Source organism: Schistocerca piceifrons, chromosome 2, assembly GCF_021461385.2.
Source record: "Schistocerca piceifrons isolate TAMUIC-IGC-003096 chromosome 2, iqSchPice1.1, whole genome shotgun sequence".
NCBI classification, from domain to species: Eukaryota; Metazoa; Arthropoda; class Insecta; order Orthoptera; family Acrididae; genus Schistocerca; species Schistocerca piceifrons.
In genome coordinates, this window is record NC_060139.1 from 847,086,978 (window position 1) to 847,375,335 (window position 288,358).

A 288,358-nucleotide genomic window follows, 5' to 3' on the forward strand; every position below is an offset into this window, starting at 1 on the left:
AGAGCTCACAGAGAAAATCGATGAGCTCACTACGAGAATGGATATGTTAGACACTAACAACCATACCAAATCAGATGACACTACACCAAATGATACTCCACCAGACCCACTTCAACAGACTTCTGAAAGTCAGAGTATGCAAAATCAGAATGTGCAACAGACAGTTTCAGATTTAGAATCACGTAACATCTTGTTACACCAAAAAATTGATTCATTACAGCAAGTAGTAGCTGAAACACATGAAACTGATCCAAACAATCTGTACCAACAAAACGCACATTATTATATGTCACAGGTGCAATCCATACAACGTAGGTAGACTACAGAGAGTAAGGGATCTTGATCACGAACAAAGACGCATAAACCCATGCTCACATCATTGTGATAACAGTTACACATACAGAAATGATGGTTTCGACCACAAACATTTTCTATCAGTTAGGAAATCCAAAATGTTCAAGAGTGACAGAGCACAAATACATCCCTTAGAATGGATACAACAATTTAACGTTGCATTCCCACCGTCATGGCCAGTACAACACAAACTGGAATTCATTAGCAGCTTTATTGAAGGTTAACTGGCAAGGAGAATGAGACCAATTGCAAGGCAATATCATTCACCAGAAGCATTTCAAGAAACATTTTTGTCAGCATATTGGTCAGACACAACCCAAAGCGGTATTAAAGACCTGTTAATTAGTCTGTCAAACTTTGAGAATTCCAACTTTCACACCATAACTGAATTCTTTGAATACATGGTAGAGCAAAACCAGTATTTAAATGAACTGTACAGCCAATCTGCACTAATACAATTGTGCATTTCAGAACTTCCAAGATCATTGAAGGTTTCATTACTAACAGGCCAACAGGAAGACAACATTTCCGCATTTGGGGAACTATTACAACTACTAGTAGTACGCCAGCCTGATCATGCGTTTGTCAACAAAAATTTTTCAAGACATAACGCAAATCAGCCAAACAAAGGTAATTTTGAACAGTCACGGTTTGTGAATAACAATCGTAAGAATTTTGTTTTAGCTTACACACAGGGCTATAAAGAAACGAAGTATAGCAACAATGCGAGTTTGAATACACAGCAGCAACGAAGCCCGCAGCGTAGCACAGCATACACAACCTTCCAAATAGGGTTAATTTTGACATAGCCTCCAACAAACACGCCAGCGGTGGCTCATTCTACGGCGCCACAACAAAGAAACCAATACATACAAAAACCGCGGTTCCAGAATAATGCGCGTCACACGCCATATAACAGCAGTTGTAATGACACGTGTAGAGGAAACGAACAGGGATCACAATGCACATTCCACAAAAGTAATTTTAATCAGTATCACAACAATTTACAACAGAATAATTATCGTATGTACGAACCTGATACTAGATTTCCTCCATCACAAAACGCCAACAATCAAAGTGTTAGAACTGTAAGGATAATGGAAAACTCACAACATTCCTCGACAGGAAATGACACACCAGAACACGTTTGACCACTAACAGCCCCTGACAAGTTTTTGAACGACGACACAAATAAGAAGAAACAGAATGTATCATGACTGAACATGCCATTACATTCGATGATGTACGTGATACACTACTTCATGAGAAGCCAGTAGTACAGAAAGCCGTATGCCACCCTACAGTCCACATAAGAATACAATCACAGGTTATCCCAGCAATAATTGATTCAGGATCACCAATGTCAGTAATTAATGAAGAAACATTTAAAAGATGCGATATGAAGAATAACTATCTCGTGTTCACATTAAGTAAAACGAAAGGTGCGTTTCCAGGGAAAGGAACAGAAGTAAAGAGACAGACACAGTTATCACTTATTCTTGCAGGTAGAACACTTCACACTAATTGTTGGATAGTTCCACTATTGACAACAGACGTCATATTAGGAGTGAATTTCCTCGTGCAGTACGATGCAAATGTCGATTTTAAACTGTCATATCTAACACTACGTAATGGAGACAAGGAAATTGTACCCTTATTCCAAAATACATTATCAACGGAAGAACAGAGCATTAATAGGATTGAAATTATACCAGATTCTTCTGACAATGATTGTTATTTAACATTATACGCAGATGTAAATGATGGTGACCATGAATATAATGTAATGGAAACATTTGCACGCGGAGTAGGAGAAATTATGGCGAATTCCAAAACAGAGCGTACAGAATTAGAGAATATTCTTGTGCACCATAAAACAGTCTTCAATAACATTTCCGGAACTATGACAGATTTCATGTATGAATTCCAGGTAAAACCACATGAAACTTTTAAAGCAAAACGTTATCCCATTCCACATATACATAGAGATGAGGTAAAGAAGGAATTACAAGCAATGCTTAAACAATGAATAATTGAACCAGCAGCCAACCAGTATATAAATAATTTGCATATTGTAAAAAAGAAGGATGGGTCGCTTCGTTTAGTTCTTGATTCACGTCAAGTGAACAACATAATAGTTACAGACACTTGAGGAGTTACTACGGAAATTCCATGGCACTTCCATTTACACAACCCTAGATTTAAAATCCGGGTTTTGGTTAATCCAGCTACACCCAAACTGTAGAAAATGTACGGCATTCCTTTGGGGAATGTTATCAGTTTTGTAAACTACCATTTGGATTAACGGTTTCTTCAGCCACATTTATAAGAGGCGTGAAAACAATACTCCTACAAGAGCTCAAAAACAAAATCACAACATACGTAGATGATATTATCATTGCAGAAGCTAATTGGGAACAGCATAACCATACTCTTGAACAGTTGCTGAGAATATTCCAGCAAGAAGGTGTAGCAGTAAACCTCAGTAAATCAGAGTTAGGAAAAGCTGCAACAAAATTTCTGGGTCGCATAATTTCAGAAAAAGGCATTGAAACAAGTCCCGATAAATTGCAAGCGTTACATGGCATCACTGTCCCAACAAACAAAAGGAACTTCCTGGCAGATTAAAACTGTGTGCCGGACCGAGACTCGAACTCGCGACCTTTGCCTTGCGCGGGCAAGTGCTCTACCAACTGAGCTACCCCAGCACGACTCACGCCCCATCCTCACAGCTTTACTTCTGCCAGTACCTCCCCTCCTACCTTCCAAGCTCAGTAGGTAGAGCACTGGCCCACGAAAGGCAAAGGTCCCGAGTTCGAGTCTCGGTCCGGCACACAGTTTCAATCTGCCAGGAAGTTTCATATCAGCGCACACTCCGCTGCAGAGTGAAAATCTCAATCTGGAAACAAAAAGGAACTTCAGAGTTTCTAGACCTAATTATTTTAGTAAGTTCATGCATTACAAAGCTCTAGGCATTCTCTTGTTATACCAATTAACAAGCAAAAATACAATTTGGTCCTGGAATGAACAATGTAATGTAATAAAATAAAAATAGTTAAGACTCTTTTTCTTTACTATGAGTATAATGTAATAGAATGAATATGAACCGGGACTTATATAAAAAAAAGAAACACACATTAATGCAATGGCTCAGCATGGAAGAGAAATAACTAATGTAGGGATATTTTTAACCGTGTAATATGTTGTTCAATTTAGCCCGACGCGTATAAACACTCAGTCAACTAGCTCAGTTCTCAGGGGTTACGGAATTGTAAATACTCATTTGTTTAACTATTAAAACACCACAGATATTCCTCAATATATGCCTCGTTGACGTCAAGTTAAAAGTCGACGTCAATTTAAAAGTCGTGTGCTTAAAGCACTAGAGAATATTTCACCAGTCCGTTCACTGTACAACAATAAATTCCGTAACTCAAAATCGTGGTTCCGTCTTGATTCCCAATATAAGATAACAAGCGTAGCTTTTGCAAATAAAATCTAATACCAGAACTAGAATCCTGCGACCAGGCCTTTCTGCCTGGGATGTTATCTCGCAACTGAGAAAATCTGAAAGTGAATCTTATTGAATTACTTTTAGCGGCCGCCAGGCTCGTAGAATCTGAAAGAAAGGTTTAGTTTTCTAATCGGCGGTACGTCTCGACGATGAGCTAAAAGAAAGTTCTTAATTATTTTTTAAGATGGCGCCTAATAATGAAGAATTTCTGTTTAGGCCCATGTCTACTCTAGACAAGCAAGGCTTAGGATTGCACATGATTTCAACACGGACACAATTTTTAAGTCACAAACAACTCTATTTTCAGTTTTGTTAATAACTTACATTAGCTGAACCTTCGTTAAACGCTCCTTACGGTTCGCGTGCAGATCATACGACAAGAGGAAGAATAGTAATGACAAAAGAGGTAAGTGTTCAAACACAGTATCTCAATTACATGGAATAGGCATACAGTGTAGCATATCATATTGATTTTTGTACGCTGTTTATTTTTGTACGTTACATACTTATTATTAGTGTTATTATTTTGTTTAAATTACTACTATTAATTTTATTATGTGTATTATGATTATTCTTATTACACTACTGGCCATTAAAATTGCTACACCAAGAAGAAATGCAGATGATAAACGGGTATTCATTGGAAAAAATATATTATACTAGAACTTATATGTGATTACATTTTCACGCAACCTGGGTGCGTAGATCCCGAGAAATCAATACCCAGAACAATCACCTTTCGCCGTAATAACGGCCTTGATACGCCTGGGCATTGAGTCAAACAGAGCTTGGATGGCGTGTAGAGGTACATCTGCCCATGCAGCTTGAATACGATACCACAGTTCATCAAGAGTAGTGACTGGCGTATTGTGACGAGCCAGTTGCTCGGCCACCATTGACCAGACGTTTTTAATTGATGAGAGATCCGGAGAATGTGCTGGCCAGGGCAGCAGTCGAACATTTTCTTTATCCAGAAATGCCCGTACAGGACCTGAAATATGCGGTCGTGCATTATCCTGCTAAAAATGTAGGGTTTCACAGGGATCGAATGAAGGGTAGAGCCACGGGTCGTAACACATCTGAAATGCAACGTCCACTGTTCAAAGTGCCGTCAATGCGAACAAGAGGTGATCGAGACGTGTAACCAATGGCACCCCATACCACTCCGCCGGGTGATACGCCAGTATGGCGATGACGAATACACGCTTCCAATGTGCGTTCACCGCGAAGTCACCAAACACAGATTCGACCATCATGATGCTGTAAACAGAACCTGGATTCATCTGAAAAAATGATGTTTTGCCATTCGTGCACCCAGGTTGGTCGTTTAGTACACCATCGCAGGCGATCCCGTCTGTGATACAACGCCAAGGGTAACCGCAGCCATGGTCTCCAAGCTGATAGTCCACTGCCGGCACGGTAGCTCAGTGTGTTCGGTCAGAGGGTTACGTACTTTGTGTAATAAAAAAACTGAGCTAATCGGTCATCAACGAACTTCATCGGATGTCTTACGACGTCCGCCCCGAGCATATACAACGAACAAAAGCGAACAAAATGAGATTTCGCCGGCACGGTAACTCAGCGTGTTCGGTCAGAGAGTTAGTTGCCCTCTGTAATAAAAAACTGAGATAATGGATCAACTACGAACTCAAACGGGTGTCTTGCGACGTTTGCACCGAGCAGATACAACGAACGAAAACGAACAAAATGAGACTACAAAAAAAAAAAGGGTAGTGTCTTTGATTCACAATCAAAACGTCTTCGGTCCCGGGTTCGATCCCCACCACTGCCTAAATTTTGATACATAATCACCATTGGCGGCCGAAGACTTCCGGCATAAGAAGTCAGCCTCATTCCGCCAACGGCCTTCTCAAAGAGGGCGGAGGAACGGATAGAGGTTAAGGGCACTCTCTTGGCCTAGGGGTGGGAAATTGCCCCTAAAGGCGGAAAAATCAGCAATGATCAACGACATGAGGATGCAGAAGGCAATGGAAAACCCTGCACTGAAGATACGTAACGTGTATCCACAGGACATGTGTCCTGTAATTGAAGAAGTGTCATGATGATCTCTCCATTGGCAAAAGATTCCGGAATAGTCCCCCATTCGGATCTCCGGGAGGGGGAGGTTACCATGTGAAAAAGATTGAATAATCTACGAAAGGATAACGTTCTACGAGTCGGGGCGTGGAATGTCAGAAGCTTGAACGCGGTAGGGAAACTAGAAAATCTGAAGAGGGAAATGCAAAGGCTCAATCTAGATATAGTGGGGGTCAGTGAAGTGAAGTGGAAGGAAGACAAGGATTTCTGGTCAGATGAGTGTCGGGCAATATCAACAGCAGCAGAAAATGGTATAACAAGTGTAGGATTCATTATGAATAGGAAGGTAGGGCAGAGGGTGTGTTACTGTGAACAGTTCAGTGACCGGGTTGTTCTAATCAGAATCGACAGCAGACCAACACTGACAACGATAGTTCAGGTATACATGCCGACGTTGCAAGCTGAAGATGAACAGATAGAGAAAGTGTATGAGGATATTGAAAGGGTAATGCAGTATGTAAAGGGGGACGAAAATCTAATACTCATGGGCGACTGGAATGCAGTTGTAGGGGAAGGAGTAGAAGAAAAGGTTACAGGAGAATATGAGCTTGGGACAAGGAATGAAAGAGGAGAAGGACTAATTGAGTTCTGTAACAAGATTCAGCTAGTAATAGCGAATACCCTGTTCAAGAATCACAAGAGGAGGAGGTATACTTGGAAAAGGCCGGGAGATACGGGAAGATTTCAATTAGATTACATCATGGTCAGACAGAAATTCCGAAATCAGATACTGGATTGTAAGGCGTACCCAGGAGCAGATATTGACTCAGATCACAATATAGTAGTGATGAAGAGTAGGCTGAAGTTCAAGACATTAGTCAGGAAGAATCAATACGCAAAGAAGTGGGATACGGAAGTACTAAGGAATGACGAGATACGTTTGAAGTTCTCTAACGCTATAGATACAGCAATAAGAAATAGCGCAGTAGGCAGTACAGTTGAAGAGGAATGGACATCTCTAAAAAGGGCCATCACAGAAGTTGGGAAGGAAAACGTAGGTACAAAGAAGGTAGCTGCGAAGAAACCATGGGTAACAGAAGAAATACTTCAGTTGATTGATGAAAGGAGGAAGTACAAACATGTTCCGGGAAAATCAGGAATACAGAAGTACAAGTCGCTGAGGAATGAAAGAAATAGGAAGTGCGGGGAAGCTAAGACGAAATGGCTGCAGGAAATATGTGAAGACATCGAAAAAGATATGATTGTCGGAAGGACAGACTCAGCATACAGGAAAGCCAAAACAACCTTTGGTGACATTAAAAGCAACGGTGGTAACATTAAGAGTGAAACGGGAATTCCACTGTTAAATGCAGAGGAGAGAGCAGATAGGTGGAAAGAACACATTGAAAGCCTCTATGAGGGTGAGGATTTGTCTGATGTGATAGAAGAAGAAACAGGAGTCGATTTAGAAGAGATAGGGGATCCAGTATTAGAATCGGAATTTAAAAGAGCTTTGGAGGACTTACGGTCAAATTAGGCAGAAGGGATAGATAACATTCCATCAGAATTTCTAAAATCATTGGGGGAAGTGGCAACAAAACGACAAAACGACGTTGGTGTGTAGAATATATGAGTCTGGCGACATACCATCTGACTTTCGGAAAAGCATCATCCACACAATTCCGAAGACGGCAAGAGCAGACAAGTGCGAGAATTATCGCACAATCAGCTTAACAGCTCATGGATCGAAGCTGCTTACAAGAATAATATACAGAAGAATGGAAAAGAAAATTGAGAAAGCGCTAGGTGACGATCAGTTTGGCTTTAGGAAAAGTAAAGGGACGAGAGAGGCAAATCTGACGTTACGGCTAATAATGGAAGCAAGGCTAAAGAAAAATCAAGACATTTTCACAGGATTTGTCGACCTGGAAAAAGCGTTCGACAATATAAAATGGTGCAAGCTCTTCGAGATTCTGAAAAAAGTAGGGGTAAGCTATAGGGAGAAACGGGTCATATACAATATGTACAACAAACAAGAGGGAATAATAAGAGTGGACGATCAAGAACGAAGTGCTCGTATTAAGAAGGGTGTAAGACAAGGCTGTAGCCTTTCGCCCCTACTCTTCAATCTGTAAATCGAGGAAGCATGATGGAAATAAAAGAAAGGTTCAGGAGTGGAATTAAAATACAAGGTGAAAGGATATCAATGATACGATTCGCTGATGACATTGCTATCCTGAGTGAAACTGAAGAAGAATTAAATGATCTGCTGAACGGAATGAACAGTCTAATGAGTACACGGTACGGTTTGAGAGTAAATCGGAGAAAGACGAAGGTAATGAGAAGTAGTACAAATGAGAACAGCGAGAAACTTAACATCAGGATTGATGGTCACGAAGTCAATGAAGTTAAAGGATTCTGCTACCTAGGCAGTAAAATAACCAATTACGGACGGAGCAAGGAGGACATCAAAAGCAGACTCGCTATGGCAAAAAAGGCATTTCTGGCCAAGAGAAGTCTACTAATATCAAATACCGGCCTTAATTTGAGGAAGAAATTTCTGAGGATGTACGTCTGGAGTACAGCATTGTATGGTAGTGAAACATGGACTGTGGGAAAACCGGAACAGAAGAGAATCGAAGCATTTGAGATGTGGTGCTATAGACGAATGTTGAAAATTAGGTGGACTGATAAGGTAAGGAATGAGGAGGTTCTACGCAGAATCAGAGAGGAAAGGAATATGTGGAAAACACTGATAAGGAGAAGGGACAGGATGATAGGACATCTGCTAAGACATGAGGGAATGACTTCCATGGTACTAGAGGGAGCTGTAGAGGGCAAAAACTGTAGAGGAAGACAGAGATTGGAATACGTCAAGCAAATAATTGAGGACGTAGGTTGCAAGTGCTACTCTGAGATGAAGAGGTTGGCAGAGGAAAGGAATTCGTGGCTGGTCGCATCAAACCAGTCAGTAGACTGACGAAAAAAAAAAAAAAAAAAAAAAAAAAAAAAAAAAAAAAAAAAGTCCCCATCTTTTGACTCAGGGATCGAGACGTGGCTGCACTGGCTGCACGGTCCGTTACAGCCATGCGGATAAGATGCCTGTCATCTCGACTTCTAGTGGTACGAGGCCGTTGGGATCCAGCACGGCGTTCCGTAATACTCTCCTGAACCCACCGGTTCCATAGTCTGCTAACACTCATTGGATCTCAACCAACGCGAGCAGCAATGTCACGATATGATAACCACAATCGCGATAGGCTACAATTCGAACTTTATCAAAGTCGGAAACGTGATGGTACGCATTTCTCCTCCTTACACGAGACATCACAACAACGTTTCATCAGGCAAAGCCGGTCAACTGCTGTTTGTGTATGAGAAATCTGTTGGAAACTTTCCTCATGTCAGCACGTTGTAGGTGTCGCCACCGGCGCCAACCTTGTGTAAATGCTCTGAAAAGCTAATCATTTGCATATCACAGCATCGTCTTCCTGTCGGTTAAATTTCGCGTCTGTAGCACGTCATCTTCGTGGTATATCGATTTTAATGACCAATAGTGTATTATTACCACTACTATTACTATTAGTTCCGCACGTGTGGTGCAATTGTTACTTTAACTGCTCTTCTGAGTGTATACTCTGTGAAACTACAAATGTGCTCAATAGGTTTGCTACGTTCACAGAAACAGAAGCGAAAGCAGACTGCCTAAACACTTTCCCTTGGTACGTCGATTTCATGCTCTACCACCCCAATAGATGTTTGCGTTTTTTCCCCCCAGATACGCTTTTGTTGAGGTCTGGTAGTTCTGGTGTTACTTTTAATTAGCGTTCATGCCGGTTCCGCTGGACAATAGCACATATCACGGACTGAATAGGAGTTTTGGTTGATACTCTAACAAAGTTTGGTGCAGGTCTGAGTGTCTGGTATGTGGATGTTTGGGTGTCAGATCGCTCCACGGCCCAGCCGTGCAGGTGCGCGGACTGAGGGCCGTAGCTTGTGTTCCCCATCACACTACCCCTTCGCCTTGCCGGAGGAGCCGCTGCGTCTGCGTACCGTGGAGGCAAGCTGGACAGAGGAATGGAGGGAGCATGTAAGACGGCTCCCATAGACTGATATAACTTTGTAATTTTTGTAAAGCACGACTAACTGCACTTATGCAAAAAAATATGAAATAAATAAATTGCCATGTGCTCCAATCGGCTGGAAAGAGCACACTGCAAGCGCTCAAGCTGCCCGTTCTACGCCCACAGTCTGAAGGACGAAAGATTAAAAGGAAAGGAAGACAAATCAGTTAGTATAATCGCCTGAAGACGGCAACAAGTCGGTCGGCAGAAATGTATCAATTGGACGACGGCAAGCGGGTGCATTCCCGATAATGTTTTCAAAAACGTCACGTTATTACTCGCGTATACGACGTCTTACTGCAATATGTCATGTCTTCAGCTATTTACTACCCATTCGTTGTCTTAAAAGAAACGTTATTCTTCAATAGATCTCTGTAGAATACAAAAAAGTCACTATTAAACTGTTGTGTAAAATGCTGTCTCACGCCCACAGAGGTGGAGAAAAATATGGAAACGCCAAAAACATGACACGTTACCATGCATAATACGGTGCATGAATACCGATGGCATTCAAAGCAGTTTCCACTCGTCTCGGAATGATTAAATGAAGGCCCAGTGGTATTTTCACGGGAACAGTACAACATACTTCTGGAAAACAGTGACAAGTTAAGGAAACGATGACGGAGATGGATAGTGATCACGCAATCTAAAGTACACCACCTAACTCAATAACACTGAGATCTGGTGACTATGGTTGTCAGGATAGATGCGATAGTTCGTCCTCGTGCTCGTAAAACCAGCCCTGGTCGATGCGACTTGTGTTAACGGGTGCCCTGTCGTCTTGGAATATAGCATCAGCACTGGGGAACAAATACTGGGTGGACTTCATCAGCCAAAGTGGTCACATAATCCTTGGCAGTAATGAAACTTGGCAGAGAAACCATGGAGTCCATGGAAGACCGTGGTGTAGTTGCCTAAATCATCACCGAATCCCCGCTGTGTTTCCCTCTTGGGACGTGAACTCGGCCAAAAACTGGGAACAGTGTGAAGCAATACTCATCCGACAAAACGAGTTTTTTCCATTGCTTCATAGTCCAGATTTTATGACTTAGTTTTCCCGTTAAGGGTATTTGCATCACTGATGAGCGGTTTTGGAATTCCAGTTCGCTCTGTGATTCCCTATTTATTGAGTTTACTTAATGTTGTTTTGGTGCTGACGGGGTTGTGGAGAGAGACATTCACTTTTGCAGTGACATTTTTAGTTGTCGTCCTCTTATTTACAGCGACAATCTCCACCAATGACCGTCAGTCACGATTATGCAACACAATGTTTCGTCCACGTTGTGACTCGGTGGATCATGTTTTCTTCCTTACCCTGTATGCAGTTCAGATCTTTGGTATGGTGAATCTTGAAACAACCACCCACCATAAGAACACCAACAATTTGCCCATGTTCAAATTCACTTATCTCCAACTTAATGCACCCACAACTTCACAAAACACTGTTACGACCACGACAGACATTTTCAGCGTACTCAGGGCACTGCACAAGTGCCGTTCGTGGTCAAATACAACAGCGCAACCTTCTGGTTTGGCTAGCATCTGGATTTGTATTCATGCATCCGTTTCTCAAGGTTTTTCCATATTTTTGCCCAACCCCTTCATCTGGGTCCTAGAGAAACTGTCTGCTCTTTGTTGTTGCAACAATTTATTGCGGTGCATAAATTCCTTTTGTAAAAGCCCTGTAACAAATCAAAATAAACAATGCTATTTTTATTCATCGAATATCGTGTTGAACATTGCAGTTTACTGACCCTTTGGAGTGCTGCTGTCGCAGTGTGTGGCATCAATGATTTGGAGTGTGATCAGAATATGTGTTACACTGTGCTTTTAGTACCTACACTTAATGCCTTGCACCACATCGTTTCACTGGCCACCACTCACGGCGAACAGATGCTGAGAGCAGTTTTGTTTTTCTTCCATCCGTTAGCTCCAAAAGACGTATTTACTGCTGACCCATTCCATCTTACTCATTAAGAGAAATCCTTTTTATATGAGAGAAAGCACTGTTCATACACACTAACGGATTCGAGATCGTAACATGCGGATTCATTGTAAGCTACTTCAAGTGCTGTTGAAAGATATGTTTTTCTATTTGCTTTGATCACCGTTTTAGAAATTATGTCAGTTCTTGTACGAATCAGCCTGATTGTTAATTCGTCATCTGAAACGTAATGCCTCGAATATGTGACTGGCTTGAACGCGCTTTGGAATGCTATGACAATATAACGGTGACTGTATAGAGGTATGCAACTTTCAGCAGTGTTCGACGACGACGCGGGACCCGAGCGCCGGCCGAAGTGTCCGTGCGGTTAAAGGCGCTGCAGTCTGGAACCGCAAGACCGCTACGGTCGCAGGTTCGAATCCTGACTCGGGCATGGCTGTTTGTGATGTCCTTAGGTTAGTTAGGTTTAACTAGTTCTAAGTTCTAGGGGACTAATGACCTCAGCAGTTGAGTCCCATAGTGCTCAGAGCCATTTGAACCATTTGGGACCCGAGCTGCGGCTGCCTTACTTTGCGGGTGTTGTGGCGGTGGCCCTACCTGGAGGTCTGTGAGTGCTTTGACAGCTGACGGCTGTGTCGACTGCATGTGCGATCGCGTCATCATCGGTGTCTATCAGAAAGGAATTTCTCAGGTGTTACGTGTCAATGGGGGTGCCGCCACCTCATGCCTGCAGAAGCCGAGCAGGAGCTGTACGCAGTTTGACATTTGACTGATGCGTCACTTATCGCTGCCTTCTGTGTACTCCACTGTACAGGGGCCGCTGGACTGTGCTTGCGCACGTTGATTGCATTATTTCGCGAGCGGCTCTGTAGCCCATGGCATGCGCTATTTGGACAGTTTACGAGTACTGAGCGTTTCTACACATCAGTATGAAAAATTATTTAGGAACAGTTTGCTATTGTGTACTGAAATTACGAGTTGGTTGCATGTCTGTGGGCTGTGCAACGTGGTCCAAGGCATATCAAGGTGGATCTTTCGTATCAGTGTGATAGATATACTCTATCGTTAAAAAAGTTGTTTGAAAATAAATAGAGTGCACTTCATCCTTACTCTCCCCAGCAACCCAGAGCAGGCTGAGTCGTTTTCCAACCATTTTGGTTTACGTCACAAAAGGGACGACAGCATCCTCTGCTGGTGGTACTCAGTATTAGACCTCGTGGAGAACAAACGGTTTTTCACCATCGTGGATAACTGTACTTGCGTCATCAGCTGGTGTCACTACAGCGTCTTCTAGTGGCATGGATATGAACTGAGTCAGTTGGGCTGTGGACTCAGCGGCGAATACACTTGATGGTGGCGTTGCCTTTAATTGTTTAAACAAAGGCTGGTGTATGATTTCGACAACTGGCGATTAGTAAGCAGAGTATTTTAGATGGATTATTATTTTGACAATTTGCGAGCTGTTTGGCTATGTAGATGTAAATGCTTTGCTTTATTTAAGAGTGGGTCGCATGTCTGTAGGTTGTAGGTTGTGCAATTTTTGACGGCCTACAACTAGCAAGCGTGTGTGTTGAGCGTTATAGATGAGTTATGTTCTTATGGTGTCTGCAAGTGACTCTCCGATGGGGACAGAGAAATGGGCGTCTGTAAGAAAGATGAAGGGGCTCCGGTATTAGGGTCAAAGTTTAACAAAGCTTTGGAAGACATGAGATAAAATAAAGAAGAAGGGATAGATAACATTCCTTCCAAATTTCTGAAGTAATTGGGGAAAGCGGCAACCGAGCGAATATTCAAGCTGGTGTGTGCAATACATCAGTTTTGAGACGTACCTTCAGAAATATGGAAAAATATCATCCACATAATTCCGAAGTTAGCAAGATCCAACAAGTGCAATAATTACAGCGTGATTAGCTTAAAAGCTCGTGCATCCAAGTTGCTGACAAGAATAAAGTACAGAAGAATGGAAAAGAAAATTGAGCATTTGTTAGATGACGATCAGTTAAGCTATGGGTAAGGCAAGGAAGCAAGACTTGTGAAAATTGAAGACACATTCATAGAATTTGTCGATCTGGAAAAAACGTTCGACGATGTAAAATGGTGCAAGATGTTTGTAATTCTGAGAAAAAAAAGAGTAAACTTTAAGGAATGACAGGTGATATATAACATACGTAAGGGCCAATATGAAACAATAAGAATGGAAGACGAAGAACGAAATGGTCGAATAGTAAGAGCGTGACATAATCTGTCTCTCTTATTGCTTAGTCGACGCATCGAAGAAGCCATGTAGCCGACACATCGAAGAAGCAATGTAGGAATTAAAAGAAGGGTTCAAGAGTGGGCTTAAAATTTAGAGCGGAAAGATATCAATGGTAAGATTTGCTGCAGACATTTCAATCCTCAGTGAATATCAAGAATAATTATTGTAGGATCTTCTCAGTGGAATGAATGATTGCAATATATCGGTTTAGAGTAAACCGAGGAAAGACGAAAGTTACGAGTAGTAACAGAAACGGGAATAGTGAGAAAGTAAACATCAGAACTGGGACCATAAAGAACGAAATAAAGATTTCTGCTACATTGGAAGCAAAATGAAACTTAACGAGAGAAGCGAGGAGAATACAAAAAGCAAATCATCGCAGACAAAAAAATGGTTCAAATGGCTCTGAGCACTATGCGACTTAATTTCTGAGGTCATCAGTCACCTAGAACTTAGAACTAATTAAACCTAACTAACCTAAGGACATCACACACATCCATGCCCGAGGCAGGATTCGAACCTGCGACCGTAGCGGTCGCTCGATTCCAGACAGTAGCGCCTAGAACCGCACGGCCACTCCGGCCGGCATCACAGACAAAGAGGGCATTCCTGACCAAGACAAATCTGCTAGTGTCATAGGAAAGACTGTTGAAAACTGAGAAGGAATGAGTAAGCCCTCCAAAGAATCAGCAAAGAAAGCAAAGTACTGGAAACACTGACAAGAAGACGGGACAGAATATAGGACATGTCTTAAGACCACGGGGAATAACTTCCACGATACTAGAGGGAGTTTCTGTGAGTAAGAACTGTAGGGGAAGAGAAAGACTGTAAAACATCCCACGTATTGAGGATGTAGGTTGTAAGTCCTGTTCTCAGTGAAGAGGTTGGCAAAAGAGAGAAATTCGTGGCGGGTGCATCCGCCCAATCAACGGACTCATGACTCAAAAAAAAAAAAAAAAAAAAAAAAAAAAAATATATATATATATATATATATATATATATATATATATATATATATATATATGAATGCAGCCTGTATCTATTAAAATTACATGTTTCTGACATGTTTCGATTGGTTGAAAATCCGACAGTATGAGCCTCCAAAGCAACTAACTAATGCGTAAGCTATGGCCAGCGTTAGCAGTAGGTATAAGAATGGACGGAGGTTGAGCTCCTGGGCTCACTTTCGGAGGCTGTGGGTTTCCTTTTGGCCTTGAGACACTCCTCCTCCCCCCTATGTGATACCTAGTCCCCCTTCCCCCGACAAAACATCTTCTTTTGTAGAATTGGGACAGAATGTGGACTGCCGTTGGAGGAGGAGATATCGAATACATGATGTGACAAGTGATTGTTGTGCATTTCTTTTATCCTGTAGTATCCATCACTATTACCACATTTTCAGCTTACGCACAAATGTAACTCAGTAAATTAAAATCAGTCTCTTGTCTTATCCATTACAGATGTTGAGTCTACGCCTGTGATTCAAATATTGGATAGTTGTATTGATACCAACACCATGTAGGCTCATCCTCAGATCGCAGCGCTGCGTATCTTAGACCAGGCGCAGCTGGTCTCTGGGATCGCAACGTTGCTGAAAACAGGTGCAATGTCTGTAGGTTCTGCCGTTTCATGCACGTAAATAGAGGGTTGTGCTGTTGTTTTTACGGATCGTTTTATGGTGTCACACTTACAACGTCACGGAATACATAATGTATAATTTAGAAAGTCGCGCACAAGTCCTTCATTTGTGCGCATGAAACCGCGGAATCTACATACTCTTTCACTATTCTCGACAACGCCATGATCCTAGTGATCGGTTACAGCAAATATAAAACATAAATTTTTTTACATGTTTGTATCTGTAACAAGAAATGGTACATCCACAGATTTGAGTTCCAACATCAAGCACTGTAAGTCTTTAACGTGGATTTTGGAACACACTGATGAATGCTCAGTAAGTGTAGGCAATACACAGGGGTAGTTCGATGTGGGTGATGCTATGTATTGCCAGCATGAAACACCTTTACTGGAGGAAAGGGCTGATAATAGCCCCACCTGCTGTCATTAACCTGGGATACCACACGCACGTCCGTGAACAGAGTATAGATATACCAGGAGTGAGCATGGAGTACTGTGCGCATTCTCAACATCAAACTGAGATCGTCACATGACTTCGGTTTGTTTACAATTTGCACTAAGACACGTATTTTTCCTGATTTTAGACATTTCTTTATTAGTAAAACTGTTGGCGAATTCATGTTATTGCGACGGATACAAACCAAAAATCACGAAAAGAAGAATTCCTACCATTACTGAATAGAAAATTAAAGCGATTTCACAAGACTGTATTTTCTATACAAATGTAGACTCGCGGTGACAATTATTGAACTATATGAAATAAAATCGTCATAACTTCTGAACGGGTTGCGTTAGGACGTCCAAACTGCAGGGTTGGCCGCGGAGCATGATGGGAATTACTATGCACATGCATGGTTTGGCTGTGCGATGAAGTCCATTTTCATTTGGAAGCGTTCGTCAATAAGCAAAATTGGCTCATTTGGGGGACGGAGAATCCACATTTCGCGATCGAGAAGTCTCTTCACTCTCAACGGGTGAGCGTGTGATGTGCAATGTCCAGTCACGGAATAATCATTGCGATATTTCTCGATGGCACGATGACTACCGAACGGTACGTGAAGGTTTTGGAAGATGATTTCATTTCCATTATCCAAAGCGACCCTGATTTCGACAAGATGTGGTTCATGCAAGACGGAGCTCGACACCATTGGAGCAGGAGAGTGGTTCATGTCCTGGAGGAGCACTCTGCGTACCTCATTTTCGTTCTGGGATGACCAGAGGCCACTGGCAAGGGCCTCCATTGGCTGCCATACTCTCCAGATCTGAACACACTCGATATCTTTCTGTGGGGCTGTATTAGAGACAAGGTGTACAGAAATGACCTCAAAAGCACTGCTGAGCTGAAAACAGCCATTCAGGAGTTCATTGACGGCATCGATGTTCCAACACTTCAGCGGGTCATTCAGAATTTCGCTTTTGGTCTGCGCCACATCATCGCCAATGATGACAGTCATATTGATCACGTCGTAATCTAAATCCGAATATCTGTGGTAACGTTTACATGTCGAACAAAGTGTGTTCACGTCATAGTTAGGAACTAATTTGTTTTCGTTCAGATAGTTCAATAATTGTCACCCTGTGCATTAGTTTCTCAACATCGCTCAAGCACCCCAATGGGCTAAGCCGGCACAGCGTGCACATACATACTTAAAGCACTTTCATACCATGCAACTTTCTTTCTTTCTTTTCTTTCTTTCGCTTACGCCATAGTCCCGCAGCGATTGCAGGGTCGGCGTGGTTAGAATGGATTTGGCAAGGTTAGTTTTAGGGGTGCCCAGATGCCCTTCCTATCACCACCCCGTACCCCCAGGGATGGAATCAGTGTACCCCAGCTGTCTGCATCTAGTGTAAATCGTGAAACAGTGCGAACGTGTTTCAAATGTCTGCGACGCGTGCAACTGAGGCGGAACGTGGGGAACCTAGTGGGATGTGGAAAACCACCTGAAAACCACATCCAGGCTCTCCGTCACACCGGCCCTCGATCCAACGGGTGGATTCGATCCGGGGCCGGCTCGCCTACCCGAGTCCAGGAAGCAGCGCGGTAGCGCTCTTGACTACCCTGGCGGGTCTCTTTCATACCATGCAACAGTTACTTCTAATTGAAGAAAGTGTGTGCACTCCGTAGTTTGTAAGTAACTTACTTGTTTTTCATATAATTCAATAATTGTTACCCTGTACTATCTTACAAATCGAAACTAAAATTCTACCTTGACACCAACTGTAAGTTGCCGGTTCATGTAGTTGTAGCAGGAGTCACCTCGGTGCAGTTACCACTCTAGCTCGCCCGTTCATCTGGTTTGTGAAAATATGCAAAAATTTCACTTTTCAAGAGGACAGAGCACCATCGTATTGTACTACTAGCATGCAAGGTAGCCTGATTTTTCGAAATGCGTCTTTTTGTGGGGGTTTGCGAAAGATGCCATCTATATGTCTCACTTTCTGACAGCTATGGGTGAACGAGGACGCAAAATGCCAACGGCATTGAGTCAGAAACTCCAAACACGTCTCGAAAGTATGGGGTGAGTTTTACCATCTCCTGGACGTTTGTCGTGCACTCTGTGGAAGTTACGTTGAACAATTGTGGGATATAAATGAAAACTTTTATCTTAAACACGCTAGTAAGAAGTAGCCCATAGTTGTATGTGCATACGTGTAATAGGTATACGCTAGGAAAATCAGTTATTTTGTGATTAAAGACGTTGTAATTCTTTGTGTAAGTTTAAACTTACACCAAGATTCCATCTTCGCATATGAAGAATATATAGTTTTGTCAGATCTGAGGAATGATTCGATTCTACCTGAGTTTAAAAAACAAGCGATACACAAATTTGGTAGTGTGAGAGTGTGCTGTCAGTCAGTCTATTGAATACAGACACATTTTAGGTAAAGATAACCTATAGACAACGTTTATTTTTGACAGTATGAGTCAGTTCCATCATATTACACCCAGCCCCAAACCACTGTGCTTTTTTTGAAATAGACTTTTTATTTCATTGTTGAATAGAAGCAATGTCTCATATTTTGACAGATGAACAGTGTTGTGTGTCGACAATTTGACGTAAAAATTTGTCGTAATAAAACCATGTGGGTAGCCCAGATGCAAAAGCCGCTAACTGCATGATAAATGAAACTGAGATAATCGCGAAAAACCCGTCCCACCAAAACTATTTAACTTAAAGACTTCATTTCTTTTTTAAAAATGAGCAAAAAATAAATAATTACACGGTATTAATGGCTGAAATCTGTGATTATGTTTTATACGTTAAAATCTTAAGTGAAATACTGACTTATCGGTTTCTGCACCCGGTTTATGCAGTTAGCAGGTTGGTTAGTCCAATGACAAAGAAAGTATTTGGTTGCTAAATCCGCTATTAGAAATAACAGAAAGTTGAAATTTAATTACTGCGAATATAAACAGAATACGTTTTGTTTCAAAGAGAAGTCTGAAGATTTTACGGAATTGGCACATAAAAATACGATGGTGATATTATTTTGCCAAGAAAAACTGACTTATTTAATGCCAAAAAGAGAACAAATATCAACGCTCAATATTAGATTATTTTTTATATTTTTTAAATACACCATCGCCTTTTTTACACCACAAGATATTTGAGAAAGTAAAATAAGTTTCAAATTGCATCTTAGTAAAACGTCAACAATCTTTAGAAAATAGTGAAACTGGTGGAAAGTTGCACCTCACTTACAACAGCGACAAAAAACTTTAGAAAATGAAATTAATTAACAACTGATTTTAAGAGACATCGACCTCAACACTCTCCATCAACTCAAACTTGCTTACGGCATCTTCACCCAGTTGGCAGCGGTAGGAGAGATTCTAGGAATGCCTCCCTGCTCATGTAACACCTCGGTGAAGAATTTGTGTCTGTCGTTGGTCGCCCAGTCTTCACCAAATTGGAGCTCTAAAAGTTTTTTCATATATCCGAGTTTGGCTTCTGAAAGTTTTACACCAGCTGTGGTTGGGGTTGGGGCGTTTCCTTTGCTGAAATTTTTTCCCCTCTTCGGGATGCTCTGCCCGTCTCCAGCTTCAAAGTTTTAGAAGGGATCTCCATAAACTAGACAAATCTTCTTGTTTTTGTTTTTCGTGAATACGATTCTTTTGGCTTTCTGAATCTGGAAATGGCAGTTACAAGTAAATTTCACTATTCCTTCCACAAATGACGTAACAATGAGTGTCAACACACTATTCATTGTATAACATTGCTTTATAATACATTTGACATTCTTGCCTTTCTGTTTTGAAAACATTTCTTTCCATTGATCAGGACGCCTCTCCTTTTCCGGGAGGGACCGTCGCCCTCGCTCTAGTTCTGGTCATTTGCAGTACATAGATGGATTCGATTTCTGCAGAACTCCTACTGTTTCAATTATTCCCATTTTGTTTCTACAATCTTCTGCATTTAAAGCGTCCACAAAATCACTTATTTTCTTCAAAACACAAGTGCAAATACGTCAAAAAACATCCTACTGATCAGCTTAACTGTGCGTACCGGCGTGTATTTCGACAACGAATCGGCAGCGAGAGCTACGTTGGCGCGTATGCTTTAGCTACAGCGCTGCCAACCTAACTCTAAATAAGATAAATGTCCCAATCGTAACAAATCGGAAGGTAGTTTGAATGTCTAGCTTGGTAAGTCTAATGACAGTTGGCGTTCCTTGCATCCTGACATGTCACAGCGACCGTCATGCCTATTGAACTTGGCGGGTTTTGCAAACGTTGGACATTTAGCGTGCTTTGCACGTGACGACAGCACGCAGTTAATCAGCTTTTGCAACCGAACACGATTTTCTACACCCAATTTCAACGATTCATAGCGTTTTTTGCACTCTGAAATCTATTCCAGCGTGTCAGCCCTGAAAAAATCTATACGATAGTTTGCTCAACTCAAAATGGACAAAAAATGCTTTCAGCCACTTTTGCATCAGGGCTGCTCATTTGGAATCATATGTTCAACATTCAACCTTTCTGCTCACTAATCCATATTTAAAATTTGTTTCTCAGTTAATACACAACAATCTCTCTCTCTCTCTCTCTCTCTCTCTCTCTCTCTCTCTCTCACACACACACACACACACACACACACACACACACACACACACACAACCACACTGAGAGAGACAAAATAAAAGATAAAAAATTATATCACCCGCAAAAATTTAGTTAATAATTTCAATTTCTTGTAACTTCCCGGTACACAAAAAAGGTTTAAAGCAGTTCATAAAAAGCGAAGTTTCTAGCGGAAATACTATTCGCAGCCTGAAAGGTAAGTACATTGATATTTACTAAGGCAATCAGTGCAATCAACTAAACATAAACAGATTTTTTCCGTCGTTAGACATAGCCATCGGTTTCCAAGAAAATCGCTAGTGTAAATCCTCTGTAATTGTTAATTTGAACAAATCCAACTGGTGATGAAGATATAATCCTCTGAAATGCTTCATGGAAATATTAATAAAGTGATTTCTTTCAGTTTATTGAGTCTAACCCAAAATGATCTCATCCGAAGTTAACTTCGACCAATCGCTTTCATAGTGGAGAACGGGCTGAAACAGCGACAACATACACACAGCAGATGGCTATCAGATTCTGCTAGGACATACTACTGTTGTCAGCGAATGTTGACTCCAGTTTGTTGTGAATATTTCACTTGGCTTAAACAGTCTAACAATGGGTAATCAAAGTACTTGTAAAATTGTGAGATCTTTCTTAAAATGAACATGAAGTTGATGGATCATTTTGCACTGGCAGTAGTGTTGTCATGTGAAGTCCATAATAATAACACGATCACTGTCTGTTAAATATTTTTAAAATTTTTCTAGAATATATAACAAAAGGACGTTTGAATAAATAGGCTGATAGTTTAAGAACATTTGTTCTGTTTTATCTAATCTTAACGTGTCTTTCTTTGATATAGGTATGCAAACATTTCAGACTTCTGACATCCTAATATATATGGATATTTAAAAACCATTACATCAGCGATCAAGAATGGAGTTCCTGAATCTCATTTCTGAAGAACTTTCTCAAAACTAACTTAACAGAAAAATACTGTATGTCACGCTTGTAGGGAGTGAGAACAGATGGCCCATATAATTGTTTTGGTTGTGTAACGTTTCTAAACCATCATGTAAAACAAGTAGACGTGTATAATGACGGCTCCTGCACTCTAGTGAACTCAGGATCGTAGGTAACCGCACAATTTTCAAGTGATCAACCGTGCACATCTTGCTATAAAATTGCTCATAAATGATATTACACGTGCAGTCGAGACACAACAAATTAGCTACCAAACATAATGTTATTCCCTTTTAAATCGTTGGCACAATAGCGCAAGCATCGTAACGGAAAAAGATAAATAAAAATTACTATCGCGCATATCAGTTGCATATGGAAAGGAACTACATTTCATAATTGAAACCACATTTCTGCAAAGTGGTGTAGTAGGGTACAGTTCCAAGAAAATTCTTAATGAGTCCGTTCCATTCTAAATTAATATTAAAGCAATTCGCGACTTACCTTCCATATTGCTCTGTCGCATCGTCCTCTTCCAGCTCTGGTTTCATATTGGTTCCAGAAATTGCAGACTTTATGTTTCGTCCTCATCAGCAACTCAATCATTTACACTGGGCTTTTTGCACAATGGGCGTCTCTCTCACCGTCTTTCTGAGACATTCCCACTGGGTTTTCCCAGCGAGTGTCGGTATCGCTACTTCTTCTCGCGGCTGAAGTATGATCTTTGGTCTCAGAAATTGTCAACATCTGTCAAACATAATTTTGTCCTCTCTTGAAAATTACAGTTACTATTTCATTATACAACAGAAACAGATCACAAAAAGAAAAGAGAGATTTTTTTTCTTGTTCAAAACATAGGTCTACAAAAATGTGGAGCTGTATGGTTACAGTCTATATTCACGCGACAGATGTAAATGTAAAACCTTACTATATTCAAACCATAATATTTTTATGCATACATTCTGATAGTTTGGTGTCCATTCCTGATAAATCGTTTAAATACCTTTAGAACATCAATTGTCCTATTGCACTTACTTTACGCACAACATATGTTACATTGGTATCTGTCGAACATTTGCTGTTCAGTACAACGTGCCAGCGTCCATCAGTAAAATATCATCGAGGCAATCGTATATTCGTGAAGATACCCCGTAAGATCTATTTAAATTGTTAGTCGTTATTGAGGAAGAAGGAATCGACCACTTCATCTGGAAGTGCTCCACTTGTAAAGAAAGAAGCGACGTTCAGAACAATGTATAGATTGAAATTTCCTGGCAGACTAAAGTTGTATGAAGGACAAGGATTCGAACTTGGGACCTTGGCCCTTCAAGAGCAAGTGCTCTACCAACTGAACTATCTTAGCGCCACTCAAGCGCTGTCCTCACAGCTTTACTTCCACCATTAACTCTATTCTGACTCTGAAGTCGTGCTAAAGTAACTCAGTTGCTAAAGCACTTGCCTATGAAAGGTAAAGCATCGCACAACCTCCCATATGGAGGACACAGTAACAAGAATCCTACCATACTGAAACAACATAGACAGTTGAAAGCAAATAAGCCGCCAGATCCGGATGGAATCGCATTTCGGTTTTACGAAGTGTACTCCACTGTGTTGACTCCTTATTTAATTGGCCACCGCGGTGGCCGAGCGGTTCTAGGCACTTCAGTTCGGAACCGCGCGACTGCTACGGTTGCAGGTTCGAATCCTGCCTCGGGCATGGATGTGTGTGATGTCCTTAGGTTAGTTAGGTTTAAGTAGTTCTAAGTTCTAGGGGACTGATGACCTTAGAAGTTAAGTCCCACAGTGCTCAGAGCCATTTGAACCATTTGAGCCTTATTTAATTGTATTTTTAGCGAATACCCACGAGGGCGAGTGTTCTTCAGAAACAAGCGTATCATCAGGAGTGCCCTAGGGAAGTGTGACAGGGTCGCTGTTATTTACTATATACATAAACGATTTGGCGAACAGTAGTAATCTGTGGACATTAGCGGATGATGTTCTGGTGTAGGGGAAGGGTTTGTCGTTGAGTGACTGTAGGAGGATAAGATGACTTAGACAAAATTTCTAGTTGTTGTGGTGATTGGCAGAGAGTTCTAAATATTTAAAAATGTAAGTTAATGCAGATAAGTAGAAAAAAACAGAAACGCAATGTTCGAATACAACATTAGTGGTGTGCTGACTGGCATAGTCACGTCGATGAAAATCTAGACGCAACGTTGCAAAGCGATATGAAATGGCAAGATCATGTAAAGATTGTAAGAAAGGCGAATGGTCGAATTCGGTTTAGTGGGAGAGTTTTAGGAATGTGTGGCTAATCTGTAAAGGAGATTCCATATAGGACAGTGGTGTGTCCCATTCTTGAGTGTTTGCGATCCGTAGCTGGCCAACTGAAGGAAGAAATCGAAAAAATTTAAAGGCAGGGTGCTAGATTTGTTACCGCTGAGCACTAACAGCACGCTAATATTGCGGAGACGATTTGGGAACTGAAGTGGAAATACCTGGAAGAAGGCGAGATTCTTTCCGAGTAAAACTATTGAGAAAATTTAGAGAACCGGAGTTTGATATGGATGCAGAACGATTTTAGTGGAGGACTGCGATGAAAAGATACGAGAAATCACGGCTCAAGTGGAGGCATATAGATAGTCGCTTTTCCCTCGCTGTTTTCAAATGAAACGGGAAAGAAAATGATTAGTAGTGGTACAATGTACCCTCTGCCACGCGGCGAAGGGTGGCTTGAGGAGTATGTATGTAGATATGGATGTAGACGAAGGCAAAGGTCCCTGGTACAAGTCTTGATCTGGTACACAGTATTAAGCTCCCAAGAAGTTTCATATTATCCCACACTCCGCGGCAGAGTGAAAACTCATTCTTAGTACGTAGTTTACATACATTATTGAATGTATAATACTTCTTTACGTGCTACTACTTGTCAGAAGAAAAGGGTGCGCTAATTTTGTCCTGCGATGTATTACAGAAAAGCAACGCACCAGGGAATCCATAAGTAATGGTAATAATAAAAATTGTTTTTATTCTAATAAGGGTAACCACACAAATTGAAAGTAGGCAGTTGTTGCCTACCTTCCCTAAATTTGGATCGCTCTAGAACTTGTGAAAGTATTATTCATGTAGGAGTAACAATATCTGATATAGCATATCAGTCAGAGAAATTACTTATAGTACAGCGCAGAGCTATTTTTTCAAAAAAATAATTTTTATTTTCGTTTATCGTGTATAGCATCGAAATGGCTGAAGTCGTTCTAACAGTTTATCCCCACTTCTTTGAAGTTTTCAAGGTTTTGGTGCGTGGTGAGTAGGATTAGGATGGCACACCGGTGGCTGAGTTCTTCCAGTCGACTACTGCGACTACGTTTCTACTCATTTGAAAATATCAACATCACAGAATGTCGAACAATGCTATAAAAGAAACATTGCGCTGCTCCTCAGTGTGGGGACTGGACAACTGTTTGGTGAGCGTAGCTTCTGGGAACCCGTAAACGAACGACCTGTTACCGTCAGCCGATAACATCAGAAGCCATCGACTGTCTGGTAAAAAAACTTGCAAATATTTACTCTTCACGCTGTCCGCATTGCGATTCGGAGCGTAACTCGTTTATACCAAACAACTTTTCATCGACCTTAATTTGCATTATCTTCGAGCAGAGCTGAAGGTTCCTGCAAGTGTTTGCTCTCTTTCTGGCGTTGGCATCGTCGAAGTCACCGGAGAAACTATCTCTAATAAAGCCTCTGCTGTTTTACAACCACGATTAGAAACACGCCATGATGTATTTAGCTTTTCAGAAATATCAGAAAATATCTCATCATTGGAAATACAAATTACGCACATTATAGCAGGACCCTCTCACAACTAAACTTCACACGAAGATGTTTTCAAAAGAACCTTACGTCAGTGTACAGGCTACCCAAAATATTTAGGGCCAAAATTGCATAGATGGCAGAAAATTCTAAAATGAGTGTTGTGAGACATGAATATTTAGTTCCTTATTGACTTAAAAAACTTATACCTTGCAGTAACAATTTAAACACACAGCAGGTGTCCAGGGTGACAATGTCATCGGCACATGACATTTTGCCACACTCTCTGGAATATCTGTTGTACAATGAGATAGCTTTCTGGAACTCCATCAGCCAGGTTCTGTTAGGGTTTCTTACAACGACTGCGTGTAGCTCAAATGCGAGTCATTATAAGACGATCGTGTATTGGTTTTGAAGGTAGAGCCACCGGTGCGGCAGGAAGTTATTCTTTGTGAACAAAAGTATTTTACAGGAACGAGCGTCCCACGTATTGTTTGGTACCCCTTCACTCTAGCGGTTCGGGAAGAGACTTGGAAAGTGGAGGCGATAATACGAGTATTTTTACGGCGTGTAGCTGCGCCTTCAGTAACGACGACTCTGGTGGTAAACACGTCACGTAGGGGTGGCCGTTAGCCCTGAACTGGAAATTAATAACCCACCTCCGCAGCCTAGATTGATAAAGCCTGTGCGGTGGCGTTCGACTCAGAGGTAAGTTGACTCGAGTCCGGGCCAGTATTTGACCGGCAATGGAAGGAGAGATGATGGCGTGAACCCCGGATCACCAGTCTCTGCGCTAATGTCCTAGATTAAAATCCCAAACCTCTGCGCAGTGTCTCATGATGTGACAGTACGTGAAACTATTGTTGGTGATCTGTCCGCCGGATGGGGACGTTAATCCAGGTGGTCCCGTTGTTGTTATTCGAGAGGAGCAGACCACAGCCGGGCATAGCCAGCTCGGATTTCAACCTCTTCCTTCTCTCAATATCGTCTTGGAACACTAACACACCACTGCAATATACATGTATCCATTGAACAAAATCCACGACGCAGCCCTGACATATCCCCAAGGCAGGGTGCAAGGGTGCACGGAGGTAGAACACTTGTTCTGATAGGTGGCTGAATCCACCCCTTGGGATATCCTAGCCGAACTAGGTCTTACTTATACAGGGTGGTCCATATATCGTGACGGGGCCAAATATCTCAGGAAATAGGCGTCAGACGAAAAAACTACATAAAAAGAAACTTGCCTAACTTGAAGAGGGAAACAGATGGCGCTACGGTTGGCCCGCTAGATGGGGCTGAAATAGGTTAAACGGATATCAACTGCGTTTTTTAAAATAAGAACCCCCATTTTCTATTACATTTTCGTGTAGTACGTAAAGAAATATGAATGTTTTAGTTGGACCACTTTTTTCGCTTTGTGATAGATGGCGCTGTAATAGTCACAAACATATGGCTCACAATTTTAGACGAACAGTTGGTGACAGGTAGGTTTTTTTAAATTAAAATACAGAACGTAGGCACGTTTGAACATTTTATTTCGGTTGTTCTAAAGAGATAGATGTACCTTTGTGAACTTATCATTTCTGAGAACGCATACTGTTACAGCGTGATTACCTGTAAATACCACATTAATGCAATAAATGCTCAAAATGATGTCCGCCAACCTCAATGCATTTGGCAATACGTGTACCGACATTCCTCTCAACAGCGAGTAGCTCGCCTTCCGTAATGTTCGCACATGCATTGCCAATGTGCTGACGCATGTTGTCAGGTGTTGTCGGTGGATAACGAGAGCAAATATCCTTCAACTTTCCCCACAGAAAGAAATCCGGGGACGTCAGATCCGGTGAACGTGCTTCGACGACCAATCCACCTGTTATGAAATATGCTATTCAGTACCGGTTCAACCGCACGCGAGCTATGTGCCGGACATCCATCCCGCTGGAAGTACATCGCCATTCTGTCATGTAGTGAAACATCTTGTTGTAACATCGGTAGAACATTACGTTGGAAATGAGCATACATTGAACCATTTAGATTGCCATCGATAAAACTAGGGCCAATTATCCTTCCTCCCATAATGCCGCACCATATATTAACCCGCCAAGGTCGCTGATGTTCCACTTGTCGCAGCCATTGTGGATTTTCCGTTGCCCAATGGTGCATATTATGCCGGTTTACGTTACCGCTGTTTGTGAATGACGCTTCCTCACTAAATAGAACGCGTGCAAAAATCTGTCATCGTCCCGTAAATTTTGTTGTGACCAGTGGCAGAACTGTACGCGACATTCAGAGTCGTCGTGTAAGGTGTCAGGCAAATCCAACACATTCCATGAAAACCCTGACATGATAAGCAAATCCAGTAATATGTCACATGGCTCCGAATAAATCGTGACATTAAATGAACCAAAGTAATACGAGTAACGAGTGAGCAAATGGAATACCACAGACTAACACAAGAATGCCTAAATGCATGTCATATTCTTCCTACCGTGAGACAGACGCAGTTCCGAGGGGAGAAACGAGAACAGAAGCCGAGAGCAGAACTGTGTTAAGCTCGAAGGCCCCACGATAAGGGGCGGACACCCACGTCGCCAGCTAACCGACAGGACCACCCCCGAGCCCTCCAGAAGAATAGTATAGATCTTACGATAACACTAAAAGGCCTACACCAGCCGCATGTTTTAGCGTGAGACTTTTTCGCGTCTCTGTTGCGATGCAATCGTTAAAAATATTGCCCTACCACGAAAAGTAACCACCAGGACCACCCCCAGACCATGTTAAAAGATAGAGCCCTCCAGAAGAACAGTATAGATCTTACGATAACACTAAAAGGGCCACAACAGCTGCAAGTTTTAGCGTGAGACTTTTTCGCGTCTCTGATACGTTGCAAACTTTAAAAACTTTGCCCCACCGCGAAAAGTATAACGTTTCTCATTGGAGAGACAGAATTTTTTTAGGCAGAGCTTAAGGTTAACATTGAGACCCTGATTGGTCAGATGAAAACACAGCCAGATAGTTTTTTTTAAACCATCTTCTGTAAATTGTAGGAAGGAGAAGTGAGGAAAGAGTTGCTTCCGAGACGGCGAGATGCATGGAGCTGCGCCGGCCACCGCCCCCTGGCGAACACCGACAAGGTAATGAACGCACGCGATGCCGCATTTTTGAGCGCATATGGCTTCACTCAGAACTGCAGAAGTCTCACCTGTTACATCCCCTTTTTACGTAATACTAGTGTCGATCGTCAATTAAATCTCATGGTATTCACATTTGCTACGTAAGTTAAAATCCGAAATGCGATGATTTTTCTGTTATATAATTATTGAGAAGCCACATCAGCCACTGTAATTTACGACAAGTTAGATAAGTAATTAAAGATAATTGAGGGTCACTGTAGACCATGTTGATAGTTTCCACTTTTGTGAAACTTAATTTAAACCTAGATTATAGATGTGATATGGCATAGGCCCATCCTTCGATCCATTGTAGAATTTGGAAACCCATTCAGGGAATATTCGTTCACATTTTTGTTGAACACAGTTGGTTTTTATAATCCTGTATTAAAACATTTCCTTTTATCAATAGTGCAATTTATAAACAATGTTTTGTGAGTAGAATAAAATTTCCAATGGTAAACTTAACTGCTTTTTCGACGTTATTTTACCAGCTAACTAAAAATAGGAAAGCCTTGAACCCCTTCCACTAAATTTAGTTAGTATTAAGATTCTTTTACAGGGAATGCAGTAGAGCTGACGCCGAAATCATTATGTATTTGGTTATATCATCGCTAGTCTCACTGAACTCGTCTGAACTCTATAAGTCATGTGTGGTCTGGCGTCTCCTTACCAGCAACAGGTCCCAGGTTCAAACTAGTCAATTCCCTAAAAAACACTCTCAGAGCGTCGTTGCGCGAAAGTGGTAGGGAGACACGACTTAGAACAAACAGACATCACGCAGAATGTTAGAGTCGCCATGCAATTCCTGTTGCATAGAAATATGGTACGGGTGCAATCGATGTTGATGTAGCATTCTCAACACCGGCGTTCTTGAGATTCCCGATTCTTGCGCATTTTGTCTGCTATTGATGTGCGGATCAGCCGCGACAGCAGCTAAAACACCTACTCGGGCATCATCATTTGTTGCATGTCGTGGATGGCGTTTCACATGTGGCTGAACACTTCCTGTTTCCTTAAATAACGTAACTATCCGTCGAACGGTCCGGAAACTGGATGATGTCGTCCAGGATACCGAGCAGCATACAAAACACACGCCCGTTGGGCATTTTGATCACAAAAGCCATATTGTATGAGGATATTGAGAGGGTAATGCAGTATGTAAAGGGGGACGAAAATCTAATAGTCATGGGCGACTGGAATGCAGTTGTAGGGGAAGGAGTAGAAGAAAAAGTTACAGGACAATGTGGGCTTCGGACAAGGAATGAAAGAGGAGAAAGACTAATTGAGTTCTGTAACAAGTTCCAGATAGTAATAGCGAATACCCTGTTCAAGAATCACAAGAGGAGGAGGTATACTTGGAAAAGGCCGGGAGGTACGGGAAGATTTCAATTAGATCACATCATGGTCAGACAGAGATTCCGAAATCAGATACTGGATTGTAAGGCGTACCCAGGAGCAGATATAGACTCAGATCACAAGACATTAGTCAGAAAGAATCAATACGCAAAGAAGTGGGACACGGAAGTACTAAGGAATGACGAGTTACCTTTGAAGTTCTCTAACGCTATAGATACAGCAATAAGTAATAGCGCAGTAGGCAGTACAGTTGAAGAGAAATGGACATCTCTAAAAAGGGAGACCACAGAAGTTGGGAAGGAAGACATAGGTACAAAGAAGGTAGCTGCGAAGAAACCATGGGTAACAGAAGAAATACTTCAGTTGATTGATGAAGGGAGGAAGTACAAACATGTTCCGGGAAAATCAGGAATACGGAAATACATGTCGCTGGGGAATGAAGTAAATAGGAAGTGCAGGGAAGCTAAGACGAGATGGACATTAAAAGCAACAGTGGTAACACTAAGAGTGCAATGGGAATTCCACTGTTAAATGCAGAGGAGAGAGCAGATAGGTGGAAAGAACACATTGAAAGCCTCTATGAGGGTGAAGATTTGTCTGATGTGATAGAAGAAGAAACAGGAGTCGATTTAGAAGAGATAGGGGATCCAGTATTAGAATCGGAATTTAAAAGAGCTTTGGAGGACTTACGGTCAAATAAGGCAGAAGGGATAGATAACATTCCATCAGAATTTCTAAAATCATTGGGGGAAGTGACAACAAAACGACAAAACGACGTTGGTGTGTAGAATATATGAGTCTGGCGACATACCATCTGACTTTCGGAAAAGCATCATCCACACAATTCCGAAGACGGCAAGAGCAGACAAGTGCGAGAATTATCGCACAATCAGCTTAACAGCTCATGGATCGAAGCTGCTTACAAGAATAATATACAGAAGAATGGAAAAGAAAATTGAGAAAGCGCTAGGTGACGATCAGTTTGGCTTTAGGAAAAGTAAAGGGACGAGAGAGGCAAATCTGACGTTACGGCTAATAATGGAAGCAAGGCTAAAGAAAAATCAAGACATTTTCACAGGATTTGTCGACCTGGAAAAAGCGTTCGACAATATAAAATGGTGCAAGCTCTTCGAGATTCTGAAAAAAGTAGGGGTAAGCTATAGGGAGAAACGGGTCATATACAATATGTACAACAAACAAGAGGGAATAATAAGAGTGGACGATCAAGAACGAAGTGCTCGTATTAAGAAGGGTGTAAGACAAGGCTGTAGCCTTTCGCCCCTACTCTTCAATCTGTACATCGAGGAAGCAATGATGGAAATAAAAGAAAGGTTCAGGAGTGGAATTAAAATACAAGGTGAAAGGATATCAACGATAGGATTCGCTAATGACATTGCTATCCTGAGTGAAACTGAAGAAGAATTAAATGATCTGCTGAACGGAATGAACAGTCTAATGAGTACACAGTATGGTCTGAGAGTAAATCGGAAAAAGACGAAGGTAGTGAGAAGTAGTAGAAATGAGAACAGCGAGAAACTTAACATCAGGATTGATGGTCACGAAGTCAATGAAGTTAAGGAATTCTGCTACCTAGGCAGTAAAATAACCAATTACGGACGGAGCAAGGAGGACATCAAAAGCAGACTCGCTATGGCAAAAAAGGCATTTCTGGCCAAGAGAAGTCTACTAATATCAAATACCGGCCTTAATTTGAGGAAGAAATTTCTGAGGATGTACGTCTGGAGCATAGCATTGTATGGTAGTGAAACATGGACTGTGGGAAAACCGGAACAGAAGAGAATCGAAGCATTTGAGATGTGGTGCTATAGACGAATGTTGAAAATTAGGTGGACTGATAAGGTAAGGAATGAGGAGGTTCTACGCAGAATCGGAGAGGAAAGGAATATGTGGAAAACACTGATAAGGAGAAGGGACAGGATGATAGGTCATCTGCTAAGACATGAGGGAATGACTTCCATGGTACTAGAGAGAGCTGTAGAGGGAAAACACTGTAGAGGAAGACAGAAGTTTGAATACGTCAAGCAAATAATTGAGGACGTAGGTTGCAAGTGCTACTCTGAGATGAAGAGGTTAGCACAGGAAAGGAATTCGTGGCGGGCCGCATCAAACCAGTCAGTTGATTGATGACCTAAAAAAAAAAGAAGCCATACATCAACACGATATCGACCTTTTCCGCAATTGGTAAACGGTCCATTTTAACACGGGTAATGTATCACGATGCAAATACCGTCCGTACTGGCGGAATGTTACGTGGTACCACGTACTTACATGTTTCTGATTATTACAGCGCCAGCTATGAGAAAGTGAAAAAAGTGGGCAACTAAAACAACCATATTTCTTTACGTACTACACGAATATGTAATAAAAATGGGTGTTCTTACTGAAAAAAAAAATCGTCAGTTGATATCCGTTTGACCTATGGCAGTGCCATCTAGCTGGCCACCTATACCGTCATCTGGTTTCCCCCTTCAAGCTAGACGAGTTTCGTTCTTTGTGGTTTTTTTCGTTTGATGCTTATTTCGTGAGATATTTGGCTCGGTCACCATCAAAGGACCATACCGTATAGTTATATTTAGCAAATAAATACTCGACTCGGCGGGAGTATGTGCCGTTCGTATAGTGTTCCTGAAGCCTCCGTATGGCGATTGTGGAGCATAGCTATTCTATCTCCCCGGCTAGAGCTGGATTTTAACTTGGGACGCTGCATGATTCTGTTTTAGGGTGTGTTATTACTAGTAGTTGCAGAAGTTGTAGTAGTATTAGTAGCAGCAGCTGTAGCAGCAGTAGTATTATTCATTCATGCATCACTTTTACAAACATATGTGACATGACATGGTATTATAGTATAAGAACAATGGGACAACCATAGTTCATATATTCAGGCGTTTACTTAATTTCAGGTCTTATTTGATAAAAGGGAGCAGATAATCGGCCGTGGAGCGTAGGTCGTAATAGGATTCGTTCCAGCATTTACCTGAAGTAGCTTATGGAAATCACGGAAAACCTGAATAAAGATGACCGGATGGAGACGGGATCCTCTACCCTTCCGAATACAAGTCCAGTTCTTTAACACAGCGTTACATCGTTTGATTTAACCTAGTGTACAAGAGTGTTTTGCAATAAAGTTGGTTAATAATGTAAATAGCTAGTCTTGCACTTTTCGTTCATTCCCCATTGTCAGTTTCTGCACACACAGCACACACTAAATACACCTTATTTCATAATGTAACACTACAATCAACAGACCTTGTAGACCGTAGCAACAATATTTCGATTTGTGTGCTGCAGCTTCCCATCGCTAGCCCGGAAAATTAAATCATCTTTCCTTCATAATAAGTGAGATGTTGAGCTCAGAAAGAGATCAAGGTGTTGTGTTATACATTGTAGACCTGTGGGAGAATGGTTCTCCAGAGAAGATGGAAAAAAACACAGAATACCACGTTTGACAGTATTAAGTGAATTGATAGATATTTTAGTGTTATTTACTTCTGATAATTTTTTATCAATACCCTACTTTGTTACATCTAAGTAACTCTTCAGTGTACAGAATGTACTACTTAAAAGGTATTTATTAACTACCTTCTTAAAAAATAATCATTTTGGGCGAATGTGGCTTCGCTCATCGGTACCGTTTTCAATCCACGTCACTTGCAGTAGAAATATTCTCTCTGTACCGCATTTCTAGCCTTCGATTTAGCGTCGAGTTTGGTTTCCACGCGCAGTGTGGTGTTCTCCAAATTTACACGCTTGCAATAGTTTCTAGACCAGTGCTCGTGACTGTACCGCTAAAGTTGAAATACTGGCAATGATGAGTGCACATTTTTCTCACTGCTGAGCGTCCCGACCGCCGTAAAAGAAGACCCCCATAAAAGAAGACGGAAAACACAAGTCGATTTTGTGAAATTTAATACACTCCTGGAAATGGAAAAAAGAACACATTGACACCGGTGTGTCAGACCCACCATACTTGCTCCGGACACTGCGAGAGGGCTGTACAAGCAATGATCACACGCACGGCACAGCGGACACACCAGGAACCGCGGGGCTGGCCGTCGAATGGCGCTAGCTGTGCAGCATTTGTGCACCGCCGCCGTCAGTGTCAGCCAGTTTGCCGTGGCATACAGAGCTCCATCGCAGTCTTTAACACTGGTAGCATGCCGCGACAGCGTGGACGTGAACCGTATGTGCAGTTGACGGACTTTGAGCGAGGGCGTATAGTGGGCATGCGGGAGGCCGGGTGGACGTACCGCCGAATTGCTCAACACGTGGGGCGTGAGGTCTCCACAGTACATCGATGTTGTCGCCAGTGGTCGGCGGAAGGTGCACGTGCCCGTCGACCTGGGACCGGACCGCAGCGACGCACGGATGCACGCCAAGACCGTAGGATCCTACGCATTGCCGTAGGGGACCGCACCGCCACTTCCCAGCAAATTAGGGACACTGTTGCTCCTGGGGTATCGGCGAGGACCATTCGCAACCGTCTCCATGAAGCTGGGCTACTGTCCCGCACACCGTTAGGCCGTCTTCCGCTCACGCCCCAACATCGTGCAGCCCGCCTCCAGTGGTGTCGCGACAGGCGTGAATGGAGGGACGAATGGAGACGTGTCGTCTTCAGCGATGAGAGTCGCTTCTGCCTTGGTGCCAATGATGGTCGTATGCGTATTTGGCGCCGTGCAGGTGAGCGCCACAATCAGGACTGCATACGACCGAGGCACACAGGGCCAACACCCGGCGTCATGGTGTGGGGAGCGATCTCCTACACTGGCCGTACACCACTGGTGATCGTCGAGGGGACACTGAATAGTGCACGGTACATCCAAACCGTCATCGAACCCATTGTTCTACCATTCCTAGACCGGCAAGGGAACTTGCTGTTCCAACAGGACAATGCACGTCCGCATGTATCCCGTGCCACCCAACGTGCTCTAGAAGGTGTAAGTCAACTACCCTGGCCAGCAAGATCTCCGGATCTGTCCCCCATTGAGCATGTTTGGGACTGGATGAAGCGTCGTCTCACGCGGTCTGCACGTCCAGCACGAACGCTGGTCCAACTGAGGCGCCAGGTGGAAATGGCATGGCAAGCCGTTCCACAGGACTACATTCAGCATCTCTACGATCGTCTCCATGGGAGAATAGCAGCCTGCATTGCTGCGAAAGGTGGAAATACACTGTACTAGTGCCGACATTGTGCATGCTCTGTTGCCTGTGTCTATGTGCCTGTGGTTCTGTCAGTGTGATCATGTGATGTATCTGACCCCAGGAATGTGTCAATAAAGTTTCCCCTTCCTGGGACAATGAATTCACGGTGTTCTTATTTCAATTTCCAGGAGTGTACATACATATTAAAGAAAGTTGATCTCTGCACCTCCGAGACATTCATTTTCTGTCGGCCTCGTGATGCTCATGGTGAGTTATTAGCAACTAATATTTTTTCTGTCATAGCTGTTAACACAACACCTCCAAATGAGCTTTACTATGTGACATTGCTCTCATGGGTTTCGTTGTAAGTCTGACACTTCTCAAGTGTAGGGGATATAGCAAAATAAAATAAGAGTCCTCTCCACTCGGCACCGTCCTGTTTGGCCAGCCCACTTCACATTGACGGCAAAGAGTAGAACGGTCGATCATGATATCGCGTCGCCCAGGCGAGGTCTCCCCAATGCGGTGGCTGCGCTGGAACTGCTGGCTACCACAGCGGCGCGGGCCTTAATAGTCGTCTCGCGCAATAACACTTCAGTTTGACTGACTCAAACGTGGAGCTGCTGCTGGTGAGCAGGCTGATTTGAATTTCCTCCTGGCACGGACTGGAGAACCGTCGCCGTGATGCATGTACTGCCGGTTGCAGTTGGCGCCTGTTACACTTGTCCCCACAGCACCCTCAAAGTTATCGCATGTGCTCCATGGGATTTTAGTCTGGAGAACGGCCAGACAGTCTATTCGCCGAATATCCTCTAGTTGCAAGAGCTCCCCCACCTGTGCTCTTCGATACGGTCGAGCTTTGTCATCCATAAAACGAATGTCAGGGCAGAATGTATCCCTGAAAAGTAGCACATGGGGATGAGTCACAATAAAGTTGACCGGCGAGTGTGCCGTTTTCAAAGGCTTGGAGGTCAGCACTCCTAGGCACTCCATAACACGAGGACCACCAAAACCATCATGTTCGACACAGTTTCGGCGTGCAAAATGTGTTCCCACCCATCGCCATGTAATTGTGCATCCAACATTGCCGAACGCGCTAATTTTGGTGATCCAGGGGTTGTGGTGTGCATAATATTGCATGAGCGCGCTGATATCCAAATCTCTGAACACGGTAAACTCAGCGGGCAACGTTATTGTGACAGTTTACACTTCTTCATCATGCGTGTTTTTTTCAGGGGTGCATTCGCACCCTCTTCATTCTCTCGGATAATAATGGGAGACCCAATTGAGAAGGTCCCTTGAAAAACCAGTGCTCATGGGACAAAGAAACTTTGTCAAATCATTTTGAAGGTCCTACGGAAGAGAAATAACGAGTAAACCATTGAAAGAAATTTAATTTTCACCTGAGGGGTAACATTTCTTAATTGCATACCATGTTAACGCGTCTGGTTACAAACGTTACTGAGTTTGACGATCATCATACTAAATGTCTTTTTCCAAAGCTGTTTCACAGAGGAAGACTGCACTGTAGTTCCTTCTCTAGATTGTCGCACAGATGACAAAATGGTAGATATCGAAGTAGATGCCATAGGGATAGAAAAACAATTAAAATCGCTCAAAAGAGGAAAGGCCGCTAGACCTGATGGGATACCAGTTCGATTTTACACAGAGTACGCGAAGGAACTTGCCCCCCTTCTTGCAGCGGTGTACCGTCGCTCTCTAGAAGAGCGTAGCGTTGCAAAATATTGGGAAAGGTCAGAGATCATCTCCGGTTTTAAGAAGGGACGTCGAACACATGTGCAGAACTATAGACCTATATCCTTAACGTCGATCAGTTGTAGAATTTTGGAACACGTATTACGTTCGAGTATAATGACTTTTCTGGAGACTAGAAATCTACTCTGTAGGAATCAGCATGGGTTTCGAAAAAGATGATCGTGTGAAACCCAGCTCGCGCTATTTGTCCACGAGACTCAGAGGGCCATAGACGCGGGTTCCCAGGTGGATTCCGTGTTTCTTGGCTTCCGCAAGGCGTTTGATACAGTTCCCCACAGTCGTTTAATGAACAAAGTAAGAGCATATGGACTGTCAGACCAATTTTGTGATTGGATAGAAGAGTTCCTAAATAACAGAACGCAGCATGTCATTCTCAATGGAGAGACGTCTTCCGAAGTAAGATTGATTTCAGGTGTGCCGCAGGGGAATGTCTTAGGACCGTTGCTGTTCATAATGTATATAAATGACTTTGTGGATAACATCGGAAGTTCACTGAGGCTTTTTGCGGATGATGGTGTAGTGTATCGAGAGGTTGTAACAATGGAAAATTGTACTGAAATGCAGGAGGATCTGCAACTAATTGACGCATGGTGCAGGGAGTGGCAATTGAATCTCAATGTAGACAAGTGTAATGTGCTGTGAATACATAGAAAGAAAGATCCTCTACCATTTAGCTACAATATAGCAGGTCACCAACTGGAAGCAGTTAAGTTCATAAATTATCTAGGAATAGGCATAGGAGTGATTTAAAATGGAATGACCATATAAAATCAATCGTCGGTAAAGCAGATGCCAGACTGAGATTCATTGGAAGAATCCTAAGGAAATGCAACCCGAAATCAAAGGTGGTAGGTTACAGTACACTTGTTCGCCCACTGCTTGAATACTCCTCAACCAGATAGGGTTGATAGAAGAGATAGAGAAGATCCAACGGAGAGCAGCGCGCTTCGTTGCAGTATCATTTAGTAATCGCGAAAGAGTTAAGGAGATGGTAGATAAACTCCAGTGGAAGACTCTGCAAGAGATACGCTCAGTAGCTCGGTACGGGCTTTTGTTGAAGTTTCGAAAACATACCTTCACCGAGGAGTTAAGCAGTATATTGCTCCCTCCTACGTATATCTCGCGAAGAGACCATGAGGATAAAATCAGAGAGATTATAGCCCACACAGAGGTATACCGACAATCTTTCTTTCCACGAACAACACGAGACTGGAATAGAAGGGCGAAGCGATAGAGGTACTCAAAGTACCCTCCGCCACACACCGTCAGGTAGCTTGCTGAGTATGGAGGTAAATGTAGATGTAGATGTAGATCATCTGCAGCCGCGCGGGGTAGCCGTGCGGTCTAGTGCGCCTTGTCACGCTTCGCGCGGCTGCACCTGTCGGAGGTTGGAGTCCTCACTCGGGCATGGGTGTGTGTGTTGTCTTTAGCGTAAGTTAGTTAAGCAGTGTGTAAGCTTAGGGACCGATGATCTAAGCAGTTTGGTCCCATAGGATTTACCACAAATTTCTAAATCTGCACCCCCGACAGTCTCGAACGGCTAGATCTCTCACCAGTCGAGGAAATTTGGAGCATTATGGCGCGGCCCTGCAAACAGCCCCAGATATTGACCATATGACTCCCCAGTTAGACAGAATTTAGCATGATATCCTTCTGGACAACAGTCATCACCCCTATTAATCAAAGCTAAGCCGAACGACTGCTTGCATAAGGGCCGGAGCTGGAGCAACGCGTAATTGACTTGCTTGTTAGGTACCAAAAACGCTAACTGACGATCAAAAGCGGAAAAGGGTGGGATCAGCCTGCAGTTTCTGCAGCATTACGCGACAGAAAAATATGCTTTCTTTGAAAAGGAATGTCACAGGCGATGAGACATGTATTTGTTACGAGATACGTGAAACGAAAGGACAGTCACTCGTATGGCGGCATTCTGTTTCCCGGAAATGAAAGAAAGCTAATCCGCTTCTTTCTTCAGCAACATCGTGTACACCGTGTTTTGGGACTGTCGAGGAACTTTGTTGGTGCACTGGATTGAACGAGCCATACCAATAAGCGGTAAAATTTGCTGTCAGACACTGAAGAAGATAACCACGCGATACAAAACAAACGGTTTGGATTACTGACTTGTGGTATTGTTTTTGTTAATGACAACGCGCGATCGCATAGTGCTCGAGTAACTACGACGTGGATTGATTCATTTCGCTGGTAACAATTCTGTCAACTTCCTTACAGTCCTCACTTAGCTCCGTCAAACTTCCATTTGTTTCCTCATTTCAAGAAATTTCTAGGCGGCGAGCAACTTGCAAGGGATTACGAAATCAAAGTAAACGTTCAAAGCTGCTTCAGGTCGCACGGGCCGAACTCGACCAAGCGGTTACGTTGCACTTGGTGCCAATTTACGACACGTACCTTAATTCGCAAAGTGAATATGTTGAAAAGTAGTTTAAGGTACATATATACAGGGTGGTTCTCTGATAGCGACTGGGCCAAATATCTCACGAAATAAGCATCAAACGAAAAAACTACAAAGAACGGAACTCGTCTATCTTGAAAGGGGAAACCAGATGGCGCTATGTTTGGCCCGCTAGATGGCGCTGCCATAGGTCAAACGGATATCAACTGCGTTTTTTTAAAATAAGAACCCCCATTTTTATTACATATTCGTGCAGTACGTAAAGAAATATGAATGTTAGTTGGACCACTTTTTTCGCTTTGTGATAGATGGCGCTGTAATAGTCACAAACGTATAAGTACGTGGTATCACGTAACATTCCGCCAGTCCGGACCGTATTTGCTTCGTGATACATTACCCGTGTTAAGGGGAGACGGTGGCAGTCTTACACTGATATTTTTATAAATCAATATCTTTACCATTTTTTGTTCAATCTCATTGAAATTTTGCACACTTATGTATATAGATCTAATATGCTTTTTAAAATATTCGGAATTTTTAATAAGAATCTAACTCAGTGAGGTAATTTTGAATTTTTTATTGCATTATTATTTTAAGGTACACTTTTACATAATTTTGAGGCAAATTTGGCAAATTTTTTTAATGGTAAAATAATCTACACTAATAGGTGTACAATTAATTGCAGTAACTTTTTGGTAAATTAATGCTATTATTTTCTGTGATATTTTGGATTTGAACATTTTTTATAAGCAAACGTTTCAATATATTATCAACCACAAAACTGTGTATAATATCTCGATTAAAGTTTTGTTCCACTTAAATCTTGCTTCAAAGTAAAAGAATAGGTGTGCCAAATTTCATTGCAATCCTTCCAGTAGTTTCTGATATATGTGTTCCTGAAAGCAGAAAACCTAAAGTTGCAGAAAAATCATTTTAATGTTTGGATGAAATGTAAAAAAAAAAAAAAAAAAAAATTCATACCTTATCTAACTGCCCATATCCATATTCCATTTCTTCCTCATCATGTTCTACAGCTCTTTTAGCTTCTCTGCTCCTTTGCCTAGCAATTTTTTGTATGTTCTGGACTGAAGTCTCCTTCTTCGCGATTCTTTGCTTATCGATGATCTGCAGTATCTGCTCAGGGAAGACTCCAGGTGTAAAGCCCAAGTTGCTGAGGATGTGAAGTCTTGCCATATTCCCATCATTAAACACTGCTTTAGCTTCCAAAGCAGAAATCTTCACCACCAAATTGGAAACAAACACAGTCTTTAGACATCTTTTCCAAATAAGAGCATTGAAACATTCATTTGGGTTCTGTGTTTTCCCATGCAGACATTTTTCTAGCAGTTCTGGTGAAGCCAGTGCTCTAAAAGTTGGTTTAATGGCCATTGAAATCTCATAAGAAAGGTTATATTTATGGGTACAAGCTTCCCCATTTTCCTTACTTTTCAAAAATTTGCGCCATTCATTAGAACAGAGGCCATGTTGAGGTGTAGTGTCTGTAGACAAGTAATGAAACCAAATGGCCCATACTGCTTTCCTCACACTGTCCTAGCTTGTGAGGTTACTTCGAATTGCAGGACCGTAAAAGACTTGTAGGCTGTCAATTCTCTTCTTTCTTAGTCTGTTTTTACCTCCCAGCGGCTTCCCATCCTCTAGTAGCTTGCCTTTATTGTCTGCAACAAGTCTTCTGAGTCGTCCACCCACCCTCTTCTGATTATGGCCTAAGCACTCCAGTTTATCAATAGTGCAATGTTTTCCGTAGGGCTGACTTTCAACTACATTCTTGAAAGCACTGGAGTCTCCATCTCCTAAATACTGTACGTATCTTACTTCATACTTTTGCAAAGATCTATGGAAAATGAATTTCATACCTGCAGCTTCCTTTCCACCACTGGAGCCTGCATAATTTCTGCTACAAACAGCTTTATGGGCTTCTTGCCATTCTGTTTCTTTACCTGCATCAATATATTTCTTGTGCAAGGAACATGCAGAACAATTATTAGACGTCACCTCTATGTCCAATACTTTTCCAGTGTCGACACTAATGATTTTTGAAACTCCATGCTGTGAAGTATGCCCCCTATTCATCCAGGAACTGTCACAGGAAACTGCTGTATTGTTGCTATTAGTTGCTTCACAATTTTCTTGAACTGCCCCAAGGACTGCCATTTTCATGCTCTCTTCACTTACTTCTGCAACTGCATTGATGAGAGCAGTATTCATTGCAGAAAATTTCAGGGGAGGACCAGGCATGTTCATAATACCACATAAAAGGTTTCCACCATCTCTTCCAATCCCTATACATCTTAGTCCATAAACAAATCTCATATTAGCTTCATAGATTCTATTACTGACCTTTGATGTCTGGAATGGTCTGTCAGCACCACAGTTTTGACACAAAATGTGCAATGTGCAAACAAACATTCTCTCTTTCCATCATCAACCAAATCCACATTTCCTCCACAAACAGAGCACTTGCAGGCTGTTCTAAGTGCTTCTGCCACCATTTCCAGATCCACAATTCTGAAACCTGTATTTCTGTTATGATTTGTTTCTTCTGACACAATCCCTGTCCCAAGTTTTAATTTAGATGCACTTGGAGACAAGCTAATGTTTCCGTCTGCAGGCCCAACCCTAACCTCAATGTCAGTTTTTCGCTTTGTATTGGAAATATGGGACTTACTATATTTTTTAAATACTTTGCCAGGCCTAGGCATTGTAAAAAGCGATGAATAGGTTCAACCTTGCACAAAGAATGGCACAATAAATCAAGCGTCTCTCGAATTCCACTGAACAGCACAAAACTTGTTTACAACACTTCACAGCCTTCTATACCATACTGATTGAATCAGAAAATGGCTCCACAGCCTTCTTTATAGCACTGCTGTTATGCATGCAAAAAATCACTGCCTTCTAATGCTATATTTTCTAGGTTCACAGGCCAAATTCTGCAATAAAATTTTTCCTCCATTTGGTACATTGAAAAGCCCACTTGGCGCATTACACTGCTTAGGGTTTTAATTTTCTTATGCCATTTGTAGTTCGAAATTCAAGGAAAAAATTTGTGATAATAATCTCAATTATATTTACTATCAAATAAGCGAATAATAATAATTTGTAAATTTTTCATTATTTCTACCACCGTCTCCCCTTAAAATGGACCGTTTACCAATTTCGGAAATAGTCGATATCGTGTTGATGTATGGCTATTGTGATCAAAATGCCCAAAGGCGTGTGCTATGTATACTTCTCGGTATCCTGGACGACATCATCCAAGTGTCCGGAACGTTCGCCGGATAGTCACGTTGTTTAAGGAAACAGGAAGTGTTCAGCCACATGTGAAACGTCAACCACGACCTGCAACAAATGATGATGCCCAAGTAGGTTTTTTTAGCTGCTGTCGCGGCTAACCCGCACATCAGTAGCAGATAAATTCCGCGAGAATCGGGAATCTCAAAAACATCGGTGTTGAGACTGCTACATCAGCATCGACTGCACCTGTACCTTATATCTATGCACCTGGAACTGCATGGCGACGACTTTGAACGTCATGTACAGTTCTGCCACTGGGCACAACAGAAATCACGGGACGAAGACAGATTTTTTGCACGCCTTCTATTTAGCGACGAAGCGTCATTCACCAACAGCGATAACGTAAACCGGCACAATATGCAGTCTTAGGCAACGGAAAAGCCACGATAGCTGCGACAAATGGAACATCAGCGACCTTGGCGGGTTAATGTATGGTGCGGCATTGTGGGTGGAAGGATAATTGGCCCCCATTTTATCGATGACAATCGGAATGGTGCAGTGTATGCTGATTTCCTACGTAATGTTCCACTGATGTTACTACAAGGTGTTTTACTGCATGACAGAATTGCGATGTACTTCCAACATGATGGATGTCCGGCACATAGCTCTCGTGCGGTTGAAGTCGTATTGAATAGCATATTTCATGAAAGGCGGATTGGTCGCCGAAGCACGTTCACCGGATCTGACGTCCACGTATTTCTTTCTGTGAGGAAAGTTGAAGGATATTTGCTATCGTGATCCACCGACAACGCCTGATAACATGCGTCAGCTCATTGTCAATGCATGTGCGAACATTGCGGAAGGCGAACTACTCGCTGTTGAGAGTAATGTTGTTACACGTATTTCCAAATGCACTGATGTTGACGGACATCATTTTGAGCATTTATTGCATTAATATGGTATTTGCAGGTAATCACGCTGTAACAACATGCGTTCTCAGAAATGATAAGTTCACAAAAGTACGTGTATCGCATTGGAACAACCAAAATAAAATGTTCAAACGTACCTACGTTCTGTATTTTAATTTAAAGAACCTGCCTGTTACTAACTGTTGGCCTAAAATTGTGAACCATATGTTTGTGACTATTACAGCGCCATCTATCACATAGCGAAAAAAGTGGTCCAACTAAAACATTCATATTTCTTTACGTACTACACGGGTATGTAATAAAAATGTGGATTGCTATTTAAGAAAAACGCAGCTGATATCCGTTTTACCTATGGTAGCGCCATCTAGCTGGCCAACCATAGCACCATCTGGGTTTCCCCGTTCAAGCTAGACGAGTAGCGTTCTTTGTAGTTTTTTCGTTTGACGCTTATTTCGTGAGATATTTGGCTCGGTCACAATCAATGGACCACCCTGTATTTTTCTGTAATGAAACGAAAACAAGTCCCTAATCTTTTTTGTACCCAAACGATGCTTACTTTCTCGATCAACTTTGTGTGTGACGTGATTGTATGAACCTGCACAACGGAATGATTAATTTATAAGGAATGGTATTGATCTACCGTGGTATACCATCAGGTCAGAACACTGTTACAGAAGTAACAAAGAAAACATGCCAAATTTAAAAGAACGCAAATCCACCAAGAGTGTCGAAGTTTTACAGAATTCAAAATTTAGCGTGAACTTCAATGTGAGATGCTTTTAATAATTTCCACAACGAAATCCTCTCTCGAAATCTGCCAAAGAAACCAAAAAGATCCTGACTGTATATAAAGTACAGCAGCTGAAAGACGCAATCAGTACCTTCACTAGATGGTAACAATGGTGATGATACTAATGACAGTGCCACTAATGTGGGGTTACTAAATACGATCTTCCAGAATTCCTTCCCCAAAGAAGGCGAAGTACATACTGTAGAATTCAAAGCAAGAACAACTGTCAACATGAGTAATTTAGAACTAGATATCGTCAGTGCAGTGAAGTAACTTTAATCAGTTAATGAAGCAAGGTCTACAGTTCAGACTGTGTACCAGTCAGGTTCCTCTCAGCGTACAGTGATACAATTGTCCAGTACCTAGCAATCATGTACAACCACTCGCTGGTCGAGAGATCCGTACCTAAAGACCGGAAAGTTGTACAAGTCACACCAATACCAAAGAAAGGAAGTGGGATTAGTCCACAGAATTACAGATCCACGTCACTAACGTCAATTTCAAGTTGGATTATGGAACACATACTGTGTTCGATCATTATGAATTACCTCGATTTATTGGCAACAAGCCAACACAAGTTCAGAGAATATCGTTCTTGTGAAAAAGAACTAGCACTTTATTCCCACTAAGTAATGGGTACTATCGATAGGGTATGTCAAACTGATTCCATATTCTTACATTTCCAAAAGGCTTTTTGTACCTTTAGTCACAAGTGTCTTCTAATTAAGTTGGTTGTCTGTGGACTGTCGTCTCTTTTGTGCGACTGTATTCGTGGTTTGCTGTTAGAAAGGTGACGGGTAGTAGTAACTGACGGAAAATCATTGAGTAAAACAAAAATAATATCTGGCGTTCTCCCAGGAATTTTTGTAGGCCCTCTGCTGTTCCTGATCTACATAAACAATTTACAAGACAATCTGTGTACCACTCTGCAGCCCTCTTAGACTGTTTGCAGAAGATTCTGTCACTTACGGTCTTGTAAAATCATCAGCTGATCAAAACCAATGGCAATATGTTTTAGACAATCTGTGTTTGGTGCGAAAAGTGGCAATTGACCGTAAATGATGAGAAGTATGAAGTCATCCACATGAATACTAAAAGGAATCCGCTAAATTTCGGTTACGTGACAAATCGCATGGATTTAAAGGCTGTAACTTCGACTAAATACTTATGGATTACAATTACGAATAACTTTAGTGGGTAAATAAAACCAAGGACTACGATTTATTTGCAGAACACTGAGAAAATGCGACTGGTTTACTAAATAGAATGACTATACAACACTTGTATATCCTCTTCTGTAGTATTGCAGTGCGGGTTGGGATACGCATCAGATAGCATCCACGGAGAGCATACAAAAAGCTACGGATACGATATCTGAATTGAGGTGGCAGCCTTTGAAACGCAATCCTTTTTCGTTGCGGCAGGATCTTCTCACGAAATCTCAGTCACCAATTTTCTCCTCAGAGTGTGAAAATATGTTTTTAGTAACCACTTAAGCATGGGGAAATGATCATCGTAATTAAGTAAGAGAAATCAGAACTTGAACAGAAAGATTTAAGTGTTCATTTTCCCCACGCGGTGTTCGAGAGTGGAACGATGGAGAAATAGCATGAAGGTGGTTCGATGAATCCCCTGCGAAGCATTTAATGGTGAATTGCAAAGTAATCATGTAGATAGCATTTTCTTAACTTATTCTATACAACAGTAAATTCTGTTGTCATTGTACATTGCTTGAACTCACATATTGTATCAATGTCCTTGAACCATGGACCTTGCCGTTGGTGGGGATGCTTGCGTGCCTGAGCGATACAGATAGCCGTATCATAGGTGTGACCACAGTGGAGGGGTTTCTGTTGAGAGGTCAGACAAACCTGTGGTTCCTGAAGAGGGGCAGGAGCCTTCTCAGTAATTGCACGGGCAACGGTCTGGATGATTGAGTGATCTGGCCTTGTAACATCAATCTAAACGGCGTTGATGTACTGGTACTGCGAACAGCTGAAAGCAAGGGGACACTACATTCGTAATTTTTCCCAAGGGCATGCAGCTGTACTGTATAGTTAAATGTAGACAGGTAGGTTAGAAAATTTAAAAAGGGAAATGGATAGCTTAAAGTTAGATACAGTGGGGGTTCGTAAAGTTCGGTGGCAGGAGGAACAAGACTTGTGGTCACGTGAATACAGCGCTATAAATGTAAAATCAAATAAGGGGAATGCAGGAGTGGGTTTGATAACGAATAAAAAAATAGGAACGCGGATAAGTTTCTGTGAAGAGCAAGATAGACAAGAAGTCCAGCCGTGCGGGGTAGCAGCACGGCCTAGGGCGCCTTGCCACGGCTCGCACGTCTCCACCTGTCGGAGACTCGAGACCTCGCTCGGGCATAGGTGTGTGTGTTGTCCTTAGCGTAAGTTAGTTTCAGTTAGCGTAAGCCTAGCGACCAATGACCTCAGCAGTTTGGTCCCATAGGGGCTTACCACAAATTTTCAATTTCCAAGAAGCCCACACTCACCACAGTAGTATAAGGGTATATGCTATCTAGCTCCGCAGATGATGGTGAGTTTAAAGAATTGTGTGATGAGGTAAAAGAAATGATTCAGATAGTTATGAGAAGTAAAAATTTAATAGTCATGGGGGACTAGAATTCAATAGTACGAAAATGAAGGAAGGGAAAAATAGTAGGTAAATAAGGACCGGTGGAAGAGAACGAAAGAGGAAGCTACGTGGCAGAGTTTTACACAGAGAATATTTTAACACTTTGTTTAAGAATCATGAAAGAAGGCTGTAATACGTGGAAGAAACATGGAGACGCCGGAAAGTTTCAGAATGATTATATAATGGTAAGACAGAGAATTATGAACCAGATTTTAAATTGTAACACATTCCCAGGGCAGATACGGACTCTAGAAACTGTAGATTAAAACTGAAGAAGCTGCAAAAAGATAAGAATTTAAAGAGATGAGACCTGGATAAACTGAAAGAACCAAAAATTGTAGAGAGTTTCAGAGGGAGCATTAGGAAACGACTGACAAGAGCAGGCAAAGGAATACAGTAGAATAAGAATGGGTAGCTTTCAGAGATGAAATAGTGAAGGCAGCAGAGGATCAAGTATGTAAAAAGACGAGGGCTAGTAGAAATTCTTGGGTGACACAGGAGGTACTCAATTTCATTGATGAAAGGAGAAAGTATAAAAACGCATTAAATGAAACAGGTGAAAGGGGATACAAGCGTCTTAAAAATGTGATTGTCAGGAAGTGAAAAATGACTAAGCAGGACTGGCTAGATGACAAATGAAAGAATTTAGAAGTATATATCGCTAGAGGAAAGATAGATGCCGTCTACAGGGAATTAAAGAGACCTCAGGAGAAAAGAGAACCACCTCTATGAATATCAAGAGTTAAGATGGAAAATCAGTCCCGCAAAGAAGGGAAAGCAGAAAGATGGAAGGAATATGTAGAGGGTCTATACAAGGGAGATGTACATGAGGGCAATGTTATGGAAATAGAAGAGGACGTAGATGGTCATGAGATGGGAGATATGCGTGAAGAATTTGACAGAGCACTGAAAGACCTAAGACGAAACAACGCCCCGAGAGTAGGCAATATTCCGTTAGAACTACTGATAGCCCTGGGAGAGCCAGCCATGACAAAACTCTTTCATCTGGTGAGCAAGATGTATGCAACAGGCGAAATATTCTCAGACTTCAAGAAGAATATAATAACCCCAATTCCAAAGAAATCGTTGCAAAACTTTAACACGAATTTTTTACAAAAGAATGGAAAAACTGGTAGAAGCCGACCTCGAGGAGATCAGTTTGGATTCCGGAGAAATGTAGAAACACGATAAGCAATAGTGATTCTACGACTTCTCACAAAAGATAGGTTAAGGGGAATCTCAACTACGTTTACAGCATTTGAAGACTTAGAGGAAGTTTTTGACAATGTTGACTGGAATACTCTCTTTCAAATTCTGAGGGTGGCAGGGGTAAAATACAAGAAGTGAAAGGTTATTTACAATTGGTGCAGGAACAAGATGGCAATTATAAGAGTCAAGGGGCATGAAAGGGAAGCAGTGTTTGAGAAAGGAGTGAGACAGGGCTGTAGCCTATCTCCGATGTTATTCAGTATGTACACTGAGCAAGCAGTAAAGGAAACAAAAAAGTTTGGTGTAGCTATTAAAGTTCAGGGAAAAGAAATAAAAGATTTGAAGTCTGCCGATGACAACCGCGAGAAAAGCATTTCTGAAGGATAGATATTTGTTAACATTAAATATAGATTTAAGTATCAGAAAGTCTTATCTGAAAGTATTTGTATGGAGTGTAGCGATATATGGAAGTGAAGCAAGGGCGATAAAAGTTTAGAGAAGAAGAAAATAGAAGCTTTCGAAATGTGATGCTACAAAGGAATGACGAGGATTAGGTGGGCAGATCACGCACCTAATGAAGAGGTACGGAATAGAATTGAGGAAAAAAAATTGTGGCGCAACCGAACTAGAAGAAGGGATTGGTTGGTAGGATACGATCTGAGACATCAAGGGATCACCAGTTTAGTACTGGAGGGAAGCTTTGGGAGTTAAAATCATATAGAGAGGCCAAGAGAGGAATAATGTTAGCGGATTAACAAGGATGTAGGTTGCAGTAGTTAGTCGGTGATGAAGAGGCTTACACATGATAGAGTAGCATGGAGAGCTGGATCAGACCAGTCTTAGGACTGAAGACCCAAACAGCAACATTGTACGGATATTGTAATCATGTAGATACAGTTCTTTTGTCACGGTTCTCCGCACTTTGTATCTCACTGACTGTTACTGACGTCAGGAGGAAGACAGAGATCGGAGCCTTCTCTATTTAATTCGTAGCTTCCTTACGCTTACCAACAGTCGACATCGATACCTTATACATACGTTCCGCATATTTCGCTCACAGAGAAAGTAGGAGAGACCAGCGCAAACGAAACAGGGACCTCGTCGTCAGTACCTAGCAACGGCAACGGTAGATTAAGGAAGCCTACGTTTCTACTTCTCCACAGAAAGAGTAATCAATGATAAATATATTTATGAGGGTATTAATAGGATTGAAATTCTTGTGATAGGTAGGCCAATTACTAGTAATAATTATTATTTTGAACATCTCCACTTGTAAGACTACAGATAATTTTCTGTGCACACCGTAATTTCTGTAAAGATTTAATACAGGTACGAATGCTTTAACCCCGTCATGTAGAATAAATGTACAAATAAATAAAAATACTTTTGGTTACTTCGTCTCTTTACCGACAAAGTACGCAAATTCTGCTTATATTGGCATACTCTAAAAGGACGTATTATGTACGTTCGCAGGCAATTTAGTCACTATTTCGGAACAGATAATTGAAAATTAATGTTGTTTGTACGAACCGACTCGTGTGTTACTGTCAGTGAAAACAGCTTTTAGACTGCCAGGTAGATTGTTTTATTGATTTGTAACTGGAGCGGTGTGTCAGACCGGTTTAAAGCGGTCGCATTAGAATAATTGCTACACTTTAAATGAAAGTGTTGTGTCAACTGCAGTCTTAAACATTTTGCTCATTTCAGAGGACAGGGCGAGGAAGTATGGCGGCGCTGAAGGTCGTTTTCTTAGTGTGGGCGGTGTCGGCTGTTTACGAGCCGCACGTTGGCTGCATGTTAACTGTTAAGACTGTAGCTGCCTTGGTGACGTCGCTACAAGAACAAATTCACTTTGGCTGTGCCTACGTCACATACTCTGGCAATGAAACAGGTACGACCACCGAGCGCGAATCATAGGGAACAAGTGAATTTAATGTAAATTATACTTATGCATAAGTTGCAACAGATAATTTGCGTTCCTTATGAGATTTTGTAAATATGGACGCGGTCTTTTGCTCTCCACCTTACAGCTCTACTATTATTACTGTTCATTGGCGCACTAATTTTTACATAGTATCGATATAATGATAATGATTCAAATAATAAGCTACCAGTTTGTTACCTGTATTCTCCAAAAATCTGTAGAATTGTTCTGCATGTCTCGATACAACTGCTTCCTGCTGTTGGTGACTGAGCGAAAGATCCATTTTGAGGTACTGCAGGCTCTGTACAGTACGTTTCGGGTCAACACAGGTGTCTGATATGCAGTCACATTAATGTGACTAACGCCTATGTTCGACGTCAAAGTGCAATCACCACTCACATACTGCAGGTGGCAGGACTAGCAGTGGATGGTACAAAAAGATCTCGGTAGTAAGCGGAGAAAACCGTGCAGTCGTTTTAGTAATGTGAAAAGGAGCGATTTGTCTGACGTCCAAAAGGGCGTGATCTTTGGCTTCCGAGCAAGGGGTGGAAGCATTTCCGAGGCAGCTAAGTTTGTAAATTGTTAGCGTGCCGCACTGGTTAAAGTATACCATGCATGCCAAAATGGTTCTATCCAAACCCGGCGTCGAGTATGGTGCGCCACGGATCATAGATGATAGCGGTCAATAACGGCTGCGGAGGTTTGTACAGGCGAACAAATATGCAACTGTTGAGCAACTGACCGCACAAATGAAGCCAGGGGGTACCAACAGCGTCTCTTCAACTCAATTCGGCGAACGTTGCTGCATATGATGTGGCAGCTGTCGTAATCTTTATATTTCTTGAATAGTTGGTAGTGGTTAGTCGTTGTTGATATTGGCTTCTTTCTGATTTGAGAACGTGATAATTGTAAATTTTCTTTGCGAGAGGACGCCACGATTTACTGTCTTTAAAATTCGTCGAAAATCGGGGTTGGTAGTAGAACTGTATATTTCGTAGTGTCTTTCCGTCTTTAACTTTGATGGATTAATCAATGAATAAAGATGATGATATTTAAGCAAATCTTGCCCAAATTAGTTTTACGCTCTTGCAAGTAAATTAAATTCACGTCAAAAGTTATTTTCGCTATTTATTATGAAATGAATTATCATTAATGTTGATAAAGATCCTGCGCCTATACTAACATTCGTTCGATTTGATGAAAAATGACGATCGCTGCGTTGCATGATACAGCAATCGAAAGAAATTAAAGTTCTCACAGTTCATACTTCGAATTAATCCCATCCACTACAACTCTCCATCTCACTTCCCTGCATTCACTTAAAAAATTAATTGTCAGTATATTTTAATGATAATGCTTTTCCTTTTCACAAAGATAAGTACTTTCAGATAAGACAGAAGGTACTTCTGCAAATAAGGTTTTGAATACCTTCGCACTATATATTTTCACAATTAAAGTAGTAACCGATCACATGTGCTAACACAAAATAGACAACATGAGACAAGATGAGCTAAGACAAAATGACAAAATGGGAATCAGGCGCTATTGTCTCGATTATTTATAGACTTATACAAAACTCAAGTTGATGTAATTCTAACTGCTTATGGCTAGAATTTCGTAGTACACCACCTATTCATTTGAAATGGTTATTCTTAAATAATTCAGTTATACAAAAATATTAATGAAATTATTTAAAATCGTGGATTATGGCCTTGCAAGACTGGCTTCAACGGGTTTCCGAAAGAGATGGGTAAAACCGTTCTTTTCTGACATAGGATTAGAGCTACTCACTTACCAGAATGAACTATCTCTTTTTCATGACTCACCACTCATCATTCTCTCACAAAAATAAATAAACGAAGGTCACCTTGCATTTTCAATTCAGGCCATTATTCCTGTATTTTTATCTGATTTAGTCATGTTTTGAAAGATCATAGAAAGAGAAGTTATACGTTTATGTTATGTTCCTAACACGTCTGAGATTTTAGTCATTTTCATTTCATGTGCTGTGCAAATTAAAAATATTACAACAAAATTCTAAATAATTTTTAATAAATGGGAAAATTTCAAAGGCAAGACTGGTTCCTTTTATGTTTTTATACGTCTACTGGAGACAAAATACCATACAAGAAATACAGTGTAATTGTAATTAATTTAATTGCCTATGCTCTCAATTTGCAATCAGGTTGACGATATATGTACCCAAAAAGGAAAACATTAATCAGTATTATGATTTATAAACAAAATTTTGTCTATTTTACTTGAGGTGGGTCAGTTTCTTTTCTCGATGCTTATTTGTCCTGTTTTTAAAAAGAAATACTCACAGAGCCTATGTAATATTTTCAGTGCCAGTTCTCATATTAATGGGTACAGCAATTTTCTGGTTTCCCACGAGTTCAGGAAATCGCTGTTTCGAGGCAAATACGCCTCAGACAAATATTTGTATAGCTCAAAATCACTTCACATAACTTTCTTGCGGCTGAGAACACACTCCAGAAAGCTGCTAATATTTTATTCACATCCGCAGAGGGGTGTAATTGTGTATATCTTCAAGGAAAAAGAAGTTATGATTTCAGGGACCAGAAGCCAATTCCCAAAATAATAATAATAAATAATCAGAAAATTGAAAGCGTAAACCCTTTCAATCTCTCAGGAAATATTATCTCACTTGTGACAGAAATGGACATACAAAACAAAGTAAAAACATTTCATTACATTAACAGAAGAAATATAGGACTTTCAGAACTAAAGCAAGAAAGCAAACTCAACCCGAGCTTTACAAAACGATTTCAGATCGGATTATGACATTTGTAAATGAATTGTGGACTGATAGAAAATTAATGAAATACACAAACACAGGAGACATGACTCCTAAGAAGAATAACTGGGTACACATTTTCTGACAGGAGGATGAATACCGACATCAGAGAAAAACAGGGAGTGACAAAGTTAAATGATCAGGTTAAGGAATACATTAAAAACTGAATTGACTATGCCACAAGAATGGAAAATGGCAGAATACAAGTACCACTGCTGAATTATTACCCAGTGGACGTTTTAGGTCTTTAGGAATATGGAGAAGAACACGGGAAGATCAATAATTTCAGCAATGCGTCTGTAATAGGCAAATGCGTAACACCTGCAGATATAAGAAGCAGATAGCTCATATTAAAATTGTTATGATTTTCTAGCAACTGTGATGTAATAAATTTTGAAACTACACATAAAATACCTGATCTAACCTGAGATATGTTCTGGAAGCATTAATCTGATCATGTTAAATAAATAAATAAAAACTGGAAACTAAATATACATGCACTATCATGTACATCAAAATAATTATGGGAATACATACTGTTATGATAAAGAACAAAATCCAGTAAAACTGAACTCAGCTGAAGAAACACTGAATCAAGGAAGCGAGCTGCTAGCTAAATCAGTGGGCGAGCAACAGCAGAGAGTAGAGTGATTCCAGTGTTGCTTTGTAATCCACTAATCCACTCTACGCGGTCGACCAGCGATCGGGATCGTCCGGTACGTGGTATCGACTGGCGATCGGGTTTGCCCGCCGAGCCATAGCCCGCTGTCACTTTGCGATCCGCTCTGGGCAAACGGTGGCTGCTGACAGCTGCTCGTGTGACTCACATGATCACCAACATCATATTCTGAGTGCAATAAAAAGTGAAAGGGTAAGAAGCAGCAACTCATTCAATAGGATGTAAACATTTAGTGGGCTTCTGAAATGTAAGATTTTCTCTTCAGCCGGCCGGAGTGGTCGTACGGTTCTGGGCGCTACAGTCTGGAACCGAGCGACCGCTACGGTCGCAGGTTCGAATCCTGCCTCGGGCATGGATGTGTGTGATGTCCTTAGGTTAGTTAGGTTTAATTAGTTCTAAGTGATAGGCGACTAATGACCTCAGAAGTTGAGTCGCATAGATCTCAGAGCCATTTGAACCATTTTTCTCTTCTAATCAAAAGCTACATACAGGGTGTAAATGATACCTGTTTACTACATACCACGGTAATATAGAGTATGTCGAGACGAATAATTTGATTGGACAATTGTGGTCTATCAGGTTGGGAAACTACCTCAAATTCACTAAAAGAACTACCTCAGCTAAGATGCACGTGCCTATTGCGAGTTTTAATATTCTCTTGTTCTGTTTACGGGAGAAAAAATGGTTAAGACATTTTTGTAGGAAATCTAATGTTGTTTGATTTTGTACTGGGATATGTTTTCACAAGATGTAGAGTTAACGAGTTACTGAAGTAAAACGTATTGAACCGCCCTCCGACCTATTTCATTAACATTTAATTTTTCTCATGGGAGTAAGGAAAGAACAAAATGGCCTTTGTAGACGTTATGTGGAAACTGATTATGTCCTTACAAGCACATAATTTTCATAGTAAGAAGCCCAAAAGAACGTAATGGGTTCAATTGTTAATTTCATACTGCCAGAATTCCCAAAACTGATAGGTAAAGTTTACACAAGTTTCCATTTTACGATTTGAAAGTGTACGAATAAGTTGGTGGTGTAATAGCCCAGTCAATGAAGACGAAAAAAAGACGAAATTATTCGTCTAGTTGCACAGTTCTGCAGGAGGGAATGCCATCAACAATTTACTAGAAATACTGACTGGTGAAGGATGAGTGTTGGGGTGGGGGTGAATTTGAAAGAAGCTTTTGTACGTTTCTCTTGCACAATATGAAAAATGCGACCTCTAGAGAAAAAGTATCCCAGTATAAAATTAACCAACATTAAATCTCCTATAAAAAGGTACTATAATTTTTTCTATAGGGCTAACAGTTTGGGTAAACACAGCAAGAGAATACTGAAAATACCGCATGACGTGCACCTGCTGTCCTTATGTTTGTATGCCAATATGAAGTCGTTTCCTGACTTGATAGTTGTAATATTATTGGTATATCCGTCCTATGAAAGTTTTGCATACCCTTGGAAAGGCATTCACCTATCTGTATATTAAATGATCAACTTATCAGATGAGACATATTCTTTGAAAGACATTTGTTTTGTATAATTTACATAACTGAAAAGATGCGCGTCTAGCGCGGACGCTAATACATCGATTGCGCAGTCAAAGAAACATTTTAACAGAAGCTGAACTGTCGTTCCGCTTCGATCTAAATAAAAGCTGACAGAAAAAAAAAACTTTTGTAGATGTTCAGATTTTAATGTACTTTTGCTTGTAATGTGAAAACGTAAAGGAGATCGACTTTAAGTTAAAAAAGTGAGCGGTCTTGCCAGTGTGCAGACAACATTATTAATTAATAAAATTAAAGTAATTTATGTTCGAAATTGTATATCAGGAAGTTATTGTTATCGGAGGTGTTGAACAGTGCAAGAATTGTCTTTAACGAAAGGAGAAAAGTACTGACTGGAATTTGTGACAAAAACGTGAACCAAGGAGACAGTACAGGACAGGCTGAAATCTGATCGCACCATACTGTTAGAAAAGTACTTATGTAAGTTATATTATTTATAAATAAGCCTTAATTTGTTAGTGAGAATTGTTTGAATATATTTAGTGTTTACCAGACTTCTTATTCTGTTTTTTTCCTTTATACTTTTTTATCCTCCATGCCATATTATTTTTATAAATGTCAAACAGCCTTTACTACAGCAGAGAATACTGCGGCATCCTGGTTGTAGACAGAAGGCCGCTCCTTGTCTTCTATACAACTCATAGCTGCCCCATTTATTAATGATTTCATTTGCAAATGCAATTTTTTTTTACTATTCATTGTTAAAGGTCCCTTAGGTAATTATAAAATTCATACTGATTACGTAAAGAAATCCGAGTTGTTCTTTTCCAAATAATAGAAGTCTTTGCGTAATCAAAAACTAGCCTCCTTCTGACAACGATCAGGAGCCGACCAGAAGACGGACGTCTTCGACCGCTTTCGTGTCTCCTGTGGCAAAGCTGTGCCAAACTGGGAACACGGCATTCTAGTATGAAATACAGATTTAAATTGAAAGAATTGAGATATATTTAATAGTAATATTTTTTTTATCATACTAGATAGTCCACAAGTGTATTATATCAAATTATTTCTTCTTGACTTCCTCTGCACCACCGTGGTACATTGTAAACAGTTGATATTTGGACCCAGTGTAAGGGGCAAAGTATTTAACGCAGCGGTCTGAAGAACTAATTTCTCTTCATTTTCTATGCTTTTCACGGCTGAGAAAAACTGCACACGTAAGATACGCAAATCTATTCATGCACATGGCCTACAGCGCATTTTTTGCAGCTTCAGAAACGTTACTTTCGACATGAGGTGTGGGACATCGTTGCAGCAGCCCGCCACAGAATCATCTATCTGCTCCCAGCTGTCTCTGAAGAGATATTTCGTATTATTGAATGTCTGAAGCAGTTCAGCTCTAGCCTCCGCAGCCTGAAAACAAATACCTGCAACCAGTGGCGTATCGAATATAACTAGCGCCCGAATCATGACACTCAATTGCCCTTCCCCTCCCCCCCCCCAATTGGCACCAGGGGTACAACACTTTATTGCCCCCCCCCCCACTTCCAGAAACACATACAGCAATGTAATATATGGAATTTATGTTGTATGTATTGTATGGTATGTTAACCGGGGGCCTAGAAACGACGGAGAGGTCCACTACCCCACGACGACTACCGCAGTTCACTTCACCCCTCCGCCACCCCACACCGGACCACTCTGCCAGGGTTATTGTGTCGTTCGGCCCCCGGTGGACCCCTCTAGGGTACGTCTCACAGCAGACGAGTGTAACCCCTATGTTTGCCTGGTAGAGTAATGGTGGTGAACGTGTACGTGTGTGTGCAGCAATCGCCGACATAGCGTAGCTGAGGCGGAATAAGGGGAAACAGCCCGCATTCGCTTAGGCAGATGGAAAACCGCCTAAAAACCATCCAAAGACTGGCTGGCTCACCGGACCTCGACACAAATCTGCCGGGCGGATTCGTGCCGGGGATCAGGCGCGCCTTGCCGCCTGGAAAGCCGTGCATTAGACCGAACGGCTAACCGGGCGGGCGGTATATAGAATTTACTCCAATAATAATATATTTTTCGGGAAATCTTGTCCTCTGCAAGTGGCAGCTGTGGTATTACAAACTACTTGGCCCCCACCGCCTCTCTCCCTATGTCACTGCCAGCAAGAATCTTTGAAAGGGTCCAGACTGGAGATGGCAGCATCATGGCCTGGGGAATGTTTTCATGGCGATTCCTGGGTGTTCTCTTTGTTCTAAAATGCGCAATGGATCAACACAAGTATGCTATCCTTGGGGATCATGTCTACCACTCCACGCAGTTTGTTTTCCCTCGGTACGTTTGCATCACCAGCATGGCAATGAAACGTTCACACAGCTCGCAGTATACGTGCGTCGTTTGAAGAGCTCTAGGATGAGTTCACCGTACTCTCCTGGCCACCAAACTCCCTGAATTTGGTTTAACCAAATCGAGAATATGTGGGGCCACCCTGAACAGGCGGCTGTCGTAAATTTTAACATTTCTTCAAAAGTAAGAGTATGACATCTACTAGTATGCAGGAAAGTATTTCATTAAATGGTACAATTTATGATTCATTATTTTGGCGAAGTCGTTACGCCTTTCTACATAATCCAAGGGTGGAAATGTCTTATATCTAGAGGCAATATGTTGAGTAAAGAAACTGTGGAACTTCGGAATTCATCCACTGGCATCAAAAGCTGGAAAGGTTGGCTACGTGTTGATCGCATGTCCCACTATCAAAGATCTTTCCTCGTACTGTCCTGTAGGCAGCAGTCGGCAACTTCGGCGTGGGGCTGGCGTTTAATTATGTTTATTATTTTTTATTTACTTATTTTTATTAATTTCTTATTTATACTTATTTATTACTTCATGATTAATCATATTTATTATTATTTATTTAGCGTATTTATCTGTTTAATTTATGGTAAAAAACTTATTGTACCTTAGATCGCATTAACTAGTATTTTTTATTGACGACGACCGGCTTTGAATGTTGAAACTGTTATTTTCTGATCTTCAAAATTTTTTGGTTATAAGTCGTGTTTCATTATGAGTTTATCACTCTTGCCATGTCTTAATTATGCTGAAGAATATTATTTACATGTTTGTCCAAAGTGAAACCACATACAGGTAAAAAAGTACCTTCTGAAAATGGGCATGTTCACTCATGTGGCACTTCACTGAGGCTTTTTAGTTCTTAAAACGCACGATGTAGAGTAAAAATGAACATTTGTACAAATCTTTACGCCTATATGACACGTTGTATACATCGTGGACACATCTTAGTCGAAGTATACGGCGAGATCTTGACTGAGATGTATCCATGATCTACACATCATGTCATATAGATGTAAAGATTTCTAAAAGGTACATTTCCACTAATATCGTGCATTTCACGAACTAACAAGTCTTAAGTGAGTTCTACGTGTGCGAACATGCCCATGTATAATGTGCTGCATATACTCCGGCATAATTACGACAAGACGTGAATGATAAACTCATAATGGATCTCGATTTATAACGAAAATTTTTTGAAGATCAGAAGGTGAGACTTTCAACTGTCGCAACTGCCCGTCGTCAATAATAAATGCTAATTAATGTGATCTTCGCTATAAAATTTTTTTTGCAGTTAAATGTAGACCGCTCTTTCCATTTTCGCAGTATTACTTCAATTTTTTCACTTTAATTGATGTAATAAGTAATACCATGCACAAGATTGTCGCATATTTCTCGTGCAGCTCTTTTCCAAGCAAGTCTATTATCTTAAGTATTAATTATTTATCGGGGCTGAACCGAATGTTACTGCCAGATTGTGATTCTTGTAATTAATTTCTGTGGGAACTGTTGCTTTGTGGAGTTTCTTTTGAGAAAATATTCTAGAGTTAGTTTGCACTCAGCTGCTCAACTTCTGTTTGCTTCCTGTAAATGTATTGATGGCGCTTAAGGTTATATTTTCCCTTAATTTAGATTTCAGATTTGAGTAAATTCTGAGAATTTATTAATGCGAGATAATTATTTTATGGCTGTGTTGCTATTATTTCTATTTCAATTGACGTTTGCCAACTTCAGCATAAAACTCACTAATATTTGTAGTTTTCATCAGTACGGAATCTACACTAATATTTTGTAATTTTTGTCATCTAACCGTGTCACACTAGTTGACAGACACTTTACTTGCGCATTTAAAACCCACGACCTCCTCTTTATGAGACAGTGCCGTCGAAGCAGCCAGTTAGTGTGAGATGGTTGCGGTGTTATGTTTAACTCCCCACACGTCGACATTAATAAATCTACGAAGAATAAAAAAATTACGTCCGCTTATGTGTTATTTTCAAGACAACAATAGTAAATCGTTAGAGATGTCAAGAGCACCTCTACACTAAAGAACGACATAATCAACGTATTGAATTACACACTTGGTGTGGATATTTACGTTGAAATTTCGGATCCTGTCGCATAGCAACAACAGCGGATAGCATCGGGCGTTGTTAACAAATTATGTAATTGATAGTGTATGTAATAATTTCTATTTTTACTTGTTTGGGCTAGGTTTCGCCCTTCCTGGTAGGAGGGAAGTTACTGATTTGTAGGCACACTCAAGCAACGAAAATGTTGTGATAGACTGCTCAAAACAGCACGAAAGAATAAAATCTGGGCTAGTGAATGTAAATATAGAATTTGAATCCTCAGTCAACTTCCTTAAAGAAACTGCTGAGAACACATTGTTACTACATGACTGAGTTATCAATTATGAGTCACTCACTGGGATTTTGCAACAAGCGGTGTAAATATGTAAGCGATATGCCACATCTGGAACGATTGACTGTGGCATCTCAGAGATCAAACACTGTCACAGTTGCACAAGGCTTCTACGGCGAATGCACACAGTTTATATTTGTCGCATTCCTCCCTTTCACAAACGGCAGACATAAAATAACAACATTCTCCACAACGGTGGTGGTGCCCAAGCCGTTCAGAAACGCCGGCCGAAGTGGCCGAGCGTTTCTAGGCGCTACAGTCTGGAACCGCGCGACCGCTACGGTCGCAAGTTCTAATCCTGCCTCGGGCATGGATGTGTGTGATGTCCTTAGGTTAGTTAGGTTTAAGTAGTTCTAAGTTCTTCTACGGTCGCAGGTTCGAATCCTGCCTCGGGCATGGATGTGTGTGATGTCCTTAGGTTAGTTAGGTTTAAGTAGTTCTAAGTTCTAGGGGACTAATGAACACAGTAGTTGAGTCCCATAGTGCTCAGAGCCATTTGAACCATTTAGTTCTAAGTTCTATGGGACTGATGAGCTCAGAAGTTAAGTCCCATAGTGCTTGGAGCCATTTGAACCATTTCGTTCAGAAACGTTAAATGTGCCTCGACCCAGATAACTGTATTATGGTTGACTCATAATTTCCGTACAATACGACGGGATGATCCTGGAATGACTTACGAAGATATGGTGACTTCGCTTTGGGTTTTCAGTTGCACAGATAGTATCGCTTACATCAAAGGCAGTGGGAAAACTTCCTGGATGTGAGAAATTTACAAGAACTCTTTTATTGGCAATCTGGTGTCATACAATTGCCTACCAGATGAACAGAGGAGGGGAAGAGGAAGAAAATGGTTTTATGTGTCCTTCAGATAATGTGAAACTACTTTTAAGTTCACTTTCTTGCATTAATGAATAAAAGATTTACTTTGATACGCTTCCTTGCCACAGGACTGCTTGATAAGTTACACCTGCTACTGACTATTAAAGCATCACTTGATGCACAGACAAACAAAATTGTTCTCTTGCAGTACATTGTTCCCCATTTAAATGAATAAGCCCATCAGAAACATCAACTATCACATTGGTTCTGTACTACGATGTTGACCCCTTCGGATAAGATCTCGAAATGGGACAGAGATCTTGCTAGTTGGACACCATATTGAGCTCAGTGTGATTTCGGTGATCCCACAGTAATTTCTGTGGTATCTATTTGCTTTTCCGTCTTTGGTGTGGTAACGAGATCTCTGTGCGATACCACATTCCTCCCTCCTCCCCCTAAAACCGACAAACCATCGTCGTGTAGGGCAGACACATGTGACGACGGCAGGGGGAGGACTGCTGGTTGCAGATGCATATGATGAGGCAGGGAGAGGAACTGTGGTTGATCTCGCCTCTCTGCCCTCACCCTGGCCTCTCGTCTGGGAACACCAACCGAAAAAACCTTATGTAGGGTGCATGCCCACATCTAGAGATGTAGATGGTGAGGTCAACTGGACGGTAAGGTGATCTTCTGGAGAGGCGTGATGACTTTCTGAGGGCAGCTCGTCCGCGGACGTCACTTTGAGCACCTGGGAGGATCCGGCACCCATGATGTCGACAGCGGCGGCTACGGCGGCGTCGGTGGCGGGGTGTCCATCTTCATGGGCACCATGACGGACGGTAGCGGCGGTCAAAGACTTTGTAAAAGACTTCTTCCTGCTGCTGAATGTTTGTCAGAGCTGCAGAACACCTAACAGGGTACGGTGCCCTCGGCCACGTAACAATTCTGTAGGCGACTTCCCAACACGTGACAAGGAGTGATAGGAGGCCAAAACATTTTAAATGATTGGACCAGTGTGTGAGAGGAAGACAGTTTCTCCATGCAACTTTTGAATATTCGACCTAATCGTTCAGCTTCACTGCTAGACTGTGGGTGAAGTGTTGCAGTGGGCACATGATGTGTACCATTGACGGCATAGAATTGTTGGAAATCGGATGACGCGAATTGCGGTCCATTGTCAGAGACAAATGACCTCAGGAAGACCTTCAAGACAAACAATAGAAGACAAAGCGGTGGGTATCAGGGGAGCAACAAATGGAAGCTTACTGTAAGCATCTACCATAAACAACCATCACGTGTTCCAGAATAGGCCCGCGAAATCAGTATGAACGCGTTACCACGGACGAGACGGACGCGGTCACTAAACAGTATGTTGCGGCGAATCTGACTGATCTTCCGCGCAAACATTGTAACGAGCGATCATTTGGCCAATCTTAGTGTCCAGAGAGAAATAAATGTTTCAAAGCAACAATTTATGGGCACTCAATGACAGAAAGTGTTCCACGTTGGGCACCATTTTATATAATGTTCGACTTTTGGCCTTTAGCAATTAAAGCACCTTAAAATGCACTAGAGTGCCTTATTTACATATTAAAGAAAGGATTAGGAGCGCCAACCACAAGAACGTAAAGTGATTTCTCATATTTATTTCCATAACCAGAAGTTTATTCGACCAAGGCTCTACAAATACAATTTACAAATTGCTATTACAAGTGAAGTGAAATAATAATTTGCTCATTATAAGTAATAATATTATCAGAGTTGACAGCAGTGTAGAACGTCGTAATTGCTAAGCGGCAGACGGAACTGGCTGGCATGCTTTGATAATCAACTTTTTATGCTTTTGCCGGCTGATGCTCAGGATGCTGGGGTCAAAGCTGATCATCTGGCTACATCTACCTTGGTCCTGTGTCGTGGATGCGACGGCAAGTGCATGTCTTCAGCAGCTGACAGCGCTGGTGGTATTGGCCCTTAGATGCCAACCAGGAAGTGTCACCTTTGCTACCTTTACAAGTCTCCTCCAAGGTGATATCTTCATATTCTCTCCCGGGGCGTGTCCACACACCCGATTGGTCGGCTCATAGTCTTCTTCTGGCCAATCAATTATTGCTCAACATCCTTGTTACATACTTTTTTACTGCAACTTATTGCAGCCGACCTTCCATTGCCTGGCAAACTGTATGTTGTCGTTTTTTCAAAGGACGGCATTTAAGCTGTTGACTGCATAAATTATTTATTTCACAATTGAAATTTTGGCCTTTGGGCAATTTACGAGTGGTATTGGATAGATTTCGTATAAACACATGTCAGACTCCAAAATCCTCCTACATGTATACATGTCACCGTCAAAAACAGGCCTTTTCGTTCTATACATATCGGAGGATCTTAAAGCCTGACATGTGCTGAAGCGAAATATTTTGCAGTACCACCTGAAAGTGGCCCAAAGGCCGAAACTGCAGTGGCGAGTATAATGTCCCTTAAAAATTTCTACGTGACTGTGTACACCGACCATGAGCATTTATTGTATGTTGTTAGAACAATTGACATGCTCTATCTTTGGGATCTGTACACTTCTCACCTCTATCCCTGCATCTAGGAAGTCTTCTTATGTTCAATCTGACAGTGCTGCATTGGGTCTGGGCACCTTCCACACTTCTCAACATAAGAGGAGCACACTAGGGCACTAAAGACAAAAGCGTTCGTTTAATTGACAAAATATATTTATTATTATTATTTACTTATTGTATTGTTTAATTATTATTACATTTGCTATTATTATTTAATATTGCAGGACGTACTGATTCTGTATTTCTGTCCCAATGTATTTATTTCATATCCTATCTATCCTCGTACATACTTTGAAACTCCTTAAAAATCTAATTTCTGCCCCTTTAATCAGCTGCTTTCGAGTCGACTTCCAGGCTACGCCACCATAAAGCAATGTGGTTAAAGCTATTACATCATAAAATTTCATTTTCGTTTCTTTCCTAACTTCACTTTTAAAAGTTGTTTCCATTGTCCCACATCCAGCCTGAAATTTGCTAACTTTATGCTCAATTTCCTTACATAAAAGTAAACTTCTATCACAACCAAGATTTTTAAAATTGGATACTTATTCTAAAATGTAGTTTCAAAGCAAAATATTTTATCTGACTGGATCCTTTTCTATAAAAGCCATAATATTCGTGTCGTTAACTGCTATTTCTAAATTAGAAGATTCTCAAATAGATTATTTAAAATATAGATATATGTAACTGTGTCCCATTCACCTGACTCATTATTATATCATCTGCAAATCGAAGAGTGTCTGAATAGAGACTGTTTGATAACTTAATTTCTGGTTTGGCTATCAGTTACCATTTCTTTAAAACGTCATAAACGCAAGTATATTAAAAGAAGTGGGTGAGCAGCTAAACAGTTTATAACTCCTGTATTTGCTGAAGTCCGTTCACTTCTTTTAATTCCTGTCTGTGATAAAATCAGTATTTCCATACAAACTCCTGATTACCAAAATCGGGTGTGGTGTATAGTCCTCAGTTTCTAGTATTTGCCACAGTTTTGTTCTATTTGCTCTGTTGAAATCTGCTAAAATGAAACGTATTTCTAATATCTTTTCTTTTCTTTATTCTCTTATTTGTCTAAGACATAAGCCAAGCGTGATATCCCGGTCCTAAATCCTCCTTGTTCTTCTCCTAACAGATAATCTGCGATAGCCATTGTTCTGTTATTTATTATTTTGGTACATATTTTATATCCTGTACTCCTGAGACTAATTCCTCTATGGTTTTTGCAATTCTTGCGATCTCTTGTTTTGAACAGATTTTCAACTACAGCTGTTGACTAGAAAGAGGTGTTTGGAAATTTTCACAGCAATTATTGAATATATGTCAAATTATTATTTTACATATTACACCACTATGTTTAGAAAGTTCCATACCACTCCATCCAATCTAGGTGGCTTCCTAGTATTTATAATACCGTACCTAATTCTTGTCTTGTTACAGAGTCTAGTTCTGGAAATTTATTTCCAAAGCAGCCGCCTATTTCTGTTTCATTCACTCATTACATAATAATTGCTCTTCTCATTCCTATATTTCTCTTATATCCTAGAACTTCATTTGCATATTTATACATTCCACGTATTATATTTTCACATTATTTGTTTCAGTCTTCATCAGTGTGTGTTTCCTTTAGGTACGTTGTAAGTCTATTTTCTCAAACTTTCGTCTTGCAGTCTACAGTCTACAGTCAACGGCGATTGTGCAATCCTGTAAATAATTCTACGTGACTGTGAACACCACCCCTGAGAATTTATTGTATGTTAATGTATGTTGTTCTCCACTTGTCGATTATTCTAAATTTTGAAATTTAAAATAGTTGACTGAATACAGATCACTACCTCTGTATACTCAAACACCCTTTACCATGGAACGTAACTTATTATTGATAATTATATAATCTATTAATGATCTTTAACTTCTATTGCACCAAATAAACTCATGAATATCTTTCCTGTGAAGGCAGGTGTTTGTTAATTTCTTCTGGTTAAAAGTTGCAAATTGCGTAAGTTACCCCCCACAAATTTCCATTCATTGTTATTTTATCTGAAAGTCCCCACAATATTATAATAGGTATTTTACGTACTCAGGCATTTAAATCTTTACTGATATGCTCTCTCTTGATATATTTATCATAGGTTATAGTATTTTATAGAACTATTTTGATTCGTCTTTTTCCACTTATTCAGGAGCATACACCACTGTCACTGTCATATGTCCTCGTTTAATCGTGATATTACCATTTTTTTATTTATAAAGGACTAACTTTCTAATTTCTTCCACTTTTGATCTAGTAACATGGCTACTCCACACTGAGCTCTTTGTTTCTGTTTTACTCAACTATATATAATTGTTTATGAGTTCAAATCTGTCGTTTCTTTTATTTTATTTTTGGTTTAAGTTACAATAGCTATGTTTATATCTTTCGTTTTAGTTCTTCTTACGATTGTAGATGTGTTTTCTGCTTTATCTGTTGGCGAAAGATCTTTTTTTCTAAGTGTGTCAAACCTGAATTTAGAGAACAAAACGGCAACTTCAGTCATTACAAAAAGACTCATACAAAACGGGTCTGCTTCTCCAGCTACAGGATCTCTAAAACCACTACGGTCAAAATTGCGCGTATGATAATCATTTCTAAATTAATCACTTTCAGCTATGGATCGTCGCTTAAATAAGTTACATTTCATAGCAAAAACTTAAGCTGATAGGAACTATTCAAACTGACGTCTACCATTCTCAATGCTTCGACACAGGCACGTCACGATTACTGAACTGAACTCATAGCTTCCGTACTGTATATTTAGAACTTAGCATTTCAGACACTAGTTATTGGCTGTCTATCGATGAATCTTCTCGCATACGTTACAACAACATCTCCTCAAGTTTTACTGTGCGAATGTTTTTTCGCCGAGAACCTGATCAGCCATGTAGCTTGAACGGTCTCTAACTTTCTATCCGCTACGAATAATTGCTTCCCGTTAAGGTAAAGACTCTTTGGAAATACGTTCTCCGTGTATTCGTTGGCTTCCTGAGCATTTCATTCTACTGCAAGATTCATTACATGTGTTTCTGCTAGTTCCGTCGTTAACCGTATCTTCCATCGTGGGCACGTCACACGACTGCGTAGTGTTTATTAACGTCGTGCCTCAAACATCAACGTGGCAGAGAGTTTATTATGAATGTCATATGGATGATTACTATTTACTAGTGTCGTGAACCAAACATTAATGCAGCAGGCAGTTTATTATGAACCTTAGGTTGTTTACATACGTAACTACCACGAATTAATTATTCAAGACTTCGTACTAACTGAAATATTCGATTCTCACCACTGGTGCGCTAAAGATTCAGAACACCTTCTACGCGTGTTAGTGGCTAAAAATACTTATCGTATTTGCAGAATGGTGTATGCAGAGACATTACTGTCATGCAATTTTTTCTTTGGACGGCTCAGACTTCTGTTTGTTGTAAGAGGCGTTAATATCTCTCCGTTTTCCCTTCCATTTTGGTCAACGAGAGAACAAGGGACAACATCAGTTCCTTTCCATTTGCTCTTTATCTCTCCTAATTTTTTATCACCATGTCTCTACAGTAATTACTTTCTTCAGATCATTTGACACCTGTCCTCATACTGCAATTGCCATAGAACACCTCTAAATTTAATAACTTCCTTCTGAAAATACATCTTTCCGTGGTACTAAAACTACTCTTCATTGTGTATTTCTAAATCTCTTTTAAATTCTCGGATCCAGTTTGTTTCGAATTTCAGTTGCAAGAGACACGAATTCTTGGAGATACGTTTCATCAATGTATTGTCATTCACCCCGTATAAGTGTTCGAAAAATTGCTGCCTTCTATTCCTTATAGTTTCTGCAACTGTTTCTATGTGTTGATATATTTCATCATTGTTTCTTGATTTCCAAGTTTCTGCTCTTCTTATTGCACCAAAATTTTTCCTTATGATTCTCCTCTCTAGTATTTCTAGTTTGTCTAATTTGTAATTCGGTGTTACGCATTTTCTTGCGTAGAGGTTTTCTAGTCTTACGACCGCACTGTTTCTGCGTTTCTTGATATGCACTTTATATGGCAAGTATTTTTTGTTTTTCTATATGCTCTTTCCATTTGTTGAGAATTTTCCTTTATGGCAGGTACTTTACGTCTGTTTCTTGAATTATTTGTTCTAGATACTTGAATCTTCTGGGCTTTCCTGTTTAACCAGTAGCTGTCTGCAAAAAACTGCATATATGACGTTAGTGATAAAGTTATTTTTCCCTGTAGATATTCTTAATCATGCGCTACCGGCTTCCATGCGCTACAGGCTATTAATTTTTCTCTGCAAATTTTATTAATCATGAACTACTGGCTATCTGTTTGAAGACATTGACATATATTTCTGTATCTGCTAGATTTTCAAATAATATAGAAATATCCACTGTAAATGCCAGGCAATTTACTTCAATACACACTTTCCATCTTTCTAGTTTTAATGATAATACTTCATATTTTTTAGATTTTTCATTCGAAATTCTTACTGTTCTTTTCTAGTCTACAGTGGAAAGGTGCTGGAGATACGTTATCACCTTGCCATACACCTGTAACTATATTAAAGTGCGTGGAAACTCCACTCATGAGTTTTTACTTTTGAGATTAAGTTCAAAAGAATTTCACGTATTAGCTTTACCAATTTAGCTTGACACTTCTCTGTTTGAATACAGACATAATTATCTGCGGTTTTTTAAATTCAGAATGGCTACCAAAATCAAGATTCCTTGTGGAATTCCGTAAAGGACTACGAAGTAATCTCCAGTTGGGATTTCTGCCTGACACCCACCAAACAGAATTCCTACACAAGTGTCCGAGTTCACCGCTGCTGGTCGTGCCAGACGCTGAGCTGCTGCTCCAGGAGTCCCATCTCAAGGTAAGCCGCCGTATTCTGCTCAACCACATGCAATGTGACCAATTTTTTTCCAAAATGTAAACTAGTTGGACAGATTACTTCCTACGTGAAAATTAACACAACCAGCCATGAAAGCTCAGAATAGCCGTACGGTTTTCATCTGTTCAGCAGTGACAGGGTGTGTCCACAACGACAACCTCCTCTACAACGTTGCCCATTGTAGAGTATAATGGCAGGAAGCGTGCCGCTACTTTGTCCAATTCACAGATGTATCATGTGTAGGCTAGTGATCTATTAATGCCGGCAAGGTAACTCAGCACGTTCGGTCAGAGGGCTGGCTGTCCTTTGTACTTAAAAAAAAAAGAAGAAAAGAACAAAACGAATGTAATATTCAGCGAAGAACTTGAAGTGGTTGAAGTGTTGTCCTGTGACCTCCACCCATACCAAATATCAACCGAGGGAGGTGGTGCAGTGGTTGGCACACTGGATTCGCATTCGGGAGGACGAAGGTTCAATCCCACGTCCGGCCATTCTGGTGTAGGTTTTCCGTGCTTTCCCTAAATCTCTTCAGGCAAATGCTGGGATGGTTCCTTTGAAAGGGCACGGCCGACTACCTTCCCTGTTCTTCCCTAATCCGATGAGACCGATGACCTCGCTATTTGGTCTCTTCCCCCAAACAACCCAACCCATACCAAATGTCGAGAACAATACCAAACAAAATGGAACGATAAGAAAAAGGAATCGTCTTTGACTAATAATCAAAACGTCCTCGGTCCCGGGGTCTTACACCACCACTACTTAAATTTTTAATAAAAATCGCGGAGGTGCAGACAGAGGTTCAGGACACTCTCTTGTCCTTGGGGTGGGAGACTGCCCTTAAAAGGCGGAAGAATCGACAATGATCAACTGTATGAGGATGCAGAAGGAAGGAAACCACTGCATTAAATACACAAGACGTGCGTCCACAGGTCATGTGGCCTGTAACTGAAAAGTGTCATGATGATCTCTCCTTTGGCAAAAGATTCCGCACTTGTTCCCCATTCGGATGACGATGAGAAAAAGATTGAATAACCAACGAAAAGACAACCCTCCAAGCGTCGGGGCGTGGAATGTCAGGAGGTTGAACGTATTAGAATATAGGTCTCAATTTATGTGTAGTGGAGGTCAGGGAAGTGAAATGCAAACATGGTTTTATGGTCATGTGGGTGTAGGGTAATAAAAACAGCAGCAGAGAATGGTATACTGGGAGTAGGATTCGTTATGAATAGGAAGGTAGGGCAGGGAGTGACTGACTGTGAACAGTTCAGTAGTAAAATTGTTCTCACCACAATCGACAGCAAACCGACAACAATAGCTCAAGTATACTTTAGGACGTCGTAAGTAGACGAAGAGATAGACAAAGTATCTGAGTATATTGAACCCAAATCGACACAAAAACCTACTAGTCATGGCGGATTCGTATGCGGTTGTATGGGAAGGAACGGAAGAGAGGATTATTGTAGAATAAGAGAGGTAGTAGGAATAAGAGAGGAGAAAGACTAATTAAGTTCTGCAATAAACTACAGTTCGTAATAGCGAAGAGGCTCTACTATGTTCAACAGTCACAACAGGAGGACGTATAGTTGAAGATACGAGAAAATTTCAGCTAGATTACAATATACTCAAGCAGAGATTTAGAAATTAGATACTGGATTATAAGTTGTACCTAGGAGCAGATATAAACTCAAATCTCAATTTAGTAGTGATGAAGACGAGACTGAAGTTTAATAGACTAGTAGGGAAGAATCAGTGGCAAAGAAGTGGTATACGCAAATACTAAGTGATGGAAAGATACGCTTGAAGTTCTTTGAGGCTTTAGATATTATTACAATGAATAGCTCCCTAACCAGTACAGTTGAAGAAGAACGGACAGCTCTACAAAGGGCAATCACAGACGTTGGGAAGAAAAACATAGGTACAAGGAAGGTAACTGCGAAGAAACCATGGTTAACAGAGAAATGCTTCAATTGTTCGATGAGAGAAGGAAGTACAAAAATATTCAGGGAAATTAAGAATACAGAAATACAAGTCACTTAGGAATGAAATAAATAGGAAACAGTGAAGCTAAGTCGAAGTGGCTCCATGAGAAATGTGAACAAAGCGAAAAAGTAATGACTGTAGGAAGGACTGACTCATCACATAGAAAAGTCCAAACAACTTCCGGTGAAGTTAAATACAAGGGCGGTAACATTAAGAATGCAATGGGAATTCCTCTGTTAAATGCAAAGGAGAGAGCGGATAGGTGGGAAGAGTACAAGAAGACCTCCATTAGGGTGAAGTCTTGTTTAATGGCGTGATAGAAGAAGAAGCACTAGTCGATAAGGAAAAGATAGGGAATCCAGTATAGGAACGAGATTCTGTGAGACTGGAGACGTAACATCAGACTTTCGGAAAAAACATCATCCACACAATTCAGGAAACTCCAAGACCCCACAAGTGCGCAAATTATCGCACAATCAGCTTAACAGCTCATACACCCATGTTGCTGACAAGAATTACATACAGAAAAATGGAAAAGAAAATTGAGAATCTGTAGGATCACTATCAGTTTGGCGTTAGATAAGATAAAGGCACCAGAGAGCCAGTTCTGACATTGCGGTTGATAACGGAAGCAAGACTGAAGAGTAATCAAGACACATTTACAGAATTTGTTGACCTGAGAAAGCGTTCGACAATGTAAAATGGAGCAAGATATTCGAAATTCTGGAAAAATAGGGGTAAGCTATGGGTAAAAAATGGTTTAAATGGCTCTGAGCACTATGGGACTTAACATCTGAGGTCATCAGTCCCGTAGAACTTAGAACTACTTAAATCTAACTAACCTAAGCACATCACACACATCCATGCCCGAGGCAGGATTCGAACCTGCGACCATAGCAGTCGCGCGGTTCAAGACTGAACCGCCTAGAACCGCTCGGCCACAGAGGCCGGCAGCTATGAGTAAAGATGGGTGATAGAAAATCTGTACAAGAAGGAAGAGGGAACAGTAAAAATGGAAGACCAAAAAGGAGGTGCTCTGATTCAAAATGGTGTAAGAATGGGATGTAGTGTTTCATCGCTCATGTTCAGTCTGTACATCGAAGAACCAAAAAACGGAAATGAAAGGAATGTTCAGGAGTAGGATAAAAATTGGAAGCTGAAAGCTATGAATGATAATATTCGCTGATGACATTCCTATGCTCAGCGAAAGTGAAGAACAATCGAAGGGTGTGTTGAATCGAATGAACTGTCTGATGAGTACAGAACATGGATTTACAATAAATGGAAGGAAGACGAAAGTAATGAAATACGGGAGAAATAACACCAGCAAGGAACTTAATTTCGGACTTGGGGCTCAAGAAGTAGGTAGGCTCCAAAATTAACCCATCATGGATGGAGCAAGGAGGACAGAAAAAACAAACCAGCACTGGTAAAGAGAGCATTCCTGGTGAAGAGAAATCTACTGATGTCGAACATATGCCTGAATCTGAGGAAGAAATTTCGAAAAATATACTTTGGTAGTGAAACATGGTGAAGAAACCGGAACAGAAGAAAATCGAAGAATTTAACAAGTGGTGCTACAAAAGAATGTTGAAAGTTAGGTGGGCTGATAAGGTTCGCCGCAGAATCGGTGAGGAAAGAAGTACATGGCAAACACTGACAAGATGAAGAGAATGCATAGCTGGACATCTGTTAAGACATCGGGGAATAACTTCCGTGGGCTAGAGGGAGCTGTAGCGTGTTAAACTCTAGAGGAAGACAGAGTTTGGAATGTATCCACCAAATAGTTGAGGACGTAGGTTGCAAGTGCTACTCTGAGATGAAAAGTCTGGCACACGAGACGAATTCGTGGTGGGTCACATGAGATCAGTCAAAAGACAGTTGACAAAAAAGAAGACTAGTAATTAAGCTGTAATTATGACACTGAAAATATCAACAGCGCCTTCCCTATGGTTTTAGTCATTCCCTAAACATTTACTTTCAATGAAGTGACAGAGTCCTTGGTTGTGGAACAATGCTTTTGGACTGTCCAGGAAAGCCCTGTTCTGGTGTAACCACAAGCGCCGAAACGAAGATGCGGGACACAACACCAGAAAAGGCAGTGAGGAAACGTCGGCCAATGGTGCACGGAATTGCACCACGCCGAGCCAGGAGCGCCCCCTACAAGGAGTGAATAAAAACGCTACTCCTGCCAGCCTCTGCCGCTCAGATCGGCACCGTGTCGCGGACGGTAGTTATCAGTGACGTGTGTCAACTTCCAGGAACTTTGTCTATAGAGATGACTATTACTGTCTTTATGTTCTCTGTGAAACTGATGTATCTCCAAAGTATTGTCAAATCTGTTTTATAGAAATAAAACTACTAATGTTATTCGTTTAGATTGTTGTATAGCATTTCGAGGCCGTAGCATTCTTAGGCACCCTATAAGCGACGAGTAAGCAAGATCCCACAAGCTCCACCTCGAAACTCTCCTCGACATTTGGAAATACCTGCTAGCCATTGGTTTTTTGATCTCAAGAAGGGGGTAGAAGTCAGTGGGTAAGATGTTCCCCTTACAAGCCTCATCTGTTCGCATCATTAACGAGAATCATGTTATGACCAAACCTTGGCAGTCCCAAAAAACAGCCGGCATCATCTTGCTGGTGAGGAATGAATCTTCATTTTCTTTATGTCGGCGGTTATCTATATGTTTCCACTGCTTTCTTGGCTCCTTTATTTCGGCGTCATTGTGATACACTTAGCACTCGCAGCTAAAGAAGTCATCTGCATTCTGCATTGGTTTGACACAGCAACATATCCACTGAATGTCAGTTTGGCCAGCTGCTGGAATACGTGTGAGTAGCCACAGGTGGCGACCTTCCTCTTGTTCGAAAAGGTGTGCTACGTGACGAAAGATGACCCATGACGGTGATACGCTGAACTTCTAACATTGTTGCCGCGTATTTCCATTAATTCACTATGGATTGTAACATAATCATTCTCATTCAGACGCAGAAAATGAATTTCCGCACGATGGTCCATGTTATCGTTGGGCTACACCACTTTTTTGGCTCTTTTTGCGTTGTGCTGCAGTATTACGTTGTGGGGATTTAAATACAGGGTGATTCAGTTGCCCCTACTAATAGGTTTTATGCAACCTGCAATGCCGTCAAAAACCACGCACAAGGTTTTCATATTCTCTAGCTTTTTATGTACAAACTATTAGTACTACAGAAAAAATGAAAAAGACTTTCTTGGAGGAAAGTTAACCTAGCTGTATTTTGTACTGGGATACAATTTCGCTAGGGAACACTTCCCTGATATTCAAGAAAAAAGCATTTAAGGTCACTTTTGCACGTTTTTCTTGAATAACTAGAATGCTATGGGCTCTAGTGAAAACGTATCCTAGTACAAAATTCCACGACTTTAAATTTCCTACCAAAAGGTATTGTTCATTTTTTCTGTAGGTCCAATAATTTGTGCATGGCAAACGATAGAATACGAAAATATTGTGTATGTGTTATTTGAAGGCGTTGCGGGTTGCATAAAAGCGATTGGTATGAGCAGCCGAATCACTTTGTATATTCAAGGACTGCTACGGATGTGTACGTAAGAAAATTTCCCTTTTTCCATGGCGTCAATTAAGGCTATGGCGTTTTGTCTTCTGTCTGGCTTATAATATTATAATTCAGTCAGTCTTATTGTTAACATGTTGTACAGCGTGATCTTTCGTTTTATTATTAATTTTGAATACGATATGGACCAGTTCTCTAATATTAATACGAGACTGGAAACTGGTTTTAAGTGCTTCGCAAACATGATTGACTACTTTCATAAAATATCAGGCTCATAGTGCTAAGAAACAAGCGGATATAAACGCAACACTAAACTGTCTACACGCTATAATCTCACTCTACATGTGTAAAATTGATTAATTTCACTCATCTGATCACACGATAATGGTGATTCATGTTTTCTCGTGGTGACCTCTTCACCTATGTCTCTCTGAGAAGTACCGCAAGAATATTTGCGTCCAGCTTTCACCCTCAATTCCCCTCCGAGTCGCTGAAGCCTAATTGTATCGACTACAGTGTGCAACTCATCACTTCTTCACGATGTAGTCGTGAGACGATAGTTCCACGTTGAAGGTGCAGGTGGTCTATGGCAAGGACTCGTAGCATACTCTCTGTTCTACTTGTCATTTCGCGCTCTGACTTGCAGCTGGTTCCACCACTGCGATCTGTACGATATGAAAACGTAACAGACTCTTTACGGGAGTTTTAAACATTAACTATACAGTTTGTGATGGAGCTGCCTGTGCACTGTTGGTACATTGGTAAACAAAGCATCAGTCCTATGCAGGTCACGTAACAGCTCTTAAACGCTTATTTTAGCTCCGGAATTATTGAAGTTCAGCACAAATTATGTTCCTGAACCATCTCTTAATGATTTGTTACGAAGATTAAAATCTGTATACAGTAAATAAATCACGTCGTCGATAGCACTGTAGCCCCTCCCAAATAAAACCCATAGTTTTGTTATGAAAAGGCATCAACACTTCAGATGAAACTGTTGCATTTGAAGCACAGTACTCTTCCTTGTTTATTGGCACGTGCTTTCATTATTCATTCCGTACCTGCACTGGTCACACCGTTATCACTGCTGTAGGTTGCCAGCAACATGACTCTTTTTGTTATTAAAACCTTTTGACTGGTGAGTTTCGGGCATGGCCCATCGTTAAAATATATCGTACACTCTGAAATGCGTCAAAAAAAGAAAAAAAAGAAAGTTTTAACAACCTGAGGCTTCACAATGAAATTTTCACTCTGGAGTGGAGTGTGCGCTGATATGAAACTTCCAGGAAAATTAAAACTGTGTGCCGGACCGAGATTCGAACTCGGGATCTTTGCCTTTCACATACAAGTGCTCTACCATCTGAGCTACCCAACTACAACTCATAACACGTCGTCACAGCTTCACTTCCGCAAGTACCTCGTCTCCTACCTTCCACACTTACAGAAGCTCTCTTGCGAACCTTGCAGAACTAGCACTTCTGGGAGAAAGGATATTGCGGAGACGTGGCTTTGCGACAGCCTGGGGGAAATTTTCATAAGGAAATTTGCACTATTCAGAAGCAGACAGAAAAGCGAATGACTCTGTATGTGCTGCAAACACGTCCTCATATGAGTACTCTCACGAAGTGCTTGTAAATGTAAACTCGAAACTATGCTACTGCAAAAAAGAGCAAATAAAGGTATATTATGCTTTAAATGTAAGACTATAAATCATCTCAGCTGTATAAATGTTGGTACAAAACAGAAAATTAGGTTCTGTTCGAATTGTGAGTGCAAAGAATATGGCCTAAATCTAAGTGACAATAACTCCACTACCGAAATTATTTCAGTGTTAATACAGGAAACATCACACGTAAAACAAAAACTCATACTTGCTACGAGGACATATTTCATTACCGACGTGGAAAAGTGGACTCCTCAGTGAAGAACAATATAAATCACGTAAAAGTGTGAAGTATGCAGGTGAATACAAATGACAATCTCGAGCTCTGTAAGATTTCTGAGCTAAACATCGAGAGCACGTAAGAACGACACACGACAGACACTAGAACAAGCAGTGCTGAGATGATTTATAGCTCTGAAGATAAGTGGGGTCAACACGCTGTCACTCACCAACACTGTCGTCTACGATTTGAAATGCTCCCAGAAAGAATAATCAAGGAAGAAGCTATTCTTGTAGCAAGCACCCATCCATTGCCGTCGAATCGCTTCTCATACAAATGAAACGGCTACAACGATTGCTGCTACGGGATTCATCAAACCAGGCGAATGTCTAGCAGAAATTCGGAAACACGCAAATTCGACAGCAGTCGGTAAGTTATCCTCAGATGATTACCTTGTGCTAATTGGAGTATCGAACGATATCTTTAAAAACGAAACATTAGAAGCCTTTGGAATTACAGAAATGTTTAAGTCACCTAACGCATACAACGCATCGTTATGACCTACCACAAAGATCATGCATGAATCAAGAAGTAAGTGCAGCTAACGAGCGATTTCAATCATTTAGTAAATTTCTTAGAAACGTTAGTGCAGTGAACGTAAACAACATCGGCCCCAGATTTTACACTACTCATGGTCTGCACCTCAATGATAGTGGAAAACGCCTTATAGTAAATGAACTGCTGACCGAAATAGAAAAGAAGACTCAACAACTAAAGTCAAGATCATTATCCTCAAATAAACACCAGCAGTCTGTTTCCAAGACTTCTTTACGCTAAATGGTAAGACTACAGACAATCTGAGAAGTAACAGTCTGTTGAACAACTTCAGAAACAGTGTTTCTACTACTAGTGTTAAAAACATTTCAAGTCCATTGTGTGATGCTATACCATCAAAGTACAACGAACACTGCCAGTAACAATAAACTGTGTGTGTTCCACCAAAATATCAGAGGTCTCAGAAGTAAACTGGGACTACAACATCTTAGCATTAACGGTGCTAAATCTATAAGCCATGAAAATGTATTATGTTTCACAGAACACCATGTTACCAGTGGTACTGAAATGCCTCAAACTGTGTGGGTACACACTGGCATTGAGTCGTTGTAGATCTATTAAGGAGAAAGGGAGAACTATAATTTACGTTAAGGCTGATGTAAAATTTAAACTACTAGACGTAATTACTTACTGCATAGATTTATACTTTGAAGACTGTAAAACGGAAATTACTTCTAATGATATGTCAGTTACAGTATTGGCAGTGTACAGGGCTCCTGCAGAACAAATGTGTATTTTTCTAAACTGTATGGAACAGCTTTTGAACGGTATATATTCAAAAAACAACGATTTAATTTTCTTGGGGAATTTTAATATCAACTTCTTAGCAAAAAAAAAAAAAAAAAAAAAAAAAAAAAAAAAAAAAAAAAACACGATAGAGAGAACTAGCGCACTTTATGGAATCATTTAACCTGATGGCAGTTAACTTTCCCACAAGCATAACATGTACCAGTAAGAACTTAATTCACAATATTCTTCTGGACAGAGGCAGGAGCAACTGGACCACTGCAATGCAAATGATCAATGAACTGTCAGATCTTGAGGTCAACTACTTGTAGTAAATGAATTTAACCTGTGTCGTAAAACTAATCAATCCTTTAATCTTACAGGCCAATCAATAGTGGTAGGCTACAAATCTTCACACTTTCCTTGAAGCAGATCGATTTGGGCCCTATATTGTATGAAAAGAAATATTAACGAGAAGTTTAACCTGTTATTTAACGAATTTGTATCACTGTTTGAAGCAGTATTAAAAAATTTTTAACAACGAATCCGCAGGTTGCTAAAAGGAAACCCTGGATTACTAAAGGCATCAGAATTTCCTGTAGAACAAAAAGAAATTTATTTGAATCCCTGAGATTTTATGACGATCCATTTACAAAGGGGAACTAAAGATTGTACTGTAATATTTTTAAAAGAATTACAAAAAATCCAAAACTATGTACATCACATCCGGAATTGACAACAAAGCAAAAACAAAGCAGAGCAAAAGCATTTGCCAGGCTATAAAAATGGAGAATGGGGAAAAGGTGGAATATACAGGGTGAGTCACCTGACGTTACCGCTGGATATATTTCGTAAACCACATCAAATACTGACGATCCGATTCCACAGACCGAACGTGAGGAGAGGGGCTAGTGTAATTGTTTAATACAAACCATACAAAAATGCACGAAAGTATGCTTTTTAACACAAACCTACGTTTTTTTTAAATGGAACCACGTTAGTTTTGTTAGCACATCTGAACATATAAACGAATACGTAATCAGTGCCGTTTTTTGCATTGTAAAATGTTAATTACATCCGGAGATATTGTAACCTTACGTTGACGCTTGAAACCTCCGACGTTCAGTTGCGTGTTGTAACAAACACGGGCCACGGTCGACGAGCAGCATCTGCAGGGACATGTTTACGATGACGACCGTGTTTACGAGTGTGGCTGCAGTGCACTGTTGTGGTTTGGTCTAGCTGTCGCAGTGTCCGCATGTAGCGCTTACTGCTATTGTTATTCTGTATTCGTCTCCGCACGCAGACCAACTGTAGTACGCCGTGTTACCAGACGTCTGTGATAGTGTAGTGTTGTGGGAACTGTGACCATGGTGTATTCGAACTCTGAAAAGCCGGAGATGATATTTATGGCGAGTGTTGACGAAATGCAGCTGAAGCCTGCAGGGTGTATGCAGAACGGTACCCGGACAGAGAGCATCCAATGTGCCGCACATTGCAAAACATCTACCGCCAACTGTATGCAACAGGTATGGTCGTAGCACGCAAACGGGTCCGTAACAGGCCCGTCACAGGAGAAGCGGGTGCAGTTGGTGTGTTAGCTGCTGTTGCAATGAACCCACACATGAGTACACGGGACGTTGCGAGAGCCGGTGGACTGAATCAAAGTAGTGTCATGCGCGTACTGCATCGTCACCGCTTTCACCCGTTTCATGTGTCACTACATCAGCAATTACATGGTGATGACTTTAATCATCGAGTGCAATTATGTCAATGGGCATTACCAGAGAATGCTTTGCAGTTCTACCTGTTTACCGATGAAGCGGGTTTCACAAACCACGGAGCAGTGAATCTACGGAACATGCATTACTGGTCCGTGGCCGGCCGGGGTGGCCGAGCGGTTCTAGGCGCTACAGTTTGGAACCGCGCGACCGCTTCGGTCGCAGGTTCGAATCCTGCCTCGGGCATGGATGTATGTGATGTCCTTAGGTTAGTTAGGTTTTAGTAGTTCTAAGTTCTGGGGGACTGATGACCTCAGAAGTTAAGTCCTACAGTGCACAGAGCCATTTGAACCATTCGAACTGGTCCGTGGACAATCCTCGCTGGCTCAGACAGGTAGAGCGACAGCGACCCTGGACTGTAAATGTATGGTGCGGAATCATTGGCGACCACCTCATTGGTCCTCACTTCATTGCAGGGGCCCAAACAGCTGCAACATACATCGCGTTTCTTCAGAATGATCTGCCAACGTTGCTCGAAAATGTCCCACTGAAAACGCATCGACGTATGTGGTATCAACATGATGGTGCACCTGCACATTACGCAATTAACACTAGGCTGACCCTTGACAGGAAGTTCGACGGGCGTTTCTTAGGACGTGGAGGACGCATAAATTGGCCAGCCCGTTCTCCTGATCTTACACCTCTGGACTTCTTTCTGTGGGTTACGTTAAAGGAGAATGTGTACCGTGATGTGCCTAAAACCCCAGAGGATATGAAACAACGAATTGTGGCAGCCTGCGGCGACATTAAACCAGATGTACTGCGGCGTTTACGACGTTCATTACGCCAGAGATTGCAATTGTGTGCAGCAAATGATGGCCACCACGTTGAACATCTATTGTCCTGACATGTCGGGACACACTCTATTCCACTCCGTAATTGAAAACGGAAACCACGTGTGTACGTGCACCTCACCCCTCATGGTAATGTACACGTGCGTCAGTTAAAAAGACCAATAAAAAGGTGTTAGCATGTGGACGTAAAGTGCTGTTCCAGTCTCTTCTGTACCTAAGGTCCATGACCGTTCCATTTGGATCCCTACGTAATTCGGTGCTCTCCAATACACACGATCGAACAGCGGAGGAGTGGTACTCAAGCGTCAACTTTAGGTTACAATATCTCCGGATGTAGTTAACATTTTACAATGCAACAAACGGCACTGATTACGTATTTGTTTATATGTTCAGATGTGCTAACAAAACTCGATAAGGTGGTCCTCGAGAAAATTTTGTTGGGAACCCCTGGTCTAGTGGCTTAACATATAGAACAAGTGAACTTTACAAAGTTCTTGGGTATGTACGTCGACAGCTAATTAAACTGGTCCAATCACATCATAGATCTGGAAAAAGAAAGACTTCATTCTGCAGCTTTTGATTTACGTACGATTGTATGACCTACACACAAGGATGCCGTTGGAGCCTTTAACTTTGGATACTTTCATGCAGTGTTATCCTATGGCACAACAAGTTCCTTTCAAAAAAAAAAATTCATCGATCAGAAGAGAGCTATATGCTTCATAAGTGCTGTGCATCCAAAACACTCGTTAAGAAATCTGTTCCAGAAATCCCAGGTTCTTAGAATGACATCTCAGTATATCTTCTCTTTTGCATTTTTCATTATAAAAATCACGCTCTCTTCAAAATCAATAGCGACTATCATAGCTACAGTGCAATGTCAAAAGAGGACTTTACCCTTGTACAGAAAGAAGTAAACTATTCTGGCATCAGCGTTTACAATGCTCTACCTAGAAACATCAAAATTGTTTGTCTTGAAACATCAAAATTCGCAAGTGAACTGAAGGAGTACCTTATAGAAAATTCATTCTATTCAATTAGTAATTTTATAGTGTAAATGAGCAAATATTTGTGTAACATTTTATTGCATAGACATTTAATGCAAGCATTAATTAAACCATTCTTACTATGAATGATTCATAATGTAAGTATAAATATTGTTATTTCTTTTCATGTATTATGAGGTAATATTAGTTGGTATGATTTTTGTCATGAATCAACCATGTTGTGCTCCACTGTATTGTAAAAATTATGATAATACTGACTCGTTCTGTACACTACCAACTACTTGTTACTGAGATCAAAAGAAATCACATTAAGTAAATAAATAAACTGGATTGTCGTGCGCTAGTCTCACATTGGTTCTGCAACACAGTGGAATCATCGGTATTTTTCCACGGGCGTACAATATTTACTAGATAAGATATACCTCGAGCAAACCCTACTGCGAGGGAACTAAGTGGACCTGTTTGTTGTAATTTATGCGATAAGCTTTCACCGCTCAACAATGAGACTGGTGGTAATTATTGACTTATAAATGCCCCAAACAGTGAATTGGGGGGGGGGGGGGGGAGGGGCTGTAGATACATTTTGTCCTAAACTTTGTTGAGAATGACACAAAAATCAGAGTACACATCGTATGTCTGGTGATTCACTACTATCGATTTAAGGCAGACCAACTGCTGTCGATGTACCACAAATTAACAACGTTCCTAAATGAACTGTTCAAAAACTCTAAAACCGTGCTGTTTATACTAGTGATACAGTAAACAGTAATTCTGGTGTGCCAAATGTAGGCCTATGCTGACTTTATTGGCATGGGATGTCCTCACTCCTCCTCCATATATCACTACAGTCGTTTACACTGTCGTCGCTGGTAATGATTTGTTAACTGACTTGCACTCCGTGTAAAGTCATAGTGCACAACAACATAGCTGGAACTTTATGGAGCCTCTGCTACTCTAGTTAGACGAGAGAAAATACAAAAGAATAATGTCAAAGAAACCAGTTCCGCACAAAAATTAGTTCCTCAATATCCCCACAATTCATCCAGAATCACACTTTACTTGGTGAAACCATTCAGTCATTTAACAGGAGGTAGATAGCAATGGTATCGCTCTTTCGTTAATCGGAGTATTTCTGTTTCCTGAGCAAAATCAATTTAGGTTCCGGAGAAATGTAGGGCCATTCAAGGCACTACTGACTTTGAGACCTTTCGCAGAAGTTAGGTTGAAGAAAGGCAAATCTACATTCATAGCAACTGTAGATTAATAGAAAAGATTTGATAACGTTGACTGTAATATACTCTGAATGTATTGCTAAGTCAAAAAGATAAGACAAAGAGAGCAAATGGTTATGTACAACATGTAGAGAAAAAAGACTGCTTTTATAAGAATCAAAGGAAATGAAGGACAAGATATAATTACGAACGGAATGAGACGGGGCGGTAGCCTGTCTCCGATTTGATGCAACATGTACATTTAGCAGCCAGTAAAAGAAAACATAGCAGAAATTTGGAAACGGAATTTGAGATCAGGGAGACGAAATAAAGACTTTGAGGTTTGTTAATAACATTGCGATTCTGGCAGAGGAACAAAGGACTAGGAAGAGCAGGTGAACGGAACGGAGAGTTTCCTCAGACAAGGCTACAAGACGAACACCAACAAGGGTATAAGAACGTAGTCGACTTAAATAAGGCGATGCCGTGAGAATTAGGTTTCGCTATTTAGGCAGCAAAATAGCTTTTGATGACCGACGTAGAGTGGACATAAAATTCAGACTGGCAATGACAAGAAAAGCATTTCTGAAGAAGAGGAATTTGTTAACACTCAATATAATTTTAAATTTCAGGAAGTGGGTTCTGAAAGTATTTTTCTGAAGTGTAGCCTTGTAGGAAAGTAAAGCTGGACGAAAAACCAGAGAAGAAGGCAATAGAGGATTCTAAAATGTGGTCCTGTGGAAGAATGTTGAATATTAGATAGGTAAGTCGACTAACTAATGAAGAGATACAAAATTGGGGGAAAAAAGTTTATGACACAACTTACTAAAATAAAGACATCGATTTATAATTCAAATCCTTAGGCACGAAGGGGTTGTCAGTTTAATAAGGGAGAGAAGTATGTGTGCGTGTGCTTGTGTGTATGTGTGCGTGTGGTGTGTGTGTGTGAGTGTGTGTGTGTGTGTGTGTGTGTGTGTGTGTGTGGGTGTGTGTGTGTGTGTGTGTGTGTGTGTGTGTGTGTGTGTGTGTGTGAGGGGGGGAGGGGGGCAGGGGGGAGGGGGGGAGAGGGGGGAGGGGAGTTTAGACGGTCACCAAGGTACGAATACAGCAAGCATATTTAAATGGATGTTGGTTGCAGAAGTTGTACAGAACAGACTAGCACTGAGAACTATATCGAACTAGATTTCGGACTGAAGACCACAACAAGCAGTAGTAATTAACTTGAAAAACTAATGCTTACCTAGACATTTATGATCTCCAAATATTATTTCAGTGATTAGATGCTACAGTATCCAGCATATCCTGTCGAAATCACTACCTTTACTGCAGTCCTCCTGATACTCCACTACTGATGATTTCATAATACTTTAGGAGCGTGTATCGTTCATTGTTTGTTACTTTTTCTGTTCTTTGCTCACACAGTCTGACGTATAAACATTTAGCTAAAGTCTTCTCGTAATCTCCTGCTGAATAAGGGCTATTTGTGAAGGTAACTCACGTGTCACTCTTTCGAAATACACACATCAAAAAAAGTGTTGCATCACCCCGGTTCCCAGAACTCCTGGAAATAGACGTTGACTGTGGTTATTGTATCACAGACACAGTCCGTTTGACTGTTCAGAGATGTCACTAAACCCACCCAAAGATTAAACAACCATGCATTTGTAGCGCCTATTAGACGGAGGGGGTCCGACAGCCGATCACTTCCAGTCATTCCGCCAGGAAGGTGGTACACGGCTCGTCTTATCTGTCGTTCAACCACACCTACTTGGTCAATATCGCGTCCGCATCGTTACTTTGTGCCAGGAAGGGTTCTCAACAAGGGAAGTGTCCGGGCGTCTCGGAGTGAACCAAAGCGATGTTGTTCAGACAGGAGGAGAAACAGAGAGACAGGAATTGTCGATGACATGCCTCTCTCAGGCCGTCCAAGGGCTACTACTGCAGTGGATGACCACTACCTACGGATTATGGATCGGAGGAACCGTTCCAGCAATGCTACCGTGTTGAATAATGCTTTTTGTGCAGACACAGGACGTTGTGCTAAGACACAAACTGTGCGCAATAGGCTGCATGATGCGCAACTTCACTCCCGACGTCCATGCCGAGGTCCATCTTTGCAACAATGACACCATGCAGCACGGTACAGATGGGCTAAACAACTTGCTGAATGGACCGCTCAGGATTGGCATCAAGTTCTCTTCAACGATGAGTGTCGCATATGCCTTCAACCAGACAATCGTCGGAGACGTGTTTGGAGGCAATCCGATCAGCTGAACGCCTTAGACACACTGTCCAGTGAGTGCAGCAAGCCGGCCGACGTGGCCGTGCGGTTCTAGCGCTGCAGCCTGGAACCGCGAGACCGCTAGGGTCTCAGTTTCGAATCCTGCCTCGGGCATGGATGTGTTTGATGTCCTTAGGTTAGTTAGGTTTAACTAGTTCTAAGTTCTAGGGGACTAATGACATCAGAAGTTGAGTCCCATAGTGCTCAGAGCCATTTGAACCGTTTGAGTGCAGCAAGGTGGCGGTTCTGTGATGTTTTGAGGCGGTATTACGTGGGGCCGACGTACGCCGCTGGTGATCATGGACGGCGCCGTAACGGTTGTACGATACGTGAATGCCATCCTCCGACCGACAGTGCAACCATATCGGCAGCATATGGACGACAATTCGCAGTCCTATTGTGCACATCTTGGGAATTACTTCCTTCAGGATTACGACATCGCTCGACTATAGTGGTCAGCATGTTCTCCAGACACGAAGCCCATCGAACATGCCTGGGAGACATTGAAAAGGGCGGTTTATGGACGACGTGATCTACCAACCACTCTGAGGGATCTACACCAAATCGCCGTTGAGGAGTGGGACAATCTGGACCAACAGTGCCTTGATGAACTTGTGGATAGTATGCCACGACGAGTACAAGTATGCATCAATGCAAGAGGGCGCGTTACTGGGTATTAGAGAAACTGGTCTTTACAGCAATCTGGACTACCGCCTCTGAAGGTCTCGCTGTATGGTGGCACAACATGCATTGTGTGGTTTTCATGATGAATAAAAAGGGCGGAAATGATGTTTATGTTGACCTTTGTTCCAATTTTCTGTACAGGTTTTGGAACTCTCTGAACCGAGGTGATGCAAAACTTTTTTTGATTAAATAATCAAAGCGGCAATCTCTGGCTGAGTAAGATAAAGTGTCTCTGTTCATGCAGTAGCCTCACAGTCTTGCATGATCAAGAAAAAATCGTTCACGAGACTCCCAAAAACGCACTGTAAACAGTAATAGTATCCAGAACGCATTCTTCAATATGTAGAGGTATTTTGCTGTTGTAAAACTGTCTTAGAGATTGTAAATGTGTGTCATCTGCCTTTCATGAACAGTTGTAATATGGGCTGTGCTACTCATGCAAAACTCATAATCTACCTGTACACCTTCAGTTCTGCCATCAGTTGTCTTCTATTTTACGAACTCTACAGAAGATTTCCTTTCTACGCAGCTGGACTAGTATTCCTGAGAGAAAGACTGATATGGAGAATTGCCTCGTCACAAATTGGGGTATACCTTGACTCTGTAGCTGAGTGTCCATCATTCTGAAACTAAATTTTTCTGAAACTAAAATTTTGTGTAAGTCTGTGACTTGTACATATGTCTTGCTTTTCCCTTCCGACACATCCCGACAAAGGTATGGATCTCTATCTTATACAACAGCATTTGAGCGCAATGGAAATGACTCATGCCATTCTGCTGGTCAAATGCCTGTTATATTAATTTAAAAAGGGGTAAATGTAGAGAAAAATACATTTAAACAGTGTTCCTTCACGCTAGCGGTGTGCTTATGAAGTGAAATTCAGCAGTGGGCCCAGATCATAGAGGTGGAATTCAGTTGAAAAGTGACACTTATTAAGAAACTAGCTGTTACCCATGGCTGTACGCGCATATCGGTGGTTTTGTTATGATGAGTGGTGGTGACTGATTAAGCTATTGTAAATGCTATTACATGAGGTACACTCAAGTGTCTGCCTATTTAGGTCAGCATAGCTTGTGATGTGCGCCCTCCCCCGACTGCACCAATTCATGACAATGTAGCATGCACAGCATTGCTACTGAGCAGTGGATGTGAAGGACCTGGGTGTCTATACAACGTGTACGTTATGCAACAAATTTAATAATTTGCTAACATAGTGTATATTCACTGATGTAAAAAGAAGTTCCATTTCTTACATCAGCTGTTTAGGGGTTCATTTTTTAATGTACCTTTTTGTCCTAAAGTAATTCTTCCTCAGAGTTCATACCAAATTAAATGGAAATATTTTCACCCATGAGAATGTAACCGACTGAATTACCTCCTCGTTTAATAATATTAGTATAGAAGTATGGATTAAATGTGTTGATGGTTCTAAAAGCATTGTAATCTAACTGTTACACGCAGCTGCACTCTCATATCACTAAAATGGCATGAAATGTGTGTATGGCTTTATTGGCCGGGATACTGCTTTTGGGATGTTTGGCTGGTTGATGGAAGTCTTTTTATTTATCGCCACTTCGGTGAGTTGTGCATCGATGATGATAAAATGGTGACGACAGTCCACACAAACACACACACACACACACACAACATTCAAGTAGAGACCCGCACTAGGGATCGAGCCCTGAACCCCATAATTGAGGGACAGCCATGCTAACCGAGAGACCACGAGCTGTTGGGCCCGTAGCAGTAGTTCTGTTATGATGAGTGCTGATGACGGTACTGAAATGTAATGTCAACTTTTTAAAATTATCAAAAAGAGCTATAGTGACGAAGAAACAAAATAAATAATTCGTATTTTCGTGCAATAATATTTGTATGCGCAATAATGTCATATGCCCTGACATGTCTGCCTGTTATCCACGGCTGCCCACGCATATCGTAATCAAATGTATCCTCACTGAAAACCTCCCATTTTCTGTGTCTAAAGGCACGGCGTCTCTCTCTCTCTGTCATACACCACTTAAATGGCGCCGCCGTTGTGAGTGTTGTAGCGTCTCAGAAGCTACAGAAGACACGTGATTCTCAGCGGCTAAAATGCGAAAGCTCGTGACTTAGATTAGCGTGAAAATCTGGATTAACCATGTTGATGACTCTAACATAAACACTGCAATCATTATTTTCAATGGCGTTATGTGGGAAATATCAAACAATAAAATCATTTTAAAATCATTTTACAAATATGGTAAAGTTCAAAAGTAAAAAAGTAAATAGCTTTTCCAAAGAGTAAATGTTGTTCCATATATCGCGTTATATTCTTCAAATCAATAAATATCTTGTAGTACATTCTTCCTAAAGTAGTCAATGTACTTCCTCGCCGCTCAATCAATGTCCATACCAAATTTTATCACAATTGGTTTAGAGGTTTTGATGTGATAGCGCAACAGAGTTAATTTCGCATTTGTAATAATAGTATGGATATGTATACGGAAGTATAGATGGTGTGGATGCGGATTAGTATGGATAAGAAATTTCACTGTATACCATACAATGAGAATTACGAAAACCTTGAATATTTGTTAGATCACTGTGTCGACGTTTTGATTATGTTCGGACAGGAATTGTTGGAGAAGCGGCAGTCGGAATTCACGTGGCTATTGTTACTGGACGATGGCAACATAAACGCCGCGCTCTCCGATGTCCACATTGAGTTCGACTCCCAATTTTTCATCATTTTCCCTTCGACAAATGCCACTGTCGACATCCTGGAGGCATACAGAGTGGCGAATGGTTTTCCGCTGGCGACTAAGAAGTTCTGCACGTGGGACCACAGTACAGGCCTCGCTTGCACAACAGAGAGCGTCAGGAGCAGACGGAACGACCTGATGGGCTACGAAATGAAGACGGGTGTGGTTGAGGTAAGTCAGCTTTTCCTGTAGAAACTAATGACTTAAACTGCTCGAAAAAGTTTTGTACCATCTGCAAATCTGGGAAGGTAAGTGCGCTTACAAGGAGACCACGCGTGAATCAGATTTTTATAATTTCTTATATTTATGGTACATGACGTTCGGAATTCAAATACACTATGTGGTCAAAAGTATCCGGATACCTCCCAAAACGTATGTTTTTCATATTAGGTGCATTGTGCCGCCACCTACTGCCAGGTACTCCATATCAGTAACCTACACATCGTGAGAGAACAGAATGGGGCGCTCCGCGGAACTCACGGATTTCGATCGTGGTCAGGTTATTGGGTGTCACTTGTGTCGTACGTCTGTAAGCGAGATTTCCATACTCCTAAACATCTCTAGGTCCACTGTTATCGATGTTATAGTTAAGTGGAAACGTGAAGGGACAAGTACAGCACAAAAGTATACAGGCCGACCTCGTCTGTGGACTGTCAGTGACCGCCGACAAATGAAGAGGGTCATAATGTGTAATAGGCAGACACCTATCCAGACCATCACACAGGAACTCCAAACTACATCAGTATCCAATGCAAGTACTATGACAGTACTATGACGTTACTTACCCTCACATACTTCTCCTGTTTTGACCACGAGGAAAAATTCGAGAAATTAGAGCCAATACTGTGGGTTACCAACAATCATTCTTCCCACACACTATTCGCGAGTGGAACAGGATTGGAGGGATCAGACAGTGGTACCGAAAGTAAAAATCACCGCCACATACCTTTAGGGGCTTGCGGAGTATGATGGAGATGTAGAACCACCTACCTATCAAGGACGTGAGGGTGGGGGAGTAAAAGGTGCGTACCCTACGACGCGTGAATTTCCAGATTTTATTCATCCAGTATTTGACAGTAAGAGCACTTAGCGATTTGCATCAAAATTTACTCACAATTTTAAATCTTTATGATTTTATTCTTTCTGACAGCCGCTACAATATGATGAAAGGAAAAATGTTTATCGCCTAGTACTTTTCCGCTGACCATGCAGTAAACGTACCGCACGAAGCATGACGTTCAAATTTATTACCTATTTGCTACTACATGCGTTCGCAATAAAGTTTGTAGAGAGTATCAACATATGCTGCCAGACGTACCTACAACATTGTATCATTGAACGTCTCATAGTTCTGGAGATATGACGTCACGAACATTAAGCACAAGGCCAGTCACTGCGTCGTACAGGCAAGGACACACAGCTATAAATAAATATCTAGGCAATGCTGGGTTTCTCCGCTGCTTTTTGAATAAAGTTGCATGCTCCATAGAATTTTCGTGAAGCGTAAAATAAACAAAACTCTCCGTCCTAATAGACCTCGGAAGGCCCAACGGTACCGAGCGGTCGCCGTGTCATTCTCAGCCGGTGGGTATCAATGTATGTGGGTATGGAGGGGTGTGTGGTCAGCACACCGCTCTCCCGGCCGTTGTCTGTTTTCGTGGCCAGAGTTGCTACTTCTCAATCAAGTAGCTCCTCAATTGGCCTGACGAGGGCTAAGTACACCCCACCTGTCAGCAGCGCTCGGCAAACCCTGATGGTTTCCTGTCCAAGTGCTAGCCAAGCCCGACAGCACTTAACATCCGTGATCTGACGGGAACCGGTGTCACCAATGCGGCAAGACCGTTGGGAAAATACATAAAGGTGGAAACAAAATCAGTAGTGATTGATACTGATAATCGTTGTTTCGAGTCTCTTTTAGATCGAATTTGTTTTCGTTTTATTCGTTGAGTTCGAATACCTACGTCATTTAAATATAAAATGCATCAAATATATGCTAAGTAACATACATTTGGTTGTAATTTTTATCAAAAATACATTTCCAATCCGTAGTTCAAATGGTTCAAATGGCTCTCAGCACTATGGGACAACATCTAAGTCCCCTAGACTTAGAACTACTTACATCTAACTAAGGACAGCACACACATCCATGCCCGAGGCTGGATTCGAACCTGCGACCGCAGCAGCAGCGCAGTTCTGGACTGAAGCGCCTAGAACCGCTCGGCCACAAGGGCCGGCAATTCCTAGTTACATGTCACACAGAGACATACAGTTTTCATTCTAAATATAAATTCTTAATTTGTTTACATTAAAAAACTTTACGATTATAACTTATTTCCATCTTTATGTACTTCACACTTCATGTAAATGCTCATGGAACATGCGTCTTTATTTGAAAATTAACAATGGTCGGCAACTGAATCCAGGCGGATCATTTCGCATACAAGCATTCTACCACACAGCCTCCCTGCCTGTAGAGAAAAAGACGTTATGAAGTTATAGACACTTGAAAAACTTCAGATTCGATATTCTCGAGAATTTATAAGAGTTGCTTCGGAAGATTGGTGTTTCAGTTCTGCACTTCATGTACCATCAGTATACACTCCCGGAAAAAATTAATACACTTGCAAAGGCGACGTCGATCCTGATGCGATGACGACACGTTGCACCTGGACGATAGAAGATGTACTGATACTGGTTTCAACGTCGCCCACCAACAGATAGCGTAGTGGCATAGCTATTAGTGCTCCATTTGTGCCTACTCATTAGTAGGGAATTCTCACAGCCAGAAGGCTCATTGTGGTGAAGAGGTTTGGAATAACAGGCATACTTAACAATCATATACAACCGACCGCTCGACGAAAATGCAACCGATCGCTCGATGAAAGAACCGTACCCAAAGACTCGAAAGTGGCACAGGTCACACCAATATTCAAGAAAGGTAGTAGGAGTAATCCACTAAATTACAGGCCCATATCGCTAACGTCGATATACAGCACGATTTTGGAACATATATTGTGTTCGAACATAATGAATTACATGGAAGAGAACAGTCTATTGACAGACAGTGAACACGGGTTCAGAAAACATCGTTCCTGTGAAACACAACTAGCTCTTTATTCACATGAAGTGTTCAGTGCTGTTGACAAGGGATTTCAGATCGATTCCGTATTTTTTTACTTCCGGAAGGCTTTTGACACTGTATCTCACAGGCAGCTTGTAGTGAAATTCCGTGCTTGTGGAATATCGACTAAGTTACGTGACTGGATTTGTGATTTACTGTCAGAGAGATCACAGTTAATAGTAACTGACGGAAAGTCATCGAGTAAAACAGAAATGACTTCTGCCGTTCCCCAAGGTAGTGTTATAGGCCCTTTGCTGTTCCTTACCTATATAAACGATTTGGGAGACAATCTAAGCAGCCGTCTTAGATCGTTTGCAGATGACATTGTCGTTTATCGACTAATAAAGTCATCAGAAGATCAAAACAAATAGCAAAACGATTTAGAAAAGATATCTGAGTGGTGCGAAAATTGGCAGTTGAACCTAAATAACGAAAAGTGTGAGGTCATCTACATGACTGCTAAAAGCGATCCGTTAAACTTCCGTTACACGATAAATTAGTCAAATCTAAAAACCGTATATTCTGATAAATACCTAGGTATTAAAATTACGAACAACTTAAATTGGAAGGAACACATACAAAACGTTGTGGGGAAGGCTAACCAAAGACTGTGTTTTATTGGCAGGGCACTAAGAAAATGTAGCAAATCTACTAAGGAGACTGCCTACACGACACCTGTCCGTCTGCTTTTAGAATACTGCTGCGCGATGTGGGATCCTTACCAGATAGGACCGACGGAGTACATCGACAAAGTTCAAAGAAGGGCAGCACGTTTTTACTATCGGGAAATATGGGAGAGATTGTCACAGAAATGATACAGGATTTGGGCTGGACATCATTAAAAGAAAGGCGTTTTTTCGTTGTGACGGAATCTTCTCACGAAATTCCAATCACCAACTTTCTCCTTCGAATGCGAAATCATTTTGTTGACACCGACCTACATAGGGAGAAACAATCACCACGATAAAATAAGGGAGATCAGAGCTCATATGGAAAGATATAGGTGTTCGTTCTTTCCGCGCGCTATCCGAGATTGGAATAACAGAGAATTGTGAAGGTGGTTCAATGAACCCTCTGCCAGGCACTTAAATGTGATTTGAAGGGTATCCATCTAGATGTAGATGTAGACTACGGGCACACACACTTCTAGCCCGTCTTCTGTGCAAAATTCTCTGCTTTCTTAACAACTTCCTAATATGTTTCTTAAACCAAGGTGGATCCTTTCCCTGCCCTATATTTTTGATAGGCACATATTTCTCTAGCACGTGGTGGACAATACCTTTAAATTCAGACCAAAGATGCTCAATATCTTTGTGTCCCGCGGTGAATGCTTGGTACTGACTATGAAGATATTCATTAACGACACTTTTATTTGCTTTCCCAAACAAGAAAACTGTACGCTGTTCCTTTGGTTTTTCTGCATCTTCCACTGACATAGAAGCCACAACGACATTATGGTCGCTAATACCTTCTTCTAGAGTAACTTCCTCAAAAAGATCAGGTCTCTTTGTCGCCAAGATATCTAATATGTTCCCATCTCGAGTTGGTTTTCTAACCAGTTGCTCAAGGGTGTATGTTGAGAGCGCTCCTAGAATAACTTCATACGAGTCTTTGTTTCTGCCCCCTGTGATAAACGTGTAATTTTTCCAGTCAATGGACGCCAGATTAAAGTCTCCACCTATAACTAATGGATAATTTGGATGTTTATTTCCTATGTACTCAAGGCTTTCCCTGAAACGTTCTGCGACGTATGTTGCGGATGCTGGTGCTCTATAAAAATATCCTAATACAATGGTCACTCCTTGTGTGATTGACAGCTTTATCCAGACTGTTTCACAGTCCGACCCAGTATCAATCTTAATTGCCTTGAAAAAGCTTTTAACTGCATTGAACACATTACCTCCCATAGCATCAGTCCAATCTGAGTTCAAAATTTCACTGCTATTTATGTCTGGTCTCAACCAGATTTTAGTACCTAATACAATATTGGCATTACTACTTTTTTTCGGAGAGTAACTCGAGGACCTTGCTACAGACACTTCGACAATTTACTAACATGAAATTTAGCATATTTAAATCCTTTGGAATGACCTGTTTAGGCGAACTAACAATTTTTACAGTTGGCACACCCCCATCCCCCAGGGATCTTCTACATTTACGTATGCATTTACACACATACTCCGCAAGCTACTGCAGGGTTTGTGGCGGAGGGTACCCTGTACCACTATCAGTCGTTTCCTTTCCTCTACTCTGTTCCACTCGCAGACAGAGCGAGGGAAATACGACTGTTGGTATGCCTCCCCGTACGAGCCCTATTTTCTCATATCTTGTCTACATATTTCAAATACAGCTACACCTTAACGATTTCGTAATTTTGATTGAGGGAGCTCGATTATGGTGAAATGAACATAGTCTGTGCAGCTAAGTTAGTATGAGAGTGCAAAAGAGAGATCAAGCTCAATACAGTTACAGTTAAAGTGCTGTTAAAACACGTCACATTTTTGGGATGTATGTTTCACAGTCAATTCACAGCACGGTATCTTCAGAGTGCTTCCCTATATATACAAACTACATTATACCAATATATTGACGAAAACTTTATAAATAAACATATTCTTTCAGCAAGTATAATATTTTTGGGTGCTAATTGCGATATAAGTAAAAAGTTAATTACTTATCAGTTCGGCTTTCACTCATTGCTGGATATTGCGAATATTGTTAATGTAGCCGGTATTGTTATCTGGTAAGTAAACTATTCAGAAGCAGTTGAGTACTGGAACTTTCTGAGTTGGCATGAAAGACGATGCACTATGTTAGCACTAAGCAGCTTTTTGGCTACAGTGTGGGCTTTTCCTTAGGAGTGGCCGGACGTGTACAACCTGGACAACACAACTTGCAGCGGATATCTGTGTGATATTTGGGACATTCTGTCAAGGAAAATAAATTTCACGTGAGTATTTTTCCCTGATATATCCGCCACCTCACATAGTTCTATCAGAGAATTATTTAATGCTGTTAGCATTAACTTACATTTTAAGTAAAGGATTTTGATATATTCTTGGTTGGAAAGTTGAAGCTCTTTATGAAGTAAATGAACAATATCTGGAGAACCTGTTCGTAGAAGTAGACTCAGAAACTTGGCAAACTACTGTGGTCTTCTTATAAGCGGAATTATCTTAGACTAAAGCAACAATCAATGCCTTTCTATAGTCTTCATAAATATATATAGAAAATGCACTCTGCGGTTGGATAACTACATTTAGCCGTCCGCGGTGGCCGAGAGGTTCTAGCCGGTTAAGGCCGGAACTGCGCGACTGCTACGGTCGTAGGTTCGAATCCTGCCTCGGGCATGGATGTGTGTGTTGTCCTTAGGTTAGTTAGGTTTAAGTAGTTCTAAGTTCTAGGGGACTGATGACTTCAGATGTTAAGTCCCATAGTGCTCAGAGCCATTTGAACAAATAACTACATTTTCTCGGTTGTTTACAATACGCAGTCAGCTGTTGTAGGTGCTATTCGAGAGAAATGAGACTGTCAAAGTTGGCGTTCCAGTACCAATCGATGGCGAGGTCAATTGAGACGGAACACTAGCTTAATCGGACAAAAGTAAAAGAGGGAATCAGACCTTGTCCTGTTAAACGAACTATCCCAGCGCTGAAGAGTAATCTAAATTTTCAAAAAATTCTTGTGAAGGACAGAACCTTTCATGACGTAGTACGCATCCAGTGTGTCTACTTGCCCGAGAGCAGTGGGCTAATTACTGACAGCGAATTTCGGTCCTTTTTTCCAGTCCCAGAATAATCCAAAAGAGCCCGCAATGAATGCTATGCTGTCGTAGTGGGGAGGAGAATGGATGTGGATTAAATTTAAGTATCGTTTGCCTCATTCCCACTCACTCGGACAAATTATCGCTGATACCGAACAAGTCATCCCTTTTACTCTCTATACACGCAGTACAAAAAGCCTTTCACCTAAAAGAGATGGGTAAGGTTTTCGAGGGGAGGAGGGGTTTCCGTTGGCAGCAAGGCAAATTTAGGGAATGGGAATGTCCTCCTAATATTCCTACGTTGGGGCTCCATCTGCCCCACCACCAGCTCACCTACACACATCAAAAAAGTTTTGCATCACCACAGTTCCCAGAACTCCTGAAGATAGACTTTGACTGCGAATATTGTATTACAGACACAGTCCCTTTGACTGTTCAGAGATGTCACTAAACCCGCCCAAAGATGTAGACAACAATGCATGAGCAGCGTCTATTAGACAGAGGGGGTCCGACAGCCGATTAGTTCCAGTCATTCAACCAGGAAGGAGGTACATGGCTCGTGTTGTCTATAGTTCAACCATACCTAAATGGTTACTACCGAAGTTGGATCACGTCCGCATTGTTGGTTTGTGCCAGGAAGGGTTATCAACAAGGGAAATGTCCAGGCGTCTCGGAGTGAACCAAAGCGATGTTGTTCAGACATGGGGGACATACAGAGAGACAGGAAGTGTCGATGACATGCCTCGCTCAGGCCGCTCAACGGCTACTGATGCAGTGGATGCCGCTACCTACGGATTATGGCTCGGAGAGACCCTGACAGCAACCCCACCACATTGAATAATACTTTTCGTGCAGCCACAGTACGTCGTGTTACGACTAAAACTGTGCGCAGTAGGCTGCATGATGAGCAACTACACGCCCGACGACCATGCCAAGGTCCAGCTTTGCAACCACGACACCATGCAGCGCGGTAGAGATGAGCCCAACAACATGCCAAATGGACCGCTCGGGATTGGCATCACGTTCTCTCCACCGATGAGTGTCGCATATGCCTTCAACCAGACAATTGTCGTTGACGTGTTTGGAAGCAATGCTGTCAGGTTGAACGCCTTAGACACGCTGTCCAGCGAGTCAGCAAGGTGGACGTTCCCTATTGTTTTGGGGTGGCATTATGTGGGGCCACACGCTGGTGGTCATGGAAGGCGCCGTAATGGCTGTACGGTACGTGAATGTCATACTCCGACCGATAGTGCAACCATATCGGCAACATATTGGCGAGGCATTCGTCTTCATGCCCCCATGGTGCACATCTTGTGAATGACGTCGTTCGACTAGAGTGGCCAGCATGTTCTCCAGACATGAAGCCTATCGAATATGCCTGGGATAGACTGAAAAGGGCTGTTTATGGACGGCGTGACCCATCAACCACTCTGAGGGATCCACGCCGAATCGCCATTGAGGAGTGGGACAATCTGGACCAACAGTGACTTGATGAACTTATGGGTAGTATGCTACGACAACTACAGACCTGCATCAATGCTAGAGGACGTGCTACTGGGTATTAGAGGTACTGGTGATTACAGCAGTCTGGACCACCACCTCTGAAGGTCTCACTGTATGGTGGCACAACATACAACGTGTGGTTTTCATGGGCAATAAAAAGGGTGGAAATGATGTTTATGATGATGTCTGTTCCAATTTTCTGTATTGGTTCCGGAACTCTAGGGACCGAGGTGATGCAAAACTTTTTTATGTGTGTATTTGACTGGAAAGTCCCTACTCTACCGTGGGTGCAGTCCAAGGTAGTTACAGAGTCGAAATCACGCACAAAATCTGTTTCGCTACATGCCTATGGTAGACTGCTTCCGTTTAACAGTCAGCTGCTTACACCGTCCTTCACAGTCTGAGCTTATATTCCGCCTTTAATCACTTGGAGAGCACGAGTAAATATGAACTGTATTTCCTGGAAACAATAACAAACTAGGTAAACACCCATGATCTATCCACATTACACATATTATGACAAAGAAAAGAGAGTGATTCCATGTTGATGTTTTCTTTATTCCATGACCACATATGAAATATGTCACATTGTTTGGGCAAGAACTTGTCACTGAAACAGAGCAATCCCAGCTTACAGGAACTGCTACTACATTTCAGTAAATAATCATTGTAATTATAGAATCATATCGGAATTTTTTTCTCATCAATCTCCTGGAAAGCTACCTAAAAATAACTACCTGCTACTGAAGAAGTCTTTTCAGGATACTGTAAAGCGACGACTTGGTCTTGTAGTAACGATTCGACAATTTTTCCCTCACCATGTGACGAACACGAGACATATAGAAATGGGTTTTGAATAAGATAGTGCAACTCTGCTGATGTAGTGGTACACGATTACCCTGTTCATTCGATGTAGTAATTAACTTGTAATGTAGTACTGAGTGAGATAAAACAGTATTTTCAAATAAGACCATATGAAGAAAGACCATATGAAGATGATTTTCGGAAGAAATTAAGATTTCACCACTCCTTTATTTATGGTTTGATGTTTGAAGGAAATTAGGAATTTGGAATTAGTTCTCTGATCTTTAGTCTTCTCAAACCAATTATTTATTAGCTCTCTGGCTCTAGCTCATTACAATAAATGTTACTCGATAAAGATTTCCCCTGTAGTGGATTAGCAGAGCACCTCCAAAAGCTTGTACATCACCTCAAGCCTTTGGTGCGTATGTCCACTGCAATGGACAGCTGTTAAAGTTTCTTCTTTCCGTTTTCAATCAGCCCTGAGGCTGTAAATTCACGCAGTCCACTCCAGTGGATAGTTCATACTGGTGCTGTGCCCTGCGAGTATTTGCAGTCTCAGGACCGGCTGAAAGCGCCAGGCAAGCGACACTAATGACTGTCCACTGGATTGGACATGTACACCACATGGTGAAGTGGATGGCAAAATGTGACCGCTTTAGAATATCAGCCGCACCCTGTTTCTCCCATCAGCGTTACGGAAACACAGAAATTTGTAGTTAATAACATATTTATCGGCTTATCAGTATTGTTTGTCAAGACTCCTGCGGTAGGTGACCAATGCAATTTCATAAAATTTCTTTCCAGTAACGAATCCATGCTGTGTCTTGAATTATGGAAGACACCTGCGAATAAAAAGGACTGATCTTCCAATATGACGAACATGAGAGCAATTATTTGTAGACACTGAAACAATTAATTCATCTGAAAATGCCTACGTTCTCAGTAGACGCTACGTTCACATGAAACATAGTATTACGCACAACCAAGTAAGATAACTAAATATAAATTCAGACGAATTCCGGCAAGAGAATTTTTCTTGCGTTACAACCTGAGTTTAGTGATCACGGAAATAGTTTTCAGTTCACAGATTCTACTGATTAAAAGACCAAGTAGGTACCGTGGATTCTGATTTTCATCCATTGCCATCAGACAAAGGCAATGAAGCAGTTCAACGTCAAGGCTTTCGCTCTACATGCTGTTGTATACCGCACCTCTTGGGACTGACGACGCGTTTCTACTGTAGTTGGGAAAAGGATTCGATCTGAACGCACGGAAACAGAATACAAGTATGTTTCCTCAGTTCTGCGAGGAAGCGAGTCTACAAGTTTTTGTAGATATTCTATACGGTCTGAAGCCACTGATCGATAATCAACTCCCGTAGAGCTAGAACATTGTAGGGATGTTTTTGCGCCGTTCCGATTCACCTGCTGCTACACATAATATCAGATATTTCCTTAAGGAGCGAGATAGGATTGGCAACTAGCAAAATCGAAGTGCCTTAGTGTTCGTCAAACCAGGTCCGTATGAATGAAATTCTCTGGACACGACTGTCCTCATCCTGGGAGCGTGCGAAGCACACGCATCAGGAAGATGTGAGAGCAACAGCAACACTTGTTCTCTGAGTATGTTAAGCAACTTGGTTCATGTACACAGTAGGCTGAGTGAGTGTGACGACACGCACAACACACAACAAGTGAAAAGCCTCATTGAGCGCAAGGTGCTCTAGACCAGCGGCCATCAATTTTTTTTTATTATTGAAGAGCCAATACTGGCGTTTTGGGTAGGCACCTCGGTCCACATGTGTACCCATCTTATTATTGTTGCGTAATCTTCATAAATTATCATTTACGAGCCTCTAGTAGACCAGCGGTAGGAAAGGCACGGTAAGTTGGCCGCTGGCATCGAGGTACTGATCGTTAAAAGTCGGGCCCATGCGGAACACTTCGTTCCTACTGTTCTCTGTTTCAGACTGCTGCCACCTTGAGAGACCCTAGAGTTGTGAAACTGTAATTCCCTCACGAAACGTTGTTTTGTTTTGTGTAGTCTGTGTTAGTCTATGTTTAATTGATTAATAACAGTAAATTTACCTTTATTTATATGCGATATGCAATATGATACTCGATCACTAATCTTTACAAAATGTTTTGAGCGTCATTTTTCTTCTATTCAATGTGCTGAATTACAACAGCATTCATTAATTTAATGTCCGCTGCTACCGATAAGTACTGTCTTCTTAGCCATCGCCATTTCTTACGTGGTGCTCCCCTACCACTTGGTGCACATTGCTCCCAACTTTTGACTGTCCGTCATTTCCTGACGGAGTGCCTTTCTCTTAACCGCTTACGATTTACGTTTGTGTTTACTGTCTGAGTTATCGGCCGTTTCAGCGAGCGACGCGCGCGATTTCGACCGCGTTTTACTTGTTATCCGTCTTAGCGATATGGCAAAGGCCATTTAATTTTTAATTCTGGACCTCCGTTTCTCTATGGCGTATGTTATAGACCTCCACGTTCCTGTTTTTAGCTGTATTCTTTTCCGTCGATTGGGACTGACGTGTAGTCATTTTTAACTTCTCTCTTTGTTTGGTGTTTTATTGATTTGACATGCGCGCGTATAGCCCTAGTTGTTTTTGCGCCCTAAAACAAAACAAAACAAACAAACCACATTTGAAAATGACCGTCTCTGAAATGCACGTTTACGAATCCACGCTACTTGAGAGTCAAAACTGACGCTGATAAGCCAAGAAATTATGACCACTTCCCAACGCGACGTTGGATGCCGCCTGCTGGCGTTCCAGGCACGTGACGCGGTAACAAAAGTATGTAAGCCGAGCAGACACCGACAGCGGATCACCCCAATGAACATATGGGCAGTAAATTGGGAAACCCATTGAAGTAAGCGACTCTGAAAAAGGGGAGAGCCGGCCAGTGTGGCCGTGCGGTTCTAGGCGCTTCAGTTTGGAACCGCGGGACCCCTACGGTCGCAGGTACGAATCCCGCCTCGGGGATGGATCTGTGTGATGTCCTTAGGTTAGTTAGGTTTAAGTAGTTCTATGTTCTAGGGACTGATGAACACAGATGTTAAGTCCCATAGTGCTCAGAGCCATTTGATCCATTTGAACTAAAGGGGAGATTATTATTACGCAGAGCCTGTAAACGAGAATATCGTAAACGGAGAAGCTGATCCAATGTTCGAGGAACGTGCATTGGAATCGACGCTTTGAAACCCGCCGGCCGAAGTGGACGAGTAGTTCTAGGCGCCTCAGTCTGGAACCGCGCGACCGCTACGGTCGCAGGTTCGAATCCTGCCTCGGGCATGGATGTGTGTGATGTCCTTAGGTTAGTTAGGTTTAAGTAGTTCTAAGTTCTAGGGGACTGATGACCTCAGCAGTTAATCCCATAGTGCTCATAGCCACTTGAACCACTTGAGCCACTTTGAAACCCGCCTGTTTCTTCACACATGTTGATGATACATTTGTCGTTTGGCCTCATGGTAGGGAGAATTTGAATACCTCTTTGGAACATCTGAACTCGATCCACCAGAACGTTCGTTTTACGATGGAGGTGGAAGAGGATGGTTGCCTTCCCTTTCTTGATGTTTTGGTTAGGAGGAAGGTTGATGGATCATTGGGACATGCAGTTCCCGGAAACGCACTCACACTGATTTGTATTTACAGACTGATAGTTCTCACCATCAGCTCAGCGTGAAGGGGTACTTAGTACATTGGTACACAGGGCACATGTCATTTCCGACACTAAGTCTTTGTCAGCGGACCTGTCCCATCTTGAAGCTACATTTCGTCAAAACGGGTATAGTGAAAGACAGACTGAAAGTGCGTTGCGCAATCGTCTAACTGTGCAAAGGAAGATTGATGATAATACTGAGTCGACACCTAAGTCTACGGTCTTTTTGTCTTACTTAGGAAGCACTTCCAACAATGTGAAATGTGTTTTCTGACCTCCATCTAAAATTAGAGTGCTTTTTGGTTCTGTTAAGGATGACCTAGGTTTGCGTTAGGCGGATGTATATCGCATTCCTTGTAGCTGTGGCATGACATATATTGGTCAGACTGTCAGGACCATGGAGGAACGATGTACTGAGCATAAAAGGCACACACGATTACAGCACCCAAGTAGATCTGCTACTGCCGAACACTGTCTGGGTACTGGTCACCCTATTTTCTACAACAATACCGATATATTGGCATGCACGTCCAGCTATTGGAACAGTGTTATTAAGGAGGCTGTTGAGATTAAGTTAGCGAGCAACCCTGTAAACAGGGTGGAAGTTTTTGCTTAAACCCTGCTTGGAATCCTGCTCTCTCTCCCTTGTCAAAAAGCAGAGGGACAGAGTCAATGTTACCTCACTTGCCAGTTCGTAATCTTTCTCCATCCATACCCATGACTTTGGTCATCTTTGGTGGCACTGGTATGCAGTGTGTCTGTGTGTGTGTGTGTGTGTGTGTGTGTGTGTGTGCTATCATTCCTGAATTACTCCAAGAACCTAGGTTTTTAATTTGCCTGTACATCGTTTATCCGTTGCAGAATCTGGTTAACTGGAATAACAAAACCCGAATTCATTGTTGTAATAATCGTGACACTCGTTCGAAGTTCCTCAGTAAAGATGAAGATTCAATTGTACAATTAATTTTAAGCAAGTTAACAAAGCCCGCCAATGGCGGATCGGAAGCCATATCAGTCATTTCCGTATTGTCTACAATCGGTTTGAAAAATATTCTGAAACTGATATGTTAATACACCAAAGTTCAGGATATAATGACTGGATAGGTAACGTAACAAGTATAATAAAAGTTACTTCAAATGTCATTATTAATCATGAAGTCACAGCTGTGACTGATCAGATCCAGAAGAGGAAGAAGGACGGCAAGCACTTGTCTTGCTGCCTCAAATAACATGTGAAGGTTGAGCCTTCTTTTATTTATTAAGATACAAGTTAAAACTTTGACAGTCATTTTACAGACGTTTTAAATTATATCATAAAAGAACGGTTTTTTAAAGGCGGTCTTATGATGCCACCTTGAATGACTACGATGAAGTCCATATAATGATGAGGAGTCTTTCAACGTACTGCTTTGACCTTTTAGGTCATCTCGTATATTTGTTTACCAGGTGTTCACGTGCCCTCATGTAGTGGCTCCAGATTCCTGTAGTATATGAAACAATTGTGCGACTACATCAGTCTCTTTGAAGGGGCTGTACGATTCAGTGCACATAATAAACCGAAATACATTACGTTATTTACATAAATATACGTAAATCATACAATGTCTTCTTTACTATTGCTGTCACTACAAGTTTTGTATCATTTACAATAAAAATGTTTCTTTTATCATATGGAATTAAATTTCAAAACTTGGATCTCATCCACTGTACAAGAATAACTTGACCTCGGTAGCATTAAAGATTCTAGCTACTGGTATGTGATAGTATCTCCACTATCAAGAATAATTAAAGGACAGTGAGGCACATTACTGTCTTAGAATCATAACTTCTCTTCCAAAATCGCATGTCAACGTAGTAATTTAAACGTACAATAACGTCTATCGCTTCACTGGGGATCGAAACGCTATATTTTTTCTTGGCGTATCGGTAACTTGGCCGGAGCATGACGGTTTGGAACTAAGTATATCGTCCACATGAAGTTTCTCTTTCAGATAGTTTCTTTTGGTGTCTTCTTTGAAATGTTCGTGCGGATGAGTCCTTCAGCATCATGATCTATTGATTCAAAAAGTTTTCAGTCTTTTGAGGATAGTAAACACCCATCGCACTCGGTGAAAATGTTTGCTTGGAGAAAGTCTTTATAAAATTTCACCAGCAAGAAGGGTTACAATCCTGCGCTTGCTTCCTGACGCTACATGGTGAGCTACTGTTAACTTGTTTACAGGTCACTGTTTCCTTTCACTGAATACATTTATTCACTATACATTTATTTATTGTCCTATACCTGTTACGGGCTTTTACCTCCATAATTCTCTGATCCAAGTCGTTTTTCCATACTGTTAACTACTTTTCCCAGTCTTCTGCTTTACATTTACATTGATAAAATTTAGGTCAGTTTTTACAAATTGAATTGCCTGGAAATTGTACTCATATAATTATGTAATGCGCTCACTATTTTTACAGATAAGTCAGAGAAAATCACTGAGATGCATATCTACTTAAGGTCCATGAGTGCTTGAACATGCATCATTCTATACCAAAGCGAAAAAGAACTGAATAATAAAATATCTTAATTGAAAGAGTAAAGGAAAAAATTGCGTATCAGCAGTACACTGCAGTTTTATTGCTTAATATTATATCAGTGTGAGCGTACTGCTGGTACTGTTAATATAGCCTGAATCATGCACGATGTGCAAACGTGTTTTTATTCTCGTACTAGTATGATGCTGAGTTAATAGTGTAACATGTCGGTACGGTAGTTCCACTCATTAAACAGCAGTAAGTTGCACTGTTCGGTTTTGTTATTGTGTTTGCTTCTCCAAGCTGACACACTATTTTCTGAGTTTGTTACCAGTGTTCAGTGCTAAAATATGTGATATATATAGCACACGCTGTATCCTTGTTTCGTTGTGAAATCCACCTCTGCATTCATGGAGATAAGCTTTAAACCTATACAGTTACAAAAATCAAATAATCAAATATACTTAACAATGAAAACATAAATAAACTGTGACTGTGCTACAGCACATATTTCTTAAGTGAAAATACATATGTATGGATAGGAGAATAAATAAAATTTACTCTGGATAACCTTCAATATTGCGAGTACATGTCCGTGATGTGAAATAATTACTTGTTTGCGATGACATTAATACTCAGAGTATTCAATGCGTTTGTTTCATTCGAAGATTGCCGTGAATCATGTTTCTGCAGCTGTACTTCCCTTCGGGTATTGCTGTTCGCTGATTCTGCATACCGCGAAATTTCTTGAGATTCTTATGTGGATAGAAGCCTTGAATTTGGTTGTTTCTAGAGTTTAACAGTAAGTAGCAACCTGGATGAGGTATTCGAGTAATGCCACATGGTCCTTCGTATAGTAATGCCCATTTGGAGTTTTGTCATTTAAGCTGGGATTTTTTCCGGTGAGTTATAAACAGAACATAATTTCCTATTTTATACATTGTACATTTTTTAGATTTTTATCATATTGTAGCTTTTGGAGATGTGCCTCCCGTGTGAGTGTGATGAAAAAGGTTATATTTTTTTTCTTCTTATGTTTCCGATTTCAGATGGAACTTCGGAAGAGTACTTACTCATCGTTGTCTTCTTTTACATTTAACATTAACTGTGCAGGAGCATAGTGCGTGTAATATATTGAGAGATGATTTGCTGCTTGTTGAAACAGTTCTAAATATTGTAGCTAATGAGTGTGTTTGTTGTGTACGTATGTCTGCATGAAGTGGTTAAGTTAGCGAAATACTCTTGCGGAAGGGTTGGCTTGCGGGCTGAATCATATCAGAATTATTTTCATGTCATTCTGTCGTAGAAATTCTCTTCATTTATACCCTGTAAAAAAAGATTCATTGTCAGAGAGTTAAGCTTTATGTTTTTTTTTATTATAAGTGTGTAATGACCAGAGATTTTCTTGACTATTGTTGTTCCTGTGGTTAATTAGATGCATAAAACGCTACAAATTTTGAAAATTCTTCGTACAGTGCAAAAACCTACCTCGCACCCCCACGTGCGTTTGGATGTGGTCCGGCGACGTCGTTGCCAATGGCTTCTCGTGATTTGCTTGCTAAAGTATAAATCATTTTTGCTAGTCACAATGATTGCTTAGATTTTCTGATAGATTATACACTGGAGTCGATGAGCCTTGCGTCACATGTTCGGGAAATAAGAGAACGGATTTAGCTTTTGCACATATTTCTTTGTTCCAAAATGCCCCCAAACATGACGTGTGTACCAAATGAGCGTGTCATTACTGTCTGCAGGTATGCACAAGAGCCATAAATCAGTTTGTTTCCTTTAGAATAATACACCGTTATACAAAGTGCAGTTCTGGATTAGGGGGAGAGTGACATTGTGTTGTAACTATGCTCTTAACTCGTGCGACTTGGGATCATTTCTTGTAAGTTCTTCATATTTCTGCACATACAATTATAACAATAACACGTAATATTTATCTTGCATAAGTAGGATTCAGTAGTCAGATATCTGTTCTATTGTTTCAGTGTTCTCGGTTACTCCTTGCAGTACTCGGGATAGTGAGTCAGCTATAATATTTTGTTTACCTGAGATACGGATTACTTCAAAGAGTATTCTTGTAAAAATTACGCCCATCGTGCTAAAAGTCGGTGTAAAAGTTTGCATGACATGAAACTTAGAGCGTGGTGATCAGTGTAGACTTTAGCTTTTACCATGGATGTAACACTACATTTCTTAAGCGACCACACGATTCAAGTGCTTCCAGTTCTGTGGTTGAATATGTATGTTCACATTCAGTTAAGAATCTGCCGGCTTACATCTTGTTTTTCCAATTTTTTAATATTCTGGAATAGACACGAATCCAAACCTGTGCATGGGGCTTCACTGGCTGTACAAAAGTCTTTATCCATACCTGGATGGCATGAGATGTCGGAGTTTATTAGTACTTCTTTAATTGCATTGAAATCGTTCATACTTTTAGGGGTTCATCACCATAAAGCGTTTTCCTTAAGCAGATTAAGTAGAGTTGGACTATTTAACAACAGATCAATAACGAATCGACGAAAGAATGAACGCAACCCGAAGAAAGCTTTCAATTATTTCTTTACTTGTGGATAAGGAAAATTTTTAATTCCACTGGTCTTACCTGGATCTGGAGGTATGCCTCGTGATGTGATAATATGTAGCAAGTGCTTTATTTCTTCTCTAGCGCGATTTATATTTTTGCGAGTTGGCCGTAACTTCTGCCTGCGTAAATATTTCTAAAGTCTTTCCTAAAATGTGCAAATGTTCTTCCCGGGTACTTGTAGCTATTGAACTGCCATCAACATACAATGTGACATTCCCAAGTAGCTTTGGGTCCAACACAGTGTGAAGGGCGGTAATAAATACTCCAGAACTAACATTTCATACAAATGGTGAAACACAAAATTGGTAGCTTCTACCTGCAAAAACAAAAGCAGTGTACTTCCTGGATTCAGGTGTTAATTTTACTTGCCAATAAAAACTTTTTTAATCGATGCAGGTGAGGCATCTTACGCCTAGAAATTTCGGTAATTGTTCTTTCAAGTTCTCTGGCATAGTATGTAGAAGTATATTTATTTTGATTATCACAAGCACGTCTAGCACGAGCCGAATGCTTCTATTAGATTTATTCACAGAAAGAACTGGGCTGCAGTACAGTGACACTGATGGTTCAATTACTTTCCAGGCAAACTTATGTTTAATCTCATCCCGCACTGCATTTCGTTTAGTCCAGGGGATTGTATATGTTTTGCAACAGAAAACGTCATGGGGGGTGAACTTCCATGTTATACTTATGAGTCTTGATTATAACTGGTTTTGTGTAAAAACTTGTATATATTGCAGTAACGGATTATATAACTTACCTTGTTGCTCGTTATTCCAGCAAATTCTTTAACCTTACTGCTGACAGTACTTTCAAATCTGTTACGTGTGGGCAATCAGTATAACTGTCATCATTGCCCAACCACTGCGTTTTACGACCCTGGCAGTATTTAGTATGGTTTAGTTTTTGCCTGTTCAGAACAACTTCAGTTGTCTCTCCGACATGTGTTAAATAACATTTTCCCAATGAGAAATCAATATTTACATCTTTGTCATCCAGAAACTCTACCCCTATCAAACTATCTGTGATTAAGTGATTTATTACAAGAAATGTGAATACCATTACTCCATTTCCAAGCTGCACTGTCAGAAAAATTTGTGTCCTAGCTCTATTAGACAGCGCCAATAGCGGTTATAATCTAGCATTTCTGAACAGGGAAGTCTGGAACGGGGCCTACTTTCATCATCTTTTCGTACAGATTATATGACACAGCACATATGGCTGCCCCTAACAGTGCGTAACGGTAGTGAGCACACCGCAAACAATTGCTTGGGTCGCGATCTGTATTACTTCTGTTTGCAGTTCACGACACCTAATATTTTCAAGTGTTGACTTCACTGTATTTTAATAGCAACACTCATTCTGTCTGTTTACTACTTTGCTTGCAGTGTGTTTTTGTATTACTGTTACAAGGCAGGTTGTTACCGTTGTTCTTGTTGTTGTTGTTATTATTGTTGTTGTTGTAGTCGTCACCCCCCTCCCCCCCAACAAACACAGGCCAACGTCTGGGGTGAGATCTGACCGTATTTAGTTTGACGTGCTACTGTTCGGCAAGTGTGGTTCGTTTGCCACTTCAGTTACATTTACTTGTGGGTAATGTCTTTGCCAGTCTTCCTCTACCGCACGACGCGTTGTGTGGTTCTCTGAGTTGCTTTGAGTGCCGCTGTTGTTTTTATTGAATGTATACGTGTTTCTGTGTTAGTTGAATCATTATTCAACGGATACCATCGTCATTGTCCGTTTCGTCTTTGTCATTTCTTATTTGGACCAACAGTCCGTCGATTATTCAGTCTGTCGATTACCGTCATTACGGTTTCGGTTGTCATGGCCGTTTCTGTGTCAACTATTTCGTCGGTTACTACAGCATTGTAAGCAGGATAAAACCTATATGCTTTCTTCTTTATTTTGTGGTTAGGTGAATTCTGACCGTAATTTCGCGGTGCCGAATTCTCTTGCGTCGGTTGATTCGTCAGCATTACGTAACTGAGTCAACTCTCGCCTTGCGAGTTGTGTTGGTCGTACTGGCGCGGCGGCATCGAGTGGGCTGACTGACCTCTACTACTGTTCCGCGAGCCGCGCATATCTTTCTGTATCAAATCTAACGAATCGAGAACAGACATGACGCACTCAGTGTCCGTCTCTGGTACTTGCACTAGCTTTTCGCGTATCTCGTACGGCAACTTAACCTTTAAGATCTGCAAAACGTCTCACTCCGAAACTAGGTCGTCCTACTTACGGGGCATGTCAAGGCATTTCTCAAATAGCTCCGCGGGCTTCCTTGGCGAGGGTTAAAAAGTTTTGTGAGGAAAACTTGTTTTATAAATCTCACTTGGTCCGTTCCAGACCGAAACTTGTTTAATAATGCACTTTCAAATTGCTCATAATCAATGCAGATCTTTGCTGTCTCACTTGTCCATACGGAAGTTCCACCTTTAATTAACCTACTATGTAGCCGATCTTTTGTCTGTCGGTCCAGTTTCTAGGTAAAGCAGTCTTAAACGATTGAGAAAAACGGTGGGGCGTAGTGTTTTCTTCTTCTAGATGAATATTTGGAACTGGCGGTGTTCAAGTAGACTTTCATCTAATAATGCTGTAGACAGATTTGTTATGGCCCCCGTGTTGTACATCAGATCATGTGCAGGGCTCTGAGTAACATAATTACTCTCATCCTCGTAACTAAGTGCAGCTACTATATGATTAGCATTTCCTGGCGTGGGGGCAGCCGTAAGTGATGAATGTACTGTGGTCTCTCTCAGTTGCTTTAATTAATATTGCAGGCACTACAGTTGCATAGGAACATTCTATTACCATTCCGGCAAGTCTTTATCTACAGTTTGCGAACGTTGTTTAAGGTCACTTGACTATTCTTGCTTTACGATTTCATTACTTCTAAGAAACTCATTCATCGACCGCTGAACTGCGCGGGGCAGTTTTTCACTGATGCTTCGGTCAATAAGTTTGTCTTTCTCATTTACCCATTTTCAAAATTGCTATTAAATGTATTCAGCAGCTTGTCAAATTGTAGCTTGGTCAGTACTAAAATGTTCAACTTCTGACTGTAAAGCTTGAACTGTATCACTAATGGTGGTTTTTTTCTATAGTAAGCTTATCTACGTTGCTTGAAAAACTCTCACAAACATCACATAAAGTGGACACATTACTAGTTTTAATTTTAGTTTAGTTTTAGTTATGTCATGTTCCGTAGATCATTTTCCCGATTTTATATATATATATATATAGTGCTAATATTAATATTACTGAAATTTTTAGTTCTACAGATGCAACTACATTTAGAGGTACAATCTTTATTTTTACCATTTATGAAACAGAAACTCATCCATGGAGTCGGAGTTGTTCAAAAGAAATGATTTTAAGCTAGATTTAAAACTTGATCTGCTATCTGCCAAACACTTTTATGTTGTTGGGCAAATGATCAAAAATTTTTGTTGCTGAATAATGTACTCCTTTTTGGGCAACTAACAGCTTCAGTAACGGATAGAAAAGCTCATTTCTCCCTCCCTTGTTGTACATATGAACATCACTGTTCATAACGAATTGAGATGGATTATTTCTAACGAATTTCATTAGCGAATATATATACTCTGATGGTGCAGATAAATCACCTAACTCCTTGGAAAGGTGCCTACATGACATCTTTGGGTGAACACCACTAATTATTCTCACTGCTCTCTTTTGTGCATTCAATACTTTATGTCTAAGTGGTGAGTTACCCAGAAAACTATTCCATAAGACAGTATTGAGTGGAAATATGCAAAGTACTTTAGGAGGCTGATCTGTTTGTTACCAAGACTAGCGATTATACGAAGAGCGAAAGAAGCTCAACTTACTTGTTTGAGAAGTTCAATAATATGCTTCTTACAATTCAAGTTATCATCAATGTGAACAGCCAAAAATTTGCAGAAATCAACCCTGTTAACTGAGCTCTGTTCATATGCTACATCAATTGTCAGTATGACTCTATTCGCTGTACAGAACTGGATATAGTGAGTTTTTTCAAAATTAAGGGAGAGTCCATTTTCTGAGAACCACTTAATAATTCTTTGAAAGACATCTGTAACAATATCTTCAGCTGCTTTTTCTGGAATGGGATTTATTATAACACTCATGTCATCTGCAAAAAGTACTATTTCCTCTTACTGATCGTTAAGTGAGAGGTCATTCACATGAATAAGGAACAGCAGAGGACCTAAAATTGAACCCTGTGGGACTTCCTTTGCGATAACTCCCCATTCACTAGAACTTACCACCCTCCCAACATTATTTGTGCTATTCAGCACAACTTTTTGCTTTTGTTCATTAAGTATGATTCAAACCAGCTGTGTGTATAGACTTCAGTTCCATAAAACCTGAGTTTTTCTAAGAGTGTGACATGATCCACACAGTCAAATGCCTTGGAGAGATCACAAAAAATATCAATTAGCGATAATTTGATATTTAGGGCTTGTATTATTTGATGGGTATATGTGTAGATAGTATTCTCAGTCGAGTAACCCTTCTGGAATCCGAACTGTGACATGCAGAGTAAATTATGTTCATTTAAATGCAATACTACTCTTGAATACATAACTTTTTCGAATACTTTAGAAAATAAAGTCATCAATGCGATTGATCTATAATGATTTAAATCAATCTTGTTCTCTTTCTTATGAAGAGGTTTGACAATTGTGTATTTCAATCTGTCTGCGAAAATTCCCTGTGCCAGCGAAGCATCACATACATCGCTAAAGACATTAAATTAGAACAACACTTCAAAATTCTGTTAGAGACCCCATCAACACCACATGAGCTCTTGTTTTACAGTATATTTATAATTCCCATAACTGCAGTGGGGGATGTTGGTGCTATTTCTAAAGGCCTAAAGTCCTGGGGAATGACATTTTTAACACATTTTTTTGCTTCTTCAGCTAAACCCTTTAATCCTATTTTTGGTGCTACATTCAGAAAGTGATTCTTAAAAATATTTGCAACTTGTGAATTATCACTCATGACATCATCATTTAGCTTTATTGCTATGATTTACTGTGTACTGTCAGGCTGCCCCATCTCCCATTTGACACTATTCCATATAGTTGTAATCTTATTATCCGCATTATTCATTTCTGTCATTCCTTAAAATATTACAGTATCTTTTGTAGTAAGCAAGTAACGTCGGATGCTGACTTATTCTAGCCTGTCCACATTTTGGCATCAGCATCATTTTCTGTGTAGACTTCATCCCATTCTACCTATTCTAGGCTACACTTGAAGCTCTGTGTCCTCTTCACATTAATAAGCCTCCCGGTCAATTATGAACCTGCTTGAATCCTGTAAGGTGCTATATGTGTTATTTCCATTAACTGTGCATCATGATCAGATAGCCCATTAACAACTGGGTACACATTAATAGTTTCTGCCCGAGAACTGTCTATGAAAAAGTTATTGCTAAGTGACCTCTTATCGTGCTGCACACGAGCTGGAAAATTTACAACAGATACTTGATTGTAACAACCAAACAAAGAATCTAGCTCATTTTTACTATCCGTATCTTTTAAGAAATCTACATTAAAATCACCACAAACTACAATGCCCTCTGTTGTCTCTGTAGATTGTCATTTTCCTGTGCTAACTGCTTTACATTTCTTTTAGAAATTCCATCGTACTGTATACGTAGGATACATACAGAAGCTGTTCAGTCAGAGTTGTGTTGTTAACTTCACAAGGTCGACTTAGGGGCGTACGCTTGCTCCCACTGTTTGATTGTCACTAGCATTTAGTTGTGGCTCCATGTGAATATCACATGAGACTGCAATGTTATCAGGTTGTGTAATGTTTTCTGGCATGGCAACATTAACATCTTCCATCTCGGAATCTGTTAGATGATCATAACTTTCTTCACTCGTAACTATATTGTTGTGATTTCCACTAACCACATTTGCCTTTTTACCAATTTTACCATAATATTATGAACTGAACAATTTGCAGTAAAATGTTTCTTTGAAAACGAAATGTTGGTAAGCAAGAACGGTAGACGTTAATGCTGAGGTTCGCTGTTGACAACACTAATATCTACAATGTCAATAACTAAGATGCGCCATTACGATCTTAGGCTAGCTACACTATGTATTGTTGGATTCGCTATTATGAATCGCACTATACTGTAGAGAAAATATGTAACTATCTATGACAGGAAACTAACGTACTGCTGATCTAAATAAATAAGTGAAGGAAATCAGCCAAGCACTCATTGCACTCAAGCAGAAAGGCACAGTCAGTCAATTTATCTTAGCTTTTGCTGTCTTCAGACTTCATCCATTTCAAATTTTCTTTTATGATTGTTTTTCTTGCTATTTCATTTACCCCTTCCTTAATAAATTCGTTTTAATGTGATTATGCCGTCCACATTTGTGTTATTTATTCCATAAAGTCGCTCGATCATGCAACAAAGGTAAACAATTATGAGTTCATACAATACAAATTTTACAATAAATATAGAGGTGCGGTCACTAGTGTACGTTACCTTACAATAAAATAAAATATTATCCATTTCTGTTCGATCTACAAATAAAAGTTTTACATTTTCTCTAGTGATTGTTCCAGGTCGCTGTTCGGAAACACGCAAGCTCCTGATGTGGTCCGTCGTCATTTAGAATGTGGGTAATGGGAATAACAAATCCCGACATGATACTCGTTCATTACTGTGATAATCGTGATACGTGTTCGAACTTCCTCACTAAAGATGAAGTTCAGCTGTAAAATGAATTCTAAACAAGTCAACAAAAAATCGCCAATAGTGGATCGGAAGCCACATCAGTCCTTTGTGTATAGTCCACAATTGATCTGAAAAATATTCTGAAACTGTCAAGTTAGTAAAGAAAATTTTAGGAGAAAATGACTGGATAACATAATGAGTACAGTAAAAGTTGTCTTCAAGTATCATTATTAATCACGAAGTAACAGCAGTACAAGATAGAGTTGCTTACACACGACTGATCAAATGCAGAAGAGGAAGAAGGACAGAAGCACTTGTATAGCTACCTCCCAAAACCTGTGAAATCTGACACTTCTTTTATTTATAAAGATACAAATGAAATCTTTGACATATATTTTAAAACCCTTATTAATTTTCCACGACCAGAAGCAGATTTCCCGTGCGCAGGTACCGTCTGCAGAAGACCTCGTTGTATGGGTCCCGCTCCGCCAACGGCACGTGGAACGGGATCGTGGGTCGTGTGGCGACCGGTGAGTTGGATGTCGGCCTGTCCACCATGATGGTCACCCCGTCGCGCCATGAAGTGATCGACTTCTCAGTGCCGTTCTTCTTCACAAGGTGAGTCTGCCGATTACGGAACTACAGAAACATACTGCTGAAACGTTCTGCGATAGTTCTCACAATAATGCAGCGCACAGCCGATAATGCAACCCGTTAGTGAAATCTAACCTACACACCCAGCCCAATGATAAGAACATAGCTCCTGAAGCAACAAAAAATCCGAACCCATAACCGCTGCAGGATCAGCATATTACGTTGCAATGAAATTTCATGTATGATACGTCACTTACATGTTGCATTTATTAACATTATTGCTACAAAATATGTTGAGTATGATCACCTTAATGTCTGACACACCAGTTGCCTGATGCAAAACGTTGCTGTCAGTTTCGTTGATTCCTCGTAGCATGCTCATCTTCAGTTGTTCAACGTTATCGGTAATAGATGCATCAAGTCTCTTCTTTCCGTAGTGCCAAAAGGAAGAAATCGCAAGTAGACGTATCTGGGGAACGTGGAGGCCACAGCCCAATGCTGACAACTCCCTCAATGGTGAGAGCTGCGTGAAGGCGATGCAGCGGATCGTTTAGTGCCTGACACGTTGCTCAGTGTTGTTTGAAGAAGCCGTATTCTTGTTAGTTATCAGTTAATTGTGCACAGAGCTTTTCAGAAGCTGTAAGGCAAATTTGTGTATTGAATGTCCGGTCAAATACCAGTGGTCCCACTTTAGGCACATCAGGCAACAATTTTCTTATCGTGAAGCGGATACTCAAATATCTATTGAAGATTCCTCGCCATCCAATACCTGGTGTTCTCCGAATTAAGATGGCTGGAAAAATGTAACCTCCTGTCGTCTGATATGAATTACGACATCAGGTCTGTCTGTCCACCAATAATACAGTTTCGATCTTTATATCTAAGCCATTGATCCAATCGACCACTTCGGAAGTAACCAGATTCGAATCCACTAGATTTCCAGGGAAGGCACGGAGGGGGCAGTCCACTGCTATATGCATCATTGTTTGCGAAACGTCTGCACAGTCACAGTATGAAGAATCGAAGCACTTCTTACCACACCACATCTGAAACGGTTAAGCCTGCTCCAAGTTATCTTGGCAAGCTGAAACCATTGAGCCTTACTGTTGGATCTTCAACTTTAAAGATGCCCTGTGGAGTAGAAGATGTCCATTCTTTCCGCCAGCTGTTGGATCCTAATGAATGGTTACCTATTATTTCTTGTGTTTGAAACTGTACCTGTTGAAGGTCATTTTTTCACTAAATGGTTATGCTACTCTTTCCTGGCATTCGGAAATATTCCTACACGAGCTTGACGTGTTTCTAAATGACTGAGCACTAACATATGCCTCAACTATGCGCTAGCCTATCCTGGATTGAATAAGGCATTTTACAGAAGCCAAACTGCATTCAAAATAATGCACTGCAGTGGAACGTATACTGCATTGACTCCTAACCATCTGACGAACGGCAGCAACAACAAGTAACATATACATGCTGACATATACATATACATATACAGGCTGATTCCGTGATAATGTTACAGTAGAAGAGATGTGTTTCACGGTAGCAAAGATGCCCAAGTGGTCACAGCTCTTAAGGTATGCCTTTTAGAGACCATGTTTATTGGATATTTCTTTCTTGTTTTGGTCCATAATACTTCCTCCCAAAATATGGGAACCAGAGAGTCTGCAATAGAAGCCGGCCGATGTGGTCGAGCGGTTCTAGGCGCTTGAGTCTGCAACCGCGCGACCGCTACGGTCGCAGGTTCGAATCCTGCCTCGGGCATGGATGTGTGTGATGTCCTTAGGTTAGTTAGGTTTGAGTTGTTCTCAGTTCTAGAGGACTGTTGACCTCAGATGTTAAGTCCCATAGTGCTCAGAGCCATTTGAGTCATTTCTGCAATAGAAGTGGTCCACTGTCTGAAGTACCAGACTGATTTTTGCTTACAACTTCCGACTCGGTTGTTTCCGGACCAGGGTACCTTACATCAAATTGATGCATTTACGTGTCTCCATCATTCCTGAAAGTTTGTAACATCATCACGGAATCACCTTGTGTATCCTCTAGTTGCAGCGTTTGGCCAGACGGTGGAGACTGTTTGCCTCGTCCATCATGGAAGTCCATTCAGGTAAACAACAGTCGCCAAAGAAGCTCAGGAGGAGGCGGAGGACACAGTCTGATGATCACGTGACACGGTCACAGGCAGATAATGCTTCAGTTCACCCAGACGGTAATGTGCTGATAGAAGCCATGAAAACACGTAGCCTGTGCCCACATACTGGATACGTCCATGTCAAAAGTGGCACAATCTGAAAATGATCTCCAGGGTGAAAAACGCTCCCCTTCATCGGCAGCGCCAAAGCCGAACTCATTGGAGATGCTAATGGCCGATGCTCCTCCCTTGCTATCTGTGCGGGCACATGATGACGACGAATATCCTGCGACTGAAGTTGTGACGCTGCCCGAGGCCTCGGTGGCTGATGATTATTAACTATCTGATGAAGTTTAGACAGGTGGGAGCATGGGCAATGAAGGAGATGTCGAACCACCGCATTCATCTGTTGCAGTAAGTGTCCATACGCCTGCAAACCTGTAGCAAGTCTACCAGATTGTTCCTTCAAACTCAGCACTATCGATTCGAAAGTGAGGCTTCAATTGCTTCACCGTATGCTACGAATGTCAGACGTGGACATTGCACTTATGCGAGAAGTTCGTTTGGAGACCTTTCCAGACTTCTGCGGCTATGCATTGTACATTACACCCGCTGAAAAAACCGGTAGCAGTATGGCCATACTGGTGCGAGATGGCATGGTGGTCGACGAGATAACGTATTTGCCGTTGGCCGGAGGGTTGGTGACCACCACGCAAGGTACTCGGTCTGTAAACATCTGCCCCTTCCGAAACGATCAAGAGGAGCGACTGCTTGCATTTTTATTCTTCCTGGGACCCTGCAACAACTGTCTCCATGCTGGGAACTTCAACAGCGTGCTTCATCTGAAAAATCAGCACCCCACGTGTCCTCAGTCTGTTGGAGCAAGAACTACGTCTTCTAGATACTTGGGCAAGAGAGCAGGGCGATTGTTCAGGATATACATACGTCGCCATTCACTCTGCGAGTCATCTCGGTCGCATTTATGGTTCCCCTGATCTCACATCATCGACGATGGACGCAGAAAGATAGCCTTTCGCGATTATAGTGCATACATCTGCACTGATTCCCTCCGTCGTCAAGAGATATGGAGAAGTCGTTCGCGCTGGAAAATGAATGTAGCACACCTTCGAGAGCCAGATTCATAGTAGACACATGGACTACCAGCGAAGATAGACTGCTGTCATATCCCTCCACATTGAAATAATGCCTCTGATGCGCCAGACTGGCACTACGGCTTGCGATGCTGCAGTATCGTAGGGAAAGGTTCCTCTGGTATCTCCACATGACAAAATATTACCTTACGTTACTCTGAGAAATGGCAAGCCCACAATCCCCTGACTGAGAGGCAGAGGCTCATTGCATCAAGGCGAAGATCATTTCACATACGCTGTGGCATCTCGAAAGTGTTGTGGTGCGAGCACGATGTCAAGATCAGGTTTGCGCTGAACCTCCATCTGTGCAGCATATTCTTCGCGAACGGCAACAGTGACGGTGAACGATGATCCACGTTCTTGACATGCCAGATGGTCGCCGTTTGACTATATGGGCAGAAAATTGTGTAAGCGTTCGTTGACTACTACCGACGGTTTAATCGTGAGGGGGGTTACAATGATACAGCTTTGGCTGAAGTGTCACAGTCAATACTGGGTACCCTCGACAGCCCTGCAGCAGAATATCTTACGGCGCTAATTACTCGTGCAGACGCCGAGGAAGCCACAGGAAATGGTGCAATGGTTCCGATGGTATCCCCTTGGACTTCTACTGGGCCTATCTTGATTTTCTGATTATTATATGGACATCGATGTATCAAGAGCTAATGACACCTACTGCTGTCCCGCTGACTCTCTCCTTTGCTAAAGACTTGATTATCCCAAACACCAAGCCAGTGGGTACAAGAGACTGAGCATTACTGTCTGATGACCTTGCTCAACAGTGATTTCAAGGTCTTCGCAAGGCTTCTGGTGTCACGCTCTAAGAGCACCTTGCCGCAAGTACTTTCTACAGAAAAAGCGTCCATTGAAGGAGCTAGTAATATGCTGAGGGTGCGTGGTGGTTATCATGTTGTGACTGCCCCTGTAGCAACTTGTCGCCTCCAAGGTGCCATATTAGGGTGGACTTTGACCAGCCTTTTGACAGAACGGCCGTGATTTCCTTGTAGCGGTGATGCCTTTCTCCCTGGTCTTTATCAGTGTCATCCTGTGACTTCTCCATGGCGCATCATCGAAAATTCTGGTTAGTGGATGTGTGGTGAGCCGCCTGTCAATTTCAAAATCTGTCAATCAAGGCTACCCACTCACAATAACCTTATATTCAGTTGCACTTGAACCACTTATCTGCAGATCTCTGTCAGGGATAACGCTGCTGGGGCACATATTTCATTGCAGGGCATATGCAAATGATGAGGTGTTTCTGCCCTGACTGGGCCATGAGGTGAAGTCAGCACTGGAATGGATCACGATGTACAGGATGGCGGTGTATAGCTGTATGAACTTGGACAAGTCTAGGCGATGAACATTGGTAGAGGCCTCCAGGAGGGCAGTACAACGCCCCTGTGATCGATGGACATGATTAAATGACTGTGTATTCTTGTTAACAGTGATCTCCGCCACGCAGCTGCTATTAATTACAGGCATACTTAGCGGGTTTGAGGAGGCACCTGTTAAGAGCTTTGGATATGGCCCACCAAGTCATCTTACTCGACACCCACATGGCACCGACAATATCACACCTGCCTCACATTCTTCTGACGGTGGCTGTAATGGCAACACTACTTCCTGCATTTGGTTATTTCATCAGCCCTGGATGTATCCTCAAGATACGGTATGACACTCTCACTATCCGCACATGCGACAGTGGAATGGGGCTTGATAACGTCCATGTAAAGGCAACAGCACTGTATGTAACAAAATGGTTAAGCTGTTGACACATTGCTCCAATAATGTGACTAGTCTCCTGACTAAAGCACCGACGCCTGCGTGCTGCTTAATGCCCACTGTCGTTGCACACATCACACCACCTCTTTGATGTATCAAGATCTTTTTACTTTATTTTAAAGCTGTGTGTATGCTGACTTCTCCAACACCATAGCACCAACAACGGTGACGGACATACAACGATGAGCCAAGACGTTACTACCACTTCCCAACCTGGTGGCGCTGAAGGTACATGATGCGGTGAGAGAGGTGAATGAGTGGAGCATTGCCGAATAGGGAATCATTCTAGCGACGATAAGCGAGAAAAATGGGGAAATCCGCTGACTTAAGCGACTTTGACAAAAGCAAGATTGTTGTGGTCTAGTATCTGGGAGCGAGCATCTCGGCTAAGCTGATGTGCTGTTCGCATGGTACTGTCGACACTACAAGTAGGTGAAGAAGTTCGACGTCCACACCCCACCAAAGAACATAGGGATCGTAGGCTTCACCAACATTCTTTTAAGTAGGCAGTCATAATGTTTGGCTCATCAGTGTATATCATCTAATAATGAGGAACCATACCTCGAATGTAATTGAAAGTCGCTGTCCCTTTGCTCGATGGCCCGTGGTATGGTGCCCCATGCACTGTGGCTATCTTGGTAAGGTGGTGCGTGGCTCCTGGAACCCTGTCTTTAAAGATAGACTGGACTACAACCTACCGCTCCTGCCTCTACACGTGGTGTCGCCTGATGGATACGGGCGAACATCGCCTAGTGTGTGGACCCTCAGCAGTCGTGTGGTTGCTCCTAAAGAGGATCCTCGCCTTTTTTCTTCAAACTGCACCACAGGCTATCGAGCTACAAATGTTACTCTGGCCGGTCGATACGTATTTTCCATGTATGAAGCCCCATGCTCTGACGTGGATGAGAGGGCTATCAATTTACTATCTTTATAGAGACGGTACAAATTGTGTGCTCGACTATTGGGCATTCTTACAGGAGTGTCATTGCTCTTTGATGAAACTTTCACGTTACAGTCAGCTATCCGCCAATTATTAGGACAGTGTTTTCACGGACCCTTCAATCCGCCCCTTACTCCCAGTTGGAGCATACTGGGCAGGAGAGGATGACATGATCCTGCTGTTGTTACAGAACCTGACGTGGAACATGGAATTACGAATATACTCGCTGAGAAGACGCGCCCGCCCGTGCGCCAGTCTTGCGCCAGGATCCAGTTTTAGTTTGTTCTTTCCATTTCACTGTGGTGCCCGAAAGTGTTTTGCTTTTGCTTGAGTGGCTCTTCCATTTTTTGTGCACATCTAAAGCAAATAAATAATAAAAGTACACTGTTATAGAACAACAACTCAGTGAACCTCTGATTTCTTCTTCTTACTTATAGCCTGCCTAATATACAGTATATTATCGTAGAGGAATATTAAATGATTAAAATTTCTTAGTGTTTTTGTTGCACAATGGCAATAAAAAAAGGGAAAATTAAAAAAAATGGCGACCACTCACGAAAACTGGAAAATTCAGGTTCGAGTCCCAGTCTGGCACAAGTTTTCAATGTCGTAACTCCATTCTACAGGTGGAGGTTGCCCACGTTCGCAACTGAGGATACATCTCCCGTATTTCATAACGGCTGCAGTCACGGAAGTGCATGTTCCCTCTGACATGCATTCATGTCTGAAAGAACGCTGCATACCAGGTTAGCGATTTTTGGTTAATTTTCTCCCCTGTACGGGAATTATAGTAAGTGTACGAGTGCATGTTGATGACAACTGAACGAAAGATCATATCTTTAAACTACATTACATAATTCTGGCGAAGCCGCGTACGGAATGAGGCTTGGCTTTCTCAGAAATCACACGCATTGTATGTCTGACGCATGATACTGATTGTTACCCGGGCCCAGTAGGTGGCGGGGGGTAGATCTGGCAACTACGCTGGCTGCGCTGGACCTTGCGTTGTTCCAAAACTGACATTTTCTACGAAGAAGCGTTTACGAAGTTCCGTTGAAAGTGGGTGTGTCTAACTGCAGGGAGCATCTGTATATCCGAGAGCCGGAGGAGGAGCAGTTCGAGTGGGATGGTTTCCGGCGCCCCTTCGATGGCCGCCTATGCATCTGCACCTTTGCCCTAATGTTGGTCGTCTGGGCCGTCCTCAGGGTGCACCGGAGATATACGGAAACTGGCAGAAACCCTCTTGACGGGGGGCGTGTCTACAGCGACTTCCTGCACGTCATCGGAATATTCTGCATGCAAGGTACGCCACTATTCCTCGTTTACCTTAGTGACAGTCTAAAGTATCACAAAACCGTCCTGCAGACATGTCAGAGGTTCCTGTCAAACTTTTCTGTCTGAGGTAAGGTTACGTTTCAGACGGTTTTGTGTGATCGTGTACCAGAGACCAGGACGATTGTGGAGAGGAAAAAACATTGGGCTATATACTGAGTAGGCCACTGATCTCGATACTATACTTGTAACCCGACAGTAGTTCAAATGGTTCAAATGGCTCTGAGCACTATGGGACTTAACATCTGAGGTCATCAGTCCCCTAGAACTTAGAACCTCTTAAACTTAACTAACCTAAGGACATCACACACATCCATGCCCGAGGCAGGATTCGAACCTGCGACCGTAGCGGTCTCGCAGTTCTGGACTGAAGCCGCTAGACCCGCTCGGCCACAACGGTAGGCCCGACTGTAGTATTCGCTGTCCACGCAAGAGCACTAATTTCAAGCTGGTACAGCAAACGACTGTTGAATACTGGATATGGCCAGATATGACTCAGTAAACGTTAACAAAAACTAGGCAGTGGTTGCGCTCATTATTATCAATGTGAGGTTTTAACATAAAGATTTTTTCCAACATAAATTCTCACTCGGCAATTGAGAGTGTGCTGGTTTGATGCTTCCTAAAACACTAAAACTGTGTGCCGGACCGTGATTCGAACCTGGGACCTTTGCCTTTCGTGGACAGGTGCTTACAGACTGAGCTATCTAAATACGGCACAGATCTCTCGTCACATCTTTACCTCCGCCAGTACCTATCCCTTCTCATTCGAACTTGCGAAAGGCAGTGTTCTGGGTTAGAGTTCCGTTCCGAAACACATTTTTGATCTGCCATAAAGCTTCAAAACAGCTCAGTTCTCCGCTGGAGAGTGAGAGCCACCCTTAAAGGACTTTTACATTAGTTTTGATATTTTTCTAGGCATCAAACAGTACGGGACCTGACGACATGCCACAGACTGTACATTCAGTCCAATGAAATTAATGCCAATGCCTGCACTTGAATGTTGCGTAAAAAATTACGATTATATAAATGTGCTTCAGTAAAACGAATTGTTGTGAAGTACTTAAAATCAGAGGGGTCAGAGCCCACACAGAGGCATACCGACAATCTTTCTTTCCATGAACAATACGAGACTGGAGTAGAAGGGAGAACCGATAGAGGTACTCAAGGTACCCTCCGCCACACACCGTCAGGTGGCTTGCGGAGTATGGATGTAGATGTAGATGCATACTTAAAATCAGACCACTGTTTGCTTTCGAAGGAAGTACTCGGCCGTAAGATCTAACATCATTGGCAACGTCCATACATGTCAACATAATTTATTGAACTTACAATTATACAATTAAAGCAGATCACGTTAATTAAGAAAAGAAGACTCAAATGTTGAATTCTGAGACTTTGTAAAAATTTGAAAACCAAGTGAAATTAAAAACATTCAACAATTAGGTACAGTGTGTCAATTAAGAGAAAACTTTCATGCTTTAAATATTTAACCAAGCCTTAAACACTTTAAAATTAATAAATAGGAGAGGGACTTTAATAATTTAAGGGGGAGATAATACCGAATAACAGAAACTAGCTCCCTCTGTCCCACAAATGTGATGTGTGGCTTCAATTTCACAAGCGTGTAAGAATGAAGAGGAGCAATGTCACCCCGACGTCACAGATTTCCACCCCCCCCCCCTCCCTCCCCTTGACGGAAACTCAAAAAAGGCATTGAGACGCCTTACATTTAAGTAAGAATTCTGCTGCAACGGAATTGGACATTACAGACGCTAAGAAACCCAACTTAAGCAAACACTGCCCAAGCGGAATACAGTAAACAATACACCCAAAACAGCAGCTTAAGCTCCCCGTAATAGAGGGTAATTTACAGTGCCACAATGAAACCCAAATTTACAGAATACCTCTTCACGTGAAATATGCAGCTTGGGAAGAAACACACTTCAGTAAAAATTATAACCATCAAATAATAGTGTTAAAAAGCCAAGACACACTGTAATTAGACTAAACAGTGCAGACACTTAAGGGAGAGGTTGAGCAGAGCACCTTGTTTAACAGTCAGTTTCTTAAGGAAAAAACAAATAGATAAAGATACGGCCGGTAAGAGGGATTAACTGTCACCAATTTCACCCCAAACGATAACGAACTGGCCGCCACACCAACATCAGAAGTTCTCCAAACAACTGTGCATTATTAAGCGGCCTACAAATCACCAAGTACTTAAAAACCTGCTGACCATTTAATAAGTCCTGTGGCGATGGTCGGACACACAAATGTCAGTATGGACACGAGAGGTTTGCCGTGGTCACCGATCAAGAAAAGAGGCACAGTTGACAGCAAGCGGACCACGGAATAAAACGACTGAAAATCCGCTGTCCAGTAATCCGAGCCCCGTTGAGGAACTTCTCCTCGCATGCACTCCCCTCCACTATCGGTGCCTCATAAGTCGACCCAGCAGCTTCGGCCCGTGTGCCTCGAAGCCCTGCTAGCCACACATTGAACGCCACTACACGTCCTGGCAGCCCGACCACGCCCCCGCCTTCCAAGGCAAAGATGGAATTTAAAGACGTGGGGCGACTATCTCTCGTGAGCAGACTGATCACTTTTTCCCCCACTATTTGTACCCTCCTAGCCAGTTAGTTACGTATTTCATACATCATTTGAACGATTCTTTTATTGAAATGATGTAGGACTACTCAGTTTATGGGTAATGTATACCTGTTTAACATTAATGACCACATTATTTGTAGTACTATTCATGCAACGACACTTAAAACTAAGTTTTTATTTTCAGAAATTCTTGCATGCTGTATAGGGAGTTGTCCAGGAGATTAATTTCAGTAGTGAATATATGTAATGCGATGGTGCAGTTGAGATACATAACTCATTGAAGAGATACCTACATGACGCCTGCTTATGAACACCACATGTTATTCTTATTGCTCGGTTTTGCACAATCGATACTATCTTTCTAAGAGATGAGTCACCTCAGGAAATTATCGTTAAGTGGAAATATGCTAAACATATTAGGAGGTTGATCCGCTTGTTACCAAGACCAGCAATTAAACGAAGAGCAAAAGCAGCTGAAATTAATTATTTCAGAAGCTCAGTAATATGCTTCTTTCAGTTCAAGAATTCAACAATATGCACACCCAAAAATTTGGACCAATCTACCGTTTTTACTGACTCTTTCTCATTTCCTACATCAATTGTTGTCACAACTGTATTTGTTGTACAGATCTGAGTATAGCGTATTGTTTCAAAATTGAGGAAAGGTCCACCTTCTGAGAAACAATTAACAGTTCTTTGAGAAACATGATTAGAAATCTGGTCTGCCGGTTTTTCTCTAATGGGATTTTTTATAACACTAGTATTGTTTGCAAAAAGTGTCAATGCTGCTTGTTGAATGTTAAGTGGAAGGTCATTCACACATATAAGGAATAGGAGGGAACCAAAAATCGAAACATATGGGGATCCCTTTGTGATTTCTCCCCAGTCACTACAATTTTCTACCTTTCCAACATTGTTCAAATTATTCAGCACAATGTTTAGCGGTATGTTTTTTAAGTATAATTCAGACTAGTTGTGTGTAAAGCCGTCAAGTCCGTAATGCTTAAATTTTTTATAAGAGTGTGAGATGGTCTACACAATCAAACGCCTTGGAAAGCTCACAACTTATACCAACTGGCGAAACCTTATTATTTAAAGCTTGCAGTATTTGGTCTATAAATGGTATTCTCACTCAAGCAACCCTTCGGGAAGGCAAATTGTGATACGCTATGCAAATTGTTTCTCCTGAAATGTGGAACTACTCTTGAGTACAATACTTCTTTTGGAAATATAAGTCTATAACGAAACTGAGCGATGATTATTTAAGTCTTTCTGATCACCTATCTGATTAAGCGGTTTAAGAACTGCATATTCTAATCTGTCTGGAAATGTCCTCTTCTCTGCTGATGCAACACAGAGGACATTACAATAACTTTTCAGGATTCTGTTTGATATTCCATCAACACCATATAAGCTCTCGTTTTTTAGAATTCTTATAATTCTGTTAATTTCAGTGAAGAATGTTGGTGCTATCTCTAGTTGCTTAAAGTTTTGTGGAATCGTATTTTAAATATATTCTCTTTCTTCTTCTACTGAACCATTTAATCTTATTTTTGGTGACACGTTTAGGCAGTTATGTTACAAGTACTTACAACTAGTGAATAATCAGTCTCAACAATGATATTTAGTTTATTATTTAGTTTAACTGTTATATTATCTCATTGACTGATTGGCTGTCCTGTTACCTGTTTGAAAATATCCCACATTCTTTTAATCTTGTTGACTGATTGGCTGTCCTGTTACCTGTTTGAAAATATCCCATATACTTTTAATCTTATTATCTACATTATTTATTTCTGTCAGAACATTCATAATTCTACATATTTTAATGACTTTCCTTAAAACAGTACAGTATTTTTTGTAGTTAGCAAGTAATGTCAGATCTTCACTTATTCTGTCATGCATAAATTTTTCTCTTACATGAGATTTTAATTACCTTAGTTATCCCTAAGTTACTTGTTTTTGCAAATGGATTTAATGGATAACGTTTTAGAACACAGCTTCCTGATGTTGGCGCAAAACCACTATGGAGTAAATTGATTTTGATGTTAGCGTCTCATTCTCTATGTACCTCATCCCATACCATCTCTTTTAGCGTAATCCTGTTCACATTAATAAACCTCACAGCTTTGTATGAAGCTGCCTCATGGTTGTAAGCTGCTGCATTGTTTAATTTTATTAATTATCATGGGCATCCATTAACAAATGGACAAACATTAATTGTTTCAGCGGGAACACTGCCTACGAATACGTTATCCATCAGGGTCCTGTTATCTTGCTGCACACGACTTGCAAAATTTATCTTGTGAATGAAAATACGTTGCATACGTTGGAAATTCATTTTCTGACCAACCGAAAGTGCTTTATAATGCAAACCAACGTATGTAATGGTGAAAATACGAAGATCTTTGCGAATGTATTTCGTTAGATGAAAATCCAGAGGGACATTCCCCATGAGCTGCCTTCTAACACAAATATGTAACGCAATCATTTTGGTTACATGTTTGTAATTGTGAATTATTGTTTTCCCTAGGGCACCTCACCAGGAAACCATTGTATGATTTGTTTTGACGGAAGCATGAAAAACCGTCAGATGTTGAATTGTTCTAAACGGTAACGGTACTTTTTGAATAAAATAACCGAAAAATAATTTGTCGCTGGTTTCTGTACACCATCAACAGTTTATTTCATATAAGAGCCATTGTCGTCAATCATGACTTTATCCGACAAATACGCATGAATAACAGAAACCTACGCCGGCCGGTGTAGCCGAGCGGTTCTAGGCGCTACATTCTGGAACCGAGCGACCGCTACGGTCGCAGGTTCGAATCCTGCCTCGGGCATGGATGTGTGTGATGTCCTTAGGTTAGTTAGGTTTAAGTAGTTCTAAGTTCTAGGGGACTAATGACCTCAGATATTAAGTACCATAGTGCTCAGAGCCAATAGAAATCTACAAAAGTGCGATTAAAATTCTGGGTGAAGGGATATCAGTGATAAGATTGGCTATCGTCAGTGAAAATAAAGAAGAATTTTAGAATCTGTTGGATGTTATGCACAGAGTAATGAGTGCAGAATAAGGGTTCAGAGTAAACTGCAAAAAGACAAAACTAATGCGACGTAGCAGAATTGAGAAAAGTGTGAAACTTAACATCAGCAGTGGTGACCACGAAGTATATGATGTTAAGGAATTCTTCTGTTTTGGAAGCAAAATAAGCCATGACGGACGAAGTAGGGAGGACATAAAAGTCCGACTAGCACAGGGGAAAAGGACATTCCTGTCCAAGAGAAGTCGACTGGTATGAAACATAGGCGTTAATTTGAGGAAGAAATTTCTGAGAATCTTTGTTTGGAGCACAGAATTGTGTGATAGTGAATTACGGACAGTTGAAAAGCTGGAACAAAAGAGAATCGAAGCGTTTGAGCTGTGGCGCTACAGAACAATGTTGCAAATTAAGTACAGTGGTAAACTTAGTAATGACGAAGTTCTTCGCAGAAAGAAACATACGGAAAATACTGACAAGGAGAAGGGACAGGATGACAGGACACATGTTAGAGCATCGGACAGTAACTTCCACGTTACTAGAGGGGGCTGTAGTGGGTAAAAACAGCAGGGTAAGACAGGTATTGGAAACAAGCAACAAATCAACAAATGATCGAAGAGTCCACGGGTCTACTGCCGGTTCACAGTGTCCAACGAACAATATTTCGGCCATGAGCCATGTGGCCATCGTCAGGTGCGCTGACGAACTGACCTCCTGAGGACACACAGCCGACTAATGTCCCCTGCCCCCGAGGCGCACCGTCCGCAGTCCGCACCCGCGGCAGCACGTCGGCGTCTGTGATAGCTTTGAGTAAGTTCTCTGCCCGCCATGTTCGCTAGATCGTTTTCTTTGCAGAGATTCTCCTAAACTAAACTCAGCGTTGGATCCCATACATTGCTATGATTATAACCGTAATCCCGGTTGATGAGATCGTCCTCGGTGTGAATTTCTACGACCTGTCTAACGACGCTGTCCGAGTATTTGGAAGTCTGTGCCAAGATCCTTGTACTTTTGTACTCCATCGCGCGATTCTCGAACAAACAGTGCTTTGCGACTGCTGACTTCTTGGGATACATCAGTCAAGTGTGCCTCTGGTGTTTTCGGGAACGATCTTCGAATGCACGCACTGTCCATCCAATATATGTCCTCCCACATTGACACGTAAGCCTTGACGCTTCCCAAGAATGCTCGTATTTTATTGGGCTTCTTTATTGTGCGTCCGATTTTTCCCGGTAGTGCGCCAGTGTACGGTATAAAGGCAGTGACTGCCTCGTTCTCCATGACTTCCTCCGTGACTTTTTCTGTCTGCACAAATGGTTCAAATGGCTCTAAGCACTGTGGGACTTAACATCTGAGGTCATCAGTCCCCTATACTTACAACTAACCTAAGGACATCACACACATCCATGACCGAGGCAGGACTGAAACTTGTGACCGTAGCAGCAGCGCAGTTCCGCACTGAAGCGCCTAGAACCGCTCGACCACAGCGGCCGGCCCGTCTGCACAGATTGTACTGTTGTGATGGAGCGGAGAGCGCCCCTAAACTTCCATTCTGGGTATCAGTTTTTTTTTCGGAGTACGGTTCTGAGTTGTTCCAGCTCCTGGGGCAGACACTTTGCTTCTGAATTTGCGCGCGTCATGTGTATCGGTGTTTTTAGTACTCCATTTCTCTGCGAAGTGTGGTGGCAGGTGTGTGTAAGCAGATACAGGTCAGTGTGCGTTTTCGTCCGATACACGCCTTGACCCAAGGTGCCGCCAGCACTTCTCTTGACCATGACGTCCAGGAATGGTAATGTTCCTCCTGCTAAGGTCTCCATAGTGAATTTGATGTTGGGATGTGTGGAGATCAAATGTGTAAGGAAGTCAAGGAGTTCGTCTCTTACATGGGGCAACATAAAGAACGTGTTATCCACATAACGGAAAAAGCACGTGGGTTTCCATTTGGATGACACAAGGACTTCCTACTCGAAGTACCCCATACACAAACTAGCGACCACAGGCTTGAGTGGGCTGCCCATTGCGACTCCTTTCGTTTTATCATAGTATTCTCCATTCAACAGAAAATACGTGGAGGTCAGGACATGTCTAAAAAGATCGGTGGTCGTTTCGTCAAATTTCTGACCAATGAGTGACTCTCGTAATGTACCCTGGTGAATAACAAAAAGACGTCAAAACCCACCAGGCAAAATTTTTCACCCCGAAATTTTTGAGATGTTTTGCAAAATCCACAGAATTGCTGATATCATGAGACTGTTTACCCACATAAGGGCTTAACATTTCCGTGAAGTATTTTGGCAGCCAATACGTAGGGGGCCTCATGTTGCTGACAATGGAGCGCTACCGCACCCCTTTTTTGTGAACTAAGGGAGTCTATAAAGTCTTTGGGGTACAGGTCCTTGAGGTAACAGTTTCTTGGCGACCCCCTGTGGTAAATCCACGTCCTTGAGAACAGCCCTGGTCATGTTCTCCGCCTTTTTTATGGGGGAGTGGGACGTCAGCGTTGATCTTCCTGTAGCAGTCGACATTTCAGGCTCTGCATGTTCTCAGTGTAGTCCTAGAGGGAAAGAACAACAGCAGCGTTGCCTTAACCAACAAGTAGGACACCTACCTCTGGTAATTTTCGACTTCCTAAGATTAGTTCTCCTAAGAGCACGGCAGGTTTCACGATGTACGTCTTCAGCTGCTTCAGGCGGTAGTCACGCCACAACTTGTTCAAATGCGCTGACGGTTTCCACGATCGGTGTGATCTTAGTGTGGGAGAAAACTTAAGTCGCTTCTCCAGAACCGAAGCCGCATCGTCAGTCAGCTCGATATCAGACAGATTAATGATCGTCTTGCACGAGGCTTCCGGTGACGGTTTGTCAGAGAGGCATGAGAATTTTGATATTTGACGTCCTGTGGTCTTCCCATGGGCGGACTTGCCTACCAGCCAGGTAACACCATCAATCCAATCCCAGGTCCAGGAATTAAAAATACCGGGCAGTTTTAAATGTAGTACAAATAATTCCTGTGATTTGTCGTCAATGGCCGGCCGTGGTGGCCGAGCGGTTCTAGGCGTTACAGTCTGGAACCGCGCGACCGTTGCGGTCGCAGGTTCGAATCCTGCCTCGGGCATGGTTGTGTGTGATGTCCTTAGATTAGTTTGGTTTAAGTTGTTCTTAATTCTAGGGGACTGATGACCTCAGAAGTTAAGTCCCATAGTGCTCAGAGCCATTTGAACCATTTTTTGTTGTCAATGCATCGATGGGTAAAGTGCAAGCCTTCACATATCAAATCAAGATTTGTCTGCTTCTTAATTCTCCTAGCTGATGCAGAATTGTTGTGATGCATGGCTTTTGCAAAGGTCGACACAACATGCTGGGCACGACATCTCTCCAGAAATGCAAGAGCACTCAGAAAACAGATCTTCGGTGTTGAAGCTTTTCGAATTCCTCCACGCTGCGACGCATCTCCCCCTTCACCCTCCCCCTCCGTAAACCTATATGACGCGATTCTTCAGTTTCTCCGGGCGTATTAGTTGATCGAACAGTCCACTCGTGTACTGCCGGTTCATAGTGTCCAACGGGCACAATGTTTCAGCGATCAGACATGTTGCCGTCGTCAGGTGCGCTGACGAACTGAGCTCCTGGGGGCGTGCAGCCGACTAATATCCCCGGAATTCTGTGGCAATCGTGGTACTCCATCGCGTGATACTCGGACAAACAGTGCTCTGGGACCACTGAATTGTTGGGATACTTCAGTCGAGTATGCCTCTGGTGTTCCCGGCAGCGATCTTCGACTGTGCACACAGTCTGTCCAGTCTATATTTCCCCACATTGACATGACAGCAAACAAAACAATCTGGTTACCAGGGCGGACAGAGAACTTACAGCAACGGTATCACAGACACCAACTAGCGTCTCCGCGACCGCCGACACGGACTGCTGGCGGGGCGGGAGAAACTGGAGTCAGATCAGCAAATAGCAGAGGACGAAGGGTGCGATTGCTCCTATGATATGAAAATATTGAGAGGAATCCGTGGTGGACACGCATCATCAAACCACAGACTAGTCTGAAGAAGACAGAGTGATACGGACAACTGTGGATGTGAGTGCACTGTAAAAAGTTAGCGGTAGAGGTTAAATTGCCCGCTACAGTCTCTGTTGACCTCAACCGTTCGCAAGGCTGCCGTGTGCTCTATTCCCTGTAGGTATCGTACTTGTATCGACTGTACAAAGTAGTAAGTGAAAGCGATAGTTAGTGGTTATTCTTTTCTTTAAATTTTGTGTGGGGCTGTTAATCTTCTGTCAGGCTATTTCCTTGAATGTTGTTAAAAAAAAAAGAGCACCTAAGTTTCACGGAACCCTTGAGTGATCTCCATGCCAGCTGCTGAACCAATATGACGAAGCCAAATGCAATCTCACATCATTCGTTCTCATCGGAACCTTGACTTGGATTTGTCCATCTCGATGCAGTACACAGAACAGGGAGTCGTCTGAAAAGACGACACAGTACCACTCCAATGTTCAGTGTTGCCGTTTGGTATACTACGTTCGACTCGCCTCTCGCTTCCACTCCAAGAGAATTCGCGAAAGTGGTTCCTATTCCGACATTCTGGGGTGCTCCAGGCGTCGTCGCTCTCTTCGTTCGCATACAGTTGTGGGATCCGAAACAACGCAAGCAACAATAATGCAGGACGATTAACTGCAGACTCGAAGGGCCGCAGTCCAGCCGCTACCGAATTCCGACACGTGCTGGCAGCCCCTTCTCCTCCTTACACGAGGCATAACACGGTCTTCTAGCAATCAACCAACATTGAAATATGATATCTGCATGAAAAACCTACTACGTAATGTTTCCTTGTATACGGAATGTAAATAGCATTACTCCTACCTCCTTTGCGTAGTTGCGATGAAATGTCAGTTATATGCATGTGCAAGCATGCAGTACATTCTATAGCAATTGATATTTATTTCATGTCCTTCTCATGAACGTTGCATTCTTAATAGCCAGGAGTGTAATTTCTCTTACACTGATCCACAGCTATTTTAGCAGGTAAGTTTGAGTCTGTTTGTAGCTAGGAATTTTAAAACATTACTCCCGGCCGGGTCGGATATTTTCTTCGATAAGGGAACGGTGTATCTATTGTCCTACTCATTTCATCTCGTATTCCTCGACCCACAAGTCGCCAAAGTGGCTTCAAATAGAAAGACTTTCACAGACGGCCGAACAACACCAGATGGTGTTTACCTGACAGTATTGTCATACGATCATTTCATTTTTTTAAAGTTACCATGTCTTTGTTGGGAGTGAGGGGGCAGAGGTCATACTATTTACTTTATTCTCTCGAGGGGTTGTTCCATGAACTCACTGAAAACGCTGTAAATCCTCAGTCCAGATGACGTCATTCATTTTAGTAAAGATTGGATGACTCTGTGCACGAGGAGCCGTAGCGTTATACTATGTTATTGTTGGCGATAGAGAGAAGACGAGGGGCACATTCTGGTGGTGGAACATAGTTTATTCTTCTTGGAAAGCATCAAATAGGCTACCAGTGTCCCGATCTGACGGATACCTGTCAGTATATAGCCAATTGATCTCGCAGTGCACCAAATGCGCCAGCGAGCTTGGTATCTCTATCAGACAGATAGGTTCCATTACATAGGCTAATTTCCTCAAAGAGCACCAGATGTCCAGTGAGCTATGTGTCCCCAACCGACGTATGGGTGCCATAACATACACTATTCCTTTTTAAAAGTGCCAAATGGATTAAACTTAGAGTCCCCATCTAACGGACGGACGCTGGTATACAGACTATTTCTTTCGAAGGGCACCAATGGGGTTACCGATCTTTGCATCCAACTGACGGATGCCAGTACGTGGCAAACACCTCTCTAAGAGCATCAAATGGTCCACGGAGCTGAGCATCCAATTCGACGGATGGGTGCACATTCATAACATGCTTCTCTAACCCTCGAACCTTAGCATCCCTGTCCAATGGATGGGTGTCTGTACAAAGCACATTTGTCTCGAAGAGCACCAAATTTGCCAAAGAAGTCAACATCCCTATCCAATGTGTGGGTGCTGATACATATCCTATTCCTCTTGCAATATATGGATCATCCTCGACAATGCCTCAATCCCTCTCCCCATGAGATAATGAACAGAGGTTTGTATTTTAATGTAGCACGTAGGTGGAAAGTTTGATGATCAGAAACTGTACACCTTCACCTGTTTGCCACATTTCGGCCAAACACTGTTGGTGAAATTTCTCCTACCAACAAGATCTGAGCTAGCTAACTGCTGTAGCCAAGTTTGGGTGATGTAAATACATTGTATCAATGATAAACTAGGACGCTGGTGTACAGCTTTTGCTGGGACTTTGTCTGTAATTGGTGCACTCAGGGTGTGCCACGGCAACTCGCGACAGCGTGCGGGTGTCCCTGCTGGTGGCGTCGATCTCTGCGCTGGTGGTGTACACGGCCTACTGCGGCGCCCTTACCGCCTCGCTGGCCACCCACCAGCCGCGGCTGCCCTTCACGGACCTAAAGGGCCTGCTGCAGGACGGCTCCTACAAGCTGATGCTGCTCCGCGGATCCGGAGAGATGACTCTTTTCGCAGTAAGAAACAGACAAATTAGTCTTCTCCTTTCCCACTCGTATGTAACTGCCTCAATATTAAGTGCGTTACTGTGCTTTTAAAAAGGTAAGCCTCACAACAGTGTTGTCCTAGGCGTGGTCCTATTGCAGAGTCGTGTGCAGTTGTCTTCATCCAACCTTTGAACCGACAAACTCAGCCAGTTATTGGGGACCTTCTGTTTAACGTGGACTCCGAACTGCAACACAATGTTGTTTTTTCACGTTATAAGACTTTGGAACAGGAGAATGAAGTGATATGCGCCAATGAAAAAAACTAGAAGTCACCAGGAATGGAACAGGTGTCCTTAGGACGTGTAGTCTGACATTTCGTTACTTTTTCTTTCAACTTTTACCATTATCAACACATCCTGCAGAATATTTGTATTTTTTTATTAAAAGTAAAATAAAAGTCCCCATGATGCACCAAACAGTACCTTGGTCCCTACAGAATATTCATACGTATTCTCCAAGCAGTTTGGATTTCAAATATCTTTTCTTTCTAATTTTGCAACGCATTCACCGCTGTATCATCTTTTTCAGTTCTTAAGCTGTCTGGGGAGTAACTCGCAGATATTTGTGGCTGATGGTCCGATCTGGCTCCTGAAAGAATTTCGATTTCAATTAATGCAGCAACATAAAGTCAATAAATTCCTGCATGTCAGTGCCCGTGAGAAACCTACATGCTAATGTACGTAAAGTAACATTTATCGTGTAGCGTTTATGTGTGCAATCTCGGTTATTAGATCATCTAACGATTCGTTTCTGGCCGGTCGGTGTGGCCGTGCGGTTCTAAGTGCTTCCGTTTGGAACCGCGTGACCGCTACGGTCGCAGGTTCGAATCCTGCCTCGGGCATGGATGTGTGTGATGTCCTTAGGTTAGTTAGGTTTAAGTAGTTCTAAGTTCTAGGGGACTGATGACCTCAGTAGTTAAGTCCCATAGTGCTGAGAGCCATTTTTGATTCGTTTCTGGCTTTTATCACACGAGACATGAGCTAAAAATGGCTGTCATCGAACATTTTCTTAATGGTGATCAAAAGCTGGATTTGGAAGATGATTTAATTTAATTTATGAAAAGTTCAAACCCACCTATATGTTGAGTATGAATACACTCAAATGGAAGACAAGGAACACAACAGAAAATTAACTCAGATGTGGTTAGGTAAGAAAGAGTATCATAAACAAGATAGAGAACAGTAATGGTACAATCTCTGAGCCACACAAACGTAGGCTACAACACTGAAACCGTTTCGGCAAAAGTAGTCCTGCGAATAAGTCGAAGCACGACTACGATGGCTTTTGGCGGTCAGAATAGAGACGTACCTGCGAACGAGTGTTATTCGCTGCCTGCACGACGTTCATCTTTATATCTTTATTGTTATCTCAGCTTTATCGAACCACGTCATGGGCTAAAGTTTCCGCCCCGTCAGCTGAGTGGTCAGCGTGACGGATTGCTGTCCTACGGGCCCGGGTTCGATTACCGGCTGGGTCGGAGATTTTCTACCCACAGGGACTGGGTGTTGTGCTGTCTTCATCATCACTTCATCTCCATAAGGCGCGCAGGTGGCCAAATGTGGCGTCGAATGTAAAGACCTGCACCTAGGCGGCCGGACCTGCTCCGCAGGCGGCCTCCCGGCCAATGACGCCAAACGCTCATTTCCATGGGTAAAAGTGTAACTGCTCCTCAGTTAAAGAGACTGAAAATGTACAGGGTGACTATGTCCACCGCGTACAAACTTTAGGGTTGATTGATGAGAAGACACGGAACAAAAAAGGTTTAATGAACTTAGGTCTGGAAACGCATAGTTACCATGCCAGAGACCATTTATTCAGTCATACAGTGTTACAGAGAATGCGGTCTAATACGTGCTGTATCATTCAGCAACAGTTACAGTATCTGTTGAAAATGGTTTCCAATTGCCTCAACGCATGCGTGCATGCGTCGTAGCATGTTCTGTGTCACACGTTCACATCGGCCGGGTTGCATCCGAAGTGGCAAAGGCAGGATGAATACGCTGCGACAGTGTCTCCACATCTGGACCGGGCTCTTCGTACACGATGCTTTTGACATGGCCCTTTATAAGAAGTCGCACTGGTGAGATCTGATGAAAGAGCAGGCCATGAAACTGAACCCTCTTGTCTGATTCATCGACCAGGAAAGACACGATTGAGATAGGTCCTGACGTTAACAGCGAAGTGTGCTGGAGAACCACCATGTAGCAGCCACATAACCCTTCGAATCATCAATGGAACTTCTTCCAGCAGGGGAGGCAAAGTCATCCGCAAGAAACGCCGATAGCTCTGGCCTGTTAGGCGACGTTGAAGGAAGACTGGTCCCAAAATATGGTCGACAGTTATCCCGGCCCACACATTCCAGTTGCACCGATCCTGATGATTCCTGTCACCATACCATGGAGGTTGTGGATACTATTCCACAGATGACTGTTATGAAAGTTGAAGATTACCCTTTGCATAAAGGTGGCCTCACCTCTGAATAGGATGGATGACACAAGTCCCAGAATCGTGGTTGCCTGGTGAAGAAACCAGTGACCAAACACCTCCCGATGTGGAAAGCCGGTCGCCAGTAAGCCATGTACACGCTGTAAGTGATAAAGGTAGTAACAATTGTCGTGGAGAATCTTCCACAAGATCATTTGGCTTACCCTGCACTGGCGGCCCAACCGCCTGGTACTGACACAGTGGTCGCCTTCCAAGTCTGGTGTCCGAACATTCCGCGTACGTCCTTCATGATTTCCTGCTTCCTGTTGCCAACACTGAATGCTATGGTTGTTGTTGACGGGGATAGGTTTCCTGATACAACCATGCTTTCCGTAAATGAACACCATATCGGCAAGCTCTCGATTCGAATACGGAACGACTGTGCACAACGGGACACATTATTACCAATTGCTATGGCAGGAGAGGGCGCTAGGGCATGACATATGAGGAACAGTACAACCTTCTATACATGCTGTAATTCTGATTGCATGGAACAGCCCGTATTAGACGACAGTCTCTGTAAGAAAGTGTGATTGAATAAACGATGTCTAGCAAGGAAACCACACATTTCTGGGCATAAGGTCATTAGACATTTTTGTTCCGTGTCGTCTCGTAGATTAATTCCTAGAGTTCGTACACGGTGGAAAAAATCGCCCTACATAACAGTTTTTTAAAGGCATTGTAAATGTACTGGGTGTCCAGCGAAAGAGTTCCTGATTAGAAAAGAAGAAACATCTCGAAAAGTAATATCGATAAGCGAGTGCAACAAAAAGTACATTGAATATGACAGCTGTTTGACTTTTACAAAGAAGTAACACATAACATCTGAAATATTTCGAAAAGCTGTAAACTGATGGAGCTGTACGCTGTGCAGCTCGTACAGTGAAAATGTGACACTTAAACTCGTTCTCTGAAAGCAGTCTTTGCTATCAGATCACAATCTTTTCGGAATGTGCAGTACTCGCAGTATGGAGGTGGCGCAAACAGACAATGAAATTTGCCATCGCATCGTGTAGTGTCTCAACGGAAATGGTTTCAAATGCCTCACATATCGCCGAATCAAGCTCGTCCAGGGTGTTGGAATGGTCCCAGTAGATAGTGTCTTTCAATGGACCCCACAAAAATTAGTGTGTGGTGAAAAATTCTTCCAAAACTTCATGGTGAGTGTCAAACATTGTCAAATGTTGTAACGCACTTAATAGATAAAGCTGTGACAAGCTGGAATATAGATCCAAGCAGTGTAAAAGAAAATACATGTGGTGGCGTAAATTTATTTGCTGTAACATACACCATGCGTGCACATGTTAGAAAGTCGGTAAAATAATAGTAGATATGATAAACACTTAAGTCAAGATCTTGTGTAGCAGGCGTGTTAGATGGATTTTGACTTAATTGTTTATCATATTTATTGTTATTTCACCAACTTTCTAACGTGTGATCGCATGGAACATGGAACAGCGGAAAAAATTACGCCATCAGACGCATTTGCTCTTACACTGCTGGATAATATGTAACAGTATATAACATTGTAGGGAGTAGTTTGCGATTTGTGTGTGTTACTGGCGCTCTTTTTGTACCTAAAAACAATGGGCAACGTTGGGACCATCATCAAGAGCGTGTAGTTTGCACGTATAATAATGCTTGTATTTATGGAGTGAAATGCCCACATTGTGTTTTGACGGACAGAAAGAAATTTTCAAACTAGGTTCATAGTGCATGGTGCCATTCGTAACGCTATGTCACTCACGAATTCCTCTCCTGTGCCAACCTTTTTATATCAGAATAGCAATTGCATTTCTCTGCCTCGTGATGACTGGGTGTTGTGTGATGCCCTTAGGTTAGTTAGGTTTAAGTAGTTCTAAGTTCTATGGGACTGATGACCATAGATGTTAAGTCCCATAGTGCTCATAGCCATTTGAACCATTTTTTTAGCAATTGCAAACATCGTTAACGGCTTGGGTAACATTAAAAAATGACTTAGAAATCTTGCATACACAATAGAAAGGACCAGGTCTTCGCATTTTGGAAGAGTCAAAAATGATGAAGTGCCAATTGCAACATCCAAACAGTAGCCTCAATAAGCAAACTGAACTTAAACATAAACTAATGTTCGACAACTAAACTGACGGGAAAAAATCGGAACACCAAAAAGGAATTAATGTAGAGTAATGAAATATCGGGTATACATTTGCCTAGCTAATATATTTAAGTGATTAACATTGCACTGTCACAGGTTAATTCAAGCGTAAGGTAAGGTGACGTAAATGTGAAATGCTGGTACATCATTAACAGGTGGACCCACCAGAATGTTGAATGCGAGCTGGCAAACGTGCATGCACTTTGTTGTACAGGTGCCGTATGTCACTTTGTGTGCTTGTTGCACTTGGTCTTCAATACGGGGAGACGGTTAATGCTGGTTGTGGAAGACTCTGGAGTTGTCGTCCGATGATATCCCATATGTGCTCGACTGGACACAGATCTGGTGATCGAACAGGCCAAGGCAAGATGTTGACACTCTGTAGAGCACGTTGCGTTACAACAGCGGTATGTGGGCGAGCATTACCCAGTTGGAAAACACCCTCTGCAATTCTATTCATGAATGGAAGCACAACAGGTCGAATCATCAGAGTGACGTGCAAATTTGTAGTCAGGGTGCGTGAGATAACCACGAGAGTGCTCCTGCTGTCATACGAATTCACACCCGAGACCATAACTCCTGGTGTAGGTCCAGTGTGTCTAGCATGCAGACAGGTTGGTTGCAGCCCCTCAGCTGGTTTCCTAACCAACACATGGCCATCACTGGCACCGAGGCCGAACTAGCTTTCACCATAAAACACAACAAACCTCCACCGTATCCTCTAATGAGCCACTGAAGTCGCAAATAGCAGTGGTTTGGGGTCAGTGGAATGCACGATACAGGGCGTCCAGTGCAGATCTCTCCTTGAAGTAAGCGATTTCCAACAGTTCGTTGTGGCACTGTGGTGCCAACTAGCTCATCGTCACTGTGTTCCAAATACTACTCGAATAGCTGCTGCAGATTCATTACGATGCACCAGAGCGACATGTCGAACACGATGGTCTTCCCTCTCGATAGCGTCACGTGGTTGTCCGAAGCACGTTTCTCTTGTACCCGTAAATTTTCGTGATCACCGCTGCTAGCAACCGTATACAGTGGCTATATTTCTGCCAATTCTTTCGGCAGTATCGCAGAAGTTTCTCGTATTCCTATCACACAACCTCGTTCAAACTCATTGAGACGTTGATAATAGTGTCTTTGTTGTCTTAAAAGCATTCGTGACTAACATCGAGCGTTCACGCGCAATCTCAAGGGAAAGTAACGATCACCACCGTTACTTTATTTAAGGCAAACCTGATTTGCATGCTAACAGTGGCGCTACTATCGACACTCTTATGCGTCTGGCGCCAAATTTGAATAGACATCATGTTTCAAATGTAGAAACACGCCTACTAACTTTCTTTTATGTCACACGATCCCCAGTTGGTTCTGCGATTTCTTTTAGGGTCAGTATATTTACAATGTCTACAGCAGTCTCAACCACAGAAGGCTGTCGTATTATGTATGTAGATCTCGTTCCCTGACTCTGAAGGTTGCAACTTGAAGTTTTTCCTTTTTTTTCGTGTTATGGCTAGGGCCTCCTGTCCGGTAGACCGATCACCTGATGCAAGTCATTTTATTGAAACAAAAAAAATGTTTAAATGTGTGTGAAATCTTATGGGACTTAACTGGTAAGGTCATCAGTCCCTAAGCTTACACACTACTTAACCTAAATTATCCTAAGGACAAACACACACACCAATGCCTGAGGAAGGACTCGAACCTTCGCCGGGACCAGCCGCACAGTCCATGACTGCAGCACCTCAGACCCATCCCGCGCGGCTTTTTTTTTTTATTGAAATAAATGACTGTAGCTCCGACATAAGTTGCACTGAGAAGTTTTTTTTTTTTTTAATTTTTATTTCTTGTTGGTGTCGAGTTTCGGACACCTTTGTCCCTTTTCAAACCATCCTTAAGTGTGACACATACAGATGATAGCCCATGTACAAAAACTGCCTCTACAGTGAACAAAGCGGGACTATGGAAGACTCAGCAAGATACACCACATAGGACGGATAATATACAATTGGTGCGTAGATATGTGACTGGTTATTAGGTAACGTCTCTGCGCACCAGCTCCCTAACGTCCGTCTTGTGTGGTATATTTACTGTTCTTGAATCGGTGATAGTGCTACTTTCATCACTGTAGGGGCAGTTTTTGTACATAGGCTGTCGCTTGTATTTGTCACACTTACGGATGATTTGAAAGTGGACGTAGGTGCCTGAAGCAAGTCATCATCAAGAAATTAAAAAAAAAAAAAAGATACTTTTCAGTGCAACCTATGACGGAACTACATCCGTTTATTTCAATTGCAAGGCAAGCTGCGGACCTAATTTTCACCTCCACCATGCCGAAAGTTCTCAAGTCTCTTTAGTTGACGTCACTTCGGCGACCTGAGCGTCTTTGAGGAAGAAATAAGGACTAGGACATCACAACATCTACTTCCCGAGCGGACAAAATCTCTGACTCGGCCAGAAATCGAACCCCTCGCCTCTCGCATGTCATTCTGCCACTCTGACAACCTAGTCATAGAGGCAGACAACTGGGAGATGTTGTATGATGTTTACAGATCTAGGTTCAGCTATTCTTTTAACGGGTTTGTACATAATACAATGTTCCTGAGCCATGGACCTAACGTGTAGCTCTGCAGCTTTACTGAGTGAGTCGGGAGGGAAGGAATATGCATTGAGCGGTGATACTATTAAAGATTCTGAACAAAAAACCGCAAAGAAATACATTCCCTTTTCTTAGCCGCATCCGACATACAGCTGTTTGAAAATACGTTTGGCCAGTAACATAGTACCTCATAGAAACGTGTCCTGGGAGTGGAACGGTCGCTGTGGAATCATTTCTTGGCCTCCGAGGCTACGCCCAATCGATTACTGTTGTGGGGTTGGCTTAAGATCAAAATTTACACTTGCAGAGTGTATACAATAGAGGAACTTCTCGCTCGTACTTTACAAGCAAATATCGCTCCACGCGCAAGTGAAGTGCCCATTGAAAGGTACAGTAAAGACAACACTGGGTAGCCTAATTTCGCTTTGGTTTTATTCACATGTGAGCGCTGGTGAAGAAGAACATGCGACAGAGTCCGAAGTAAACGCCCATATGAATGATATCAGATCAACAACACAGCAACTGCCTACAAGAGCTGCAAAGATTATTACAGTTGATGGTCGTTACTCTGAATATATTTTGTGAGCAAATGTATATGATTAAATAAAACATTAGATCACAGTCTTTCATTTACTTTCACCTGCATGTCTCCTGTTCTCCATTATTTTTATTAGTTTCCTCTGAAACCGTTAAGAATAAAATAAATGTCCATATGACTTTTTTGTTCACAATCGCTAATACTGTCACCACTCAAAGAATGTACCTTGTCTCCTGACTCACCCTGTATATTTACTCAGTATATATTTTTTATTTTTTATTTTCCTGTGCTTCTTAATTTGTTGATATCACTTACGCTGTATATACTTGATATATCTTACACTATTACGTTTAATTTGTGGTATGTTGGTTTGGTCTCTTTTCTATTTTATAGTATCCTTTTATTATTTTTATTTCTTGACCGTTTCATTATACATTTCTCGACAGTTGCATTATAGATTGCATGGTTTGCTTTTGTTGTTTGCTGCATACCAGGCCCATCTTAGCCAATGCCTTTCATACAATAATACGGTTTTAGCGCTATTAGTAGCGCGTGGCGTTGGGAGCGGCCTTGTCGTTAGCTTTGATTTCTTCAGTTGTCCCTCCCGCCCTCAGTATTAGTTCTGGTGGCGACCAGTCTATGAGGTATACATGTGTCGTCGTAACTGCCGTCTTCTTCACGTCTGCTGTGCAGCGAGCTACCTTAATTTAAGTATTAACTGTATTTTTCTTACTTGTCACTTCTTCTTCCGTGTGTATTTGCTTTTAGGAAGCTTTAATTGTCTGGTGCTATTAATAGTGTTCCATAGATTTCGTGTTTGTTTTGAATACAGTCAGAGAGAGTCCCTCTAGTCAACCATAGTGCCAGTAGTGCTAGTGTTTGTTTTCAATACAGTCCAGAGACAGGTAGTGCAATTTTCATTGTTTTCTACAAGAAGTGGCTAGCAACCCCAGTTTAGTGAATAAACAGCCGCCTTTAGTGAATTAGCAGTCTAGTTAAAGGTTGAACAACTCTCTTCAGTAAATTGATTCTTAGGATGGATAGGATGTGTGACTGCTGTGTACGGACGCAGGAGGAGCTGGCCACTGTTCGCGAACAGCTGAGCGTGTTGATGGCCGCGGTCAGCCGTCTTCAGGCTGCTGCCTCGGAGTGTAACGGCAGTGGGGAGTCTGGTGCGTCGCAGGGTACACCCCAGGTGTTACATGCTTCACACACTGTCCCTGCTGTCGAGACATCTTCGCCGGTACCGGGCGCGGTTGGGCCACCCTCTCCCCAAGGGGAGTGGCGGGTTCAGCGGCGTTCGCGGCGCACGAGGCGGAGGGTCAATGTGGAGGCTGGCCGTGTGGCATCGCCCGCTTTGCCTGTGAGTGGACTTGTGGCTGCTCCTTCAGCAAGGTCCGAGCAGGCACAGGGGGGGAGGGGTTTATTAGTTATTGGGAGCTCCAACGTTAGGCGGGTGATGGAGCCCCTTAGGGAAATAGCGGGAAGGTCGGGGAAGAAGGCCAGTGTTCACTCTGTCTGCTTGCCGGGGGGCCTCATCCGAGATGTGGAGGAGGCCCTACCGGCGGCGATAGAGAGCACTGGGTGCACCCGACTGCAAATTGTTGCTCATGTCGGCACCAATGACTCCTGCCGTCTGGGTTCAGAGGTCATCCTCAGTTCGTACAGGCGGTTGGCGGAATTGGTGAAGGCGGAAAGCCTCGCTCGCGGGGTGGAATCAGAGCTAACAATTTGTAGTATCGTTCCCAGAACCGATCGCGGTCCTCTGGTTTGGAGCCGAGTGGAAGGCTTAAACCAGAGACTCAGACGATTCTGCCGAGATCTGGGGTGCAAATTTCTCGACCTCCGCTATCGGGTGGAGAAATGTAGGGTCCCCCTGAATAGGTCAGGCGTGCACTACACGCCGGAAGCGGCTACAAGGGTAGCGGAGTACGTGTGGAGTGCACATGGGGGTTTTTTAGGTTAGAGAATCCCCTCCCTAGGCCCGACAAGACGCCTCCTGAGACGCGGCAAGGTAGGAGTAGGCAAAATGCAACAGGGAATAACAATATTAATGTGCTAATAGTAAACTGCAGGAGCGTCTATAGAAAGGTCCCAGAACTGCTCTCATTAATAAACGGTCACAATGCCCATATAGTACTAGGGACAGAAAGTTGGCTGAAACCAGACGTAAACAGTAATGAAATCCTAAACTCAGATTGGAATGTATACCGTAGAGACAGGCTGAACAGTGAAGGGGGAGGCGTGTTTATAGCGATAAGAAGTGCAATAGTATCGAAGGAAATTGACGGAGATCCGAAATGTGAAATGATTTGGGTGAAGGTCACGGTTAAAGAAGGCTCAGACATGGTAATTGGATGTCTCTATAGGCCCCCTGGCTCAACAGCTGTTGTGGCTGAGCACCTGAAGGATAATTTGGAAAATATTTCGAGTAGATTTCCCCACCATGTTATAGTTCTGGGTGGAGATTTTAATTTGCCAGATATAGACTGGGAGACTGAAACGTTCATAACGGGTGGCAGGGACAAAGAATCCTGTGAAATTTTTTTAAGTGCTTTATCTGAAAACTACCTTGAGCAGTTAAACAGAGAACCGACTCGTGGGGATAACATATTAGACCTTCTGGTGACAAACAGACCCGAACTATTTGAAAAAGTTAACGCAGAACAGGGAATCAGCGATCATAAAGCGGTTACGGCATCGATGATTTCAGCCGTAAATAGGAATATTAAAAAGGGTAGGAAGATTTTTCTGGTTAGAAAAAGTGACAAAAAGCAGATTTCAGAGTACCTGTTGGCTCAACACAAAAGTTTTGTCTCAAGTACAGATAGTGTTGAGGATCAGTGGACGAAGTTCAAAACCGTCGTACATTATGCGTTAGATGAGTATGTGCCAAGCAAGATCGTAAGAGATGGGAAAGAGCCACCGTGGTACAACAACCGAGTTAGAAAACTGCTGCGGAAGCAAAGGGAACTTCACAGCAAACATAAACATAGCCAAAGCCTTGCAGGCAAACAAAAATTACACGAAGCGAAATGTAGTGTGAGGAGGGCTATGCGAGAGGCGTTCAATGAATTCGAAAGTAAAGTTCTATGTACTGACTTGGCAGAAAATCCTAAGAAATTTTGGTCTTATGTCAAAGCGGTAGGTGGATCAAAACAAAATGTCCAGACACTCTGTGACCAAAATGGTACTGAAACAGAGGATGACAGACTAAAGGCCGAAATACTAAATGTCTTTTTCCAAAGTTGTTTCACAGAGGAAGATTGCACTGTAGTTCCTTCTCTAGATTGTCGCACAGATGACAAAATGGTAGATATCGAAATAGACGACAGAGGGATAGAGAAACAATTAAAATCGCTCAAAAGAGGAAAGGCCTCTGGACCTGATGGGATACCAGTTCAATTTTACACAGAGTACGCGAAGGAACTTGCCCCCCTTCTTGCAGCGGTGTACCGTAGGTCTCTAGAAGAGCGTAGCGTTCCAAAGGATTGGAAAAGGGCACAGGTCATCCCCGTTTTCAAGAAGGGACGTCGAACAGATGTGCAGAACTATAGATCTATATCTCTAACGTCGATCAGTTGCAGAATTTTGGAACACGTATTGTGTTCGAGTATAATGACTTTTCTGGAGACTAGAAATCTACTCTGTAGGAATCAGCATGGGTTTCGAAAAAGACGGTCATGTGAAACCCAGCTCGCGCTATTCGTCCACGAGACTCAGAGGGCCATAGACACGGGTTCACAGATAGATGCCGTGTTTCTTGACTTCCGCAAGGCGTTCGATACAGTTCCCCACAGTCGTTTAATGAACAAAGTAAGAGCATATGGACTATCAGACCAATTGTGTGATTGGATTGAGGAGTTCCTAGATAACAGGACGCAGCATGTTATTCTCAATGGAGAGAAGTCTTCCGAAGTAAGAGTGATTTCAGGTGTGCCGCAGGGGAGTGTCATAGGACCGTTGCTATTCACAATATACATAAATGACCTGGTGGATGACATCGGAAGTTCACTGAGGCTTTTTGCAGATGATGCTGTGGTGTACCGAGAGGTTGTAACAATGGAAAATTGTATTGAAATGCAGGAGGATCTGCAGCGAATTGACGCATGGTGCAGGGAATGGCAATTGAATCTCAATGTAGACAAGTGTAATGTGCTGCGAATATACAGAAAGATAGATCCTTTATCATTTAGCTACAAAATAGCAGGTCAGCAACTGGAAGCAGTTAATACCATAAATTATCTGGGAGTACGCATTAGGAGTGATTTAAAATGGAATGATCATATAATGTTGATCGTCGGTAAAGCAGATGCCAGACTGAGATTCATTGGAAGAATCCTAAGGAAATGCAATCCGAAAACAAAGGAAGTAGGTTACAGTACGCTTGTTCGCCCACTGCTTGAATACTGCTCAGCAGTGTGGGATCCGTACCAGATAGGGTTGATAGAAGAGATAGAGAAGATCCAACGGAGAGCAGCGCGCTTCGTTACAGGATCATTTAGTAATCGCGAAAGCGTTACGGAGATGATAGATAAACTCCAGTGGAAGACTCTGCAGGAGAGACGCTCAGTAGCTCGGTACGGGCTTTTATTGAAGTTTCGAGAACATACCTTCACCGAAGAGTCAAGCAGTATATTGCTCCCTCCTACGTATATCTCGCGAAGAGACCATGAGGATAAAACCAGAGAGATTAGAGCCCACACAGAGGCATACCGACAGTCCTTCTTTCCACGAACAATACGAGACTGGAATAGAAGGGAGAACCGATAGAGGTACTGAAGGTACCCTCCGCCACACACCGTCAGGTGGCTTGCGGAGTATGGACGTAGATGTAGATGTAGATACTGAGGTGTCTCATTTTGGTCTAAGTGGCAGTCTGTTGACCGGTGTTGCTGGGGTGTCGACGACACGCGGTGGGCTGGGCACTTACATGGTAAGCTACTTTTCAGGTTCACAGTTTGTCATTCCACGGCATTTATGGGGAACATTCCACTTCCTTAAGCCTATACCACATGCCAGGCCGTTCGCAGTTGGTTCGTAAGTTGCATTAGTCTGGCAATGAATGTTTATTTGTTGATACATTCCTGTTTCTTCGGTTAGGCCCCGTTTACTTGACGTGCTACTGGTTGACTCAAAGAATCGTTTCATATCTCACCTACATGGGATCTCACATGTTACTTGATAAAGTTGCTGAATTTTTTACGTGACTTCTACGATTTTCTCGGACTCACTCAGGGTGAGGTCAAATGTTCACAATGGCATACACCCTTATAATGTTAATTTATTTTAAAGTATCCCTCTTAGTTACCCTTGTTTTATGTAGCGCCAGAAGGTCGTGTGTATGATTTTATCCAAATGCAAATGGAGCGGATTTACAGTGCAGCCAAACCCTATTGTCCAGCTTGCTCGTCTTGGGCTTCCAAGTCTGTGTGTATTAATAGGCAGCAGTGGAGGTGCCAGAGCTGTTATGCACCTCCTGAGGTCGGTGTTTTATCATTACGTGGAAAACGGTACGAACAGTTTACTGGCCACAACTCTCGGTCAACGATATTTGGAAAGGTTTCTCTTTGTGCATAAAATCAATCAAGAGAGATAGCTGAAATCGCTGTGACATACTTATAGGTAACGGTATTCGGCTTCAGTCGTCTCCAAACATCTTGGAATGCTATTTCCGCTTCTGATGGGTGAAAGATATCGCACAATATTGAAGTCTCCGCTCAGAAATACCGGTGCACGCAAAAATGTGAATAGCTGCGCTCCAAGCTTCGTTCCTGAGGGAGCATAAACGCTTATCAACTGCAAGTCGTGTAACCGAGAGGCAATCCAAGAAGGCAGTAAGACCTGCGGGGTTCATATTATCCTTTGCTTGAACACGGTCGTAGCGCATTCGTCAAGTCCACCGTTCATCCCGTCGAGACTGCCAGTTTGCTGCATACAAACAAATATCTTGGTATCACATGCTGTCTGCTTCATATTTAAGGTAGCGAATGTGAAGTTTTGCATACGAATGTTGAATTGATCCTCGGTGTCTTTAGCCCACGCAATGGTTTTGCCCGAGACTGGAGACTGGCTGACCTCAATTGGTCCTGCGCTCTGCTGCTCATAGACGATCTCTCGCGACATTTTCGTCGTAGAGAAGGGACGCGGTGACGTAATCCTTCTCATCTCTGTCCATTTTGTTACAATTTCTCTTATTATTGCGTGTACAGCTTTTCTGGTGGCAGTCTGTGATACCCCCGTCCTGCTGTGCACGTTTAGGTCGGTTTTGCTTTGATACTCGGGAACAGTAATTCAGTTCGAGGGCACCAAAGCATGATTGCGGGCAATTTGTGGAGTAGGGGGTCGCATTTGTGAGAAAATCTGATTTCACCTCTCGGTTGTCACTGTATTGCATACCACAGGGTTCAGTTCCGAAGAGGTCGATGTTTCGGAGCAAATACAGGGTGTTTATAAATGAATATCGGGGTTTTAACGCTTCATAATATTTATTACATTAATGATATGTCAAATGAAAGTGCAACTCAAACAATTGTAATTTTTTTTCATAATGTGGGGCCATGGTCATAATTTATTTCTTTAAAGTCAGTACCGCCATTAGACTGTTTTTTATTTGCATTGTTACTTTTAACGATCATGATTTCGGCTTTAAAGTGCCATTATCAAGTGTTTTAATGTTACACAGTGCCTAAGATGGCACACAGTCATATTTAAAATACACTATTAGACACATTGTCTAAGGGCCAATATTTCTGGTAAAAGCCTACTGCTTTGTTTTATCACTGAGCATATCATCCTGAGTCGACTCGGGCGGTGGCCGGAAGTTGATAAAATTAACACGCGACTTGTATAGAATCTAACACATCAAGCATACCGATCTGATATCACACTAGCTATCTCAGTACTCAAGAGAGTCGGTGCTCTGTCACTGGTCGGTATCTTAAACGGTCTCTTCCCCTTTCCGACAACGATCTCTCGTGTATGAATGTCTTTATTGTGAGAGGGCTGGCAACATAAACTACATCAGTATTCAATTTGTTCTCCGCAGCCCTTTCCCGAACCACATCCCACCCCTATCAAGAAAATTAACATTAACGATTGCTGGTTCTAGGCGCTACAGTCTGGAGCCGCGTGACCGCTACGGTCGCAGGTTCGAAACTGCCTCGGGCATGGATGTGTGTGATGTCCTTAGGTTAGTTAGGTTTAAGTAGTTCTAAGCTCTAGGGGACTGATGACCTCAGATGTTAAGTTCCATAGTGCTCAGAGCCATGTGAATCATTTGATTAACGATTGAAGTCACTGGTGGTTTATTTAGACGAATCGTGGGCTCGTACATATTACAGCGTGAATAAATGCTGGCAGAATGATAGTACAGGAGGAGTATTGTCAGATTAACGTGCCTTTCTAAGTTTAATTCTCGTGCTATGTCGTGCAAGAATAATACACAGAAGATAGGAAAAGGAAATTTCAAGAGCTCTTGACTATCAGTTTGGCTTTAGGAAAGGTAAGAGACCAAGAGAAGCAATGGGATCCGTCTTCGTAGCTGAGGGATTTTTCTTCGGTGGGACGACAGGCATGGGGTGTACTCAGCCTCATGAGGCCGACTGAGGAGCTACACGACTGGTTCCTAAAGGTTCGAAGATTAAGATATCCGACAACGGCCGGTAGATTGGTGTGCTGACCTCTTGCCCCTCCATACCGCATCCGATGACGCCAGTGACAGAGGATGAGAACTTAGAACTACTTAAACCTAACTAACCTAAGGACATCACACACAACCATTCCCGAGGCAGGATTCGAACCTACCACCATAGCGGTCACGCGGTTCCAGACTGAAGCGCCTAGAACCACACGGCCATACCGGCTGGCACAGAGGATGACACGGCGGTCGGTAGAGCCCGATTGGACTGCCTAGAGCCAGAATGCGGAACTCTGCATTCCCTGTTACTTAAAAATAAAAAAATAAAATCATAAGAAAATTCTAGACCCATGAGTTGTATTTGCCGGCCTAGAAAAAGTGTGAGACAATGTAAGTTTAATAGGCTCGAAGTTTAGGAGAAAATAGGATAGAGAAAGAGGGATAATATACAGTATGTACAAGGTACATTGATTATTAAAGCTTACATACTAACATCAGATGCAAAAAACTAGGAAGCATACAAAATATATGAGAAATGTACGAGGAAAACGGGAAAGGACAAGTAAGAATTGTAGTGAGAGAGACTGGAATAGTATAGTGATGAATGGAAGAAGAAATAACGTGGTTGGATACTATGACAGAGAAAGACCTGCGGAGGGAGGAAAAACGAAGAGCGTTTTATGAACGTTTGATCTCTCGATTGCTAATACTTGGTTCAAGCACCATCAACGAAGGTTATATACATAGAAAGCTCCAGGTAAAATTGCTAGATATTGAAAAGACTTTGTTATAATGTACCAGAGATACAAAAACAGAATTAAGATCGCAGAAAACCTTTCCAGGAACAGACATCCATACAGACCATAATTTAATCGTAGCAGATATTAGGACAAAATTAAAGCATTTTAAGTAAACATAGCAGATAAAGAAGTGGGGTATTGGGAAATTGAATTATGAGAACTTTAGGAAAGAGGACGGTCACTATATCGGAAATCACTTGGAACATCTAAGGAGAAGTGGAGAAAGCGCTTAAGAGTGCAATACCGTTAACAATACAATGTTGCAAGGATTAGAGACAGAAATTGGAGAGGTGGAAACAACATGAAATAAGAAAGAGTGGATAACAGGAAGCATGTTGGATAAAATGAGTGAGTGCAGGAAATGAAAACTTAAAGAAGGCTGAAGACAATACAGAAAACGGAACAATGAACTAAGAAAGGTAACTAATCAAACTAGAGAAGACTGGATGAGGAAACAATGTGAGTAAGTAGAACTGGAAAAGAAAGGTAAATGGAAGAAATGTACAGAACAATGAAATCCGTAATACAAGGAGAATTAAGAAAAATAAGCGAACAAGGAATGTTAATTAAACATTTGTGGAAGCAGTAACTACACAAGAGGAGAAGAAAATGTGGATGAGTTATATGGCAGAGTTATACGGCGGACAGGTGAATAACAACATAACTTCTTCTGTTAGGTGATGGGCATCAGAATGAAGAAGACTGAGGTCCTAAGATATTGAAATTGGAATTAGGAAAAGGATTTTAGGATCTCTAGTATAGTACAGCATATGGCACTGAAGGCGTTATCTCCAAATTCCATAGCCGGATTGACTGAGATAGCAAACAGAATTTACGACACAGAAATTTGTCCTTAAGATCAACTTAATACCATTCTAGTACCTTTGCCTAAAACGTGCAACAAAAAAGAATGGGAAGACTATAGGACAATTGGCTTTATCAGTCATGTTATAAAGTCTGTAACGAGAGTCATACTAGGCAGTGTTGGAAGGAAAATTGAAGAAAATACTGGGGAAGACCAGTCCGAATTCAGAAAGCGTAAAGATACAAGAGTCTGTAGGCTGTCTGTGGGTGATTGGTGAAAGCATGATAGAACTGAACAAGGAAGTGTATATTTGTTTATCGGCTGGAAGAAGGCTTTCGATAGAGTGAACAGGCATATACACCTGAGAATTTTAAAAGGTGCTGGCATGTACTGGAAAGACAGAAGGTCAATAAAGGAGATATACAGAAAGCAATATGTGGCAGAGTAGGGACCGATGAGACGGAAGAGGTGAGCATTGGAAGAAGTGTAAAGCAAGAATGTTCGGTGTCACTGAAGATGTTCCATACATTTGGAGAACAACTGACAGGCCAGGCCATAGGGAACGCGAGGGCATTGTAACTAACAAAGAAAGAAGAAAGACAATTAAGAGCGCGAATGAACAAGCATTGCTGGCGGAACTAGATTAGAAACTACAGCAGATGTTGAAGAGACTGGGGGATGGGTATGGAATGAAGATAAATATAGGAAAGACAAAAGTGATGAGAATAAGCAAGAAGGAAGTTCCAGCTACCATATTCTTATTGGAAAAACGATAGGACAAGTAAAATTCGTTCTGTACATGGAATCTCATTGAGTGGAGTAGAATTTCCTTGAGTGATGCGTCCCGCATCGAACACAGCTCCGATGACGTGTCTGGAGACACCCCAGAACACCAACCTGTCATCCGCCATACGGCCTGACAACAAGGAATGATGGCCTGGGATGCCATTTCATTTCACAGTAGGACCTTTTGGTTGCCGTCCGCGGTACCCTTAGAGTACAGCGGTATGTCGACGATATTATGCACCCGTTTCATTGCCCTTCATGGCAAGGCATCCTGGGCTTACATTTCAAAAAGATAATGGCCGCCCGCACACGGTGAGAGTTTCTACTGCTTGTGCTGGTGCTTGCCAAACACTTCCTTGGCCAGGAAGGTCGCCGTAACTCTCCCCAAGTGAGAACGTTTGGATTATTATGGCCAGGACCCTCCAACCATCTCGAGATTTTGACGATCTAACGCATCAGTTGGGCAACATTTGGAACGATAATCCTCAGGAGGACATCCAAGAACTCTAACATTCAATGCCAAGCCGAATAACTGCTTACATAAGAGTGATAGGTGGACCAATGCGTTGTGGACTTGTACAATTTGTTTTTGTTTATGTGTACCTCACATCTACCGATTTCCGTTCCATTCGGATAATTTCTTCGTGTTGCGTGTTTCTTTTATCTGAGGGTGTATATTAAGACTGAATGTAGTTAAAATGTTAGGAATTATTCACTGAAAGCTTTTGTCTGGAGTGTAGCCTCGTACAGAAGTGAAAGGTGGGCGATGAACACTTCAGACAAGACGAGAGTGAAACTTTTAAATTTTATTGTTACAGAAGAATGCTGAAGTTCCGGTGGTTAGAAAGGATAAATAATGAAGCGGTACTGAATCGAGTCGACAAGAAAAGTTCTTAACGGCATAGCCTCACTAAAAGAAGGAATTGGTCGGTAGGAGACATCCTCAGACAGGAAGAAATATTTAATTCGTTAATGGAGGAAAATACTGTGGCGGAGTTGGCGGTAGAGGGGGGGGGGGGGGGGGGGAAGAGGGAAGAGGGCACACAAGTTCTTGAGGCTCGACTATGGTAAACAACTTCGAATGGATACAGGATGGAATAGGTAAGCTGAAATTAAGTAACTGTTGAGGGATTGACTAGAATGGAGGGCTGCATCAGACTACAACAACTGTCTTATTCGAAGTTATTTATGAATTTCCTCTGACTACCCATAGTACAGATATTGTGCAACATCTTTCAGGATTCAGAAGAGCCTGTCACCAGACAGATATACAATAATATCGTGGTGAAGGAGAACATGCCAGTACACCCGACACAAGCATTCGACCGGCTGTGCAGCACAGACAAGCACGCGTTCCTGTCTGACCTGGTGGAGTTTAGGCTGCGCGAGGATTCCCTGAAATGTACCGTGACGTCCACCCAGGAGTACATTAGCACACAGCTGGCAATTGCTTTCAAAAAGAGAAGTCCTTACCGCGAAATCATCAACTACCAGTAAGTATCGTACCACATTCATAATTAAAATTTATTTTTAATTCAAGTGCTTAATGAACTCTCGTGTCTCTTTCTATCATAATTATTCTTTCAACTCGAGAAAATGTTTCTATAGTTCAAAAACTTTTTTTATTAAGAACAGACATATGAATTATTATATTTTATTTTTGAGTTATTATTTGCATTTACGCCTGCAGCTCCACACTCTGAAGGTAGAGATAAAGTTTCAGTTATGACATCGAGAAAAATCATGCTGCGACCAAGGAACTTGGCGTCCCTTGTACGAAGACTCAATGGCACTGTACGCCTGTACAACAAGAGGAACCCGGTGACCAACCTAACAGGTACAGACAGTGAAGGCAATGCCTGCGGACAACACGATGGAAGACCTGGAACAGCTGGTCTTCCACGAAAACGGCGGGTGGTGTGCGTCCCTCAGGACTGAAATTCAAATTAACTGCTATCTCGGCCAGCCAGTAATACGCTGTATTGTAGAACTTCTGTGTTGGTTATTAATGAAATACAACGTGATTCAGTTGAGCTGCTCACGTCAAATATTTGCTCAACCGTTTAAGAAATTTTCACCTACATAAACTGTAAGAAAGTTTCAACTAAACAAAGATGATTGGATCTTTAAAGAGACTAAGCAACTACGATTATTAGTCTCTCATTCACTACACCCCCCCCCTTCCTCCCGCAAAGTGGAATCTGTGTATCTCGCTATCACATCTGCCAGCATCTGACTTTTTTTCTCCAAGAGCCAATACTGACAAGTACGGCGGCACCTCAGACCGCATGTATACCAATCTTATGACGCGTCTGTAACGTATATAAATTGGAATGATATGAGATCCCAGAAAACTAGGTATACTAAGAGCGCGATAAGTTGACTGTTGACCTGAAAGTACTTATAGTAAAAAGTCGGACCATTCGGAACACTTCAAGTCGATTGTTCTATGCCGGCCGGGGTGGCCGACAGGTTCTAGGCACTACAGTCTGGAACCGCGAGACCGCTACGGTCCCTGGTTCAAATCCTGCCTCGGGCATGAATGTGTGTGATGTCCTTAGGTTAGTTAGGTTTAAGTAGTTCTACGTTCTAGGGGACCGATGACCTTAGAAGTTAAGTCCCATAGTGCTCAGAGCCACTTGATTTGATTGTTCAGTGTTTCAGATTGCTATCACCCTCAGCGACTCCAAATTTGTAACTCTGTAATTTCCTGACGAAATGTTGTTGTGTCGTCTGTGTTAGTAAATGATTAACTGGTTAATAACAGTATCTGTACTTATGTTTCAGTGCATTAAGCATTATAAGACACGATCACATATATTTACTAAATGCTTTGAATGACATTTTTCTTTTACAATTTGGGTTATACTACAACAGCCTTAAGTTACTACTATATTCCTTGCTACAAGTACTGGGTGGTTATACTCAAACTTTGTCTATTTAACATGTTGTAACACAGAAACTAATCACCGTATGAGTACCAAACATGGTAGTACCAATGTCAAGGACATAGGGAAGTGAAATAATGCAGAATCAATTTAATTTGCTGATACAATACATGATACCGTTACATACCGGTGCCACTACTGCTACAAAAGCGGCTCAATACGGCCCCATCAGTGTTCAGAAGAGTCTGAAAGCACCGGATTGCATTCTGCACAGCAGAACGAAGCATGTCCGTAGGTATGCTGGCTATGTCCTTGATATTCTGCACCTGAGACCAGCACATGTATGAATGTTCCCCTGGTAAACCATGTCCGTCAGTAAGCCTCACAACCAGAAATCACTGGAGTGGGATCAGGTGATAGTGCCAGCCATTTGGAAACGATCGGCTGATAATTCGATCATTTCCAAATGTATTTCGGGGAAGCAGGTGAACTGCACAAGCTATGTGCGGTGGGGCTCATCTTGCATGAAAACTGTTCAGTTCAACACGTGTCTCTCCTGCAGGGCACGTATGACATGTTGGCGAAGCATATCGCAGTAACCCTGGGCAATCACACTGTACGTTTTTTGATCCTTGAGCGCCAACCTGTTCAAAAAGGAATGGGTCAATGATAAACATAGCCGTGAAGCTACCCCACACGGTGACACGTCCACCGCACAGAGGAACTTCATGCACAGTGACTGGACGTGAAGATCCCCACATTCAACAATTATATGTGTTCACCCGACCCTCAGAGAAAAATAAACTTCGTCTGTCCATAGGATGGTTCAGGGCCAGCCTTCGTCAACTTCAGTCCTTGTGAGAAAGTGGAGATCGAAGTCTACACTTTGATGTGCTTCCTGTGGCGCAAGCTGCTGTACTATATGGATATTGTACGGATACAATTTGAGAATGGTTCGATGCACCTTCCGTACAGTGGACCACGGGATGTTCAACTGTCGTGACGCAGCACGCGCACTGCCCGACGACGTGGAACTGCGCCCAGCGTTGTCTGCCATAGCAACAGCGATTTCATCAGCCACCTGTGGTGCAACCTGTTGTCGGCCTCTTCCCGGAGCGACGCCCAGTTCTCCAGTTGATTCGAACTTCTTCGTCATGCTCCGCACAGCAGGTGGAGAAAGAAGACCCTTCCGTAATTCTTTCAGCCTGCGATATTCTCGAAGAGCAGCTGCACCATTATTGTCGTTTTGGTGGTAGAGCCTCACCCTGCTCCTTTTGTCCGAACTCATGCTGACACGTCAGGTGTGCGAGACTATGAATGACGATGACTGATCACGGCACCTGGTGGCCGTATTTGGAACTGAACGGTAGCGCTGTGATGCATGGAAATCATGTACCCCATACCCTGGACATTAATGCTACAACGTTTGGTACTGGTACAGTAATTACTTTCCGTGTTATAAGGTGTTAAAAAGGGACAGTTTAATTTTAACCACCCGATATGTACCGCTTTTGAAGGTGACCATCTGTTCAAATGTTCAAATGTGTATGAATTCCTAAGGGACCAAACGGCTGAGGTCATCGGTCCCTAGACTTACACACTACTTAAACTCACTTGTACTACCTTATGCTAAGAACAACACACACACCCATGCCCGAGGGATGACTAGAACCTTCGGCGTGAGGGGCCGCACAGTCCGTGACATGGCGCGTCACACTGCCCGGCCACTCCGCGCGGCTTAATACATTTGAAGTTTGTTGTAAGTTCCTATGGAACCAAACTACTGACGTCATCGACCCCTAGGCTTTCACACTGCTTAATCTAATTTAAACTAACTTACGCTGCGGACAGCACACACATCCATACCAGAGGGAGACTCTCTGTGTAATGCACATTGACGAATCCATCTTACTTACGGTTGAAACTGATACCGTAGCAGCTGATGGGTAAGAGTCACGCAAGTCCATGAGTTGTCGACACTGGAGTACAAACTAGGAAGCTTTCCCCCTATGACGTAACCTCACCACGCAACGACAAATCGATCTCCAGCTACACCTCTGAGGTCACTGGCCAGCTTTTGGCACCCCATCTGTAATTCCCCCGTATATTTTTCATTCGACGAAGGAGTCAGGTATAGCCAACAGTCGCAGAATGTTTCAAATGGCTCTGAGCACTATGAGACTTAACTTATGAGGTCATCAGTCTCCTAGAACTTAGAACCACTTACACCTAACTAACCTAAGGACATCACACACATCCACGCCCGAGGCAGGATTCGAACCTGCGACCGTAGCGGTCGCGCGGTTCCAGACTGTAGAGCCTAGAACCGCTCGGCCACTCCGGCCGGCAGAGTCGCAAAGTGTAGTTATTTATTCTTTACTGGATTATAAGTTATCTTTTTTCGGAAGCTATTACAAATTATAACCTGTTACAAATGAACGTGTATATTCGATACCCGTAAAGATTAAATGCTTACAATTCGCAACTGTTGGATGTATCTGACTCCCCTGTCGAATAAAATTAATGTGCAGTTGCTGAGAGTAATCAGCCACGTTTATGACATTAAAATCCTACAATATACGGAATAATAATTGTAAACTGTCGTGTGCTGGTTTGACAGCGATTGGGTTTCGAGGTACGTAGTGACAGGAGTCGGGCGTTTACGCGGGCCCTTTTCACAACTACCAGAATTTTGAGTGTGTACATTAAAAACTCGTTTTCAGGATTGAATTTGAAAATAATATTACTACCTCTGTAAGTGTGTTTGGTGATTACTTTGCAGGAAAACTATATTCCTAAGAAGCTTTTCTTGGATTGGGCTATTAGGTACTAGATTGTAAATTTATGGTAAGGTCCTATGGGACCAAACTGCTTTGGTCATCGGTCCCAGCCGGCCGCTGTAGCCGAGCGGTTCTAGGCGGTTCCGTCCGGAGCCACGCAGCTGCTACGGTCGCAGGTTCGAATCCTGCCTCGGGCATTGATGTGTGTGGTGTCCTTAGGTTAGTTAGGTTTAAGTTGTTCTAAGTTCTAGGGGACTGATGACCTAAGATGTTAAGTCCCATAGTGCTTAGAGCCATTTTTTTAGATACAAGAGTAAAACGATTATTATTTCAAAAGTAATCGCCATAGCTGTTAATATCTGGTTGGTGCACAAATTCGTAGCGCAGAACTATTTAAACCTAACTAACCTGAGGACATCACACACACATCCATGCCCGAGGCAGGATTCAAACCTGCGACAGTAGCAGTCACGCGGTTCCGGACTGAAGCACCTAGAACCGCTCGACCACCGCAGCCGGCCATTTGACTGCCCCTTGTACATACAAGAAGGGGTAAAACTTTCTCGGCCTCGTTCAAAGACCGCAGCACATGGTGTGTAATCTTCTTCTTCAGAGGTTCGAACAACTTTCAACAAGCTCGGCCCCAACTACAAGCTACAGTAGCTGGCTGTTGGCAGCTGTCTAAAAAGACGTGGGGCATAAATCCTGGGAAATGAAGTAAATAGAATGTCATGAAGTGATGAATATTCATAGAAAAGTTGGTTTGACGACAACTGAAATTCATTCAATGCAGACGGTGACACTTTTCTATCAGATTCCGCTGTAAAAAAAATTGATGATCTACCTTCAAATTGGGTCCGCAGCTGCGATGAAAGGTTTAAATGATTTGATACCGCCTGCAGCTGTCACTTTCATGGTTCCGTACCTCAATCGCTAAACACGGAACACTTTGTTGTCCGTCTGTCTGTCTGCCCGACTAGTAACAACCCTATATCTCAGTAACACGTAGATATGCCATCTTCCAGTTTATATATTACGTACTAACGTCGATGGTCACTTGCCGGTGTGAAAAATTTAAGCTTTTACCTCAATGCAGTCACAAGATACAGCCATTTATGTCACTTATTTTGATACTCGCAAGCTCACTTATCAATCCTGTAGCGTACTGCCCCTTGACATAGAATCATGGAATTGGGGAAGAAGCGAGGTTTGGCAATACAAGTAAAGGAAAAAAATCCTAAAATTATTACTCAGTAATTACGTAACACGAAAAAATTTTTAGGTTTCCTTTTTTTTTTTATCCTAACGGTTTGTCTATCCAGCTTTTAAGACCCCTGTTTCTCACTAACGGATAGATGTATTAAGTTGAAATTTATGTCACACGCTAGGGTATCGATATCGATAACAGGCATAAACCGTGGGAATTGTGGATTTCCTTAATGAATGAACTATCTTTACACGTGATTAAGTTTGTACGGAACCTTTGCTGCGAGAATCCTGCTCACACTTATTCGAATTTCGAATTTTATTATTTCGTTCGTCGCACTATTGTACAATTATATCTTAGACCATTTTAGAGTACAGCACAAGAAGGCAGCTTATTGTGTCATACAAGTTTCTGTGTGCACGCACACATACACACACACACACACACACACACACACACACACACACACACACGTACAATTTCGGTCTAAAACCGAAATTGTGCCATAGAAGAAGAAAGAAGAAAGAGAAAATGACAGCCACAGCGCAGGCTGTATCAAATCATTTAGAAAGTGACAACTGGCTGCTGAATTCAAGCGATGTCCTGAAGTTTGCAATGTGGTCCTCATGAATATCAATGAAATATTTATTCGCCATAATCACAATAACAACAAAAAGATGGACAGAAACCCGCACTTCAGCTCCAAAGACGACGGCGTCATAAGCGGAAAGGATGGTAACATCGATGTTGAGGAATGTGAAAAGAATTCTGCTTATTAACTTTCTCCATTGACGTAAAACACCCAAAACTGGGGAAATTATAACTATCTAATAGATGTAGAAACGAAAATTTTAAAAAAGAGACCTGATTTGTGAAAGAAAATAATCTTTTATCGAAAAAATGCACCTGCTGACGAAGGTGTCGGGAAAATCGAGGGATTTCCGCTGTGAAGTGTTGGACGTCAGCCTTAGCAGATGCTTCTCAGCCGTTGACTCAGTTACTGCACTGAGTCTACATTTCTCTTAGAATAGTAATGTGGAACCTACAGTTTTACATAAAAAAGGCGAAGCTTATTTGACTTTCTACCTTGACTGCACCGTCTCTACATGTGCTGGTTCGATGTGATCGAAGCATTGCTTTTTTTCAGGTCTCAGGAAGGTCATCATAGACCGAAACTAACAACCTGATGTGATATGTTGTGATGTGTAACTGTGTGGCGGACTATTTAGATGGGAGTAGAGTTTGGCTGGCGGCTGGGCAACCGTGGACTCTTAACAAAGATTATTATAATTTTGCCCGCAGCTCGTGGTCGTGCGGTAGCGTTCTCGCTTCCCACGCCCGGGTTCCCGGGTTCGATTCCCGGGGGGTCAAGGATTTTCTCTGCCTCGTGATGGCTGGGTGTTGTGTGATGTTCTTAGGTTAGTTAGGTTTAAGTAGTTCTAAGTTCTAGGGGACTGACGACCATAGATATTAAGTCCCATAGTGCTCAGAGCCATTTGAGCCATTTAAAAAAGAATATAATTTTATTAATAATGTGAAGCATGCAGTTATCAGACTGCATTTAAAGACAATAAATACCAGTTTGCCAAATGACTTATCACCCGATATAGTAACGTGAAAATTCAGGACGAAATTGTTCAAATGGCTCTAAGAACTATGGGACTTAACATCTGAGGTCATCAGTCCCCAAGACATATAACTACTTAAACCTAACTAACCTAAGGACATCACACACATCCATGCCCGAGGCAGGATTCGCATCTGCGACCGTAGCAGCAGCGCGGTTCCGGACTGAAGCGCCTAGAACTGCTCGGCCACAGCGGCCGGCAATTCAGGAGAGTAAGCTCTTGTGCCACAATAATAATAAAAACCTACAGCGGGCATAAATGAAAATATGATCAGAAAATCTTAACCTAACATTCACATCATCCAATGTATATACTCCGCCACACTGAGAATAACTGTACAAAAGGGGCTCAGTATAACCCCCTGCTGCTGTATCCTCTGTGGCGAACACTGTCTGCTGCTCCACCCAAATGATGCCTCTGGTTAACTTCAGGTTTTCCCCTCGTTTATGCTCCACAACCCCACTGCCTTGTTGGCTCAAAGCTATCCACTCGGACTGTAGGCGGCACTGCTGAGCTTTCTCCAGGATGTGTTTGTCTCTACCAGTTGATTCGAACTTCTCACTTGCTCTGCTCTGTCTCCTGTCACCAACCAGAGGACGGGCTCGCAGCAGACACCACATGCTGCTAGCTACCTCACGCATGACCTGCCACTGAATCAAGTCAGACTCATCCTGCCAGTGGTGTGACAGACAAACAGTGTTGCAATACACTGCGAAAGTGAAATAAGAAAGAGATTACACCAATTCTTACAGCATGACCAGAGGCATTTAAACAGTCATTCTTACAGCACTGTACACGCAATGGGAATGAGAAGAACCCCTAATGTGTGGTACCATTCTAAGTGTACTTTGCTAACAGGGGAAAGTTCCAATCGCAAACCTCTCCTCCACCCCTCAGATTTAGTGGTTATATGGTCCAGTGGACAGCCAGTGAAAAACTGAACACAGTTCAAGTATGAAAACAGGAAGAAGGTGTACTGGACTGTGTAAAAAAAGCAAAATAGAAACACTGAACGGTCCAGGCTTATCAAATGGAATATTCAGGGCATCTTAGCAACCACAGCGTCATGGTTAAGCAGTTGCACTGAAAACTGAACAAGCTGTATTCTTAACTCCCTTTCGCCGCTTAGTTTTATTTTTATTTTTTTTCGTATTATAAACTGACCATCCAGTCATTGAAATGTTTGTTCTCTTCCTGCGCTCTTGGCAGTTGTCATTCAATACGCTTGTTACAAAATATGAGTCATGTCTTAAGAACACTTTACTGCCGAAGTAAGCGTGATAAATAGTGAGCGTAGGCGAGATACCACATAGACATGTTTGCACCTGTTACTGTCGTTCAAAGTAGTCACCAGCGTTGTGTAGAGCCCTTTGCCAGCGATGTGGAAGGCGTAGTATACCGTCAGCAGAGCCTATTCTGTTGATGGTGCGAATGGAGTGGTCTACCGCCTGTCGAATCTCTGGAACAGTTATGAAGCGAATGCCACGAAGTGGTTCCTTCATATTTGGACTCAAATAAAAGTCACGAGGACTTAATTCCGGGGAGTATGGTGGATGGTACAGTACTTCCCAGTCCCATCGACCCAACAGAGGAGCCACAGCTTGCGCTGTATGCGCCCGCTCATTGTCGTGCAAAATGGTGGGAGGGTTGCGCAGAAAGCGTCGCCGCTTCTTTCGCAAAGCTGGTCGCAGATGATGCTCCAAAAACGAACAGTAATACTGTGCATTGACGGTCTGCTGTGGAGGAACGTAATGCGTTAGGATACACCGCTCCATTCGCACCATCAAGAGAACAGGCTCTGCTAACGGTATACTACACCTTCCACATCGCTGGCAACAGGTTCTACACAACGCTGGTGACTACTTTGAAGGACAGTAACAGGTGCAAACATGTAACTCTTTTGTATTAGTTGTGAATAAATAGTTGCCACTGTTTAAGTTCCAACCCTCTTACACTTCACAGCTGTTAGCAGAGTACATGCGTAGGTTATAAGCTAGGTGTGTAGTGGTTTGCCTGGTGCTCTCGTCTGATGCTGTGGTGTGGGGCTGTTGCAGCCTGCTGAAGCTGTACACGGAGGGCGTGGTGCCGCGACTGATACGGAAGCACTGGCCGCTAAGCGCGATGGAGCCGCAGCAGCTGCGGCAGCGCCAGCCGCAGCGGGTCCAGTCCCTGCGGCCGGTCTACATAGCGCAGGTTGCGCCGCTGCTTCTGGTGCTGGCCGCCGCGGCTCTGCTCTCACTGCTGCTGCTGCTGGCCGAGAGGCTCTGGGCCAGGAGCACACCCACTGGCAGGCAACACGAGGGCGCAGACGGGGTGGCAGCAGCGCACTCACCCGCTGCGTCCCAGACCGGCGACATCAGGCGCGTCGCCTGCGTCTCAGTGGCCACCCAGTGTGAATAGCCAGTCATGGTGCCCATTAGCCCCAAAACTCCTGGAGCTCTACTTCCACACACCTCACCCAAGAACCTAATACGAGGGGCATTGAGCAACTAATTGAACACATTTTTTGGGAAATTCAGGTCGAAAAACTGCAGACTGTTGTGGAACATCGTCGGATGTGCCCTCTTCAGCCCATTTAGTTCCATGAGATCTGATCGGTGGCGGCGCCATACGAGTATGTAGCTTTCAAAGTGGCGTCTGTAACGAAGGTTTGTTCCAAGCAGAGAGATGTCTCTGATTCTTTTTTTTTATGGGAATCCAGGGCATCGCAGATATTCATAGGTGCTTGCAGAATGCCTATAGAGACCTCAGAGGAAATAAAAGCACAGTGGCTCTTTGGGCGAGGCATCTGTCATCATCACAACAAGGTCGCACAAACCTGTCCAATATCCTGTACACTGGCTGGCTGTAGACTGCTACGTATTGTTGGAATGTGCTGACACACTCATTTGAAGTGATTGTTGGATCACAATCGGACACCTCGTTGCGCAACTGGACGTCTCTGTTGGTATAACTGACACACACGTCCACCAAGTGGGGCACTAAAGGTGTGTATCCACTGGGTTCCTCGCTGCCTAACAGAAGACCATACAGAGCAACGACACAATATCTTTGTGGAATACCTCGTACCTTATGTGGCTGGCCGTGACCTTTTTTGTCGAACATTGTAATAGGCGATGAACGATTGGATCATCACTTCGAAGTGGAAACCAAAAGGCAGTCTATGGAGTTACCCCACACCACCTCTCCTCTGAAGAAAACGTTGAAATCCATACCATCAGCCAATAAAGTCATGGAGATGGTCTTCTGGAACCCTGAAGGGGTTATTCTGTTTGATGCTCTCCCTCATGGTGCAACATCAACTCTAAAGAGCGTTGTGCTTATAACACCTCAACGACCCCCTTAAAGTCAATTAAGACAGAATATCATAATATGAACTAGGGAAGAGTTATCTTGGCAAATACGACATCTTGGCCGATAAGCTAACACCAAGAAGTTTTGATAACAACAACATTATACATCACTGAGAGTTTTTGTTATGAAAAAAGGAGGAAGAAACCTCAGATTTAATTAATGGGCAAATATCCAAGTGATAATTGCAATTAATATCTAGAAAGCTAAGTCCAAGGTGATGTTAGTCAGAGATAACTTTTATGTGGAAGAGAGTTGTAAGCGCAACGAAGAAATTCAATGCGCCTACGATAGTCTTTCACAGAAGAAGTCGCTTGCTGGCTCTCGTCCTATAAAGACGTGCGAGAACAATTCTTGTGTTAGTTACTGAGAGTACGGAACGCGACGAGATTGTTTTTGCGTTAAGAAGTGTTTCTTGCGTGATGTGATTCACGAACTTCGGAAACTGATTTTCTAAGCGAAAAAAAAAAATTGTTCAAATGGCTCTGAGCACTATCAGACTTAACATCTGATCTCATCAGTCCCCTAGAACCTAGAAATACTGAAACCTAACTAACCTAAGGACATCACACACATCCATGCCCGAGGCAGGATTCGAACCTGCAACCGTAGCAGCAGCGCGGTTCCAAACTGAAACGCCTAGAACCGCTCGGCCACACCGGCCGGCCGATTTTCTAATCAGAGACAGGAACTGATAGACGCGTTTAACCGTGTATAACGGGTTAATTGAACTTTATTGACGAAACTAGTGAATATTGGACTTTACTTTCAAATACACTCCTGGAAATAGAAAAAAGAACACGACACCGGTGTGTCAGACCCACCATACTTGCTCCGGACACTGCGAGAGGGCTGTACAAGCAATGATCACACGCACGGCACAGCGGACACACCAGAAACCGCGGTGTTGGCCGTCGAATGGCGCTAGCTGCGCAGCATTTGTGCACCGCCGCCGTCAGTGTCAGCCAGTTTGCCGTGGCATACGGGGCTCCATCGCAGTCTTTAACACTGGTAGCACGCCGCGACAGCGTGGACGTGAACCGTACGTGCAGTTGACGGACTTTGAGCGAGGGCGTATAGTGGGCATGCAGAAGGCCGGGTGGACGTACCGCCGAATTGCTCAACACGTGGGGCGTGAGTTCTCCACAGTACATCGATGTTGTCGCCAGTGGTCGGCGGAAGGTGCACGTGCCCGGCGACCTGGGACCGGACCGCAGCGACGCACGGATGCACGCCAAGACCGTATGATCCTACGCAGTGCCTTAGGGGACCGCACCGCCACTTCCCAGCAAATTAGGGACACTGTTGCTCCTGGGGTATCGGCGAGGACCAATCGCAACCGTCTCCATGAAGCTGGGCGACGGTCCTGCACACCGTTAGGCCGTCTTCCGCTCACGCCCCAACATCGTGCAGCCCGCCTCCAGTGGTGTCGCGACGGGCGTGAATGGAGGGACGAATGGAGACGTGTCGTCTTCAGCGATGAGAGTCGCTTCTGCCTTGGTGCCAATGATGGTCGTATGCGTGTTTGGCGCCGTGCAGGTGAGCGCCACAATCAGGACTGCATACGACCGAGGCACACAGGGCCAACACCCGGCATCATGGTATGGGGAGCGATCTCCTACACTGGCCGTACACCACTGGTGATCGTCGAGGGAACACTGAATAGTGCACGGTACATCCAAACCGTCATCGAACCCATCGTTCTACCATTCCTAGACCGGCAAGGGAACTTGCTGTTCCAACAGGACAATGCACGTCCGCATGTATCCCGTGCCACCCAACGTGCTCTAGAAGGTGTAAGTCAACTACCCTGGCCAGCAAGATCTCCGGATCTGTCCCCCATTGAGCATGTTTGGGACTGGATGAAGCGTCGTCTCACGCGGTCTGCACGTCCAGCACGAACGCTGGTCTAACTGAGGCGCCAGGTGGAAATGGCATGGCAAGCCGTTCCACAGGACTACATCCAGCATCTCTACGATCGTCTCCATGGGAGAATAGCAGCTTGCATTGCTGCGAAAGGTGGATATACACTGTACTAGTGCCGACATTGTGCATGCTCTGTTGCCTGCGTCTATGTGCCTGTGGTTCTGTCAGTGTGATCATGTGATGTATCTGACCCCAGGAATGTGTCAATAAAGTTTCCCCTTCCTGGGACAATGAATTCACGGTGTTCTTATTTCAATTTCCAGGAGTGTAGTTGGAACTAAAAGAAGAGTGGATAGTATATCAAAGGACTACACTCAATTAGTCTCGAGTAGGACACAATTACACGACTTCACGAAGATAATACAATTATGCTGAAGAGTCAAGTTGCCGTAATTGTCAAGAAACTTAATTTTAACAGAACTGACTTTACCAACCAACTGCGTGTGCGTGTGGTGCGAAATTTGTAAAGTATTTAATGGCCAAGGAACAATAAACTCTTCGTTCCAAGTGAAATATCAAGCGTGGACTACATTATTAAGTGATTTAATCAATGATAGTTAACCAACGACTGTTCAGCAGGGACAATTTAATCTGAATATGAAAATACCTACTTCATTAATTGAAGCCGCGCGGAATTAGTCGACGTATCTAGGGCGCTGCAGTCATGGACTGTGCGGCTGGTCCCGGCGGAGGTTCAAGTCCTCCCTCGGGCATGGGTGTGTTTGTCTGTCTGTAGGATAATTTAGGTTAAGTAGTGTGTAAGCTTAGGGACTGATGACCTCAGCAGTTAAGTCCCACAAGATTTCACGCACATTTGAACATTTGATTAATTGAAAAGAGAACTTTTGAACATTTTTTTAACATTACGGCGTAGGTTCACTCAGACGTGATCAAAGAGTATCTGTGGATCTCGCTTCATACAGGTTCAACAACTCCATAGCAACGAGCCAAAAACGTAATAGAAGACTGATAATTACAATGTTTCCTCGCAATTGGTGGTGTGTACGATGCGGATGAGATAAGATTTAACAACTACTGCATATCCCGGCAATGAATCATTCATCGCGCATCGTGTCTCAACTCCACTGCGAGAGCTGTGGCAGGAGCAGCTCTACGGCGTCGACAATATCAGCATGCGGTTGGAGTGCGGTGACGCCATACATGCTACATGCAGGAAATTTAAGGAGTGACTTCAGCCTGTTCGTCGCCATTAAAATGCAAATCAACTTCCCTTCCTCCATAACAACACTAGGTCTCAATCTCACACAAGTCTGCACACCCAACAGGAGCTCACAAAACTTCATTGGACTGTTCTTCCTCATCCATTCTACAGCCCGGATCTCGTACATTCCGACTTCAATAGGTTTTGTCCGATGAAAAATGACTGCAGGAAGCAGTACTTGGATGATCGGGAGGTTATTGATGCAGCAAGACGTTGGTTCTGAGTCGACTAGTAGAATGGTACCATGCGGGCATACAGTCACTTCCAGTAAAGTAGAGTAAGGCCAGCTAATTTAACGGGGATTACGTTAAAAAAAATAGGGTTTTGCAGCGAAAAGTGTACTGGAATCCCGATTACAACCAGTCTGCTTGCGCGCCCCTCGTAGCATTCACGACATCTTTCTACTACTTATGCACTGAAAAATAGAGTAAAACATAATAAAGCAAAGGTGCCAGATGAAATTCCGTGGAACATCCCATCTAGCCTTGATATTTGTTTCACTTCCACGAAGATGTGAGCCCATCAATTTCCTCAGGTACACCATAACCTGTAGAAGTGGTTAGATCCAGTAGAGGTATCAAATTGCACGGATGTTGAGTATTACTTTTCACTCTCTATTCAAAACAACCGCATGCATTCTCTATGGGATTAGTTCTAGGTGATTTATAAGATCTGTCGAGGAGCAAAATGGTGCCTGTTAACACGACGCCTATAGTCTTGTATGACATGAATGTTCACAGCACACTCAGCATAAAGGTATACAAGAAAAGGCAACGTTTGTTCAGTGAGAATGTTGTTATAGGCATCCTGTTTTGCATGTACCTTCACCTAAATGACTGTGCACAAGCTGTGATAAGAAAACTCTGTCCTAACAGGTCTCAGAAGACCCAATGGTACCGATCGACCGCCATGTCATCCTCACTGATAGGCGTCACTGGGAGCAGATATGGAGGGGCATGTGACCAGCGCACCGCTCTCCTGGCCTCTGCCAGGTTTCGTGGCCAGAGCCGCTACTTCTCAATCAAATAGCTCCTCAACTGGCCACACAAAGGACGTGTTTACTCCAATCACAAACAGCGCTCTAGAGACGCAGTGCTAGCCAAGTCCAACTGTTCTTAACTTCGGTAATATGACGAAAACCGCTGTTACCACTGTGGTAAGACTGTTGGCCGTGATAAGAAAACACTGTCAAAACATAGCAGAACCACGTTTGACTTGAACAACATCCTCCACACATGGCAAGTGAAACGCCTCATGGCCCCTCAATGGACCCAGCGCCTTGCATGATTTGAAAAGAGAAAAATTGTAGCCTTTAAGATTACACCATCCGTTTCCAATCAGCTGCTGTGTAGTTTCTGTGTTCCTAGGCCCTTTGAAGACGTTCAAATGTATGTTCCACTGTACCAGTGTCCTTTTCCAAAGTAGGCCCATAGCATGCCGTTCGTTTCACAATGTTCACTGGGAAAGTGACTGAGGTGGGCCTGTACTACATTTGCAAGATGAACGCATGTACAAAATATTTATGTCTGGTTCTGAAACCGATTTTCATTGACATAATGTGCCACTCGTCACCAGACCCCATCACTTAGGATCTGTTTACGTCCACTGTTTTTACGTTATTTATCATGTAACAGAATGCTACACCATTACTTGTCGAAACGTTGGACAGCCCGCTTTAGTACACCAACAAAATTAGTATATTCATTCAAGGTGTCCTCACGAGCATGTTCAAAAATGGCAACTCCTTTTCTCCATACTGTCATATCTCCACTTCTACCCATCTTACAGCGCTCATTCCGTACGACCAGTTGCCACATACACACCAGTGCACTGCCATGACTTACGCCATGCACGTCACATGACAGCCTGCTACCAGCTCTACAACATACACAGCACTTCAAATCGACCAGTGTGGTCCTTTATGGCGGTGTTAACATTTTGTATGGTGAGCTTACACAAGGATAACGATCGCCTTATATGGCTGTAGACCTAGGAACAGGTGGTGTTGGACACCAGTAACTTGTGTATCATTCATGTATTACGTCTCAGCGCTGCTATTGCGCAAATGTATGATCATAGATATCATTGACGTCTTCTTGAGAGATAGTGTTCTACACTGTTTTTACTGTTGTCACAGTTGCTCAAATGATGTTGTGACTGATGGAAATCAAACCAGACCAGACGCTGTCATAGCTCGTTCTACTCACGCTCTAGAGGACTGGTCATGTGATTGTGCAGGTCCGAGGAGATACCGACCATCTGGGGGAGTACTTCAGATGAAGTGTGTGCACGCTCATTGTCCTGTTGGTAGAGCAAGCAATCGTGACATTGGAGGAGCGGCAGCTGAATCGACTGGATGTTGTTCTGTTCATATTATGCAATGTACACCTTTTCTGTATCACCTGAGTAACATCATCTCTACATGCCACAGGCTCCCCATAATGTGACACGTGGAGTTAGCCCTGGATGCCACTGCCCCACACACTCTGAGAATTGTTGATCTCCATATTGACACTCTACTCGCAGACGACCATCGCTGGCAACATGGTGATACCTACTCCCAGCACTAAACACAATTTCAGTCCACCATCTGGCTGAGGACAAGTGCAACCAGAAACCACTGTCGCTTACAGCCCAGCTTGCAGTAATCACTTTTCGATGGCCATGTCTGACCTTCTGCGTCCAACATTCTTCCCAGTTTGTATTGTTGTACCCATGGGGTCAGCAGTGGCTGCCTGTCTGAAACCGTTGTCTGAGCCCCAATCTCTATGTCGCTACTTTACAAAACAAGTACCCCCTTTGGAGTACGATTCCCAACATTGACGTACAGTTAACATCTCACATCCACAATTTGGAGAATTTTTTGTAAAGACCTTCCAGCTATCTGTGAGGTACCGTTTTCTGTTTTATTATCAATCTGCCTTCTACAAAACAATTCTTTGGTTTCTAATTTTTACGGTCTTTCATGCTGTTATCAGCACTATAAGGAAGGACAATAACTCAGCTTATAAATTTAATCTTTTTACTTTACGTCAAATGTTGAAATTGAGGTACTAATGCCCTTCTGAACTTTGGTATTCCATAAATACGAGGGATACCCCACCAAGACTATCTAGAGGATTTGAACTAAACACAGTGGGGTATGTGACCATAGGCTTCCGCTGTGTTTTCTTAGTCAACAGTCTTCTGGATATGTCAATGTCATTTTTTTTAAATACACAGTAAGGAAGACTATTTGCAACAGTGACCGAAACGTCGGAGAATTTTGCACAATACGGTCACATAACCAGAAGAATTGTATTGACAGTGGGATATGTTTGTAATGTAGACAGAGAAGGTGTGCGTAAATAATTACGTCTGTCACTGAGCATGTAGAATGGATCAACTAAAAGTTAAATTTTGTGAAGGATGTATATGCATTTTTTATGTTGGAGGAATTTTATTTATAAAATAGGCTATATTATAGAAGAAGAAATTTCTGAGAATAGCCGTTTCATGAGAGTGAATATTGGACTGCGGAAAAATTGGAAAAGAAGGGAATCGATGGGTTTGGCAGGAGGCACTATAGAAGGATATTGAAAATTAGGTGCATTGCTTAGACAAAAATGAGGAGGTTCTTCGCGAAATTTGAAAAGAATGTTAAATGTGGAAAACACTGACAAGGAGAAAGGACAGGATGATAGGACATGTGTTAAGACATCAAAGAATAACTTCAATGGTAGTAAAGGGAGCCATAGAGAGTAAAAACAAGACAAAAATAGGCTTATATTCAGTAACTAATTGAGAACGTAGGTTGTAGTCCGATTACGAGATTAACAGTTTAGCACGAGAGAGGAATTCTTATAGTAAAAATCCCTACTGTTTCATATGTTTTGATTAGTTATAGCTCGTCAGTTTAAGTATACCAAGCAACCAACTAGTGAAGTAACAATAGTCAGTGCTAACTGTTTGTGTAGGTGCGAAAGGCTGAGCGAGATAAAACAGAGATCGAGACATTGGTTGGTTGGTTTAAAGAGGGTGCAAGGCATAAAACTGCTAGGTCATTGGTCGATCGAGACATTGATCTCGCATTTGGGAGATCAGGGGTTCACTATCTGGCTTACGCCCCGTGAAAAAGAGACTGTCTTCGAACCCGATCATGTGGTGAGTCTCGAAAGACCTAGTTCGCTCTCCAACCCCACCCGCCAGCCCCATGTACTGAACTGGAATTGAATGTGAGCCATCAGTGGAAGAAGAGAAGTCGAATGCACTATGTGAGAAGGGAATGCTGCGCTTTTCTCGTATCCCATGTTTTCCAAGATGTTAACCAAACAAAGAAAATGTGTGGGATGTGCAATATGCAATATGTTAATAACAGAAACTTATTACACATTGATTATTCAACCTTTTTCTCATGTTAAACCTACCCCTTGGCAGTCCCCTCCCGGAGATCCGAATGTGGGACTACTCCGGAATCTTTTGCCAATGGAGAGATCATCATGACACTTCTTCAATTAGAGGCCACATGTCCTGTGGATACACGTTACGTGTCTTTAATGGAGTGGTTTCCATTGCCTTCTGCATCCTCATGTCGTTGATTATTGCTAATTCTTCCGCCTTTAGGGGCAATTTCCCACACCTAGGACAAGAGAGTGCCCTGAACCTCTATCCGCTCCTCCGCCCTCTTTGACAAGGCCGTTGGCAGATTGAGGCTGACTTCTTATGCCAGAAGTCTTCGGCCGCCAATGCTGATTATTTATCAAAATCTAGGCAGTGGCGGGGATCGAACCCGAAACCGAAGACGTTTTGATTAGGAATCAAAGACGCTACACCTAGACCACGGCCACGAGTCGGTGCGTGGAATGTCAGAAGCTTGAACGTGGTGGGGAAACTAGAAAATTTGAAAAGGGAAATGCAAAGGCTCAATCTAGATATAGTAGGGGTCAGTGAAGTTAAGTGGAAGGAAGACAGGATTTCTGGTCAGATGAGTATCGGGTAATATCAACAGCAGCAGAAAGTGGTGTAACAGGTGTAGGATTCGTTATGAATAGGAAGGTAGGGCAGAGGGTGTGTTACTGTGAACAGTTCAGTGACCGGGTTGTTCTAATCAGAATCGACAGCAGACCAACACCGATAACGATAGTTCAGGTATACATGCCGACGTCGCATGCTGAGGATGATCAGATAGAGAAAGTGTATGAGGATATTGAAGGGGTAATGCAGTATGTAAAGGGGGACGAAAATCTAATAGTCATGGGCGACTGGAATGCAGTTGTAGGGGAAGGAGTAGAAGAAAAGGTTACAGGACAATATGGGCTTGGGACAAGGAATGAAAGAGGAGAAAGCCTAATTGAGTTCTGTAACAAATTTCAGCTAGTAATAGCGAATACCCTGTTCAAGAATCACAAGAGGAGGAGGTATTCTTGGAAAAGGCCGGGAGATACGGGAAAATTTCAATTAGATTACATCATGGTCAGACAGAGATTCCGAATTCAGATACTGGATTGTAAGGCGTACCCAGGAGCAGATATAGACTCAGATCACAATATAATAGTGATGAAGAGTAGGCTGAAGTTCAAGACATTAGTCAGGAAGAATCAATTCGCAAAGAAGTGGGATACGGAAGTACTAAGGAATGACGAGATACGTTTGAAGTTCTCTAACGCTATAGATACAGCAATATGGAATAGCGCAGTAGGCAGTACAGTTGAAGAGGAATGGACATCTCTAGAAAGGGCCATCACAGAAGTTGGGAAGGAAAACATAGGTACAAAGAAGGTAGCTGCGAAGAAACCATGGGTAACAGAAGAAATACTTCAGTTGATTGATGAAAGGAGGAAGTACAAACATGTTCCGGGAAAATCAGGAATACAGAAATACAAGTCGCTGAGGAATGAAATATATAGGAAGTGCAGGGAAGCTAAGACGAAATGGCTGCAGGAAAAATGTGAAAAGATATGATTGTCGGAAGGAAAGACTCAGCATACAGGAAAGTCAAAACAACCATTGGTGACATTAAAAGCAACGGTGGTAACATTACGAGTACAACGGGAATTCCACTGTTAAATGCAGAGGAGAGAGCAGATAGGTGGAAAGAACACATTGAAAGCCTCTATGAGGGTGAAGATTTGTCTGATGTGATAGAAGAAGAAACAGGAGTCGATTTAGAAGAGATAGGGGATCCAGTATTAGAATCGGAATTTAAAAGAGCTTTGGAGGACTTACGGTCAAATAACGCAGAAGGGATAGATAACATTCCATCTGAATTTCTAAAATCATTGGGGAAAGTGGCAACAAAACGACTATTCACGTTGGTGTGTAGAATATATGAGTCTGGCGACATACCATCTGACTTTCGGAAAAGCATCATCCACACAATTCCGAAGACGGCAAGAGCTGACAAGTGCGAGAATTATCGCACAATCAGCTTAACAGCTCATGCATCGAAGCTGCTTACAAGAATAATATACGGAAGAATGGAAAAGAAAATTGAGAATGCGCTAGGTGACGATCAGTTTGGCTTTAGGAAAAGTAAAGGGACGAGAGACTCAATTCTGACGTTGCGGTTAATAATGTAAGCAAGGCTAAAGAAAAGTCAAGACACGTTTATAGGATTTGTCGACCTGGAAAAAGCGCTCGACAATATAAAATGGTGCAAGCTGTTCGAGTTTCTGAAAAAAGTAGGGGTAAGCAATAGAGAGAGACGGGTCATATACAATATGTACAAGAACCAAGAGGGAATAATAAGAGTGGACAGTCAAGAACGAAGTGGCCGTATTAAGAAGGGTGTAAGACAAGGCTGTAGCCTTTCGCCCCTCCTCTCCAATCCGTACATCGAGGAAGCAATGATGGAAATAAAAGAAAGGTTCAGGAGTGGAATTAAAATACAAGGTGAAAGGATATCGATGATACGATTCGCTGATGACATTGCTATCCTGAGTGAAAGTTAAGAAGAATTAAATGATCTGCTGAACGGAATGAACAGTCTAATGAGTACACAGTATGGTTTGAGAGTAAATCGGAGAAAGACGAAGGTAATGAGAAGTAGTAGAAATGAGAACAGCGAGAAACTTAACATCAGGACTGATGGTCACGAAGTCAATGAAGTTAAGAAATTCTGCAACGTAGGCAGTAAAATAACCAATGACGGACGGAGCAAGGAGGACATCAAAAGCAGACTCGCTATGGCAAAAAAGGCATCTCTGGCCAAGAGAAGTCTACTAATATCAAGTACCGGCCTTAATTTGGGGAAGAAATTTCTGAGGATGTACGTCTGGAGTACAGCATTGTATGGTAGTGAAACATGAACTGTGGGAAAACCGGAACAGAAGAGAATCGAAGCATTTGAGATGTGGTGCTATAGGCGAATGTTGAAAATTAGGTGGACTGATAAGGTAAGGAATGAGGAGGTTCTACGCAGAATCGGAGAGGAAAGGAATATGTGGAAAACACTGATAAGGAGAAGGGACAGGATGATAGGACATCTGCTAAGACATGAGGGAATGACTTCCATGCTACTAGAGGGAGCTGTAGAGGGCAAAAACTGTAGAGGAAGACAGAGATTGGAATACGTCAAGCAAATAATTGAGCACGTAGGTTGCAAGTGCTACTCTGAGATGAAGAGGTTACCACAGGAAAGGAATTCGTGGCAGGCCGCATCAAACCAGTCAGTAGGCTGACGACCAAAAAATAATAATTATTAAGCCATAAGACTGCATACCATTAATTAGACATACTTGTGTAGACAGAACTTCTGATGATCACTTAATTTTAGAAGTTAGTTCAGGGAAATAAAACATCAAAAATGGTTATGTATGTGTGTGTGTGAGTGTGTGTGTGTGTGTGTGTGTGTGTGTGTGTGTGTGTGCGTCTTTGTTTGCACAGGGGACTAAATTAAATTTTTTAATATTAATTGATTTTGTTGCACATTTACTTAACTCTTTTAATTTTTTCATCTAATATTTAATCTGAAATGTTATGCACCTTGTACATAAAATGACCGAAATAATTTTTTAAAATGTTATGTACTATTGTGCGCTTGCCTTCTACATAGGTCAAAAATAAAGAGGATGAAAAAATTAACATCCACATTGTATTAGACCTATTTCTGTCATGTTAATAAACTATTTATGGCTGATAAATGTCAATTTGTGCTGTTTATTTGTGCAACAGATATACTTTTGTTCATAAGATCTCCTCTATGATGAAAATGGTAGTGAAAGAATCTGCGACTTGCAATATATATTCTTGAATATTGTAACACCGTAGCTTTCATATTCACAAAGTGTTCTGGTGTGTCTTGAACGTTTGAAGCAGTATCGTCATGTGCATGTGTATAATAGGCTCTCTGTTACCTGTAAGGTGGTTGTGGGTTCTGGTTGAGTGTGCCGTTCTTCCTTTGATGGTGATTCATATGAAAATAATTAAACAAAAGAAAACACTTGCAACTAATTCGTTTTTAGTGTTAATTTATTATTTACACTTCACTTGGTGGCTTCAAATGTTAATACACAAGATTAACACGGACTGCACCATACTGATTCTTGTCAATAGTTTCATATACGATAATTGTCACACCTATCTCATGCTCTCGATGTTCTACTCTAAAATTGTTAATTCTTCCAATCTGAAGGCAGGGAAGACAGTGACTGGCAGAACTCATTTATTTATTTCATTTCGAACGCTCTGAAGCCAAAAGAAACGAGGAAACTACATATTGTTTAAAAGAATAACCCATGGTTTGTGATCTTGTTTTCCTGTCCAGCACTGTGTTCAAATCATTTTTAGCCTTTACTTTTTGCTTTGTTTTGGGCTAAGAACATCTGTCGCCTTGGACTGTTGGCGATTTATACTGTAGACCTGTTCCAATAAAAATATTATTGTGCTTAAATGAAGTGAATATTGAGTTCACATCACTTATCTTATAGAGAGAAATTGTAAATTTTCTTCTCGATTTCTCGTTCTTTGGGTATTGGGGGTTGAATGTTTTAGTAGTTCTGAACAGTGTTAATCTGTGGTCAGTTCTGTTGAGAAGGACCTGGGTATTATCTCTTAACATTTAAAATTTGTTTTCTGTTACTAGTGAACTGGTGATAGAAAGATAGAACGGCTTGGAAATAAAAAAGATGTTTGGAGGACATGTTTATTTTCCAAGGACACACCCACCCATACACTCATCTCCCTATTACCTTCTCTCTGAAATCCATTCTGTTCCACTTCAAAATTATTCTTATACGCCACAGCTTGACGTGAAGGCTGGAGATACCCGTCATCCTGCAGTAACTGAAACTCATCAGCATGGCAGACCGTTTTTGATGAGGGGCAGACAGATCCATGGCGATGGAGCTCCGCCACCTAGGAGTCCACTCGAAGGTGCAACCCAAACCTAAGTGCCCACACGATAGTAAAGTTCATAGCGTGGACTCTGGGCTGTTGTCGTACTGGCCTGTACACGTGCAAAACGTAGTGAAGACAGCACTCATTAACGGAGGTAGACTAAGACAAGGCGATGAAGTAGTTCAGGGCTTCCTCGAGAGCCGATGCCGTTATTATTTTCATTATTTGCGCCGCAAACGTCCTGAGCAGCCATTGTACCACAAGATTAGGCATTGGATGTGAAGTGGTAGTGGTGATGTGCTCGACACTATTCTAGCAGAACCTCTAGAACTCAGAAATCCTGACCAGAAAAGATGGGATGTAGAGTACACTCGATCGTAAAACGGTTCCAAAGGCATGGACGGTGGTATACTCCATCTGTAAGTTTACACAAGGAAAATATTAAAGTGTATCTCCAAATAGCGAGAACATATCTCGTTTAAATGGCTCGCTGAAGTCTGACTGATTTTATTCCCAAAGGCGTTCAAGTGTTAGCTGAATCACAGCATAATTTGATGCAAAATTGTGGCGTGCACAGAGTGGGTGTTCACTGTCACACATATTAGATGGCATCTTACGGATTTTGTTCCGATACTAATGATTGCCTTTAGTGCTTTCACTACTCTTCCTCCCTAGTTGCAGCTGTTACTGATACAGATCTAGAAACTTCCAATAATGTCGGAAAGCAGGCTGCAGAAGTGAATATGACAGTCAGCAGCAAGGTTGACACCAAGATAAATTGGCTTGTGCTGTTAGGTTCATGCAGCTAGTCCGTGGAGACACGAAGCAGTAAATTCGCGTGTTACAGTTTCAGCACATGATGTCTGTACGAAAGTGAGTAGCCAAATGTGAATCCAGCGTTATCAACGCCGAGAGAACACCTTTCCAATTAAAACCAAGTCAAGTCCGAAAGAATAACAAGGCCATACACTGACATCGATACGGCATATTACTACTGACTTCGTATACGAGCAGGAAATGGTTGTCTGTTGTCTCTATATTTACTGTAGCGGTTTACCAACTGTCAGAACGTCGTTACTGCTTTTGAGTGTGCCTGCGAGCCGACCCAGAAGAGCTTTCGCTCGCTAACAGGTTTCCAGTAGACCCGGTTTTGGAATCGATATCCGGTGGTATTAGGTATAAAAGGAAGGAGAAAGGTCAGATTTCGTTTTCATGGATAGAAGTGCTCTGAAAAACTGATGGTGCTCTGCAGTAGAAAGTTTACAGAATGCACATTGAACAAGGAGCACGCTGAAATCATTGATGGTCCCACCTAGAAAAAACTATTATACACAGAACTTCGAAGAGGAACTAAATTATTTAACTAAAAACTAAAAAATAAATGACTACTTTGATAAAGTGATAAACAAAGGATTGCATCCTAGACGGTCAGAAACTACCGACGTGAAACAACCTACTAAAGCAAATGTTAAAAAAAATTACGGCATATAAAAGATTTTAAAACCGTGAAAATTCTGTATGAAGTCTTGGACTGCTCAGATGACGTACTTCTCCCCCTAACCACAGCAAATGTCCATAAGTGTGACTACGTTCACACTGGAAACAGTAAAAGCAACCAAGTAACACAGAAGCAATTATTGTCTTTGTAGCATTAATAAATTAGCAATGGCAAGTAATTCATCGAGGCCAGAGACAACCAAGAACGGTTCTCTGTAACTAAAGCTTTGTCCCGGGTCAGTCATTACATTATTCAAAGCCACAGAAATTTATGAGCGTGAAAATAATTCCATCAGAACTGAAAGAGTTCTCAGATTTGACAAGTTGTGAGATTTTTGTATAGAACGTAATAAAATTACGTTTCGAATAAACTCCATGAGCCATTTCGGCCCCACTTGGCTATCTTTGACGTCACGACGCAGTGGCCGTTGCTTGGATACGAATAAACAGAACAGTGGTTTTATAATCAATACGAGAGAAGTTGTCAAGGTTTCGCTATCTAAAGCAGTTAGCTCTGAAGACTTACTTACCAGTGTAGTCACTGTCCATGTCTCCCACCACAGAAGAGGAAACACGATGCACCAAATTATCCCTCTAGATTATCGTATACCTGCCACCAGATTTCACAGCAAACTTTTTCCTGTAGTTATTACCGAAAATTATGTCCCACGATTCTCTGATGTGTTATCTTCCACCTGACAGTAATTAAATTTTGGATCAGTATGATATCCCCTTCGCCACTTTAGACATATTAAAATTCACGAATGAACGTCGTACGTTTTGAGGAAGATCTATAAACAACAAATATAAAGAAAGGTATTAGGTTAGAGCTTGACGTATCTTCAACGACGACTTGGTAAGAGCCAAATCACAATTTCGGAGTGGACTAGGAAGGAAATCTGTGATGTTATTATAATTGACACATGTCGCCATGGAATACCATGATCTAGGTGACTAGTCGTCGATTTGATGTCCATCCGTTTCTATTGCTACTGTAGCACATAATTTCTGTGACACTTCATCTGGATTATTAACAAAAATGAAACATTTTGACATAAAGGCTTCTCCAAGAATAAAGACGAGAGCAATGGTCGTTTAAACTTAAAACTGTTCACATAGTAAGCGTTATATTTTTCATGGTTTCTAGGGTTGATGCAGCTCTTCACGCATCTTTCATTTCTAACATCACCAAATTAACTTGTCGTGGATGCCTCATGATGTTTTAATAAAGTTGTTTCATAATGCTTTTTACTTCTCTCTCATACTGAGTGCTGCTTCATTTGTTATCCGATCAATCCAGTTAATCCTAGATTTTATGATGGGCTCACTTTTCGAAAGTTTCTACTCACTTTTTTTCTGAGAGATTTGTAACCAACGTTTGTCTTTCATATAAGGCTACACTAGACCCATACCTTCAGAGAAGACTTTCTAACTTTTAAATTTGCGTTCTACTTTCACATATTTTTCTTTTTCAGAAATGCTTTTCACGCTATTGTCAGTATGCATTTTATACCCTCTTTATTTCAGCCGTAGTCAGCTGTTTTGCTGCCCACTAAATAAAATTCTTAATCCTTTACCCGCAGCATCACATGACTTAATTCGTGAACACACAATTACGACTGTTCTATTTTAACTGACGCTCGGCTTACATCCTCTCTCCAGGACACTATCCATCCATTCCAGTCAATTGGGTTCCCCAGTTATTTGACATATCTAAAAAATTCAAGTGTCAACGAGAAACAGTGAAATTGTTATTTATACTCGATTATAAATTTTACCCTTGGTTTTGTTTACTATTTGCTCTACATACAAATTGAGTAGTTTGTGGGATAGTCGGAAAATCTATTCCATTATCAATTGCTGTTTGCTTTTCATGTCCTTTAAATTTAATAACAGGAGTCAATTCTATACAAATCACAGATAAAATTCAGATCCCTCTATTTCAATCGAAGTAACTTAAACATTTCAAAGACTGTATTGCATTAAAAATTGCAAAATCTATTTCTGAATCTACAAATGCTACAAAAATGACTTTGACTTTCTTTGTCATACCTTCTAAAGTAAGTTTTATTGTCATTATTGCCTCTTGTGTCCCTGCTTTTCTTTGAAATAATATAAGCCTCAATACATTGAAGTAGTGAAGGCAGCAGAGGATCAAGTAGGTAAAAAGACGAGGGCTAATAGAAATCCTTGGGTAACAGAAGAAATATTGAATTTAATTGATGAAAGGAGAAAATATAAAAATGCAGTAAATGAAGCAGGCAAAAAGAATACAAACGTCTCAAAAATGAGATCGACAGGAAGTGCAAAATTGCTAAGCAGGGATGGCTATAGGACAAATGTAAGGATGTAGAGGCTTGTCTCACTAGGGGTAAGATAGATACTGCCTACAGGAAAATTAAAGAGACCTTTGGAGAGAAGAGAACCACTTGTATGAATATCAAGAGCTCAGATGGCAACCCAGTTCTAAGCAGAGAAGGGAAGGCAGAAAGGTGGAAGGAGTATATGGAGGGTTTATACAAGGGCGATGTACTTGAGGACAATATTATGGAAATGGAAGAGGATGTAGATGAAGATGAAATGGGAGATAAGATACTGCGTGAAGAGTTTGACAGAGCACTGAAAGACCTGAGCCGAAACAAGGCCCCGGGAGTAGACAACATTCCATTAGAACTACTGATGGCCTTGGGAGAACCAGTCATGACAAAACTCTACCATCTGGTGAGCAAGATGTATGAGACAGGCGAAATACCCACAGACTTCAAGAAAAATATAATAATTCCAATCCCAAAGAAAGCAGGTGTTGACAGATGTGAAAATTACCGAACTATCAGTTTAATAAGTCACAGCTGCAAAATACTAACGCGAATTCTTTACAGACGAATGGAAAAACTGGTAGAAGCGGACCTTGGAGAAGATCAGTTTGGATTCCGTAGAGATGTTGGAACACGTGAGGCAATACTAACCTTACCACTTATCTTAGAAGAAAGATTAAGAAAAGGCAAACCTACGTTTCTAGCATTTATAGACTTAGAGAAAGCATTTGACAACGTTAACTGGAGTAATCTCTTTCAAATTCTGAAGGTGGCTGGGGTAAAATGCAGGGAGGGGAAGGCTATTTACAATTTGTACAGAAACCAGATGGCAGTTATAAGAGTCGAGGGGCATGAAAGGGAAGCAGTGGTTGGGAAAGGAGTGAGACACGGTTGTAGCCTCTCCCCGATGTAATTCAATCTGTATATTGAGCAAGCAGTAAAGGAAACAAAAGAAAAATTCGGAGTAGGTATTAAATGGTCAGTGTCTTGAAAGGAGGATATAAGATGATCATCAACAAAAGCAAAACGAGGATAATGGAATGTAGTCAAATTAAATCGGGTGATGCTGAGGGGATTAGATTAGGAAATGAGACACTTAAAGTAGTAAAGGAGTTTTGCTATTTAGGGAGTAAAATAACTGATGATGGTCGATGTAGAGAGGATATAAAATGTAGACTGGCAATGGCAAGGAAATCGTTTCTGAAGAAGAGAAATTTGTTAACATCGAGTATAGATTTAAGTGTAAGGAAGTCGTTTCTGAAAGTATTTGTATGGAGTGTAGCCATGTATGGAAGTGAAACATGGACGATAACCAGTTTGGACAAGAAGAGAATAGAAGCTTTCGAAACGTGGTGCTACAGAAGAATGCTGAAGATAAGGTGGGTAGATCACGTTACTAATGAGGAGGCATTGAATAGGATTGGGGAGAAGAGAAGTTTGTGGCACAACTTGACTAGGAGAAGGGATAGGTTGGTAGGACATGTTTTGAGGCATCAAGGGATCACAAATTTAGCGTTGGAGGGCAGCGTGGAGGGTAAAAATCGTAGAGGGAGACCAAGAGATGAATACACTAAGCAGATTCAGAAGGATGTAGGTTGCAGTAGGTACTGGGAGATGAAGAATCTTGCACAGGATAGAGTAGCATGGAGAGCTGCATCAAACCAGTCTCAGGACTGAAGACCACAACAACACAACAACAACAACATTTTTCCATTAGTCTAGAAAATTTTTATACTGCAACCATGACTTGTATCGTCTGGTAATATTCTCAACTGTCACAACTTGCTTTCCTGGGTGTTTGAATTATTACATTTTTATATACATTGGGTGTCAGGGGTATAAGTGTAGATATTTTTTGGGTTGACTATGGACAGTGTATGAACAACGTTGCATCAGCATTAGCTTCATTTACAGACAAATAAATATAGCTATTATGAATAGTTTTCTTTTAGGTTGGTTATAACATGTGGCACAAGCAAACCATTTATGTTTATTTTCCCCTGGGCAGCTGGTTGAGTAATGAAGTGTGGATGCATGAAAGCAAACCGGAAAGTCTATACTGACAAGCGTAGTCTATTTTGCGGGGCAGTTACAACCATACAGAAAACATCAGGTAATAAATTATGTAAAGTGTTTGCTGGAAGACTGTTAGATGTAGAGATAAAACACCCAACAAACTGCTGTGTGTATGTATAACGGTACCAATATTATGAAAATGGAAGAGGATGTAGATGATGAAATGGGAGATATGATACTGCGTGAAGAGTTTGACAGAGCACTGAAAGACCTAAGTCGAAACAAGGCCCTGGGAGTAGACAACATTCCTTTAGAACTACTGACAGCCTTGGGTGAGCTAGTCCTGACAAAACTCTACTACCTGCGAGCAAAATGTATGCCACAGGCGAAATACCCTCAGACTTCAAGAAGAATATAATAATTCCAATCCCAAAGAAAGCGGGAGTTGACAGATGTGAAAATTCAATAAGTCACGGCTGCAAAATACTAACGAGAATTCTTTACAGACGAATGGAAAAACTGGTAGAAACCGACCTCGGGGAAGATTAGTATGGATTCCATAGAAGTATTTGCACACGTGGGGCAATACTGACCCTACGACTTATCTTAGAAAATAGATTAATAAAAAGCAAACCTACGTTTCTAGCATTTGTAGACTTAGAGAAAGCTTTTGACAATGTTTACTGGAATACTCTATTTCAAATTCTGAAGGTGGCAGGGGTAAAATACAGGGAAGGAAAGGTTATTTACAATTTGTACAGAAACCACATGGCAGTTATAAGAGTTGAGGGGCACGAAAGGGAAGCAGTGGTTGGGAAGCTTCAAATGGTTCAAATGGCTCTGAGCACTATGCGAATTAACTTCTGAGGTCATCAGCCGCCTAGAACTTAGAACTAATTAAACCTAACTAACCTAAGGACTTCACACACATCCATGCCTGAAGCAGGATTCGAACCTGCGACCGTAGCGGTCGCTCGGTTCCAGACTGTAGCGCCTAGAACCGCACGGCCACTAAGGCCGGCGGTTGGGAAGGGAGTGAGACATGGTTGTTGCCTCTCCCCGATGTTATTCAGTCTGTATATTGAGCAAGCAGTGAAGGAAACAAAAGAAAAAGTCGGAGTAGGTATTAAAATCCATGGAGAAGAAATAAAAACTTTGAGGTTCGCCGATGACATTGTAATTCTGTCAGCGACAGCAGAGGACTTGGAAGAGCAGTTGAACGGAATGGACAATGTCTTGAGAGGAGTGTGTAAGATGATCATCAACAAAAGCAAAACGAGGATAATGGAATGTAGTCGAATTAAATCGGGTGATGCTGAGGGAATTAGATTAGGAAATGAGACGCTTAAAGTAGTAAACGAGTTTTGCTATTTGGGGAGCAAAATAACTGATGATGGTCGAAGTAGAGAGGATATAAAATGTAGACTGGCAATGGCAAGGAAAGCGTTTCTGAAGAAGAGAAATTTGTGAACATCGAGTGTAGATTTAAGTGTCAGGGAGTCGTTTCTGAAAGTATTTGTATGGAGTGTAGCTATGTATGGAAGTGAAACATGGACGATAAATAGTTTGGACAAAAGAGAATAGAAGCTTTCGAAATGTGGTGCTACAGAAGAATGCTGAAGATTAGATGGGTAGATCAAATAACTAATGAGGAGGTATTGAATAGAGTTGGGGAGAAGAGGTGTTTGTGACACAACTTGACTACAAGAAGGGATCGGTTGGTAGGACATGTTCTCAGGCATCAAGGGATCACCAATTTAGAATTGGAGGGCAGTGTGGAGGGTAGAAATCGTAGAGGGAGACGTAGAGTTGAATACACTAAGCAGATTCAGAAGGATGTAGGCTGCAGTACGTACTGGGAGATGAAACAGCTTGCACAGGATAGAGTAGCATGGAGAGCTGCATCAAACCAGTTTCAGGACTGAAGACCACAACAACAACAACCAATTATCACAATATAAGTACCTATCACCCTAACACGCAGTATATGAGGCTGTTTCGCCTATCTAAATTGGAGCTGTTTCGTTGTGGTTAGCTCTACGAAGGATCTTAGTAATTTAGAAGGAAGTGGTTGAAACTATGCTGGAGATTGTCCCACATATCGTTCACTCTAAACATAGAACGATCAGTAAATTACACTATAGAGAAATATCAGAAATATCGTTAAGGAATTGAAGTTCATGGAGAATAAATAAAAACTTCTAAGTTTACCTACAACATTGCACTTGTGCCACACTTGGAAGAGAACGTGTGTAGGTTGGCTGGACGGAACTGATAACGTATTCAAATGCGATTATAAGATAGATGCCAGTAAAACGAAGGTAGCTGTTGTAGTGTTGTTGAATTAAATCAGGTGACGCTGTGGCAGCGATATTAGGAAACGCTGCTGAAGGTAGTAAATGAATTTTGTTGTTAGGCTATAAAATAAAGATAACTGCAGAAGCAATGGAGATGTAAAATTAATATAAAAATAAAAGCCTTTCCGAAAAGAACGAATATGTTGAAATTTAATATAAGTGTAGATTTTAGTACTCGCAGAATTGTTCTGAAAATATTTGTCTGCAGTGTAGTCTTTAAGGGCTGTGAACGTTGTTGATAAACAACACACACAAGGAGAGAATAGAAACATTGGAAACGTGGTGTTATGGATTATCCTGAAGAAGAGAAACAAGTTGATATTGTTGTGGTCTTCAGTTAGATATCTGGCTCGATGCAGCACATCCTCTGCCAGCTTCGACATTTCCACATAACCGCCAGAGCAATGTATATTTTAATCCTTTTACTGTAATCATGCCTTCCTTTGGCTTCCCTCTACAGTTTTCCCACCTCCCGTCCCTCTAAACACTCACACTTCAATCACTGAAAATGACGATACCGCAGCTTGATGCCTCAGGATGCATCCTGCCAACTGTTCCATCTTTTAGTCAGATTGTGTAGTAATTTATTTTTCTCCAGTTCGAATCTGTACCTCCTCATTAGCTAAGCTGTCTACAAACTTAATCTTCGAAATCCTTCAGTAGGACCATATTTCAAAGGTTTCTGTTCTCTTCTTTTCTGAATTGCTTATTGTCCATGTTTCACTTCTGGACAAGGCTACATTTAGGATAAATACCTTCAGAAAATAAATCTTAAAATTTAAATGTATACCTGATAATACCAAATTTCTCTTTTTCAAATACGGATTTCTTGGTGTTGTTAGTCTGCATTTCATGTTCTCTCTACTTCAGCCATCATCACTTATTTTGGTACCAAACAGCAAAAACACTTTACTACTTTCAGTGTCCTATTTTCTAATCACATTGCCTCACATTCACCTACATTAATTCGACTATGTTTTTTTGCCCTTGTCTTACTTTCGGTGACGCTCATCTTAGAACCTCTTTTCAAGACAGTATCTGTTTCTTTCCACTAATCTTTCGTTTGCCGTTAGTCACAGAATTAGAATGTCGCCAGCAATCATCCGAGTTTTTGTTACTTCTCCTTGAACTTTAATTCCCTTTCTAAATATCTCATTAGTTTCCTTCTCAGTTGCTCAGTTTACGGATTGTATAAGACTGGGGGTAGGCGACTAGTCTGTGTCACACCTTTCTCAACTACTGCATCCTTTTTGTGTTCTTCAACTATTGTAACTATAGTTTAGTTTTTGTGCAACTTTTAGATAGCTTTAAGCTCCCTGTCTTTTATCCCTGATATCTTCAGAATTTCAAAGGATATCGTTTACATACTAGTGAACAAAATCGAAGGCTTTCTCAAAGTCTATAAATGGTAGGCTCATATTTCTTCAACCTATCTTCTAAATTAAGTCGAAGAGTCAGTATTTCCTCACGTATTGCTAGGTTCCTCCACAATCCCTAACTGATCTTCCCAGAGGTTTATAATGAACTACAAATAATTTGTATCGGTATATTTCTACCACTGCTTATTGAAATGCCTTTTTTATTATTGAAATTATTACATTCTTCTTTATGTTACATGGTGTTTTGCCTGTCACATATATCTTGTATACTGGTAGAGAGCCGGTAGGGTGTAGATGCTGAGCAAAATTATAACAACTTTTGAAATAAATTTATTTATTGATTTATCACAGAGGGCAACTTTTAAATTACAAAAACAAATGATATTTGTTCACCATGGAGGCCAAATTAGAAACAAATCTGTAGGTTCTGAGAAACACCCAAAAATTTCTCAAAATTTACTCAAACAGAGTCCGTAATACACATCGGTTAGTAACTAACACAGGAAATAACATACGAATAAATACGTTTGTGAAGCAGACAGAATAGAGGGATATACGGTAGTATCAGTAGATACCAATTCTTTTTAAAATTATATACACAGCTGAAAAGCAATCAAAATGAATTGTTATCTAACTGGTTTGCACAAACAGGGAAAGCAAAATTTAAATTAATGTGCGCATCTGTGATGCAGACATTCGCACGAATAAATATCAGTCACGAGATGAGAAAACTGGCATTAAAATTTTAAAGCTTTACTTGCACAGCTGTGAAGCAGCCGTAAGGAATTGCTGTTTCACTAACATGAATATTCATAGAAACCAGAAATTTTGAAATAATATACATGTCTCTGAAGCAGACTTTAGCGTTAAAATAATGTATACTTCTGTGAATCAGACTTTTGCATTTTAACTTTAGATGCAGGGTCACGAGGCGGACTGTCTCACTAATATGCATAAACATAGGAAGCAGAAAATTTAAAATAATGTTTATGTCAGAGAAGCAGATTGCAGAGTTTACCAAGCACTTTTGTAAACAACGAAATACTAAGCAAGCGGAGGGGCCTCAAGCATACCACCGCACGGCTCCGAGGCGACGCGCCGGCCCGACACATTGCCGACGGCATCGCGACATGGCAAATAACAACGACGAATGGTGAGGTGACTCACTTCCCCCTCCTTAACCTTAATAGCGTCTAAATTATATTTTAGACCTTTGTCTAACCAGTTTAACTCTTTCTCATTTGTGTTAGCTACAGATACTGAGTCCTTAAGAGATCACTTTATCAGTTATAACAGTATAAGAAATATAGATATCCAAAGTGATTAGTTATACCACAGTATCGAAAGAGAAATAATCGCACAAGCAAAGCATCAAGCAAAGCAAAACAGGGTTGAATATGAGCTGCCAGAAGAAAATCTCATAAAACAAAAGAGGGGTGACAGATGTTGCATAACGGAAAACTCTTGTTACTACGACGCAAGAAATGGAAAATAAAGAACAGGAGAAACTGTCCTTTAAAACCCTCGTTATCTGTTCGGTAATACTGAGCGACCAGACGAAGTCATAAATATGGGCATTTATCACGTGCGAATTTCTTCTAAGAAATGGTTTAGAAAGATAACTGTAACGATGCCACGCAGTGTCCGGAAGACTTGGCTGAGATACAGTACTCGCTGTGTGTAGCGACTGCAGGGCGACAATGCACCGACCGCCATAGTGCTACAGAGGTGCCCAGCGGAGACTTCAGTGCGTGAAGTCGGGATGGCTGTCGAGAACCTGTGGAGCATCTTCGATGCCAATATAACATTATTAGAGTCCAGTCATTTATTGACATTGTTACAAGTCGTCGTTCTTCCGCACCAGCCTCGGCTGATGCTTGATTCAGCTGTGTGTTGGGTTTTAGCCGATGTCTGTCGAGTCAGCTCAACTTACTCACTCCCACTTAGTGTTAGCAACCCCTGGGGCTTTGCCTAGTTGCCGGCTAGCAGACGCGGCTACTTTCCTGCAAGAAATTGTATTGTGTCAGCTGCTGAAGTGTCCTTAGTCCCACTGAGAATTCTAAGACGAACCTGTTAGCAGTCATGTGGCTGGATGACCTGCTTCCTACGACCTGCTAATTTTCAGCACCCAAAGGCGCCTGAGTGTTGAACAGAAATTCGGACCTCACAGGACCCATTGAAAATGCTGGCAGCAACCGGCGATGTCGTGTTTTCGGAAGACAGTCGGGTTTTCAAATGGTAGACGGTCAGTGATGAGCGGCATGAAGTTCATCAGGTGAAAACTCTCATTTCGAATACGTTTTTGGTTAGTTCGTAGACTTTGCTGGCGCATTTAGGACATAGGTTCACTACTGTGCCGTAATCATGGAAGTGAGTGCTGCTACTGGGAATGCCATTGATCCCAGTGATCAGCTCATGACGACAGCTGAAACGCTGGAGCATTTAAAGAGAGCTAGTGTGTGGCTGTGATGCAAGGCTCGCATCATAATGACCGTATGAGTTCCCCTTATTCTGCTATATTCACTTTGTTAACTGCTGTGTCAGTTGCTTCACTATGTACTCTTGTGCGGCTGGTCCCGGCGGAGGTTCGAGTCCTCCTTCGGGCAAGGGTGTGTGTGTTTGTCCTTAGGATAATTTAGGTTAAGTAGTGTGTAAGCTTAGGGACTGATGACCTTAGCAGTTAAGTCCCATAAGATTTCACACACATTTGAACATTTTTGCACTCTTCTGAAAGAGAGTTTCTTGTAGCATGTCTTACAAGCTAACGAATATCCTTGTCTCGCCTCCTCTGGTATTCTGTCGCCGTCTCCTTTCTGCTAAGTGCGTTTCCTCACTCGGAATAGAGTGTCGAAAAGGTGTCCCACTTCCGGCGTAATGGCTCGCTTTCTGCTTCCGCCTGTCTCTGCCATGACCAGAGTTTGCCTGTGGCAAAGTGAATCAGTTTCAATAAAGCTTTCTTATTTCTACAACTCATTATTCTGCGCTCTAATAGTGCACTAGGACGGACTCCACTACAGCTGAACAAGATGTAAGAAAGAATAACGTAAAACATCAGTATTTGCCATGCACAACTGACTGACTGACGTGATACTATTGAGTTGAAGTGAATATTAATTATTAAGCTAATATCACAGTCCCTTACTTTCACACAACCAAATGCAAACTTCGAATCATAACGAAGATAAACCTGTAATGTGCCTGAAATTCGACTAATCCGTAATAGTTAGTGCAGCAATTCATTTAATTTAAGAAATATTGCATGAAATAGTGAGACATACTTACTCCTTGAACTTTATAAATTCTCTGTGGAGTTTATTTTTACATTTCGCCTAGAGGAAATGATGCGGAGAACAGTCTAATACACACAGTCATTGTTGTATACTGCGACAGCAGCACTCCAAGCAGCCATAAAGCTACGCTTCTGAATACAATATTTGGTAAGTGCCAATAGCATTGATTTGTGACGTACCTTTCACAATGCAGAGTGTATATAGTGCCAAACATTTGCCAATAACTAAAAAATTACACCGCATTTGCCTTTCTTCAGTTTCCTAAGGGCCCTGGGAGGTATGAAACAGTCTATTAAGTTCTCTTCAGTGGAGAATGTCGTTTCCTTTTAAGAACAAAAGAATTATTAGTAAACAGCAGAAGATTTAACGTTTTCCAGAAAGATGTTGCAAATTTACTCAATAACGTTAACTTTTTCTTCACTACACTTCCAGTCAAATCAGTGAATGTGGAACATAGGAAACTTTTATGAAATGCAGCACATACTCCATTAGGGCAGTGACTTTGTAGCAGTTCAAAATAAAATCCCACTGAATCCTTGGTTCCACAAAACTAACTACAAAAGAAGTACATCCAGTTTAACAAGAGTGAGGCTAAACCGTGGGAACTTTCGAAACCATTTGTACCAGCCTGTATTCGTGTGGCACCCTATCGTGGGTGCAGAAACGAAGCAATTAGTGATGTAAACTACCCCTATTTGCTAGCCACGTATTGAGGATTCAACAAGAAGGAGAAATGAAGAATCTGTTACAGAAAAATGTACTCCTCCCTGTGTCCAGCAGCACTCTCTTGGGGTCAGTAGTAGTTGCCACCTATGACGTAGTGGAACATACATAAAGAAAAGTTATTTATATATTAAATGTGTTTCAAAGTTTTTGCGACAGACGTCAGTGGAAAATAGCTCACGTCGTGGCGAACAACTTTCGTTATAGACAAACTATATGATGACGCACACGGCGACACCAGGCGTCGTTTTACTGAATTTGCGGACCCTTCGAAGACAAGATTTCGCTGAGTGGTAAAATATATTTTAGAAGCTCGGCCTATCGCGTTTTATATAGAACAGATGGCTGCCTTACAGGCAACACAAACTGTATACAAATGCAGCAGAGTGCCTGTACCCTCTAACAACCCTACCACAACAAAGGTCAGAATTTAATAACGATTGTGATGTTGGTCACGCTGCTAAATACTGCATTTTCGGGCAACAACTAAGTTATTATGTTGCAGGTGTTATTAGAGCACAGTTAATAAAGTCATTTCATGTAATAATGAAAAAAAACTAGGCACTCATCTTTTTGTGTTTCCCACGCTGGTCTCGTCGTAAAATCGTGGCTCAATCGTTGAAAATCTAGGTGGTTATGATTCCAAGCTCGGATGCAAAGAGGCCTAGGTTTTATTCTGCTATATTCAAATGTTTTGTAGATGCGCTTCACAAACCATTCTTGATTATTACACTTTTGCTGGACAATGGTGATGTAAAAAAATAATCAGCACTCCGAAATTATGTTACACTTCCTTTTAATTGCTTTTATTGCAATATCACGTGACACACAAACATCACTTCATAATACAAAACATACTTGAAAACATATTCCTCATAGTCACTGTTAAAGTTCACATTTTATAAGTTGACTACGTTATGCGTCTTTCCAACATCGCTTGCGCGCCCAAAAATCAGAGTTACAAGTACATCAAAGATCATAGTGACAAAAAAAAGAATACACATAAGAATAATATCATTGCAATATAAACATATCGATGTATCAAAAGTGAATTCAAATCTGAATGTTGTCTCAGAAATATATTAAGTTGTTAACAGAAATACAGTAGAATATTACTGGTATCGAGAGGTTCAGGTGAGGTACCATAATGGTTACGTAATTCAAGTACCATTACAACCCTGACACCTCTCAGTGGGCGTATCTACCAAAGAAGCCTAACATTGCCAGGAAGCATCGACGAACACCTTGTTTCTGATAAAAGTTGTTCCGTATGACACGATGTGTCGCACATAGTCTTTTGTTGCAAGGACTTTGAAACACACTAAGCAGAACAAGAAAAGTACCTGTACACATTCACAGAAAAAAATTTAACATCGATGAGTGAAAAAAAGGACGATAGGGCTTATGATATGTGTAAGTAGGCTGTTTAGGTTTTTATGTTGGTAACGCCACGTAGTGCTCTGTATGAAATCCGCTGACTGCGCTGTGTGCAGTCTGTGGCTGGTTGGACCCATTGTTGGAATATTCGCTTGTGTAGTGTTGGGCAGCTGGATGTGAACAGCGCGTAGCGTTGTGCAGTTGGAGGTGAGCCGTCAGCAGTGGTGGATGTGGGGAGAGAGATGCCACAGTTTTGAGCGGACGATCTGGACGTGTGTCCGTCAGAAAAATGAAATTTGTTTAATTGGCTGTCACAAAATTAGTGCTATATTATGACTTTTGAACGCTTTTGAGGTAAATACATAGTTTGTTCTCTATCAAAATCTTTCATTTGCTAACTATGCCTATAAGTAGTTAGAATCTTTTATTTAGCTGGCAGTAATGGCGCTCGCGGTATTGCAGTAGTTCGAGTAACGAAGATTTTTGTGAAGTAAGTGATTTATGAAAGGTATATGTTATTGTTAGTCAGGGCCATTCTTTTGTAGGGATTATTGAAAGTCAGATTGCGTTGCGCTAATAATATTGTGTCAGTTTAGTGATGATCAGAATAAGTGCAGAGAGAAATGTCTGAGTACGTTCAGTTTCGCTCAGCTGTTTGAAAATCAAGTAACTTAGAAGTTTACCAGCACAGTCATTCTTAATAATTTTTCTAAGGACACGTTTCATTTGTTAGCAATAATTCTTCCACTGCTGTCACAAAACTTGAATCTGTAGACGACCTATTTAGTACCTTAATTAAGCTTCTATTTATAGTAGTTTTTTTACGTGGATGCTTGCATGGCAGATGGTTTTACGGCGAAGAGGCTCAAAAATACTGAGGAAGCAGAGGCTGTTGCACCCTCGGTTCAAAAAAGAATGCGCTGATGTCGAAAGGCAAAAGCTATGGGGAGTCGGAACGCCCTATCGCGACAATGTTAAATTTAGTGATTTGGCTTCCCTGTATTTCAGGAACTACTGTAGCCATTGACATGAAACTTTTACAGGACATTAAACTGTATGTTCTGAGTCTACTGAACTACAATAATTGCATTTCAACCACTGCTTTCAGAAACACAATTTTTTAATTACACAGTTAAAATTTTGTGTAATTTTTGGTATGTTATCCTAAATAATTTTATTTATATATAAGATTATGTTCTTCTTTTAGTTCAGTAGACGCAGGATATGTATGTTATTACTCCCTGAGAATTTGAGTACTCTACTAGAAGTGGTTTCTGAGATTTAAGGAAAAATGCAACAGAATATGTAAATTTTCAGTAACAGCTTCTTAAGTTTCAAACGACTATAACTCATTTAATAAAGGCTTAATTTTTTTTATTTTTAGTCACTCAGAAACGCCCTGTACCATTTTGTATATCATCCTCTTGATCTTTTTCCAAGTTTTTTCTTCTTTTCTTCTTTCTGGACTTCTTAGTGGCCAACTGTGCTGCATACTCTGCTTTATCAGTGTGAATCTTGTCCATCTGTTCAAGTTCTCTGATGCAGTTTGCTCTAGGATTAATTTCCATATGCAGTAGCACTTTCACCCTACCAACGTTGCCATCATTAAAAGCAATAACAGCATCACTGACCCCCACTTTAGTGTCTTCATTCCAACAAAAATATTTTTTGATAAGCGAGTCCATATAAGATTACTGATGGACTCATTGGGATTTTGAGTCTGACCATGCAGACACTTCTTCAGTAATTCAGGATTTGCCAGGTCTCCGTAAATAGGTTTTATAATATCCGTGACTGCTGCTGGGATGGAATGTTTATGGCTGTATGAACTGTTTGAGTACTGGGCATTGCGGTAATTGCACCATGAATCAGGTCCAGGAGGGCAAAGGTGGTGTACTGGTTTTCCATCAGTTGACAGTCTGTGGAAGAAGGCAGCCCATACGGCCTGATTCATCTTCAACAAATACTCAATATTATTTCTGATGGCCAACCCATAATACTGCTGTAGTTCATCTATGATTTTGTCTGTCAGCCTCCATCTTATGGTTTTATCCTCAGAAGACATACAAATTACCGATTTTATTAGATCTTGAAGTAATTCACGTAAAAATGTTAATATTTTCAGCCGGTGTAGATTATTTTTAAACAAATAAAATGAAATACTTCCCATGTGAGTTTATAAGTGATATATACATCGTTTTATTCGGAAAATTGCAAATTTTATAAAGAGATAAAAATCCGAAAATGTGGAAAACATTTTTTTCCGTTCTGTCTCTCATTAACGGAAATCCTTGCAGCTGTAAGAAGATCAGTACGTGAAGCACACAACAGCTTCTATCGTCATTGGTTAGCAAAAGATCTTGTCGAGAATCCGAGAAAATTCTGCTCTTACTTCAAAACCGCTAAACTGGTCGGAGGGTTCTAGCCATTCAGTCGTTAACTATTCTGGTGTGCCAACAGAACACAACCAAAGGAAGGCTGAAGTTTCAAATGTGGCATTTAAGAGATCATTCACGCAGGAGAATCATACAGACGTACCTGGAGGACATAGTAACAGGCTTCCCTGACGTAGAGAAGCAGTTAAAAGAATTAGAAACCAATAATTCGCCAGGTACTGATGGAATACCAGAAGGTGGACGAACATAAGTGAAAAGACTGATTGTTGTCGTCTTTGAACAACGGAATGGCTTGTATATAGCAGCAACTTACAGATTGTGTTTCGGTGTTTAGCGACGCCTGTTATGTTCAGAGAATGGAATAATGTGTTGCGTAAGTGTTTTGTTTTTGATACATAGTAAGGATGTGAACGTGGCGGATATATAGATCAATGTGATTCTCGTTATAAATTGTTACCTCAGAAAATGCACTGCCTGGCACAAAAAAATGTGAAGCGCCCATAAGCAGAGGAGGAAACGAAATGAAACTTCACGGTTATGGAAGGTATGGTATTTTACTGCAATGATTAGACAATCGAATCAAATATTCACAAAAACTTGGTAGTATGAACAGATTTATCATTATAATCAAAGTCCATGATAAAATATCAACGAAGTTAATTGAAAAGTATGGCATTTATCAGTGAAACATTTTCTGAGTGGCTGAAATAAGGTTACTCTATGCCTTTGTTTAAGAGAGGAGATAAAGAAATACTGTCAAACTTCCGCCAAGTTTCACTGTTGCCAGAATTTTTGAATGTTTTAGAAAAGATAATATACAATTGGCTTCTTCACCATCTGACAACAAATAATGTATTGTCAGATTCATAGCTTGGAATTTTAAAGAGTTCTGATATTGAGAAGGCTATCTACACACACACAGCGGAGAATATACTCAATTCATTAGACAGTAAATTACAGCCTACTGCTATATTTTTTCACGTGTAAAAAGCATTTGAGTGTCTAAAACTATATCCACGGCAATAGGAAAGAGACAAGCATTGAGCTATCAGACATCATCCAATTGTAAACTAATGACGTGTGATGTCCCAGAATGTTCCATCTTAGGGACCCTACTTTTTCTTGCGTACATCAATGGCCTTACATTTGTTACGCTACCGGATGCCATGTTTGCTTTGTTGCAGGTCATACAAACATTACAAATCTCGTATATAGCAAATCAAGTATAGTCTTAAAAAGTTCGGTTAGTTAAATTTTCACGGAAATTGATGAATGGGTCTTAGCCAACTTTTTGTCTTCAAAATTTGAAAAAACACACTACATGCTGTTCAGAATTTGTAAGAAGTTAGTCGTCAATACAAGCCTAAATGTGACGGATTACAGCATGATAGTATATTTAACTGAGAGGAGGATACTACAAATCGGCAGGAGAGCATAAACAGATCCCTACTTGCAATGCGAATTTTGTCAGAGATAGGCGATATAAAAATAAAAATCCTAGCATACTATGCTTACTCTCATTCCATGACATCATATGGAATTACTTTTGGAGGTAACGCGTCAAGCCAAGCTGTTGTCTTCAAAGTTGAGGTCTCGACCGGCCTCCTAATCAACATATGGCCGTCGCGGGCAGCAAGGCAGAACCAGCTTTCATCAAAAAACTCAAGAGGCCTCCACACTGCCCTCCCGTGAGGTCTGAACTGACACGACTGAAGACGCGAATGGTGTTGTTGGGGTCAGTGGAATGCACGTTATAGGGCGTCTGGCTAGGAGCTGTCCTTGAAGTAATCAGTGTGTAACAGTTCGTTGGGTCACTGTGAAGCCAACTGATGCTCAAAGAGCAGCTTCAGGTGCTATACGATGCACCAGGGCCATACGTCGGACACGATGGTCTTTCCACGCGATAATGTCACGTGGTCATCCGGAGCCCAGTCTTCTTGCGACCATCCATTCTAGTTACCATCGCTGCCAGCAAACACGTACAGTGGCCACAGTTCTGCCAAGTCTTTCTGCAACATTTCAGAAGGAGTATCCAGGATCTCGTAGCCTTGCTACACGACCTCGTTCAAACTCAGTGGGGTCTTGATAATGGTTTCTTTGTCGCCTTAAAGGCATTGTTGACTAACATCAACTGCCACGTGCAGTCAAAAAAGTGACATACACTCACGACCGTTACAGCGTGTATTTAAAGCAAACCTGATTTGCATCCGTATAGTGGCGTTGCTAGTGCCATTCGTATCCGACTGATCCGAAACTTGAACAGACTTCATCTTTCAGATGTAGAAACACGCCTACCTACTTTCATTTATGTCGCGCAACTCCTTCTTGATCTTTCGAGTTTTTTGCCGTCAGTGTACGTGCAGTGAAGAAAGCGAACAGTACGTTCTTCTGCGTGAAGGACATTCAGTTTACCTGGTCTACTACAGATACTTCAGCCAACAAGGAGACTGAAAATAACTCACTTACTACTGCGTCGCTATAGAAGTGACAATTTTCAAAAGGACAATAAATACATCATCAACTGTTAATAAGAATTTATGGGTCGCCAATATGGGATGACGGCACACTATTTCCCTCAGGTAAGTGTTTCTTCGTCTAACGTTGTGTCTGTTAGGAGCGTCTCGTAAATATGTTTCAAAGAACTCATGTAATAACATAACTTTTTTTTGCTGTAGTTACATTTACGACTTCTCATTCTTGTTACTTACCTCATGTAATTAGGCACCTGTAATCATACTTTCAGTAATTTTTAAAAAGTGTTAAGTTAATACTAATTTCTTTTATTAAATGCGTTTTATAGCAATATATTATAGAATGTTTAACTGGTATAAGTGCAGTAATTGCTTTTGGCGATTAAGGATGGTTTACTCTACAACATCGTATCAATATTCACATTTACTGATTAATAATTACAGCTAATACAATAATATGTCTTTAGGTTGGGTATTACTTCCACATACATGTGGCAAGAGCAAGCTATTAATCCTTATTTCCCACTGGCCAACAGGTCAGGTGTTGTAGTATGAATGTGTGCATGCCAAACGGTAAGTCTGTACTGACAAGCCTAGTCCACTTACTGGGCGAGTTACAGCCATGCAGATAATATCAAGTGGTAACGTTTGTGACGTGTTTGTGGGATGACCATTCGACACAAAAAAGGCACACACTGATGTGTGTACATATTAAGTCATATTAAGGTACCACATAAAAAACATATTCACTGTGTATTAGCGAATACTTCCTTTTGACATTGTTTCCACTCTTGTGGAATTTATGTGTGCTATAGCTTGCGTCCGTCTGCAGTGATACAAAGTTTTCGATTAAACCTATTCGTCATCTTTTACTGCCTCTAAATTTATGTTTACAGTCTTTGCTAGTGTTACTCTTTCATTTTGCACATTCTTCCAAATTTGCATCTTTAATTACGCGTTGTTCTAGACAATGTGCAACTAAAGTACGCCTGCCGTATAGTGCCTGCCTTTAAGTCAGTTGACTATCACCAATGAGGAAAAAGTAGGTGGATTTTCGTTTACGAAGCATTTAGACTGCTTGAAAACGTTAAATCTGATAGACACGTGTTGGCTGGGCTTGATTTATATGTAAGTTCATAGTGGGACCTTGCTTACCTGTTTTGGTGAAAATGTGTAATTGTTTCATTCTCTGTGAGTGCCGTAATCACTGAAGCCTTGGACCAGACAGAATACAATATTTTTAATTAATTCAGAGATTACATACAACAGATATTATGCTCGTCTCATTAGAATTGTATCAAGTTTCCTCTGCTCCTAATACTTTTTGGTCAAAATGTTGTTCAATTTGGAAGATCAATTACTTAATTAATAATTTTTTATGTTAACACTGTCATTTCCGATAGAAGTAATACTATAGGAGACAGAGCTCCTGTTTCATTACAGGATCCATTTCTAGCTACAGGTGATACCTTTAAAACGATTTGATAGGAACGATGTTTTTCCTAGATACATTTCTGATGAAACATATTTACAGCGTTATTAATGTCGTCGATATGTGTGTTCCTGTGAGCAGAGAACTGTAAATGACGTGGTGCAAAGCTATATGTGAGAGAAGTCAACAGATTGACTAGGATTCGAACGACATTCACGGTACAGGTCAGTGCTTGTGGCAGCGTCCTTGAGAACGGGCCTTCTCCGGAATTTCCTCTCGAGAAGTAGCAAGCACAGCGACAGCAGCGCCGCCGCCCCCAAGACGGCCAGCGCGGGAACCACGCTGTTGATGCTCACCGGGTTGAGCGACTCCTTCGTCTCCTGATCATCGGGCCACGCCCAGTGCTTCCTGAATAGACGGTGCGTCACACCCTCGCTCCGTAACTGCAGCAGGCTGCAAACAGTCGCTCAGTTTTACTGGCTGAAATCCAATATTAACATCACATGAGAGGCAAGACATTACTGTATAACTTCCTTAAGGAGGTAGGGGATCGTGCTCTTATATAAAGACAAGGTTGTAACAATGGAAAACTGTACTGAAATGCAGGAGGATCTGCAACGGATTGACGCATGGTGCAGGGAATGGCAATTGAATCTCAATGTACACAAGTGTAATGTGCTGCGAATACATAGAAAGAAAGATCCTTTATCATTTAGCTACAATATAGCAGTTCAGCAACTGGAAGCAGTTAATTCCATAAATTACCAGGGAGTAGGCATTAGGAGTGATTTAAAATGGAATGATCATATAAAGTTTATCGTCGGTAAAGCAGATGCCAGACTGAGATTCATTGGAAGAGTCATAAGGAAATGCAATCCGAAAACAAAGGAAGTAGGTTACAGTACAGTTGTTCGGCCACTGCTTGAATATTGCTCACCAGTCTGGGATCCGTACCAAATAGAGTTGATAGAGGAGATAGAGAAGATCCAATGGAGAGCAGTGCGCTTCGTTACAGGATCATTTGGTAATCGCGAAAGCGTTACGGAGATGATAGATAAATTCCAGTGGAAGACTTTGCAGGAGAGACGCTCAGTAGCTCGGTACGGGCTTTCGTTGAAGTTTCGAGAACATACCTTCACCGAGGAGTCAAGCAGTATATTGCTCCCTCCTCCGTGTATCTCGCGAAGAGACCATGAGGATAAAATCATAGAGATTAGAGCCCACACAGAGGCATAACGACAATCTTTCTTTTCACAAACAATACGAGACTGGAATAGAAGGGAGAACCGATAGAGGTACTCAAAGTACTCTCCGCCACACACCGCCAGGTGGCTTGCGGAGTATGGATGTAGATGTAGATGTAGATGCTTTTTGGAAATATAGACACCCTTTTTATTAATATAAATGCGATATATAGTCATTCAGGGGACAGGCATCCATTATTACAACCAGTAGTTCCGTGGATCGCTATGGTAAAAATCAAGCATAAGGCAAGGAATGACTTCATTGCTCATATGACACGTTTCGGAATTTATCCATCATCAGACATCCCAGAGGTAATCTGCAAATATTTGTTTCACATACAACTTGAAATGCCATATTTACGTGCTCTAATAGCTCCTGTATATCTGATAAAGGTTAAATTATGAATCGTTTCATATGAGCAATAGGCCTAAAGTCATTCCTTGCCTTACATTTGACTTTTACCATTGCGACCCAATCAGTCTGAATACATAACTACTGATTACCTTTTTTTAATAAATTAAGTGACGTTTTGCACGAAGTTTCAACGCCCACGAACAAGATAATCTTACGTGGGCACAAAAAACATAAACAAAAATACTATCTCTGAAATCAGTAGTAGTCTCGTCAACGCTGTTACCAGTTTTGGCATGGTTACAGGTGTTTAACGGCACAACAACTGTGTCAAAAACTTCAGTATCAGTAAACTATCAAGTTGTTATAGATATAGGCTATACTCTTTGTGGTGCGTGTGTCAAAGACCTTGTACGCCCTCTTCATTTCTCCTAGTTAATAAAAGTGAAAACTGGCAGTTACTCCCACCAGACTGCAGACCTACAAAATACCTATTTCAAAACCTAAAATTCAAGATTCTTCAAGAGTTTTGTGGGATCAAATCTGGGATTAAGTGTATGCAGAAAATAATGTTGATGCAAAGTTCTCTAAATTATGTATGTGGAAAACAAAGCAGATGCAACATTCTCTAAGTTCTGTTTCATACCTAAACTAAACCTAAAGTGGTAATTTCGAGACGTATTCACATCAGTAACAGTGCTCAGTGTACTAAGTGAATAACAGCAGATATATAGAAAAGTCCTTGCATCCATGAAATATCTCAGTTGTAAAACAAAACCCACAGTGAGACTGTTACTAAACTGTTACAGAAGATACAAAAGGATTTAGAGGAAAGTGTTGCTTGCCGGAAAAATGACACGAAATCGCAAAACAGCACTTAATTAGGAAAATAGGAAACTAGTCTGGAAGGTTATAAAGCAAGAAACACGAAAACAAGAACACAATAACAATAATTGACATATAAATGACAGGGTAAATCGAAGAATGATCCACACAAACTAGTAAATTTTGTAAATGAATATTTTCCAGGTATAGCAGACAAACAACCTGAAAAACCCGCAAAGTTAAATGTTGTTCCACAAAAAAATATGCGGCAACCGCAATGACATTATGACCCACGACGGAGCATGAAGTCAGGAAAATAGTACAAAAATTAAATAAATTCAAATAAATAATAAGTCAGGAGGAATAGATGGAATGCCAGTCTGCTTACTTTAAGAATTCATACACAGTGTACGGTAAGCAATAATTCACGGAGTAAATGAATCTATCAGCTCAGGTAATTTTCTGGAGTATCTGAAACAGGTAAGAGTTGTGCCTTTGATGAAGAAAGCCCGTGCAGAAAATATAGAAATGTACAGGCTAATAACTCTGACACCCTCATTCCCAAACATTGTCTAATCTAATACGAAATGTAGATTAGCGATTTACTTGAATAAATTTAACCTCCTCATTGAAGTACACTTCGGTTCATAAAGTAACACAGCAGCGTTTACAAAAATGGTTCTTTGTGTATAGTTGACGCACAAGACAAGCATGAATTGGCCACCGGTATACCTTGAGATTCATCAAAGGCCTTTAATACTATTGAATACAAAATGCGACTAAAAAACTTTTCTAGTGAATCATTTATCAAATCGCAAGAAATGGTGATTCATTAGTACCTTCGTGGTACACCACCTATCCAAATGTCGGTTCGTAATACGCCCCGCGGCATAGCTGCACTAGGAGCCAAGCCTGTCAGAACGCCCACCATATCGTCTGCTCTGTTCTGTCACACTGAATCAATTCGCACCTGCAGACAGGCGACACAGTGAACATATTTCTACAGCAGGTTCCTATCGCGTCTACACAGGCAATTCGAGTCAACGATTTCATTCAACTGTGCGCACTTATTGACAACTGCAGCGTCACAAGTAATGCCCTGTATTGAGCACCTGTAATAGAAATTAAGAATTAAAGCGATGAAGTGCCCACTGATATTGTCTAATTCCTGTATATGTAGAGACAATAATAATTTAGCTTGTATATAAACATAGGAGTCCTTCACTCCTTCATGGTAATATCTAAAGACCAATATTGTTTTAGATCTGCACCAGTGACTTTCCGGACAATGTCTGGTACGAAGAAAATTCTTGGTGCTGATGACAGCAATATTACAATCAAAATAGGCAATATCCGGACTGACTGACTCATCACCATCCAGCCCAAACAGCTGAAACAAGAAACTTGAAATTTGGAGAGGGTGTGGAGGTAACACTGTAGACTTCGTTTAAGAGGGGATTTTTCGAAATTACATCTCTAAGAGGATGAAACAGGGGATGAAAGGGTTTTTGAAAATACGTCGTCACTAGGGCAATTTTACAGCTAGACCTACGAAAATTGATATCTGGTTTCAGCATTTTTGGAAATTTGACACCTGTTGGGGTGAAATAGGAAATGAAATTTTTTTAATGAAATATTTAACTGTGAAAGCATTTTTAAAGCTTAATGTACGAAAATTTGCATTTGGCTTCTCAGTAATATATAAAAAAATACGTGTTTCACTATTTTGGAAATTCAGCTCCGATGGGGGTGAAACAAGGGATGAAAATTTTATGGGGAATTGGAAATTTGTGATAAAGTCTTATGACACTAAACTGCAGAGGTCATCGGTCCCTAAGCCTACTCACTACTTAAGCTAACTTAAACTAACTTACGCTATGGACAACACACACACACACACACACACACACACACACACACACACACAGACACACACACCTATGCCCGAGGGAGGACTCGAACCTCCGACTGGGGGAGCCGCACGGACAGTGACAAGGCGCCTCGGACCGCGCAGCTATCCCGTGCGGCAAAGTTTTATGGAAATAGTCCATATGTGAAGCTAAATCTATGAGGATTTTTATTTGACTTCTTTAATAGAAATTTAGAAAATGAATGAAACTGTTTTCGGAAATTCTACTCGTAAGAGGGTGAGATAGAGGATGAAAAGTTTTGTGAAAGTATATAATTGTGAAAACATTTTTAATGCTAAACCTTTAAAAATTTGTATTTAGCTCCTCAGTTAGAAATGAAAACAACCGTGTTTAATTGTTTTTGGAAATTCAACCCCCAAGGGGGGTGAAATAGGGCCAGACTTATTTACAATGCATCTCCCACCCTAAACCACTATGGATAGAAAGTTGAATCTCGAAAAGTGTGTGGATATTTTACTGTAGGCATAATTTAAGAAGCGCTTGTTCGAAATTCCATTCCTAAGACCGTGAAATAGTGAATTAAAGGCTTTTTGGAAATATGTCGCTATTAAAGCAATTTCTAAGCTGGAACTGCGAAAACTGGTTTTCGGTTTCCCAGCCAGAAATAAAAAAATTACCATTTCAGCATGTTTGGAAATTCAATTATTAAGTGATTAAAATAGTGACTGAAAGATTTTTTTGAAAATAAATATTGTTAAATAACTACTAGAGCATTTTCAAAGCTACATCTATAAAAATTGATATGGGACTTCTCGATTAGAAAAAAAAGAAATAGTTGTTTCGGTGGTTTTGGAAATTCGACACCCTGAGGGAGCGAAATAGGAGATGAGAAACTTTATGAAATTATTCCATATGGAAGCATTTTCAAAGCTAAATCTATGAAAATTTGTATTTGGATTCTCTATTAAAAATAGAAAAGTGCATGTTTTACCGTTTTTGGAAATTCAGCCCCTAAGGGGGTGAAATAAGGGATGGAAATTTTTATGAAAATATTTCGATAACATCGATATAAAAAGCTAAATCTTAGAAAATGATACTTCACACCTCGGTTAGATATAAAGAAATATGCATTCAGGGATGAAAGTTTCTATGGAAATATCACGACAAGAACGCACAAAGGGCTATTAAAACAAAAAAAAAGAAAAGAAAAAAAGAAAACTTGGACTCCAGCTACCAGAATGGCTATTTTGTCAGGGATACATTCAGAATAAACCATGCTTCTATTGCTTTAAGTAGCGTGGAAAGTTTAGAAGGTGTCGCAATCTGTGAGCATCATATAAATTCGATTAAAGAAAAAAACTGTCTGCGCCGACTGCACTGTCTACATGTGCGAAGTAGCGGGAGCTAAGCTAGTCACAGACGAAACACCAGAATCCCTTGTACACAGAGCAAATGAAGCACTAAAAGGTGTTTATGAATGGTCGCCGTGGAATAAACTTACAATGAACATACAAAACAGCACGACTTTCGTCTTCAGAGGGGTAAAACAATTCTTTAAAATTAACAGTAGGTTAAAATTTCATAGAGTCTTAGGCCAAGAAAAAGAAATTTAGGAATTAATGTTGACTGTCACCTAGATTGGAAAGAACATACATGGAAAGTAAATGTCATTATCAGGCAATTATCCTTACAAACTGTCATCAGATTGTAACTTACAATTATATACCATTCTGATAAGCATTCCGTCTTTAGCTATCTTGTAACTTGCTTGGGATCCCACACACATAACATTGAGAGTCTTCAAATTACAGAAAATGGCCATAAGAATAGGAACTAAAAATATTAACTGAGCTCTCTGGAAAGACCGGTTTAACCAGCCAAGGGTTTTGAGTTCATCGTGTGAGTACCTATATCAGTCCGTTATACACATCAAGAAAACATCAGCAACTATTTACAAATTGTAGCATTCACGACCATGGAACTGGATCCAGACAAAACTTACATTTACCAAGAGTAAATAAACGAAAAACAGAAACTGTATTTCTACAATAAAATAAAAAACGAAGTACCAGAGAAGATTAAAGGGACACCTAAAATCCAAATATTTAAGAAGTCCGATAAATCATACCTATTAAACAATTGTTGTGGAAAGTCAAAAATTATTTACATAACTCAGAGCTGAGAATAATAAAAGAATTAATAATAAACAACTGTCATTCTACAGTAAACAGGCATAGTATAATTATTCTTATTATAAAATTATACGCCCAGTATCTGCCATGCATAATTCCCAATTTAAACACATTTTCTTGTTTGCATGTGTGTGTGTGTGTGTGTGTGTGTGTGTGTGTGTGTGTGTGTCTGTCTGTGTGTGTGTGTGTGTGTGTGTGTGTGTGTGTGTGTGTGTGTGCGCGCGCGCGCGCAATGCGTAGTTACTGTGTTTGTGAATTATTTCAATTATAAAAAGACGATGCATACTTTTTCATTTAAGATAGCGTGCCTAATTACATTTTGTAAATAATCTATACATGAATAAACTACTGACTTATTAATATAGAGTGAAAAAGAAAAAACTGAAAATACTCCATTCGGTAAAGCAAGAGATTGTGATACCACACAGCTGGAAACAAGATTTTGACGTCTTTGTAGAAGTGACGTTCATTGGTGGGGCTTTGTTGTTGTTGTGGTCTTCAGTCCTGAGACTGGTTTGTTGCAGCTCTCCATGGCACTCTATCCTGTGCAAGCTTCTTCATCTCCCAGTACCTACTGCAACCTACATCCTTCTGAATCTGCTTAGTGTATTCGTCTCTTGGTCTCCCTCTACGATTAAATAATCTTTTGCATAGCCTCATGAAAGGACAGGTATGTGCAATTCATTAGAAAACGAGATACATGTGCATATTTAATTTTTTGCCACAATTGGGAATCTTTGGCTGGATGAAGCATATCAAGACGTTACTTGGTTTCTTCCCATGTTCACTGTGTCAGACCATCATCAGTGGTTGCAATCAGAGTCGAATCTAGGGTTTTAATCTTTGAGGGCAGGGGGGAGCGGCGAGAGGGGAGCGTCGGGAGGGGAGCGGCACTGAGCTCGGAGAAAATTAATATTGCTGTGCCGTCTTCAGATATTTTGTAGCAAACGAAGGCGTTTTCTTAATATATTATAGTCCGAATTTCTAGACTGCTATGTCTCAAATCTATGTTTCAGAGCTTTACTTATTTATTTTTTATTAAGAAGAAACTTACATCGCTGGAAAATAGTAGTTGAAGGACACGTAGTTGTGGTACCACGTATTCCATCGTAACGCTCAGGTAAATATTTCCAGTTACTAAAGTCCTGCCGAAAACTAAAGGATAAACGATGCGTTTACGCACTATCCCTCATGACGCATTCACCTTTCGAATATCTCACGGAAGTTCCCTAGTTACATGGGGGTTATCTGACCCCTGATTCTCACATAGTGTACAATCAGTTTCTTTTCGATTAAAATATATTTGAGATCGACGTTTCAGCAGTTTGATGGGTAGGTGCCAGCTCTTACCCAATAACAGCTGTATTACTGGTCCACTAGCCCGCAGTGTTTCCTGCTTTGCAGGTGTGTGTACGATCTCTTGAGATCGGGTAAATGGAGCTGGAAGGGTAGTGGAAGACATCTACCCTGTGTTAAAGGTAAGCCTAGGACAGCGAAAATCATAGGAAAGGAAAACTTTTATGGACGGAGGCTGGTGGAGTTTTGCCTCTTCTGCTGAATCTCTGTGAAACAGAAACATATTTATGACAATAACCCAAAGCCGTATCTATGTAATAAGTTAATTTATTGGCAATGTTTTATTTTTATCCTTTTAAAAATACAAAATTGAAAACCAATATTTTAGGAATTTATTTTTATCTTTGGTTTCAATCTCTCCCAAGAGATTTTGGTTAAAACAGTAAGATCGTACCCCGTTCACTGTCAATGCAGATTACAGTTAGACTAAATTAAGGGATCGCTTGATAAGACACATCCTGAGGCATCGAGGAATCGTCGATTTAGCAATGGAAGTGTAGGTGGGGGGGATGTAAAAATTGTAGGAGAAAAACCAAGACTTAAGTAATAACCATGCTCAATTAGATATAGCTTGCAGTAGTTATATAGAGACGAAGAGGTTTGCACAGGATAAATTAACGTGGAGAGCTGCATCAAACAAGTCCCTGCACTGAAGATTGCAACAACAACTGTTGTGGTGCTTCAAAAAAAACAATCCATTACATTTAATGAGATGTTGGTACATTACGTTGGTGCGCTTTAGTTTAGTAGTTTAGTTTTAGTTATTTCATGTCCCGTAGATCATTTTCCAGATTATTTTGTCGATATGATGTGGAACAAGTCAGGTTACAAGACATAAATACATACATGAATACAGCTAATACTAATATTACTGAAATTTTTAGTTCTACACATTAAACTACATCTAGGGGTACTTTTTTTTACCATTTCTGAAACAGAAACTCGTACTTGGAGTAGAAGGAGTCTACATGACGTCCTTGGGTGAGCATCCTTAATTATTCTCACTGCTCTGTTTTTTGCGATCGATACTTTATGTCTAAGTGGTGAGTTACCCAAGAAAACTATTCCATAAGACCTTATTGGGTGGAAATATGCAAAGTACGTTGGGACGCTGATCTGTTTATTACCAAGACTAGCGATTATACGAAGAGCGAAAGAAGCTGAACTCAGTTGTTTGAGAAGCTCAGTAATATGCTTCTTCCAGTTCAAGTTGTCATCAATGTGACACCAAAAATTTGGAGAAATCTACCCCGTTAGCTGAGCCCTGTTCGTATGATACATCAATTGTCTGTATGACTCTATTCGGTGTATAGAACTGGATATAGTGAGTCTTTTCAAAATTAAGGGAGAGTCTGTTTTCTGAGAACCGCTTAATAGGTCTTTGAAAGACATCGTTAACAACATCTTCAGCTGCTTTTTCTGGAATGGTATTTATTATAACGCTTATGTCATCTGCAAAAACTACTAGTTGCTGGACGTTAAGTGGTTGGTCATTCACATGAATAAGGAACAGTAGAGGATCTAAAATTGAACCTTGTGGGACTGCTGGAAAAATGTTGTACACCTGGAAAGACGATGTCGATTTTGATCCGATGACGGCATATTGTTGTTTTCAGTGTCGTCCGCCAGCAGATAGCGTAGTAGCATAGCTACCAGAGCGTCATTTGCATCTGCCTTTTAATAGGGAATGGTCCAGCCAGAAGTCTCAGTGTGGTGCAAATGTATAAAGCAAGCAGGCAACCATGCCACGGAGATGCACTCGTGCTTCCTACAGCGACCTGAGCGAGTTTGTAATGGGTCAAATTGTGGCCTTTCGGAGAATTGCCACGCAAGTTCGACGCTGCTATCAGTGGCCATGTGAACATTCTCACCTCCACAGACGAGGTTCTGAATGTCCACGCAGCACAAACGCCCATCAGGATGGTCGCGTGAACTCGGACATGTCAACAGACCTGTTGAGAAATGGTTATTAGTAGTGGAACTGCAGGCACGCCACCTCTAGCCCGTCTCCCACTCAGGCCACAGCATCGACGTGCAAGACTCGACTGGTGCCGTCAAAGGATCACTTGGGAGCAGGAATGCCGCCCCATGGTCTTCAACAGATTATGGCTGCACGCAAATGATGGTCGTTGGGCGCGTACGACGGAGATCTGGTTAAGCACTGTCTCGTGGACTGCATTCGTCCTAGACACTCTGGCCCTACCGGAGCCTTTATGGTCTCGGGTGAGATAAGCTACTTCACCTTTTGTGGTTCCGCAGGGGACGCTAACTAGTGCCTGGTACGTGCAGGATGATGTTAGACCATTTATTTTGCCGTTCTTGCAACAGGAAGGGTATGTATTGATCTAACAGGAACACACACTGCCCTTGAAACTCAAAGTGCTCTGAAAGACATTCAGCAACTTCCCTGGCCAGCACGTTGTGCGGACATGTATCCAGTCAAGCACAAGTAGTTAGTATATGATGGGAAGAGAAGTGACCCCTGTATCCAGTCGAGCACGTGCGGCATATGATGGGGCAAGAAGTGATTTGTGTGACTCGTCAACCGTCAACTCTTACAGAAATACGTGAACAGATCGATCAGTTGTGGCGCAACGTATCCCAGTAGAGCACTCGCCGTCTGCGTGATCAACAGGATGACAGAGTCAGCACCTGCAATGTCGCCTGTGGAGGGTGCACCATGTAGTAATATGGGTGTTTCAGCAAAGAACGATACCTGGTACCTCAGAAACGCCTGTGCTATTGATCTGTAAATGTAATATGTACTCCATATGCACTGTTGCAATAGTTCGTTAGCTTTTCTAGAGTTGGAATGAAGATCACTAAGCTCCCTGAGACCAAATGGGAAGAAAATCGAATAAATAAGCAGCGAAAATGACACGCAAGCTGCGAAAGTATCGCCATATCAAAAAGGTCGCCCCTGGCCGCGAGCCACCCGACTATTATTCTATTGTATACGGTCGCAGTCAAAGAGTATATTGCACTGACACTAGTTTATGTTCTGTATTGAAGCTAATTAGAGACAGAATATCGCAAATTCTGCGGAGTATTTATGTATATTCCATTTGTTCCGTCTTGGCACTCGCAGCGCGACAATTTTATTTGTGAAGGTACTCGTAGCACGTTCACAGATTCATGACCGGATGTAACTGGTAGGCTTGGATCAGTGGTCGTAGCAGAGTTAACGTATTAATTCGACAACGTTAATTCGATGCTTTTGGGTCTACACTAAATGGGACTCAGTTCATTTTGTTTAAATATGCAGTAAATGGAACGAGTCCCACTTAATGTGAGTTCCAAAACAGCAAATTAACTCTCTCTAATTAATGTGAGAATGTTTATTAATATGTTAACAATGGCGCAGTACCACAAATTAGAGCCCCCCCCACCCCCTGCCCCGTCACTTTCTCAGACCGTGAAACTGCGAACACATTATGAATAGTTCCGTGAATAAAAAGTAAAACTAAATGGGAGTATCAAAGAATATTAAACTATGCAGAGGAAGGGGGACAGCGCGAATGTTCGTAGGTTTGTTGGTATCAAAGGGGAAAATACTGACCTTACGACTTATCTTAGAAGAAGGATTAAGGAAAGGCAAACCTACATTTCTAGCATTTGTAGACTTAGAGAAAGCTTTTGACAATGTTGACTGGAATACTCTCTTTCAAATTCTAAAGGAGGCAGGGGTAAAATACAGGGAGCGAAAGGCTATTTACAATTTGTACAGAAACCAGATGGCAGTTATAAGAGTCGAGGCACGTGAAAGGGAAGCAGTGGTTGGGAAGGGAGAAAGACAGGGTTGTAGCCTCTCCCCGATGTTGTTCAATCTGTATATTGAGCAAGCAGTAAAGGAAACAAAAGAAAAATTCGGAGTAGGTATTAAAATTCATGGAGAAGAAATAAAAACTTTGAGGTTCGCCGATGACATTGTAATTCTGTCAGAGACAGCAAAGGACTTGGAAGAGCAGTTGAATGGAATGGACAGTGTCTTGAAAGGAGGATATAAGATGAACATCAACAAAAGCAAAACAAGGATAATGGAATGTAGTCGAATTAAGTCGGGTGATGCTGAGGGAATTAGTTTAGGAAATGAGACACTTAAAGTAGTAAAGGAGTTTTGTTATTTGGGGAGCAAAATAACTGATGATGGTCGAAGTAGAGAGGATATAAAATGTAGACTGGCAATGGCAAGGAAAGCGTTTCTGAAGAAGAGAAATTTGTTAACGTCCAGTATTGATTTAAGTCATTTCTGAAAGTATTCGTATGGAGTGTAGCCATGTATGGAAGTGAAACATGGACGATAAATAGTTTGGACAAGAAGAGAATAGAAGCCTTCGAAATGTGGTGCTACAGAAGAATGCTGAAGATTAGATGGGTAGATCACATAACTAATGAGGAAGTATTGTATAGGATTGGGGAGATGAGAAGTTTGTGGCACAACTTGACCAGAAGAAGGGATCGGTTGGTAGGACATGTTCTGAGGCATCAAGGGATCACCAATTTAGTATTGGAGGGCAGCGTGAAGGGTAAAAATCGTAGAGGGAGACCAAGAGATGAATACACTAAGCAGATTCAGAAGGATGTAGGTTGCAGTAGGTACTGGGAGATGAAAAAGCTTGCACAGGATAGAGTAGCATGGAGAGCTGCATCAAACCAGTCTCAGGACTGAAGACCACAACAACAACAACAACAACAACAAAGGGGAAAATCATAGAAACGTTGAGAGTTATGGTCTAGTACTGGTATGTTTTAAGAGAAATATCAAATATTTCTCGAAGGTGTACTTAACAAGATTTCAGAGTTCGTGTTAAGTGAATAATTTTGGAATATACTACAGACCAATACATATAACGGTCCGCGAGTACGTGACTGGAATAATTATATAGCTCATAGAGGCATTTCAGCTTTATTACTACCTCGACATATGCGTGAATGGAAGGGAAGAAAGTATACAGTATGTAGTACGCTTAATAGTGAGCTGCGTCGTCAAAAAGAAATGTAACTAGTGTTCCTCACCCTCACGGTGGTTAATTGCACGAGCTATTAGAAGACTGAAAGTGTACAACACACAACATACAAAATGAAATGCATAGACTCCGTGCCATAACAGCATTCATAATGAAGTATTAGACATTAATCGGTAGCGTATCCAAGTGGTTGGTGATGTGAACTCACGATGTCGTTACATGGCCACCACACTTCATTCGATGGCCTCTAGATCGAACACAAATGCTCAGTAAGATCAGAAAAAACCTTGTTACTGCAGGAACAATCTGGATGCAGAAGAAGTAGGTCCTTTTCAGACAACGCATCTGTCATCACATAAATAATTGAACGGCATGTAAAATATTAAGAGAGAAACAGGTCTTGTGTTTATTCATTATGTGGCATCCTTTGACAATGCATACAGGAGAATGTTGTGGGAAATACTAGACAGGAAAGACATGCCAAACCACTTACTAAGACTAACCCACGAAATGTACTAACACTACAGCATTGCCATTCTCGTAAGAGATAATGTTAAAGTAACAACAAAATTAGGCTAAAGACAAGCGTACAGCTTGTCTCCGACCTTTTTTGTTATCTGTGTTTATGATTTCGTTGCTTAATAAAGTCACTATTTGCTGAAAACCAATTTCTTATAGCTGACAGCAAGGACATCAGTCAAAAAGCAATTTATAAATTAAATGTCAACCCGAAAAACCGAAGTCATAAGTTTTAAAGCTCAAGACCCGGTCCAAAGCAAAATTCTATTGACCAACCAGAAAATAAATAAGAATGAACTCAATTTCTTGCGTAGAATCATCTCCTTCAGCAACTAAAACAAAATCCAGAAAAAATTGAACGATTCAGATATATTAATGGACTATAACCGGAATATTGAATAAAAAGTTGAGGAAAGATACCCTAGTAAAGTTGTAAAAAACAATGCTAACGATACCTGTAGTTTACAAGTTACCGATTTGATCTAAACAGCTGGAAATGACCGAGGACTACAAGCTGTCGAAATTAGGGTTTTAAGAATAGCAGCTGAGTACAGGTTGATGTAATAAGGAATACGACAGTATCTCAGAATCTTAGCGTAGACATTACCTTGACCCTGTGCCACTAAATGGTTCAAATGGCTCTGAGCTCTATCGGACTTAACATCTGAGGTCATCAGTCCCCTAGAACTTAGAACTACTTAAACCTGACTAACCTAAAGACGTCACACACATCGATGCCCGAGGCAGGATTCGAACCTGCAACCGTAGCGGTCGCGCGGTGCTGTGCCACTGAAGAAGCGATTGCAAAAGGACTCAGTTACACATAACCTCACCACCGTCTCTTTTTCTTTCGTCGGCATCCCATAGCCTTTTCACATTATAATTACATTTTACTGGGTGTAGAAATAGAAAACCCTATGAATACTGTAAATATTCTGTTTGTTACTGAATATTTAAAATATATACTTACTGGTAGTTAATCAGTTCGCGATAAGGGCTTCTCTTCCTGAAGGCAAGCGCCATCTGAATACTAATATACTCCTGTGCCCTTACAACAGAACATTCCATAAGCTTCTTGTATGCTCTGTAGAGATCGTAATTAATCATTGCAGCGCTTTTCTGTGAGTGGCATATCCTGTGAAACACCTCTGTAAGAAGTAGTGGAATATTTTCCTTTTCGACTACCTTCTCGTAAATAGTCGTGAGAAATGGATCACTGGAGTTCTGTATTGGAATGAATTAGAGATTATTAACAACAGAAATGTGTATAATAAATTTAACTTGTAACTTAGAAGGTATCAAAACCACTAGTGATCTGTAACATTGTTTTTAATGAATAAAGCTACATTCAATATATTAGCAAAAATTTCTACCATACATCATTTGATTACTTATAAGGGATGTATATAAATACCATAACGCCTCGTATCTTATTCTAGATTACAAAATATTTCACTATGAAGAAGGCATTACGAAAAGACTTAGTTTAAGAGCAATGAATTCGTTGTGTCTTCTGTATTTCGTAGAATAATTAGTTATGTAACGCAATTAGACATCAATGTAACATGTCTAATAAAATCCCAGTGCATTCACAGCATCTTCAAACAGTTATAGTCACATTTGGGTAGTGATTTTGTGTACTAGTACAGTAACTTTGTAGGCAGTGTAAGGTGTCAGGCAAATCCAACACCTTCCATGAAAGCCCTGACATGATAAGCAAATCTAGTAGTATGTCACATAGCTCCAAATAAATCGTGACATTAAATTAACCAAAGTAATACGAGTAACGAGTGAACAAATGGAATACCACAGACTAACACAAGAATGCCTAAATGCATGTCATACCTTCCCACTGTGATACAGATGCAGTTCCGAGGGGAGAAACGAGAACAGAAGCCGAGAGCAGAATCGTATTAAGCTATAAGGCCCTACGATAAGGGACAGACACCCACGTTACCAGCTAACCGCCAGGACCACCCTCCTACCCATGTTAAAAGCTAGAGCCATCCAGAAGAACAGTATAGATCTTACAATAACACTAAAAGGGCCACACTAGCCGCAAGTTTTAGCGTGAGACTTTTTCGCGTCTCTGTTACGTTGCAAAGGTTAAAAACATTGCCCAACCACGAAAAGTAACCGCCAGGACCACACCCCAGCCCATGTTAAAAGATACAGCCCTCCAGAAGAACAGTATAGATCTTACGATAACACTAAAAAGGCCACACCAGCTGCAAGTTTTTAGCGTGAGAGTTTTTCGCGTGTCTGTTACGTTGCAAACGTTAAAAACATTGCCCCACCACGAAAAATATAACGTTTCTCATTGGATAGGCAGAATTTTTGTAGGCGGAGCTTAAGGTTAACTTTGAGACCCTGATTGGTCAGATGAAAACACAGCCAGTTTTTTTTTTAAACCAACTTCGGTAAATTGTAGTAAGAAGAAGTTAGAGAGTTGCTTCCGAGTCGGCGAGGCGTGTGGAGCTGTGCCGACCGACGCCCCCTGACACTGCCTATCCAACGACAAGGTAATGAACGCATGCGATGCCGCATAAAAGCGCATAAAGCTTCACTCAGAACTGCAGTCTCATCCGTTACACCCCCGTTTTGCGTAATACTAGTGTCGATCGTCAATTAAAGCTCATGGTATTCACATTTGCTACTTGAAGTTAAAATCTGAAACGCGATGATTTTTCTGTTATATAATTATTGAGAAGCCACATCAGACACTGTAATTTACGACAAGTTAGATAAGTAATTAAAGATAATTGAGAGTCACTGTAGACCATTTTGATAGTTTTCTCTTTTGCGAAACTTAATTTAAACCTAGATTTAGATGTGATATGGCATAGGTCATCCTTCGATCCATTGTATAACTTGGAACCCATTCAGGGAATATTCGTTCACATTTTTGTTGAATGCAGTTGGTTTTTATCATCCTGTATTAAAACATTTCCTTTTATCAATAGTGCAATTTATAAACAATGTTTTGTGAGTTATTTTACGAGCTAACTAAAAATAGGAAAGCCTTGAACCCCTTCCACTAAATTTAGTTAGTATTAAGATTCTTTTACAGGGAGTGCAGTGGAGCTGACGCTGAAATCATTAAGTATTTGGTTATATCACCGCTAGTCTCACTGAACTCTTCTGAACACTACATGTCAGGTGTGGTCTGGCGTCTCCTTACCAGCAACAGGTCCCAGGTTCAAACTAGTCAATTCCCTAAAAAACACGCTCAGAGCGTCGTTGCGCGAAAGTGGTAGGGAGACACGACTTAGAACAAACAGACGCCACGCAGTATGTTAGAGCAGGACTGCGGTATATGCTAGTAAACATGTACGGTAATGGACTGTCACACACAGTTTCAGACCAATAAGGTACGGACACCCTTAAGTAATGCGGAATTTTATCAGAAGATGTCACGAGAGATGGACCCACCAGTGTAGAAGGAGATGGGGAGTACTGTGTTGTCAGTAAGAGCAGAATGGGTCGGACAGGGACCGTAGAAATTTGGGGGGGGGGTGGGGGGGGGGAGGGGGAGGGCAGGGGGTAATGATAGCTGCAAAAATATCATGAAATCGACGGAAGGAATCACTCGTAGTTTTAAAGTGCCAACACAATAACTGTGCGCAGAGATTTAAAAAGAATCGGGTGCAGTGGTCGAGCAGTTCTTCATAAACGACACATTTCTGTAGTCAGTGTAAATAGCGGTGGTATTGGAGAGTGTTTGATTGGGAAAGAGTGACTTGGAGTGATGAATACCCTATACCCTGTGGCAAGCCGATGGAAGGTTAGGATTTAGCGAATGCCTGGAGAATGGTACCTGTGGTCATTTGCAGTGCTAACCTTGTGGTAAGGAGAAGATGTTTCGGCAGGGGACGTTTTTCGTGTTTATTATGTGGTCCGCGCACTGCTCTTAAGCAAACGCTACATGCGAAAGATTATGAACACACTTTACAATAATGTTTACTGCGCGCAATAGAGGAACATCAGGAGCCAATGATTGTATCTGCTTGATAACACACGCTGCCATAGAGCAGCATCTGTGATGCTATGATTTGTGGGCGATAACTTCCGTGACACAGACTGACCTGCCCGGAGTCCCCACCGGAATGAATGGAACATGTTTGGGCTTAGTTATAACGTCACATCACTCCAGAGCCCAGAGTCCAACAACACTACCCTCCGTGGTTTCGGCTCTTGAGGAACAATGGGCTGTCATTCCTCTACAAACAGTCAGGCACCTCATTGAAAGTGCCCCAGCAGTGTTCAAGTTATGAGAAAGGCAGATGTTGGACGTACGCCACATTAATGCTCATTAATAGATGTCGGGAAACTTGCAATCCGATAGTGTACGTTACTTTCTTACGACCAAATTAATGGCAAAGGCAGAGATGCTCCCGATATAAACACCTCAGATCATTCGATGTTCGCAGAAATTGAAAGACGACTACGAGAGAACGCAAAATTTCAAATCGTGACATATTTTCCATCTGGATTTTTACCGATATTCTAGCGTATATGTACACCAAAGTGCGTTTTTTTTCAGAATTTCCTCTACATTACGTAATACTGCACGTTGTTCAGTCAGTTACTGTGCGTGTACAGGGATTCTCAAACTGTATTAATTACCCCTTCCTTGTGGGAGATATTAGCTGTCAAAATCGGTTGGTGGTAATCCACTCTCTGTTCGAATGGTTTCCTTGAGAAGGGCACCTCGAAAATTAATCTCACACGAGCACTCATCAAGTGGTGCAAGGGGTGGCTGCGTCTGATGCTAACGTGTGAAAGTTGTCCGTGAACAAGCTAAACCCATACCAACTGCAAATGTAGCAGCAAAATTATTGTACAATAATCAAGGACGAAAAGAGCTGCGCAGTGGTACTTACAGAGCTACCTAGTCGACATACTACTCTCAAATTTTGTGCTATTTATCAATAAAAGGACTTAGTGGAAAATGCGCGTGCGCAACTGGTTAGAAGTATGGATCAGAGCTTTCCTGAATACTTGTGGGCTGCGATTACTTTTAGTCAGAGCACTGCACCGTATCTACTCCGAAATAGCTCTGTGGGACCAACATACCGAGATATTCTATGCGCGTTCGCCAAATAATATCGCCGAAAGATGACGGAGCTTCAGCTCTTTTTGATGCAAACTGGACGTCACATAGAAAATTGATGTCAAGTGTGCCGATATTTGTAATTGTGAGTGATACATTTTTTTCTACTTTCCTTTCTTTGCCCTCTTTTCACTCTATACATACTGTGTGATTCATGGTGATGTTAAAACCTTTCAGGGCTGATGGAGAAGGGTAAATGTACAATTTTGGTATTAGGGGCTCTTGTCCGGAAACGACCGAGCCGAAATTCATAAGTGAAAATCTTTCTAATGCCTCTGATAGTGTGCCTCTTCTACTGCAAGCTCTTCGCTTTCCATACTTTCGGAGGAGACAGAAGGGACAAAAACAAGAAGACCTGTCTAGTAGACATGCGCTCTAGATTGCGTACAAGAGGTATGAGCACTTGTTTATCTTTGTTATTGTAGAAGCGCTCATTGCTCCTGAGGCACGTATTTCAGAGCCAATGTTCACCAACCAATTTTTTGCTTGTTTTCGTCTACAGTACCTCTTGACATAACATTGAAAGGAAAGAGCTTGCAGCAGAAGAGATCCGCTAGCAGAGATACAGGGTGTTACAAAAAGGTACGGCCAAATTTTCATGAAACATTCCTCACACACAAAGCAAGAAAATATGTTATGTGGACATGTGTCCGGAAACGCTTACTTTCCATGTTAGAGCTTCTTTTGTTACTTCTCTTCAAATCACATTAATCATGGAATGGAAATGCACAGCAACAGAACGTACCAGCGTGACTTCTATCACTTTGTTACAGGAAATTTTCAAAATGTCCTCCGTTAGCGAGTATACATGCATCCACCCTCCGTCGCATGGAATCCCTGATGCGCTGATGCAGCCCTGGAGAATGGCGTATTGTATCACAGCCGTCCACAATACGAGCGCGAAGAGTCTCTACATTTGGTACCGGGGTTGCGTAGACAAGAGCTTTCAAATGCCCCCATAAATGAAAATCAAGAGGGTTGAGGTCAGGAGAGCGTGGAGGCCATGGAATTGGTCCGCCTCTACCAATCCATCGGTCACAGAATGTGTTGATGAGAAGCGCACGAACACTTCGCCTGAAATGCGCAGGAGCTCCATCGTGCATGAACCACATGTTGTGTCGTACTTGTAAAGGCACATGTTCTAGCAGCACAGGTAGAGTATCCCGTATGAAATCATGATAACGTGCTCCATTGAGCGTAGGTGGAAGAACATGGGGCCCAATCAAGACATCACCAACAATGCCTGCCCAAACGTTCACAGAAAATCTGTGTTGATGACGTGATTGCACAATTGCGTGCGGATTCTCGTCAGCCCACACATGTTGATTGTGAAAATTTACAATTTGATCACGTTGGAATGAAGTCTCATCCGTAAAGAGAACATTTGCACTGAAATGAGGATTGACACATTGTTGGATGAAACATTCGCAGAACTGTACCCGTGGAGGCTAATCAGCTGCTGATAGTGCCTGCACACGCTGTACATGGTACGGAAACAACTGGTTCTCCCGTAGCACTCTCCATACAGTGACGTGGTCAACGTTACCTTGTACAGCAGCAACTTCTCTGACGCTGACATTAGGGTTATCGTCAACTGCAGGAAGAATTGCCTCGTCCATTGCAGGTGTCCTCGTCGTTCTAGGTCTTCCCCAGTCGCGAGTCATAGGCTGAAATGTTCCGTGCTCCCTAAGACGCCGATCAATTGCTTCGAACGTCTTGCTTTTGGAACACCTTCGTTCTGAAAATCTGCCTCGATACAAACGTACCGCGCCACGGCCATTGCCCCGTGCTAATCCATACATCAAATGGGTATCTGCCAACTCCGCATTTGTAAACATTGCAGTGACTGCAAGACCTCGTTCGTCATGAACACTAACCTGTTGATGATACGTTCAAAAAAATGGCTCTGAGCACTATGGGACTTAACAGCTATGGTCATCTGTCCCCTAGAACTTAGAACTACTTAAACCTAACTAACCTAAGGACAGCACACAACACCCAGTCATCACGAGGCAGAGAAAATCCCTGACCCCGCCGGGAATCGAACCCGGGAAACCGGGCGTGGGAAGCGAGAACGCTACCGCACGACCACGAGCTGCGGACGACCACGAGATGCGGGCTGATGATACGTACTGATGTGCTTCACGCTAGTACTGTAGAGCAATGAGTCGCATGTCAACACAAGCACCGAAGTCAACATTACCTTCCTTCAATTGGGTCAGCTGGTGGTGAATCGAGTAAGTACAGTACATGCTGACGAAACTAAAATGAGCTCTAACATGGAAATTAAGCGTTTCCGGACACATATCCACATAACATCTTTTCTTTATTAGTGTGTGAGGAATGTTTCCTGAAAGTTTGGCAGTACCTTTTTGTAACACCCTGTATAAGAACTGTTTTCGCTTATAACTTTCATCTCGGTACTCTCTCAGATCAAATCAATACATTTACCCTTCTCCGTCAAACCTGAAAGTTTGTAACATCATCACGGAATCACCTTGTATGTCTTTGATGGTTTAGAATATTTTTTTGTTTTGTTATATAGCATGAAATGTAACTGTTGTACTTTACGTTGCTTGACGAATGTCTTATTAACTGATTGTGCAAAAATTACAGCTTGATAGCACATTACGTAAAACGAAATGTAACATACACAAACGCTATATGAGCCTTGAAGCGAGAGCGATATCGATAGCTGTAGCCGACTGGAGAGCGTCTGTCTGTGTACATTGGCGAATATACGCGGCTGTGTTGAGTAACATGATAGCGCACACGTAAATTTACAGCCGTGCTCTCATATTTCTAAACAGTTTCAATTCACCATTGACTTGAACGGTGTGGAAGAAATTGTCAGTGTGTTTGAATACTGCGAGTTTCGCAGAGTGTTCTGAAAAGCAGTGACAATGCACATGCAAGTGAAAAGTAACTGTCGTTATAAAAAAAATGGTTCAAATGGCTCTGAGCACGATGGGACTTAACTTGTAAGGTCATCAGTCCCCTAGAACTTAGAACTACTTAAACCTAACTAACCTAAGGACATCACACACATCCATGCCAGAGCCAGGATTCGATCCTGCGACCGTAGCGGTCGCGCGGTTCCAGACTGTAGCGCCTTTAACCGCTTAGCCACCCCGGCCGGCACTGTCGTTATAAGAACCATACTGTTTGCATCTAACAGACTTACACAAACTAGTGTACTTTAATATTGTTATTTAGTTTGCAATTTAATGAACTGCTGTGCACATTAAAATATTAATCGATACAAGGAAACATTTAAACTGTTTAATATATGTGAAACTGGCTTGCCAATTCGTTAATTCGTGAAAGTGGTACTTATGCTAAACAACGGACAGCCTATAGCTTCGTGATCAGTGAGCTAGGGTGAATTTAACACCAATTCAAAACTTTGTACTGAACAAAAGCACGGTAAATCGTTGGGCGAGGCGTCTATCATCATCGCAACGAAGTCGCGAAAATCTACCGCATGCCGGCTGGCAGCACACAGCTGTGACTCCTGCAGAGTTGGTCCATGCGGACACTCTCATTCGAGGTGATCGACGATTCACAATCAAACACATCGCCGGACAGCTGGATGTCTCTGTTGGCAGTGATGCCACACTCGTCCGCCAGTTGTGGCACCAAAGGTCTGTATCCGGTGCGTACATCGCCGCCTAACAGAAGAACATGAACAGCAACCAAGGACCATTTATGCGGAACTACTTGCGCGTTACAAGGCGATGAAACATGGATTCTACACTTCGAATAGGAAACGGGAACGTAATCTATGGTGTGGTGCCACACCACCTCTCCTCCGAAGAAAAAATTCAAAGCCGCACCCACAGCCTGTAAAGTCATGGCGACGATCTTCTGAGACTATGAAGGGGCTACTCTGTTTTACGTCCTCCCTCGTAGTGCAGCAGTGAATTTTGAAGCGTATTGTGCTGGCTTAAGGAAATTTAAGAAACCAGCTTGTTCGTCAGCACAAAAATGCAAACGAACTTCTTCTCTTCCATGACAACGCCAGCTATCACACAAGTCTCTGCGCCCGAGAGGAGATCAAGAAACATCGTCTGACTCTTCTTCCTCAACCACCCTACAGACCACATCTCGCACCACCTTCCACGAGTTTGGTCCAATGAAGGACGCTCTCCGCGGGAAGCAGTACGGATGTGGACGTTATTGACGCTGTAAGATATTGGCTCCCGCATCGACCAATAGAGATATACCACGCGGGCGTACAGACCCTCCCAGTAAAGTGGAATATGGCCGTCGCATTGAATGGCATTACACTAAGTGATCAAAAGTATCGGAATACCCCCAAAAACATACGTTTTTCATATTAGGTGCATTGTGATGCCACCTACTGCCATGTACTCCATATCAGCGACCTCAATAGTCATTAGACATCGTGAGAGAGCAGAATGGGGCGCCCTGCGGAACTCATGGACTTCGAACGTGGTCAGGTGACTGAGTGTCACTCGTGCCTTACGTCCTTAATCGAGATTTCCACATTCCTACCACATTCCTAAACATCCGTAGGTCCAGTGGAAACGTGAAGGGACACGTACAGCACAAAAGCGTATAGGCCGACCTCACCTGTTGACTACCAGTGACCGCCGACAAGTGAACAGGGTCTTAATGTGTAATAAGCAGACATCTATCCAGACCATTACACAGGAATTCCAAACTGCGTCAGGTTCCACTGCAAGTACTACGACAGTTAGGCGGGTGGTGATAAAACTTGGATTTCATGGTCGAACGGCTGCTTATAAGCCACACATCACGCCGGTAAATGCCAAACGACGCCTCGCTTGGTGTAAGGAGCGTAGACATTGGACGATTGAACAGTGGAAAAACGTTGTGTGAAGTGGCGAATCGCGGTACACAATGTGGCGATCCGATGACAGGGTGTGGGTATACGTTTGTCCGGTTAACGTCATCTGCCAGCGTGTGTAGTGCCAACAGTAAAATTCGAAGGCGTTGGTGTTATGGTGTGGTCGTGTTTTTCATGGAGGGGTCTTGCACCTCTTGTTATTTTGCGTGGCACTATCACAGCACACGCCTACATCGATGTTTTAAGCACCTTCTTGCTTCTCACTGTTGAGAGCAATTCGAGGATGGCGATTGCATCTTTCAACACGATTGAGCACCTGTTCATAATGAACAGCCTGTGGTTGAGTGGTTACACAACAATAACATTATTATAATGGACTGGCCTGCACAGACTCCTGACCTGAATCCTATAGAGCATCTTTGGGATGGTTTGGAACGCCGACTTCGTGCCAGGCCTCACCGACGATTGTAGAGAGTAAGAATTAATTCTGTATACATTTACACTCACCAATTTTCGATATCAATGGCGCAATTCCTCCTTCACTATTATTGTAATCGGCACCAAAATCGTTGTCTTCGTCGTCATCATGATCATGAACATGATCATGATCATCATCGTCATCATTAAGAGGAATCATTAATTGTTCGTTTTCATTTATAATGCCGTCTAAAGTCTGTGCTATTCGGAGTATCATCAGTCCAGTATTTCTCAACTGATTCTCCAGCGTTGAGCCAGGTTTCGTCTAACCATATGACTGAATGTATGTCCTTTCCTACAATTTAGTGTAAGAAAATGGTACGAGCTGCAACGACTTGAGCTTTTTCAAGTAACAGTTTTCGTCCATCCAACTTTTCAAAACGAAAAGCATATATCATCTTAAGTGACTTTCCCCCCTTGAGAAAAGTTCACTTTCTTTTAACGAAATTAGCAGCTTCGCTATTGTGGGGTATTCTTTTCTTTTATAGTATCGGTTTAAGTGCCGACGAATTGCATCGGATTGGAAAGAATATCTGTAACAGGATGAGCTGCTTTTTTCCCTGCGTACTTAATAACACACTTTTCCCCACGGGATCTTTCTTCCACACGGTTTACTTCAATGTCTTGAAGTAGTACCCCTTTACTTATAACTGTTCTTTCACTGAGTCCTAGAGTTTTCGAGGTACGGTCTAAAACTTTATCGGCAGCAATCGACGCATGCTGATGAACAGAAACAAATTCTTTTTCTTGCTCGTAAAACTCAAGCGTCCTCCGTAGCAATTCCAAAGCCTGACTATTTAAAGGCACTCCACAGTGCAACGGATTGTCGCTTGGTGAACGACATCGTTTTGGTGACATTGTTTAACAAACAAAAACTGTAGTCGAGGCGGTAACACAACACAACAACAGGCGTTCACGCACTAACATACAATGTTTACACGGAAGCCGGCAACGTGGTAGCGTCGACGCCGGAACCGGCTTCTGTTCGGTGCTATTATTGGTTCAGAAGACGCGGCACCTCACGTTCCTCACTTGTTTGTTAGTTATATTACTAACTCTATGGCGCTTGGGCAGTGACCTTGAAGTGACATGTTTCAGCGGCCCAGGTATAGTTTACCCAATCCTTAATGTAGGGTGCAGAGCAATGCAGATTCACAGAGACTTTCAGAAGTCAGACTATTATGTAGTGTTGCATAAAACCAGACGTCAGACAGAAGCAGCATAGCGTCCCTAGCGACGAAACAAAAGGAAATACATATGGGCGACACTGACACGGAATATGGTCATCTCTCCAGACGCGTCCTGCAGCACCAGCTTGTAGGATCCGTCCCGCAGTAGGCCCTGCAGGTCTGTGAAAGGCATCCTCAGCTTGTGGGTGGCCAGGGAGGCGGTCAGGGCACCGCAGTAGGCGGTGTACACCAACAGCGCAGACATCGACGCCACCAGCAGAGACGCCCGCACGCTGTCACGGGTCCTTGTGTCGCAGCCGTCGCCGCGACCTGCCGACGCAGTAAACGCAAGATTAGCCACATATGTAGGCAGTTTATTACGAGGGCTATTGTTAATTAGTTTATGGAATAAGTAACGGAGCGGACGACAAGTATGGAAAGAAATTTACTTGCACAGTATGACAAAATACACAAGAAATCAGGAAACAGAGATCAGGAACTCATGGAAAATTGCAAACACAAGTTGCAAAAATGCTTACAAGTTACGATAAAAAACTCCCAACAGTAAAATTTGGATGCAGTGTTGGCGTCCTTATTCCAGATGCTGACAGCGGTCGCAGTGATTCCAGAAACATTCTTGGAAGTGTCATGAACGTTGAGGGTGCTTTCTACAAGCTAGGAACAGAGAATCGTGTTCTTAAGCAGCTGTATTCCAGAAGTGAGTTTTCCATTCTATCGGGAAAACTGCTCAGGCTGGAATCCATGTTTACAGAAGAAAAATCATTAACCATCTCTTCTTCAGTCACTGACCTGCACCCAAGGGTCTACTCGGTGCATATTCGTTACGAAATTTGCAACAAATCGCTACAAATGCAGAAACAAAAATTTCAATTGTCATAAAACTGTATATTCTTGTAATAAGTGATGAGTAATGGTAATAAAATCGACTGATAAACTGAACGGATTGTATGAATTTCAAATCATACACACTCATCAAGTATCGAAACATTTTTGCAATTCCAAATGTCGTAAAAGCTTAAGAGATGACAGATTGTAATAAGTGAGATTGATAAAATGAACAACTAATTTAAAATTTTGTAATCATACAGACTTTTCAAATCAGATTAATTTTTCTTCCTACTTCGTGAATTGGACGGAAAAATCCCTAAATCAAGAAAAAATCGGACATTGGCCGGTAAGTTTACAGCGACACTGGCCGTTTCATGGCTTGGGTGACCACTTCCCGTTTCGGACACTTTCGCACTTCGGCCATAAACACTTATACTCGTGTCGCATGCGGCTTCCAGCCGCAACATTCGGGCGTACTAACACGACACATCTTTAAATTCGACAAACTTACCCGTCATTTTTGGCCACTCAGTTTATTCAAGATATAGCATAAAACAGTCCGGATGTTAATGAGTGCTTATACACTCCTGGAAATGGAAAAAAGAACACATTGACACCGGTGTGTCAGACCCACCATACTTGCTCCGGACACTGCGAGAGGGCTGTACAAGCAATGATCACACGCACGGCACAGCGGACACACCAGGAACCGCGGTGTTGGCCGTCGAATGGCGCTAGCTGCGCAGCATTTGTGCACCGCCGCCGTCAGTGTCAGCCAGTTTGCCGTGGAATACGGAGCTCCATCGCAGTCTTTAACACTGGTAGCATGCCGCGACAGCGTGGACGTGAACCGTATGTGCAGTTGACGGACTTTGAGCGAGGGCGTATAGTGAGCATGCGGGAGGCCGGGTGGACGTGCCGCCGAATTGCTCAACACGTGGGGCGTGAGGTATCCACAGTACATCGATGTTGTCGCCAGTGGTCGGCGGAAGGTGCACGTGCCCGTCGACCTGGGACCGGACCGCAGCGACGCACGGATGCACGCCAAGACCGTAGGATCCTACGCAGTGCCGTAGGGGACCGCACCGCCACTTCCCAGCAAATTAGGGACACTGTTGCTCCTGGGGTATCGGCGAGGACCATTCGCAACCGTCTCCATGAAGCTGGGCTACGCTCCCGCACACCGTTAGGCCGTCTTCCGCTCACGCCCCAACATCGTGCAGCCCGCCTCCAGTGGTGTGGCGACAGGCGTGAATGGAGGGACGAATGGAGACGTGTCGTCTTCAGCGATGAGAGTCGCTTCTGCCTTGGTGCCAATGATGATCGTATGCGTGTTTGGCGCCGTGCAGGTGAGCGCCACAATCAGGACTGCATACGACCGAGGCACACAGGGCCAACACCCGGCATCATGGTGTGGGGAGCGATCTCCTACACTGGCCGTACACCACTGGTGATCGTCGAGGGGACACTGAATAGTGCACGGTACATCCAAACCGTCATCGAACCCATCGTTCTACCATTCCTAGACCGGCAAGGGAACTTGCTGTTCCAACAAGACAATGCACGTCCGCATGTATCCCGTGCCACCCAACGTGCTCTAGAAGGTGTAAGTCAACTACCCTGGCCAGCAAGATCTCCGGATCTGTCCCCCATAGAGCATGTTTGGGACTGGATGAAGCGTCGTCTCACGCGGTCTGCACGTCCAGCACGAACGCTGGTCCAACTGAGGCGCCAGGTGGAAATGGCATGGCAAGCCGTTCCACAGGACTACATCCAGCATCTCTACGATCGTCTCCATGGGAGAATAGCAGCCTGCATTGCTGCGAAGGTGGATATTCACTGTACTAGTGCCGACATTGTGCATGCTCTGTTGCCTGTGTCTATGTGCCTGTGGTTCTGTCAGTGTGATCATGTGATGTATCTGACCCCAGGAATGTGTCAATAAAGTTTCCCCTTCCTGGGACAATGAATTCACGGTGTTCTTATTTCAATTTCCAGGAGTGTACATATATTAAGTCTCGATCGAGAGACTGATACTATACACACGTAAGGCAATTTTCTTGTCAGTGAGATTATTGCAGGCGCAAACCACAGGACAGACTATCTTGCTCCGGCTTCTGAAACACGCATCACCTTTCAGTGGATAAACTTAAGGTATACGAGCGTAGCAGTAAGGAGAGCTTCCACGACATTCAGCTCAAAGTTGAGAAGTGTAGTCCGTTGTAGTTAGAAGAAGGGAACTGTATCGATGGAAGCATTAGTTAATTAGGAATAAGACAAACAGTTGGTAATTACAGCTCTGATTAGCGTCAAAGACATAATTTGAAACAGTTTACTGGAGTGTCTCAGGACAGTACATGCTGGTGAGTTAGTTGTGGATCCTCGTGGACGGTAGGAAGCGGGTTTTGGTGTCCTGCGAGACGAGGAGTGCGCAGATTATATTTTCTTCGGCCATAGAGATCGGCAGAGTTACATTTCACACGTAGTACTTCCTATGGCTCCCAATTGTTTTGATGAGGTCTTTTAAAACAACATTGTTCTGTTGTAACCTAAATGTGTAAAATATTTCGGAGATGGCCTTCAAAAGGGTTACAAAGCTAATAACTAGGTCTTGAAGGTTTTGGCCGAATTAAGATCTAAAGTGTATTGATTTTTACTGACCTTTTGAGTCCTGGAGTCTTGAACTATTGTCCTGAAACTGTTTCTATTCTGAGATTCTGAACGCATTGCCAGGATGCAGTTCGGAGGTTATGTGGAAACAGCACTGTGTATAATTTCCAGTCAGTAGCTAGATCGAATGTCTGTCGGCGTGTAATAAGATAGTTACGGGGCTGAACCAATGGTGCAAAACTCGTGGTGAGGGACCACGACTAAGAAGTAATTCGAGGCTGACGACCAGGATGAAACAGAGTTTCTCAAATATACGTGGTACGTGGCGAGTCATTCTACTTCAGCCAACAAAATGTGTCCTCAAAAGGACGGTGGCGTTGTTATTCATACGTCGCGCAACGAAACAGTGTATGTTGCATTTCGCTTGAACTGCATTGAGAACGTGGACTTTATTTTAAAAGTGAACGGAAACGACGGTGATGGCTGTCATAAACCGACATCCCTATTCGTTTTACCACTCTAAATAATTAATAAATTCCATCTGTATTTTTACCCTCCTACTAGAGAAAGAGATCTGGCAAGTTCATCATTAAGAATTACAGCTCCAGTTAGAACAAAATATGATACACAAAAAATATGTTTCTACCGCATCACTAGTTTCTTTTAATTGTTCTTGAAGAACTGACAGTCCTCGATGTTACTGACATAGAATCTCAAAAGCAGATTTATTGCACTGTTCGTGTTCATCTGAACACCGAAAGCCACCATACGGTGTGTTGTGGAGGGTCAACTATCAGCTCTTCCTTTCTGGCGAATGGTACGCGGGTACAACTATCGGTGAAACTGTTTTTGTCCCTTAATACCTCTGATATTTCAACCGTGGTCATTTCGCGAGAGATATAACGGACGAAAAGTGTTTCCTCACTCTCTGTATCGTAACTGTATGACTCTGGAGTCACTGTGGCGTTTCCCACTGGAGTTCGGTAAGCGCTCACGCTTACTAAAACAGCCTTTAAAGAAATGTGGCGCTCTTCATTGGAACTCCTCTATTAACAATATCTGGTAAGAGTCCCATACTGGCGACAAATGCTACAGAAATGGTCCAATGAGCGCCTTGTAAACTACCCCCTTCGTGGGTAACTTTATTTTTTTGGGACTGTCCCAAAAGTCCTCAGTCTGGTATATGCTTTTCCTAAAAATAGTTTCATGTGTTGGTCCATCTTAGTGGGTCTGTTTAAGCCACCAGCAATCGTAACTTGAAAATGATTGCTGTATATCCGGAACCAATAATTAGAATTTTTTACTGTGCAAATGAAACTGCACACTGCATTACTAAAACCAGACTATTTGCCATTTCTCCGTGTTACCAGAGGTAACGGTATAAATAATTTGTCTTTACCACGGTTCCTGCAGAAAACGTTACTCTTATTGATGTTGAGGGTCAGCTGCTAACCTTGCCCAATGCCTAGATCCTCTGCTGCTCGTCATTGTTTTCCTTGTAGTTATCTAAGTGATACGACATTTTTATATGAACATCATCCACTAGAGTCATCATGTAGCTTTCGAAGATATTTACCAGTATTTTGGTCACGACTTCCGATATACGTACAGCAAATTACCTTGCATGAAGAATATTCCTGCGACGTGGAGAACATCGCTGTACGTCTGTTCGTAGTCGTCGTGGTTGCCGAGTGCCGACCTGTATCTCCTTTGTAACCTGAGGACGCCCCAGGTGCCGGCTATGACTGCCACGGTGCACAGCCACAGGCGGCAGTCGAACGGCCGCAGGAAGTTGTCCCACGCGAACTCCTGCTCACTAGGTTCCTGGATGAGCAGCAGCTCCCTGAAAGAAAAAACTCAGTATCGTACCGGCACCCGTGATCCAAACGGGTTAGTGTCAAGGTGACTTCAGTCACAAACCTATGAAATGGCTTAGTCCCACTTCATCGATTGGCCTATGTTGCTTGTATGCGGCACCCTCTTTCATGTCTTCAAAACTGCTAATATTCTACAATCTCAGTCACTGCACACACACACACACACACACACACACACACACATACACAAACACACACACAGACAGTTTCAGTTTTTGCCACGACAACAGACGACAATGCAGTCTTCGTGACTGATATTTAAGCCCTCACAGATTACAGAGTACTGCTTTATGGCCGGAATCTAACACCAGCACTGCGCCTCCTACTGTTGTAAACATCCTCAGATGCTGTAAATACCAAGGTAATTAATTTTTAAACATAAATAAACACATGATGCAAAACTGTATATACGGAACCGCGTAACGGTGGCTGCTGCTAATGATCATGGAGTCACGCTGACGTGTGTTACGGGGCTTGAACTGTAGAAAAGTTGGCACCGTTTACTTTTATTAATACCAGCACCACAACTTGTCTAATTTCAGTCCTTCTTCAATTATTTTAAAGTTGTTTTTGTGTTTTTCAGCCTCTCTGTACATCCTAACATAGCGGCGGAAAATCGGACTCGATGCTTGTTCCGCTACTACTGATTGATCCGTGCTGCGTATTGGTTGAAGTGCTCTTGTGTTCTCTAAGTTGAGTGTTGATATTCCATTCATTACTTTGTATGTACACTAAACGACTACGTCTTTATACCCTCTGACGACGTCTCCGGTATTGAGAGACGTAACTTTATACGCAGAAATATGTCTTAGACCATGGACTAATGCCCATAAAAATAATAGTAATAAAGGATGTAAATTGCGGTCGTGTAAGCCAGCATCGTATGGTCCAATTAACAAAGTTCCTATCCATCGTTTCCATTCAAGGTTTTTCGGAAGGATTCCCTTTCTTACCGGGCGAATGTCCACGCTGTAAAGGCACTGTCAGATATTACAAATTAAAAAGAATTTCTTACACTTTAGAAATGATCAGCAGAACAAAACTAAAAGAGAATGATAAGGAGGTCCACCTGGGAACTGTAAGCTCGGGAAACACAAATATACGTGGCTGATTAATGAAATGTTTGTTCTTCTGTTGGCCATAAACTGTAATGATAACATCCACCAACACATCTGACACCCATATGCTTCTTACATAAGCCTACGGCATGAACTAGTAACTGATACCCTCCGCTGCGCACGCATAGGAACAGAACTGTGATCCCATCCTTATTAAAGTCGGTCCTCCCTGTAAACACCATAACAGTGGCTTTATACAGTTCTATGTACAGATGCGTTCATGATGTTCGCAGGTATGTAAGAGGACCATCGCCGTGTCGATCACACGAAATTCTTAGCGGGAGATAACTTTTCAAGTGCCTAAAATACACTCTGGACTGCAGATCATCGAAGATCCGCTCTCACCACACATAAATCCCAATTGCGTAGAAAACTGATAGAAAATGTGTAATAATTTGGTGAGAAACCAAAATCCGCTTCCTCATAAAGTAGCAATTTCTGCTTGGCTCTGGCGTCAGCCTAACAGAATGAGAATGTTTCCGAGATAAAAAATTCAATCAACAATACATTTTCATCTAAGACTGTATTGGTTAATACCTCTTATTCAGAGCAACATGGAAGCCGTATGAAAGGGTATGAACAGCCAACATCATAGAAACATCATATGAGGCGTGTTTTTTAAGTAAGTACCGTTTTGAAATTTAAAAAAAGACGTGCTAAGATATCGCAATAATTTTATTTCTACAAGAAAGCCTGTACCTTAATCTTCTTTTCTACATAATTTCCGTCAATGTTGAGGCACTTGTTATAATGTTGTACCAGTTTTTGAATACCCTCTTGATAGAAGACTCCCTCCTGACTTGTTAACCACTGCACCATCACTGTTTTGACATCGTTATCGTCCAGAAGACGCTGACCACCCAGGTGTTTCTTCAAGTGCAAGAACAGATGGTGGTCACTGGGCGGAAGATCGGGGCTGTACAGAGGATGATCTAGAGTTTCCCATCGAAAAGATGTGATGAGATGTTTGGTCTGATTCGCCACATACGGACGAGCATTGTCTTGCAGCAAAACGATGCCCTTGCTCAAGTTCCATGGACCGTTGCTTTGTTTCTGGTGTGACGTAGGCCACCCATGTTCCATAGCCCGTAACAATTTCGCTTAAGAAATCATCACCGTCATTGTAGTACCGCTCAATACACTGTCTAAATGTTTGTTTTTGTGCACATCCATCAACATTTTCGGCGAACCACATAATCCGAAAATTCTACCAATGAACCGAAGACGACTATCCGCCTTCCCCACAACTGCCATTACATGCATGTCCCACTTCATATCGCTCTGCAGTGTTACGTCCAAATATTTAATCGACTTGACTGTGTCAAACGCTATACTACTAGTGGAGTATTCAAACATTACGGGATTCTTTTTCCTATTCATCTGCATTTATCTATATTTAGAGTTAGCTGCCATTCTTTACACCAATCGCAAATCCCGTCCAAGTAATCTTGTATCCTCCTACAGTCACTTAACGACGACACCATCCCGTACACCGTAGCATCATCAGCAAACAGCCGCACATTGCTATCCACCCTATCCAAAACATCATTTATGTAGATAGAAAACATCAGCGGACCTACCACACTTTCCTGGGGCACTCCAGATGATACACTCACCTCCAATGAACACTCACCATCGAGGACAACGTACTGGGTCCTACTACTTAAGAAGCCTTGAGCCACTCACATATTTGGGAACCAATCCCATATGCTCGAACCTTAGTTAGGAGTCTGCAATGGGGCACCGAGTCAAACGCTTTCCGGAAGTCAAGGAATATGGCATCCGTCCGACATCCTTCATCCATGGTTCGCAAGATATCATGTGCAAACTTTTAGGTTACCCCGCAGTCTCAGTATTGTATCACTGGTAAACTGTTGTTACTAGAGTTTAGACTCGTAGCAGTGATTAATTTTGAGGAAGCTTAGTGGCTAAGGTCATTAATGGCGAATGTGGATTCGTTACAGTCAGTTCTCGAACTCCAGTGTTTAGCCAGATGGCTGACAAAAACCTATAAATGTCAGTACTCACGGTGCTTACTTACCGGGAGATGACGAGTGGCAGAGAGAAGTCTACGGCTGCGTGTCGTACTGACGTCAGCGCCATGAGAGCCAGCGCTATGTCTACGTATCCTTCCGCCAGTTGCCCCACGAGGCCGTCCCACGAACCGTTCAACGAGCGGCCACCGAAGAGGTTGCTCTTCTGAAAAGTGTACCTGTCGGTAGCAGACAAAATTTACCATAAACAGTCCTGGCTCTGCATCAAAAGCTACCAAAAGCCAAAGGTGAGATTCTGATGCGGCGGCTGTAGCAAAGGGAGCCGCGTGGCAGTAGCTTTCCGCCTGTCCAGTGGTACACCTTTACTGTACCTGAACGCAGATGTTTCCAACGGCACTCGACTTGACTGTTAACGTACATTACGGCAGAGTGGAGCACTCCAGACGTGCGCCACTCTGGAGTCTGTTGTTGGGCGACTACAGACGTGCCACTGCAAACTTTGGCGTTCAGGTACATTAAAGGTGGACAGGCGGAAAGCTACTGCCGCGCGTCCTGTGTCACCGAAGCTGCCGCCTTAGATTCCCACATGTAGACTAAGGTTCACGTAGTCGAAAACATATCCGCTCGTACAACCTTCCTGTGTAAAGGTCCAGTTCCACTAACATATGAGTTTATTTTTATCTGAAAAAAAGAAACGTGTTTTTTTAAGTAAGTACCGTTTTGAAATTAAAGAAAGACGTGCTAAGATATCTCAATTTAATTTTTAGATGAAAGCCTGTACCTTAATCTACTTTTCTACATAATTTCCGTCAATAATGAGGCACTTCTCATAACGTAGTACCAGTTTTTGAATACCCTCCTCATAGAAGTCTGCCGCCTGACTAGTTAACCACTGCATCTCTACTGTTTCGACTTCGTCCTGAAGACGCTGACCGCCCAGGTGTTTCTTCAAGTGCAGGAACAGATAGTAGTCACTGGGCGCAAGATCGGAGCTCTACGGAGGATGTGATGATATCTTTGGTCTGATTCGCCACATTCGGACGGGCATTGTCTTGCAGCAAAACGATGCCCTTGCTCAACTTCCATGGACTGTTGCTTTCATTCTGGTGTGACGTAGGCCACCCATGTTTCATCGCCCGTAACAATTTGGCTTAACAAATCATCACCGTAGTTGTGGAACTGCTCAGGGAAAGTCAATGCACTCTCTAAACGTTTGGTTTTGTGTACATTCGTCAACATTTTCGGTACCCAACGTGCGCACAATTTTCGTTCGTTCAAGTGCTCGGTCACAATGCCATACAAAACACTAAGCGTCATCCCGCAAGGAGGAAATCGTAAAGCGTCTGTTTTCTCTCACCTTATTGTCCACTTCCTGCACCAAACTTTCATTAACGACCGAAGGATGCCCACTCCGTTGTTCATCATGCACATTTGTGCGGTCATTTTTAATTGCTCTCACCCACTTTCTTACCATTCCACCACTCATAATGTTTTCTCCGTAAACTCCACAGATCTCACGATGAATATCGATCGCTTTAGGCCTTTAGCACTAAGAAATCTTATAACAGCCCTTACTTCACAGTCGGCGGGACTCACGATTATTGGAGGCATCTTAAATACTCAGTACACAACGTAAACGAGGAATAATCAGATTGTAATGGCGTCTGTGCGTATAACGCGACTTCGTGTGAAATTTAATCTGCTTTCATCGATTTAACCATCTAGTAGGCTAATGAAAACGAGTTTCTCACCAGAGTGATTTAATTTTAAGCACAAATTCCTTAGGTGCAATAAAAAGTGGAAATTGTGATTAAAAAAGTTCAAACTGACCTCATTCTCAACGATTATGGTCACATCTAGCACGAAAACTAATGTGTTTACAGGCGAGAGCTTTCGCTGACAACAACTTTTACCCGTAAATATTTTGTTGTAGGGTTGATATTTCTTGAGTCAGCGAAATTTGCAACCTCTTTCCACGGAGACAAATAATGACTACGGTTCAAAATGCAAAGACCGTTAATTTTACGAAAAAGTGATGATATTTATAACATTATACCGCTGTCGTCACGCCTGTAGATGAAAAGTGATAACAGTTATGTCTGCTGTTTGGTATCTACACAAAATGCAGGAAAAGCGGAATGGCTCAGCCATATGCACTTTCTTGGTGAACCTTTCAATATATAGACTGTACAAGTTGGAGTTACCTGATCTCAAGTAGTTGGCAATGGTCTATTTGTTCAAAAACAAAAATGTTTAGAATACATTCATGCCTAATCGTAACTGAATCTACCGAAAGACCAGTTCTATTTTACTCTCATTAATCAGTCAACAGAAACAAAATACTGCAGTCAGAATTGTTGCTAGCTGCACACGGGGTTCCATGACAGCACAATATGTGAGAAAGAGTTACGAACTGAGGGAAACATTATATAGATATTTAGTAGCCATTAAAGTCCCGCTATGGAATATTATATTCAACTCCCATACACGATATCCGTATTAGTGGTACGAAACGACATAACCAAATATTTCCAGCTCATATAAAAATAGCTAACATATATTGTACTAGGTTATGTAGAGGAAATATTAATATTTTGGGAGGTGACAGCCTGGCTATTTGAAAGAAAAATGATCATGTTGACATATGCTCCATTCCAGTGGTCTCCCAGATTTAATACTTTCGCGTATATATGAAATCAGCAACACACGCAATAACCACTGGTTGCCGAAGACGAACTCACAAGATTAGTAGAGCAAAGAGCTCTTTGGATCAAGCATACGCCTTGGCTAATTGCTTGGATTTTGGCAAGTGGCGAAACAAATGACGCCATCATGCCCCAACCCTCTACTATGCTACACACCTTCCACCACCTACTGCACTGCCTCTCCCCATCCCCTCCTTACTCCTCACTTCTCAAGTCACACCCCTTCCCCCAACGCAAGCCACGATAGGCTAATTTGAGAGATTCTAAGCCATCACTCGTATTCAGCTCTCCCAATACCAGCGGCGGAACATTATACTGTGGGTTGTTTGAGAGAATATTATTGGTTTAATTTGGTACATTTTCTGTTTTTGGTGTAGCTGCTGTGTTTTCCTAAACGTATCTATGTTGACCTCGTGGGCGCCAGAAACAAAAGTGAGCCATCGTAGAAATTTTTCTGTTGCCGGTGATGGAACTGGCAGCGTCGCAGAACATGGGCAGTAACTCTGAACATTGACCTACTTCCTGGAGTGGCACAGTATTATCCAGTTAAATTCACTTCACATTTTCTTCTCATTTCGAAGAAATAGTCTCACTAATTCTTATGTAAGATGTAGCAATGTGTTAAAGACATTAATTTTTCGGCTGAAAGAAGATAATTTTACTTAACACTTACAGTTTCTCTTGACTCTCACTACATGAATGATTTGCATCTCTTTCTCTCTCTGCCTCAGCTGCTATTACAGGAATGCGGGAATGTTCACTTTAGCAGCACTTCGCTGTTATTGTCCCACGGCGTTCGTTTACTTCTCTTAATGCAGCTAGAGCCATAGATTTGAATTAGGTGAAGAGAAGATTTACCTCATTAGTTTTTGTGTTCTTGTCTTCATTTCTCAATAACAAAATCTTGTGAACGACTTTGAGTTTTTGCTGCATATGTTGTTGAATAAACAAGCGATGTTAGATAATTATCAGCCTTCAGGTAGAATGTCAGACCTAACCGTAAATATTCCTCTATTTGTACTATTAGTTTGTTCATATGAACTTCACTGCAGATCATGATACAGCTTTAAGAACGAAATCATTGGATGTCTGCCACAGAGAATGCTTGATTGTAACAAATTTCATTTGGAATCTATAAGCTGGGTCAGATTATATTTTCTCAAGGTTATTGTACTGTAACGGATCTGTGTTTTATTCATATAGATTCCTAGACATCATTGAGCACTACAGTGTTACTATGTAATTTGTAACTATTGCCACATTTTCTGTAGTATTTTGTTTATTGACTTAATTGTTAATGCTTCTTTCTTATCTCATTCTTTGTTTCTTTGAGTTTTTTTGTGTTCAATGGAGTCATTTACTTGTATTACTCCCAGTTCCCCGATTAGTCACATATTTATATCAATATTTTAGCATTTTTCCTTCTGTTTCCATTCATAATGCCTTGTTAATTTGTTCCTGTTTATGTTATACTTATATCTTTCTCTAATAACAATGTTTCCACTTCACTCAGTTGTATGTCACTGAAATACGTTACACTTGGGTGAAATATGTGATGGAAGTCTTCACTGTGTGGACATGTGTGATCTTCTGAAGCTGTTTCCTCATTAGCACACTTCATTTCTTTTCTTGTGTTTTCTGCTGTTCTGTTGACTTTTATTAGCGATCTTTTCTGCTTTGTCTATCATATGCCATAGGACTGTAAATTTGGTCAGGTAAGTTGCTGTCTGCAGGTGCAAATTTTATCGTTTTTTGTTTTGTTGAAGTTGTTTGCTTACTGTTACTTAACTAAGATCTCTTTGTTCCTAAAATAGCTCTGTGTGCTGCCTGAGAACCAATTAACTTCACATAAAACGTAATTTGGAATCAAATGGTAATTATTACACTTTTTGTTCAATTTCAAATTGTTCCTTGTTCTTGTAGTTGTATGAGGTACTTCACGCATGTGTTGTAGATCTGTGATGTATATGTGTGACAAGCATTAATAACATTAATATTTTCAGCCATTGTGCTTCAGTCTTTACTTCAGTTGTGTTTATCATGTAGATAAGAACAATGTCATCCGCCACAGAGAGAATTGAAACAAATAAATATGTATATGAGCCAACAAACAATTATGGTTATATTTTTCTAGTGTAGAATATTATGCATTGTCATCTTCTTCCCAGAAATGACGGTTAGCGAAGTGAACCAATACCCAAATACTTCTAAAAATATGAGGTGATGATAGTTCGGTCTTTCCACCTTCGTTCATTGCAACTACTGATCATTGAATATAATTTTAATAACAGACACTGCCTTCCACATGACAGACATCACCATCATAAGCTTCGTGCGTAACTGGAATACAGGGATTTACAACCGCAAAACAGTAGTACACAGTAAGGAAACAAATGGTTTTACATTTTGCTCACAAATACTTTCTATCATTCTTCTCCTTTTCGTTAGCATTTACTCTGTCTTAGATATCAACACCACTAAACTCATGTTTTATCAATTTTATTTTATTTATCTTTGTGGATGCATGCTGGATGCCCTTAATATCGCTGCAGCCGTCAGATACCTGGGGGTGGGAAGTGGTACCCCTCCCCCTGCCTCCCTGTCTGCGAATCGTGTAAATTTTGTTCTGTGTGTGAACGTATATTAACTGTTTATGTGACATGTTGTCTGAGTTGTAAAATAGGGACCTGCCCAGAATCCTCCTAATTGAGCCAGGGAATCCCCATAAAACAACACTCAGATTAGCTGATCCACTACCTAGTGTGATTCATCCGCAGCGGGAATTCGATCAGAGTCTGGCTCACCTTCTTATTCAGCAAGCTAGTACGCTGTGAGTTGCTCTACATAGTATAACGAACCAGAATTACGGGAACCTCTGATCAATAGTAGATTATTACACTAAACCTGTTTGATGAAATTTGCGATTCCATTCTTTCTTCAGCTATTGCCAGTCTGATGTACATGAGGCGAGCCTATGTGGTCAGTGTATTTTATGGCGATATTTATCTAAATTTCACACATTTCCAAGTTTTCGTGCAATTCTCAGGAACAGTATTTTTATTTTTGTCTTTAAAACAAGTTGATTATCCAGTAAATTCCACCATAAATGTCATATATTTTGCACTTTACAATATTTCGGTTACGAAATTTCTCATAACATTTTATTATGTACTAAATAAAGAACTGTCATAATTCTTCAAAAACAAACTCAGTTTTTCATAAAAAACTTTTTATGAAAGAAAATATAAAAATTTTATTGTTCTGGTGATGTGACAGACACCCTGATTTTTACAAAATTCCCTTTTAAAACTATCTAAGGTAACGTACAATTATTTTTATATTTATAAATATCATTTATCTAAAGAGGCGTTTTTCTTTTCAACGGTTCAGTCAGACATACAGAAAACCATGTGAAACTTTAATTTGACCATCTACTTGTCTGCATGAGTCTAGAACTTCATGCTGTAATATACCGTTTGTCATAGGCGCCAGAATTAAGTTTATCTTTATCTCGGGTTCGTATGGCACAGGTTTTGAGTAGGGGAAGAGTTGTAGGCTAGTCTTTGTGACATGAACAAAATGTGCACGAAGTGCGAAATTTTTATGTTGGAAACTGTAATTTGTATTGAAAATGCATTCAGAATGTCTTACGAATTTGTTGATTGAGGACAGTGATCACTATGAAATGTGTGTTTGCTCAAAAGAGCACTCTTCTTCGCGATGTGTAGAAAACTGATGCATAATTTCATTATTATAACAAGCCTGCATGGGAATTTAAAAAATGTGGTGCAATTGTGAATAAGAATCTTCACTAATGTTAACAAACCTGCACTTTTACATTAATCTTAAACAAGAAGACGTGTAAAACCACAAATATATTCACGAAATGAGATGAGTATTAAAATTTTTGCTCAATACGTCATGCAGTTACACATTTGTATAGCTACATGATTACCTCAAGAAATGCAATTAGTTATCATCAAACTTTGTAACAATGACTTTTAAATGGCCATAGAGAGTAGTAGCGCTAGAATGGCCAGCTAGATATTTCCGAAAATAGCAAAAAAAAAAAAAAAGAGTTTGTTGATTTCACTATGAGAAGGCAGTAACTTCAAATTTTTCTTCCCAAAAATTGTCAAAAAGAAAAATAATGCCGACTGGAGTATTACGCTAGCATCTGATTGCAATGCACAGGTTCACACATGGGTTTAGTAACATACCGCTCGTAACAATAATACCAAAAATAGAAAATCTAGAAAAGTAAACCCATGGAAACCTCTACAGCTGCCCAGAGGATAACGATTCACCATTTTAGCGTCCGGGTACAGAAAAAAGTACAGCATAGCTAGCCAGCGTAGATATAGTTCAGAGTCTCACACAAAAATTTTATTCTGAAATTTTCATTATTCTGACTGTTATCTCCGTAGCCATGTCATTGATGTTGTCCTGTTTTTCCTTCTGCTCGTCAAGGATAATTTATCTTTATACTTCAGGTACGTCCATTTTTCTCTCGCACTTTTCCCACTCATATAGATTGAAGCTTTGTGTTTTCTTCTCTCTAAGATCTTGCATTACTAGTTCGCAACTCTGTTGTGAGCAGAGACCCCTATTTTCTCTCTCTCTCTCTCTACACTCAATAGGTGATATTGTTCCAGACCATAATAAGCTATTCTCGTAAATTAGTGCACCCATGTAGGGATATGAGGATTTTAGTGCTAAAATTTTGGTTGTCTGATTCTGGAGTATATAATAAATATTTTTATGTTAATTTGAGTCTTGTTTATTCTGATTCTGAGGCACTGGCTATAAAATAAAATCTTAATGACTTTCATTAAGAAGCTTCAGTAGGGGGGTGATACCCACTTTATAAATGTAGCATGTGCACACAGTTATTACTCTTTGCCTTAGAAGTAAGACAGGTACATGAGATAGTTGTTGAAGATAAATGGTGAACAGCAGATGCCTCTTCTGTCAGATAGTATTATTCAGATTCTAATATGTGTTAATCTGAATTCTACAAATTATCGAAAGAGAGGTACTCTTTAAATACTAAGGGCCCTGTGGACAACTATTAGCCATTGCTAATATATATGTAGTTTGTATGTACGTTTTGTAAACATTGTAATTGACTTTCGCTTATTAGCCAGGAGATGGCTGAAACTGCACATTTGTGTTTGCATGTACCAATACAGACACGCTTTTATACCTAGCATAATGTTAATTTATTTGTTTTGTTTAATGGTACACTTTTTATTGCTTTGCCCTGTGATTCCAATAGTATTAACCCATCCATTTATTTTGATTCATGGTCCTTTGCTAATGTCAGTGATAGTCCCATGTCGTTCTTTGTAAATAAGCTAAGGTAATATTAGTCCCTCATTAACAACAATTGTTTAAAACTATTCGAAAGTATCTCTCCAATTTCTAAATGCATGTCTGCAACCAAGAGTCTTGAATTTACATGGGTTTTATGAGTAAAGCAGGCCATTAACTGGTGACACTTTAACTGTGGCAAAAAGACATTTTATCTTCCTCCATTTGGAATCACTGTTAATATGGCCTACTATGTCTTAATTAATAAGGAACATGATTATTACTTGAGAAGGTAGACTGTGTTTTGTTAAGTAAGTAGTGATCCATGATAATACAAGAACTATACTGATAATAAAGCTCTGTTTATGGATTAGGTACAAGTAGGTACTGACAACGTTAGAATTTGGTGCCAGTAGACAGAAATGTCAATGAACTATACATTTCTACTGACTCATGAAAAGTAGTCATTATGACTTATTTCATTTACCCAATTAAACAATTATTCAGTATTTCATGGTAACAGAAACTGATACATCCAATGTTACCCCACTCCATTACGTGGAACTCTAACTGTTCCATGTATTCTTGTATTTAGCCTGTTTTAGTCTAGGTAGTAATGCAATTGCAAGTTAAATATGGGCATATTAAATATATAACCTACAAGGGCTTTTTATGTGTTATCCATGGTGGTGAGTTACACACGATTAGAAGAGTTTTTGTGTATTACCCATAGTGTACTGTTTTAATTAATTCCGTGGGCTCTTGTATTTAATCTGTTTTAGTCTTTGTAGTAATGAACTTCCAAGTTAAATATCGATATATTAAATAAATAATTTACAAGTGTTCTTGTACTGTTACCTATGGTGGTTAGAGAGTTAATCATGGTTCAAAAAGGTTTTGTGTACACACCCAGGAAGTACTGTTGTAATTAATATTAATTTTCTAATGTATCAGTAGAGTGTCAGAGCTACAAGTATTTTTTCGGATGATTATACACGTAATTTTAACGAGAAAGACTACATTTAATACTAACTAATATAGGTTTTTCCCTTCTGTTAAATGATAAAACTGTTGAATGCTAGTTTCCTATTCTCCAGGTGTGCATATGCATATAAGTACTGCAGGGCTTATCCGTGTGATGTGTAGTAAAAGCAAATCTTTGATCTTTATCTGTTAACGAATGTTAGGTGTGCTGAAACAAACACTTTATTCATCTCTAATTTTCTGTACAGTAAAATCATAGTAGCACAGACTAGTGTTGTGCTGATCATAATTTAATGTGTGACACCTCCTCAAGTCTGTAGGCTCATACTAGTAGTATAAGTGTTACTTGTACGCACCTATCGAGCTACACCACCTGAGGAAAGCGCCGCTCTTGCCACATGGCCGCATCGTCCACCACAAGGGTCACTCGAACCACTGTAAATGGGCCTATTAAAAAGGGAGAGGGTTGTACAGGACGGCAAGCCAGTCTCGGAAAAATTTGCGTTTTCAGCACAACAATTTTATTCTGAATTTTTCCTTCACGTTTCTCAGCTACACGACCACCATAAGCGTCTTCAGAGCCTGCGTGCCTGATAGAATCATCCCATAAGCAGAAGTTGTTGTTTCTGGTAACCAGCTGACGAAACTGACTACACATGCCGTCATGGTGAGCCCATGGTAAGTATAGAAGAAGTTATGCACGTTGCTTGTTGGCCGCTCCTTGGAGTGCAAAGCCAAGGTTGCTCTCTCTCTCTCTTGTGCTTTTGCCTTTATACCAGACTCCTTAAGTCATCTGTCTTTGGCTCTGCTCTTTTTGGCTTATCACCACCTGATTCAGAACCGCAATGTCTCCTCTGTCTCCCTATTATTCCACACTTTATGTTCACCTTGACTGGTGGGCTGCCTCACAGTTTAGCCCAGAGAGCCCTATGTACCCCGAACTGTCCGAATATACAAAAATTTAGTTTATTTAAGTCTTTAAATTCAGTTTATATAACTCTTGCATTTCAAACTCCCTCTAAACACTCACACCTTTTTCCATTCTGAGTAGTTACATCTTCGAGCTTAACATGGACAATACTGCGAAGATGACTGACGCTATACAGGCATTATGTTATGCCCCGCTGATCTTTGTCATAGAAATCTCTCTGACTGACATATTTCCGAGAAAAGAGGACCTTGTTTGATACAGAATTTGACAAATATGATTGAAAGAACTGGTAAGACAGTGAAACACTGATTTGTGACTTGGCTAAACCTACACGTTTGCTTAGAAACGCTCCAACTGGCTTATGTCCACGAAAGGAGCGTGGCTTAAGAAGGATTTGAAAAATGTGATTCGACAATAAAATTCCGAACAGTCAATGGGAGAGATATATGTGTTGGTTTAGAAGCTGTCTAATTGACTTGCATCGTCCTGGAGGTTCATAACTGGCCTATATCCAAAAAAAGAGGCATGGCTAATGAAAGGGGTAAGAGATGTGGCTTATGGTTCTGGTATGGGCTGGGATGGGGAAGTGATTGGGAAGGGAAGGCGCGGAGGCGTGGAGCGAGACTTGGCAAAGTATTGTGGCTTACGACAGGGGTGGTGCCCAATGACGTCATGTATTTGCCTTGCCCCTTCATGTAGGCAACCCAGCTCAAAGACAAATTTGGTCTGAAGGGTACTTCGCTTTCCTTGTGACAAATATTCTCTACCACTGGGTGGTGTAGCATTATTGACGAATATTGTTCTCGTAGAGGAACGAATGACAGAATACCGTAAGAAACCTCTTGTTGTTCTGTCGGTGAAATATATACGGGTAGTAATTACCGTCTGGTTGAATCCTCTTACACGTGTCGTTAGGTATCGTAAATACACTTACTCTAATTTGATTGCGATAGTACTGCTGTGTGACCATTAAGAAAAACAAATGGCTCTGAGCACTATGGGACTTAACATCTGTGGTCATCAGTCCCCTAGAACTTAGAACTACTTAAACCTAACTAACCTACGGACATCACACACATCCATGCCCGAAGCAGGATTCGAACCTGCGACCGTAGCAGTCGCGCCGTTCCGGACTGAGCGCCTGAACCGCTAGACCACCGCGGCCGGCTGACCATTAAGACATTTTTGTTTGTGGAGTTAATGAAAACGTCAGCGTACAGATAAATCAGTTTTCTATTCGTATCATTATGTTACCGTAAAGCAACTTAGGTACGTTGTAACACAAATAATACTGAACGTTCTCACGAATTTCGAACATTTTTTGCACCATTGTAAACCCGAAAACTATTTAACAAATAATAATTGTAAAACTAAATAAATTGCACAATAATGGTAATGGTAATGGTAAAGGTAATTTAAGTATTTATCGCAGATGCCTATGAAATATAAGGTCACTTCTGTCAACTCCCACAACACTGCCGCTCCTAGTGGGACAATCGGTAAGCTAACAGAACTAGATACTCACGTAACGTTAAGTCTCTGCGACAGAACCTCCCACACTTCACACATGTGGCCTTTACAGTGTGTCCCGTTACAGAAGTACAAAGCAGGCCACTCCTGAAAACATCAAATATCGTATTAAACATTTGGAAAGGGCAGCATAATACTACCAATTGTGTTTCAGCTTATTGACAAGGAATTTGAATGATTTATTGAAAACAACGAAATCTGACTCACTCCTCACTGAAATTTCGCTGTTGCAAACGTCTGTATGGTATCTGGTACCGGCAGAAAGACGTTTGACAAATTCTTCTGCCGACAGCTTTCAGATAACGATATGAGAAATATTATGACGCTAACCATCAGTTAATGACGTCCACCCCGACACCGGGTAACTTGTTGCTGTCCGCTCCCATAAGATTCTTTTTCGAAAGCATATGTGTCATTAATTGCAAATGTTTCGAAGAAACTGTATTTCTGCAACACCTGCGTTCTGAAATTGTACAGCATTAATTATTAGGTTTGCAAATTTGCTTCCGCCGTTTTTTTCCCTATGTTAGGGGCTTTATTGTGAAAACTTATGAGACATTCACCTTTGAAAGTACTGACTATCGATGGCCACTATTTTCTCCTGTCTTTTGGGAAATATACGAATACCGTGGCAGAAGAACTGGGAGTCTTTTGACGAGATCCATGAATTGATCAAGTTTTTCACTTTTTATGTGATCGGAACTGCTGGTCAGCGAGGCCGCTTCATATTGATCGAACAAGGTGGTAGTCAGAGGAAGCAACGACTGGAAAATACGGCGTGTGGGGTAGGACTCCCCATCTCAACGTCACCAAGTATGCTTTGACGGGTTTTGCGACACGTGATCATGCTGCAAAATCACCTTTTCACGCCTTTCGCTGCGCTGTGGCCGTTTGTTTTTCAGTGCTCTGCTCAAACGTATAAATTTCTCCTCAAACGTATTGGTTTGGATAACGATCCCTTGTCATTGTTTCCGTTGGTTTCAGTAACTTTGAAAAACTTATTAGCTCTTCCACCGCCATGCGGGCCTTCGACGACGAAATCACCGTTCTTGAAGAGCTGAAACTTTCACTAATGGGTGCCTCACCGAAGATCTCACCCATAATTATCTGAGCCTCAGCCGCAGATTTATTCGTGTTAAAACATAAATTTAAAACTTCTCGCAAAATTACAAGCACTACGCTCCTTAGCTGACACATTCAGTCCAAAATAACTTTATGGTGTCACAAATCAACTAATATTTTGATGACGTTATGTTTACAATGGTTCAGCTTAATGTGTGTACTTATGACAGCTTAAGGCTCTTTTAAGATAATTCGTTTTTAAAGCTATTATCACTCTTCAGACGAACTAATGAATCCTGCAAATAAATTGATTCTTATATGAAAAGGAGCTGGTGACCATTTAAAGTAGCATAATTTTTAAATTTGAACGCGAGTTAATTGCTCACTTGCATGACCACTTGCCGCTATTGCCATTTATTGCAAAACGGAGGATGCAAGGCTATAGACGTAATGCAAGAGTCACAAATAATTTACAAGTGAAGCATAGAGATACGTAATACAACATAGTATCAAAAGAAAAAGAAAATGATGTTAGTAATTTTAGAAAATTTGTAATGATTACTAAAAATCAAGCTGCGGATATAATGTAACAAATAACACACAGCTTAGACTGACCAGTATTATTTATCGTATTCAATGCGCTTTCCGAAGGATTTTGTCCCTGAAATTTAGATGGACGATCATATTTCCAACATTGAGATGTCGGATATGCGACAGTGATGTCACTTCAAAAATTCAGCCAATAACTCCTGTTGTCGTTGTGGTTTTCAGTCCTGAGACTGGTTTGATGCAGCTCTCCATGCTACTGTATCCTGCGCAAGCTTCTTCATCTCCCTGTACCTACTGCAGCCTACATTCTTCTGAATCTGGTTAGTGTATTCATCTCTTGGTCTCCCTCTACGATTTTTACCCTCCACGCTGCCCTCCAGAACTAAATTGGTGTTCCCTTGATGCCTCATAACATGTCCTACCAACCGATCCCTTCTTCTAGTCAAGTTGTGCCACAAACTCGTCTTCTCCCCAATTCTATTCAATACCTCCTCATTAGTTATGTGATCTACCCATCTAATCTTCAGCATTCTTCTGTAGCACCACATTTCAAAAGCTTCTATTCTCTTCTTGTCTAAACTATTTATCGTACATGTTTCACTTCCATACATGGCTACACCCTAGCGTTGAAAATTTACTTCTTTTCTATGTAAGAGTTCTCATCGTTTACCAAAAATACAGTGTAGAAAAAGGTGTATTAGAAACAACAGACACAATCACACAGTTCACAATCCATCGTCTTGTCGGAGATGACAAAGAGCTTATTTTTAAACTGCATTAACGGCGTTATAGAGCGCGTCACGCAGGAGGCAACCCATTTTTCAACCATCTGCTCATCCCCATTGACTAATGCCTGGAAAACAGTGAGGTTTAATCTTAATCCAGACGCCTTGCCGTGAATAACGCTGGACGTCGATAAATACTCTCTTTGAGATCGTACCATGTATTTTTGGCATTTCGTATAGTTATGACCGGTTTTAAGAATTTTAAATGTTGTCATAATCAAGTCATTAAGGAGTGTAATTTTAACTTAAAGGTTTAGGACACTAAGAAGAATATTAAAGGCAGAAACTGTATACTTAGAGACTTCGAACAAACTTGACATATAATTTCAAACTTTTTCTAAACTTTTTCGTAAGTCTGTGGCTGAACAATCAGAAGCTAACAGAACCAAAATAATTAGGGTTTTGCGTCTTCAACCATAAATGTATTATATGCTTACGTCAAAAATCAACAAATTAACTCATTTCTAAAGTAATGAGACGTTTGAAACTTTTATGCAAGAAACTTTTATACAAGTTCAGTTCTTTAAAGAGTCATGGGGAAGTGAGGGATGGTTAACGGTATTGCCCTATTAGTAGACTTTGTTGTCCCCTTCTTGCGCCGCGTTTTGTTGTTTCGATTTAACCTGCATATGTGTAAAAGGACAATGCCAATGCATGGGGCTCATTTATTTGTATTGTTTCTTTATTCACAGTAATAACAGTGTAGGCAACTGCAAACATGCGTTCAGTCGCAGTTGTACATGTCACATGTTATTCATTTAAGAATTGGGGAGCGTTCGATCTTCTGTTTTTCGGTTATGAAGGGATGTGTTGCTTGTTTGTACATTTCAAACAAATTTTACTTTTGAGACTTGTTACCTTGCCTGTATTTTATTAATAGTATTTGTGTCTAAGGCGGAAACTGTACTGAAACAAGCATGCGGAGATGAAAAACTCTTTGTAAACAAGATACAGATCAGAAAACCGTAATCTTCACAAAGTTTTAACTGAAATAGAGAAAACGTGGAAACATTTGTCGTTACGAAAATCGGCTTTCACTATTTGCAGGCGCTCTGCTTTTATTAATAAACTATCCAGCAGCTACCAGTACCAAGAACTCACAAATGAAGAATTAGACTGCCTTTATTCGGGAAACATGAGTACAATGAAAACGCGCGATAACTGATTGTACTTACTTACATCGCTTGCATGTAAATAAGTCAGTCACCCGCTGTAATCAATCATATTTTCTCGATGTGATTGATTAGAAAAATCATTTCCCTTCTTCTCCTCCAGGTGGTGCCAGTTTTGTCGTTTGTGGTTTGTGTACTAGCTGCCTGGACTCCAGCAATCTGCTTGGAGTCCATGCAGCGGGTGCTCAAACGGAAAAACTGCCAGCACCTGGAGAAGAAGATGACTGATTCGGCCATTGAAATTTTGTGCACAAAATGGAAACAACTCGGTAATATACCCGGAAAAATACCATTAATCTGTCATACAATATTCACGACACTGCATTAATGTCAATGTGTTTAGAATGGCATGTACTTATCTGTTATGGTCACAATGCACACACAAGTCACTAACAAATAACTCGCGTACACATTCTTGTGAACACTGGGCAATAAGTAAACCCCATACTCTCAATTTCCCCATCAATTTCTTTCTACGTAGAAGTGCCTTCTGCTGTGCTACACGTTATCAATTTTACGAACATAAACATGCATAAATTTGATATGAGTATTATAATTTAAGATAGCAGTCACTTTCAGCTATAGATATTACATAGTAATTACTTCTCTTAATATTTTACAGGCACAATATAGAACATCGAAGTTTCGTTTTGAAATATACACTGACAGAAAGAAAACCAAACACCAAGAAAATAATTAATGGAGAGCAATACACTACTGGCCATTAAAATTGCTACACCACGAAGATGACGTGCTACAGACGCGAAATTTAACCGACAGGAAGAAGCTGCTGTGATATGCAAATGATTAGCTTTCAGAGCATTCACACAAGGTTGGCGCCGGTGGCGACACCTACAACGTGCTGACATAAGGAAAGTTTCCAACCGAATTCTCATACACAAACAGCAGTTGCCTGGTGAAACGTTGTTGTGATGCCCCGTGTAAGGAGGAGAAATGCGTACCATCAAGTTTCCGACTGTGATAAAGGTCGGATTGTAGCTTATCGCGATTGCGGTTTATCGTATCGCGACATTGCTGCTCGCGTTGGTCGAGATCCAATGCTGTTAACAGATTATGGAATCGGTGGGTTCAGGAGGGTAAAACGGAACGCCGTGCTGGATCCCAGCGCCTCGTATCACTAGCAGTCGAGATGACAAGCATCTTTTCCGCATGGCTGTAACAGATCGTGCAGCCACGTCTCGATCCCTGAGTCAACAGATGGAGGCGTTTGCAAGACAACAACCATCTGCACGAACAGTTCGACGACGTTTGCAGCAGCATGGACTATCAGCTCGGAGACCATGGCTGCGGTTACCCTTGACGCTGCATCACAGACAGGAGCGCCTGCGATGGTATACTCAACGACGAACCTTGGTGCACGAATGGCAAAACGTCATTTTTTTGGATGACTTCAGGTTGTGTTTACAGTATGATGATGGTCGCATCCGTGTTTGGCGACATCGCGGTGATAGCACATTGGAAGCGTGCATTCGTCATCGCCATACTTGCGTATCACCCGGCGTGATGGTATGGGGTGCCATTGGTTACACGCCTCGGTCACCTCTTGTTCGCATTGACGGCACTTTAAACAGTGGACGTTACATTTCAGATGTGTTACGACCTGTGGCTCTACCCTTCATTCGATCCCTGCGAAACCCTACATTTCAGCAGGATAATGCACGACCGCATGTTGCAGTTCCTGTACGGGCCTTTCTGGATACAGAAAATGTTCGACTGCTGCCCTGGCCAGCACATTCTACAGATCTCTCACGAACTGAAAACGTTCTCGCTTCCCACGCCCGGGTTCCCGGGTTCGATTCCCGGCGGGGTCAGGGATTTTCTCTGCCTCGTGATGGCTGGGTGTTGTGTGCTGTCCTTAGGTTAGTTAGGTTTAAATAGTTCTAAGTTCTAGGGGACTGATGACCATAGATGTTAAGTCCCATAGTGCTCAGAGCCGTTCCGAACTGAAAACGTCTGGTCAATGGTGGTAGAGCAACTGGCTCGTCGCAATACGCCAGTCACTACTCTTGATGAACTGTGGTACCGTGTTGAAGCTCTGTTTGACTCAATACCCAGGCGTATCAAGGCCGTTATTACGGGCAGAGGTGGTTGTTTTGGGTACTGATTTCTCAGGATCTATGCACCCAAATTGCGTGAAAATGTAATCACACGTCAGTTCTAGTATAATATACTTGTCCAATGAATACCCGTTTATCATCTGGATTTCTTCTTGTCTAAAATTCTGCGTGGTGTCTGTTTGTTCTAAGTCATGTCTCCCTACCACTTTCGCGCAACGACGCTCTGAGCGTGTTTCTTAGGGAATTGACTAGTTTGAACCTGGGACCTGTTCCTGGTAAGGAGACGCCAGGCCACACATGACATGTAGAGGTCAGAAGAGTTCAGTGAGACTAGCGTTGATATAATCAAACACTTAATGATTTCAGCGTCAGCTGCACTGCACTCTCAGTAAACGAATCTTAATACTAACTAAATTTAGTGGAAGGGGTTCAAGGCTTTCCTATTTTTAGGTAGCTGGTAAAATAACGTCGAAAAAGCAGTTAAGTTTACCAATGGAATTTTTATTCTACTCACAAAACATTGTTTATAAATTGCACTATTGATAAAAGGAAATATTTTAATACAGGATGATAAAAACCAACTGTTTTCAACAAAAATGTGAACTAATATTCCCTGAATGGGTTTCCAAGTTCTATAATGGATTGAAGGATGACCTATGCCATATCACATCTATAATCTAGGTTTAAATTAAGTTTCGCAAAAGAGAAAATTGTCAAAATTGGTCTACAGTGACCCTCAATTATCATTAATGACTTATTTAACTTGTCATAAATGACAGTGGCTGATGTGAATTCACAGTAATTATATTATAGTAAAATCATCGCGTTTCAGATTTTAACTTCAAGTAGCAAATGTGAATACCACGAAGTTTAATTGACGATCCACACTAGTATTACATAAAAAGGGGATGTAACAGATGAGAGTTCTGCAGTTCTGGGTGAAGCCTTATGTGCTCTTATGCGGCATCGCGTGCGTTTATTACCTTGTCGGTGGTTAGGCAGTGTCAGGGGAGGCGGGTGGCGCAGCTGCACACACCTCGCCATCTTGGTAGCAACTCTTTCGAACTTCTCCTTACTACTGTTTACAGAAGCTGGTTTAAGAAAAAGGTATCTGGCTGTGTTTTCAACTGACCAATCAGCGTCTGAATGTTAACCTTAAGCTCCGCCTACAAAAATTCTGTCTATCCAATGAGAAACCTTATACTTTTTGTGGTGGGGCAATGTTTTTAATGTTTGCCACGTAACAGAGACGCGTATAGTCTCACGCTAAAACTTGCAGCTGGTGTGGCCCTTTTAGTGTTATCGTAAGATCTATACCGTTCTTCTGGAGGGCTCTATCTTTTAACATGGGCTGGGGGATGGACCTTCCGGCGGTCGCCCGGCGATGTGGGTGTTCCTTATCGTAGGGCCTTCTAGCCTACACGACTCTGATCTCGGCTTCTGTTCTCGTTTCTCTCCTTCGAATTGCATCTGTTTCATGATGGCAAGGTATGAAATGCATTTCGGCATTCTTGTGTTAGCTTGTGGTATTCCATTTGCTCACTTGTTGATCGTATTACTTTGGTTAATTTAATGTCAGGATTTATTCGGAGCTATGTGACATATTGCCGGATTTGCTATCATGTCAGGGATATCATGGAAGGTGTTGGATTTGCCTGACACTTTACACTTGTAGCAATTTTAATGGCCAGTAGTGTAAAATTTCTGGAATACATTTGTCTAGGTAACATCACTGTCGCCGAGGTAGAACCAACTTTAATGGAAAACACAAAAGACCTCCAATCTCCAATCCAATGAGTTCTCTCTTGATGCCACTGAAGTCACAAATGGCGGTGGTTTCGGGTCAGTGGAATGCACGCTATGGGTCATTTGGCTCAGAGCTCTACTTGAAGTAAGCAATCTGTAACAGTTCTTTGTGTCAGTGTGGTGCCAGCTACTGCTGAGATTGCTGCTTCAGATGCAGTACGATGTGCCAGAGCCATATGCCGAAAACGATGTCTGTCCTCTTGGTGGTGCCAAATGGCCGTCCAGAGCACGGCCTTGTTGCACCGTAAATTCATGTGAACACCGCTGGCAGCAATCATGTACAGTGGCTACGTTCCTGCCGAGACTTCCTGCAGTATCCCAGAAGGAACATCCAGGTTCTCGTTGCCCTATTACACAACGTGGTTCAGATTCAGTGAGGTGTTGATGATGGCGTCTTTGTCGCCTTTAAGGCATTCTTGACTAACACCAGCTCACCAGGCACAATCTCGAAGGTAGCTAACGCTCAGGACCGTCACAGCGTGTATTTAAAGCAAACCTGATTTGCATCTTCATAGTGACTGGAGCGGAATTTGTACAGACGTCATCTTTCAGGTGTAGAAACACGCCTACAAACTTTCGTTTATGTCGCACAATTCCTTCTTGGTGCTGCGATTTCTTTCCGTCAGTGTAGTATGAAAATCACACAAGAGCGCGTGCTAGACTACAGGGTGGTCCATTGATAGTGACCGGGCCAAATATCTCACAAAATAAGCATTAAACGAAAAAACTACAAAGAACTAAACTCGTCTAGCTTGAAGGGGGAAACCAGATGGCGCTATAGTTGGCCCGCTAGATGACGCTGCCATACATCAAACGGATATCAACTGCAATTTTTTAAATAGGAACCCCAATTTTTATTACATATTCGTGTAGTACGTAAGGAAATATGATTGTTTTAGTTGGACCACTTTATTCGCTTTGTGACAAATGGCACTGTAATAGTCACAAAAGTATAAGTACATGGCATTACGTAACATTCCGCCAGTGCAGGCGGTATTTGCTTCGTGATACCAATTGCGCAAAAGGTCGATATCGTGTTGATGTATGGCTACTGTGATGAAAATGCCCAACGGGCGTGTACTATGTATTCTGCTCGGTATGCTGGACGACATCATCCAAGTATCCGGACCGTTCGCCGGATAGTTACGTTATTTAAGGAAACAGGAAGTGTTCAGCCATATGTGAAACGTCAACCACGACTTGCAACAAATTATGATGCCCAGGTAGGTGTTTTAGCTGCTGTCGCGGCTAATCCACACATCAGTAGCAGACAAATTGCGCGAGAATCGTGAATCTAAAAAAAGTCGGTGTTGAGAATGCTACATCAACATCGATTGCACGCGTACCATATTTCTATGCACCAGGAATTGCATGGCGACGACTTTTAACGTCGTGTGCAGTTCTGCCACTGGGCACAAGAGAAATTATGGGACGATGACAAATTTTTTGCACGCGTTCTGCCGGCGGGAATGGCCGAGCGGTTCTAGGCGCTTCAGTCTGGAACCACGTGACCGCTACGGTCGCAGGCTCGAATCCTGCCTCGGGCATGGATATGTGTGATGCTCCTAGGTTAGTTAGGTTTAAGTAGTTCTATGTTCTAGGGGACTGATGACCTTAGAAGTTGTCCCATAGTGCTCAGAGCCATTTTGCACGCATTCTATTTAGCGACGAAGCGTCATTCACCAACAGCGGTAACGCAAACTGGCATAATGTGCACCATTGGGCAACGGAAAATCCACGATGGCTGCGACAAGTGGAACATCAGCGACCTTGTCGGGTTAATGTATGGTACGGCATTATGGGAGGAAGGATAATTGGCCCCCATTTTATCGATGTCAATCTAAATGGTGCAATGTATGCTGATTTCCTACGTAATTCTCTACCGATGTTACTATAAGATGTTTGACTGCAAGACAACATGATGGATGTCCGGCCCATAGCTCGCATGCGTTTGAAACGGTATTGAACAGCATATTTCATGACAGGTAGATTGGTCGTCTAAGCACCATACCATGGCCCGCACGTTCACCGGATGTGACGATTTCTTTCTGTGGGGAAAGTTGAAGCATAGTTGCTATCTTGATCTACCGACAACGCCTGACAACATGCGTCAGCGCATTGTCAATTCATGTGCGAACATTACGGAAGGCACACTACTCGCTGCTGAGAGGATTGTCGTTACACGTACTGCCAAATCCATTAAGGTTGAAGGACATCATTTTGAGCGTTTACTGCATTAATGTGGTATTTACAGGTAATCACGCTGTAACAGCATGCGTTCTCAGAAATGATAAGTTCACAAAGGTACATGTATCACATTGGAACAACCGAAATAAAATGTTCAAACGTACCTACGTTCTGTCTATTACCAGCTGTTCGTCTAAAACTGTGAGCCATATGTTTGTGACTATTAGGGAGCTATCTATCACAAAGCGAAGAAAGTGGTCCAACTAAAACATTCATATTTCTTTACGTACTAATGCAGTTGATATCCTTTTGACCTATGGCAGCGCCATCTAGCGGGCCAACCATAGCGCCATCTGTTTCCCCCTTCAAGGTAGACAAGTTTCGTTCTTTGTAGTTTTTTCGTTTGACGTTTATTTCGTGAGATATTTGACCCCGTCACGATCAATGAACCACCCTGTATATGTAAATTATTGGCTGAGACTTTTTTGGTGGAAACAGTCTGCACTACTACTTGTGATACTCTGAAGGTGGATAGTGTGAGTCAATGGAGTTTTGACTTACCACGACCACCCCCACCCTCATGTTGTATCCCATCAGGTCTTTACGCCGCATTCTGATGCTCTCGTTTCTACAGGTGTGGTATTCGGTCGAGTACCATTCACAGAACTTGTTTATTACAAGTGGATATCCTCTGCCTACCCTGTAGGCTTCCAGAATGTCAACAGTGCCCCGAGATGACGGTACAGCGACGAAAAAATTCGTGTCAAACTCAATGTGGAGGTCACTCAATGCGGCCTCCGTTTGGCTGCCATTGAGTATGGACAGCCACATGAATTCGGACTGTCTTCTCTCCAGTAGTTTCTGTGTACACCATAAATTAAATTATTAGTGTGATATCTGATATTTTTAAAGATAGAAGCGAGTATTAGCATAGAAAAAGCTACTATATGATTTCATTACTTTCGTTAATACCACTATTCTGCTTACAAATAATACAATGTTATATCCATTTCTGCTTCCATCTTCTTTACAACAGTTCGTGTTAGTCATCAGTGCCTTTTTTGATGTTTCTTTCCTTACCGTTTTACTATTCAATATGGTTTAATATCGTGTATGTGCTACACTGATGAATCAGCGAGACAGCAGAACAACGTGTACCGAATATCAAATGATAAATCGCCATAGAGGTTTAGTAATAATTTTAATAACTAGTTTTGTTTTTGTACAATAATAGAGCCTCACATTTAGGTGTTCTATTCAAAGGACCCGGCCGATTTCCTTTCCCAGTTATTGCTCAACCCGAGTTTCTATTCCTTCCCTAATAGCCTCGACGTTAAACGAGACGTTAACGGGACGTTAAGCTTATTCTTCATTCTTTCCCTTGTTACATTTGCCGATCATAAAATCAAGATTTGTATCGAGATAAGCTGAAATTACCCTTAATAACTGTTTTACAAGATTACAGAACATTTTCCTACCTCTCTGTGAAATACTGTGCTTTTAGGTTAAAAAAGTTTTATTTTTCGACTTTGTCCCCCTTTTGGTCCGTCCACTCTCTTCATCCTCTTCCAGTGAATCCCTCTCCATTTAATTACTGCCTCATATCTGGCTTTAAATGATGGAACTACGTCGCATACAAAGTAAGAAACAAGCGCCAAAAATCAATTGATTTGTTTTCAATACGATCCAGACACTGATCAGGAATTGGTTCTCACATTGCTTTTGCTTAACATTCAACCAAATCATCACCCAATTTGCGTAAGGCTTTGTCATAGTTAATTCACCAGTTACAATGTATTATATCTTTTCTTCTGATGTACCTACGCTGTCAGTTACTATATATACATTCAGTTACTGGGAGGCCAGAATAGTATACTTTAGCTTTTTACGTTTCGTTTTTAGTTGCTTTGTAGGGGACCCCTTAACTTGAATTTTATTCAAAAACAGTGTGCTACTTAGGGAATCAATCTTTCATGGCATTGAAAGTGAAGGTGGAGAATCTTTGCATTCCTTCAACCATGATATATTGGTTTTGTTCAATTAAATATTGTGCAATAGGAGTAACTGTTTAGTGCAGTAGATTTCAAATGTTACGAATTTTCATTAGTAATAAACCGTACCAAATAAATGCATTTGGATGAAACAAACGCAACTCATTGTGTCAGAGCGATGTATAATGAAGTAAAAAAGTATCGTCAAGGTGAAATTAATTGATATTATTCCACAACATCTGTCAAAGTAGTGAAAACTACATTTCATTCAAATCCTATCGAAGTCTCTGCTGGATTGAGAAAATTTTCGCTTGCAATGAATGTGTGCCAGCAACTGTGACAGTTTACATACATTCACACGACAATGTTGAGTCTGTTAGATGAAGACTCCATCAGTCGTTCTATGAACAGCATGTCGCACAAAATGTGTAAAATAAAAATAGGATATTATTTGAACAGTCAGTCTTGACTCACCTTGAAATTGGATGACTGATAAAGTAATTTCATGGACAGCACAATTAAAATCGGCATTCCGGTACAATTATGTCGAAAATCTTCCGGGATCATAGTTGACAGGAGTCCCGTCTGAAGATCTGTTGCCACTCGTTTGTGTAATTCCATTAGCATTCTTGATGTTAAAAGAACTTCTGGAATGAGTAAACGATTCCTCATTGTCCATTCAAGAATGTACACCTAAGTTTGTGTCATCAGAAATACTCAGTGCCAGAAATTCTAAACTAGCAATTTTTTTAAGAAGGTGTCGCGAAATTAATTTTCAGACATTTAATAAAAATCAGACTTGAATGTGAATTTCTTACTTACCATTTTCCCGTTGGTAATACAGTCATGAGAGATAGGAACTACTGAATTTCAGTTTGACAAGAACTTGGCAGTGGACTTCCAAAACACAGCTTGGTACCTGAGTGGTCACAATTTCTAAACTCCTCGTGGTTCAAATGGTTCAAATGGCTCTGATCACTATGGGACTTAACATCTCAGGTCATCAGTCCCCTAGAACTTAGAACTACTTTAACCTAACTAACCTAAGGACATCACACACGCCCATGCCCGAGGCAGGATTCGAACCTGCGACCGTAGCAGTCTCGCGGTTCCGGACTGAAGCTCCTAGAACCGCTTGGCCACCGCGGCTGGCAAATTCCACGTGGGATTTGATGCCAATTACTCCAGAGTAGAGTTTGTCCACGACGACCTGGTCGAGTTTCCGGTGAGTCGTATGTAGCGTAGGAGACAATCTCCGCCTATCGAAGACCAACACATAGACGACCGCGAGAAGAGTGCAAGTGTGGTGGAAACGGGGACGGAGCGTTAGGTGAGTAGGGAAGGGGAGAGGGGGGAGAAGATGCTGCGCTTTCCTCACGCAGTGCTAGCACTACACGTGGATGACACTACAATCACTTAGTAATGTCTCCTGCACAAACAGCTACTGTGTTTTTAGATTGCCAATGTTGGCAGTAGCTGCACTCAAACCACTCGTGGTCCGAAGCCGACCGACTTCTATAGGCTCCAGCCGATCAGCTCTCAAGACGTGAACAAACTACAGAGCTATTATGACTCTTATACTACTGCATCTGCACACTCAGCTTTACAGCCGTTACACTCAGCGGTATACGGGCTTTTCCCCATTTTTCAAGCACTTATTCTTCGAAGATGTACAACTGTTGCCCATGTCTATCGCTTCCTACGAATATGATGGTTTTTCAGCCACACACTGCCTGCCAAAAATAAGGAAGCATCCAGAAGACATAGTTGGATATCGAAACAATTTCGTACACGGACACACCATCGATGGGTATTTAAATAATTAGAACCGCAGTTCTCTGTGACAGGTAGATCGTCCGTCAGAATGCATTAATGTTGTTCACATTTGATATGTTTACCGTGCCTGGTAGGGTATACAAGAGCATAAACAGTGTCGGATGTTGAATGATCACAGTGAGAGAGAAAAGAAAAAAAGAGAAATTAGCGTTTAACGTCCAGTCGACAGTGTGGTCATCAGAGAAAGAGCACAAGTCTGGATTATAAATGAAAGAAGAAGTAAAGCGGATGAGCCACTTTCAAAGGGAATCACGGAAAACATAATTCTTGATGACCAGACGGGGATCTGAATCATTATATCCCCGAATGCGAGTCCAGTGTACTGACCACTGCCACACTTCACTTGGTGTGAGGAGAACAGAGATGCCACGTACTCACGTGACACAGCACTATCAGCACCTGACAGAATTTGAAAGGGGTTTGTCTGCGGATCTCCATTTGGCGAGATGGTCGAGCTATTCAACACCCAGACTTGTGGGGTATCTGGATATGCAGCCTCATATTGGACTGCGTGGGAACTTGAGGCCAGTTATAGTTATGGTCAAATTTCCGGTCGGTCACGTCTAATGACCACAAGAGAAGGTCGGTCTTGTTACGGCGTAAAGTCAAAGCGCCGGCACGCCAGTCGGGAACGATAGAGAAGAGATGGCTGTGAGAAGAGGTCGGCCAATAGCACGCTCACACCATATAACGTCATCTTGCCACTGCTGCCTTCTCAACTGCTCTAACAAGCGTTTCTTGTAGCCGAATATGATGGCTGTAAACCCAGAAAAATTACATTAGTTACATGGAATGTTCAAGGGAGATCAACTAAATGAGAAACATTTAAAGAATTATAACGGCATGACTTGGATATAGCAGCTCTCACAGAGACCAATAAAAAAGGAAAAGGATCACAGGAAAAAGACGATGACGTGCTTTATATAGTGGTATATCATAAGAAGAACATGTCCGAGAAGGAATATCCCTAGCAATTAAAAAGAAATACAAAAATACGTAGAAGACTCGGATCAAATCAATCACAGATATTTGTAAGTGAATATCGATGTAAGAAATCATTATTTGGTAACCACATAGGCATGTACCACAACGAGCTGTGCCGTAACTACTGAAAACGACAACTTCTTTTTTAATTTGACGACAACCTTGGGAAAGGTTGGAAATCGGAAAGAGGGGATTTAATTGGTGACCTCACCGCCAGAACGGGTTTCAATAATGACTTTGTAGCAGGTCTCTGCGAAGAATCCATTGTGAACAATAATGGGGAAAGACTAATTCATTTATGTGAACAACAGAAATTAAAAATTCGTAATTGATGATTTTAGCCAAAGATACCCGCAAATGTACATCGACGCAACCCATACTTAAGCTAAAATAAGTCATTGATTTTATTATTCTCAAACAGAACAATGACCTGAAAATCTCAGGCGTCAGACTCATGTGTGACCAATAATGTGGCTCATGTCATTTCCTAGTCATAGATAAAATCTACTATTCCTGTCAAAAAGACTTACATCGTATATAACAAATGAGCTGAAGTAAATGGAACTCCACTGAATAATGTCAAGTATAATATCGAGAGTCTGAGAAATGGCTCGCCTAAGCTCTTATACCCGACTAGCTACAAAACTGGACAGAACTGCAGAAGGATCGGCAAATGAAATGTGCGAAGCTGTAAATGAAGGTCTGGGGAATAAATAGTCCCTGAAAGGTGTTTGAAAGATACACCACGATAGAGTGAACAGATAGGGAAGACTATATATGACAAGATAGCTGCTTAGGAGAAATGATTACCTCACAAAACACTCTGGTCAGATTAAACTACAATGGTAAAAACAAAATGGTACAAAAATAAATAACAAAATCTAGAAAAGGAAAGATATTAATCAATAATCAAGCCACACACAGGTAAATGCATGGAAGCAAATCAAGTCGTTGCATAAATGTGTCTTATTTCTATGGAGGAGTAGAAAACCTATTACAAAAATATCCTAAGAGAAATTAGGGCACAGCTTAAGACGATTATGAAAACCGGCCTGCTAACTCAATACAAACCGAACAACAGACACTAGAGGGTTCAGCAGATGTGGCAAGAATATTTAAAAGATGTTTAAATGCCGAGAATCCGCGAAATGAATGGAAAATAGCAATTATTTCGTCCACATTTAAAAAAGGGAAGCTGGAGTGATTGTGCAAATTGTAAAGGACTATTATTATCTGTAAAATAGCCCGATTGTGCCGTAAAGTAATAAAATATAAAATAGAAGCAAAAATAACAATCGGAGGAGCAAAATGTGTTTTGAGTGACACAATAATGTGTAGAGGGCATACTCAACCTTAAATTTTGTCATTGAAAAGAAACTAGAAAGGGGAATGTCGATTCGCTTAACTTCTATTGATCTGCAGGAGGCATATGATGCTGTCCCATTAACTTGTGAGTTTCAGTGGAAAATTTTGGTATCGATAACACGTGTCCTCAAGCAATAACAAACTTTACAGGAGGGTTTCAACAGTATAGTTAAAGTATATAACAAAATTCGTCAAGAGTTCTCCACGAATAAGGGTCTAAGATAAAGGTGCACATAAGCACCGACTTCATTTAAGGCGTATTTTGTGTTGCAGAACTTTTTAACAAACATTTTATAATTGTTACTGAAAAGATGGGGTTGTCAGGTTCTGTAGATGCTGCTATGGCATACCTCAGACCAGACATTTCAAGTAACTTCCATAATATGCATTTGACCCTCACAGCCCAGCAGAAATAATGTCCATCATAAAATCTTTAAAATCAAAAACATCTAGTGGGTATGATGAAATATCAACAAAGCTAATTAAAGAATGTGATTCTGAGTTAAGTAACATATTAAGCTATCTGTGTAACCAGTCGTTTAGCACTGGAATATTCCTGAATGGTTAAAATATGCTGAAGTTAAGCCACTGTTTAAGAAGGGAGATAAAGAAATAGCATAAAATTTCCATCCAATTTCACTTTTGCCTGCATTCTCAAAAATCTTAGAAAAAGTAATGTATAATCGGTTTTATAACCATCTTATCTCAAATAACATAATGTCAAAGTCACAGTTCGGATTTCTAAAGGGTTGTAATATTGAGAAGGCTATCTACACTTACAGTGAAAATGTGCTTAATTCATTAAATAAAAAATTGCAGGCAACTGGTGTATTTTGTGATCTGTCAAAGGCATTTGACTGCGTAAATCACAATATCCTTTTAAGTAAATTAGAATATTATAGCGTAACAGGAAATGCTGCAAAATGGTTCAAATCTTATATCTCTGGCAGGAAACAAAGGGTGTTATTAGGAAAGAGACATGTATCAAGCTATCAGGCATCATCCAACTGGGAACTAATTACATGTGGTGTCCCACAGGGTTCCATTTTAGGGCCCTTACTTTTTCTTGTGTATATCAATGACCTTTCATCAGTAACATTACCAGATGCCAAGTTAGTTTTGTTTGCCAATGATACAAACATTGCAATAAATAGCAAATCAAGTGCAGTCTTAGAAAGATCAGCTAATAAAATATTTGTGGACATTAACCACTGGTTCCTAGCCAATTCCTTGTCACTAAACTTTGAAAAAACACACTACATGCAGTTCATAACACGTTAGGGGTGTCCCACGAGTATTCAACTGGCCAAAGCACACCACAGAACTGCTGAAGCGTCTTAACAAATCTCTATTTGCAATACAAATTGTGTCAGACATAGGGGATATAAAAATGAAAAAGCTGGCATACTATGCTTACTTTCATTCCATAATGTCATATGGGATTTTTTTGGGAGGGGGGGGGATGTAATTCATCACGCCAAGCTAAAGTTTTCTGGGAAAAAAACGTGCAGTAAGAGTTTTATGTGGTGTGATCTCAAGAACATCCTGCAGAAGACTGTTTAGGGAACTAGGGATACTAACTACTGATTCCCAATATATTTATTCTTTAATGAAATTTGTCATTAAAAATATATCAGTGTTTCAAACCAACAGCTCAATTCATGGAATAAGAATAATCTTCACAAGGATTTAAAGCCACTTAGTCTTGTTCAAAAAGATGTTCATTATTCAGGAACACACATTTTCAATAACTTGCCAGCAGCCATAAAAAGCTTAACAACCAATGAAATTCAGATCAAGAGAAACCTAAAGGATTTATTGGTGCCCAACTCCTTCTACTTTATTGATTAATTTCTCAGTAGAACCAATTGATATATATATATATATAACTTCTGCACAATTTCAGTGCAGTAATGTGTTCATTGTAAATAAGTATTGTAGTAGTTGTATTACACGTTTATTACCTTACAAATAAATTTAAAAACCTTTTTTATTTTAAATTCAGTGCATTAGTATTTGTAAAACGATTCTTTCATATAGTGTTCATTAAAAAAAGACGATCATTCCACTTGGGACCTGTGGAATGATACATTGGCTTATTTGTTTTAGTTGTAAATATTTGTCATGTATTGTTGTTTTTCTGACATGTTCTACATCCTGGAGGACCTCCTCACTATGGATCAATTGGAATGAAAGTAAATCTAATCTAATCTAATCTTTAAAAGATTTGCGAAATTGGAAAAGGAAATGTGAAATGGGAATCTCTTCAGAACAAGAAATTCTGTAATTTTACATTCCGCCGATGACTGCGTACTCTTAGCGGAGTACAAAGGCGATTGCAGTTACGCACTCAGGAAACTGCACGAAAAATATTCAAAATGGGACCTGACAAGAAACATGTAACGGATAAAATCTTAGGAGAACTTGGAGCAGAAGTCGTAACCCAGGACTGCAACGAGAACACAGCCAGACAGCAGAGCTGGTCTCTGAACTGCGTGATCAGCTCCTGTGCCGTCGGACCACGACCGCCGAAATCAGGCCACAAACCACAGTCATCTCCCGCAACCAGCCGCAGCCCACGCTTGATTAGCACTGCTCAGCAGAAGCGAGCCTTTCGTGACCAATCTTCGAGAAGCCTCTCCGGCTTGACTGACTTCAGCGTCTGGCCACTCCAATGAATGGGTGATAACCGATGGCTAAAAATAATTGAAGAATGGACATCATTTGAGGGAATAAAACGTGGAAGAACACGTAGAAGATGGATGCAAGACGTTCAAGATGCGATGAGTTTAAGGGGCCTTCAGGAAGAAGACTGGACAGATAGGAGACCATGGAAGGGGACAAGCGGAATAGGATGCATGTAACGAAAGATGAATGACAGATGAAATAGGGATTGCCATTACTGATGGTGCACTGTAACAAACTGCCGGAAGTGCACCCATCAATTGTGAAGAACGCCAAGTTTTGGAGAGTATAAAGATTGACAGATATTTACTGTGGAATTATTTATGTTCCGGAGGTATTGTAAATAAATATGATTTTTAATAAGTATTAACATACATGCTGACTGATGTTCCTGACATTACATAGTATGCGTTGAATACCTGTGGAGGAAGTATATGTTTGAAACATTAGGCTGATCTCGGAGGAGAAATGGGTGTTTAAAAGGACAGCTGCGAGAACTTGCTACTTTTTCTTTAGGGTTGAGGTTCCAAGGATGAATAGATACATGTGTGATGGTATTCTTTGTAATATGTTAATAAAGTGGGTAGGAGGGTGCCATGAGCGAACGTTTTCTTAGATCATCATTCTTCTGACCGGTTTGATGCTGATCGCCACGAATTCCTCTCCTATGACAAACATTTCATCTCAGAATGACACTTGCAACCTATGTCTTCAATTATTTGCTGGATGTATTCCAATCTCTGTCACCCTCTACAACTCCCTGTTGTATCATGGAAGTTATTCGCTGATGTCTTAACAGATGTTCTGTCAACCTGTTCCTTCTTCTTGTCAGTGTTTTACACACATTCTTCCCGTCACCGTTTCTGTGGAGAATCTCCTCATTCCTTATCTTACCAGTCCACTTAATTTTCGACATTCTTCTGTAGCACAACATCTCAAATTCTGTGATTCTCTTCTGTTCCAGTTTTCCCAGAGTCCGTGTCTGTGCTCGAAACTTACGTTCTCAGAAATTTCTTCCTCAAATTAAGACCAATGTCTGATACTAGTAGACTTTTCTTGGCCAAAATGCCCTTTTCGCCGGTGCTAGACTCCTTTTTATTTCCTCTTTGTTCCGCCCGTCATGAGTTGTTTTGCTGCCTAGGTGGCAGAATTCCTTAATTTTATCTGCTTCGTGACCGCCAATTCTGATGCTAAGTTTCTCGGTGTTCTCATTTCTGCCACTTCTCATTACTTTCGAATTTGTTCCATTTACTCTGATTCCATACTCTGTACGCAATAGAATGTTCATTCCATTCAACAGATTCTGTAATTTTTCTTAGCCTGCGAATGCCTATGACGTGGAATGTATGGTAAGATGTAAATTGAAGGTTGATTAAGAAGCGAAGATAATTTGTTGGGTATCCTGCACACAATACGAAAAAGTGGACGTGAAGTGTTTCTCTGTGTGGAAATGGATGTAAACAAGATAAAATAAGTACATAGTTAATGGTAAGTGGCTCAGAGGGAGAAGTAGGTAATATTGCAGTGAACACGCATGCGGCACGTGAGAGGTGTTTTGGACGGTACGACTTGTTCCTCTGAAGGAAAAGTTGGGAAGTCGTTGTAAGAATGTGTTGTTTTGGAATGATGATTAATTTTATTAGTAATCTTCCTGCACAGATGCTTTATATCTATGTGATAATATAAATATACCAGTTAATATAAATATACCAGTAAGTTAAATATATTGGTGTTTTGGAGCGATATGAGCTTTCTTGGAACATTTAATCAGGTTTTATATCATTTATTCTAATCATGTGATGATACATTGTCATTTAAGTGCTAAAACGAGCCACAATTTTTTTATTAGTTTCTCCATGTCTGGAAGAGGCTAATTCACAACCGTTGTTCAGTTAATGAAAAGTTGGTCCACTTGGTTTTTACAACTGCATTAAGTCAACAGCTTTGGTATTAGGCAATAACTTGTTTGTTATATGTGTGGCAGTTTTACCATTCCCCATCAACGGACAAACATCAGTAATTTTGTCACGGAAGCCTATTTTGCTTATTTCAAAGTAGAAATTAGCGCACAAGATAAATCATGGGCCCCTCACAAAGTCTGCAAGCAGTGTGTGGAGGGTTTGAGAATGTGGACAATAGGAACATGCGATAAACTTCCTTTTAGTACACCTATGATTTGGCGAGAACCCAAAGACCACTCCAGTGATTGTTACTTTTGTGTAGTAGAAACGTCAGGACATAACAAAAAATATATAAAATAGATTACCCTAGTTTAAAGTCAGGCATACTCCCTGTGCTGTATTCAGCTGAAATTCCAGTGCCAGTGTTTCAAGAATTACCCCCTTTGGAAATACAAGAAGATGCGTCAAGCGAACGTAAAAGATTTAATCAGCATGAGTTAAAGGACTCTGTACGGGATTTTCTACAATCCAAAAAAGCATCAGAACTTCTAGCATCAAGACTGCACGAAAAAACTTGTTACAAAAAGGAGCTAAAATCACCGACTTCCGATTGAGAGAAAGTGCATTTCTGCAGTTTTTTCGGAGTGCTGATGGATTTGTGTTTTGCCACAATATACCTGGTTTAATGAAGGAATTGGGAATTTCAGACTATAACGCAACCGAATGGCGAATGTTTGTAGATAGCTCAAAACGTAGCTTGAAGTGTGTTCTCCTCCGCAATGGAAATTTATACAGTTCAATCCCAATAGGCCATTCAGTTTTCTTGCATGAAAAATACGAAGACATAAAGGTCATTGATGTGTTGCAATATAACTTGCACCAATGGGTCAGCTGTGTTTACCTTAAAATGTTTTCTTTCCTTCTTGGCCAGCAACCCGGATATACCAAGTATCCGTGTTTTCTGTGTATGTGGGACAGCAGAGCTCGTGAGAAACACTGGGTGCAATCAAAGTGGTTGCCGAGGTCTGACCTGAAACCTCGTGATCCAAACGCTGTAAATCATCCACTTGTCGATAGAAAAAACATTATATTTCGGCCTTTGCATGTAAAACTAGGTCTCATGAAGCAATTTGTTAGAGCTCTGTCAACTAAAGGTGACTGTTTTAAGTATATCATTTCGGCATTTCCTAGCTTGTCATATGAGAAGATGAATGTTGGTATCTTTGATGGGCACAGATTCAGCAACTTATTGAAGATGAACGTCTCATAGAAACAACGACCGAACTTGAAAAGAATGCTTGGTTGACATTCAAAAGTATTGTCAAGGACTTTCTAGGAAATACACAAGCCCAGAATTACGTCGAAATTGTTCAACAACTCTTAGGGAGCTTTAAAAAGTTTGGCTGTAACATGAGTATCAAACTGCATTTCTTACATAGCCATCTTGCTAACTTTCCAGAAAATCTTGATACCGTTAGCAGTGAACAGGGTGAGCGATTCCAAGGTCATGGAAGCAATGTATCAAGGAGGGATGTCGGTATGATGTTTGACTACTGTTAGAGCATCAAGCGAGACTGTCCCCAGATGGAACATTGACAATGTAACTTTGAATATTATAACAGCCTTTGAATGAATAAAATATTCTAATATTCTACTATGGTTGGTTAGTACCCACTTCATTTTCCTTTGTATGCCAAGTTTTAATGACTTTTAGGGTAAAGAGAGAGTATCCTATAGTTTAAAAACTTGATGTGATAGAGAAAATCTGCTAACAGTTTTGAATTCAAAGACCAAAAATTAGTTAAGAACAAGTCACAGATCTAGGACAGCAAAATGGCTGTTCCCCAGTTTAATAATCCAGAAGTTTTAAAATATGTCTTCAACCCTTTAAAATTATAAACTTTCATCGAACACTGGCACATAAGGGTAGAAAGGCCATAAGTGCAAAGTGCCTAACAATCATTCGAGATGTGTTCACTCAGCATGACGAGGTACTCTAGTTGTTGGACAGGTAAAATTTACGGAGCAAAGTGCTATTCCAAACCGAACATTTAGATAAGAGGTTGAAAGGAAGGAGAATTAGGGTGTAAGTCGACATCCAGGTCATTAAGAGACGGGGCACGAGCTCGAATTGTTTCAAGAACGAAGAAAAAAATGGGCCGTGCCCCTTCAAAGGAAGTTGGAGCAGAAGGTTTATGACTTCTCGTATTTCCACCGCAGTCAGCCAGAAATACTATAAACACTAACGAGATCGTTTCTTTTAATTTTGAACTAAGCAGTCACAGCATAACTGAATAATGGAAACATCCATACACAACATTTAGGTGGGAGGTTCATATAGGAAGGAAGGCTATCACCTGAGGTCGAAACTGGCCAGTAGCGCTGAATGACGTAAATATCTCAATGCAGCACCCTTTGTTGAAATGTTCAGGTACTTCATTTAATATTAAATGCAATCATGCTGAAAGGTGCTTGATGAATTTAGAAAGGCTGAAATGACAAAACGAATAAATTGTACGTTTGCGTTGTCCACAAGAAAGATACATGTTTTGAATATGAGTCCCTGATTATTCTTCAGTGTGTCCGTAAGGATGGTTGACGGATACATCGATAAAGGGTTATCTGGGACGTCGAATACAGATGTTAATACCTGTAGTGTGTGAAAAAAATGTTGAAACTGGACGACGAAGGCGTACATGAAATTGTCGAGACGATAGAGCTAGGACATTGTGCAATGGTATAAAAGCGATAAATTGCCGTCTCTAGGGCATCAGATATTCTCTTTGATTTTCTATTTGTAATATACTGGGTGTTAGGGGTATAAGTGCAGATATTTTTATTGGTGTCTGATGCCAATGTATTGAATAACATTACATCAGAATTCACTTCATTTCCAGACTAATAATTATACGTATTAGGAGTAGTTTGTTTTTAGGTTGGTTAGTACTCCCATTTACAAGTGGCAAGAGGATATCATTAATGCTATTTTTCCCTGGTCAGCAGGTCATGTGTTGAAGTGTGGACATGTGACCGCAAAACGGTTAGTCTATACAGTCAGACGTAGTCCACTTGTAGGAGCAATTACGACTGTATGGAAAACATCAGGTAGTAAATTATATGACCTGTTTGTGGGAAGACTGTTAGACGCAGAGGAGAAACAACTAACACACTAAAGTGGGTACATATTAAGGTACCATTGGTCACACCACACCACACCACGATGTACAAGTGAAGCAGAGGTACTTGAGGGTGACTGCTTCGCGTGAATGAAGTTGAATGCAAAAATACAGTTGAAGCCTGACAAATGAATTCATTAAATGTTCTCGAAGCTCTTGAGCCTGTGAAACCTTCAGCCGTTCAATCAGACATCACAAGGGGAAGGATGTTATAGTAATTCTTATATAAAAGGTTTTGTGCTTGTTAAGTCACATACCTCTTAGTGAAATACGCACACTCATTTTACTTGGATTTGCTCTTGTACCTGCTTCTTTGTAGGGCTGTATGACGTAGACACAGCTGAAGTGCAGGCGCTTGTGGAGCGAAAGCACAAGTGCGGCTACAGTGTCGCTCTGAAGCCAACAGCAGACACAGCTGTCAAAGAGGACCAACATCGTCAGCAGCCGCACGTAGCAGCCAGAAGGAACCATTCCCGCCCCTTACATGTGGCCATAAGCGTTCTCTGTGCAGTGCCGCGAGTTAATATCAAGGTCCCTATATCGATATTATACACCAGGTTTCACCTCTGGAAGTCATTACTTAGCTTATTAGTAATCATCTTAATGGATTCAGAAGAAAGAGAAAGCGCACTGTGCAAACTGCTCGCAGCAACTGACGTCCCATAGCTAACACCATCATCTGATGAGACAACCGAAAAATATCTGTGTTGGTACTGCGTTAAAAAATAAATGTTGTATAAATCGACTTGTGTTTGAAGTACAGATAGTACTGAGAAAATGAATGCAACGATCTTATAATGCTACCAAAAGACTTACGAATTAATTTCTCACAAACGCGATCCTGTGACAGTATTGATGTAAGCATTTATAAAGCACTGAAATATTTTTATTTCCGTTACAGTACATAACTATGCAATATAGAGTGTGAAAAACAAAATTTTAAACGATGTGAGGTTCATCATCGTCTAAAAGGTATGTATGTCTCGTCACTGCAACCACCCTCCTCTATTTTGTGTCGTGCTTTTTGTTTCTTAACAACTTTGACACTTCGTTGTTTCTCACAGATCTTCATTATTTTCTTTCTTGTCCATTCCTAGTTTTCTTTCCAAATATTTCTTTCACCCAGTATACGTGTTAAAAATTTATCAACGTCCAGAAAGATTAGTTTTCTAGTTTCACGGAACTGCTATGAGGTTTCTTTGCTGACTGGCCTCTTTCAGAACATCTTCATTGATTTTCTTTCTCTCCGATGGGTCCTCGTTATCCTTCTCCAAAGTCACACTTGCGTAGCTTCTAAGCGTTTTCTGTCTGTCTTCAACAGCGTCCTGCTTTCACATCCATACGGGAAGATGCTGCACATGAACCTCTTCACAAATTGGTTTACTTCAAACGATTTGTTCTCTAAGATTTGTCTTCTTTTACTAAAAGCATTTTTAGCTGTTGCAATTCTTTTTCTGATTTCCATGCCACATCTGGCCTCCTCAGTAACAGAGGTGCCAAAGTAACAATTTATTTCTATTTTATTTCTTTCAATTTTGATTCCAGGTGTCCTCCTCAGTTTTTATTTGTTTTGATTCTTTGACCACAAATTTTATGTTCAAAGTTTCTCATAATTGCTGAACATTTAGAAAGTACAGTATATTGTGCGTATATTTTTACTATCAGTTGTTAAATATTATCGGCAACTCTTGCAAACGGAAGGGAATCCTGTCACATAGACTCGATATTACTGCGATGAAGTTCCTCAGAGCTTTGTTCTTTGGTGAGATGTCACATGTGGTGGACTGCTATTCAAATGGCTCTCAGGCTTTTAAACGTAATTTTAGATTTCAAATATACTATTAAAATTTTTTTTGACAACATTTGCTCTTAATATAATTTATTAGTTGCTTTACAACCATCTCTGACTATCTTGTCCTGGAACTGCTCTGAACGTTATTCGTGAGTGTGTTTACACCATGCACAGTAGGGCCAGCAAGGGTGGGTGGGGATGGAGAGGGGTGAAGGGAACACAAATAGGGATGATTGTCTCTAGTGAGAATTTGTTTAGTTAACGAATATGAAAAAGACCTGTAATTGCAGGGTCCATATTTCAATGACCTAAAATAAGAGGGTTGTCCAGTGAGTAGGTTACGATCGGTCGCTAAATGGGAACCACACAGAAAATCAGAAAAATTTTATTTGCAAGAGTTAGCCACAGTTTCTAGATACTTCTCTACATAGTCGCCGCTCCGAATTAGACATTTTTCGGAGAGTTATACCCAATTTCCAACACCATCGTCATAGAAGACAGACGCATGTGCTTTCCGATAATTCTCTACATTGGTCTACAGTGCGTAGCCTGCGCCCAAGTGTTGTCTTCGTACCCAGCGTTTCATGTGAACAGCGATGACACTCAAGACCAGTCAATTAGGGCTGTGTTGTGGGTGAACGAACACTTCCCATCGAAAAGGCTGCAGGAGCGTCTTCACTGCCCTTGCAGAGTGCGGCTGAGAATTGCCATGAAGAAGGAAGTGCGTGGCAGTTGTGTTAGATGGGCTGCATTCATTAAGGCGAAGCCTCTCAGCGGGCCCTCCTACTAGGCGGCAGACATCGTTGTTCTAGGCACCTTTACTAGCTCACAGTGCGCTCACAACTGAAAAGAGCGTCTTGATGCGATCGACGGTCATATTAGAGACACTGCCCAACACATCTGTGCAAAGCTTCAACGGGTTTTCACTGTGGTGTCCGTTTCACGACCGATCGGATCCTTCATTCAGGACAACCCTCGCACCTTGAAAGTGACTGGAAAATATCGACTAAATGACATAAAGATGATATAGTAAATGATGAAAGAAATCACAGCGCAAAGACAGAGTTGCACGACATGAACGTAAGTTGGTAGGCGTGTTTCTACATCTAAAAGGTGATTATTCAAATGACGCGGCAGTCGCATAAGAGAGGTTGTAAGTAGGCTGTTTAGGTTTTTATGTTGGTAACACCAAGTAGCGCTCTGTATGAAAATCACTGTGCTGTGTGCAGTATGTGGCTGGTTTGCATTGTTGGAATATTTACTATTGTAGTGTTGGGCTGTTGGATGTGAACAGTGCGTAGCGTTGCGGAGTTGGAGGTGAGCCGCCAGCAGTGGTGGACGTGGGGAGAGAGATGGCAGAGTTTTGAGAGCGGATGATCTGGACGTGTGTCCATCAGAGACAGTAAATTTGTAAGACTGGATGTCATGAACTGATATATATATTATGACTTTTGAACACTATTAAGGTAAATACATTGTTTGTTCTCTATCAAAATCTTTCATTTGCTAACTATGCCTATCAGTAGTTAGTGACTTCAGTAGTTAGAATGTTTTATTTAGCTGGCAGTATTAGCGCTCGCTGTATTGCAGTAGTTCGAGTAACGAAGATTTTTGTGAGGTAAGTGATTCATGAAAGGTATAGGTTGTTGTTCGTCAGGGCCATTCTTTTGTAGGGATTATTGAAAGTCATATTGCATTGCGCTAAATATATTGTGTGTCAGTTTAGTGATGTTCAGAATAAGTAAACAGAGAAATGTCTGAGTACGTTCAGTTCTGCTCAGCTATTTGAAAAGCAAATAACGTAAGGGGTTTATCAGCACAGTAGTTTACTAATTTTTCTAAGGGGACGTTTCAAGGTGCTACTAGCATCACTGTGCGGATGCACATCAGGTTTGCTGTAAATACACGCTGTAACGTTCGTGACTGTTATTCACCTTTGACACTGAACATGGTGACTGAGCCGGCCGCTGTGGTCGCGTGGGTCTAGGCGCTTCAGTCCAGAACCATGCGGCTGCTGTGATCGCAGATTCGAGTCCTGCCTCGGGCATTGATGTGTGTGATGTCCATAGGTTAGTTAGGTTTAAGTAGTTCTAAGTCTAGGGGAGCGATGACCTCATATGTAAAGTTCCATAGATCTAAGAACCATTTGAACCATGGTGACTGATGTTTAGTCAAGAAGCCTTTAAGGTGACAAAGACACCATCATCAATACCTCACTTCACAACTAGGTCATGTAATTGGACTGCGACAAGCTGGATGTCCCTTCTGTGATGTTGCAGAAAAGCTTGGCAGGAATGTAGTCATTGTACATGATTGCTGGCATCAGTGGCCACAAAAATGTACGGTCGCAAGGAGACCGGGATCCGGGCGGGCATATGGCACCATTGAGAGGGAAGACCATTGTGTATATGACTCTGGCGTGGTTCGTACTGCATCTGCAGCAGCAATTTGAGCTGCTCTTGACACCACAGTGACACGAGAAACGGTTACAAATCGGTTACTTCGAGGACAGCTCCAAGCCAGATCCCTTGTAGCGCGCATTCCACTTACTCCAACCCATCACCATTTGCGACTTCAGTGGTTTCAACCGAGAACTCATTAGAGTGTAGAGGTCTGTTGTGTTTTGTTATGAATGCTGGTTCTGCTCTGGTGCCAGTGCTGGCCGTGTTGCTTAGGAGGAGGCCAATTGAGGGCGTGCAGCCAACCTGTCTGCATTCTAAACACACTGGACCTACACCTGTATTTACGGTCAAGGTTGCGTTTTCGTATGCCAGCAGGAGCACTGTCGTGGGTATCCCAAACCCCCTGAGTGCAAATTTAAACGTAACTCTGATGATTCGGCCTGTTGTGTTGCCATCTATGAACCTCAGTTACACAACGCTTTTGCAACACAACATGCTGTAAATAAAATATGGCGTTTCAGTCTCCGATCGCTATTCTTTATTTTCAATTACCGGTTTCGGACTAGCTGCCCATCTTCAGATCTGTTAGACAAAGTTAAAAATGTAATTAATAAGAGAGATACAGTTAGTGACAGAAATATCTTTGTTTACAAAAAGAAATTTTGGAACGTATTAAATGCCAACATACCATACGTTGTAGTTACAGAGTAACTTGTCCGTACAGAACACGCGGTTCACTGCCATAAGTAAAGTAAATTTCAATCTGTTAAAACATTATATCGCAGTTTTTAAGAGTAACCTGATTGGTAACAGTAAAAAGTGCCTTCTACCTATAACAATTGTGCATCTGTTATTATTTCACCGTATATATCAACGGCGAGTATTCATTTTAATAAAACAATTTTTAAGGTAATAACATATGAATAATCTTTTTTGAGTGGACCATGAAACGAAAAATTTACATTAATTTAAAATTTCTTTATAAAGAAACATAAAATATAATTAAAATGTAGATATTCTTCCGAAAACGTGCGTTTCCTCTTTGTTTTTGATTGGCGGTGGAGTGGATTTCCCTCCGTCAGAACGTATACAACGCCACGCGGCGTCCTCTTCCGCCGCGCCCAATTCACCTCGCCGCCAGTACGCTGAGGGCCGTTCCGCTGCAGCTGTTTCTTACTGGGGCGTGCTGTTGCATTCAGGAGTTAGCCTAAAACAGGTCTTTAAAAATCTCATAATAATTCCTGCGCATAAAATCACTTTGCTCATTAAGTAGTAGGCCTGGGGTTTTTCTTTGATGTGCGTATATTTCAATCTCTTCGAGCACGTTGAGATAGAGACTTTTTGGACTAACGAAAATAACCTTTTTATTCAAATATAGTAATTATACTGAATTATACGTGATTCATGGTGGTCCCCAGGACATTAAAAAATGTGAGGCATAATTCCTAATAGGGTGGGTGATCACCACGGATAGCAATGTATGCTCTGCAACGTGCCTACATGCTGGCCGCAAGGTTGGAAAGGAATTCTTGAGGTAGGCATCTCATCCTCCATCAGCACGGATGATAACTGCTGGATACTTTTTGGTGGGTGTAGACATGCTGCAATACGTCTCCCCAAAGCATGCCACACATTGTCGATGGAAGTTAGGTCGGAGGAACGAAGAGGCAAGTCTGTTCCCCGGATATCTTACGGTTCCAAGAGGTCCTTCCTCTGAGGTGTTCGATGCGGACCCGAATTTTCATCCACAAAATAGGTCAGGGCCTAACGCACCTCTGAAAAGGTAACCAAGCGGTAAGAGCACAGTGTGATGAGAACGTTGCCAGATGAGTGCAACGTGTTCAAAGATTTGTAGATCAGTACGCCCATGCAACAAAACACCTCTCCACACCATAACATCTGGAGCACCAAACCGATCACAGTGCTGAATGTATCCTCATACACGAGAGGTGGGAACATTTAATGCATCCAGGAATACTGTCGAACATTGTTTTGGTGCTCAAAGCATGGGCGTACTGACCCACAAATTTTTGAAACGTTACACTCACCGCTCAGCGTTATTTTGATACGGTACCCCTTTCCCTCGTGCGTCTTTTCAAGAGTGCATTCGGCTTCGACTTTATTTTTCTGGCTGCCAATGCGCAGCTGCATCGAGCAACGCAGATGAAGGAGCTCTTCGAACAAGTGGATACCCTGAGAATGAATCTGCACGCTTGTTCCCCCGACTTTAATCCCATCGCTCACGTGTGGGACACGTTGGGGGACATTGTAGCACGTCTGTATGCACCAGAGGCTGTCCAGGAGTTGCCAGCGGTGCTGATGGAGGGAGTGAAACCTCTACCTGAAGGATTGCTTACCAACCTCACGGCCAGCATGGGTGAACGTTGCAGAGCATACATTGTCATCCGTGGTTATCACCCACCCTATTAAGAATTACGCCGCACCATTTTTAATGTCCAAGGGACTACAATGGATCACGTATAATTCAGTGTAATTACTATGTTTGAATAAAAGTGTTATATTTGTTAGTTTCACTGTCGTGTCCCGACATAGGTGGGAGAGGGAGAAAGGGGTTACTGGTCAGTCCGCACTCCCGAGCGGTACAGAGCAGAAGGCAGAAGGACAATTCACAGTGAAGGCATTTCATTTTTTTCTTCTATCTGAGCCAACACTGGTACAGGCATTGACTAGAAATGCAGGTGGTGAGACTGTAGGGGAAATCGTTGTGGAGACTCTTGGACAAACAGGGTTTTGATATAGTTGTTTATTCCAGAGTCCCAGGAGTGGATGCTAACCACAGTAGCAAACACTAGCAGCATCTTAAGGCAACAACATAGTTGCAAAACAAAACATACTGAATGTGACACTGTTCACTGAGGCACTCCAAGAGAGTGCGGAGCTGGACCAAGGCTGAAGTCGATGGACGTGGATTCGGCGCCCATAACGTCTGACTGAAAACTCCGCCAAAATGCGGAATCTAGGGGTTTTAAAGAGTCGCGTGGTGGCACTATTTTTCCCACTTAAAGCCACCCAGCCAATTCCGTAGGTCTCTTGCAGGCGCCTGCCAATCACGGTTTAGTTAGGTCCTTTCTAGTGCTCCTAAGGCGGGGATGTTAATGCAATTGCACTAAGTCCGTATTTAGTATCAACATTGTTCAGCTGAAAGCTAAACGTAACTGCTCTGCCAAATAAGGCTTGCAACATTATTGATATACATCATTTAACCCCGCCCCTCGGGCTCCCCGGAGTAGGGACCGCTAGGTCAACAGTTTTTGGCATTTTCGCTCTCTTTCTAACCCTTGTGAGATTACTGACGTTGCTGTTCTCAAGGCAGGTATTAAGCTGGCTTTATACGTTAGTGCGTGCCTGTTGGTTCCAAAGTTCTACGATGGCAACCTACCACAGCATCTAGACCACAAATGAAGTTACATGTTAATTCCTTCGAGAGTAACTAACGCCCTGGGACCGCGTCAGGGGTTGTCTGCATATTCGCAAGGCTCTTCCCTTACGGTTTACTTCATGTAACAATATCTCTCCTAGTTTCGTCTGCCCACAGCATCGTCTCTGCTTCCACTCCTTGGAACGCCTGTCCTCCTTTCTCACAGCTTCAAGATAACACTGCAGTAGCAACGAATAATCAATATATTACACCACTGAGTATTTCTGTTACCTGCTGTACCACATTGTAACAGTTCTTTCTATACATGGTCCAAGATTTCTCTGGCAATGTTAATCGTCAAGCACACATCATGTGAAAGTTACTTTTGATTCTGAGTTTTGTACACCATTCTACTTTCGACGTACGAACATATTCTTGTGAAACATTGTTATATTTTTCCTGGAGGTACGTGAATTGTTCCTTATTCACAGAATTAAAAGAATGAACTGTTGAGTCATAAATTGACGTTAAAAGTAAACAAGTAAAAAATTAAATTAAATATTAAAAATGACATCCTTCTTGAAAAATTAAATAATGTCCGATACCCATATGACAAAAGACGCAATATCAAATCTACATTTATATAGCCAGATTATTCCCATTTTGCTACCTATTAACAATGCGTAGCTCATAAATAAAGAAAGATTACATGTCAAACGACTCGAAGCGTTACTAATGAGTTTCAATAAAACGAAATGAGGCTGCCAGTCCACGGATTGATGAAACTACTACATGTATACGCCGCCATGCTAAGAAACATAGTCATGGCCAAAGCTCGATCTCTGAAATATTTAGGTTCGGACATCTTCATAAACATCAAAATACTGCTACTAGTCTGCATTTGTTTCAATATTGCAAGCCAAGGTATGACGTCAACTGTCCAAGTATTGATAGATATGGCATGTCGGTAATTGATTAGTAACTGATGATTAGCGAAATGATGATGGCTTAGATCTGACACGTTGAAACGATAATGGCTTTGGAAATGAGTGGTCTCAATACCTTAGCAGTCACAAGGGCTGCGTATGCTTTCAGGTATCGTTCCTGTCAGATTCGAATGTGATCGTTTTGAGACGTCTTGTATTCCTTTATGTATATATATATATATATATATATATATATATATATATATATATATATATATATATATATATATCAGTGCCCTCAAAATTCCTGAATAACATATAAATTATTTGTTTTGAACAAAAACAGTCGAGCGCCCATGGTTCTAGAAGGGGGCCTCTGGCCTCTCAGTTAAAGTCAGTGTATTTACGTTACGCTAGTTGCTGGAACGAATCTGGAAGCTAAGTACTGATAAATTATTTTGTGCGTTGTAGTCAGATATTAAATTTCGTAGTATTCAAGCGCTATTTCTTGCTGTTCCTTGTGGAGTGAGTGTAACAAAAGCTGTTGCAGAAGTTGTCTCAGTGCTTAGTGTTCGTTTTCGCTTAGTGTACTAGTGAACGCGTGAATTTTTTGTTTCAGCCAGGTAATCGTGTGAATTGTTATCGTGTAAATTCTTAGTGGTGGATTAATAGCGTTAAAAGTAGCAGCTTGTTTCTACAGAGTAAAATTTGAAATACCTGTGGTTCATAAAATCGTTTACAGTGGTAGCATAACTTAGGTACAGTGGACGTATAGTTTCTTCGATAATTGTAGCATTTTCATCATGAGTGAGAAGCGTGGGCTTTGTCGAAAGTTTGTGATTGACTGTTTACTGTGTGAGATTTGTACAAAGTACATACTAAGACAAAAGAAATGACGCGAAGGCATTATCTGAATGTGACTGAAATCGGTAAATGTGATGTTCATGCACAGACAAACAAATGATGAATAGAATTGGATGATTTATTCAAGAGAAAGTGCTTGGCAAATTCAGCAAGTCAATGACGCATTGGTCCACCTCTGGTCATTATGCAAATAGTTATTCGGTTTGGCATTGATTGACAGAATCGTTGGATGTCCTCCTGATGGATATCGTATCAAATTCTGTCCAATTTGCCGTTATATCGTCAAAATCCCGAGCTAGCTGGAGGACCCTGACCATAGTGCCCAAGCGCTCTCAACTGGGAAAAGATCCAGAGACGTTGCCGACCAAGGTAGGGTTTGGCAACACGAAGACAAGCAGTACATACTCTCCACGTGTGCGGTTTGGCGTAATGTGACTGAAATCTAAGTCCAGACAACAAAACGGGGCGCAGAATGTCGTCCGTGTACCGGAGTGCCGTAAGGGTGCTGCGAATGCCAACCAGAGAGGTCCTGCTATGAAATGAAATGGCTCCCCAGATCACCAATATCGGTTTTCGGTCCTCATGGCGGGCAACAGTCCGGATGGTACCCAACCGCTGTTCAGAGCGCCTCCAGACACGTCTTCGCTGATCATCGGGGCTCAGTTCCAAGCGGGGCTCATCCATGAAGACAAAGCTATCCCAGTCAATGAGATTCTAGGCGTAATGTGTCGGACACCAAAGAGCATTGTTGGTGTACAGAGGTCAGTAGTACTCGGCGCAAGGGGCGCCACGAGCTCAGCCTCCTTTCTTTAAGTGAACTTTTAATTGTTCTTGTCATTACTAAAGCACAAGCTGCGCGTCGAATCGACGTAATGACGTACCTGGGACCCTGAGTTCTCCCTGACGACTGCTCGGTGTCTCGTTCTGTCTTCTTTCGGAGTCGATTACTTCCTCCGCGACGCTGTGTTTGGCCACGGTTCACCCATTCTGCAAACATCGTTGAATAGTGGCAACGCTCCTTTCATCATAAGAATAAACGTCGTGTAAACATTACACTATGTATTCTCCCGCGTTTCCTGGAACACCATAGGATTTCGTTTCACGTGGAGCGGAAGTCAAGCTAAGTAGAGTCAAGTACGATAATGAGGATACCTTTTATGCTGGGCATTACGAGTGCAACAATTCACCGCTGATAGGGGACAACAGCTTTACCAGCGCGTTTAACTTGGACAGCACTAGCCAGGCAAGTGATCGAACTAACCTGCAGTAAAGTGAACAGCAGTAAGAAAGATGTCATACGAGACGTCAGAGAACAATATAACTTTGAATGCCATTTAGTTTTTAAATAGAATCAAATTGCAAATGGCAAAACTCAGGTGATACGCTTCTTAGATGACCTGACGGAAATCATAACATGCCCTCAATCTTAGCTAATGTAGTACTTTAATTAAAAACACCTGTGATGAAAGTAACTAACTTCAATCAGGGCAATTTTTCTGCATTAGCTATGCGTGTCGTAAAAGCGCACTGCTTATTTCCCACGTAGTTAAATATTGAAACCACTGAATGTATTACAGTCAATCGTCAGGTAATCTCTGAACTCCTTCTATATCGGACTCCGAGGAATTTCAGTACTGTTTCGTACGTTTGGTAACGAGGCGGTCAGCAAAGGAATCCCAAGCTACCAAAATGTCTACATTTCCTCCTCCTTTTCCTCCTCTCTTATGACGTGCTGTTCTGCATTTCGCTTTCGTTCGCCAGTGACATATCGCAAAGCTTTGTACGTTAGTTCAGTACGTTTGGCAGCTTAAAAGTCTTGTTATTCCTCGCGACAAATCCCTTAACTTGGTTTCCAATCAATTCTATTGGGTTCGGACGACAGTGTTAAGGCGGCACCTATAAAAATTCGGCATTTGTACAATGTGCTCGACGCCGTGAAAATTATTGTTTCACATGTTTCTACAACCCATATTACTCTTGCTCGTGTGAGACCACCTCTGTCCTACAAAACAATGGGCATGTTCAAATAAAGAGTAATTGACTTTTAATTTTTCTGTAAAAAATTTGATTTTTTAATATTTTATTAACTTCAGCAATCTTTAACCATCTTTTATAAAATATCGATCCTCAAAATTTTGTACTTGCAATGAAAATCAGTCTCCCCCCCATGAACCATGGACCTTGCCGTTGGTGGGGAGGTTTGCGTGCCTCAGCGATACAGATAGCCGTACCGTAGGTGCAACCACAACGGAGGGGTATCTGTTGAGAGGCCAGACAAACGTGTGGTTCCTGAAGAGGGGCAGCAGCCTTTTCAGTAGTTGCAGGGACAACAGTCTGGATCATTGACTGATCTGGCCTTGTAACACTAACCAAAACGGCCATGCTGTACTGGTGCTGCGAACGGCTGAAAGCAAGGGGAAACTACAGCCGTAATTTTTCCCGAAGGCATGCAGCTTTGCTGTATGGTTATATGATGATGGCGTCCTCTTGGGTATAATATTCCGGAGGTAAACTAGTGCCCCATTCGGATCTCCGGGCGGGGACTACTCAAGAGGATGTCGTTATCGGGAGAAAGAAAATTGGCGTTCTACGGATCGGAGCGTGGAATGTCAGATCCCTTAATCGGGCAAATAGGTGAGAAAATTTAAAAAGGGAAATTGATAGGTTAACGTTAGATATAGTAGGAATTAGTGAAGTTCGGTGGCAGGAGGAACAAAACTTTTGGTCAGGTAACTACAGGGTTATAAAAACAAAATCAAATAGGGGTATTGCAGGGGTAGGTTTAACAATGAATAGGAAAATAGGAATGCGGGTAAGCTACTACAAACAGCATAGTGAACGCATTATTGTGGGCAAGATAGATATGAAGCCCACGCATACCACAGTAGTACAAGTTTATAAGCCAACTAGCTCTGCAGATGACGAAGAAATTGAAGAAATGTGTGATGAAATAAAACAAATTACTCAGATAGTGAAGGGAAACGAAAATTTAATAGTCATGGGTGAGTGGAATACGTCTGTATGAAAAGGGAGAGAAGGAAACGTAGTAGGTGAATATGGATTGGGGATAAGAAATGAAAGAGGAAGTCACCTGGTAGAATTTTGCACAGAGCACAACTTAACCATAGCTAACACTTGGTTAAAGAGTCATAAAAGAAGGTTGTATACATGGAAGAAGCCTGGAGATACTGACAGGTTTCAGATAGATTATATAATGCTAAGACAGAGATTTAGGAACCAGGTTTTAAATTGTAAGACATTTCCAGGGTCAGATGTGGACTCTGACCACAATCTATTGGTTATGAACTGTAGATTACAACTGAAGAAACTACAAAAAGGTGGTAATTTAAAGAGATGGGACCTGGATAAACTGACTAAACCAGAGGTTGTACAGAGTTTCAGGGAGAGCATAAGGGAACAATTTACAAGAATGGGGGAAAGATATACAGTAGAAGAAGATGGGTAGCTCCGAGGGATGAAGTAGTGAAGGCAGCAGAGGATCAAGTAGGTAAAAAGATGAGGGCTAGTAGACATCCTTGGATAACAGAAGAGATATTGAATTTAATTGATGAAAGGAGAAAATATAAAAATGCAGTATAAAGTAGGCAAAAAGGGATACAAACGTATCAAAAAGGAGATCGACAGGAAGTGCGAAATGGCTAAGCAGGGACGGCTAGAGGACAAATGTAAGGATGTAGAGGCTTATCTCACTAGGGGTAAGATAGATACTGCCTACGGGGAAATTAAAGAGACTTTTGGAGAAAAGAGAACCACTTGTATGAATATCAAGAACTCAGATGGAAACCCAGTTCTAACAAAAGAAGGGAAAGCAGAAAGGTGGAAGGAGTATATAGAGGGTCTATACAAGGGCGATGTAATTGAGGACAATATTATGAAAATGGAAGAGGATGTAGACGAAGATGAAATTGGAGATACGGTACTGCGTGAAGAGTTTGACAGAGCACTGAAAGACCTGAATCGAAACAAGGCCCCGGGAGTAGACAACATTCCATTAGAACTACTGACAGCCTTGGGAGAGCCAGTCCTGACAAAACTCTACCATCTAATGAGCAAGATGTATGAGACAGGCGAAATTCCCTCAGACTTCAAGAAGAATATAATAATTCTAATCCCAAAGAAAGCAGGTGTTGACAGATGTGAAAATTACCGAACTATCAGTTTAATAAGTCACGGCTGCAAAATACTATTTCGAATTCTTTACAGACGAATGGAAAAACTGGTAGAAGCCGACCTCGCGGAAGATCAGTTTGGATTCCATAGAAATATTGGAACACGTGAGGCAATACTGACCATACGACTTATCTTAGAAAATAGATTAAGGAAAGGCAAACCTACATTTCTATCATTTGTAGACGTAGAGAAAGCTTTTGACAATGTTCATTGGAATACCCTCTTTCAATTTCCGAAGGTGGCAGGGGTAAAATACAAGGAGCGAAAAGCTATTGACAATTTGTACAGAAACCAGATGGCAGTTATAAGAGTCGAGGGATATCAAAGGGAAGCTGTAGTTGGGAAGGGAGTCAGACAAGGTTGTAGCCTCTCCCAAACGTTATTCAATGTGTATATTGAGCAAGCAGTGAAGAAAACAAAAGAAAAATTTGGAGTAGGTATTAAAATCCATGGAGAAGAAATAAAAACTTTGAGGTTTGCCGATGACATTGTAATTCTGTTAGAAACAGCAAAGGACTTGGAAGAGCAGTTGAACGGAATGGATAGTGTCTTGAAAGGAGAATATAAGATGAACATCAACAAAAGCAAAACGAGGATAATGGAATGTAGTGGAATTAGGTCGGGAGATGCTGAAGGAATTAGATTAGGAAATGAGACACTTAAAGTAGTGAAGGAGTTTTGCTATTTGGGGAGCAAAATAACTGATGATGGTCGAAGTAGAGAGCATATAAAATGTAGACTGGCAATGGCAAGGAATGCGTTTCTGAAGAGGAGAAATTTGTTAACATCGAGTATAGATTTCAGTGTCAGGAAGTCGTTTCTGAAAGTATTTGTATGGAGTGTAGCCATGTATGGAAGTGAAACATGGACAATAAATAATTTGGACAAGAAGAGAATAGAAGCTTTCGAAATGTGGTGCTACAGGAGAATGCTGAAGATTAGATGGGTAGAGCACATAACGAATGAGGAGCTATTGAATAGGATGGGGGAGAAGTTTGTGGCACAGCTTGACTAGAAGAAGGGATCGGTTGGTAGGACATGTTCTGAGGCATCAAGGGATCACCAGTTTAGTATTGGATGGCAGCGTAGAGGGTAAATATCGTAGAGGGAGACCAAGAGATGAATACACTAAGCATATTCAGAAGGGTGTAGGCTGCAGTAGGTACTGGGAGATGAAGAAGCTTGCACAGGGTAGAGTAGCATGTAGATCTACATCAAACCAGTCTCAGGAGTGAAGACCACAACAACAACAACATGAAAATCGGAATTTTGCATGTGATTGGTAATTATAAACTAGAAGACGTGAATTTTTCATGAAAAATGGTGGTTAAGTATGAGTTATTTAACAAACATTTGATAAATTTCATATTTATATCATCTAGGTGTTCAAACTGTAAAAAATTATAGACCACAGCGATATTCGAACTGTCGCCTCAAAGCATATATGATTATCATTCTGTGTGCGCTATCGGTATTCAAACCGAAAAGAACATAGACCATAACAAGATTCGAATTGTCGCCGCAAAACGAATGGGGCCTCTACAACGCTGCCGATTACGCCTCACACGTAAATCGAATGTAATCTACAATTAATTAATAGTGTTTCTTGAAAAACGTCACAGCTGATTTTTTTTCCTGTAAGCTTGTCAAAAAACATTAAGAACACTTGTTTTCGCCACTAAGGGTATTCTCAGCGCATGTTTTACTACGAAGCAGGAAGCAGTGTCATCCATTTTCACAGTACGTATTACCAGCGTGACAATAAGAGCGTAAGTAGAGTTTAAGGAGACTGTGACTGTACACGAATTTTGAAATAAAAATTAAGTAGCAAAAATATGATTAAGAAAAACGGTGATGGCTGTTAATTGTCAGAATGTCTTAAAGTTTCGTTTAGAATCACATAGTAATAAGATATCTAATACATAAATTGGACCTATTTCCAAGAGCGGAACAACAGAACTGTACGAAAGTTACGACTGCTGACCTATCATCGCGCTTGTGTTTGTTTACATCAGATTTATTCTTCTGATGAACGACGTATACGCCAACTGGCGTCTTTGAGCCCAGCTACACGTCCTCTCTCAAATGCTGACATCTGCGTACATTGTTCAAGAACCTGTCTGCGAGGCGTAGTTATTGTCCAACAATGTACACTGAATTATATTCGCAAAGACGTTCTGATATCAACATGTCCCCTACTTACCATCCTTGCAGCTGTTCGGTGAAATTGCATTGCAACGTCACACGTTCATCCAAATGCCGACAGAGTTTAACAAACTTGGGTTTTACGTCGATATTTTTATGAATATCATTTGTGATCAGTTTGCTTAACTCCTTCGTGGTGTGTCGTTTCTTATGTCCTAGAGTGTATATTCATTAGGGAGAATGCAGTTGGGTAGCCAGTGGTCGTTCTAGTGAGATTCTCTCCTGGAACTGTAGGATATGTAGCAAAAATAATAGAGGAGCAGGAGGTAAGATCAGTGCCCTTCAGGGCAATTAGAAAACACAAAAGAGGAACTAGATAGAACGAAGAAGGAGAATGGCCTGGAGAAACGGAACTGTCACTTGGTAAAAAGTTGCTAAGAGACGGATGTATTCAGACAGTTTTACTACACATGTCACCTATAGGTTTGATCATCTGTCACAGTTTAGTAGAGAGGACCCTCTTGTTGCTGTAGGTTTAACAAACATGCGTCAGTATTGGCGACGTATGTCTCAGAAACATCATTTTCAGATGATTAATACATAAACCTGACGTACAAGCAGGATTAACCCAATTTTGATCGTTTCTAAGATGCTTTTCCAATATTTGACAGCCTCGGCAATACTGATGCGGGTTCAGAAGGGGAACAGCAGTGGGCTGAGGCATGAACTGGAATTTTTACCAGGGAAGAGGTGTACAAGGGTAGTCCCCGCAGGTGCTGTTGTTGCAGTGTCACCGTGGCGCAATGGATAGCTCATCTGCCTAGTAAACATGTGACCTGAATTCGAATTGTAACAGTGGCAAAAAGTTTAATTCATTGTACCCACTTATATCACTATTGCAGACAAAGGTGAGACTCAATAAGTCTCAGGAACGTCAAATGTATACACTATATAGTCAGTAGTGAAGGAAGTATCTGGCAAACAGGCCACAGTCGAGTACACAAAATCTAAATTTAGTAAAATTGTTGTTGTTAGTGATAAGTCAGATATATGTGAAGTGCTTAGCAATTGCTTCTTGAATATAGCAGGTGAATTGAATACAAACTTAGTTTCTACAGTAAATCATATAACTCTTGGAAAATGGCTTTGCAAGACTCCTATCTGAAATCACCTCCTTGATACTGATAAGGGACAGATTGAGTCAAAAATTAAATCGCTGAGGATTCAGGTCCATCACGGTATTATGAGGTATGTAGCAGAATACTGAAACGCTGTGTTGCATACTTTAACCCAATTCTTAGTCACATTTCCATTTTCTCTTTAGGAATGGTAAGATTTCTGTACAGTTAAAGTACTAAAAAAAAGGAGATAGGTATAATGTAGACAATTTCAAACGTATTTATATGCAATCTGAGTTTGCTAAAGTTACTGAAAAGTTAATTGATCATTTCAGTTCACAGAATTTGCTGTCAAACGTACAATTTGATTTTAGAAATGGTCCTACAACTTAAAAAAACTGTATTGTCTTTCCTCTGTGAGGCATTTGACAGGTTAAACAAAAGGCTGCGAACTCTAGTCATCTCCTTTGAGTCAACTATATTGTCTGATTGTGTTGATAGCAAAATATTACTGCATAAGTTGGACGATTATGGAATAACAACGGTAGTTCACAACTGTTTCCCCTCACGCTATAAGAATAAACAACAAAAGGACATTCTCCACGCTAATGAGGACGGCTATGACGTGGAGTCTGACTGGGACACAGCTAAGTGGGGTTGTCTCAGGGATCACTGCAGGGTCCACTAATGTTTCTTATATACATAAATGATATGCCTTCTACACTCCTGGAAATGGAAAAAAGAACACATTGACACCGGTGTGTCAGACCCACCATACTTGCTCCGGACACTGCGAGAGGGCTGTACAAGCAATGATCACACGCACGGCACAGCGGACACACCAGGAACCGAGGTGTTGGCCGTCGAATGGCGCTAGCTGCGCAGCATTTGTGCACCGCCGCCGTCAGTGTCAGCCAGTTTGCCGTGGCATACGGAGCTCCATCGCAGTCTTTGACACTGGTAGCATGCCGCGACAGCGTGGACGTGAACCGTATGTGCAGTTGACGGACTTTGAGCGAGGGCGTATAGTGGGCATGCGGGAGGCCGGGTGGACGTACCGCCGAATTGCTCAACACGTGGGGCGTGCGGTCTCCACAGTACATCGATGTTGTCGCCAGTGGTCGGCGGAAGGTGCACGTGCCCGTCGACCTGGGACCGGACCGCAGCGACGCACGGATGCACGCCAAGACCGTAGGATCCTACGCAGTGCCGTAGGGGACCGCACCGCCACTTCCCAGCAAATTAGGGACACTGTTGCTCCTGGGGTATCGGCGAGGACCATTCGCAACCGTCTCCATGAAGCTGGGCTACGGTCCCGCGCACCGTTAGGCCGTCTTCCGCTCACGCCCCAACATCGTGCAGCCCGCCTCCAGTGGTGTCGCGACAGGCGTGAATGGAGGGACGAATGGAGACGTGTCGTCTTCAGCGATGAGAGTCGCTTCTGCCTTGGTGCCAATGATGGTCATATGCGTGTTTGGCGCCGTGCAGGTGAGCGCCACAATAAGGACTGCATACGACCGAGGCACACAGGGCCAACACCCGGCATCATGGTGTGGGGAGCGATCTCCTACACTGGCCGTACACCACTGGTGATCGTCGAGGGGACACTGAATAGTGCACGGTACATCCAAACCGTCATCGAACCCATCGTTCTACCATTCCTAGACCGGCAAGGGAACTTGCTGTTCCAACAGGACAATGCACGTCCGCATGTATCCCGTGCCACCCAACGTGCTCTAGAAGGTGTAAGTCAACTACCCTGGCCAGCAAGATCTCCGGATCTGTCCCCCATTGAGCATGTTTGGGACTGGATGAAGCGTCGTCTCACGCGGTCTGCACGTCCAGCACGAACGCTGGTCCAACTGAGGCGCCAGGTGGAAATGGCATGGCAAGCCGTTCCACAGGACTACATCCAGCATCTCTACGATCGTCTCCATGGGAGAATAGCAGCCTGCATTGCTGCGAAAGGTGGATATACACTTTACTAGTGCCGACATTGTGCATGCTCTGTTGCCTGTGTCTATGTGCCTGTGGTTCTGTCAGTGTGATCATGTGATGTATCTGACCCCAGGAATGTGTCAATAAAGTTTCCCCTTCCTGGGACAATGAATTCACGGTGTTCTTATTTCAATTTCCAGGAGTGTAGTATGACAATGGATTTTAAACTTTTTCCATTTGTTGTTGACACTAACTTGGTTGTGATGGATGTTGAGCGCAATAAAGGCAGTGTTTTAAGTGGTTTAGTGCAAGACATTAGTTCATGGCTTTAGAAAATAAATTGATGTTAAATTACAGTAAGACTCAGTTTCTGACACACAGTTCAGCTAAAGCGGGTATTTTGATTACTCAGAATGGGCATATGATTAATGAGTTTGAACAATCTAAATTCCCAGGTCATTACATATTTGGTAGGCTGTCTTGAATAGTATGTTGTTAATAGCACGAGCTTATCCTCAAGAAATAGTAGCTTTCGCTCAGTTAACACTTGGCAGAAAATCAGAATGCAGTTGGATCAATGTCCTAGACCTTCGTCCACAAGGGCGTGCAGTATTCTGTTCTATCCATTTTCGGTAAGCTACCACAAGAATTAAAATATCTTAATAGCAGTCCTCGCACTTTTAAACCTAAACTGAGCAATTTCGTCACGGCACACTCCTTTTACTGCCGTAGAGTTCGTCGGAAAAAATTAAGCACTTTTTGTTTTGTACTGTTGATTATGCTAGTATACACTCAGCAACTAGTCATCTACATGGGATTCATCTACATTTTATTTTGTCTCTGGGTAACTTTGCTGTTGCTTATTTTATGTACTGGGTCGTCTGACTGATTTCCTCCTTAATTTGGTCCTACGAAACTAAACGTGTAAAATAAAATAAAAATAAGGTAATAACAGACAATCCTTGTTTTGCTGCTTCTGTAGGTTTAGTTTTCAGTTGCACTGCAGCCTCAAATTCTAGTTTTTAGATAGGTTCAATATCGTTTCTGTATATTTACGGTCTAAATATATATCTCGTGATATCCTGAAGAGGTATCCAGTATTATGTACGGTATCTTCTGTGGCGCAGATATCTAGGTAACATTGGTCAGAGAGAGGGCAGCTTGTCGTTGTGGAGGATAGTGGATGTATGCAAAGCCAATATTCGGTAGACTAGAAATTTTAGATTTTTGTGGACTTTGGTCGTTAGCACAGTTTTCATTTTAGTTTGTGGTCGGAGGTTTCCTACTGAGTTTATTGGATAAGATTGTCGTAAATGGATAGGAATAAGTTACAGGGACGAAACCCGTGGGTGGTCGTCCGATAATTATTGCCTCCGTCTTTTGAGAAGCCATTTAATGCACTGGGAGGAAAACTGGTTAACATGGAACCGGACAAATCGCTGGGAGTTCTAGAGTGTACCGTTTAGAGTTAGGATAGATCGCCAGCGTTGTGAAAGAGGAAACACAGCCATATAGGATACAATGTAATAACGGTCAATGTTGTGGAAAATATGGGCGAATTCGTTCAGGAATTAAACTTTTCAGCTGCTCTACAGTTTCTAAACGTTTGAAATGTGGATGGTAGATTCTAGACGCCGGTAGAGCACTGGCCTTTTCATCTTGTGTACCTGTCACACGTTACTGTCCAAATGTGTGTGAAATCTTATGGGACTTAATTGCTAAGGTCATCAGTCCCTAAGCTTACACACTACTTATCCTAAATTATCCTAAGGACAAACACATACACCCATACCCGAGGGAGGACTCGAACCTCCGCCGGGACCATCGGCACAGTCAATGACTGCAGCGCCTTAGACTGCTCAGCTAATACCACGCAGCGTTGCTGTACTTTTTGTAAGACAAGAGCCGTGTCAACCTTATCTAAGCCTCCTCTAAGAACCTCTTCCACTTCTTTCTATCGATTGTCACGGTTTTCTATTCGTAGTTGATTTTCATCCCGAATTTTGTCTCCCTATCTAATCTTGGAACTTCCTCTTCTATTCAATCCAGCTGTTGTTCTGGAGAGTCTGTTCTCTGACATTCTTGCTACGTAATCAACCCCGCTCACCCATTCTTCTTTGCACAGCACCGATGTCATCGTGTTTGTAATGTTTCACTACTTTGTCATTCTTTACTGCGCTCCATTATATGTTATTTTCATCGACTAAAGGTCCAAAAATTTTCTTGATATTTTACTTTCTGATGTTAACAGTTCTTCACATTCAAACTTCACATCCACATAACTTTATTGGTATCGTGCTTGACTGTTACAGGCGAATACGATGATAGTGAAACTTCCTGCAGATTAAAACTGTGTGCCCGACCGAGACTCGAACTCGGGACCTTTGCCTTTCGCGGGCAAGTGCTCTACCAACTGAGCTACCCAAAGCACTACTCACGCCCCGTCCTCAGAGCCTTACTCCTGCCAGTACCTCGTCTCCTACCTTCCAAACTTTACAGAAGCTCTCCTGCGAACCTGAAGAACTAGCACTCCTGAAAGAAAGGAGAGCTTCTGTAAAGTTTGGAAGGTAGGAGACGAGGTACTGGCAGGAGTAAGGCTGTGAGGAGTGGGCGTGAGTCGTGCTTGGGTAGCTCAGTTGGTAGAGCACTTGCCCGCGAAAGGCAAAGGTTCCGAGTTCGAGTCTCGGTCCGGCACAAAATTTTAATCTGCCAGGAAGTTTCATATCAGCGCACATTCCGCTGCAGAGTGAAAATCTCATTCACAAAGTTAGTGTTAGGTGACATTATTCGTAACAACTGTAACGTGTTCTCTTAGCTACTGGGATCTGACTCTACATCGTTTCTGCTTGTGCCGTGCGCCGAAACCTTTCGCAAAGATCGGTATTATTCGACTTTATGTTTCTCTGATGGAATCGTTGGTTGTGTAGAATATCTTTGCCTGAGAGGCGTGTGGTGCGAATGTGGCCCGCGAGGCGGCCTGTGATGCGCAGCGACGGGGTCTTGAGTTAGCAGTGGCACGAGTAAAGTGGTGAGCGAGGCCCTCTGCTGGGAGCAGACGATGTGTATGCCGGAAAAAGACTTGGCCGCGTCTGGAGTGACAGTGAGGCCTAGTTGTGGTTGACAGCCGTTGTTCCGAAAGCTGTAGTTTGGAAAGGAGCTCCACTTTTTCATGTAAGAGCGCTACGGTTTAACAATACCTTTGTTGCCCGAAGGAGATCGCCGGTTAAAGCAACTCTTGGAGGTCCGTACCGCCGTAACTACACTGTCGCCGCGCCCTGGTTGCATTGACACACGAACACTGGAAGACTCCACGTGAAGCTGAGTGTATTTGTCCATCTGTGTATTTTAGTTGTTCATCTTGCAGAATTGTAAATGAGTCTAGTCTTCTGAGGCGCCATTAGTTTTACTATTTCGTGAGTGATCATTTGTTTGTTTCATCATGTTACAAAGTCGTCACTAAGTATGCCCTGGTGGGGCCTATTATTTATATGCAGTGGTAACTGATTTATGTTTCAAGTATATCACACGAATTTAATGACATGTGTAATGCATTGCCAGAAAGTGTGCGCAAGACAGATGCATGAAATAAAATAAGATGGCAAGATTACGGCTCTGTAAATCCACTGTGGTAGCAGCGGATGAATTCTAATGCTGAAGATTTGTTCTTAAATAATTACCTTTTCTAATTCAATAGTTCACGCCTCTTAATTTGGCGTCTGTCTCAAGAAGTTTGCAACTAAACTTGTTTCAAATTGTTCGGTACTCCTGTACAGTAACTGAGCAAATTTTAAATTCTGGCACAGAATATCGTGTGTACAAAACTTGTGATAAGGAGGTCCCACTGTAATTTCTTGTCTATCTCAAGTGCTTTGGTTAAATTGGCTTTATCTGGATACGGTTTATAGGTTTGAATTGCTGTGAGTCTGTTACTATAAATTTGTTGAAAGGTTACTACATGCATTTTGAAATAGCATAGTGCATTTTAAACTTTTTCTCACAAATAGTTATCAAGCTTGAGTTGAAACTTTTAATTGATGTTATAAGTGCATTGGGCTCAAAGACAAGTTTCCTAATAACTGTTGAATAGGAATTGTTGTTAATAAATTTGTTTTAAATTATGTCTTAATTCATGTTAGCCTGGCACCTTACTGCTTCTTCACAGCTCCTACCATACCACTGCTGTCCTTACTAAAAAGACTCCCTACGCACGTGAAGTGATCAACGGTCTTGACAATCGACATCTACGGTCAAGGATGCATCATTTTGGATTTTCGTACCTACCAGATATTCTGTCTTCACATCAGTAACATGTAATTAGGTTTTAAGGTTCTGTAATAGCTTTCAATTATTATGATTAGTTCCGTTTTGTAACTACTTATTAATCATTTAAGTACTTAATAGCAATATCCTGTTACTGGATTTTTGCGTGTCATTTTCATTTAATTCTCTGTCATATCTGTAATACAGCCATACAAAAATTTGTGATCGGACTGACTCAGAAGTGGACTGTTTGTAACTTATACCGTTAGTTTGTGCTATAAGGGAGAGTGAAAAACTGTCGGCCTTCACACCAATGGCGTTAATAACCACAGTATTTTCAACTTTTTATACTACACCTGCAGGCATTACCCCTCCGTAGCGAAGGTCGCTAAAGCATGCCTGAACGATGGCGCTCGATCTGGAATGGCGCTTCTCATAACGCCTGGGGGCGGAACAAATTCTAACCACCAGTATGTAGCCAGAAAGGGACAGAAAGATAGTGGCGTAAAGTGCTTAATCACCAGAATAAGCCATAATGTGGATTAAATTACAGATCTCTCTGCATCGTCTCCCTATGTGAGGGCATGTGACCCTGTTGATGTTGAGCTATTCGTCGGATGCTGACGTTAAGCTCGGCAGCTTGGCAACCTCCTTGGTGCTATTCGAGAGGAGCAGGTTTCCCCCTTCTGTCGTCTTTATAAAATACAAGACACCGATTTATACACTTACCCATATAGTCACCCGCAGTCAACAGGTGCATTTAAGACACAGCTCTCAAACACTGATTGGAAAGGGGCCACTGAACGCGGGGAAGTGAAACTTACCTATGTGGCTGAATAACCCCTCGGGATAGCCCAGCAAACAATGCCACGTGAGTTCTTTTCTTTTTGGCACCCACTGTCGAATTGAAGCGGCAAGTTGATATGCTGAACAATTTCCTGTAAATTATTTATATTTCCTCTAATAC

At 41.7% G+C, this 288,358-nt stretch overlaps 1 protein-coding gene across 1 annotated transcript; it reads left to right on the forward strand.

Moving 5' to 3' along the window:
* Positions 1-50,154: 50,154 nt before the first annotated feature.
* Positions 50,155-167,999, forward strand: LOC124775924 (glutamate receptor ionotropic, kainate glr-3-like). The gene is made up of 10 exons (XM_047250769.1): positions 50,155-50,320; positions 68,251-68,423; positions 87,574-87,873; positions 93,682-93,773; positions 112,846-113,016; positions 120,079-120,302; positions 132,370-132,584; positions 151,639-151,892; positions 160,957-161,113; positions 167,928-167,999. Exons 1-10 carry the CDS (start codon positions 50,155-50,157, stop codon positions 167,997-167,999), a joined length of 1,824 nt encoding a protein of 607 aa, XP_047106725.1.
* The last annotated feature ends 120,359 nt before the right edge of the window (positions 168,000-288,358 follow it).

Excerpts from the sequence above, each read along its gene's own strand:
- LOC124775924 (XM_047250769.1), top strand. The coding sequence starts at position 50,155 with ATGGCGGCGCTGAAGGTCGTTTTCTTAGTGTGGGCGGTGTCGGCTGTT. Across the intron at positions 113,017-120,078 it reads GTGCCGTTCTTCTTCACAAG|GGAGCATCTGTATATCCGAG; the intron begins GTGAGTCTGCCG and ends GTCTAACTGCAG. Across the intron at positions 161,114-167,927 it reads AGGTTGCGCCGCTGCTTCTG|ACGACCATCGCTGGCAACAT; the intron begins GTGCTGGCCGCC and ends CTCTACTCGCAG.